Source organism: Notamacropus eugenii, chromosome 2 (assembly GCF_028372415.1).
Source record: "Notamacropus eugenii isolate mMacEug1 chromosome 2, mMacEug1.pri_v2, whole genome shotgun sequence".
In the NCBI taxonomy this organism is placed as follows: domain Eukaryota; kingdom Metazoa; phylum Chordata; class Mammalia; order Diprotodontia; family Macropodidae; genus Notamacropus; species Notamacropus eugenii.
Genome location: NC_092873.1, coordinates 39,738,997 through 39,958,747, shown reverse-complemented (window position 1 = coordinate 39,958,747; position 219,751 = coordinate 39,738,997). Strand labels below are relative to the sequence as shown.

Sequence of the window (219,751 nt, the reverse complement as noted above, 5' to 3'; positions counted from 1 at the left end):
TGCCTCTCTTGGTTTAAAAGAGGGGGGTTAGGAGTCTTAGCACCCGCCTCCTCCATGGGGCCAGGGACAAGCATAAGCATCCCATGCCAGCTGCCCGGGATAGGGTGCTCGCTGTCTGGATACACAGCATCCCAAGTTCCCTCTTGAATCTACATGGAGCTGATTTATTTACCTACTGTGAAAGAGACAACAATCATCATATTTACACTCTTCTGCTACAGCTGCCTGCATCCCCCAGCAGCACTCCCCCCCGCCCCCCCACCTTGCTAAGTACTCTATTAAAATGCTGCTTTTTTTCAACTGAAAAAAAAAAAAACCTTCCTTTTCCTAGTGTCTCTCCTCCTGCCTTTGCTGATCTCAACCTTGTTTCCAAAATCGAAATTCGTGGCCGTGAAATGTGCCATGCCTTGCCACTGTAAACACAGGGGTTACGGCTTCAATGCAGGCAAAGGAAAAAAAACCACACTCTATAGGCCCAAATTTTTTTAAAAAATGTTTAAATGCACCTTTCTTGCAAGCCAAATGCCTCTAATAATTAGGGATCGTGTGATGAGGAGGCATGAAAGGTAAAATGGATGTTGTTTAAATGTGGCGTCATTTAAAGAGTACCCTGGTGTTTGAGTTCCTCATTACCATACAGGTAGGCAAGCTCTGAAGGCAATTAAGCTGGTAAGGACATAGCTCAGCCCACTGGGGGACCAAGGAAGGGGTCGGGAGGTTTCATTCAGCTGCTGCCACCAGGGGTAACATTCACTATTTTCTTTTTAACTTTTGATGGCCTTCTTTCCTTCATTTCTATTGAAATAAAAAGAGACTGGGGGAAGGGGCACAGAGAAGAAGGTTTGAAAGGTTCTTATTAGACCTAATGGCTCACCGAGGACTTAGGGAGAACTCCCTGCTTGCCTCCATAGATGTTTGGGGATGATCAAACCCTTGCTACCCCCAGGACCAGCACATCCAATAGCAATAAGCCCCAATTCCTGGTCTCCGTGGGCATCATGGGCTGCTGGGAGACAGATAGGCCCTGCCAAATAGAACATCTATCCTCTGTGCTCTGGGCTGCTTCCCACCAAGGATCTGTGTAAAAGTAGTTCAGTTCAACAGGGGTCCCTGAAAGAGGATTCCTTGTGCCATCCTGGAAATCACTGGCTCTTTTTCCAAGAGACATAGCAAGGCCAACATTGGCCTGGGGATGCAGCCCAGTGCTCCAGGGGCCAATGGAATTAAGGGGCTAGACCACAGGCTTGCCTTGCTTTCTGCCAATCTGTTCCATTGGTTTTAAGATCAAAGCCCCCAAAATCATTAACTAAAAACTTTTGCTCAGGCAACTCTACACTAAGAGATGTCGAATGTAGCACCGACTCTCTCATTAAAGCATATTCCAACCGGGAAAACCCACTGTCAGGGACAATGGGCACTTGGCCACTGCCAGGCTGGAATAAGAGACTAGAAAGGAAAGAAAACAACCACAGCCAGGTCAAAACGTCCAATTTAAAGCTGCTGACAAGTGGCCAGTGGACATTTCTTCCATGCTAGGTGTCATTTTTGTTTAATGGCAATTTTAAAACATGGTCCTTCCTGTTGGTATTGTGTCTTTTCTGCCTAGGAACAACAGCCCCATTCCTCCTACTGGCGGCCCCAAGTCCCCTTGCTTTGGGGTACAGATGTCATTAAGTAATAAACTACAGTGCATCCAACTCAATTGTGCACTTGATGAGACTCAAAGAGGCATTTGGGGACTGAAGTGATGGAGCCTTGGGCTGCGCAAATGGGTAAAACTGATGAAGAGTCCTGGGGAGCAGAGATCCCTGGGGCTCAGCACCTGCTACAGGAACCCCAGGCCCAAGGGCACCTTGCTCAGCCCCAGCTAAGTCAGCCATTTCCACAAGACCTTGAGATGTCCCAGGGCAGAGACACGTGGTCAAAACTGCCCTGATTACTACTCCTGAGACAAACATGGAACCAAACGCTCCTTGGTTTCATATGTAGTTGTGAGCAGGGGTTCCCCAAAAGACTTGGGCTATAGCAGCACTGGCGGCTCCTATGATTTGGGTTTGGTGGGCAAAGTTGTGGACACCCTCAATATTTGGCTGAGCCCTGAAGTTGCTTCCCTTCTTCCAGTCATTTATCAGGGTGTCCCACAGACCTTATCCCCTCCCTAATAAGACATCAGGGAAGAGCCTATGACTTTGATGATGAGAGGCCTCAATGGGAAAATGCAGAATCAAATGTGGAAACCCAACTTTTCCAATGATATACAGACCCTAGAGTTCTTTCTCATCTTTGGCTCGTGTGGCAGGGGAGGGTCTAGTGGGAAGAGGAATGGACTTGGTACCAGAGGACCTCAGCTCAAAGCCTGGCCCTGCTGTTTTCTACCTTCGTGGGCCTTAGCATCATCACCTGTGAAATCAGAGATTCTCCACCTTTTCACATGGGGCCCCTTTGGCAATCTAGTAGAACTTGTGAACTTCTTAGAATTTTGTTGTTGAGGTGTTTCAGTCATGTCTGACTTTCTGCAAACCCCATTTGGGGTTCTCTTGGCAAAGATATCGGAGTGATTTGTCATTTCCTTCTTCAGCTCATTTCATAGCTGAGGAAAATGAGGCAAAGAGGGCTAAGTGACTGGATGAGGGTCACACATCTACTAAGTGTCTGAAGTAGGATTTGAAAGATGAGATTCAGATTCAGGTTCTGACTCCAAATCTGGTGGTCTTTCCATGATATTATACTCCCTCCTAAAATTGCCTAAAAGAACAAGATAACATCTATCCAGGGTCCTCAAAGCTTCCCTGTTCTAGTCAGTGTAACACCACTTACAACCACAATAGAATGAATAAATTCAGTACCCACCATGAACAAAGACATTGCTGTCTCTACATTCTCTGCTCTCCAGGGGTGGCAAAGTAGAGAAAGGGTGTGTGTTCATGAAAGGAGAGAAGGGAAACTTATTCTGCACCCAAACTGATCAGCCATCTTTTGTTTAAACTTATTCTAAGCTCAATTTAAAAAAAGAGAGAAGGAAGGAAAGAGAGGGAGATATAGAAAAGAAGGGAGATATAGAAAGGAAGGAAGGAAAGAAAGAAATGAAGGAAGAAACAAAGAGAAAGAAAGAAAAGAGAGAAAGAGAGAGACAGAGAAAAAGAAAGGAAGGAAGGAAGGAAAGAAGGAAAAGAAGAAGTGGGGATAGTGGGTTCTCCAGAAATGTTAAGCATCCCATTTTATCAGACCCGTGCAGACTGATCCAACTGTTGAATGTCTCTGTGATAATAGATACAATCCTTCACCCAGAGACTGCCCCTGAAGGTCCTGAAAAGAGTAGATCATGTTCCTGGCCCAGTTATTTTTCCAGAATCACCTCCTCTGTGCTTCCTAATTCTGGTTCACCCAGAAATTGAAAAAGATGACAACGATAACAATCCTTTACATTAGCACAGTGCTTTATAACCTTCAAAAAGTTTCTCTATACAACAGCTCATCTGATCCTTCCGATAAGACTGGGGCTCCCTGGGGCTGATCCGTTTGTAGAGTAAGTTAAGGCAGGGCAGAACAGAGTTTATTATTATCCCCATTTGACAGATGAGGAAAATGAGAGAAGGTTGGACAACCTCCTGAAGTGCCAGTGTAGCAAGCCAGAGTGGGAACCAGGACCAGAACCCATATATTTTTAAAAATTAAATTTTATTTTAAAAAATGAACAAAAATCTGTTTTCTTTCCCTTTTGCCCCACCTCCCAATTATAGGGAATAAGAAAGAAAAACGAAAGCTTTTATATATCTATCTATAGATGGATATATATATATTTAAAACTAAGCAATACCAATCCTTTATTAGCAAAGTCCAAAAAAATATATGTCTCATTCTTCAACCTGCCTGAGTCCATCATCAAGAGACAGGGAGTATCCTTCACCATTCTCCATCTGGAATCATGGTTGGCCATTACACTAATCAAAAGTTTCAGGTCTTTCAAAGCTTTTTTAAAAAAATTTTATTTTTGTTATTACTATATAAACTGTTTTAATTCTGCTCCCTTCACTTGCATCTTCCCAGGTTTCTCTGAGACTGTCCCTTTCATTATTTCTTATGGCACAAGAGTATTCCATCACATTCGTGTATGATAATTTCTTTAGGCATGGACATCCTCTTTAATTCCTGATTATTGCTACTGTAAAAAGAGCCTCAGTGAATGTTTTTTGGACTTGTGGTGCATTCCTCTCTCTTTGATATCTCTAGGGTAATGGGACTGCTAGGTTAAACGGAGTGCACTGTTTAGTAGCTTTTGGGGTACAGCAGAACCCAGGCCTTCGGATTTCTAGAGATAGGTAGGTAGATATTAAACGCTCACTGTGCTTCAGGTACTGTGCTAAATGCTGCGGATAACAAATACAGGAAAACAAGATACCCTCAAGAAGCTTCTATTCTAAGAGGGAGACAATGCATATGTGTGTTTCTGCATACAGAGAGACACGGAGGGAGAGGCAGAAGAAGACAGAATATTTATTAAGCACTTACTTATAAGGCACTGTGGTCAGCAAGCATTGGGAATACAGATTCAAGCCAACAAGACAATCCCTACCCTCAGAAAGCTTACATGCTAAAGGGAGAAAACAACACATAAAAGGAAGGGGGAAGGTGGAAGGGGAAGGGGGAAGGTGCCTCCTGGAGAGGAAGCAGAGAAGTCCAGGGGGTGAGTTAAGCCAGCAGCGAAATGAGCATGGGGTGGGGGGCTGGGGAGGTGGGGGGGCCTCCTTCCTGAAATGGAAATCAGGGTCAGGGAGTTACTCTGTCAGGAGAGCAGCTCCATCCACCATAACCACTCTGGCCTAGTCAGGCCCACTTCTGCTGACCCAGGGTCTTGGCTTTCTGTAAACTCCAGGACCACACATGATGGTGTGACCATTGATTACCCCATGCCAAAACACCACCCCAATGATGGAGGGAGGTTGGGGGAGAGGTGAGAGAAAGGCGAAAGGACACCAAGAAGAGCCTAGGAGAGTTTCAGAATCACTTACTCTATGGTGGAAGATGAATTGGAGTCTTGACACCAGCTACCACCAAGGACAAAGGAGAGCAGAGAGCACTACCAGCCCCATCAAAAAAGGGCCTTGGTGCTCTTTCCTCAGCTCAGTGCCTTTCCCTTTGGCAAGGCCTTTTCCTGGGGTCCATGAGTTTGCCCCCAGCAATGATCCAGGCAGCTCTTAGCCTCTGGTGTGCCCGTGGCCAATACCGAACACAGACAAGAGCGCTCCTCCGAGGTCATTATCTGCTAATGAATTAAGGTAACAGCTAAACCATGAAAGAAAGGGCCCCCGATTGGCTCTGCAACTCAGCTTGTAAGTAAATACTTCAGGGATTGCCTCACTCATTAGTCAAATACCAGCAGTAACACTAATATACAAACTGGCAGCAGTTACAGCTCTTCAGAATAAAGGAATAGGTCTGTCCTTCCTCATGAAAGACAGGCTGGCATTTGTCTTATACAAAAAACAAAACCGAAAACAAACTAAGGCATTTTTAACAACAAAAAATCCCAACCTTGCAATTAAAAAAAAAATGCAGGCTGTAAAGTGTTTCGAAATAGTAGTATCGAAAGTCCATTTGGCCCAACCATTAGCCCCAGGTAGCACCTGGCCAGCTTCAACAGCAAAGGGGATCAAACAAGTGTCTTCCTCTCTTCCTTGAAGCCTGAGAAAGCCCTTGCTGCAGAATCACTCCCTGAACTCAAAATAAATGTCTGGATTTTTTGGAAGGGCGGGGGGAGAAACCACTGAACTCTTATACATAAATGAAGAGTCTGTGTTAATAAGCCAAAATTGAATTTGTTGGGGTTTTTTTGTTTTGGTGGGTTTTGGGGTTTTTTTTGGTGGTGTCGTCATTACGATAATGAGAGCTTTGAAGCTATCACAAAAAGGAAGACAGGCTTTTTTAAAAAAGCTGAACCAAGTTATTATAGCCACTGAGTCCTAAAAGGAATTTTCAAGTAAAAATATAGTATCATGTTAAGTTGTTATGGCAACTGACATTTTAAAGTAACTAGATTTGAGCAAGTTTCTTCCTCCACCCTCTCTGCAAATCTTTGCAGAAACTTCAGGCTAAAATTATGCTTTAATTTTAATTAGCCAAATAGGTCATAAATATAGCTTATCCCCAAATCCTTATGTATCCAACCCTGTGCTGTCTGCACGCAGCTGATCCACTAATGAGAAAATATATCTACGAAGGCCCACTTACTATTAAAAAATCCCATCCAATATTTTTCTAATATAATTTATCAATTTAAATACATTGCATAATGTGATATTCTGTAGCATTCCATTAAGATGATAAATAGCAGCGTGGAAAAACAAGAGATTAAATATATTGCAAGGCAATGTAAGTGTATTTAAATAACCCAGAACATTGTAGAGGGAGACATACTGTATTCAAGTGCGAAAATAGTGTACATTCGGCTGTATATCCCTGAATGGAAGGGCATTAATAGGACAGAAAAAGGGGGCAATAAGAAATGACAGTTAACTTCAGAGGAAATAAAATTTCTATTAGGCTTTGTTATAAGATTACATCAAAGCACTTCATATGTTTTAATCTGGGGAGAGAGAAAGCAGCTACTTGGGGTTTGTGCCTGGGGGCTGACTCTGTGTACTGAGCCAAAGAGTTTGCATAATGAACAATTTTCATTCAATCAGGATCTCTGCACAGATAGCTCCCACTCAATGGTCCTGGGCACATGCCTAGGCTGCATAAAGTTCCTATTCTTTTAGCTCCCCCTGCTGGACAAACACCATTAACGCCAAGTCAACACAGTCCATATCAATAAAGTTACAGACCTGCCTTGAAACTCCAGTCTCAAGGCCCTCAGAGGTATCCCGGAAGGACCCGACTCATTAATACTACTTACAGCTTTTCTCAAGAGGTCTTGGGGTAGCATTGACCCCCAGATACCTTTCTATTGTTTACTTAATTAAGAATATTTTTCACTGGGTCTTTACTCTCTTAGATGAACCTGAGGGAGGTTGATGCGGGGCCCTGACAGTCAGGGATACGTGACTGGTTGACAGAGAGGAGAGATCTTTTCTTTTTCTTTTTTTAAAAAATACCCAATGCAGTTCCTACCAGTCTAAATCATCTGTCAAATTTCCCAGCTGTCAAACTCTAATAAAATAAAATTTAAAAAGCCACCTAAATGGAATGCATTTTCATGCACAATGTAAAATTAAAAAGCTGAACAAATCATTTGTGGCACTGAGGAAGGTGAGCTGGCTGTAGCCTAATCTTCTCTTGTGCAGCAAGGGTTGCTCCAGTCTCCACTGAAGCAGTCGGGGAGATAGGCTCTACCCAACTCCATCTAGAAGTGGGACATGCTCATTGCTTCATGGAGGGAAGAGCCAAGGAAGGAGGGGGAGGGAAAGGTTGGAAAAAAAAAAAAAGCATCAGAACCAGCAATATGAAACTATTTACGAAAATCTAGGATGATCATTTGAATGTTTAAAATATGCACATGGTAATTCAAAACTAATTACCCCAAGCACATCTGAAACATTTATGCCACCGTCTCTGGATTTGCCTATTGATTGTACAGTGCAGTTACACTCTGGCGTTTCTATAAACTGCTTCAGTGATTTTAACTTCCAGGCTAAATCAGGCGGCAGCAGGAGCTACCTCCCGCCCCTGATTGGTGGAGGGACCCCTTCCCCTGACTTCCAGGAGTGGAGGCTGCTCGAGGCTTCTCTGGAGAGCCATCTGTCATGCTCATGGAGCCTCCACACTGCAGGATCATTGCTTGCTTCCTGTTTATGTTTGTCATTACCATTATTTAATTTAGGTTAAGAGTGCACCTTTCTTCACATTCTCCCAGAAGCCCCCTGTTCTAGCACATGACACCCCACCCCAACCTGGCAATTTCTTCAATGATCCATGAAAGAGGGCACATGTTCTCCTCTCACTACCCCCATTCCTCCTGTGAGTGAATTTGGCACATCCTCTGGGAGAGAGAAAGGGGAACGGGGCACCAAGGAGTCCACGGAGCTTGTCATCCTCTATTCTGAGAAGCGGAGGGAAATAGGGCAATTTGAATACAGCTGCAGCCATTACCAAGCATATGCTATCTTAGCAGAGGGCATGGATGTAAGAAACGAAGAGCAAGCCCTGCTTGGGCCATTCCAATTAGACTCAGGCAAGTCTCGAAGCAACCTCATTTCCTCACTTATTCTGTGTTTCCAGAACAAAATGATGAATCTGCTTCCTTGGGGGAGGTGGGGAGCTCAAACCCACATGCCAGGAAAGCTAACCTGGCTGAGCAAAGGTGATGTCACTGCTCCACATCACAAATTTGGCTTCCCAGTCTATCCAAATAAATTAACCTCAGGTCCGAGAGCTGGAATTTAAAGAGGCCTAATTCTGTAGCCATCACGAGTCGGGAGTGGGAATTTAGCATGGAAGTTATAAATATGCTTCAGGAAACTGGCAAGAGTTGGCTGGTTTCTGGTTAGCTCTTTGAAGATAGCGGTGGCAAGCTCGCAACATTTAGGGACACAGAACTGGGTTAGCTTGCCACAGCCCGCTGAAGTTTTGATAGAGTGATATTACTGGCTTTAACTAGGGCCATTAAGAGACTCTTCATTATCCCCACACCAGCGACAACCTAAGTTATCACATGAGCCATAATGCAAGGGAGAATTTTCATTCCATCAACAAGAGAGGGAGCCAGTCTGTCTTTGTCCAAAGAAAATGAGTGGCCCAGCATGAAGCTTGTGAGGAATTGAGTGGATGACATTCCAATAACATCCCCTGCAGGAATTCCTGGGCTGTTTAGTTGGCTAAGCAGAGCTGGCTTACACCAGAGCAGTCCTCCCCTGCCTACCTGCCTTGCAACTATTTGCAACTGAAAGGTTATTAAAGACAAGAGACTCCGGCTAAGACCCACATTCTGGAAAGCTAAGCATTTGGCATTTGGCTCCAAGGAGCTTGGGAGGGGCCATTTTCTGTCCCTTCCTTTCACATCTCATCAACCTAATTTCTTCCAACGCCTCTACAGGGACTCCCCACTCCCAACCAAGCGAGCAGATCACCTGGTGCTTGAAATTTGTTTGTTCTCCCCGCCCCCCGCCCCACACCTCTGAATCTCTCCCTTTCCCACCCTGGGATGCCATTCACTGTCCCCTCTGCCAATGCATGCCATCTCAGTTCCTAAACAGCTCCATTCAAACAAACTCCTCCCATACACCTTCCTCAGTGAATGCTATCAAGAGTCCGTTCACTCTTCTATCAGCGACTCCATGGCATCTTACATACTAAAGCTGAGCCATATGACTTTGTCCTTGCCAATTCATTTAAAAAAGGGCGATACAATAAAGTGGAGCCATGGTAAGTTTCTTTTGGATTCCCCCTCCAAACCCCTAGAATACCCTTCTATGCATTGAATGTGTGTTGTTGACACTGACCTGGGAGAACGTTAGCTGGGGACAGAAAGAGAACCCTCCTAAGATCAGAGGGTCACAGCGATGGAGCAGACTCTGAGGCAGCTCAAAGGACGCTGAGTGTTTACTACATGCCCAGCACTGGGCTGAGCACTTCACAAGCATGAACAATCCCTATTAGCACCTCCATTTTACAGATGAGGAAACTGAGGCAGAGAGATATGATTTGCCCAGGGTCATCCAGCTAGTAAATATCTGAGGCTGGACTTGGAATCATCCACTTTGTCACAAGCTGCTGCCATCTATCTAGTCATCCAGAATGCTGTATATATTCTGATCTAAATGTCTCTGGAATATAATTAAGGACTGTAACATCTGAGAGGGACCTTAAGAGACTATCTAGTCCAACTCCTTCATTTTATGAAAAATGAGAGACCCAGAGATGGAAAGAGATTTTTCCAAAGGTCACACAAGTAGTTCAGAGGAACTCAAATCCAGGTTCTCTGCCTCCAGATTGAGGCCTTTTTCTACCACAACACTGGCTGTCCATTCCAAGCATCAGAGTCCCTTTGTCCACTGCCATGCATATCTTCTCAGTCTCACTGAGAACCTAAAATTTGGCAGGAGATCAAGTTAGATGTGGAGGATAATGGGGAGGAGGGTACTAGTAGGAGTGGGTGTTGGGAGGGTGGGGTTAGAGCATGTAATTGAAGTACTAAACCCACCAGCTCAATATTTAACCTAACTGGTAATTTGCTATGACAATTATGCCATGAACAGCACACTACTACTATTTGGAAATGTCTCCCTCTAATTAAGAGAGCTCTGCCTTCTTTTTTTTCTCCCAGTCACCCGCATTTAATAACACACACAATGTGAGCCTTGGCTCTGGGAGCTCCGGGTTTCTATTAAGGGCATGTGCACTGTGGTTGTGGCATGTACATCTGTCTGTGAAATGATGCTCTCCCAATAAGCCTGCCTAAACACCTCCAATTCTCCATCAGATGGAGAAGGGAACAGTCATTCAGACCCTCTCACAACAGGAGATCCATTTGACTGACGGATGAAAACCTGCACGTGCCTTCACTGTAAATGGTCAGGTTTCCTGACAGCAGTACACTTTTCAACCAGGGTGGGTCTGAGTTGGGGGCCTGTTTGTTGTCTGGGAGGCGGGGGTGGGAAAGGAGGATTAGGGAGTTCTGTTAAACAAGGTGTACAAATCTGAATGAGAGAGAAAAATGGAAATGTGTATAAGGAAGGCTTCATCTTGGTTTAGATGAAGAAGAAGGGGATAAGGTTAGGGGGGTGGGGAAGAGAACAGCTGGTGGAGAGAATCCACTCCGATAGGCGATTATTAAAAATCAGAGCTATAAAGAGGGATGTTGCTATCTCTTAAATTGACTGCTAGATTCAAGGGAAGTCACCAGGCAAGACAAACCATTTTCTATTTAATTAAAGGATCCTTTATGGAAAGCTTGAAGCCTAGTGAGAGGAGCCCATTAAAAGACATGAGCTCATTAATAAGGATGCACCTTGTAAAGCTATTCAAATTTTAAATAAACAGCAAAGGAGGACGCTGAGAGAGGATTATGGGAACACAAGAGCAAGTTTGGGGTGACAAGCTCAAAAAAGATCTTGAAAAGGTTGGTTTTTTGTTTTTTTTTTAAAGAGGCAAACACGTAAGCCTCTAAAATTTTAGGCCAACGGAAATGACCTTTGTACCGTGGCTGACTGAAGATATAAATAAATGTTAACATGAACAGCAGTTTCAACTGGAGAGAGATGGGAAGAAGACAGTCCAATTGTGGTTTTTTGGGTTTTCTCTCTGTCTTTTTTTAAAAAAGTCTCTTGTTCTAGCTCAATCTCAGGGTAGGGTATTCATGAGCACAAAAAGTTGCTACTGCCTGCCGTGTGCTCTCCTACTTCAGTGAGCACCAGACCCTGGGGTACCTAACCAATGAAAAGAAGTTGTACCACATACAAGTTAAATATAGGTTAGGTTATCTGCATTTTACAAGCACCAAGAATGTTATCTGAGAAAGCTGTCATTTTTAATGACAGCACAAGCTCCAATTACCAAATGGGTGATACTCTTGGGAGCTGGGAGAATTTTATAAAAATGGCTTACAATTATTAAAAAAGTTTACATGATCACTTTTGAATTGGATATAAATAATCTCACCTGGACTGTAAGAAACAATCTCCTCACATGGCATATTCAAGCCTAAAAAAAAAATTCCATTTTCTGGAAAATTACACATTCTGAGATTTATCAATAGGTAGTACGTGGGGGATTACAAGGTAGAGGAAATGAGAGCCCCCACAAAGTTGAAAAGACTACAAATGTGGCCTGGTGATTTCAAGTCCCAATTACACCCACCAGTTCACTGGAAAGTGATGCAGCACACTCTCCTTAGGTGAGAAGACCTCTGGTGCTCTCCAGAACAAATTCCTGGCTCTTTATGGAAAGATTACTGTTCTGATTCATATCTTCCACTCCAACATATTTGGTATTCTTGGGGCTGCATCTGTCAATCAACAATTAGTCAGCATCACACAGTGTCCACCAATATGGCAGACCACATCCACCTGGAGCTGTAGGGTTTCTATAGATCTGCACAGACTCCAGAGCCTCTGACCTTAAGAAAGTTATGCTCAAAGTTCTATATCCACCCCCTAACCTCCACCTTCCTCTACAAACTCTTAGGGTTTCTCTTTCCTTTGAGTTATTTTCCTTTTCCTTTGAGTATTATTCTTATGGCAAACCATTCAGTCTTGTTGTCCACTGCTTTGATTCCCCAGCCATTCCACATCTTATTTGCCCACTTTAATTGGAAAGCTTTTTGAGGGTAAGTATCCTGTTTCACACCATAATGCTCTGAATACAGGTTGCCCACCCTATCATCCCCCATATCTAACAGAGAGAGGCAGGGGTGCTTGGTTGGTTTCCCCCCATGTAGACAGAGAGCATTGGGGGCCTCTGTCTACAGTTGCAGAGGATGCTTGTTATGGAGAAATCTGGGCTTGAATCCTAGCTAAGATGTGAGATGTGTGTCCTTAACTTAAACCTCATTTTCCTGAAATAGGGAGAATGCCTATAAAACCTATCCCAGAAAATGTTGTGAGGGCCAAATGAGCTCGGCAAACCTTAAAAAGTACTGTGTAAATGCAGATAAATGCCAGTAGAAGGCAAGAGCACAGAATTGAAAAGTAGGCAGGGAAGAGGCCAAGGTTAGAGCTCACAAAGTAGTCAGATATTTGACATTTGCAAATGACCAAGGGGGTCTATTAGGAGTGGTGCAGAAAGGGGGGTAGAATAGGGAAGGGAGCAAAAAGAAGTGGACCCATCTAGATCTGCTTTCCCTCCAAGCATAAGGAGCAACATGGACGGGAGCCTGGGTCCCAATCAAAGCTGGGAGGTCAAAGGATGCAGGCCAGGAGGAGTGGAGTTGAACAAGAGAAGGGATTTGTGTTTGATTCATTCTATTGGGGGTGAGAGGTGGGAAGAAAGGGGAGAATCTACATAAATGGGTAAGTAAAAATATGGTGACTGGAGAAAGAAGCACAATCCAGCCATGGGGGATGGAATGCCAACTTGGTGAACAGCAGGTAGGCCTGTTTGGAATACCAAATGTAGAAAAAGAGAATTCTGTGAAGTAAGCCTGGAAAGACAGGCTGGAGTCAGAAGGTGAAGGGCTGGAAATGCCAAGGGTTGGTATTTTCTCCTACAGGCAGTAGGAGGCCAACGAAGAGGCTTCTTGTAAAGACGGGCAATGTGGTCAGATTTGTACTTCAGGAAGACTGTTTTGGCAGCAGTGTGAAGGATGGATTAGGAAGGGTGAGATAGGAAGCTGCTCGTTTAATTAGGAGGTTGTTGTAATAGTCCAAGCAAAAGAGGATGAAGGCCTGAACTAGGGTGCAGAATTTTTCAGAAGCAGAATTGACAAGACTTAGTAAGTGATCAGATGTCAGGGGCGAAGGACAGGGAAAAATCTAGGGTAATTCCAAGTTTGGAGGAGGGCTGGGGAGAGACGAGTTCCATTTCAGACATGCTTTTGGAACATTTCTTATATGTAATCAGGATGGGATATTCTTGAGGTGGAGGTATCAGGGACATGGTGGATATAGCCAGAGAAAAAAACAAGTTGAACAGTTATGGGTAATGAGGAGCCCTGACAAAGATGGTAGAGTAAAAGGAGGCTCTACAACTGAGCTCCCATCCACACCTCCACATAGATCTATAAAATGCACCATACCAAAGCCTGGAGAAGGAGAAATCTAGAAAATGACACAGTGGTTTTTGTCTGGCCTAGGGCAGCAGACACTTGGATAAGCATAAGGTCCTCTAGGACCCAGGGAGATGCTACACCAACACAAGATGCGCACTGGAGCACCCCTAGGCCCTGCTATGGGGACTGGGGCCAACCAGCAGCTTCATCACCCATTACTCAATCCTGGGTCACAGATCCAGGATAAAGCTAGAAGGGGACCTACACACGGGCAGAAGATCAGAAGGTGGTAGTGGTGGCAGCAGTAGCAGCAACATCTCACTTCCAGCACCTAGCTCAGCCTGCAGAGGAATAACCAGAGCAGGAAACCCAGACTGAAGGGAACTGACAATTCGGCCACTTTGAACCCAACAGAGTTTTCTACATGGCTAATAGGGGTGGGGTCTAGAAGAACTCTACACTTGCACAGACCAAAACACTGGTCAAGAAGTTGCAGAGCTCCTAAATCACTATTGGTTAGAGAGATGCAAATCAAAACAACTCTGAGGTACCACATCACACCTATAAGATTGGCAAACATGACAGAACAAGAAAATGATAAATGCTGGAGAGGATGTGGGAGAGTTGGAACACTAATTCATTGTTGGTGGAGCTGCGAGCGCATCCAACCATTCTGGAGAGCAATTTGGAACTATGCCCAAAGGGCTACAAAAATGTGCATACCCTTTGACCCAGCAATATCGCTACTAGGACTGTATCCCCAAGAGATCATAAAAATGGGAAAGGGTCCCACATGTACAAAAATATTTATAGCTGCACTCTATGTAGTTGCCAAAAACTGGAAGTCAAGGGGATGTCCATCAGTTGGGGAATGGCTGAATAAATTGTGGTATATGAATGTAATGGAGTACTATTGTGCCATAAGAAATGATGAACAAGAAGACTTCAGAGAGGCCTGGAGGGACTTATATGACCTGATGCTGAGTGAAAGGAGCAGAACCAGGAGAACTTTATGCACAGCAACGACCACAGCGTGTGAGAGTTTTTTCTGGTAGACTTAGAATTTTGTAATAACATAAGAACTTCTTACAAAAAAAAAAAAATCCCAATGGTGGTTCTCAAGGCAAAATGCCTTCCACACTCAGAGAGAGAAATAATGGAAGTCACTCACATAATGTAGCAGATCATGTCTGTGTATGTGTATGTGTTTGTGTATCATGTTCTGATTTGTTATACGATTTCTTTCATTCATCTTAGTCTGACTACATAGCATGACTATAGTGAAAATATACTCAATAGGAAAGTATATGTAGAATCTATACAGAATTGTATGCAGTCATGGGAAGGGAGGGGGGTAGTGGGGGGTAGGTGGGGGGGATAAAATCGCAATTGTATGGGAGTGATTGTTAAACATTAAAAAATAAAAAATAAATAAAAATAAATAAAAAAAAAAAGAAGTTGCAGAGCTCACACCAGTGGGGCAGCAATTACATTTTACCTGGATCAGACCCTTTAGGGAACACTGAAAGCTTCCAAGTCCTCAGCCTGTCCCTGAGACCCTTGAATAATATAACCCTCAGTACCCCAGTAGAACCAGTCCAGACCTTCCCTCCAGAAGTGCTGCAGGGCCTGACTATAACACTGAATCTGAAGTCAGAAAGTACCATGGAAGAATGGGCAAACAAAAAAAGGGCCACAGTGGTGGCAGGGACACTCAAGACACAAATGCAAAGGAAGACAATGACTCCAAAACATCTGCAAGCAAAGCCTCAGAGAAAAACACAGCGTAGGCACAAACTCAATTAGAATTCCTGGAAAAAATAAAAAATTCCTGGAAAAAATCTTTTTATAAATGGAATGAAAGAGCTTGAGGAACAAATTGGAAAATAAATGAGAGCTATGGAAGAAAGAATTGGAAAGGGAATTAACAACTTGGCATCAAACGTCCAAAACCTTGCCCAAACAATAAACTCCTTGAAAATTTAAACAGACCTAATGGAAGTCAATGACTTCATGACACAAGAAATATTAAAATTAAGTAAAAAGGCTGGGGAAAAAAAGGAAGAAAATGTAAAGTTTCTCTTAGCAAAAACAAGCGATGTGGAAAACAGATTGAGGATTGATAATTTAAGAATCACTGGACCGCTTCAAAGCCATGACCAAAGAGCCTAGACATCCTATTTAAGAAATCTTAAAAGAAAATTGCCCAGATCTCTTAGAACAAGAGGGCAAAGTGGAAATAGAAAGAATCCATCACCCCTTCCTGAAAGTAACTCCAAAATGAAAACTCCTATCCACTGTGCTCTATCTATGGATACAGCATTATAGCCACAATCCAGAGCTTCCAGATCAAATTTAAAATACTATAAGCAGTCAAAAAGAAAGAATTCAAGACCCAAGTAGCCACAGTCTGGATCACCCATGATTCAGCGGCCATCACTATAAAGGGGCAAAGAACTGGGAATATGATACTCCAAAAGGCAACAGATAAGGACTTCTAGCTAACAATAAGCAAAATTGAGTATAATCTTACAGGGGACGAAATGGATCTTTAATGAAGGAGAGGGCTTCCAAGCATTCTTGATGAAAAGACCAGAGCATAGAAGACTTGGAAATTCAAACACAGACGAGAAGAGAAAGAAGCACAAAAAGTTAATACGAATGAACAATGATAAAGGATTAAACAAGAATAAATTGCTTTCATTCCAACGGGGGGCGGGGAATGACATGTATGTCCCCTTTGAACCTATCATCATCAAGAGTCAAAGAGAGTCTAATTAGACAAGACTTGAGAGTGGTTCTGTTATGTCTTGATGATCTTAAGAACGGACACAGGGAAAGGTGAAATTATCCCACATAATGGGGGCGCACAAGTAAACATTTATACAAACAAGGAAAAGGGGTGGAGAGAGTAGATGATACTTCAACCTCTAAGAAGGAAGAATACACACACACACACACACACACACACACAAGTTGGACATAGAAATAAATTTCACTCAGCAGGAAAATAAAAAGGAAAAGTGAGAAGAGGGGAAGGGAAGTAGGAGGAGGGTGGATTAAGGGAGGAATTGGTTCTAAGCAAAACAAACTCTAAGTTTGTACAAAAATATTTATAAAATACAATCAGGATAACACAAGATCTAGCACCCTCTACATTAAGGGATCGAAGGGAATGGAATAGGATATTCCAGAAGTCAAAGGAACTAGGACTAAAACCAAGAATCACCTACCCAGCAAAACTGAATATAATACTTCAGGAGAAAAAATGGTCTTTCAATGAAATAGAGGATTTTCAAATTTTCTTGATGAAAAGACCAGAGCTGGAAAGAAAATTTGACTTTCTAACACAAGAATAAAGAGAACCATGAAAAGGTGAACAGCAAAGAGAAGTCATAAGGGACTTACTAAAGTTGAACTGTTTACATTCCTACATGGAAAGACAATATTTGTAACTCTTGAAACATTTCAGTATCTGGGTACTGGGTGGGAGTACACACACACACACATGCACACACGCACACATACATAGAGACAGAGTGCACAGAATGAATTGAAGAGGATGGGATCATATCTTAAAAAAAAAAAATGAAATCAAGCAGTGAGAGAGAAATATTGGGAGGAGAAAGGGAGAAGTTGAATGGGGCAAATTATCTCTCATAAAAGAGGCAAGCAAAAGACTTATTAGTGGAGGGATAAAGAGGGGAGGCAAGAGAAAAACATGAGGTCTATCCCATCACATTCCACTAAAGGAAAGAATAAAATGCACACTCATTTTGATAGGAAAACCTATCTCATAATACAGGAGAGTGGGGGACAGGGGCACAAGCAGGGTGGGGGAGAGGATGGAGGGGAGGGCATGGGGAGGAGAATGCAATCCAAGGTCGACACTCATGGGGAGGGAAAGGATCATAAGAGAATAGAAGTAATGGGGGTCAGGATAGGATGGAGGGAAATATAGTTAGTCCTATACAACACAACTAGTATGGAAATCATTTGCAAAACTACACAGATTTGGCCTATATTGAATTGCTTGTCTTCCAAGGGGAAGGGGTGGGGAGGGAGGGAGCTAAAGAAGTTGGAACTCAAAGTGTTAGGATCAAATGTAATGTTCTTACCACTGGGAAATAAGAAATACAGGTTAAGGGGTCAAGAAAGCTATCTGGCCCTACAGGACAAAAGAGAAGACGGAGACAAGGGCAGAGAGGGAGGATAGAAGAGAGAGTAGATTGGTCACAGGGGCAATTAGAATGCTTGGGTTTGGGGGGGGAGGGGAGAAAAGGGGAGAAAATTTGTAACCCAAAATTTTGTGAAAGTAAATGTTAAAAGCTAAATAAAAAAAAAAATATTTATAGCTCTGTTTGAGACAGCAAAGGATGGGCATCCAAGGGCGTATTCATCAATTGAGGAATGGATGAACAAGTTATGGCATGTAAATGTAATGAAAGACTAATGTGCTGAACATTTATCAGCATGATGACCGACCAGTTACATAGGCCTAATCATGAAACATGCTGTCCACCTCCTGACACAGAGGGGAAAGTCTCAGAATGCAGAACAAGACAAGATTTTTGTCTTTGTTTTTGGAATGGCCAATGTGAAAATTTGTTTTGATCAACTGTATATGATTATAATAGGTTGTGTGTTTTTTTTCTCATGATCTCAACTGAGGGTCAGGGGAAGGTGAGAAGGCAGATCTTTGTGGATTTTACAAAAGTAAAATAAACTGTGCTTCCCTCATGAGCTACATACAAACTTATGGTACATCTCACTTCATCAACCTCAATCCTATCCTGTCTTAATCACCTCCTGGTCATCCTTTCCCTGGGCCTTTTGAAACCTTTGCTCTGGTGTTAACAAACTCTGTTATGCTTGATTTCCATCTTTTATGATCCTTCTGTGTCCCAGAACTACCTAGAACTTGGCATTCCCTCTCCAATGCTGGCAGGCTCTCCTCTCATGCCCTCCAATTCACAGCCACTTCCAGTCCTTTCCTCTACCACTACCATTCAACCACTGTTAGGAATTCAAACCATTTGGTCATGTCATCAATATTGAAATCTTTGTGGGCCAGACTTGTGGTTTGTTTCCCAAATGTCCCATCAGTCAGCACATTCTCCCAGTTTCTTCAAAGTCTTAACCACCTGACTTTGTCCCTTCACCTCCCAAAATGCCATTCATTATCCCTTGTGGTTTCAAAATTCAGAACGAGGAGCTTATACATCCTGGGACGTGTCACCTTATCCATTCTCTCTATTCCCACTCCACATTGATATCCCACGGAGGTCCAATAATCATGCTTGCTCTACCTCCAAGATCCTGAATTCCCTCTCAGATCACAATCCCTGTTCTTCCACCTTTCCCATCTTCTCAGTTGGGTGGCACAGTGGATAGAGCACCAGGCCCGCTGTCAGGAAGACCTGAGTTCAAATCCAGCCTCAGATACTTACTAGCTGTGTTACTCTGGCCAGGTTACTTCACTTCTCTATCTCAGTTACTTCATCTGTAAAATGGGGATAATAATGGCCCCTACCTGCCAGGGTTGTTGCGAGGATGGTGCTTATTAGCACAGTGCCTGGCTCTGATGTTTCTGATGTTAGTGATGATGAAGATGATGAATCTGTTCACCACAATTTTCAATCCCTCCCTAGTTTATTATCCCGCCTCGTTCTTGATCCTCTCCTTTTCCTTCATTTAGGACCTCGTGGGTGAGGTATCATAACAAAAACACTGCTGCTCATGAACCCCACACTCCTTTTTCTTTCTGTCCCTGACCCTGGCTCCCTACCTACCTCCTCCATTCCTCCAAGTAGGACTGGGAAATTGTGAAGCCTGCTGGGGTCACCACAAAATCAGGCTCTTGAACTTAACTGGACTCTGTCTGATGCAAAGAAGCCCTTTACTTCACCTCTGAGTCCCTCTCACATTCCCAATGGCAACCACACCAAACCTTTTCCTTTTCTAAGCTCCCCAAAGCCACTCCTCCCTCCCTTGAAACTGAAGACCGTGAGACTCTCACTTTACTGAGAAGTAGCGAATGAGCTTCTCCCATCCCTTCACAATCTGCTCCTCTTGAGGGTTCCTTTGCTCTGGCTTCAGGTAATGGGGTAAGAAGTTAACCCTTTGCTTCCCCTGTGTCCTCGATCCCAACCCTTTCCATTGGCACCTCATCCTGCCTTGTCTGGCACAAGATTGGTATTAGAGGACCTGGGTTTGCCATTTACTCTTCAAGCCACATTATCAGGCCACCACCCACCTTTAGGCCTCAGTTTTCTCATCTCCAAAATGAGAAGGTTGGGTAGATTACTGGTAAGACCCTTTTCAGTTCTAATCCTTTGGTCCTACTAGTTCCTTCCCCTCTACCTACCAACATGCTACAGTGGCTGACCCATGTCTGGGGAAACACACACGCATGCACATGCACACTCCTTTCTCCTGAAGCTCTGATCCTCATTTTTTTAGCTTCTCACTAGTATCTAGAAAGAGTAGTTTACATTTGCTGCACCCCCTTTTTTCCCCACTGTCTCCTCAAACCACTGAAATCTGGACTTCATTCTCACCAATCTACTTGCAATCTATTATTGCAAAGTGATCCACTGCCAAATATAATGGTCTTTTCTTGGTTGCCATCTCCCTGACCCTTTCAATAGCTTTGGAGGCAGCAGGCCACCTCCTCCTTGTTGTCCTTCCTTTGCTTGGCTTCTGTGACAAGCTCTTACCTTATCTGACTCTGCATTCTTGGTATCTTTTGCTAATTTGGCTTCTCTTCCTACACCCTAAGGGTGGGTTGTCTTCTATAACCCACAGTTTTATATTCATAGAATATATATTCTAAATTCATAGAATCACAGTATCTGGTAAGGATTCCAGTCTCCATCATAACCTACCCGACAAATGATCATCCATGAAACGCTCCCAAAGTGGAGGAGGCCACCACTTCTCAAGGCAGCCCATCCCCCTTAGCACTTTCCACTCCTAATTCCTGGTTCTGCCATAATACAAGTCTGCTATCTCCTCCACATGACATCCCTTCACATATCTGAAGACGCTCTCTTGTCCATCCCCTTCTCACCATCGGTTCTTTGGCCTAAACGCATCCAGATCCTTCGTCAGAGCACCACATGACATGGCCTCAAAGATCTCCATCATGCTGGTCCTACTTATAGTGCTCTTCTTAAACCATGGTGCACAGAACAGGACCCAGTCCTCCAGATGAGCTCTAAGGAAGGCAGAGTGCACCAAGACCATGGCATTCCACCTCCCAATGCAGCCCAAGATCATGTTTTGTTGGGTTGCCCTAGGACACTGATGTCTCCTGCTGAACCTGCAGTCACTCAGACTACCAGATCTTTCTCAGAACTGCTGTTTAACTATAGCACCCCTTCTCCCCTATAGTTTGGTCTTAGGATACTAAGATACTAAGATTAAGATCTGAACCGAATTCCATCTTAAGAGACTCAGTCCCAGTCTTTTTGGATCTTAATCCTCCTGTCTCTATGTCACAGGCACATTGGATGAACATGCCTTCTACAAGCTTTCATCAAAGTTATTGATAAGGACGCTGACCAGCACAGGGCCCAGCCAATCCCTGGGGTGCCTCGCACCACAGTGACATCAAACCATTAACACAGAATCATCCAACCACTGCTGAATTCAGCTGATTATACTGCTACTTAAACCACTGCTCTCAGTGTTCTCCACAAGAATGAAAGGGGCAGCCAGGTGGTGAAGTGGATAAAGTACTGGCCCTGGAGTCAGAAGGACCTGAGTTCAAATCCAGCCTCAGACACTTACTAGCTGTGTGACCCTGGGCAAGTCACCTAACCCTGACTGCTTCCCTCCAACTCCCCAAAAAAGAATAAGATGAGGAATTCTGTCAAAGGTTTGGCTAAAATCTAGGTAAACTATTATCTACAGCATTCCTCTCATTTACTAGTTAGTAACTTGTAAAAAAAAAAAAACAACAGGAAATGAGGATCATTTCATATCTCTTCTTGCTGTGCAATTGGTCCTTTAGTTATTCTTTCTCCTTCAAAGCTTCCAGTGACAGCACAGTAGAGAGGTCAAAACAAAGAAACCCTGGGTTCAAGTCCTGACTGACATCAACACTGGCTGCGTGACCCTGGCCTATTGTGTGCCTGGCCCTAATGATACAAGGACAAAGAATCCAATTCTACTCACAAGGTGCTTACATTTTGATCAGAGACATTCCCATGTACATAGATATAGCATAAACAGAAAGCAAAATAATACAAAGTAGCTTAATACAAAGTAATTTGGAGAGGAGGGAGGATAAAGTTGTTGGGGATAGGGAAGGTTGTGCTTGAGCTGCCTCTTAAAGGATGAAAGGGGCTGTGAGAGATACAGCTAAGGAGGGAGGACATTCCAGGTGGAGGAGGGTAGGACTGCCAGGGCAAAGGTACAGAGGTAGGAGATGGATGATTGCAAGGGAACAACAGAGAAAAGGGAGAGTAGAGGAGGACTCTTTGGGGATAGGCTGAGTAGGGCTTTCAAAGTTAGACAGGGGCTACCATTTTATCTTACAGGCAACAGAGAATCACATTCTTGGGTTTCTTGAGCACATGGGAGCTACAGTCCCATCCGTGCTTTACGATCAGGTTGGCCGCTGGGTGGCTGCCATCCATCAGTTGGGCAGGCCTGAGGGGAGAATGAAGAGACTCGAGGCAAGATATGAGAAGATGACAGAGTGTGATACCTGGACAGCTCCATTTTTATGTCCCACTGGCCCCTCAAACTCAGTTTATCAAAAACTCAACTTCTCTTTTCCAGCTTTCCCCAACTTTATTGATGACACCACCATGCTCCCAGCCAGCCACGCTCCTGACCTTGACATTACTAACAATCATAATCGCCAAGTCCAATGGTCTCTTCTCAATCTGTGTTCTCCATAACCTCTCTGCAGCCACTTCCTGACAGTAAGAGTTCTCTGTTTGTTGAGATGCTGCACTCTCCTGGTTCTCCTTCTGCCAGATCACTTCTTTTCTGTCTCCTCATCTTCATCCTCCTCATTCCTTGCTAAGCCCAGGAGTTCCCCAAGGCTCTGTCCCAGGTCCTCTTCTCTTCTCCCTCTATACTGTTTTACTGGGTGAACTTGTCAGCTCCTGTGGTTTCAAGGATCATCTCTATGTGGGTTATAAATGCTGACAAGTTATTTCTGACTCTTCTTTTTCCCTAATTCCCTATAGTACTCAATCTATTACTACAATGTTTCCACCTTGGCAATAATCTCATGTCCATCTCCCCATCTCTGTTTCTGCCACCACTATTCTTGCTTGTCACTGCTCAGCTGGACTGTTTGTAATAGTCTTCTAACCGCCACTCCTGCCTTAGCCTTCTTCCTTGTATAATCCATCCTTCACACCAATGTCAAAATAACCTTCCAAATACGCAGGCCTGCTCATGTCACTGCCAGGCTCAAAAACTTTCAGGGACTTCTCATTACCTAGAGGATCAAATCAAAGTCCTTAGCCTGGCCCTTAAGGCAAACCAATCTGTCTCCCACCAGCCTTTCCAGTTGTACTGCGCTTTACTTCCCTTTGAAAAATTCTGTATTCCAACCCAAATGGACTGTTTCCTGATTCTGCCTTGTTCTTGCACCAGACACTCCCCCAGCTGGGTATGCCCTCACTCTCTTATGGTCATTTGCTGAAACCCTTCTCTTTCTTCAAGGCTCACCACAGTTTCTGGATCTATGGTGGCTTCCTCAATCAGCCCTGCTCACCTCATGTTTCTTACAGCACTTTGTCCCTCTGATCTGTGCAGGTAGAGAGGACTAGACTCTGGAAAGACAGAACCCTTTCCATTCAATGGAGTACACTGGAAAGAGACCTGGCCTTGGAGTCAGACAATCTGAGTTCAAATCTTGCCTCAGGCACTTCTGTTTTCTGTGACCTTAGACAAGTCACATTATCCTCCTGGGTCTCAGTTTCCTCGTAAGTAATATAAGGAGATTGGACCCAATTTAAGATTCCTTACAACTCTTGGTCTGTGATTCTTTAAAATTCTCCTCTGCAGTTATTATTCTCCTTTGTGACAAGTACAAGTACAAGTACATCAATACATGCTTGTTAAATGACTAAATATTTACTTTTAGAAAAAAAATTAACAGATTCCTCCCTCAAGTACATTTCTAATTGTCTACATGAAAATCTAGTCTAATTTTTTTTTCAGGGTAGAATATATCTATTTTTTTTCCTTTTAAAGGGAGCTCACTACAGGGGCATGTTCTATACCTGGAACAATACAGCAAGGCTTTCTCATATCCTCCACATGAACCAAACAAGTTTTATGAACATCCTAACAAACAAGTAAGAACAAATACTTGTCAAGGGATTTGACTGTGTACTTTCTGATAACTTACCAAAGTGCCATCCTAAGTACTGAACTGAATAACCAGAAGGAAGGGAGGCAGCATGGGACAGTCAAAGGAGGCCAAATCTTAGAGTCAAGAGAGCTGGGATCAAGGCTTGCCCCATATACTAACTGTAGGCAGGTCCTGCAGGCTCCCTGAGCCTCAGTGTTCTGTTCTGTGAAATAAGTACAAGTCAGTGTGACCTACCTCACAGGGCATTGAGAGGATCAGATAAGACACTCTTTAGAAAACACTGGATCAAATGAGTTATCCTAAGGTGACAGGTCATTTAACCAACATAAGCTTTCATCAGAGCTGACATGGCAGGACAGCACGCCAGACTGGGGCCTTGGCAGCCCCTGCCTGATTCAGCACCCGACCAGAGCCCAGGAAGCCTCGGCCAAAGCCACAGTAGAAAATGACTAAGTCCAATCTCCAGGTAGCTGCCCAAGCACTAGCAGAAGAAAGAGCCAGGGCAGCACAACATCTGGGACCTCACAAGAGGCCTACGATTGGCTTCTCAGGATCACAGGAAGGGATGGAACCACTTTTAGATTCAGCACAAGTGTAAGAAGGAGTAGGAAAAAGAGATCAAGAAGAGGGTGATGCCAAAATCTAAGTGAAGCCACAAGAAAACTGGGCTAAAATGCAGGAATTCCTGAAGAAGGTAGAAACTAGTCTTTGTCACCACATCTAAGACTAAACAGGACCTGTTCGCACCATCCAAGAGAGGGGCTCCATGGGAGGGAACATAAAGGCCCAAACTAGAAACTAAGGTTGGAGATATGAAACAACAGAAAAAAATGAGGAACACAATGAAGAAATACCGTAGACTGAGAGAAGTCTAAAAGGCGAATCTGGAGGAGCATCACTCCCCAATTTCAAGGAGGGTCTTAGAGAAAAGAATGTCCTGACCACAAGAGCTACAAGAAAACCTGGCAGAAATTAAGAGAGGCAAAATGTAATGTCAAATGACAGCTAAGAAGGAAAGTTTGGCAAGAAGAATTGATAGCTTAAACCTTATCCCAGATTTGGTCTCTTTGAAAACTAACGTGGGCCCAAAAGAAAGCGACTGCCTACAAGAGGCGACAACAAAAGATTGAAAATTATTGGAACGTCCAAACGACTTCATGCAAAACCAACAAATTCAAATCTACAAACTCTTCCTGAAAAGTCAACTTTATATACATGAGCTTAAAATAGAAGCTCTGAAACTTTTTCCTAACATCAGACCTAAGCCCTAGATCTGGGGTGGGGAACCTGTGGCCTTGAGGCCACATGTGGCTTCTAGATCCTTGGGTGCAGCCTTTGACTGAGTACAAACTTCACAGAATAAATCCTTTTATTAAGAGGATTTGTTTTGTGAAGTTTGGATTCATTCAAAGGGTCACACTTGAGGACCTAGAGGGCCAAACGTAGCCTGGAGACCACAGATTCCCTACCCCTGCCCTAGATCATGGACAGTCAACCAGTCCTGTGATGGTGCATAGCCAAATTTGAGAGGGATTTGGAGAAACATAACAAAAAAAGCCCAATGGTATCACAACACTCTAGCACATGAACAATTCTATCAAAAGAGATTGAGAAATGGCCCTTTCCTAAAATGGTTTGGAAGGATACCTCTTCAAACTGGCTTTTTTTCCTTTGACATAACCAAAACCTTGCATCAGCTTAATTAATAAGTCAAGTGAAATGGATTCTCACGGACAAAGTTTTCTTCATAAGAGACTGATAATGACGAGAAGCACCATCTAAGCAGAATGTCCCTTCAGAAAAGCTCAGGGCTTTTTCCAAATGTGTTCACAAAAGCCAGAATATTATCAGCAGAGTACCTCATGAGGCTAGGAGTTGGCAAACTTGGCAGAAAAGCAACCAAAAAAAAAAGATGAAATCCTCCCACTAAAAGAAATCATAATAGAGGGAAAAGCTTTCTAACAAGTGAAAAGTAGGAGAGAGGGCTGGACTGAATGGCTACCTGAGGAGCAACCTGTTTCATTTTCTATAAATAAACTCAGAAGGCATATTGCCAAAGAAATGCAAGTCAATATAACCTTTCTATAGTGTGCTGCCAAATTTCACTTTCAGACAGTATATTAATTACGTAGTCAATAACCGTGGGTTTCATTAGTGTATTAAATACCACGATCAATAATATTTATTCTTTTCAAAGACAGGCCACTCAGAAAACAAGGCGAGGGATTTTTGACCCTGCGGTTCAAAAAGTCAGCACAACACACCAGAGACAAACAAGGCTTTAATGGAAAGCATAAAACACTGGAAATATAGACAGAAATCAGATTATTACGCTTTTGGTTTTTTTCCCCCTACCACTCACAATGATACTAAAGGGAATTCAAGAACCATTTAAAATAAAGGCAAAATGATTAGATTTTTTTCCTAATTGCTTAGCACTGATGTCATGGTAGACGTGACAGAGACATTGATCTACAAGTGAAAGATGTGAGACAGAACAACAGGAACAGCCCTTTGAGTGAGACTAAAGCCAAGAGAATTTGAAGGACTGTGGGCCAGAATCTATTTAGGAAATCCTCAGGGACTTTCAGCTCTTAAAAGCAAACTGGTGGAGCCAGTTTCTGATGTTTCTCCATTGGTGATCTGATTTCCAGTAGGGAAATCTGTTAAAAATCCTCCCTGGAGGAAGCCTCTTGCAAGAATGCCTCCCCAAATCACAACACAGGAACCGCTGCTCTGGTCACATGGTGCAGTAATAGCCCATCCTTCACCAGGGACTCGAGGACACACGCTGAGTTCAATGCTCAGGTAGCCATCACACCAACACCTGGGGAGCAGAGTCGCTCTCCAGAAGGATGTGGAGAAAGGGGGGCAGGGAGGAGCAAGTATGAACGACTAGTTACAAGATGGAAAGATAGATCATCGCTTCTAAGCCACAACTTGTCAATCCAGAAAGGTGCTGAAGACTATAATTTTCTAGTTGATGCTTTATAAGCAAGGTCAGAAGGAACAAGCTCTTCTACAAAAAAAAATCTGGAGGCCTTCAGCAAGAGAAGTCAGAGTAACTCTGTCCCCACCTTCTGAGATGAAGGAATCTGGCCAAGTAATTAATGGTCCTGAGACAAAATGCCCCTCAAGTCCTTTCCCAGAAGTGGAATTCATTCACCTAAGGTCTATAGGCCCTGAAAACAAAGAGGACAGCGCAGGAAGCCGCAGAGCCTGTGCTGAGGGCTCCAGAAAGAGCCTCCCATACGACATTTCCATATATGAAAATCCAGCTTGCAGGACTGCAGTGGGTCTGCAACACTGCCTTGCTAGTTGCAGAGATGTGCAGCCACCTCCAAGCTGTGCGCTGCAACCACCGGACGCATAATTAATGTGATTAGAAGCACACAGAGCAAGCATGCCCTGCTGCCTGAAAAGCCCAGTAGCATAATTACTGTTTTCTATACTAGCTCACTGTCTGTACAAATTTCAAAGCCTGGTTGGTTTTAGACTGCTGTGTAAACGTCAATAAAATCCCTAAAGTGCCAGATCATCAGCATTCTTGGGCAAAAAACATTTTTTTTTCTTTTAAAGATGCATTTCAGGGCTGCAAACATGAGGAATAGAGAGTTCTATGCCTCAGTCTAATCTTAGAGATGGTAATAAGTTAACATCTCCCCCAAGTGAACATTTATTATGAAGGCTAATTAATTGCTTTCCAGTAAGTAGAAGAACCCTTTGAGTTCAAAGAAAGTAGGATGCACAGAGATCTAAATATACTATTTATTGAAACAAAGCAATAGAAACAGAGGGCTTCCCCTCCCCCTTCTTTATAATTTTCTCCTTATTTAAACACAGCTTCAACCAAACTTGAAGAAGGGAAACATACAAATGCAAGAATTATATACAGGTAGGAAATGTGTACAATCATCAATTCAAAACGTGATGTTAATTGAAGTGAAAACTCAAGCAATGCTTTGTAGTTGCCTAGATTTCCCTAGGGGACAGTGAGTCAATGCTTATCAACCTTCCTCAGAAGAGACAATTTTGATTAATATCAGACCCATCTGACTCAGTCTATTAAACCCTGAAGGAAGGATATTCTTCAGATATAAGAGATACGTCTTTGATTAATAATTCTACCGTCTTGCCATTCCAGGCATTAACAGCGCCGTGGCACCTCTAGGAGGAGGAAGCCTTTGAATTCTAGGAGTAAACACTTGTCAGAACACTCAGGTCTTTCTCAGACTGCTTAGTAGCACTGCCTTTCCAATTCTTTCCCCCGAAAGTTCCAGATATATCACCAATTGGAGAAATGAAACCTCGGGGATGCTATTTATTTGGCTTCTGCAGACTTAGGGCTAATTACTTTGAACAGGACTCCAGCCTAAAGATAATGACATCTTAATAAAATCAACAAACGCCTGGAGTTAATGGCAGTGACAACTAGTACCAACAATGTCCAAGACCGGCCCCTGAGGTCTGACATTTAAGGGTCACAAGATCTGAGCACATGCCTCTTTACCTACCAAAGGGTTCCCAGGCTCACTCGACAAAGGGAATTGCTTAGTCCACCATAAAGGGCAGTTCTGCCCTGTGCAGCTAAAGCTTAATTGTCACGCGGGGTGGGAAGAGATCAACTTCATGGCAGCTCCTGGGTTGTTCTGGGCAGCTTCAAACTTCTGCCCAATTGGCAACATTCTCTTTACATCTGCCGAACGGCAGCATTCTTCCTGATGTTCATGATCAGCCTCCTGCCATACTCCCTATAGTCCACGGGCTTCACGTCTACTACAGAGGCCTTGATGCGAGACTCATCCTGGGAAAGAGAAGAGCAGTCAGTGAGGGGTCCAGGAAGCTGCTGAGCCTGCCCCTCGAATCCCCAGCTTGGAATTCTTAAGCCAGCTGTTCCACTGAGGAATGACCTTGAGCAAAACTCACACAGGGCCCAAGGGGAAGTTTCCCACTGACACTATTCCTGCCTCCACATCCCTTCCCTCTCTCAACTCTATATGCCACTCCTATCAAAAACGGGCAAAAGATCATCTTGTCTAAGTTTAGAGAGCCACAGACTTTCTCTGGAAGGCACTCTAGAGTTCATCTAGTCCAATGCCTTCATTTTACAGATAAGGAAACAGGTTCATGGGTGTGCAGTGACTTGCCCAAGGTCATCCAGCAGTTGGACAAGGTCTCTGGCAGACCTAAAATTTTAGCAACACATGATGACCTCGTCCCCACTCCCCAAAATTTTTGGTCTGCACACAACACAGAGAAAATAAGCCCAGACTCATTTTGATAAGCAAAGTAATCTCCCAGAGCTCGCTCTCCTCTTTACTTACATTGTAAGTCTCCAGTTTGACTCTAATCTTGAATGTGTAGGAACGAAAGTTGGCATTCTGGAAGACTTCCTCGAATGCCTGTTCATTCTGTAAAAACAAACACACAGACTGAGATACTGGCAGGATCAAATCATCTAAGCATAATTCACATGTTCAAAAATCAGCTTAATTTCTGAAGTATCTTTCTTTCGACAAGATTTTAACTCCAAGGCTGATAGAAATTAATTGTCAAAACTAATTAATCTATAGGTAAAATCCCATTATAACAAATTCCATACAACACAAGGTATTTTGGTTTTAAATTGCATTGAAATCAATACTTCTAGTAGTCATATTCCAAGACTGGGAGATCTACAGAGTAATCAATTTATTCATGACTTTAACAAGTACTTACAATGGACGCCCTCCATTTTAAGATTTCTTGACACTGCTCTCTCCTGGCTCTCCCCTTGTCAGAATGACTCCCAGGCTCCTTTGCTGGATCTTCATCTAGCAAATGCTCACACCCACACCAATATTCTGTCTTCTACAATAATTTGGTGACCTCATCAGCTGCCACTGGGTCAATGATTATCTAACACTACCTAGACAAATACCAAATCTATATATCCTATATATCCTAACCTCTCCCCTGAGCTCTAGTACTGAATCACTAACTGACTTTTATATACTTCAAAATGGGTATCTCATAGGCATCAGAACTCAGAATGTTCCAAACAGAGCCCATTCTCTTCTCCTTCCCTTCAAACTGTCCTCTCATCCCAGCTTTCCTGTTACTGTTGAGAGCACCATCATCTTCCCAGTCACTAAGCCCAAAACTCAAGATAATTCTTGACTGCTTACTTGCACTCACTCCATATATCAAATCTGTTGTCATATCCTGTTTCTACCTTCATATCATGTCTTGTACCTATCTCCTCTCCACTCACAAAGTCACCACCCTAGTAGTATAGGGCTTCATTCCCTCTTGACTGAACTAGCTTCGGTTCCCCAGCAGATGGGCACCTCCTCAGTTTCCAATTCTTTGCTACCACAAAAAAAGGTGCTATATTTTTGTACATCTTTGGTTTGTTTTGCTTGGTACTTTACCCTTCTCTTATTCCCTTTTCCTTTTCCATCTCCATTTCCCTGTTTAGTGAAATGTATTTCTGTACCCAGGTGTGTATGTATATGCCCCTCCTCTGACCAGTTCATATGAGAATGAGGACAAATGTCACTTAGCACCCAGGTCCTTTCCACCTTGTGTGTAATGACATAATTTTCCTTTCCTCTCCTTTTCCCACGTAGTTATGTTTCTCATCTCCTCCATTTCCCATCTTCTTTTAAGATCATTAAGGCTTAACAGAAAGCACTCAGGCCCTCTAACTGGACTCCTTTATGACCCCTCAGTCCAGAGAGAACACATGTATCATCTCCTCATACGAAAATGTAAACAGTTTATCCCTTGTTAATCCTTTAGGATTGTTTGCTCATGATTAACCTTTTAGGTTTTTCTCAACTTCTATGACTGCACTTCAAAGTTTCTATGCGCTCAGGTCTTTTCCTAAGGTATGCTTGGGAATCTATTACATTAAAAGCATTTTAAACTCTTGCTTCATCTCTTTCAAGAATTCTAGTTGAATTTGTGGCAAGTTGTGTTTTTCTCAGAAGCTTTGCCTGCAGATGTTTTGGAGCAGTTTTCTTCTAGGTTTGTGTCTGGAATGTACTTGTCACCACAGTTTTCTTATGGTGGGATTTTTTGTTGGCTCATTCTTCTGGCTTTCTTCCTGATTTCTGACTTTATCTTAGAGACAGCTGTACACTTCTAGAAGGGAATATCTGGACTGGTCCCGCTGCTACTTTTGGGGGCACTTAGTATTATTATTCCAGGATCAAAAGCACAGTTCAGACTGGAAATCTACAAGATTTCACTGCTCCCAAAGTGGTCTGAGCCAGGGACAAAATCTGATGGCTGCTTTTCTGCTATGAGGTCTGCAAGAGGGTCACTGAACAAGGATTTTTCTCTGTTACATCTTTCAAGGTAGCATATATAATTCTGACATTCAAATGGGGGCATTTTGCTGGAAGAAAGCATTTAAGGTGGAATTTTGTTCTACCAAGTAAAAAAAAGTTTTTAGTCACAACAAACAATAAGTGAATTAGAATCTTGTACTCTACATTTTCCAGTCAATTATATGATGATAAAGATATGATCTACTGTGGAACATCATTTACGAAAGTTTGTTTGTTCCCTTTAGCTCCCTCAGAAGGGAATTATTACTGCCTAAGTACATTTTCTTGGCAGTTATTAATGTTTTAACCCTTTAATCTTTTTTAGTTGTTGTCCATTTTCAAAGAGGAACAATGATATCACGAGATGATGTCTTGACTCATCATGAATGAAATTTAAGTGAAGCAGAATTGCATAAAGTCATCAGCCTCACTCTCTCCTCCAGAGTCATTGAACTGGTGACAGCCTGGGATGCAGTAGATGAGCAGGTGTCTTCACTGTCTGATCAAGTTCTAAGTGCTCCATAGCACCTACTATCAGCCTCCTTCATGGACACTGGAACAAATTGTTTATATGTATCCATTCTGCCAGGGGAAGTCTTCACATGCTTGGGTTAGACACCCACCTAGTTAACCAATGGGTACCCTCAACGTGGTATGGCCAGTCAACCAAGACGGTTTAGGGTGTGACCCCTGGCATGTTACAGATACAAGTGAGAACTGGGTGAATCGGGGAGAAATCAAAAGTGGATGAGCAGCCCTGAAAAGGGCTCAGCAGGACCTCTCACTAGAGGTGCTAGCCGTCCTCCTTTCTTTTTCACTCATATACCCCTTTTTCAGTAGTAATAAGTCTTGAAAGTTTTCCCAATCCTTTATCTTCCCCTTCACTATATAGCTTGAGAACCAATCCATAAATGCCCTCAAAATTGGTTTACCTCCAGCACACACCTCCTTTGTATGTTTGGTCCAGTTCCACTTGTATGAGTACAATAAGTATCGTGACAATGGAATCCAGTAGCATTGGCTCAATTAATCTTGATTTTGAAAAATTTACTACAAACAAAAAAATCCCTGCAGATCTTTTCCATTTTTTATCTATTTATTGTCTTTCTTGCAGTTTCATCCTTAAATGCCCTTGAGCTGACTTTCTTGAGTCTCTTAACAATCTTACTTTAAGCTGGTTTTCTCCCCCACTTTTTTTTTACTTTATAAAGTAATGTTACTTATATTCTTCTACTACGTACCCTATAAAATTTCACAAATGAATTTAGATTTTAAACTAGTGTTGATATGCTTTCTCTATTTGGCAAGTGTTGCTGACAGGGGGTTTATAGGCTCTTATAGGCACTTTTTAATGAATTTGTTACAATCAGTGTGAATATACTTTTCTACAAATATTTCTCTCTTTTCATCATTGGCAAATTATTTTAAAGGGTCAGGATATGATGCTTACTACATGTCCTTATCTTTCCCTCATTCTTATTCTTCTAGTTTTGAGTTAACATTGATCTTTACTGTAACAAGTCAGTGGTCTAACTATAAAGATAGCTGGTTTAGGAATGATCCCCACATCAGTAGCAAATCAATTCCTGTATATTAAAATAAAATCAGTTTCTTTTTTTTATATATTTCATGCTCACCATGTCCAGTACCTTTCAATTCTTTTCTCAAAGAAAGTATTCCCAGTGAATGGTTGTGAGGCTTCTGTGAAGTCTACAACACTTTGTCCTTTATCATTCCTTCTTCAGTTTTATATACGCTAATGTATTTTTTGCCATCCTCACACTCACCTTTGAATTAAAATCATTAAATGTTAAGACAAATGTTGGTGTAATTTAGGATTTATTGACCTCTTCATAGAATTTCTCTACCACTTCACCTTCTGAAATATATATCAGTGCAAAATCACCAATTATTTTCATGATAGCCTTCTCACAAAAACTTACCCCTAGCACTACCCTAGTTTAAGACATTTATAGCCTCTTTCTTGGACTAATGGAATAGCCTCCTAATTAATTTCTTTGGTTCAAGTCACTCCATTCTGAAACAGATCATCCTTGCAGCTGCTAAACTGATATTCTTAAAGCACATATCTGCTTATACTACTCAATAAGCTTCTACAGCTCCCTACTGCCTCTAGGATAAAACGTAAGCTTCTGTTTGGCATATTCATAAACTGGCTCCAACCTAACTTTCCAAATTATTTTAACATCACTCCCCTTCACATATTCCATAGCTGAACCACATTCTTTTTCCTACCTCTTGGCTAACTCATGCCTGGAATACCTTTCCTCACCTCTCCCCCTGGGAATTCCTTGACTAACTTAAAGCTTCAGCTCATGTGCCACCTTTGAATTCCCCTAGTTGTCACTGCTTGTCCTCTGGAAATTCATCTGTACGGATTCTGTACTATCTGCATTTACTGCTCTTCCCAGCAGAATGAAGGCTCCTTGAGGAAAGGAAAGCTGTGCTTTTGTTCCTATATCCCCAGTCCTGAGCACAGTGGCCAGGATGTGCCAGCTGTTTAATAAATGCTTCCCGAATTGAATATGCTTATTGTACCATTGAATGCACAATAAAACCAACTCTGCTGAATCCTCACGACTGTTCAAAGCAGAACCTGAGTTATCCTTCCACTTTGTACAACCTCCTTTAATTGTTTGGTTTTCTTTACAGTGAGAAGGTCAAGGCCAAAATGATTCTGTTCCTCCAGTGGTACATCCACTTGATGAGTCTGGACAAGGACATCAGATTCAGAATATTTATAAGGATTTTTCTGCACCCCAAGAGCAGAAGGGAGGCTGCACAGAAATGAGGGCCATGCTGTATTTTTCATAGTTTCCACAGGTTGCCATGGCGAAAGATTTTCTCATCAGGTGAGAGGCCTGCCCAGCTCTCAGAAAGCAGAAACACACCTGTCACTAGTATCTTTTTAAGATGGTAGAATCTGCCAGAACTTGAACAGCCTTCAAGAGTCTAGGGTCCCCTCTGTTATGCAATGAAATAACAGATAGGGTTAGACATACAAAGACAAAAACAAAACAGCTCCTGTCTGCAAGGAGCTTACTTTCACTACTTAACAGGAGAATTAGGAAGCCTTGAGTTCAAATATGACCCCAGTTACTTAACTATTTATATGATCCTGGTCAGCCTTGGACTGCCTCAGTTACTCATCTATAAAACTAGGATAATAAGAGCACTTCCCTTTCAATGGCTATTGTGAGGAAAAGGAAGAAAAGAAGAATTTATCAAGTACTTGCTATGTGCCAGGTGCTGAGCTAAGCACTTTACACATATCATCTCATTCGGTCTTCCAAACAATCCTGGGAGGTAGGTGCTATTATTATCTCAGTTTTACAGATGAGGAAACCTAGGCAGACAGAGGCTAAGTGACTTGCCCAAGATCACGCAGATAGTTAAGTATCTGGGACCAGATTTGAACTCAAGTCTTTCTGACTCCAAGCTGGTGCTTTTTTCACTACACAACCTAGAATGAGATAATCTGAAAAATGCAAACCTAAAAGTGCTGTAGAAACAGCAACGACTCTGAAGGCAGACTTGGAGAAAGGAAGAGCATTAGCAATTGGAAAGATGGGTAATGGTTTCATGTAGGTGGAACCTGAGTCCTGAAATAAGACAGAGGTTCTAAGAGGCAGGTGAGAAGGAGGCACATTTCAGGCAGGTAATGATCAGTTTGTGCACAGGCAAAGGAGTGAGACAGCATGTTGAGTTCAGGAAACAGAGAAAAAGGAAAGGAGTGACAGGAAGAAGATTGTCAAGGAAGGCAGCAGCCAGGCAGGGTGGGGGGGAAGGTTTAAATGTCTGCCTGAATGAAGACTGTTCTTTATCATAAAGGCAATAGGGAGCAAGTGAAGATATCTGAGCAGGTAGAAGGTAACAAGGAAAAACTCAAATCTTAGGAATATTAATTTAGCAACTACAAGGAGGATGGAGATACGGGGAAATTCAAAGACCAATCAGAACCAATTTCTACAGCACAGGTGTGAAGCTCTGAGTGCGTGAACTAAGGCTGTGAGGGGAAAGAAGAGGCAGGTGAAAAAATGTTGGCAGCAAAATTGACAAGACTCTGCGTACTAGCTCACATTTAGGTAGCACTTTGAGGTTTAAAAGGCACTTCCCACACATTCTCTCATTTGAACTGCATAATATTCCTGTGAAGCAGGTGCTATTACTAACCCCATTTTACTGCTAAGGAAACTGAGGCAGAGTCCTCACAGCTATCTGAGTCAAGATACTAAGTCAGACATTGGATTGGTGGAGGGGAAGGGCAAAATGTGATTCTGAGGCTGCAAATCTGAGTGATCAGAAAGATGGTGGTACCTTCCACAGGTACAGGTCAAGTATGAAGGACTCACTGTTTGACTTGAACTCTGCACTGGCTTGCCTCTAATGGTGGCAAACACCTCTGGTGAACAAACTTCTCCCAATAAATGCCTCATCTGGTGTTAATTATTGGGATGGGGGGGAGGGTAGGGAGAGTATTCATTGAACAAGGTTCTCTATGTTACACCTATCAAGAAATCTTGTATCTAACGTACGTGGGGGGATACCTTGTTGGGAGAAAACCTTTAACATGGGATTTTGTGATACTAAGTAAAACACTATTGTCAACAAACACCACACACTGCAGAATCTTGGAGTGGGTTGAGAGAAAAGGGAAAATAAATTCAGAATTCTGTTTTGGAGATGTTGTCTTTGACACCTACAGGTTCTCCAGGAGGCAGCTACTGATGGGGAAAGAGAGCTCATGAGATCTGAAGCAAATTTATAAATAAGGAGATACCTGCTTATGAATGATAACTGAACTCATGCAAGCTAATGAGATCACCAACAGAAGAGAGAAACGAAGAGGGACAGAACACAGCTTTTGGAGGGCTTCTACAAGTTAGGGAGCAGGACCTGACCTAGGTAAAGGAAGCTGAGAAGGGCAGATTAAATAAGCAGGAGAGAATCACAGAAAAAGGGATCAGAAAAGAGAGTCTATACCCAGGAAGAGAGAATGACCAAGTGTCAAGAGCTGCAGTAAAGTCAAGAAGGATAAACCTGAGAAAAGACCATTAGATTTCATGCTTAAAAGATCACTGGTAATCTTGGAAAGAGCAGTTCCAATCAGGTCTCCCCTACCCTTAATACAAACTTCACTAGACCCCATGATCCCTCCAGCTATTGTCTTTTATCTCTCCTACCTTTCTCAGCTAAACTCCACAAAAAAGCTTTTGACTCCTCACCTGATGCATGATGGCCCTAGACCTTATCACTCAACTGAAATAGCTCTCATCAAAGTTACCAATGATCTCTTGATTGCCAAATCAAATGGTTGTTTCTCAGGGAGAATGATTCTCACCCCCTTTACTGCACTTGACACCATGTAGAGTCCACTGCCCTTCTGTTCTGAGCCCCACACCTGGATTTCCATAACACTACTCTTTGCTGGCTCATCATGACATCCCCCAACTGGGGTTTTGCATGAGATTCCATCCTGGGCCTTGTCTTTTCTTTTAATCTCTCTCTGTAACCGCAGCATTTCTATGCAGGTGATTCACATATCTCTATATCCATCCATCCCTAGTCTCTCCTGGGGCTCAGTTGCCTATTATAGACATTTCAAACTCAACATATTTAAACTCATTATTTCTCTTCTTAAATCCATCTCTCTCGTCGACTTCTCTGTTTCTATCAAAGACCTTATCATCCTTCCATTGTTTAAGGTTTGTAATCTTGGCATCATCCTGGACTGGCTCCTTGCCCTCACCCCACACCCCCACACATCCAAACAGGTCCCAAATACGACCATTTCAGGCTCCACAATCTTTCTTCCATTTGACCTCGTCTCCCCTCTGCCAGCTCCCATCTTAGTTCAAGATCTCGCCATCTATCGGCCTCCTAATTGGCCTCTCTACCTGAAATTTCTCCCTGCTCCAGTCTGTCTTCTATACAACTGCCAAAGTCATTTTCCTTAAAGCAAATCTGAGCATGTGACTTCCATATTTAATCAACACTAGTAGCTTCCAGTTGCCTCTAGGATAAAATAGAAACTCTTCTGTTTAGCTTTAAAGCCCTGCACAACCTGGACCCAAATTATTTTTCTCGCCTCACTGGTAGGAAGAAGATAAAGAAACAAGCATTTATTAAGTGCCCACTTCATGCCAAGCACTGCACCAAGTGCTTTACAAATGTTACCTCATTTGATCCTCACAACAACCCTGAGAGATAGATGTTTTATCATCATCATTTTACAGATGAGGAAACTGAGGCAGCCAGAGAGGAAGTGACTTGCTCTAGGTTGTTCCATGGCCGTATCTGAGCTCAGGTCTTCCTTACTCCAAGTCCCCAGTTCTATCCAATATACCACCTAGCTTGAACATGACTCCTCATTTTGTACTCTCTTGCTCAGTCTTCCATCTCCTATCTCCCCACAGTTTGCCACTGGCCTTCCCTATACCTAGAATGCCCTCCCTCCTTGTCTCTGCTCCAAAGAGTTCCCCTTCCTTTAAAATGCAGCTCACACCCTGATTTCCGCATGAAGCTTCTCCTCACCCACCTCAGCTGCTGGTGCCTCCCCCCAAATGTCCTCCTGTTGGACGGCTCTGTATGTGTTTGTTTACTCACTTTACATTTGTGCCACACACACACTTCATGTGCGCTTGCTGCTTCCCCATTAGGGTGTAAGCTCATTATGAGTAAGGGTTGTTTCACTCCTTGAACCCAGCACAGGGCCTGGTATGTTGCTGCTGCTTAATCAATACTTGGCGATGGATTCTGGTAGCAGGACCAGAAGCCACAGCAGAAGAAACTGACAAGTGGGGAAATGGAAAGTACATAACAAACAGTTTGTCTGTGAAAGGGAGGAAAGATACGGGACGATAGCTTGAAGAGGTATGATCAAGTGAATGGGTTTTTAAAAAGTAAATCTGCGCTGATCTTTTGCTTTCATGTTATCTACATTTCCCAGTACAACACCTTTTAAAACACCATCTCCCATAACAAAGAATTTTAAAAATGCAGCCCAGCAAAATCATCCAACACCCCCCCCAAAGCCTGCCATTATCCACAGTCTGAAAAGGAAGAGAAGTGAAGGTTTAAGGATGTAAGAGACCTGTACAGACTTGCAGGCATCAAGAAGCATCCAGGATAGGAACTGATTGAAAATTAGAGAAATGGAGAATAAGCAAATGGGAAGAGGCTCAGGGATACAAGTAGAAAGACTGGCCTTGGCAAGGAGAAAAGCCACTTCTCGGTGACATACTGAAACCAAGGAAGAAAAAGACAGGAGATGACATAGAGAGGTTTTGAAGAATGGTATGAGAAATGCCAAAATTCAAAAGGATCTGAGACTGATAAGGAAGCTAAGGAAAACAAAGATTTTAGGCAGTTTGGAAGAAAAGAGGAAAACGAATCAAAGGCAAAGTGGGATGCTTAGGAGTGACTACAACAAGGATGAAGAAAATCAAATAAAAGGCCCAGCTTCTCAACCCTTAATTTGCTTCTGTTTTTTCTGCTAAGGACAATGAATATTCTTGGAACTCTTTCCATTTCCACTGATGCAGTCACTGGATGCATTGTTCTCAGGCTCAGCTTAATTCACACTGCATCAGTTCCAGAAATCTCCACATTCTTTTCCATGTTCACATTTATTGTCTTTCAGAACAATAATATTCAATTACATTCACACACCAGATCTTTTTAGACAAAGTATTCCCCAATCAATGGATACCCACTTTGTTTACAATTTTTTGCTAACACAGAAATTGTTGCTATAATCTTTTAGTGTTTATAAGGTTTTTCTTTTTTATCAGTGACCTTCTTGGGGTTCAGTAGTGTCTAGCAGTGGAATCTTCAGGTCAAAGGATATGAATCTTTTTGTCACTTTCTTCTTATAATTCTTTCCCGAATGGTTGGACCAATTTGCAATTCCACCAACAGAATATCTGTGTGTCCGTCTTTCCACAATTCCTCTATCACTAACTATTCTCATCCTTTCATCTTTGCCATTTTGTTGGGTAGGAATAAAACCTCAGCATTGTTTTGCTTTGCATTTCTATTATTAGTTATTTAGTGATGTTCTTTCATAATACTAGTTTGCAATTATTTTCTGAACATGTCTTTTTTTTAAAATGTGAACTGCTTGAGGAGTTCTCTGTATATCCACATCATCTTTTTTTGATAATTTCTCTTTTTAGCTCTTCATCCCAACTGTTTCTTTGTGTCTTCAGAATTTCAGTCTTGAGAGCTTCCAATTCATCCTGGAGAACTTCTTTTGTAGAATTTTAGGCCATAAGAGCCTGCCTATCCTTTCTTCAAACATTTTAAAATCTGCTCTTATAAAATTGAGGGCCATGTCAGACCATACCCTAAGGTTCCAGCGTCTCCACCCAAGCAGCCAGTTGCTCCTTGTTGAGATTCTAACTCAGAAAAGAAGCTGGAAGAACATCTGCTCCACCGCACAAAAAAATGCTCAAAATCACTATGAAGAGTAATGCAGAGCAAAACCACTCAGATTTCAGCGCACATCTTGCAAATTGGCAAAAATGATCAAAAATGGCAACAGGCAACGTTGGAGGAATTGTGGAAAGACAAGCGCACCAACAAACTGGAAACAATTTGGAATAATGCAAATGAAGTGACTAACCATACTCTTTGAACCAGATTTATACCTCAGGGAAGCTACAGGTAAGAAAAAAGTTAGCAGCACTTTTTATGACAGCTAAGAACTGGAAACAAAAGTAGATGCTCATCACCAGGTGAATGGCTCACCAAATTGTAGCACATGAATATAACAGAATATGACTGTGCTGTAAGAAATGATAAGCTTGATAAATAAAGAGAAACATAAAAAGATTTATATGAACTAATGCAGAGTGTAGTAAGCAGAGCCAAGAAAATAAAACACATGATGACTACAACTATGTAAATGGAAAGAAAAATCCAAAAATCAAAAGTAAAGGCAACAAAATTATAAAGCTCAAGTGGGACGACTGAAGAGATAAAGACACCCCCAAACCTACACTTCTGTCACATCTTTACTTTAACAGGAATCATACATTGCACAGGTTTTCTGACTTTTTCTATGTATCCATCAACTGTACTGACTTTTACCCCCACCTCTAAAACATACTGTTGAGGGACTTCTGGGAGCCAAGATAGCAGAGTAAGAAGTAAGTTGCTCTCATTCTCCCTTATTGACCCCTGAAAGCCCAAAAAAATATTGCCCCAGGGAAAAAAAACAAACAAATCACAGAATAGCTGACTCAACAGAAGGATAAAGCACAGCAATCTTGTTTCCCACAAACCTTGGGAGATTAATGAAAAAGGCCCCTCTTGTTCTGGGGGAGAGGGAGCAGTACAGTACAGGAGGCATCCCCACAAGTCAGCAGGGAGATCCTGAGCCCCCGGTGGTGGAACAGGCAAGCACCAACACTAGGACCCCACTCCCCCCACCTTGCCCCAAGTGCCTTGCCACAGGTAGGGGAACTGGAAGACACCAGTTCAGAAAACTATCACTCACAATGATGGACAGAGACATCTTCCAGCAGCCAAATCTCCTGGTACTTTAAAGAAGCCCAAGTGAGCAGATGTCCTCCAGAGGCCACACTCCCTACCACCACCCCGAGAGTTCCAGTGTTGTTGACCCTAGCTGGGCACCAGGTAAACTGCCAGACCCCTACAGGTTCCACCTGCCAGCACCTGAGGCCTCAGCACACAAAGTCAGTGACCATGTCCCAGGTTCTCAGCACAAGAAGCTTGGATTGGTACCCCCTGTGCTCCAGTAAGAGAGTTCAATTACAAAAGCCAAGAAATAAGCAAATACCATGAGCAAAAAGCAGAAATAGGCAATGACCATAGATTCTTATTATGGGGACAGGGAAGAACAAGGCATAAACTCAGAAGAGGTCATCACATTGTCAATATACCCAATATACCCACATCTGAAAACTCAAAGTTCACATTCATGAACTGTTCTCAAGCCCAAAAAGTCTTCTTGGAATAGCTCAGAAGGATTTTAAAATCAAATAAGAAAGGTAGAAGGAAAATTGGGAAAAGAAAATGAGGAGTATTTAAGAGAGAGTCAATACCTTGGAAAGGAAGTACAAAAATGAACTGCAGAAAACAAGTTCTTAAAAAAACACAAATGGCCAAATAGAAAAATTAAAAATTAAATTATTTTATGAAATAGAAGAAAACATAAAATACTTCACTGGTAAAACAACTGACCAGGAAAACAGAGCCAGAAAAGACAATTTACAAATTATTGGTCTACCTGAAAGTCATGAAGGAAAAAGAGCCCGGGCAGCATCTTTCAAGAAATCATCAAAGAAAATTGCTTTGTGGCCCTAGAACCAAAGGGTTCATCAAAAGAATCCAGTGATCATCTCTTGAAAGAGATCCCAAATTGAAAATGCAAAAGAATATTGTAAACAAATTCCAATATTATCAAGTCAAAGAGAAAATTATGCAAGCAGCTAGAAACAATTTAAATATTATGAAACCACAGTCAGAATTACACAGAACCTTGCAGCTTCTACATTAAAAGATCAGAGAGCATGGAATACAATATTCTATAAGACAAAGGAGCTTGGATTACAACCAAGGAAAATTACCCAGCAAAACGGAGCATAATCTTTCAGGGAAGAAGATGGACATTCAACAAAATAGGGGACTTCCAAACCTTTCTGACAGAAAGACCAGAGCTCAACAGAAAATTTGACCCTCAAATACAAGTCTCAAGAAAAGCATAAAAAGGTAAACAGGAAAGAAAAAAAAAAAGGTTATTAATAAGGGTAAACTGTTTACAACATCCCTACAAGGGAAGATGATACTTGTAACTCTTAAGAACAGTCACTGTTATGACATTTAAAAGGGATATATACATAGACAGCATGGGTATAAGTTGACTTTTAAGTGGTGAAAAGGGACTGTACTGGGAGAAGAGGAAAGGAGGAGGCAGAAAAGGGTAAATTACATCACATAAAAAGGCACAAAGACCTATCACAGAAGAGGGAATGAAGGTGGGGAGATCAGCACTGTTTAAACCTTACTCTCATAAGATTTGGCTCAACAGGGAATAACATAATCAGGTACAGAAATCTGACTTACCCTATAGGAAGTAGGAGGGGAAAGGGGAAAAAGGAGGAAATGGATAGAAAAGAGGGGAAGAAGTGGTAAGGAAAAAGGGGAGGAAAAGGGAGGGGGCTAATAGAAGGAAGGGCAGACAGAGAGGAAGGAAAAAGTGAGGAGTGAAAGGGGGAAAGAGAGAAAAGCATAAACAGGAGAAAATATGATGAAGAGAAAGATATGGATAGTAATCATAAAACTGAATGTGAATGGGATGAATTCTCCCATAAAATGGAAGCAGATAGAGTGAATTAAAAACCATAATTCTATAACATGTTGTTTATAAGAAACATGTTTGAAATAGAGGAATAGAGAGTAAATGTAAAAGGCTGGAGCAGAATATATTTTGCGTCAGCTGAAGTAAAAAAAAAAAAAAGCAGGGATAGCAATCCTGATTTCAGACAAAGCAAAAGTAAAAATTGATTTAATTAAAAGAGATAAGGAAGGAAACTACATCCTGCTACAAAGTACCACAGATAATGAAGTAATATCATTATTAAACATATATGCACATTCAGATTCTTAGAGGAGAAATTAAGGGACTTATAGGAAAAAACAGACAACAAAACTATACTAGTGGGAGACCTCAACTTCCCCTTCTCAGAACTAGATAAATCTGACCACAAAATCAACCAGAAAGAAGTCAAAGATATGAAGAGAATTTCAGAAAAGTGGTTGATTTCTGGAGAAAACTGAATGGGGACAGAAAGAAATACACTTTTTTCTCAAGGGTACATGGCACCTACACAAAAACTGACCACATATTAGAGAATAAAAACCTCATAAACCAATGCAGAAATGAAGAAATATTAACTGCATCCTTTTCAGATAATGCAATAAAAATTACATAAAATAAAGGATCATAGAAAGAGAAACTAAAAATTAATTGGAAACTAAATAATCTAACCCTAAAGAATGAATGGGTCAAACAAAAATCATAGAAACAATCAACAGCTTCATTGAAGAGAATGACAATAATAAGACAACAAACCAAAACTTATGGGATATAGCAAAAGTGGTTCTTGGGGAAGTTTTATATCTCTAAATGCTTACATGAATAAAATAGAGAAAGAGGAGATCAATGAATTGGGCATGCAACTAAAAAACCTAGAAAAAGAAGAAATTAAAAATCCTCAATTAAATACCGGATTAATAAAATCTAAATTAAGAAAACTACTGAACTAATAAATAAAACTAAAAGCTGGTTTTATATAAAAAAATAAGTCAATAAAATAAATAAACCTTTGGTTAATTTGATTTAAAAAAAAGAAGAAAACCAAATTACCAACATCAAAAATGAAAAGGGTGAATTCACCACCAATGAAGAAGAAATCAAAATAATAATTAGGAGCTATTTCACCCAAATGCTTGCCAATAAATTTGACAATTTCAGTGAAATAGATGAATATTTACAAAAATAATTTGCCCACATTAATGGAAGAGGAAATAAAGTACTTAAATAATGCCATTTCAGAAAAAGAAATTGAACAAGCCATCAATGAACTCCCTACAAAAAAATCTCCAGGGCCAGATGGAATTACAAGTGAATTCCACCAAACATTTAAAGAACAATTAATTCCAATACTATAAAAACTATTTGGGACAATAGGAGGAGTGCTATCAAATTCTTTTTATGATATAAGTATGGTGCTGATACCTAAACAGGGAAGAGCCAAAAAAGAGAAAGAAAAGTACAGACCAATTTCCCTAATGAATACATATGAATAAATTTAAATAAAATATTAGCAAAGAGATTACAGCAAGTTTGAGGATAATACACTATGACCAGGTAGGATTTATACCAGGAAGGCAAGGCAGGTTCATTATTAGAAAACTATCAGCGTAACTGGCCACATCACTAACAAAACTAACAAATCACATGATTATCTCAATAGATGCAGAAAAAGCATTTGATAAAATACAACACTCATTCCTATTAAAAACACTAGAGAGATGTAGTTATAAATAGAGTCTTCCTTAAAATGATGGATAGCATCTATCTAAAACCATCAGCAAGCATTATATGTAATGGGGATAAACTAGAAGCATTTCCAATAAGACTGGGGGTGAAACAAGGATGTCCATCATCACTACTGTTATTCAAAATTGTACTAGAAGTGTTAGCTTTAACAATAACAGAAGAAAAAGAAACTGAAGAAATTAGAACAGGCAAAGAATCTAAGTATACTAAGAATCAAGTAAAAAATTATCTGAAATAATAAACTTTAGCAAAGTTGCAGAATATAAAACAAACCTACATAAATCATCAGTATTTCCATATATTACTAACCAAGTCCAACAGCAAGAGATAGAAAGAGAAATTCCCATTTAAAGTTACTGAAGATATTACAAAATATCTGGGAGTCTACTTTCCAAAACAAACCCAAGAATTATACAAACACAATTACAAGACAGTTTTCACACAAATAAAATCAGATCTAAATAACTGGGAAAATATGAGTTGCTCATGGACAGGCTGAACTAATATAATAAAAATGACAATTCTATCTGAATTTACTCATTCAGTTCATACCAATCAAAACTACCAAAAATTTCATAGAGCTAGAAAAACCAATAACAAGATTCATCTGAAAGAACACAAATTCCAGAATATCAAGGCAATTAAAGACAAGAAATGCAAAGGAAGGTAGTCTAAGCCATACCAGGTCTTAAACTGTATTATAAAGCAGCAATAATCAAAACTACTAGGTACTGGCTAAGAAATAGAGTGGTGGATGAATGGAATAGGTTAGGAATGCAAGACACAATAGTCAATGACTACAGTAATCTACTATTTGATAAATCCAAAGACTCTATCTTCTGGGATAAGAACTCACTATTTAACAAAATCTGCTGGGAAAACTGGAAAATAGCATAGCAGAAACTAAGCACAAACTAATGTCTGACACCCTACACCAAGACAAAGTCAAAATGGGTACATGATTTAAATATAAGGGCTGACACTATAAGCAAACTAGGAGGGTAAGAAATAGTTTACCTGTCAGATCTATGAAGAAAGGAAAAACTTATGACCAAATGAGATAGAGAACATTATGAAATGCAAAATTGATGATTTTGAAGAAATGAAATTGAAGAGTTTTTTGCACAAAGCCCATGCAACCAAGACTAGAAGGGAAGCAGAAAGCTGGGAAATAATTTTTAAAGCTGGCTCTGATAAAGGCCTCATTTCTAAAATATATTGGGAAGTGAATCAAATTTATAAGAATACAAGTCATAAGAAATTAAAGCTATCTATAGTCATGTGAAAAAAATACTCTAAATCACTATTGATTAGAGAGATGCAAATCAAAACAATTCTGAGGTATCACATCACACCTCTCAGATTGGCTAACATGACAAAACAGGAAAATGATAAATGTTAGAGAAGATGGGGGAAAACTGGAACACTAATGCTGTGTTGGTAGACCTGTGAACCGATAAAGCCACTCTGGAAAGTAGTTTGTAACTATGCCCAAAAGGCTATAAAACTGTGTATATACCCTTTGACCCAGCAATATCACTTCTAGGTCTGTATCCCAAGGAGATCATAAAAATGGGAAAACGATCCATATGTACAAAAATATTTATAGCAGCTCTTTTTGCGATAGCAAAGAATTGGAAATTGAGGGGATGTCCATCCACTGGGGAACAGCTAGGCAAGTTGTGGTATATGAATGTAATGGAACTGATGCTAAGTGAAATGGGCAGAACCAGGAGAACACTGTACATAGTTAACATCCACATTGTGCGATGACTAACTTTGATCGACTTAGCTCATCTTACCAATGCAAAGATCTAAGACAACTCCAAACAATGGAAGATGCTATTCACATCAGGAGAAAGAACTCTGGAGTCTCAATGCAGATGGAAGCATACAATTTGTTCTCTTTTTCTCTTGTTTTGTTTTCTTTCTTTCTTCCTTTCTTTCTTTCTTTTCTTTCTTTCTTTCTTTCCTTTTGTGGTTCCTCCCCACTGGTACCGATTCTTTTTTTTTTTTTTAAATTTATTCTTAATTTTCACATTCATTTCCACAAGATTTTGAGTTTCAAATTTTCTCCCCATTCTCCCCTCCCCCCACCCCAAAACACCTTGCATTCTGATTACCCCTTCCCTTAATCTACCCTCCCTTCCCTTATCCCCATCTTCTCTCTTTCCTTGTAGGGCAAGATAGATTTCTATACCCCATTACCTGTATTTCTTATTTCCCTCCCTTCCTGAGACGGCATACAGTTTTATATAGGTTGTACACATGTATTCCTATTAAATACATTTTCACCTTAGTCATGTTGCATAGAAGAATTAAAATGAATGGGAGAAATCATAAAAAAAAAAACCTAAACATAATACAAAAGAAAATGATCTGCTTCATTCTGCAATCCAATTCCATAGTTCTTTCCCTGGATGTAGAAGGCATTTTGCTTTAAAAGACCACTGGGAATTACTTAAGTCCTTGCATTGCAATGAAGTTCCAAGTCTACTAGAAAAATTCTTTGCACGCTGTGGTTGTTGCTATGTACAAAGTTCTCCTGGTTCTGCTCCTTTCACTCAGCATCAGTTCATATAAGTCCTTCCAGGCCTCTCTGAAGTCTTCCTGTTCATCATTTCTTATAGCACAATAGTATTCCATGACATTCATATAACACAATTTATTCAGCCATTCCTCAATTCACAGGCATCCCCTTGATTTGCAGTTTTTGGTCACCACAAAGAGAACTGCTATAAATATTTTTGTATGTATGGGACCCTTTCCCATCTCTATGATCTCTTGTGGATACAATCCTAGAGGGGATACTGCTGGGTCAAAGGGTATACGCATTTTTGTAGCCCTTTGGGCACAGTTCCAAATTGTTCTCCAGAATGGTTGGATCAGCTCACAGCTCTACCAACAATGAATTAGTGTTCCAACTCTCCCACATCTTATCCAACATTTATCATCTTCCTATTTTGTCACATTAGTCAATCTGGTAGGTGTGATGTGGTATCTCAGAGTTGTTTTGATTTGCATTTCTCTAATCAATAGTGATTTAGAGTATTTTTTCACATGACTACAGATAGCTTTAATTTCTTTCTCTGAAAACTGCTGTTCATATCCTTTGACCATTTATCACTTGGAGAATGACTTGTATTCTTGTACATTTGATTCAGTTCCCTGTATATCTTAGAAAATGAGGCCTTTATCACAGACACTAGTTGCACAAATTCTTTCCCAGTTTTCTGCTTCCCTCCTAATCTTGGTTGCGCAAAAACTTCTCAGCTTAATGTAATCAAAATTATCCATTTTCCACTTCATAATGCTTTCTATCTTTTGTTTAGTCAAAAATTCTTCCCTTCTCCATAAATCTGATAAATACACTATTCCTTGCTCCACTAATTTGTTTATAGTATCAATCTTTATACCTCAATCATGTACCCATTTGGACTTTATTCCTGTGTATGGTGTCAGGCATTCATCTATGCCTAGTTTTGGCCACACTGTTATCCAGTTTTCCCAGCAATTTTTGTCAAACAGTGAGTTCTTATCCCAGACGCTGGGGTCCTTGGGTTTATCAAACAGCAGATTGCTACATTCACTGACGACTGTGTCTTGAGTACCTAAGCTATTCCACTGGTCTACCTCTCTGTTTCTTAGCCAGTACCGAGTGAGTTTGATAACTGCTGCTTTAAAGTACAATTTGAGATCTGGTAGAGCTAGGCCACCTTCCCCTACCATTTCTTTTCATTAGTTCCCTTGATATTCTGAACCTTTTGTTCTTGATATCATTTTTTCTAGTTCTAGAAAACAATTATCTGATAGTCTGATTGGTATGGCACTAAATTAAGTACATTAATTTAGGTAGAATTGCCATTTTTATTATATTGGCTCGGCCTACCCATGAGCAACTAATGTTTTTCCACCTACTTAGATCTGACTTTATTTGTGTGAAAAGTGTTCTGTAATTGTGTTCACATAGTCTCTGAATTTGTTTTGGCAGGTAGATTTCCAAATATTTTATAGTGTCTACCCTAGCTTTAAATGGGATTTCTCTTTCTATCTCTTGCTATTGGGCTTTGTGAGTAATATAGAAATGCAAAAGATTTGTGTGGGTTTATTTTGTAACCTGCAACTTTGCCAAAGTTGTTTATTATTTCAAGTAGTTTTTTACTTGAATCTCTGGGATTCTTTAAGTATATCATTATATCATCTCCAAAGAGTGATAACTTAGTTTCTTCTTTGCCTATTCTAATTCTTCAATTTCTTTTTCTTCTCTTATTGCTACAGCTAACATTTCTAGTACCATACTGAATAATAGTGGTGATAATGGACATCCTTCCTTCACCCCTAATCTTAATGGAAATCCATCTAGTTTATCTCCATTGCATATAATGCTTGCTGAAGGTTTTAGGTAGATACTGCTTATTATTTTATGGAAAGTTCCCTTTATTCCTATGCTCTCCAGTGTTTTTAATAGGAATGCGTGTTGTATTTTGTCCAAAGTTTTTTCTGCATCTACTGAGATAATCATGTGGTTTTTCTTAGTTTTGTTGTTGATATGATCAATATTACTAATAGTTTTCCTAATACTGAACCAGCCTTGCATTCCCGGTATAAATCCTACCTAATCATAATGTATTATTCTCATGATAATTTATTGTATTCTGTTTGCTAAAATCTTATTTAAAATTTTTGCATCTATAGTCATTAGAGAAATTGGTGTAGAATTTCCTTTCTCCATTTTGGCTCTTCCTGGTTTAGGTATCAAAACCATGTTTGTATCAAAAAGAATTTGGGAGGACTCCTTCCTCAATTTTCCCAAATAGTCTATATAGCGTTGGAATTAATTGTTCTTTAAATGTTTGATAGAATTCACTTGTAAATCCATCCAACCCTGGAGATTTTTTCCTAGGGAAGTTCATTTAAAACTCAAAATCTTATGGAAATGAATGCTGAGAACTAAAAATAAATTAATTATTAAAAAAAACAAACAGCAAGATGATCAAAAAGTTTTCTAATATTGCTGTAACTTCTTTGTTTCTCTTTTCTGTTATAGAAGTGACCTCTGTAAATCACTCCTTTGTCACTAATTCCTGAGAAATTAGTTGACCTAAGGGGAACTTGTCAACCACTACTATTAAATCATCATTTATTTACTTGGGGAAAAAATACTGTCACATGGAATGGGCTTTTGGAGGCGGAGGGATGGATGGGATATGATAGTAATGTAAGAAAAAGAAAATATCAATAAAAACTTACAAAAAAAGAACACGATCTTCTCAAGAACATAGATTGTTTTCCAAGCATCTAACACTGCTGAGCACACAGTAGGCACTAAAGATAAATGCTTTTTGATTGAATGGTTAAGGCAAGTCAAGAAATCAGTAGTTATTCTTTGAGCAGGAGACACCATAACAATAAATGTCCAGTTAACTGAAATTCCTGATCACGGCCCATGCCAGGCTGTGGACTATTCCTTCTTTCTGCAAAGGCAGCTAGGATTGTACTCTGATGATAATACAGGTTCTGTTTCCACCTCCACAATGCTTTCTTCCCTTTCTGCTTCCTGGATTTCTTCACACAAGTTCACCTTCTTAATCTAAAACGCTGCCCTGCTCCACCCTCCTGTGCCCTACTCTTTCATCTATCCCATTCTATCTGAGTAAGGTACATCTTTTTCAGAGCCAAATTCTAGCCTTGAGCTTGATCTCAAATCTCAGTGTTAGATGAAGTCAAATTTGCCTCATCATATGAGGATCATTAAGCTACCTTGCCCTTATTACCCCTGCTTTTTACCTAGTTATCTGAGGCTTTTTTCTTGGATTTTTTCTCCTGTGAATTTCTGGATGTCTCAAGCACTATTCTCCTTTCTAAAATATAGCTTACACTCCATGGTATTTGGCTCTGCAGATCCACATAGACAGTTTCCTACCTGATTCATTTAATGATCAGACTGTTCTGATAATTTATTCATGTTTCTTTCTTAGTTCCCTTTCTACAATGAGAGGAACATTTGTATAAAGCACAGGTGTGGAACCTTTGGCTCTGAAGTCACATGTGGCCCTCTAGCTTCTCAAGTGTGGCCCTTTGACTGAATCTAAACTTCACAGAACAAATCTCCTTAATAAAAGGATTTGTTCTATTAAACTTGAACTCAGTCAAAAGGCCATACCCAAGGACCTAGAAGGCCACATGTCCCCCATCCCCCCCACCCCCCCACCCCCGTTATAAAGCATTTGAAACTTTTAAAACAATACTGAAGAGCTGATGGCATGGGAAGCACAAGGTGGCACCAAACAACAATGGAGTCAAAGAAATATGGGAGTTGGAAGAAGTTGGTCTCTAGACCAACCCTGTAGGGTATCTGTCTGTCTCTCTCTGTCTCTCAGTATGCCTAGTTGTAAAGGCCCTGGCCATAATCTATGAAACAGGTTGCTGTCTGGAGGTTGTGACTAGCCAGAATGAAACAAAGAGCACTAGAATCCTCCACTTAGCTAAGTGGAAGTTAAATTTGAAACCTAAGTAGGATCACTTAAAATATCAGTATAGTCCCAACAATTCCAAAAGGTGGCTGGATCTCTCTGGCAAGAGCTATTTGTACATTAATCTCAGGGAAATAGGAGTATAAAAAGCTTTGTGCCTGTTGGTCTATTCTTTAAAAGTTATTTTGTAGGGAAAAGCTATGAATATGTAAACCGAATACAGTCAAATGTGCAAAAATTAAATCATTTTCTATCTCCTTCCAAGATTAAGGTAAGTGTCAGGCTCACACTGCAAGCATATGATGACTCCTATGGGGAGGGGTTTCTATATGTCCTCATTCAGCAGCAGTGAAGGCAGTTAAATTTAATAAGCTAATAAAAAATCCTGAAAGGCCTGCATTGAGTCTTACAATCTGTTATGAAAACAGAGGGCCAAGCAGAACAGACAATGAGGATAACACCACACTTCAAAGCACATTTTAGTTGTTACTGGTAAACAGTTTTGACGGCATATTTGCAGAAAACCAGCAGACAATTTTAGAGATAGATGGGTGGAGTATGTGACAAAATGGAGATAACTGCAAAGGAGGGCAAGAAAGAGAATGTGACAAATAAACAGCAGATAAACTAAGGTCACTAGAAAAGATCATGACCTACTTCAAAACTGTTTTGGGTGAAGAAAAAAAATTCATTTATCAATGTTTAAAGAATACCAAACTCTCATTGGTCTTGTTCTGATACTGTCTCTCAAATCATTAACAAACCTATATGGAAAGTGTTATCACGTTAGAGTAAAGCAGAACTTGGCAAATGGAATCTAACTAAGACCTAACTTCTGATATATTCCATTTTAAGCATCAAATAAACATATTAAAATTTGAGGCTGATTATTCACTTTGTAAAAGAAATATTCATTTTACAAGATCTTAACAAAAGCTGCCTTACTTCCCTGCCCACTGAAGTCTTCATTTTGAGCCCTGAAGGCCTACTAATTGCCCTCTGCTCCAAACAGAAGCCTTTGCTGATCTCTGCTCCTCTGATCAGTAGCAATCCCTTTCTCTTTTGGTCTTAACTTGGGTTTCCACTTCTTGTTTTTTTTGGTGCCTCATTTTCCCTATTAAACTGCCACAGTTGATTTAATCTTCTATCTTTTATCTATCTCAAAGCAAAGTCTAGTGCAAATAATAGGAGTTTAACAAATGTTTGTTTAAATTGAATTTCCTTGAAAAAGCAAGTGCCATTTATGCACTGAAAATGTGATTTGAGGATATCTTAAATAACTGGAGAAATATTCAATGCTCATGGCTCGGCTGTGCCAATATAATAATAAAAATTAAAATATAATTAAAGTTAATTTACAGACTTAAAGCTGTACCAAAGAGATGCTTTATAAAATAATGGCAAAATTTATATGGAGGTACAAAAGATCTAAAATATCAAGGGAAATAATAATTTTTAAAAGTAACAACAGGGAAATAACAATCCTCAAACTATACTATAAAGGAGCAATCACCCAAATCTTGCAGTAATGGTTTTTTAAAAAGTACATCAGTGGAACAGACTAGACAATGAAGAATCACAAATAACTGAACTCAATAGCTCAGTGTTTGAGAGAATTGAAAATATAAATGACCTAGGGGAGAACTCTCTGATTTCACAAGAATTTCTGGGAAAACAAGAGAGCCATTTGGCAGAAATCAGGCTTAGACCAACATCTTACATTGTGTTCCACAATAAAATTTGAAATGGATGTGACCTGAATATTAAGGATCATACCATCAAAAAAATCAGAAGAGAAGCATATACTTTATCTTTTGAAAAAATTAGCCAATAAATTTTTAATGAAGAGGACAGAGGCAATTAAAAAAGATAAAATAGATAATTTTGACTACATGAAATAGAAACATTTTTTCACAAAACAAAGTGACACATCTAGGATAAGAAAGGTCAAATCAACAAGCATTTCTTAAGCACCCAGAATGTGCCAGACCACGGGTTAAGCACTGGGGATATAAAGAAAGGCAAAAATACAGTCCGTGCTTTCCAGGAGCTCGGTCTGATGAGGAGACAGCATGCAAACAGCTGTGTACAAACAAACTACGGTCAGGGTAAACTGTAAGTAATCAACAGAGGAGAGTACTAACATTAAGGGGGACTGGGAAAGGCTTCTTAAAGAAGGCAGAATTTTAGTTCAGCTGTGAAAGAAGCCAAGGAAACCTGCAGAGCAGAGGGGAGGAAGGAGAGAATTCCAGGAATAATTGGGGACAGACAGTGAAAATGCACAGAGTCAGGAGATAGGAATGTTTAGTACACGGAAAAGCAAAGAGGCCACTGTTACCAGAAGACTGGAAAAGTAGAAAGGGGCCCAGGTTATCAAGGGTTTTGAACACTAAACACAAGATTTTATGGTTTTTCTTGAATGTGATAGGGAAACACAGAAGTTTGCTGTAAGTGTGTGTGTGTGTGTGTGTGTGTGTGTGAGAGTGAGAGAGAGTGAGAGAGTGAGAGAGAGAGAGAGAGAGAGAGAGAGAGAGAGAGAGAGAGAGAAAGTGAGAAAGAGAGATGGTCAGACCTTTGCTTTTGGAATATTAATCTCACTGCTGAATGGACAGTGAGTACAGACTCAAAGCAGGGAGACCAACCAGAAAATTATTGCAATAGTTCAGGTATAAGGATCTGTACCGTGTGGTGGCAGTGTCAGAGGAGAAAAGGGGGGGCTTATACAAGAGCTATTACAAAGAGAAAACCAAAAGGACTTAGCAAAAGATTCAATGGGGGGATGGGTCAAAAAAAGTGCGGAGTCAAAGATGACACCTAAGTTAGATGCTTGAATGACTGGGAGGACAGTGGTGACATCAACAATAAGAAGGAAATTCAGAAGAGGGGAGGAGGGTTTGGGCACACTGAATTTAGGCTGTCTACCTCCAATTTGAGATGCCCAACAGGAGGCTGGAGGTTCAAATCTGGAGGTCGGGAGAGAGGTTAGAGCTGGACAACTCCATTTCAGAATCATCTACATAGACAGGATAATTGAATCCATGGGAGCAGATGAGATCAACAAGGGAAATAATACAAAGTGGACGGGGAGGGGAAGGAAAGGGGAAGGGAGCCTAGTACAGAGCCCTGGGAATTAACCACTGTTAAAAAAAAAAATTTTGTAACAAATATCTCTAACAAGGTATTAATATACAAGACATATAGACAACCAAATGAAATGATACTAACAATCCATTCTAAATCAGAGTAGTCAAAGGTAATAAACAATTCTCAACAGAATTGCAAACTTCTAATGAAAAAATATTGCAAATCACTAAGAAGAGAAACAAAAATCAAAACAACCCTAAAGTTTCCCTCCATACTCCACAAATTGGAAAAGATGACAAAGGATAGAACGAGTGAAAGCTGGAGGGGCTGTGGAAAGACAGGCACACTGGTGCACTGCTGGTGGAACTGTGAATCGGCACAACCATTCTGAAAAGCATTCTGACTGTGCTACATCACGAATGTGACAAATTCAGAAAAACATGAGAAGACTTAAACAGATTAATGGAAAGTGGAGGAAGCAGAGCCATAAAAACAATTACACAATGACTGTAACCAGATAAAAGGTGTTCCCCTTCCGTACCCAATCAGAACTGAATTTTGCTAAAATATAAAGAGGAAGCCTGGCCCCAAAGCACAGATACAGAAGACATCCCCCTTCTCAGCAGAGAGTATGGTCAGCAGGGTAGGACAGTGCCTAACACATCAGAATTTGTTGATATGTTGATCAGTTCTGATATTTTCTCACCTTTTTTTTTTTAAATAACAATTTTTGTAATAAAGGTTAGCTATCTAGGAGAAAGAATTCAGGAGAAATTTTATGCAATGCAAAAACAAGGTATCAATGAAATCTATTTTTAAAAACTGCAATTTGGTTTTCCATCCAGCTTTTCAGAGGCGTCAGTGATATAAAGTAAGGTATGCCCAGACATCAGATGATCTCAGAACCTATGTTGATTGGAGATATCCTGGTCTCAAAAGCACAGAACATGAACATGGATGCAACAAGAATTAATCTCCTACATTTAAAGAGTCCTTTTTACCTATTAGAGCATATCTCACAGATGCCATATAATTTGATCTCTTTCAAGGCCTCCCTATCTATCAAAAGTACAGGACAAGAAGCTGGGCATCAAAGTGAATTGGATTGGGAAACAAAACATAAACAAGGGAAACAATCTAAAGAGATGGAAATCATCTCACAGAAAAGAATGGTGCCCACACAGAAGGCCTTTGGGAAATCTGCATCCTTTGAATCAGAAAGGACACTGACCTTGTCTTTTAATTCCCCAAGATACGCAGTGTTCTGACCAAGGATAGCCTCTGCAGATTCCTGGAAACAAGTCACCCATTGATTCTCCTGGAAATCCGCAATATTGACCTGAAAAAACACAACTCCAAATTATTCCCCCCAAAGAAAATAAACTGTAATCACTGTATTAAGAAACTATTATTATACATCTATAGTCATTACATAAGAAGAGTCTATTTTAAAACTAAAAACTAGATGAAAATGAGAGCCCAATGCAACGTAGACAGGTGTGAAGACACACTCTAAAAATGCCTGACACAGAGAACTCAAGTTTCCCTCCATCCATCTGCCACTGCCCTTGAATCTGGACGTTTTCATAAGCCTGTCCTTTACGACATGAGGTTTTATGCCTTTGGTTTTTTATTTCGGTGGGATTGCATGCTTCTTGGGTCACACCAGAGGCTTCACCCAAGGCTCTCAGTTACTAATAGTCCTCCATTGCTGGGGGTGAGCCTCCAGAAGAACAGACAAGGCATAAATATGAGTTGAGGGGTTTAATCTGGACTTACAATCTTTTCATTGTAAGGCAGCCAGCAAATTTACATTCAAACCTAAGTGAGCAAATGAGATGAGAACAAAGTGTTCCCAACTTGGACAGAGCACAGGAAGCTTGAATCAGCAATGGCATCACAAGTAAGGGAGGGTGGGTGGAAGGGTGGGGACGGAGGAGCAGGCTACAAATATCCCAGCCTCGAAAGTAAGAAAGAGGAGAGCCAAAGATATGGTGGGAGAAAAGCTCTGGCCTTAAAGGCAGGAAAGCGGGTGCCCATCCTATCTTTGCTGCCAGTTATGAGAGGTAATCACATACAACACATGACTTTTCCTCTCTGAGGCTCAGGTCCCTCATCTTTACATTCAATGATTTATTGGGCAAGGGACTTAAGGCATCCTTCTGATTATCTTGGGAATCTGTGGGGTTTGGAAGATGGGTTCTATGACTGACATGACCTGATAAATCAAATATGGTGGAAACCCCTTTGTGAAATAACAAGCAGTCACACAGAGCAAGGCAATGGATGAAATGTCTACATGGCTCCCACCTGCAAGAATTTCCACAGACCCTGGAAGGGGAGAAAAGGCCTCGCATTCAGGGCCATCAGAGTGGCAATCTTGTTGGGCACAAAGATCCAGGGGACATGAGTGCTTGTGTATGGGAATTCTGCCATTTAAAGTTTAACAAGAAAGCTCTTGTGAATGAATTGTCTACAAAACAATTTGTTATCTCAGTTCTCCAAGAAACGCAGGGTAAAAAACCCAAAATAATAAACCTGATTCTAGACAGTTTTTCTGTTAAGCTAAGATTCTGCATGGCAACTTAGGATAGCTATAAACCCTTAATTTGTAAGAGGTTTTTAAAATGGAAAGAAGCTCAACTCTAGCAGGGGAAGAAGACACCACCATCTCAACATCACTCAGAGACGTTTTCCTCTGAGGCAGGCTCCATTAGGACTTGGGAAACAGAACATTACCTACAAGAAAATGAACTAAATATAGGGATCAGCTGTACAAGTGCAATTACTGCTCTCCAGAAATGCCATTTCAAATTAATTTATCTTCATAACTGTTAGCAGGCAAGTGCCACAAATGCTCTAATTGCGCTGCAGGCCATACTTGCGGACTAGAATCAGGAAGGGTCGCCAAACTCAAATTTCTGGCAAGAAGACAGGCTTTTGCTTGAAACAAAGTATGTCAGTGAGTTCATCAAAAGCCTCCTTTCTTCCCTCGTTTCCAGGACCCTCAAAAAACTGTTCCATGCTCACTCATCCTGGGAGTTTCTAGCAGTATGGGGGATGAGTATGTGTGTGCAGTGGGAAACTGCAGGTGCCACATGCCCAGTGGAGGCAGCAAGCCTGGGTTCACAGTCTTCCACTTATTAGCTACAGGACCGCAGGGAAAGACTCTGAGTGCCAGGAGCACTCTCAAACGTTTCACAGCTCCATGCACAGGAGATGTTGAATAAATTTCTGAGTGACTTTAACCTCAGGACCTAGGTTTTTTCATCTGCAAAATTGTTACTCATAAAGTAATCCATTACACAGGGTTATCAAAATGCTCTGCAAGTTATAAAGGTGTCTCTCTCTCTCTCCCTCATATACATATATTTATATATGTATATATATGTATTCATATATATATATATGAATGAGCCTCAGAATCTTACCGACAGGATCATTCGGTACTTGAAGCTGGGAAATTCACGATCACACTTCTCACATCGGTAGAGTCCATTTTGCTGGTCTATCACTTTCTTATTGCAATCTTGAGAGGGACAAGCCTGGTACATACAGTTCTCCTTGCGAAGGTACACCACAGTTGCCACACAACTAAAGTAATCCGCCTTTCATAGGGAGAGAAGAACAAGGCACTGATTCAACAAACCTACATTCTGGACTACAAGAGCACTTCAATAACAGACTATTACGTAGTATGTTGAACTATTCAAAGTCTTAAAGATCCCAGGACTCACAGGGAAAGATTTTTTCTAGAGTGTCAAGAGTTCAAGCATACCAGTGCAAAAACAACAACAACCCCACATCCTCTGTGTGTGGTTGTGTGTCTGTGGGTGTGTGTATGCGTATGTATAGTTAAACCCAGTTCTAAAGAAAATAACTTCTTAATGCTAGAAATGCACCCAAGTCTCAATTGGGTTATGCTGGAAGAACTGAAGAGAAGTGCTCTCTCCTTTCTTCTACTTGAAGATGTGGCAAGAGTCACACTCTGCAGTTTTCTCTTTCAAAAGACAAAGATTTCTGTCTTTTGCATTCTTCTTTGGAGAGCACTGAATCACCAGTTAGCAGACCAGACTATAAAATCTAGTAAAGCTATGGCCAATCAGCCTTCCAGCCAATTTTTCTGGGGGACATGGGGGAGGACAATGAATCCTGGGGTCAAGAGTGACCTGTATCTTTATTCAGTCAATGTAAGAGCCCAGAGAAGCCAGCTTTCACTACTGAGCCTCAGTCCTAAAGTGAGTACTGAGATTCCCTCAAGTGCTTCCTCTCCAATTCCCAGGAGAGTTTCCAAGGACAGCCTGCAAGGCAGAAGAGAACTCAGTTTGTAATTAGGAAAGATCAAGGCCTGAATTTCAGCCCCAGCACTTCCAAACAGGGTAACCTTGAGCAAGTCCTCTGATGTCTCAGAGCCTGTTTTCTCACTTATAAAATGGGATAAAAAGCAGGGACAACTACCTACTTCACAGGGTTGTTGTGAGAGAAAAGCACTTTATAAACTTTAAAACTTGATATAAATGTGACCTACTACAATAATCAGACAAGACTACAGCTTGGCCTCAATGGTGAAACAACCTCCCTGGATTCTGAAGCAAAAGGAGAAGAGAGGGGAGAAGGGCATGAACATTCTGAGGCCAAGCCTGCTGCTCACTTTAGGACACACAGGTAGTACGGAGTCGTCTTACCTTTTCACCTTGTCCCAGGTTCTCAGACTTAACGTCATATAAAGTTTTCCAATTGGCATTACTCCCTCCAGTTCCTCCACCCCTGGCATCAGAGATGGAGACAGCTTCTAAAGCCTGTCCTTCTGAGTCAAACCTGAAGAACCAAGAGAACTAGAGTCACGAAGCTGGCCTGAAAAGGAAAATGTTGCCAGCTTTTCCAAACCTGAGTACTTCCCGAGCTAGATCTCGAACCTTTACTGCCCCTCCCCACAGATTTTTACAAGCAAGAGACACTGGTGGAGGACAATCACTCAAACCACAGCTGGAGAAAGTTAGTTCCACTGTGATTGTACTTTGAAGGCTGTTAACACCAGTTGTAAATGACCTCAACACTTTTATCTCAATCGTTTTGATGCCACCCAGTGGTCAAGGACCACACTGCAAAGGCCTAGGTATCACTGAACCATTTCCCATGTATCCATCAACACCGGTTTAGGGGCCTAAGTTCCAAAAACAATACTCAGAAAAGGCAAAAACTTGCAAGTAGAGCCAAAAAAAAAATCTAAAGCTCTGGTAATAACAAATAACAACTCCCACCTATATAAGCCCTTCAAGGCTTATAAAATTCCTTCTTTAATATGAGCCTCCAATGGGTCACTGACACTCAAATGGCAAAAACAGCCTCACCACTACCACATGGAAAAATGCTCTTACAGCAAAATATTATTTAAAAAGTTGATATGGAGAGTCAAAATATTAGATAATTACCAAATCATTTACATTAAATTTTAAAATGAATTGTACCCTTCCTTCCCATCACAGATTTAGCTCTTTCTTAACGAGATCTTTAGGTTATTATAAAAATTAATTTGTGTTCCCTAAGCAATATGAGTTGTTACAAAAGAGAAAGAGGCATTGCTTCAAGGAAATGCCAGCCCGAGATTAAAAGTATACTTCAAATAACTGAGAAAGTGGATAACTGAGAGTTGACCCTCCCCCATAACTGCTCACTTATGGAGGCCACCTTGAAGGCTGAGCTGCAGACGAATGTCTTCTTGTGCTATCAGGTAAGCTGCAAAATCCCTCACACAGAAGCATCAGTTCATAAATCTGTCTCAGTACCACCAGCAATACTAGTTTACTGTCTCAAAAGCTCCAAGGAGACATTTCCCACCATAGACAGCTCATCAGGAGTCAGCAGAGCAAGGAGAGAACAGCCCCTCTTACAATAAAAACTCCACATTGTTAGAGCTAAGAACTAAATATCCACCCACCCCATTTTAGACATTCAACTTTAGGCAACAGCAAAGAGTGTACAAAAGATTCTCTGGCCAACCGCAAGCATCTATTTAATTCTAGTGGCTTTTATGTGGACTGAGATCAGGCCCCTCATAAAATTAAGAGAAAACAGCTTAGTGTGCATATGCCAATTAGATTTGGCTCATAAGCTCCTGAAAACAGAACTCACAGCCTTCCTCCTTTTGGGTTCAGGTGACTGATATTCACCAGCCTAAGATGTAATATTAAGTATAGAGAGGGTGGTAAACATGTTTTTTAGAAGTCAGATATGAAGCTTATTTAAAAGTGAAAATTAATGTACAAAAGAATAAGGATTCCTAGTGTCATTTATAATCCCCATTATCTGGCCACTGTATATGTCAATGTTAATATCTGTTGATGATTTCCTAGTTTATAATAAAACATTTTCTTTAAATAAATCTTGGTGAGGGGGCAAGGAGATGTAGGCTAGAGAGCCTCTGCCTCAGAATCACTTTCACCTGAGGGAGGGATGCTTAACCTTCTCAATGTCTGCTATCCCACCTTCTGACAGAGGGCTGATGGACCCAAAGTGGAGGATGAGATATGTCTGGACGTGGCTTAACTATGCCTCTTGTTACAAGGACTATGTTTTCCTTTTTATATTGAGGGATTTGTGGAAAGAGAGGAGCTACTGATAGGACTATCCAAAAAAAAGAAGAAAAAAGGGGGTCATTGAAACATTTTTTAAAATGCAGAAGAGACCTGAAGTTCAGAAAGAAACATAGCCAGGAATGGACAGACTTCAAAAGGAATGTATAAAAAAGCTGTATGCAACCACGACATCTTCACACAAAATTTTTTCTTTTAGTGTCCCTTTCTATAGGAAAGGGGGGTAGGAACATTTTTGTGGGGGAGAAACATTCATTAAATTCAGAATTTTTAGAAAGGTTATCTAGATCAGACCCTTCAGTTTATATTGGGGGCAAAACCCCTGAGGCACATTGATGAAGGTGACTTGTCCAAGGTCACACAGCCAGTTGGCCCTGCAGTGCGGCATAGTAGACAATAGGCTGGACTCCAAGTCATTAAAGGGCTGAGCTCAGGGCAAGCTTCAGACATTCCTGGGTGCCTTGGGAGCATGGCCAATTCCCCTAACTTCTCTAACCCAGTTCAATTCTTCTGTTAAAAAAAAAAAAGGGGGGTGGGGTGGGGAGAGAAGACAACAATACCTGCCTCACATAGCTGCCTACAGGATCAACCAAGACATATGAACAAACCAAGCTTTGCACATCTCAGAAGGCCACCTAAATGTCAGCCATCATTCGTGGTGGCAGAACCATTCTCTCTACCTCTCTACTGGTACTCCACAGTAAAGGCTTAGAACCCATGAGATCTTATCTACCATCACAGTGACATGCTTCTTTATTTAAACCCTAAGGAACAATTGGGAAGTCATGCACTTCTTTCAAATACAGCCACATAATTTAAGCTAAAGCTAGTTAAAATGTTTTCTTTAACCAAACCAATTCTCATAAATCATGTTCAATTGAAGTGTTCTTTTAATGCGGAACTCTAACTTTCTGAAAAAGAAGATATACTGTAGACCTTAGCAGGCTTTGCTCCTCCCCAGAGTGCCTTGGGAATGTCAATGGCCTGCTGACAAAGGCCCATTGTTCTCATTGCACTTTATCATGGAGTCCAATGAAAAACCAAAGAAGAAGATACACTCCGACACAGAATATTTCAAGAAGTCAGAAAGCATTCCCCTCCCCCACACCAAGGAAAACCTTAAGAGACCCATAACACGGATCAAATCTCAGAAAGAAAAATGTTCTCTCCACTAAAGCTCCTCAAAGCAGAATTGCTAAAGTCTAACTGTGCCTGCTTTGGGAGGATCTGGGTCAGCTGGCAATGCTTTCACTTTAATTGCCTCCCTCCGTCTCTTCAAGGTTTGTCATGGGATTACAGGTTTGTCAGTTTAAGAAGCTGAAAGCCGTCCTCTCAGAAGGCATAATGCCTCCCAGAAATAGAGAAACAAGCCCCCCCTGCTTAGCTGACAGGTCACAGGCCTGATACAAGAACTACAAGGAGAACCCAGTTCCCTACCAGGAGAATAAGGGGCCCTTTTTGTTTGTACCCACAAAAACCTACCATCCACGTAGCTTAAAGGCCTCTGGAATATCAGGGTTCACAAGGACTGTGCTTGAAGACAGCAGAGAGAGGCTCCGCCCACCAAAATCAGAGACTCGGGCTCCTCTGATAGCCAACACAGGCTGTCGAGAACCATCGAATCTGTCGGCCTGCAAAAACCAACAAAGTCACACACACAGGGGCATACTCAGTACTTTCACAAAAAGACTTTACTGCCCAGTCACACCTCAAGTGCTTTATGCACATTTTTCAGGCCACCCACTACACTGAAACTCTCTCAGTATCATTACAGGCTCAAGATCACCCCAGGAACACGATGCAAACCTTTAAAGAGAAATACATTTTCATAGAAAATGATCAAACTGAGGATTTCTGATTCCAAAGACAATTCCCTATTCTACACACAGACTCAACATCTACAAAACCAAGAGTTCTGGGGGATTTTTTTTTTTAAATCACATCCCATGGGATGCCTCTGTTGAAACTCTTGAGTAGTATAGTGACTTACATCTTCTCCCCACAGAGTTGTTGTCACCACCCTCCCTGACGTGTCCATCAAATGGATGTTCCTCTTAGAAACTTCTCTGTTGGAAGATTTCACGACAACTTTACTGGCATCTTCATAGCTCTTACAGACTCCAATGATGTCTGAAATGGAGGCACCATATTTGAGTGAGGGATGCTTACAGATCCCAGCTGGAAAACAGCCTTCCCAAAGATGAGATCTAAAGGACCCCAGGCTTGCATTGCCCTGCCTTCCTCACACATTTGCATAATTAAGCCAGTGACTGCCCAGTATCACAGCTTTTTTTTTTTTTTTAAACCGCATGTGCTTACCTACAAGTGAGTCTTTAGCCTTGCTCTCCAGGTCCCCAATCACCGTGAAGTCGAACTGTACTGTGGGTAAGTGATGAGCATCTTCACAAAGTACAACCGAGGTCTCATTACTGAAGGTCATTTCATAGTCATTCTTAACAGCTGTGAACTGCTTATTAGCAATCTTCAGGGTGCCTTTGGAGAAGTAATACACCTACAAAGAGATGTCAAGCCACAAGATCTCAAACCAGGGGTGTGAATAACTTGAATAATCATCAAGATCCCCATCTCCTCATGCTCACTCCAGCACTCAGCTAATTTTTAATTGAATGAGCAACTGTGACTCAATACTTCTAGTTCCAGACTATACCTTATTCACATCAATGAGGGGAAAGAACTTGTCTACTTGATCATTGAAAGCAGTAGCTCTGATCTCACCCTGCAAGAAAAATATGTGAAGCAGTTAGTTCTATGTAGAGTCTTGCCAGACCAGTTATCACAACAGGCATGGAATTCACTATTAGGCTTGCATGGGCAGCCAAGAAACATCCAAATGTATGTAAAATCAGTTCCAAGTAGAGTAAAACTCCCTAACAATTACAGCTGTGGAAAAGTGGAATGGGCAGTCCCAGAAGAGCTATCCCCTCCCTCCACAACTCTCCAAGTAAAAGGTGTCCAGAACCCTTGATGAGTGTTACAGAAGGGATAGACTAGGTGGAGCACAAGCTGATTCTAATTTTGACATTCTGGGATTCTATACAATTTACAGTTTTTCAGTTATTCAACTACTTGATTCCATTACCAAGCCTTACTAATTTGGGGTTAGGAACAACAAAGAATAAAATTCAACTAAGTTTCATATATCAACACACAAAAAAGAAACAGCTCTGGGTAGAAATAATTCAAACTGGTCCAACATTCCCCACCCTTTACTCCCATGTAAAACAGTTAGGAAATTAGAGATTCACCAGTTTTGCTGCAAATTAGGTATTGCCTTATATCTGCCAAATATATCATGACAACTGTTACTTAAATACATGGCAACTAATGCCAGACCAATAAACTGATTTTAAAAGTTGCTAGTACCCTTAATTTTTACTTTCACTGTCAGTTAACAGGGCAGCTGACAGGTCAAAAATGGAAATAAATGGCGGAAATATCCCATCAAAGATAGGTTAGAATCATAAAAATTCAGACCTAAAAAGGACCCAAGCACTCATCTATTCCAATCCCCTCAATTATTCACTCAAAGAGCTAAGGGGGAGAGCTTCAGTGGTGCACCTTAGGTATACACATGACCTCTGAGAGGTTTAATGACTGTCACATAGTCCTTAAGTGGTTCTAGTAGAGCCAGGATTTGAACGCAGGTCTCTGGACTCCTAGGCCAAAGACCTTTTCATTGCCCTACACTGCCTCAGCAGCTAAAAAGCCACTGTTGGGTTGTCACAAGACTCAAGTTCTGGTTCTGTCTCTAATAGGAATCTTTGCTCCTGCCCCAAACTAGTCTAGAATTTCTTCTCACTCCACCAAACCACCCAATCATTTTGTTTGGATAAACCATATGAAAAAGGCCACAGTCAGAAGCCATTTCCCTTAAGTCCTTTAACTAACAAGATGGCTGTCTCATGGAATAAGGGACCCTGTGTACACCCCCAAGTTCTGCAGTGCTCCAATGATTTCCCAAGTAGAAACCAGCACACCAGTGCTGCCACTTTGCTTGCCAAGAGCCAGACAATGCTTCTTGGTCCTACTGCCCAAGGGATCATTCACGCATTCAGAAGTCTAAATTCCAACAATTCTAAATGCTCTCATTTAAGACTAAGAAACAAAGTCTTATTTATGACTCTCAACCCCAGAGAGTATCAATATAGCACAGTCTGGGTCATTTTCCCTTTTGCTTCTTCTGGCTTTCCACTGGACAGACAGGCAAAGAGATGAGGCCTCTGTTGTTCAAGGGATCAGCTGCTCCTGTTTCCCCAAGCGACAGGCACAACTTACACTTTCATCAACCATTTCTATAGAGAAAAGCTTCCCTTCCCCTCGGGAGTTGCTCCAGGTGCGGATCTGACTTTTATTAGTAACACGAGCACAAATAGTCCACCTGAGAAACAAATAAATACCAAATGTTCAGAGAATCCTATTCAAAGAAAACATGGCATCTCCCCCACAACCCCACAATGGCCTTCCTCTCTAGGCCATCTCTGTCCATTGGGCAGGCATTTTGATCAAGAGAATATACAAGGATGTCAGTTTATAGAAAAAGCAAAAAACAAAGTAGACAAGATGATAAAATGTTAACTTATGCGCTCAAAGAAGTAGATGTATAATCCATCTTCCTCTCCAAAAATAAACCAAGGCAGCAACAGATCCTTAATGAAAGGCCCTAAACTAAAAAATCCAGTCCCCATCAATCAACACTTGTAATTTATCAACTCTTTTTAATTTTGTGAACTGTTACAAATGATGTCAAATTCATGTCCTGCTTCTGATGCATGGAGAAGTAAACACAAACTTATGGTCTATGGAATCAGTCACACACAAAACAACCCACCCAAAGGATCTCACGAGAATAGATCTGACTTTGGTCCTGCTCTTCTAAATAGGATCTTGATAACAATGATGACAATGATAATGATGATGACAAAATGTACATAGTGCTTTAAAGAGTACAAAGCACCTTACAAAGATCTCACGTTGTTTCGAGTGAAGAAACTAACTTGCAAGGAAGGCCTCTTACAATCCCCATACACTTTCTTACCTCAAAGGGAGCTGTAAAAGTAAAGGTATTATGCACACACTTGAGAAGAAAAGTAGTCTTTTTAAACTGCCCAGGTTAATCTGATTTAACAGATTAATCCAGATTAACAAAACTGCACTGCAGTCTGCAACATACAGACAATTTTAACCAAGATCATCACCATTATCTATTTTGAGGATGACAATCTCCTGTGGCAGGTGGGTATCCAGAAGCACAGCATTGTCAATGGACACCAATGTTCACTGCTGAGGCTGTACTGGTCTGAATACAGGCTATGCTTTACATCCCTTTATGGCTTATATAAAACCCAAATTTATTCATAATCAGATTTGGTTTCCAGTGTGTAACACAAAATAGATTTCTTTTCCCTTTCAAAAAGACTTCATTTAGGAGTAGGGCATGTATAGGGAGGAGTTAAATAGGGAGGGGGCTTAAATTTAGACTGACATGCAATTCTTTCAATTACTATGAGATGATTTTTTTTAAAGGATTAGTATTTTTCAGTATAATAACCTCCATTATTTGCTTGCTTTATGAAGTTTTACACATCTCTCCTTTTTTACAATCTTAGGTGTCAGGGAATTTTTTTAAAAAGCTGACAGATTATTCAGAAATTAAGAAATCGGATCCAATAACAAAATCTCCACAAACATCTGGTATCTCTATAGTTGGCACACAAGTCAGAAACCACTTTTAATGATAAGGAAAGACATCTTGAACTTGGCAGGTCTCACAACTCACTTGGACTGGTATGGGTTCAGGCTGGCAATGGGCACAACTTTCAACTGGGATCCTCCAGGAGTGCTCAGACTAGTGCTTCCAACTTTACCAGATGTCTTTGAAACACCAAAGCTCTTAGGTGCCGCGGAACCTTTAAAATATACACAAACACCAAAAGTCTTCATACCATTTAACTTGTATAACATTTGTATTTATGACCAGCTCCATGATGAGAATTATATAAAACAGTAGGAAATACATTCAGGTTACTTCTCATATCTATCCATACAGTAATGGTTGAGAGTTGCAGAGAAAGGCTTGGAAAAGTATAATAGGAGCTGGAGAAGTAGTGTCAAATCCTTTCCAATCCTATTCTTTAACCCTTATTTGGGAGTACTGGCCATGCATAAGATCACAGAAAAGCAAATACAACCTTTTTTAATGAAAACAGTATGATATTGAGGTGATAAGAGGCAAAAGAAAAAAGTGCCTGTGGACCTAGGGAGATGGGGGCTATCACTCAGATAAAGGAGTTACTATCTGGCAAAACTGTCCTTTTGTTACAAAAAAAAAAAATTCTAAGATATTGTCTTATTGATGCTAAGGAAGACTGTGGCATGAAGTCAGTGCTCTGAAGCAGACCTTGAGCACAGGACACCTACATGAAGAGGAGCAGCTCTGATACCACCCAGCCCAGGCCACATTCTATGCTCCCTTGGAGAAAGCACAGCAGTAACTAATGTTCCTTAGCAGCTCAGTCTCTTCTCTCACATATATTCAGTTTCTGTAAAGACCAGAACTATAAATTAACAAAATATTCTCAGAAAAGGTTGATTTAAAAAAAAATGGAACCCTATCACGCACTAAGCAAGTTACCCATTGAGTGCTCAACACTGGTCAGGATATTTGAGGTACAGAGTAAGGAAAGGACACAGACCTTGACCTCAAAAAGTTTTATTCTACCAGGCCAGCCAAGGGACACAAATGTGGCACCAACAGCAGTAATTCTCAACAAGGCAAGCCCATAACACCCTCTTCAGGGAATATCTGCAGCCAGTTTGGCTTCTCCCAACACAAAGCATGTGTCTCATTCTACTACCCAGTTCATGCAGGTTTGGGGTGCAGGAACTAATCTTAGGATTAACTGAAGACAGTCATGGGTACAAGTAGGTTGTGGTATGTGACCAATGATAATGACCTGAATACAAGAAAAGGTAAAAAAGGCATTTTATTGTTCACATACATGATGGGAACAGGAAGCGGGCTGGTCACATATCAAGAATAGGAGATAATCGATGGACAGCACAAGACAGATACTGTCCCCCTGAGATACTGAAAGAACAAGAAAACAGCATCAAATTTAACCAAGTCGGTTAAATACTTCATGGAGGACACGTGAAACAACATGGACAAGAATCACACAGAATGAGAAGCTATGCAGGGGCTCCAATATGTCAATGAAATGATTACACACACTGATGAAATCCTCTATCCAAAGTATCAAAGATATTGGGAAGCTGTGTCTGAGGGAAAAGCATATGAAACAGTCTAAGTAAAATGGAAATGACTTCTGGCCTAGCCTTGTTTTGATGCCCCATGACAGTGCAGCCATTCAGCACTACAAACATTTGAAAATTGACTCTACAGTCAGACAATAATCACACAAGCAATGAGAGGGACACAAAAGTGGTAAGAGGAGTTAACCAGTTGAAGTCCTAGAAGCTGACTTTCTAGGAGAGCAGGAGAAGAGTTCCATAGAAGCATTCTGATCACCAAATGCACCTAATGTCAATGCATCATGCGTATCCTGAAAAATATCAAGGTTTTAATTTTGCTCCTCTCAGAATGCTGGCATTGAAAAACAGAAAACAACAACTCTTAAGAAAGATGTGGGGGTAGAGGAGGTAGAGACACAGTAATTTCTGGTGAAGCAGTGAGAGAAAAAAACCCTAAAAATAGACCCAACCAAATTCTACAAATCATGGACTCCAATTTGGAGGTTCCTCAAGTAAAGGCCAAAAAAAGCAAACAAAAAGATTCAATTAAAGTCTTGGATCTTCTATAGAGAAAACCAGAAGAAGAAAACGTTTTCCAATGAAACTGAAAAATGGAGACACTGACCAATATAAATGATATGGTTCTTCAAGCAAAAGATAAAAATCCAAGAGAAACTAAAATGGAAAACACAGAAACTAAATTTAATGAAGCAGATGGTGGAGAACTAGCTAAAAGATAAGAATTTTAAAAGGTATGCAAATGAACAGAAAAGTAAGAGGATATAAAACCCAAGGAAGTGTGAGAAACTCTAAGGTAAACTCTGAACTTCTAAGATTAGCAGCACATCACTTAAAATGATGGATGGCTAAGTTCCCTTTAAAGGTCTTGATCTTTAACTTTTTCTTTCCAGCATGCATTTTACAATAAGAATCTGAATTATTTTTAAATCTTCCAAGAAAAGTGTCCTTTAGCCTCCTTTTGCCCTAGACTCCATGGCAAGCACCATGCAAAGTAGTCATCTATAGCTCAGCCAAGGGCAGGACTTACCCAGCCCTGAACTCCCACTCTGTTGCAGGGGCTTGTTGGCTACTGGATTAACTGCTGGCCCTGGTGCTGGTGCTGGTGCTGGTGTTGGTGCTGCTTGCTGCTGCCCTTGTCCTAAGGATGAAAAGGGAAAAGGCAATTCAGTACAGAGAATTGGAGTTAAAAGTTACTTAAATTGTCTTGAGTAAGTGAGAAATTTAAAAAGTCTTGGTTTCACAAAAGATGTTTCTGGGCCTGAATTCACACTGGGGCATTCAAATGTGTGCAGTGAATTTGCCAAGGTGGAAGGTGTGGGAAGAGATGCAATTTTATGTCTTTATTACAAAAAGAAGCAGGCTTGTCTCCATTGACCTTTCACCGTCTCACAATTGATAGCTTTCAGTTTTAATAAGGTTCTTCCCTAAAGTCTACTCCTTTCTCCTGCATGAACCTGCAGTAAAGTCACCGGGCTGAATCTGTGACATTACCACTATTTCCATAGCAACAAATCGATGTCATCAACAGAAGTGTTCACTGCAGGCTTTAGCAGAAGAAAAAGCTGGGTGGTAGGAGAGAAGCCTGAAAGCATCTCAATTGTCTCTGAAGTGCTCCAACTTCAAAGGGAACGGCTCCATTCAGGAAGGTTTCTCTCTCCCTTTCCCCCAAACAAAGCAACCTTATTTTGCAACAGACAGTTCATGGAAAATAAAAGCTGAAAGAGTCGTCAGTAACCATGAAGCACTCGTGAACTGTCTCAGCAGGGAGAGCTGAGGACGGGGTTCAGAAACAGGGGTGTCAAGGAAATAGCAAGATTCCTAGGAGCAAAAGGTTAAAGGAATAAGGCTCTCAAAAAGAAAATAAGAAATGACTTTCTAACAATATAAAAGCACTTACTTCTCCCTTATCACTTAGACTAATTTTTATCAAATAGAAAGTTAAAAGTAAAAAAAATATAACAATAATTTTAAAAGCAACAATTGGATTTGGGGAATTTAACTGTGATTGAGCATTAAATATGGCAGTTAATCTAATCTAGTTTTTTTCAACTAGAAAACAAAGTGAGGCTCAGAGCACTCTTTAGGGTACTATGGCAACTGCAATATGGAATGATGCTGGGGGAATGCTTGCTTCCTGCAGCAGGGCCCCTTCCCCATCACTCGCTGTTCCAACTAGGGAGGTATGGTCTTGATCCCATTTTGGGGGGCTAGGTGACACACTGGATTCCTAGACTCAAATCAGGAAGACCTAAGTTCAAATCTGGACTCAGACATTTACTAGATGTGTGACCCTGGGTAAGTAACTTAACCCTATTTGCCTCAGTTTCCTCATCTGCAAAATGAGCAAAAGAAAAAAAATGGTCAACCACTCCTGTATCTTTGCCAAGAAAACTCCAAATGGGGTCACAAAGAATTGGACATGACTGTAACAACTCAACAACAAAAACAGACATCATATACCAAGGGTTCTCCCCACCCTCCTCTGCTGCCACAGTTAATGGAGAAAAACCGGTCATCAAGATAAAATAATTGAACAAAAAATGAACAAGGTTTAAAAACAATGATTCTCTCTGTTGTTGCTTTGTTTTGAGGGGAAGGGATGGTCCAGAACTGATTTCATTGGTTTGGGGAATGCCCTCTCCCAAGGAAGATCACCAGCTATCCTTTAGAGTTGACTGAGGCACCAAGAGGTTAAGAGTGGCACAACTACCACATTTGTGTTAGAAATAAGACTTGAGACCAGGTCTTCCGAATTCCAAGAATAGTGCTCTACCACATCCATCATGCTACTTCTCCCTTAAACATTCTTAATGTTTACCCTCTCAGAGGTCAACAAAGTCCCACATTACATGGCCTTTGCTAAAGTAATTTCACAATAATATAACTGATATAGCATAACCAAACCCCATTTTTATGTCAGCTTACAGCAGAGAGTTCCTTAAGCAGTTAAACACTGCTTCCACAAAACACCCAACATCCCTACAAAACTGCTTTTGATATTTTCATAAAATTAGCTGATACATACAAGATGTGCATTTATACAAACTAGACACATTTATATATTTAATTATATAATGTTTATACTGATAGTCTTAATATCATCTATATTACCCAGTGTTTCCCTTTCCCCTCCCAGAAAACTATCCTTTATAACACGGAATAAAAAAAGAAAAAAGATTCAGCAAAACTAATCAATGTATCAAAAAAGACTGATATTGTATGCAGCATGACCCACCCATAGTCATCCACCTCTGCAAAGCAGCAGCGTGGTCTTCTCCCACCTCTTCTTTGGGTCCACGCTGTGTCATAATTCCAGTTCTCCATGTATGTCTGCTGTTTTTCTGTTGTAGATCAGTCCCCTTACATGGTTGGAGTCACATTGTTGGAGTCACGGGGTATACTGTTTTTATGATTCTCGACATCCATTGTATTTATTGTTTCTTACAACACAGCAATATTCCACTACATTCATGTTCCCCAACTTGCCTAGCCAATCTCCAATACGAAGTTATTAAGAAAGGCAATCTCGATTTTGGTTCCAAGAGCCAAGATGGCGGAATGATCAGTAATTGCTATCTCCCTCCCTTGTTGACTTTGAAGAGCCCAGAGAATATCTCCCTGGGAAAAATCCTGGAACAGTGGGAGCAGATGAAGGGGTAAACAGACTCTTAGCCCGTGAGGCTAGGAAGATCACTAAGGAGGGTCCCTCTTGCTGTGGTTGAAGGGGACCAGTGCAGGACCAGAGCTGTTCCAGATAGCCCCACCTCAACAAACCAGGAGATCCTGAGGAGTAAAGCATACTCTCCCCAAGTCAATTTTTTAAAAAACACAATTTAAACTAGTTTTCCCCTAAAAAATCACCATCACAGTCACAGCAACATGCCACATTCTTTTGGTTCTAGAATCATACCTAGAAGGGCCAATCATGAAACCAGAAGCAGCCCTTCAAAATCAGCTCATCCAAATCCCTCCTTTCAGAAGGGGAAAACTGAGGGATGCAGATGTCATCTGTCCAAGATAAAAAAGCAACAGCCAAGCTGAGATACTATTAAGACCCAGATCTTACACTTTGCAGCCAGGTACTCTTTAAACATTATATGGGGTGTCCCAAAAGTCTTAGTGCAGTGTTAAGCTTTAATATTAAGCTAAATTTAAAAACTACACTAAGACTTGTGACACCCTATACTAACACTGGAGCATGATGCCATTCTGAGGATCATGATGCAGTTCTGGGTTACAGTGAAGGCCTTCAGTAACAACACCCTGAACTAAGAATTAACCCAAATTAAAATGTACTTTGTGCCACTGGTAAAGGTATAACAACTTATCATTGTAGTTCTGTAGTATATATAACATTTTAAAAAGTCTTCCAGGGAAGAAACTCATTCCAACACACTTATTTAAACATGCACGCACATAGAGGCATGCTAACAGAAGATCCAGCTTCAACTGTGTTAAAATTTACTGATAAAACTAACAGAATCCAACTGGAAAAAAAATCCATTTGATCAATTTTCTTTGTATTTCAGTGAAATCTAAACAACGAATCACATTTCCATCAACACAGCTAAGCACTGTATAAGACAGATTAATTACAAGCAGTAACAATTATATTTTATTTGCTCAAGATAATGTAGCAAGTTTGATTACATATACACATGCAAATAGGCAGTGTTAAACATAGAAGCCTCAAAATTCAATAATCGTCCAATCCAATAATCGTCCAGCATCTACAGTATATGAAACATGAATCTATACTCTTGAGCATTAAAGCTTTATTACTGACATTTTGAAAACTCAATAAAAATTACTTTATTTAAACTGGAAAAATGACAGCATAATGTGATTAAACGATAACACTTTAATCTACATTTCAGTATTCCTCTGTCCACTTCCTGGATTGAACTAAATTATGGAGATGTTCTAAAGTTTCCCCTACTCACTCATCCCACAGCCAATGTTTCTCCATTTTCAAAATACAAATAAAATCTCATTACTGTGGAACACCACTGCAAAGAAGTGTTCCCTGCAACTAAGCTATTTTCAAGTTCCAGTGGATGGCCCAAATTAACAATGCTTTACTGATCTAGTTTCAGTGAATCTTTACCACAAATAATCCTGAACAATAAGTGGCTTTTGGGGTCCCTATACATGTAAAACCTTCACTAGGAAGAAGAAAATACTGACTTAGGGTTTCCTGACACTGAAGTCAAAACAAGGAAAAGCTAAGTTTCAAGACTATCAAGAAATACCCACTCAACTCCTTTCACTCACTTCTCTCAAACATCCCAATCATCACTGGGCGGGGGAGGGGAGGAGGAAGCCATTCTGACATTCAAACCACCCAATCAATAGTTAGCATTTGTATAGCATTTAAAGGTTTGCAAAGTGTTTTACAAATATTATCTTATTTGTTCCCCACAACAATGCTAGAGAGAAGTGCTATTATCACCTCCATTTTACAAAGGAGAAATTGAGACACACAGAGGTCAGGTGACTTTCCTAGGGCGACAGAGGTAGTGTGGGAGGCCAGCTTTGACCTTAGAGCTTTTTTTGTCCTGTAACATATGCTTTTTAAAATTTCAAGTTTACTTATTCTCAGCATTAATTTTTTTAAAAAAACTGAATTCTGAATTCTCCCCCTCCACCTCTCTCTTTCCCACTATAAAGGTAAGAAAGGTGATATTTCCATATTAGCCATGTTGCAAATAAAAAAAAGCAAGAAAAATAAAGTGAAAAAGTTAATCTTCAATATGCATTTGGACTCCATCAGTTCTTTCTCTGCAAGCAGGTAACATTTTTCATCCCAAGTTCTTCGGAATGGTCTTGAGAAGAGCTAAGTCATTCATAGCTGATCATCATACAATATTGCTGTTATTATATACAATGTTCTCCTGGATCTACTCACTTCACTTTGCATCAGTTCACATGAGTCTTTCCAGGTTTTTCTAAAATCATCCTGAACATCACTTCTCGTAGCACAACAGTCTTTCATCACAATCACAGACTGCAACTTGTTCAGTCATTCTCAACTGATGGGCATCCCCTCAATTTCCAATTCTTTGCCACCACAAAATAACTCCCATAAGTATTTTTATCCCTTTGGAATTTAGAGCTAGTGGCGGTATTCTAGGTCATAGGGTATACAGTTTTCTAGTTTTTGGAGCATAGCTCCAAATTGTTCTCCAGAATGGCTGGATCAGTTCACAACTTCACCAATGCTGCATTAGTGTCAATTTCTCCACATCCCTTCCCACATTTGTCATTTTCCTTTTTTTATCATATTAGTCAATCTGTTAAGTTGTAATACCTCAGAGTTGTATTAATTTGCATTTCTCTAATCAATAGTGATTTAGAGCATTTTTTACATGACTATAGCTTTACTTCATCTGAAAATTGCCTGTTAATATCCTTTGTCTATTTACTAATTGGGGAATGATTTGTATTCTTACAAATTTGACTCAATTCTTTATATATTTAAGAAATGAGACCTTTGTTAGAGAAGCTTACTGTGATTTTTTTTACACTTTCCTGCTTTCTTTCTAATCTTGGCTGCATTGGTTTTGTTTATGCAAAACTTTTAAAATTTAAAGTAATTTGAATTTTACTTCCTGTGACCCACTTTATCTTTTGCTTGGTCATAAATTCTTTTATTCATAGATCTGACAGGTAAAATTTTCCATTCTCCCCTAATCTGCTTATGATGTCACCCTTAATGTCTAAATCATATAACCATTTTGGTCTTATCTAGGTATATGGTATAAGATGTTCGTCTATCTCTCGTTTCTACTAAAGTGCTTTCCAGTTTTCCCATCAGCTTTATGAAATAGTGATTTCTTTTCCCAAAATCTTAGATCTTTGAGTGTGTTAAACATTAGATTACTATGGCCATTTTTTACTGTGAATTGTGTATCTAATCTCTTCCAATGATCCAACACTTTCTTAGCCAATACCACACTGCTTTGATTACATCTTTGTAAGTTCAGGGTAGCTAGGTGGTACAGTGGATAAAACATTTAGACTCCTGGAATCTGGAGAACCTGAGTTCAAATCCGGTCTCAGACACTAGCTATGTGACCCTGGGCAGGTTACTTAACCTTGCTTGCCTCAGTTTTCTCATTTGAAAAATAAGTTGGAGAAGGAAATGGCAAACCACTCTAGTTATCTTTGCCAAGAAAACCCCAAATGAGGTCATAAAGAGTCAGACATGACTGAAATGATTAAATAACAATACAGTTTGAGATCTGTTACTGCTAGGCCACCTTCCTTTAGTTTTTTTTTCATTGATTCCTTTGATATTCTTGAAGTTTTGTTCCTCCAGATGAATCTTGTTATTTTTCCCAGCTTTATAAAATAAATATTTGGTAGTGTGTTTGATATGGCTCTGAATAAGCAAATAAATTTAGGAAGAACTGTCATTTTTATTATATTGGCTTAGTCAATTCAGGAGCAATAAATATTCCTCCAATTGTTTAGATCTGTCTTTATTTGTGTGAAAAATATTAATAACTCATATGCTCCCAAAGTGGGTGATACTGCTCCCTGGGGGGGCACTGAAACAATCCAGGGGGACAATTGAGGGGCATTGAAAAAAAAATAAGCAGGCGGTAGAAGCATAAGGAGAGAAGAAAATTTTGAAAAACTATGAGTATGCTTCATCTGTTGTGTAACAGATTTAAAGTTGTAGTGATTACATTATTTTCCAAATAAACACACAAAATGCAAGTTATAACCAATGAGTGGTCAAGTAAATCTGCCAGCAGGTCTTAACAAGCAAGTGCTGGCAGGAGGAATATGTGCATGTAATTACTTGTTTACAATACTATACTATACAGTTACATTACACAATACTGCATCTTACAATCATCAAAATTTCAATGTAGGAAAAAACCCATAAATTTACAATAAATTATTAAATTTAAGATGCATCATTATTTTTAAAAATATTTTATATTTTTTGAAAGGATGCACATTTCAAAAAACCAGTAGGGGGGGCGCTGGGTAATTTTTTCTAAGGGGGCAGTAGGCCAAATACATTTGGGAACCTCTGACATAATTCTTGGATTTGTCTTGGCAGACAGACTCCCAAGTGTTTTATATTGTCTGCAGCTGACCTCAGATTCTCTTGACTCCAAGTCCAAGGCTCTATCCACTGTGCTACCCAAACTAATGAAAACAGAAAAAAGAACCAAGAACATCAGGGAAGAAACAGAAAAACAAGGATGATTTTCTCTCTCACTTTTCCAAGTGGCTTCAGGGAACTTACTGTCCCTAAAGAAGCAGAGTTTAGCTTATCCTTCAACTAACTCCTACAGACTCATATCAGTCATGACCAATATTACCAATGCAGGTATTTCAATAAGTTCCACAATCACAAAAAATCTGTGGCCTTCCAGAGACTTTGTTAGTCTAGAATTTTACTGAAACTCTTATTTCTAAGTTATATTTCTCAATTTTCTAGATTGGCACCAAATTATCATAGTCTAGATGGGGTGTCAAAAATGTTGAAACCCCAACAATAATTTAAATTAATACTCATTAATTTCTTTTTATAAAAGCGCATATAAATTCAGTCTAAAAATACATTAAGATCCAAACATATCATGACGGAACAGGCTGACCTATCACTAGTATAAATCATATCTGAGGAAATTTTTTCAGTAACTTTATAAATAAATGTCACAACAAGCCTATTAATAGGACAAATAGGATTTTATTAGGGCATCTTTTAGTAACAAAGTCAATCCTTAATTGATGAAGAAGACTTGCGAGATTCTAATCTGCTCACATGCAATAGAGCCCTAAAGCATGTTTCCATCTCAATCACTCTCAATAAATCAACCAACCAACCATTTTATTAAACAGCTACTATGCTAAGCAGCAGAGATATGAGTGCAAAAATGAGATAGTCCCTGCCCTCAAGCAACATAAATTTTACTAACGAAAAACATGCGCATCATCATACACAATACCTGACAAATGAATGCAACAGTAGCTGAGACAACCAAGCCAGGCAACCAGGGACCTCCATAATTTGGCTTCAGTATCATCTCCCTGGATAGGGTGGCCTGGCATGTTATGATCCATAGGGTCACAGAGTCACACACAACTAAACGACTGAACAACAATTATCTCCCAATCTTTTACTGGATTCCCCTGACATAGTAGAAGCTCTTGAAAAACTAGATTACTCTCCCACTTCTGTGAATTTACCTATGCCATTCTCCAAAGATGACAGAAAGATTCTCACTGCTGACGTAATCACCACTTCCCAAACCTTTTACCTCTTTCAATGCCCAATTTAAGTACCATATTCTGAAACTCTTAAGCTCTTCCCTATCTTCACCCCCACAAATGAATGGGTTCTCTCAAATTAATGGTTCTCACATGGATCCAAATTTTCCTAGTACAGGTCAGATATGAAAAGTTATTTGTGCACATTCCATCCTCCTTATTAGATCACAAACTCTTTGATGTCATGGACTATGTGGTCTTCTTATCTTTGTGTTCTAAATGGCTTTCACATAATTAATGGATTCTCAATAGAACTGAATAACACCATTGAACTCTAGTGAAAATCACAATCATCTGTGTTCAAAGATTATCATTACGTGTATATATGTACACACACACTCACTTTTGAAGGCAATCCGGGTTAAGTGACTTGCCCAGAGAACTCAGGTCCTCCTGACCCCAGGGCAGGTGCTCTATCCACTATACCACCTAGCTGTCCTGTGTTCAAATATTATTAAAGAAATAATCCAATCTTAATGGCCATAGTTTTTTATACAGGGAGACAAATTTTCTTCCTTTGAATGAACTCATTCTCAGTTGAGAAATACCTTGGGAGCTGGAAAAGATGAAAAGCTTAGCTTTCTCTTCCAGTTAATGTAGAGAAAAAAGAGAGAAAGATACTGACCAGTGAGATGTACAAGCTTAAGTTTCTTATGCTGGGCTATCAAAAACTAATTTTTGTTTTATTTTTAACAGGTATAATAGCTAAAGTTTAAAATACAGAAACACTTAAATTGTAAACACTGCACAAATATGCTCAAGAAAACATACAGTAATTCTGATGTTAGATTTAATCATTCACATATATTGTTTTAGTAATTATTGTCTTCTCAATGAAACATGGCAAAAATATCCTCCCAATAGCCATGATAAACCTGTTAAACTGAAATTGTTCTATCTCCTAATTACTTCACTAGTGCAATATCCACTTCAATTAGCTTCAGTAAACAAAATAAAAAGAACTTAATTTTAAAATCTGATCAACCTAGGAGTGAGCCCTGGGGCAAAACTGACCTAGCTTTTGGAGGCCCAACTCTGCACTCCACCCATCTACCCCCACCTTGACCATCAGGCAGGACTAGAGCCCTTCCCTCTGCCCTGCCTCCCTGTGGTTACTTCATCCAGATGTTTATGGTTGCTGTTAAAGCTCCCTCCCTGACTGTTTCATAGTCTTCACTGCTCACCAGTGCTGTCCTTATATTTGGGGACTTTGACTTTAATTCATTTCCCAAATTCTCACTGAAGTGACTCGCAGAGAGGTTGACAGCCTTCAGCACATCACCACCTACAAGCACTCTGGCTCTACTACCCATAATTCTGATAGTCCTCTGACCACAGCCTCTATATCCCTACCTGGGGCCTCACCTCAACCTCAGCACTGCATCCATCCACACACTCATTCTCATTCATTCTCTTCCCTTCAATATCTTAACCCAATACTTAACCAGTTCAACTTTATACTGTCTCCTACCCTTGCATTCCATATATTTTCACTGTTTTGCTGCTCATTCCTTTCCAAATCCCAACTTTGGATTATTCCCATCATCTGCCTTCTCTGCTCCTACACACAGGCTGCTGAAGGCAGATGGAGGAAGTCACACAACCATGATGACTAGGTCTACTGGAAATTTGTAAGACATCTCAACTGGTTCCTTGCTGCTGTGTGCCAGTCCTTTAGTATTTCCTGATTGCCTCTATCCTATTTCCAAATCTCTTCTTTCAGGCCATCCCTCTCAGCAGAGGACCTGGCCAAATATTCTGATATGGGGCCACAAAGCATCAGACATGACTGGGGCAAAAAAAAACCTGAACATACATGGGTGTGACCCAGTGTTCTTTCCAGAATCTTCTTGTCTCTCTCTAAATTCTTAACTCCAAGATCTCATCAGTTCCCATGGATTCAATCATCACCTCTATACAGGCAACTCTGAGATCTCAATCTACTCCCCATCGCTCCTGAACCCTTCTCCCACATATCAGTGCCTATCAAACATCTCAGCTAGACATCCCACGTCATTGTTGTTCAGTTGTTTCCGCTGTGTCCGACTCTTTGTGACTCCTTTTAGAGTTTTCCTGGCAAAGATACAGGAGTGGTGCCATTTCGTTCTCCAGCTCATTTCACAGATGAGGAAAATGAGTGAAACAGGGTTAAATGATTTGCCTGCCATTACACAGCTAGTAAGTGTCTTAAGCCAAATTTGAACTCAGGGCTTCCTCACTGCAAGTCTAACACTCCACCCAGCTGCCTGAGATGTCCCACAGGTACCTCCACTTGTGCATATCCAAAACAAAACTCGCGATCTTTCCCCTCTAAATTCTTTCATTTTCCTAATTTCCATATTTCTGTAGAGGGTACCACCAGTTTCCAGTTATCCAGATGTGTACCCTGAGCTTCTATTTTTCTCTTTCCTCACATCCATCTCCCTCTTCTACTCCCATGGCTACCATTTCACTTCAGGTCCTCATCGCCTCTCTCCTGAATCACTGCAATCGTCTCTGCATCTCAGGCCTCCCCCGACCCACTCCAATCCAGACTCCACATAGCTGACAATATGACGCTTCCCAAGCACAGGTCTCACTCTGCCCAAGAGGACCCCAGCCCCCAAAGTCTCCAGGACACAATACAAACTTGTCTGTTGGACGTGAAAGATTTTTCCAGCCTGGCTGCAGCCTTACCATCCAAGCTCACTGCTCATCAGAGCATTATGCACTCTTCCAGTCTAAAGTGGCTGCTCCTTGAATCCTCTTTGGCCATTCCATTCTCCATCTCCACCCCTTGCGAAAAACTCTCTATCCCCCATGCCTAGAAGGCCTCTAGTTGCCAAGTCCCGGTATACCTAGCTCACTCCAAAGCTCTAGCCTACTGCTACTTCCAATAGAAGCCTTTCCTGGTCCCTCCCACAAGCCTCTAATGCTTCCCCCTAGAAGTGACTTGATCTACAGGGTCCATTTTATTTCCTATGTACATGCCATTCTCCCCAAAAGAACAGATCTTTGAAGGCAGGGGCTGTTTCAGTTTCTTTTTTGTATCCCTAGCAGAATGTTAGGCACACAGTAGGTATTTGATAAATACTGGTTAAGTACAACTGTTGAAAATAACCAAAATCATTCATTTTCAGGTGACAAAAAAAATCAAATGGCCACCATACCCTCTGGGCTCTGCTGGGAGTGTCTGACTCATGCTGCTCAAAACCAGAAGCTATTTTCAAACCAGGCTGCCAGAGTTCTGATCATCAGTCTCCACTCCTAGAACCCAGGACTCCTAAAACCTAGAACCCCATGGGCTCTGTCTGAAAGGAGAGCTTTCATCTCACCTTGCTTTTTTTGTATTTGGATCGTCACCACTAAGCCCAGGGCCTGGCACAGAATAAGCACTTAGTAAATGCTCTGTCATTCAAAACATTCTAAAAAGAAATTGGAACCACTAATTTAACCACTGATGATGACATATCAAACAACAGTATACCTCTGTAGGAAAAAAGTTATGAAGTCTTCCTGACAGTCATTTAAATGTTGAATTAAGTAAAATCCATCCTCTTGTAGCACTTGCTTCATCCCTAATATTTGGACTAGTACCATCTTCCCTGTTTCTCTTCCCTCAGGTCCCTGGTTTCCATCTGAGCATCTTCTGATGCCACAGCCTCCATACTCTCAGGATTCCTACACCCAGAGCTCCAATTTCTAGCAGTATTTTCCCAAGTGCCACAATGTTATACTATATATAAAATTGCTAAGAGGACTCTCCACGCATTTGAATATAATTTGCACATATTTACATAGATGTGTCATCAATTTTCAAGCTAAAATTGGGTACCCTGAAGGTAGCCATTCTTTCCTTTTTTCCTTCTCCATTAATCTCTCAAGTTCTACTATAATGACCCAATTTCCTTACATGGCATAAAGTCACAATGGGGAAAAGGTCCAAAGTATTTCTTAGCAACATTTAGGTAGACTAAGCAAGTGTCTCTAGGGGCATCAGATCCAGAGAGTCAAACAAAGTCTTTGGCAGGCCATCAACAGACCCAGGTCTCAGGAGACACAACATTTTCCAATAATAAGACATCACACCTTCATCTGCCTTCCCTAGCCTTTCAAGAGTCAACAATTAAGACAAATTAAAACAGAAGTTCATGCTAATATATAACTGTGCTTATGTAATAACAGTGGTCCTGACATGGTCTAGCCATTCAAAACAGCGGCCATCGTTTATTAAAAGTCCAGCTAATCATTCTAACATAATGATAGCCCTTTCATGAGTTTAGCTAAAAGGAATAGGAGTATACATAAGATCCCCCAGAAGATTCAAAATCAAAAATTGCTGTATATAAAATATTAAAGCATCAGATACACCTTCCTAAAAAAAATACAAAGGTCGGCTTGTTATCAGAGTTACTCAATATCTGAAGGCCAAATTTAACATTTAGCAGAAGATTTCATTAGAATAACAGTTTGAAGAATTTCTAAGAATGTTTAGCTAGGCAAGATAGCAGTTGCCTCTTAGCAACAGTAAGTGATACAGAGACAATTTCAACAGATGACTAACTATAGCTCATAAGAAATATGCTGTCACATTAGTCAAGAACCTGAGGAGAAAACAATCATTTATGCAAAATAAGCTATGCACTGACTTTCCAAATAACAATAATACTTTAATTTGGGATTAGTCTCACTGATATTAATTTCCCTTACACAAGAAAACTTCAAGTGTTTAATTTTTTAGTCTTTAAAAAGAACTGTAGTTTTTGTTATTCATGACATATTTATATTGTCTGTACTTTTTATCCCCAGAGACAAGAAAGCAGATAAAGAAAAAGAGCTGAATTTAAATCATATCCAACATTAAGGAGAAATTTCCCCCTTTTTTTAACCCAACAAGTAACAAGATATCTTCAGAACTGGAAAATAATGATAGGATGACTATTACCAAGGGCCAAGAATCCTCATTTTTCCCCCCATTAATTTCTAACAAAATGACAGGGATCAAGATGGTTGCCCTCTTAACATCCATTCGATTCGGTGACGTGACCTAGGTCAAGTCATGTCCTACCTTCATTATAGGGCACTGGGTTGCCAATCTTTCCTCCAACTTCATCAGCAGATTGCAAAACTTCTAAATCCATCAATACGACCACTTTCCTAAAAGGGCAAAAGAGTACAAAATTAGAATCAGCAGAAGAAGCAGCATATGTAAAATCTAAGACCTCAAGCTATCACGCAGGCTGCTTCATAAGCATGCAGTCCCTCCTAATTATTCTGATAATGACTTTCTCTGCATTAACAACTTTTGAAATGGTCGAATAACTTGGGAAACAACTTATTTTAACAATTCTCACACTGAATATTTCCCTAATTCTTTTCACTGAATACATTGTGTTCCATGTGCACATTTTTTCCGTTATAACGTAACCCTTCTGCCTCTTAAACCATAAAAATGCACTGTGTTTATTTAACAGCACCTCTCCAAAGGGGGCAGATGAGACAAGAAAGAAGAATTTCCAGCACTAATTCCCGACCTGTGGTCTACTGACCCCCTCAGGAGCTCCAGTGTTATTTCAAAGGGTCTACACACACACATCTTCAATTAGCACAAGCATGCAGTGTGACTCATTATAATAAACATGCTTTCCATAGACTCAATGTCTCACACATACAAACATTATTTTTCTAATGTATAGACACTTGTGGTTAATAAATAACAAGTTCATTTCACATCATTGGTGAATGTATAGCAACCATGTTATCACTTGTTGTCTCGAACGATGAATACAAATATTATAAAAGGTCCAATAAAAAAAAGTCCTTATATGAAAAAAGGGACGAACTACAGGAGTAGAATATTAAACACCTCTGAAACAAAGATTTCATTTTCAACAGTATCTGTGTATATAACTAACAGACACGGCATTTAGATTTTCAGTGAAAATTCAACTTATACCAATAGTTGTGAAAACAGAATAAGAGAAATAATAAAGGTAGGCATTTATAAATTGTTTTTAAGGCTATGAAGGATTTGAATCAATAACTCCATGAAATAAACAGTACAAGTATCATATCCCCATTTGACAGAGGAGACAAAGAAGTTACTGATTTACTCAACAACCTGAAAAAATCAAGTGAAGGGGCCCCTATCAGAACTTGGGTCTTCTGACTCTCAGTCCAAGGTTATTTCTAACATATGATGCCACCTTTCTCAAAACACTTGTCTTTTTAAGTATTCAATGGCAAAAATAAAGAGATGAAGATACAATGGACCCTTCAAGAAAGTCCAAGTCTACTTCCCCAAAGCTACACATATATACACATATATATACTCTGTGAACCAAAAATGTGACACTGCATTCCAGAACAGGAAGTCATTCAAAAATGACTGCATTCCAAAGCTCTAGGTAATTAAAACACTTTTTGAAATAAATTCTAGCATGTTTACCCATGGCCCTAGGTTACAGGATTGAAATTTTTCAAAAAAGAAAAAACTCGTCAATTAATTGGACCTATGTTTCTCAGGAGACTAGGAGTGAAAGATAAGAAGGAGACTATATCTCAAAAGAACTAGTAGAGATCTTTTCTCAGTTTGCCTCAAATTGGCATCCTGCTTTTTGTCACCTAAAACACAAGTGAACAGGTATGAAATCCAAGTCAATCACAAGTCATAGCTATCATTAATCTCACCCCAAAACGCTGCCAGTCTCTGGACTTTTGTTTCAATGCCTTTCAGCCAGCCTCTGTCCAGTCAGTTTGTTTTTACTGGAGGAACACAGAACTGAGAGATGCAGTCTGGCACGGAGGATAAAATAGCAGCTTCCAAGGCGGGAAGGCCTCGGGGGCTTCCCAAGTCCTACCTCCCACACATATTAGTTGTGTGTCCACAGGCAGGACTCCTCACCTTGAAGAGTCTCAGAAAAATCCTCTCCAACAGTAAGCCATCAAGAAGATGCCAAAAAAGCACTGGTGGAGAGTTCCCTATCAAAGAGACCACAGGACCAAGCACTCCTCCACTTCCTTCTCCGAAGAAAAATTTGTCAATTGTTGTGAATTAGAAGTAAAGAAATCACAGACCTTGGAGAAATTAGAATTCTTGTCCCCCCCATCCTTTTGTAGATGGAAGAGAAGCTGTGATTCACCAAGGTCAAAGGGTCAAGTCCACAGCTAGGAAGAGCCAGAAAACTGAACTCCCGTACAATGTGAGCTCTTGAAGGGGAGGGATAGTACTGCTCCCTACCTAGAACTTAATAAAAGCCAACTGAATGGAACTCCAAGTTTGAAGGGATCTGGGCCTCTCAGGGAGAATGTTTCCCTCATGACCTGGGGCTCCAGAGACCTGAAGGTTACCTGAATATCAGATGAGACAGTGTGGTGTGGTATGGAAGACCACCCACTTGGGAATCAGAATCTTTGAGTTTAAGTCCTGGCTTACCCATTGACCATCCCTGAAACTTTAACAAGTGCCCTCCCCTCTCTGCTCAAACCTACAAAAAAGGCTAATGATGCCTGTGCTACTGAATTCTAAATCAAAAGGTAGCACTGTGCCATGGCCACAAGTCACTGAGCAGACACAGGTGTGCTCTATCATGGATGACAAGTAGTGTGTGCACAGTTAACAAGAGGTGAACATCACAAAAAATTACATTAACTATCCATTGAAAAACTTACTTTTTTCTCAAGTGAAAGTAAAAATGAGCCGAGTCACAGACATGTCTTACTCAGAAATAAGTTTTTAGTAATATGTGATACTTAATTCTGAAATATCATAAAAGTACCATGTAAGCATATTCTCCTATTCCATGCCCTCTTAATTCCCATGAAACCTAAGCTCAGAAGGACAGATTACTTATAAAGACTGAATGTAACTAAATGTGGCCCTCATTTACTTAAGACCAAATATCATTTGCTGTTCATTTCAAACATTAAAGCAGCGCCTGATATGTTCAAGCCACCGAGAACAGAAAGACAAAAACTAAACACTTTCTACTCTCAGAGAGCATTCTTAGGACTGGGGGTGGGGGGTAAGAATGGACCCTCCAAAATATGGCAAAGGAAATCTATTATAGGCAAAGAACCAGGATTCAAATTGTCCCTGTAACTTACTAATTGTATGGCCTTGAACAAATCACTTAACCTCAATGGGTCCTAGCTACCTCATCCATAAAAGGGAACTAGAAGGTACTTCAGAGGCCTCTGAAGAAGGCACAGGACAATCCCTGAAGGGTCACCCCTGAGGTACCTTCCAGGACTTTGTCTGTGATCCTCTAAAAACAAGTAGAAACAAAATACAAAAAAAAAAATTAAGAGGGGAAATAATATTAATAACTAGGGGGTAGTGGGTAGGGAGAATCACAGAATTTGAGTGTAGGAAGTAGCTATCCAGTCCAACCCATACACAAGAGGATTTTCTACTATAACATCTGACAAATGGTCATCAAAGAACAAAGATCCTGGTAAGACAATGGTACTTGAAATTCACCTTTACACTGGGGCCTACGTGAAAATCTGGCTCTACTTCTTAAAAGACTGGGCATTTCATTTAAAAGCTCTAGTAAGAAGTATATAAAAAGAAGTCAAAGTGATAAAAGGGTCCTTCCCTCTGCTACCAAAAAGGCATAGAAAACCAGCAGGGATGCTATGCCTTAGCACTGCTGAGTAATCGGCCTGAGTAAGGCTTGAACCAGTCTTGTTACTATTACTTAATTACACAAACTAACATCCCCCACTTGATGAGACAGGAAAGAAAAAAAAAAAAAACAACCAAAAACCACAGACCTTCCAAATTTCAGGACGTTGACAATGAACCGGTTAACCCGGCAAATGCAGTTGCTTGCCAAGCACTCTTCCTCCACCAGACCATTCAGCTGTGTTGCCAACATGAAAGCTGAAAAATGAAAGAGATTGAATCTCCACAACATGCCAAGTTGGCCACCTCACACTTCAGAGACCAAAGAACATGAATGCTGATGTTTGGTGCACAAGGCCTATGCCAGCGTAACAGTGAGTAAGGGCAACAGAAACAGATGTTTTCTGAAATTAAGGCAAATCACAGATTTTCTTCCCCAATTTCCCTACTCTACCAAATGATCACAGCAGTCATTTGCTGGTAGCAAAAATGCACTGCTACATTTGTATACTACTTTATCTCAACGTGACCAAATTCACCTTTCCTCACCATTCTTGTTTCGTGACAAAAAACAAAACAAAACAAAAAGCCCTTTAGGAGTCTCTCACACTGCAGAACATGTGCTTGCTAACTCTAGCGACAAAGTTTTTTTTTTCTTTTTAAGCTCCCAACATAGAAATAAAATTCAAGAGAGGCAGGTATAGGACAACTAACCCATCACATTCACTTAAAGTCAATATCATCCTTAGGGAAATTAATCACACAGAAAACATATAGAGGCAGTTAGAGAAAATTAATTAAGCCAAGTGGCAGCTTTCCACTTGGACTGTTCTATTGTTAAAATGCTCTGCCAGCTGCAATTCTGTTGAAATCATACTGCCAACCTCATGGATGCCTTAAAATAAGGCACTTGAATGTCATAAAATATTGGATTTCAGGGTAGAGGCCCTTTTGTCACTTAAATACAATCAAATTCGGAATTCTGTACACTATACTCACAGGATACAGTATGTACTCCATCACTCATGAGCATTCGATAACGGGGTGCAGAATTTCCTGTAGCAATTGGCCGGATGCTCTAGAATAGAGAACTTGAGTTATTAGTCTGCCTTCTCAGACACTCTCCTGAGATGCCTCAAGAGAGTGGCAGGAGAGTAAATCTGACATTAGCACAACATGAGACAAAAATGTTTGCCCACTCCCCTGGATATCTAAAAATAAGTGAAAAGAAACTGGAGTGAAGCATTTCTCCTTCCCTCCCTGCCAAGATCTTTGCTCCTGCTCTTCCCCTAAATCAAAGCCAATCCACAACCAAATCAATAAGTAAGTGTTTACTGAGGACTTGCTGCCAGAAGGGAAGGGAAAGGAAGCCTCAGGGCAGCACCTTGAGCCAAAGTTAGACATCAGCTCAGGCTGAAGCTGCAAAGGCCCAAAGCTACCACAAACTCACCCCTCCTACCTCCCCTACAATGATATGAGCACCTTATACAAATGTAGCTCTAATTTCATTTGCATTCAAAAGTTAGAAAGATGCCATGTTATATATCTGGATACTTACAATGACCTGGAGTATGGGTTTTATATCAGTATCTCCTTGTTGCATTATGAGCTGAGAAAGAGACAAAGAAAATTTCAGTTATAAATTGAACTGATGTTGTGAAGTTTCTTCTGCATGAAGATTAAAAACTAATACTAGTTTAGGGCTCAGAGACTTCAGGAAGAGTTGGTTAAAAGGGAAGAGGACGCTCAATTCCCAGAAAAGCTTGTTTAAAATCAACTTGGGTCTTGTCACCTTGAACAACCCTTCACACATACACCCCCAGACCACCTCACAAATTAAGCTGAAGCAGCACAAGACTCATTCTGCTTTCTCTCAAAATACAAAGAACATACACACACACCACGAAAGGTGGCTCACTGTATTCAAAGACAAAACCACTATTAACAATGTAGCTTTATGTTGTGTCTAACTTTTGAGATAGGTTATTAGCATTCTATGCCACAGTGGCTAGCTACATGCATAATCTCTTTTGCTATCATAGAAGCTCTGGTCTACAGATTGTGATCTGCAGGTTTTGGCTCAAAATCGTAACTAAGTGCTTCTGATTGACAATCAAGGTTGAAATGGACAGATGGTAAGGGTGAAATATAGGCATATTTACATTTCAAATGGACTAGGAAAGCTCACTAAGAGAATTCCATGTGAATCTCATGTTAAAGTGATGAATCATCCCTACTTTATTTCAGAACATACATATCTAGTTCACTTAAAGCCAACTACACCTATATGTCCAAGTGTCAAAAATGGCAACTTGTCTACTAGTCATTTCCCAATCCTCACAATTAGTGTTTCAATCTGAATTGGAAAAGGACACTTTCCCTCAATATCCATACTCTTCTATTGCCACTTCTCCACAGCTCCAACCCCCTCCTGGTACCATCTACCAACACACACACACACACACACACACACACGCACACAGTTCCAATCCTTTTCAGACTCTCTCCATATACACAAAATTTCCACCCCAACAAATGCATACGACTGTACTACACACATATACAGAAAACACCAACAGTTCCCATCCCTCAGGGTCAAAATCCTACAAGGAAACCAAGAACAAAAACTGTGATCTTAGAACAGGCCTGCATAACCTGTGGCCCATGGCCCACCAAAGGCTTTCAGGCAGCCCTCAAGAAATATAGAGGAAAACATCCTTTGTATGTAGAGAAAATCCTTTGGTGGGCTGCAGGTTGTGCAGGCTTGCCTTAGAAAATGAACATGAATCCACAGCATTTGAGTAACAACCATCTCAAAGCAAAAAAGTGAATTTGACCTTGTAGGCATTGCAGACTTGATAGGATGTCAAACATTAGTTAAATATGCCTCTGGAAGGATGTACCTTATTTAAAAACTCTTGGTAGTGAATGGAAAGGGAACAGAGTAATTAATGTGTAATTTAAAAAAATAACCAATGAACTAACAAGCACTTATTAGCACCCACGATGCTCTAGACACTAGGAGTCAGGGATACAAAGACAATTATGAAACAGTCCCTGTCCTCAAGAAGCTTCCATTGCTGGAGAAGACAACATGAACATATACAAAACAATCTGGGGGAAGCCCAGAGATGGGGTGACACTCCATGTGGATGTTGCTTGAGCTGAGCCTCAAAGATAACTAGGGATTCTAAAGGGCTAAGAGAAGAAAGCGATGCGTGCCAATAAGAATCTTTGGTGAGACCACAGTTCATAAAAGAAAAGCATATGTCAAAAGGCCAAAAATAGAGGCTGATAAAAATTATGGGACTACCTGAAAGCCTTGATCAAAAAAAGAGTCTAGACATCATCTTTCATGAAATTATCAAGGAAAACTGCCCTGATATTCTAGAACCACAGAGCAAAATAAATATTGAAAGAATCCACCAATCACCTCCTGAAAGAGATCCAAAAAGAGAAACTCCTAGGAACATTGTGGCCAAATTCCAGAGTTCCCTGGTCAAGGAGAAAATATTGCAAGCAGCTAGAAAGAAACAATTCAAGTATTGTGGAAATACAATCAGGATAACACAAGATCTAGCAGCTTCCACATTAAGGGATCGAAGGGCATGGAATATGATATTCCAGAAATCAAAGGAACTAGGACTAAAACCAAAAATCACCTACCCAGCAAAACTGAGTATAATACTTCAGGGGAAAAAATGGTCTTTCAATGAAATAGAGGACTTTCAAGCATTCTTGATGAAAAGACCAGAGCTGAAAAGAAAATCTGACTTTCAAACACAAGAATCAAGAGAAGCATGAAAAGGTAAACAGTAAAGAGAAGTCATAAGGGACTTACTAAAGTTGAACTATTTACATTCCTACAGGGAAAGACAATATTTGTAACTCTTGAAACTTTTTTCAGTATCTGGGTAGTTGGTGGGATCACACACACGCACACAGCATAGGGTGAATTGAATAGGATGGGATCATATCTTTAAATAATGAAATTAAGCAGTGAGACAGAAATATATTGGGAGGAGAAAGGGAGAAATGGAATGGGGCAAATTATCTCTCATAAAAGAGTCAAGTATAAGAATTTTCAGTGGAGGGAAAAAGGGGGGAGGTGAGAGAAAAAACATGAAGCTTACTCTCATCACATTCAATTAAAGAGAAAAAACATGAAGCTTATTCTCATCACATTCAACTAAAGGAAGGAATAAAATGCACACTCATTTTGGTATGAAAACCTATCTTACAATAAAGGATAGTGGGGGAGAAAGGGATAAGCAGGATGGGGGGGATAATGGAAGGGAGGGCAGTGGGAGGAGGGAACACTCTTGGGGAGGGATAGGATCAAAAGAGAGAATAGAAGAAACGGGGGGCAGGATAGGATGGAGGGAAATATAGTTAGTCTTACACAACATGACTATTATGGAAGTCATTTGCAAAACTACACAGATATGGCCTATATTGAATTTCTTGCCTTCCCAAAGGGAATGGGTGGGGAGGGAGGGATGAAGAGAAGTTAGAACTCAAAAGTTTTAGGAACAACTGTTGAGTATTGTTCTTGCAACTAGGAAAGAAGAAATACAGGTAATGGGGTATAGATATTTATCTTGCCCTACAAGACAAAAGAGAAGATGGGGATAAGGGAAGGGAGGGATATTAGAAGGGAGAACAGACTGGTAATAGGGGGAATTAGAATGCTTGGCGTTTAGGGGTGGGGGGAGGGGAGAAATGGGGAGAAAATTTGGAACTCAAAATTTTGTGGAAATGAATGTTGAAAACTTAAATAAATAAATTTAAATTAAAAAAAAAAAAACCAAAAATAGAGGCTGAGTGAAACCAGGGTGTAAAAGGCTTCAAACACCAAAAAGAGATTACCTTTGAGCCTAGAGGTAATAGGGATGTTTATTGAGGAGAATGAGAGACCTGCCCTTAAACAAAATCACTTTGGTGAAGTGGAGTGGAAAGACTTGAAGCAGGGAGACTAACTGGGAAGCTATTACAAGAGTCTCGTTTGTGGAACAGCCAGGAGGCCAGTATCATTAGCTCATAGAGTGGATAGCAGGGAGTAAGATATAAGAAGGCTAGAAAGGTAGGCAGGTGCTTTGAAGGCCAAATGGAACATCTTGTATTTGATTCTGGAATTCATAGGAAGCCACCATAGTTTTTTGAGTAGGAAGGTGACATGATCATACCTATACTTTAGGAAAATCACCATAGTGGGTGAATGGAGGATGGACTGAGGAGAGATTTGACTCCGGCAGACCCACCAGGAGGCCACTGCAGTAAGGTGAGAACTGATGAGAGCCTGCGCAATGGCTGACGGCTAAGTCAGTGAGAAGGAGGTCTATTCAAGAGCTACTGCAAAGATGTGCAAAGGTAAAACCAGCAACAGCCTGAATTGGGGGGAAGGGGGGAAGGAGATAATGGCACATCCAAGATGATTCTTAGGTTGCAATTAAGAGGTAATTGGGATAAAGGCCTCATTTCTAGAATATATAGAGAACTGATCCAAATGTATAATCATACAAGTCATTCCCCAATTGATAAATGGTCAAAGGATATGAACAGGCAATTTTCAGAGGAAGAGGTTAAGGCTATCTATAATCATATGAAAAAATGCTCTAAATCACTATTGGTTAGAGAGATGCAAATCAAAACAACTCTGAGGTACCACATCACACCTATAAGATTGGCAAACATGACAGAACAAGAAAATGATAAATGCTGGAGAGGATGTGGGAAAGTTGGAACACTAATTCATTGCTGGTGGAGCTGCGAGCGCATCCAACCATTCTGGAGAGCAATTTGGAACTATGCCCAAAGGGCTACAAAAATGTGCATACCCTTTGACCCAGCAATATCGCTACTAGGACTGTATCCCCAAGAGATCATAAAAATGGGAAAGGGTCCCACATGTACAAAAATATTTATAGCAGCACTCTATGTAGTTGCCAAAAACTGGAAGTCAAGGGGATGTCCATCAATTGGGGAATGGCTGAATAAATTATGGTATATGAATGTAATGGAGTACTATTGTGCCATAAGAAATGATGAACAAGAAGACTTCAGAGAGGCCTGGAAGGACTTATATGACCTGATGCTGAGTGAAAGGAGCAGAACCAGGAGAACTTTATGCACAGCAACGACCACAGTGTGTGAGAGTTTTTTCTGGTAGACTTAGATTTTTGTAATAACACAAGAACTTCTTACCAAAAAAAAAAAAAAAAATCCCAATGGAGGATCTCAAGGCAAAATGCCTGCCACACTCAGAAAGAGAAATATGGAAGTCACTCACATATTGTAGCAGATCATGTTTGTGTATGTGTATGTGTTTGTGTATCATGTTCTGATTTGTTATACGATTTCTTTCATTTATCTTAGTCTGACTACATAGCATGACTATAGTGAAAATATACTCAATAGGAAAGTATATGTAGAATCTATACAGAATTGTATGCAGTCGTGGGGAGGGAGGGGGGGAGTGGGGGGTAGGTGGGGGGGATAAAATCACAATTGTATGGCAGTGATTGTTAAACATTACAAAATTAAAAAAAAAAATGAGGTAATTGGGGGCCTGGTAGCTGAATGAGCAGAAAAAAATTTGAGAAATGTCATGAAGGTAAAAACAAGGAAATCAAGCAACTCACTGAACACATGTGATAAGTGAGGAGTTGAGAAAAGTTGCAAACCTGAGTGACTAGGCCAGGTGGTGCCTTTGACAGGAGGGTCATGACAGAGTGGACCTAGCAAGAACCTCCTGGGCTTACAATGCATTAAGTTGAGGTATCTGCACAAAACCCAGCAAACAGGGAGCTTCAGGAGTGAGGAGCCACCAGGTTGTCTCAGAAGGAGCAAATCAGCCCAAGTCAGAAATGGAGCAGGTCAAAGCTCTCATGCTGATCAGAATGGGATCAGGCCCATAAGTGGCTCTTGTCCTTCCAGCCTAAACAAGATAGAGCCCTAGTCTTTTTTTTTTTTTTAACTTTTCTTCAAACTTGGAAAAAAAGAAAAGCAAAAACAGACACTGGCATGGATTTGAGGGGGAAAACAAACTCTCTTTGGGACATACAGAATTTTAGATGCCAATTCAATATCCAGCTAAGGTACACCACCAGGCAACTGGTGATATGGAAATGGAGACCAAGAGAAAAACTGGGGCTAGAAATATAAATCTGGGAATCATAGGGCAAAGAGAATTAAACTCTTGCAAGTTGATGAGGTCACAAAAGACATAACCCAATTTGAGGAAATCCAGGAACCAGAGGGACAAAAGTATGATGGAGAACAGGCATTTGAAGATTAACGGGGATAGAAATAGACTACAGTTACATAGAAAGACAGAGCAGACTATAGCTATTTACAGTGATAAACATAAGGAAATCACAAGCCTGGCTCTGAGGCATAATATGGTTATGATGAGGAACTCCAATTATCTTTGCCCAAAACAAAGCAACTAGAAATTACTTAACCTACCTTAATAACTTCTTCCTTCAAAAAAAGCAAAGGAATCAATGAAGAAAACTTGTTTCCGGAATGTAAATGACCATTCTAGCTTAGAATTTGTGATAGACAAGAAGCTAAATGGTCTAGTGTGTCATATCCCCTTGAATTGTGGGAGAGCAAATTTCAAAGCTTTCAGGAAAAGAATAGGATGCCTAGACATAACTCTACAAAGACCCCTTCCAGCTCTTTACCTCTGATCCATGAAAATCACCATGGTTAGTGAAGAGCCAGAAAAAGAAGTGATGGTGAAAAACCACAATGGCTTCCTCAAGAACACGTGCTGCCAACTAATGGTAAGTCCTTTTTTTTTTTTGCCTTCTTTTTCCTAAAACATTTGATGAAGTCTGTTAAGCTCTTCTTGCAGAAGAGATGTGGATGACAGATTCTCTTAAGGTGGGGTGAACTGGAAATAGGTTGAATGAGTGAGCCCAAAGACTAGTCATTAATGGCTCAATGTCAAGTACTCCATGAAGTGTCCCAGAGAACCCTGTGAACGTGCTTATCAATCACAAGAAAAGGCACAGAAGGACATGCTCATCAAATCTACAGATGACATAGAGCTGGGAGGGAATGGATAAACATTCTACTGAATCAAATAAGATGCAATTTAATAGGGATGAATGACGTCTTACCGTTGAGTTTTAAAAGATCAACTTGACAAGTACAAGATGGGGGAAAGAAGCACCAACAGGCACCAGGTCATGTGAAAAAAGTTAAATTGAATTGACTGTAAGCTTGATATGCATCAACAGTGTGGTATGAGCTTTTAAAAAAAGATGACACACCATCTTAGACTGCATCAAGAGAAACACAATACTCAACACAGAACTCTGCCTAGTTCAGACTATATCTGGCTAATAAAGAGTCTTGGAGTCACATTTTAGATAGGATCTTAATGAATTTGAGAGTATTCATCCAGAGGAAAACAACTAGAATAGTGAACTCAGTCAACAAGCATTTATTTTTTTAAATTTATTTATTTTGAGTTTACAACATTCAGCTTTTCAACTTTAAACTTTGTCCCCCTCCCTCAACCTTCCCCAAGACAGCATGCAATCTGATATATGCTCAACAAGCATTTATTAAAGGTTTAATATGTGGCAAGGCGTTATGCTAAGTGCTGAAGATAAAAAAACAAAACAAAAACGGCCCCAGACCAGAAGGAGCTTCCCTTGTAAAGGCGGAGTCAACAGGTAAATAGCTAGGTAGGTAACAAGATAAATACAGAGGAGGGTGGGGGGGAGAGAAGGGATAAGTACCTGCCTCGCACCCACAGCCTGACGAAGGTTATCCGACATTATCTGAGGGGGGGACGCTAAGCAGGTGGGTGGGCCAGAAAGGCCAGCATAAGTGGAAATTTGAGTCTTTAATAAAAGAATCCAGGAAAACTACGAGATGAAAATGGGCAGGCAGGGCATGTCGGGGGCACAAGGGGGGGGCTGCGTTTGAGGAAAGCCAAGTGGGCCCCAGTGTGGGAATGGGAAGGGGGGCCGAGTGGGGAAGTCAAGCCTGAGGCAGGAAAAGTAGGAAGGGGCCGGACTAGAAAGAACTTTAAACGCTAAACAAAGGAGTTTGCTTGATAAAAGGGATTACGCGGGGGTCGGGCTTAGCCTTCCGCGGAAGCCTCCCGAACCCCAAGACCGAGGCCAGGGCGGGGTGCTCGGCCTTAGACACCCCCCGGGGGCATGCCCGGGCTTGGCCCCCGGGGCAGCTCGACGTCTCCTCGGGGGTGCGGGGCTCCCCCTTCCCGGGGGGCTCCCACAAACCACTGGCTGGGAGGCTCTGGGGGGGTCACCAGATTCTGCGCCCCCCCCACACACGGCCCCACACTTCCGAGGGCCCTCCGGACATCCCCGACCCTCGGGGTCTTCACCACATCCGGGGAGCCCCGCTTCCCCACAGCACAGGCCTCCTCTTCTAGAGTCACCCCAGGAGCGCGCGGGATCCCCCCAACGCCGACTCCACCCCCCTCCCGTGGCCTGCGCCTCCTCGGGGTCCCGCCACCGCAGCCGCCGGCTCCGCGCCCCCCTCACCTCCCCTCACCTCAATGGCCCCCTCGCTCAGGCGCCAGCTCATGGCTGTCCGCTGCGTGGCCGCCCGGGATCCGGTAGCTCGCTCCCAAGGTTCCCGGGTGTGTGTTCGAGCGGCGTCCGCCGAGTCAGCGGGAATCCGGGATGGTGGGGGGGGGGGGGGAAGGGGTCCTCTCCCGCGCGCTCAAATCTGATTGGCCCGGCCCCGGCCCTGGCGCGCGCCGCTCTCGCGCTCCGGAAGCGGGCGGTGTAGGGGGCGGGCTCAGAGAGTCGAACGGGCAGCCCATTGGCCGAGGCTCCCCGAGCGCGGGGAGGATGTGAAGCCCCGCCCACCGGCGTCCGGCCGGATTTCTGAGCGTCCGGGGGGCGGGAGCGCAGGCTGGCGTGTGACTCCAGCCGAACGAGCCAGGCCCACGCCGGGGAGCAGCCACGCGCGACTGGGAGGCCAGCCGGGAGGTCTGCGCTGCCCTGCCCGCGACTTGTCCAGGTGAGCCTCTGGCTGTAAAGGGGAAGGGAGGAAGCATTTATTGAGCGCCTACTACATGCCTGCTGGGGGCTGCGCGCTTTACAGCACGATCTCACTGGGTCCTCACAACAACCCCGGGAGGGAGGTGTTGTTAGGATCCCCGCTTTACCGACGGGGAAACTGAGGCAGGCGGCGGTTCAGCGACTTGCCCCGGGTCACCCAGCCAGGAAACGTGAGAGGCCGGACCCCGGGCCCAGAGCCCGCGGTGGGGTGAAGACACCTCTCTGCACTTTTTTCTGTTTTGGGGGAGAATCCATCCCACGGGTGTGATGCGCCCCGACCCGAGGGCCCCTATTAACATCCTTAGCCTCTGGTCCTAGAATTCAGCGGCAGCCTAAGGAAGGGGGGGATCACAAGCGGTCAGTCCGCAAGTATCTGTGAAGTTAAGAGCTACGTGCTGGAAACAGGCAGTAAACGTTTATTAAGCACCTACTGTGTGCCAGGATACAAAGAGAGGCCAAAGAGCAGTCCCTGCACTCAAGGAACTTAAGAGAGCCTGCGAACAACCTTGTTCGAAGGTACTGGATAAATAGAAAATAATTAAAAGAGGGGAGGGGCTGGTCTGGGCTTTTGTTGGGGACTTGAAGGAAGCCAGGGAGATCAGTAGTCACAGCAGAGGAGGGAGAGCATTCCAGGCATGGGGGAGGGCAGAGACAATTCGGGACATGGAGTATCTTGTTTGTGCATCAGCTGGGAGGCCAAGGTCCCCAAATCAAAGAGTATGTATTGGGGAATAAGGTGTAAGAAGACTGGAAAGGTGGGTAAGGACAAGGTAGGAAGGATTCTGAATGCCACAGTGTTTTGTATTTGTTCCTGGACGTCTCAGGAAGCCAGTGAGTAGGGGGGGGTGACATGGCCAGACATGGCCTGTGTTTTAGGAAAATCACTTTGAGGGCCATGTGTGTGTTTGTCCATCAGAGAAATGATGACATGACTTGCACTTGACTTTGTTTTGAGTGAGGGAGGGCTGTGCAGGTCACCAGCCTCACTTCTCCTCCAGAGCCATCTGAATCCAGTGACCAGATATTCATCAGGATGACTGGAGATGACCCAGGATGAGGCCACTGGGGTTAAGTGACTTGCCCAAGGTCACACAGCTAATGAGTGTCAAGTGTCTGAGGTGACATTTGAACTCAGGCCTTCCTGATTTCTGCACTGGTGTTCTATCCACTGTACCACCTAGCTGCCCTAAGGAAGATCACTTTAGTGTCTGAATGGAGGGTGGATGGAGTAGGGAGAAACTTGAGGCAGGGAAACCCAGGAGCAGTGACAGAAAGTCCCTGGCCTCGGGAGCTTACATTTTATGGCGTGTGCAATTATTGCTTATATAAGTACATGCAAAGTAAAGCAAAATTGTTTGGAGAGAGATGTCATCTAGGTGGAGGCCCTTTGGCTGAACCTTGAAGGAATCTAGGGATCAGAAGAGGTAGAGATGAGGGAATGATGGCAGGTATGGGGGGGACAACCTGTGAAAGGTGGCAGAATTAGGGAAGGGTAGTCCTCTGAAAAGAGATGCCAGAGCCACATTCCTTTGAGGGTAGAGTGATTGTGGTCTTAGGGATTTCAGCCATCCTTGGGCCCAACATCAGCAGTTTAGGAGAAGAGCTAATATTAGAACCAAGCAATTGGAAGAAAGCAAAGATTTACATTAGGGATTTTTCAGTTGTTCAAGGATTACGCTTTCATTGATGTGGTTTTTCTCCTCCACTTCTGGAGATTGCAGCCCCTTAGTGACTTAACTGAGTAGATAAGTCTGTGAGAATTGCTACAGCTGAAAAATTCAACATGCCTTTGCCATCCTGGTGATGAACCTCTCGAAACATAACTCACTGAGCCTCAATTTGGGAGCTCCAAAGGGCCCCAATGACCACCTAGTTGGACCTATTACATGAAAGGAGTCCCCTCATCAACCAGGGAGCTTCCCCTTTGGTGGGTCCTGGCCTCCTTGGGCAGCAGTCTATCTGGTGAGGCCTATGGAGCCCTTCTAAGAATTCTGGCTTTAAATGTATAAGATCAAGCACATGGGATTACAAAGAAAACCACTTGCACTGAAGTGCAGCTATCCAAAAATTTTTAAAATGTATTCACAGACGCTGAGTTAAGAAGCTTGACTCTACAGCTTACCTGATGGGCGGCAATACAGCCTTTGATTGAAGTCATCCTTTGAGAGGGAACCTGAAGGCAGCCCAGTCTCTGGGCTCTGACTGCTGGGAAATTTTTCCATACTCTGAGCCCAAGTTAGCCTTTTGCTATCTATGTCTACCCCTTGTACCTGGTTCCCCCAAGGCTCACCCTCAACACAAAGTCCTTCCCAGTCCCCAGTAATGCTAGTGCTTGCCCTCTGTTGATTGTCTCCAATTTATCCCATCTATATCTTGTTTGTACAGTTATTTACATTAGATTGTGAATCTCCACAGGGCAGGGACTGGCTTTTTTTTGCCTACCTTTGTATCCCTAACACTTAGCATAGTGCCTGGCCAATAGCACGCACTTAATACAGCTAGGTTCTGATTCATGTGAATAATGAATCTTGTGAAACAGTCGTATGTATTCACATTGACCCTGTTTGGAGTAAGGATTGTGTTAGCTATGGTCATTGTTCCCACCCAGTAGAAATGTGCAGTACAGATGTGAATAATGGGACCACTTCACCAGGTTCCCTATCCAGATTAATCTGGACCAACTTGAGTATATTAGTTGGCTGAATAAAACACTCCCTTCTCACCATGACCTTAAAATCCAATGGAGAGACAAGTACATCTAAAGAGATATATGGTACAAATAAAAATAAATAAATATATGTGTGTAAAAATTAAATACAAGGTAGTTTAGGAGAGAGGGTACTAGCATTTCAGGGAACCAAAACACTTCAAATAGGAAGCAGTGCCTGAGCTCTGTCTTAAAGGAGGATACGGCTTGTAGGAGGCAGAGATAAGGAGGGAACATTCAGGGTTGGGGTGATTTTTTTTTTTTCCTGGGAGCTTCACCCTCCATGAACAGTTTCCCCAGAGACTAGGCCATACAAGAATCAAAGGAACTGGGGCTGCTCAGCCTGGAATAGAGAGCACTCCAGAGGGATGTGCTGGCTGCCTTCAAACATCTGTTAAGGGCAGTCATGTGGAAGACTAGAATGGGGATGCTTGTCCCTAGAAGGCAGAATTAAGCAGTATAAGTTGCAGAGATACAGATTTAGAGTTAATAAAAGGAAAAACAGCTAAGTTGGTGCAGTGGCTAGAGCACTGGGCCTGAAATCACAAAGACCTAAGCTCAAATCAGGCCTCAAACACTGTCTGTGTGACCCTGGGCAAGTCACTTCCCCTTATTTGCCTCAGTTTCCTCATCTGTAAAATGAGCTGGAGAAGGAAATGATAAACCAAGAAAACCCCAAATGGAGTCACGAAGAGTCAGACACGACAGAACAGGCAACGAGAGCTAGGCCAAAGTGGGGTTGGATGCCCACTGGCTATCCTGAGTAGGGGAGTCCGGCTCAGTGGCATTCGGCCCTTTTCCATTCTGAGATTTTGTGATTCTGTGGACTGCAGGGGCAGGTTGTGACATGTTATTCCCCTCCTCAAGCTCTTCATTTCTGCCAAACTCTATTTGTGATTGCCTTTGACCTGACATCCTTTCACTGTCCTCCTTGCCATACTTGTTAGAATGCCCAGTTTCCTTCCTGCTAACTCCCCCAGCTGCTAGTACCCCCTCCTGCCTCTAAGCACTTTATGTGCTCTTCTTTATGAAGCTGCCTGTACTTTGTAATCCCCTCTCCTTAAAGACTTTAAGCTCTCTGAGGGCAGATTGTTTTGCTTTTGTCTTTGGATCCCCAGTCAATAAGCATTCATTAAGCACCTACTATGTGCCACGTAGTAGGTACTTGCTGAATGAATGATGAGCTGTTGGACTAGCCAAGCAGCAGCCAGAAACCTCAGCAGTTGTACCAGTTAGCTGTGCTCTAGGAATTCATTCCCTCTTCTATCTTCCTTGGAAAGAGGGGGATGTAAGTGACAGAAGGGCAGGAAGCCTGCCCTGAGGCACCCACTGTGGTGTCCCGTCACAGTGTGGTTGCAGCTAAGGCTTCTCAGACATTGAGTGTGACTGGGCCAGCAGCCAGCAGAGGACCAGCCCCATTCAGGTCAGAGAGGCTTGTCACCAAGTGAGCTGCTGAGTGATTTGTGCTCCCCTACAACAACTCAGAATGGTGTTGTCCTGATAATGACTGACAGTGTGGTGCTTTGAAGGGGCAGGACCCCACTACCTCACAACAGCCTGATGAAGCAGAATATTACAGGGAGGGTTATGCCCATTTTCCAGATGAGGAAACTGAGGCTCCAGGACTTAAAGCGATTTCTCCACAGCCACATTCTTAGTCAACAGAGGCAAGACTGGAACAATGGACTTCCTGAACCTGGATTCAGCCACTTTCTCTTTTGCAAGGCTGCCTTACAGCTACAGAGGGATAGGGAAGCTGCATACCAAAGTCCTGTATCCTTGGGGTATTAAAGAAAGGTATCAGTGAGTCAGATGGTTCATTGGATAGAGCGTGGACCTGGAGTCAGGAGGACCTGAGTTCCAATGTGGCCTCAGACACTCACTACCAGCTTTATGACTCTGGACAGTATGGACTTGCCATGGTCCATGGGATGACAAGGAGTTAGATAGAACTGAACAGCATTCTGACTTGGGGTTTTCCTCCTCACTTCACAGTTCTGTGGTAGCATGGACCTGCCTGTGGAGGAGTGGCAGAGCCACGTGCACAGGCAGTGGCTGCGGCTCCAGCCGTCTGTCCGGGAGGCATTCTCCACCAGCGTCCTGGAGGAGATCGTCCTGCTCTGCTCTTCTTTACTCCAGTAAGTCACTGGCGGCCCCCAAACCTGCTTCATCCTCTGCATGAAGGCTTCCTTTCAGGTTCTTTGACATGACAGTCCATGATTGAATTCCTTTACTTAATTCTGTCCACATTTAGATCGATGCCCACTCAGATGACATTTGCAGCCTTTTGTCTCAACTTCCCCCAGTTATCCTCCTTCAGGGTCAGTTATAGGATTTAAAGACATCTGAGATCAACTAGCCTGAGTCCCTCATTTTATAGATCAGGGGGAGCCTGACATTCCATCTTTCCCAGCTCTTCTCAGACTTTTTGTTCCCAAGACCCCTTTACATTCTTAAAAAATTGAGATTTCCCCACCCCCCAAAAAGGACAGTATCTTAATATTAGTATGAAAGGGGTTGTGACCTTGCAGTCCTCCTGAAGCCGTGAGCAGGCTGTCGGGACTTGGCCACAGTCACAGGTAAAAATCCCAACAATGGGCGACATTTGTACAGGCCAGTGTTTAACGCAGACTCATTTGAGCCTCACAACCACCTCTTGAAATCAGTACTCCAGTCTCTGTGGTTTACAGATGAAGAAACTGAGGTCAAGGAATACAAAGTGGCTTGCCTGTGACCACATAACTAGTAGATTTCAGAGGTGGGATTAAGCCCAGATCTTCCAGACCCCAAATCCTATGGAGTAACCATCACCCTGCCTCTCAGGCCACTCCCTCAGCTAGGGTCCTACCATAGCAGCCAGCCTGGGGGGTGTGCTGTAACAGGTTGGACAGAAGCCATCCTTGCTGCTAACGTGGCCATGGCAGGGTGGGGGAGTGACACAATGGGATGTCCCACTAGAAAAGTTTGAGATCATTAAAGCTCTGGGGGAAGCTCAAGGAAGAACGAGGTTTGTTCTCCATTTGTGTTCGGCCTTGCTGATTCCAGAGCTGAGGGCAAATAGGGGTGCTTAGGTACTTTACAGCTGTGTAGAAAAGCCAGGTTAATCGGCTCATTTTTTCCCTTCTCCCCCACCTTTACTCACCCCCACTGCCATGTCTTCTTCCCCCATACCTGGAGTTCTCATACAGGGAACTTCAGAGGCAGGGAACTATGACTCCGAGAGTCATTAGACTACACATATGTGTTTGCAAAGTCCGTGATTTTCCAAACACATATGTGTTTGCAAAGTCCGTGATTTTCCATTGAGCTGTAGCCGTGGGGATCCTGAGCTCTGTTAATCACTCAGCAAGTAGCCAGGGAGTGGCTGACCTGGCATTACCCCCTGTGATAGGAGGGGGTGGGAACCCCTCAGAAGAGGCCCCGATGTGACCTTCCCTTTAGGAAGTTAGATTCTGGCAAAAGAAGCAAACCAAACAGCGTGGAACAATTCTTGAACAATTAAGTCTCTGAACAGGGTGTTTTGATTGATGTTTAATTGATGTAATAGATTCTAACTACACTGTTCAACCTGATGTTCCATCTCCTCTCTCCATGCCTTTGCACTGGCTGTCTCAACTGCCTGGCCAGTTCCCTCTTTCCCTCTGCATCATAGAATGACTTCAGGCGCTGCCTCCTGCCACAGGCCTTTCCTCATCTCCTCAGCTGGCATTGCTTTGGATTGGTTTGATGGCTGCTTTTCTGTGTAGATATTGTTCCTCACCCTCCCCCCCCCAAAAAAGAACATAAGCTTCATGAGGTCAAAGACTCTTTCAGTTTTTATCTTTGTCCAGTGCCTGACACATAAGAGGTGCTTAAGAAATGTTGATTGAAAGTAATAATAATTATAGTGGAAGGAAACCATCAATGTGACCCAGTCCTCTAGAAGTGTGCCTTCCCTCCCCCAGCTTTCTGGCCTCCCTGCTTGATCCTCCTTGGCATTACCACATCCCAGTTTCAGACAATCTTAGCATTGTAACAGCCCTTACCATTCAGCCTCCATTTGAAGACCCTGGGTGGCTTAGAAGTTGACCATGCTGTCCTAGAGACCTGCCTGGCCAGCTTCTGACTCTCCTCTATGTTTCTCTAGAGCTGTGGATGTTCAGCTCCTCTGGTGGCTCCCATCCCGATGTGTCTGCAGAGAGACCTAAGGTCATTTCTCCCCGAGCATCTCTCATGCTCGTTTCATGCCTCCTCCTCTCCACGCCCACTCCACCACCTAACACAGAGCCTTGTCACCTCTGGGCTGAGTTACTGCAGCAGCCTTCGGTCCCTGCTTCACACAGCTACCACTTCCCCACTCATTAAAACAGCACCCCTCCTCTTGCTTCTAGGTTCAGATATAAAGTGCTTTGTTTCCAAGGCTGAACAGATCTAAAGCTCTTTACAACCCATTCCCTTCCTACCCTCCCAGTCTTCAGTTAACTTTTGCATCTCATTTTCCATCTGTCCAATTGTTCCTTTTAAGGAGTTATTTTCTCCAGTTAGGTTTTGTACTTTCTTTTCCATTTGTCCAATTGTCCTTGTAAGTTCTTCTGATTTCTTTTTTTCACATTTTTAAAGTCATTGGTCAGTTTCTCTCCTGTTTCTCTAATTTAGCTTTTAAAATCCTTCCTGAGCTCTTCCAAGAAGGCTCTGTGCTTCAGACCAGTTCATATTCCCTTCCCTTCTTATTCCCAAGTTTCAGATGGGAGTACAGACTCAATGCTGACCTCTTTGGTATTCGTGTTTTGGTCCTTGTCCCCATAGAAAGATTTTATGGTCTTTTCTTTTCTGCTTTGCTTCTTGCTCATGATGATCATCTTTTTCCTGGCTTTTAAAGTAGATCTCTGCATCTGAGGCACAGGGGACTCTGTGCCACAGTTCTTGGGCCTAAAACCTGAGGCTTTGTGTGTTATGGCCTCTGGTTCTTTCAACTAGAAGCTAAAATGCTGCAGCTTACCTGGTGCTGAGCTGGTTGGTGTTGGAAAGCAGAGGCCAGGTGAGGTCTTTCTGGGTTTCCCCGCAGTTACCCTGGAGCTAGCTGCATTAAGTGTGGGGGAGGGGTGATCTGGCCACAGGAGGTCTCCTATGCTGAGCTGGAGCATAGGCAAGCTCAGCGATTGGTGATCCTGTCTGCACTAGTGTCTTCCTGATTCCCCTGGGGTACTGAGGCACGCCTGGGGTCCTGGTGTTGGCGGTTGTGGGCTTCACCCCCCTGGGGCTCAGGATCTTCTCCCAGTTTGCTGAGGTGGGGCTGTCTGGGACAGCTCTGGTTCTGCACTGGTCCCCTTCAGCCACAGCAACAAAGACCTTCCTTAGCGATTTTCCTAGCCTTACAGGCTAAGAGACTGTTTGTCCCTTCTGCTGATCCCACTATTTCAAGGTCTTTCCTGGGGACATATTCTCTGGGCTCTTCGAAGTCAACAAGGGGAGGGAGATAGCAATTACCAATCACTCTGCCATCTTGGCTCCTGGAATGGGTCCCAATCTTCTTACACTTTCATCACAGCCATACACTCTAAATCCAGCATTTGCTGACCTTCTTTGAGACTCGACTCAGCTGAGTCCATGGTCCTTGCAGAGCCTTCCTCCCCAAGGTTACCACCTTCTCCATATGTATCTAAAACAAACCTAATTATTGACTTGTCTCCCTCTTTAGAATGTGAGTGCCTTGAAGGCAGGGATTGGTTTTGCCTCTCTCTGTGTTCCCATCCACTCGTACAGTGTCTAGCACATAATAGGCACTTCATCAGTACCTGACTGATTGATTCCTTTTGAGCCATTCCCTTCCTGGAGCCCTGTCACACAGCTCTGGCAGGAAATGTGCCCTGAGCCAGGCATATTGTATGTTCTCTTTCTCTCTGTGTGGTGCCTGACTGAGCAGTGAACTGCTAACAGTTCATTGGTCTCTAGAGAGATATCAGCACCCCATGTCAGACTACCTGGCCCAAAGGCCTCTCCAGTCCCAGTGTTGCATGTTTCCACATCGCTCTCTCCCCCACCTCATATCTAAGGTGTCCACATGTTCTCATGGCCAGAGATCTGTGGGAAGCAGACCCAAATCATCTCTTTCTCCCATTCATCTGGGAGTGATAAGTGCTCATAGATCTATGGGATCTTACATTTAGAACTTGAAAGGCCATCTTGTCCACCTCCCTGAGGCCCAGGGAGGTTAGTAAAGGGACCCACAGGCAGGAAACAATAGAGGCCCGCCATGGCCCCATGACGTCCTATCCAGGGGCCCCTCTCCAGGACCAGGTTTCCCAGAAATAAAGAAGGTCTTTGCTGGTCTGCAGCCATGTGAGCCTTTTCTCCCTTTTGCAGACCTGAAGATGAGGCGTTTTTACAAAGACTTGCTGAAGGTTACTCAGTGGAGAAGGATCCAAATGCGTACCTTTTTTATAAAGAAGAAGGAAACAAGGCATTCCAGAAGAAGGCCTATCAGGCAGCCACCATGCTCTACTCACAGGTGAGGGACAAGGGAGGGCAGGATCAACAGGAGGCGCCACAGCCACGTGGTAGATGACTGCCTTCTGGAGGTACACAGCTGTACTTAGACTGGGTCTATAATTAGAGGTCTGGATAGAAGAGAGGACACTTGACAGAACTGGCCTTGGTTATGTTTGGGAAACAAAGGAAACTTTGTACTGTGGACCCTATATTCCATAAAGAAATCCCTGTGTTCTTAAATACAGGCCACATGGGCCTGCTGCCAAGCCTTGCCTGTCCATGTCTGTCAGCCACGGTGGATCGTAGGCCATTTTTATATGAAGGACTCACTTTAGCCCTGCAGTGATCTTACATGCCCTGGGGGTGTGAGCACAAATTGAAACCCTGTAGGACTTGGTTGATGGCCTTTGGGAGCTGCTCTGGCAGGAAACCTCTTTACCCTACGGCCCACATGGCAAAGAGCCTCTCTGAGCTTAGCAAGCCCAGAGGTCCCTGGGCCCCTGTTCAGAGATTGCTGGAACCTGCCAAAGCTTGCCCTCCACTGGCAAAGCCTTTAAGACTCCAAGGTCACCTCCATGTCTTACCTAGGCATCAAAGGATGCCCATGGAGCATATAGAAGGACTAATTGCTAGTCCTGTACATGTCCTTTAACTGAAGAATAGATCAGCCACGGCCATGCAGTGCTCAAGGCTACCAGAACTCAGGATATTTCCATAGTGGCTAGTGATCAGATTCACTCACAGATATCCTGGCTCTTTCATGGACCTGGAAAATTTGCCTCATCTTCCATGTTTCTTGTCTCTCTGGCCAGTGTACCCCACTAGGATTCCCAAAACCATTCATCACCTCCTGCCTAAGTGAGGGAAGAGTATAAGGTCCAGGAGATTCTAGATTGTGGGAGGATTTGGCTTTGCAATTAGTGGATTGAGCTGCGGATCAGAATATTAAATGTGGGAGAGAGTGGAAGTCAGCAGCACCCTGAGGAACTCCCTCCCAATCCCTTCAGGAACAGGGCAGGAAGTTAAGCCAAGATTGTGGAAAGTGGACTGACTGTCCTTACCTTGGTCCTGACGTTGCTCTAAAAGCCCAAGGCTCTAGGACTGCTGGCTGTGTCTCTCATCACTACAGAGTTTCTTTTGGCAGTGGTATCCATGGCCCCTCTAAAAGCAGAGGAATCTTGTTGGCTATTTGTACTGACAGACCTTTCCGTTTGCTCAGAGTATTATTTTCAGAATTGCCCCAGCAGATGGGCCCTCCATGGAACCATACCAACCTCACAGCTTTTTGTGACTAGCCCTCTTGCCCACTGTACCTTCAAGGGATCCATTTTTTCCTTTTTTTAAAATTTAGTATTTTATTTTTCCCCAATTACATATAAAAACAATTTTAAAACTTTGAGTTCCAAATTCCCTCCCTCCCCCCTCATTGAGAAGGCAAGAAATTCGGCATAGGTTATGCATGTGCAGTCATGCAAAACATTTCCATATTAGTCATGTTGTGAAAGAAAACATACACCAAAAAAAACCAAAACACCCTCAAGAAAAATAAAGTAACAAAAAGTATGCTTCCATCTGTCATTTTTGTATGACTTACCTTGGGGGTCATCCTCCTGTCTGTTTCTATACAGACGTAGAAAGACCCAGAAGGGTATCCTGAATGGATCAGTGTCTAATGCTGATTGTCTGCCTTCTGGCCAATCACTGGCTTGTATGTGGAGACATGAGCTTGAATTGAAACGGACCCGATTCTACGGGGGCCATGGAGGATGAGATCTGCCCACTAATAATAGCAGACAGTAACATAGCACTTGAAACTTTGCAAAGTACTTCACAATTTTGTCCTACTTCCCAGCAGTGCTGTGAGATTGATGCTTTAGGGGTGATTTACTCCCATTTTACAGATGACAAAGCAGGCTTAGACAATGGAAGAGACTTACCCACATTCACTTGGTAAAGTCAAGAGTCAAACCCAGGTCTCGCCTGCCCCCAAGTCTATCTGTCTTTCCACTCCCACTCTAAATACATGACACATAAAAGGGGACAGGTGGAGCTCAAGGGAAAAATACAAAATAAAAGGAAACATTAAATGGAGAAGCAAACAGCTTTCCCAACCTTCTGAAAACTAGTCAGTTGGTAATGTTAATACTTTGCAGTTGTTTCTGCGGCTTTTATTTCTAACAAGCATTTATCGATCACTTCCTAAGTGCCTGACACTGTGCTAAGTGCTATAGATACAAAGTGAAAAGCAAAAACTCTTACCTCTGTGGATCCCACAGCATGGCTCTTTAGCTGGGCTGGGCTGCCCACTGAAGAAAGATGAAAGATTTTGCCCAAATGTGTACATTGACAAGGAGCAGTGGGCCTGGAACTCCAGCCTTGGTCCCCTGATAAAGCTCTTTCCATTCACCAGCATCTCCTTCTCACTCTTGCAGGGAACATCCCACGCTAGACCCCACACTCAGGAAATGTCCTTGTGTTTTGCCAATCGTTCTGCAGCCTTCTTCCATCTGGCTCAGTATGAGGTGAGTACCAAGTTGGCTGCTATCATTGGTAGAGAAGGGCTTTTATTACCCTGGAGTTAAGAAGACTTCAGTAAACTCTGTGCTCCAAGGTCATGAATGCCAGGAAAGCCTCTGAAGGAATGGGGGGGAGGAGAACCCAATTCTCTTTCCTGGCAGGTATATCCTAAATGGCCTGCTATTTTTGGCAGCAAGGCAACAATAATGTGGCCTGTAGGGTTTGGGGATAAGGGGCACACCCAAGGTGTGCAAGAGGACCAGGAAGGGGGCAGTCTGCTGCAGGATTCTCCTTAGAGGGTTAGCTGCTGGAGGCAGGAGAGGGAAGAGGTTGTTCTGCCCTCCCTTCGTAGATGCATGGTGGTGCATGGTGGTCCTTTTGGTGGGGGCCCTAGGAGCTCTGCCTACCACTCTTCCTGGCCTGCAAAGAAGAAAAGAGGTTTGAACCTTTGCAAGACTCTTGAGGTTCGGTTGTAGCTTCAGAGGCTCTGATCTCTCTGCCTTTCTTTGTCTGAGATTTCCTCAACTCCTTCATCAAACAAGTACTTCCCATCAAAGGGAAGCAGCTCTCTTTTAGTCTTTGGTTCCCACGGGACCAGGCCTAGACAGAATCAGACATGGCTTCTGGCACCTGAGCAGCAGCACAGTGTAGTAGGGGCCTGGGGAGGAGAGGCCCACTGAATTGGAGAGTGGAAGACTGTGATTCAGATACTGCCTGCAGAAGTATCGGGGCACCGTGGGTGAGTCATACCACCTCTGCCCCCCATTGCCCCTTGTAAATTGGATTGGTGACACCAGGCCCACCTCCAGGGTAGGACTGTTAGGAGGAAAGCTGACTATGAGGGGTGAGTTCTTGGAGGCCTTTAGCATGAAATGCATCCAGAGCCTTCCCTGAAGCATCTACTAAGGCAGGGTGCAGTGGATAGAGCGTCAGACTTGAGGTCAGGAAGGTGTTGGTTTGAAGCCTGCCTCAGACACTTCCATCAGTAGGTCAGTCTGCAAACATTAATTAAGAGTACATGCCAGGCACTGTACATAGCACTAGGGATACAAAAAGAGGCAAAAAGCCCCTGCCCTCGAGGGACTTTCTATCTAATGGGGAAGACAACATGCAAACAAGGACACAAAGCAAGATCTACCCAGGATAAGTAAGAAATAATTAACAGAGGGAAGGCCCTGGAAGTAAGAGGAGTTGGAGGTGGTAGGGATTTTAGTTGAGACTAAAGGAAGTCAAGGAGGTCAGCAGTTGGAGGGAGAATGTTCCAGGCATGGGGGGCAGCCAGAGAGAATGTCCAGAGCCAAGAGATGGAGAGTCCTCTTCATGGAACAGCCAAGAGACCGGTGTCCCTGGATTAAAGGGGCACGCCCCTAGCTGACTGACCTTACCTCGCTGCATCTAGGTTGATTCATCTTTAAAACGAGGAGGACGATGACCTTCAGGTCACCAATGTCCCTTCCAGCTCAGATCTCTAAGCCCATGAATTTGCTGTGGCTCTATTCATCTGGCATACAGCTTACAGCTGGGCCATACAGAAGCCTCCCTCAGCCTGTGGCTACTCTGGGCATTTGGAGCCAGGGCCCTGGAGAATGGAGCGGCCTTGGTGTTAGCAGTCCTCTGTCATAGTCTTGGTTAAGGAAGGGTGGATGCCTAACTGGGCTGGGGGCGGTTTCCCCACATATGAGAACCTACCTAGCAGATACTGAGCGTTTCATTACTGGAGATCATCTAAGTCGCTTTGTGACATGAGAGGTTTTGGATAGCCTAGAACCACTAGAAGGGGCCAAAAGATTGTCCAAGCCGACAGGGGCGTTCCCTTCCCTGTAACAGATCATTTCTCGAGAAAGAAAGTCTTACCAATGTACTTTTGGGGATACCATCTTATTGGCAAGTGACTGGAACCTCTCCTAAAATCCACAAAATGAGCAACTTGGGAAAAAACAGGCGGATGGAGTATGTGGTGACGATCACTTTGTGGGTTAACTCTGCTTAGCTATTTTTGTTACAAAAGTGGGGTCAGTGGGGGAGTGGCCAGGCAAGCAACTTTAAGAAATAAACAATAAGCTCATACAAGATTGTCACACATGAATGGCATTTTTTAAAAAATCTACTTTGGGCAGAAATTAATTCTCATGGTTGAGAGAATCAGTCAGCAATCATTTATTAAGCACCTTCTGTCCCCCACTCCCCCACTCCCACCCTGTACTAGAGCTACAAATGCAAAAGTGAGATTGTGCCTGTTCTCAGAGAGCTTATGATCTACTGAAGGATCCAGCCTGTTCATAGATAAGCCAAGGCCAATTGGGCTCAGTGGGGCAGAGCAGGCTACCAAGGGCAGGGCAGAGTGTGGTCAGGAAGTCTGGAAAGGAGAGGCTGACCTTGGGCCACCCGGAGGGAGGAGGAATTCTCAGAGCTGAGGACAGAGAGCTTCCTGGGCTTGGGAGGGAGCCAGATTTGGAGTGTCCTGTTCAGGAAGCAGTATTAGCCAGAACACTCAGTGCCTGAGGGGGAATCATGGGTAATCCTCCTGGAGAGAGGGGCTGGAGCCAGACTGTGCCCAGCAGAGGAGACTGGCTTTTCTCCTTGAGGCAACAGGATGCCCCTGTGGCTTCTTGGGCAGGGCTTCCTCACACTCATTGCAAGGATGGTTTGTTTGCTTTAAGGCAGACACCTCATGTGACATATGTTTATCCAAAGAAAGGTCCTGTTCTATTATCCTGGCAGGTTTGGTAATGCTGGGAGAAACCAAGTGTTAGAGATGCACTTGATACACAAAAAGGTCTCAAGGAAAATTTATTACAGTGGAGTTCAGAGGAGGGAGAGCCTTCTACGTTCCTTCCCTTGAAGGAGCAGGTAGTTGTTTCCAGCCTGGCTACTGGAAAGACTACAACATGTTCAGAGTTAAGACAAGCTTCTTATAGTATTCCAAACTTTGAATCTCCTGAGCCACTGTCCCCTGACAATGTGACTTCCTTGTTTCCCACACAAGGTTGCCTCTAAAGCATTTGTAGAGTTGCAGGTACCCCCTGTCCCCACACAGAGCAGGAGTCATTCCCATTTCCTCTCTAATTTTAGACTTGTCTGGAAGACATTGAGAGAGCCCAAATGCATGGGTACCCAGAAAGATTACAGCCCAAACTGATGCTGCGCAAGGCCGAGTGCCTTGTGGCCCTGGGCAGGCGACAGGAGGCCTCCCTGGCCATCCATGACCTGGAGCAGAAGGTGGCAGCTCAGCAGACCAGCACCGATGCTCCACATCTCCAGGCCCTGCAGAGAAGGCTTTACCATATGAAAACAAGGGGGCTGGAGGACACGGGCCCTGCAGAAGCTGATCTCGTTGCGCCAGCACACACCTTCAAGGAGGTCACTCTGAGGACCAAGAATGAACGAATTCCCAGTGCAGCGTCATCTGTGGCCTTGTGCAGTGACCCTTCCAGAGGACGCTATCTGATCGCCACTAAGGATATTCTTCCAGGAGAACTCCTAGTGAAAGAGGAGGCTTTTGTGAGTGTCCTCAATCCTGGGGAGACTCTGTGGCTGCGGCTTGGCCCAGAAGCCAAGCGAGACAGCAGAGCTGCCCATGGGGACCTTCATTGTCACTGCTGTTTGAAACCCATTGTGGCTTCGATTCCCTGTCAGGGATGCAGCTATGCTAAGTACTGCAGCCAGCAGTGTATGCAGTTGGCCTGGGAGCGCTATCACAGGACAGAGTGTTCCCTGGGGGGGACACTTCTCATCCTAGGAGTCTTTTGCCACGTGGCACTAAGGACAGTCCTCCTAGCTGGATTTGAGCTTGTTGGCAAACTGGTAAAGATGTTTCAGGGAACAGTGAATTCTGAAGCCGTTTCTCTATGTGAAGGCCACCCTCCAGTGGAGAAACCAAATGCCCAGCCCACCCTGGAAGAAGGGGACCAAAGTCAGGGTGCGTCTGGGACACCAGTTCCTGGGTGCGACAGGAATGGCAGTTATCAAAGTTCTTACTATGCTGTCTTCCACCTCATGCCCCACACTGAAAAGCACAGCCCAGAGCACAAGTTTCTCTGTGGCCTGAGCATCGTGGCCTTGTGCAAGAAGCTGGGAGAAGCCTACTGGCCTTCCCCGCTTTTGGGGCAGGGACCCTCGGAGCAGGAGGCAGCCTTGCCGACAGAGGCATCCCCAGGGCCCAGCATCTGGGCAGTGGCCATGCTGAGGCACATGCTGCAGCTGCACTGTAATGCCCAGGGAGTGACTGCCCTTCAGGAGGCGGGTAAGTGGGTAAGCAGGACGTTCCAGGAGGCTTTTGTTTTCCCATCTTGGTCTTTATGGAGTGACTGACAAGAAAGTCAGCTTAGGAGAGCATCCAGGAAAGAGACAGCCAAGCGTTCTGGAAGAGCCCAGGGCAGGGAAGGAAGGGGGAGAAGAAGAGGAAGGAAAGTGGAAAGAGAGAAGGAAAGGAGAGAGGGAGAGGGACAGAAAGAAATGGAGGGAGGGAGAAGGAAAGGAATGAAATACAGAAAAAAGGAAGGAAAGGAGGGGAGGGATGAAGAGTGGAAGGGAGGGAGAGGGAACAAAGAGCCTTTAGTAAGTGCTGACCCAGGTTTAGATCCCGTTCCTTCCACTGACTTTCTGATCTTAGCAAAGGACCTTTCTGCCTTCTAGAAAAGTGAGAGAAGCATGTCTCTCCTTCTCACCTACCTCCTAGCATAGCTATCAGTCAATCAGCAAGAATTGCTTAAGCACATACTATGTTCTAGGCACCCTGTGTGCTGGGCCCTGCCCTCTGAGAGCTTCTGCTCCACCCTGGATCGAGCCTAGCCAGTGCTGTACACAGGTATCAAGCCAATAGAGACTAGTTTGGGTGGTACTTGAGCAGGGTTCTAAAGGAAATTAGAAACATTGTAAAAACCTTTGAAAGGGATCAGAGGAGTCAACAAAGTAATGCAACAATGCCAGCACTGTTAGGAGGTACATTGGTGTGGGGGGAGGTAAACTTTGTGCTGGAATTAGAATAGAGCTTGTGTGGTTTAGTGGGTACAGTCCTGGATAAGGGCTTCCTGAATCAGGAAGATTTGGGTTCAAATCCTACCTTGGTGTGTGACCATACGCAGGTTGGCCCACCTCTGTCAGCCTCAGTTTCCTCATCTGTAGAAAGGTTTTTACCTGGCAGAAGGGGCTTTGGTGGTGTACAGAGGTGTCTCCCCAGAGACTTTGCCTCACTTCCTGGCCAGCTGAGCATCCAGAACTGAAGCCCCCGGTAGCCATGGCCTTCCCATCCTGCTCTGCCCTCCAGCACTGCCTCCCGGCCTCCACCTCTTCCTGAGCCATCCCTGTTTTCCAAGCAGCAGCCACTGAGTAGATTTTCAGAGGTTTGGGGTTTTTTCCTTGGGTATATTCACTTGCATTTTCTAATTAAATCTAATTTGGTTTTAATCTGCCCATATTTCTAATCTTGGGTTTATCCCTTTTTATTATTTCACTGGGGCTCCAACACCTCCCAATTTAGTGTTCTCATTGAATTTCATTAGCAGCTGTGTCATTAGTAACACAGAAGGAGGATTAAAGTGTTAAATAAGAGAGAGACTTTGACAAAGAACCTTAGAAGCATTTGTTGTTCTATTTGCAAAAGTCCTGTTCATGAAATTCTTGCAGAAATGTTGTTGTCCCAGGGGAAAGAGCTAGTCCCTGGCTTGGAGGTCTGCTAAGCCCACTGAGTCTTCAGGCTTGGCCCGGTCTCTGTTTACCAGCCAGCAGAGTGACCTTGGGAAGGTCATGTCTCTGGACATCTCTCTCCAAGACCCCTACCAGCTTTCCAGCCTTTTATGACTCCCAAGAAGAGGTCCCAGCTCAATGGGATCCCCCTAAGGGTTCCCCTCACTCCCCTTTCCTTCCCCATGACTGGGGGGCAGTCTGTAGCCTGGATTCCCACTTTGCCTTCCATGTGTGCCTTCTAAGCTCGTATAATTCTTTCTATCAGTTAAATCTTTTCTTAAAGGCAGTAGAGGGCTTGCTTGAGAGGTCACCATTGATGACAGCACTTGGTGTATCACTTGCAAGGCCTTCACATAACCAAAATTAGCTCATCCAGTTTTCCCAACAACTCTGAGACAGATGGAGCCAATGGTATCAGCCCCATTTTACAGATGGCAAACCCAAGTCAGACCATGTGACTTGCCTCTGGTCTTACAGCTGTAGAAATACTCCAGGCAGGACAGGACTCCACTTGTTCCTAATTTCCAGATGAGCTCTCTGGCTTCTTTGCAAAGCTGCCTCTCTGGTTCCCAGGGACCATCTAGGCTTGCCTATTCATTCTGCAGATGAGGAAACTGAGCCGAAAAAGGGGGAGGTGACAAGTAACAATTAGTAGGGCCAGGGTTCAACCCAGATCCTCTGATTCCAAAGCTAGGTACCAGGGAAACCTCCCTCTCATTCTTTCCCTCCCCTCCCACAGCCAGAAGTCATCCATGCTGTTGCTCTCACCCATCTGCCCCCCTCTCACAACCGCCCCCTGGATCTCCTGGACTCTTGAAGCCAGTCTCTCCACACCACCCAGATTACCATCTTGACCCCTCTCTGAGAGTTAGATAATTATGACACATTCATAGTCATCATTACACCCTGGTAATTCTACAACAGAATTACAGAATTAAACTTCTCTGATAATGTCATTTCTCTCTTTAGAAACTCTCAGTGGCTCTCCATTGTTGGTGAAAGTATAAATTCCTGACCCTGACATTTAAAGCCCTCCATGCTTTGTTTTGGTCCTTCTCTCCAGTTCTTTACTTACTCCACCAGCCAGACTGAAGGACTGACCTTCCGCTGTTGTCATCCTGCCCTGTCCCCCCATCTCTGTGCCTTGGCTTATTCCATCTCTTGTGCTTACAATAACCTCCTGTCCCTGCCTTCCCTTTAGGCCCAGCTTGGGGCCCCTTCCCCCCCCTTTTTTTTTAACCATTTTCTTTCTTTATCTTTACTTGACAAAAATCTGTTTTTCCTCTCTTTTTCCCCCCTCCTCTCCCTGTCATCCTCTCTCTCTCTGAAGGTTTTTCTGGTCGCCTGAGGTGAGAATCATCTGTCCTACATCTTTCCACTGCTCTTAGATTCTTAGATAGGTCTTCCTTAATGGTCATAATTCTGTGAACATGCCACTGCTCTGCCCACCTCCTTGCCTCCACCTCACACTCTCTCTGCCCCTCCTCCCTGATACACAGATGCCTCTTGGAGAGCAGGGTCTGTGTGGGCTCACTCTCTCTCTCTCTTTCTCTCTCTCTCTCTCTCATTCTCTCGGCTTCTTCAGGGTCCACTGCCTTTGGAAAAGTCAAGAAATCACTCTTCCCTCAATTTCTTTTTTATATTCAGTCCCTATTTTCATGTTGCTTTCTTAAAGGGAGGTTAATGTATTCTGTCAGCCTTCCACAAGCATTTCCAACTTCTCCTGTCCATATTACAATAGCCCTCTGATGCATCCCTTCATACTTTACAAAATGCTTCCCTCACAGACAAGTAGGTAGAGCCTTGTGCCCATTTTACAGAAGAGGAAACTGAGGCTCAGAAAGCTGAAGTGACCTGGGTCACAGCCTGAAAGTTCCCCCGGGCTTCCTGTTAGCCCACCACGTCCTGCCCTTCTGTGTTCTGACGGAAGGGAGGCGTGACTCAGCCAAAAGCAGGATGATGGACGATTTCTAAATCACGTTTTTTGGAACGCAATCAGACACACCCAGCTGACACTCATTTCTGTTCCTAAACCCACTCCTGTTGGGGAGAATCCATAAATAATTTGCAAAGCTGATATCTCTGACTGGAGTGTGATGTTTTTAGAGAAAATTTTAGCAACTGTTTTCCTGTCGATTGTCAGCTATCACTAGCTAGTCCACTTGGAATTCTTCAGAGGCTGCTCCTCCAGACTGGGCACTGGCCATGCCTGCCTTGGAGCATTTTCTCAGCTCATTAGCACCTCCAGGGAAGAGGAGAGGAGACAAAATTCCCATCAGTCAAGTAGATGCTTATTTGTCACCTTAGGAGACAAAATTAGTGGGACATTTCCAATAAAATGCATTATTTGGAGTCTCTGGGAATCACACTCACCTTTGTCTTCCCACAACCCCCAACTAGTGGAACTGACCATTGAGGGAAGCTGTGGGCCCTGCCCTGACTTATGTGAGAAAGGCCTCATTCAGAGCCAGCCACTGGGGATAGAAATCTTTCCAATGCGCGTTCTCCTCTGGTTGTTTAAGCAGAGGAAGCCGAACAAGCCATAACCTTTTCTTGATGACTAGGGGTCAGCTTTATGCACATCTATTAATGTACTGTCAGGTAATACAGCAGTGCCCTCTGGGCCGTTTGCCTTCCTATGATCCTGGCCCCCAGCTGGATTCTGATAATTGAGGTTGCTAGCTAACTGACCTCTGAAAAGTGAGACGTTACTCTAAAGTAACTGCCGAAAATATCTGCCTGCCTTGGATAGGACTCCTGCTCCGTCTTGTGTCAATTAGAGTTGTTCTCTTTCCTCCCTTTCTTGGTTCCAGCATGCCTGCCTTAAGCAACTGTTCCCCTCGCTGATTTGCTGCTTTTATGTGCACTGACCTGAGAAAAGAGTTTAAACAAACTTGTTAGAATTATGTCTAGAATGAGTAAACAGTTTGGGAATGAGAGCCTGAAGACAGATCCAAGAGTAGGGACGGGTAAGGTTAGTGGGTGGTCACCTAGAATACACTCAATGAGGGATGCTTTTGACTATTGCTTTTTATAAATAAACATTTTTAATGCCAGCAAATTCCATTCTTTGTGATGTGACAGCATTTAGTTTATGATGTCCAGTAGCCTGGGTCTCAGCAAAACCTACAGACTGCTTCCTGTGGTCAGTGAGGCCCAGCATAAGGAACACAGGTTTCAGACCTTGATTCCGGCATCCAGATACCTCGCTCCAGCTCTGTCGGAAGTACTCCCCTGTGAGGAAAGAACATGAGCTTCCTCGTCAGCATTTTGCGACATCTGTTCTGGCTCTTCATGGGTCTTTGGCCTTGTTGTTGACCGTGTTCTTCTGGATAGTCATCTTGCCAGAGAAATGACCTTCAGATAAGTTAAGAGATGGTTTAAACATCAGAGCATCTCAGCTAGTATGAGGGCTAAGATTTCTTTCAGGGAGAACTGATGTTAAACTGATTTCCCAGCCAGATGCTGGGTAGACACACAGAACCTAGTAGCTTTTGAAACGGATTGAATGAGTCAACCCAGTCACCTTGCCGTTCACTTAGAGGGAGATATCTCAAGAATATGCCAAGCAGATCTATACTTAGCCCTCTACTGTTCAACATTTTTATCACTATGAAGGTATGGAGAGCATGCTTGTCAAACTTGTAGATGGCATGAGGTAGGAGAGGTGATCAAACACGTTGAATGACAGAATCAGGATCCCAACTGATTGTGACAGACTTGAACAATGTCAGGTCTAATTAGATGAAATATATAGGAGTCAGCATAAAACCCTCTACTTGGTTTCAAAGAACCAGTTTCCCAGGGATAGGATGTCTAGACAGGAAGGCAGCTTGTGTGAAGAAGATCTCAGGGTCTTAATTGACTGCAAGCACAACTGAGCCAACAGTGTGATGTGAAGGAAGGTAGTGTCCAGAACAAAGCAGACAGTAGTGTTACCATGCTTTGCCTGGACCAAACCCCCTGTGGAGTGCTCATTTCTATTCTCTGAAAGCCATCACAAGCTAGAGAGAGCCTAGGAAAGGTCAGCCAAGATGGTGTGGGGACTCAAAACCTTGGTATACAAGGACACAGCAAAAGAATCAGATTTTGTAAGCCTGGAGGGGAGAAAAGTAAGAAGAATTTCATTTCAGATCATCAAATATCTGAAGGGCTGTCATGAGAAATAACCTCTTTCCTCTTGACATTTCACTTTGATCTAGACTGGGAGCAATGGGTGGAAGTTAGGGACAGAGATGGACCTTCCAGAGGAAAGCATTCCTAATAATTAGCACTATCTGGAAGGGGAATGGGTTGCTTTGGGAGGTGGCAGACTCCTTGACTTCTGGGCATCCGGCAGAGGCCAGGTGGCCATGTCATTGATGGTCTAGAAGGAATTTGGGGGCAGGGATGGGTTGGACTAGATTGGGGATGGAGAATCTGTAGCTTTGAGGCCACATGTGAGGCCACAGGCTCCCCACCCCTAGACTAAATGGTTTCCTTTCTGTGGTCCCTTATCACTAAGCTTCTGCAAAAGACCTGGGATTCTTTCATCTATTTAATCCACACATGTGAAAAATGTACTTGGACAGCAGCTAGGACACTTATTAAATTAACTAACCAAATGTCTGATAAATCAAAGCATTCTCCTTACAATGATTTGGAACATCTCTGAGAAATAATCCTGACAGTTGCTCTGGTCTTTGTACCCTCATGAACATCCTCATACCACTAGGCAGGAAGCTTCCCTGCTGATAATTCCTTTTTGATTATTATTTAAGATATTTTAATCTTTGAGTTCCTCTTCATGGTAATGAAGAGGAATGATTAGGCTTCCAAGATTCCAGGAGACTTTTGCTTTATATGTGTTCATTCCCTTTGCCTCCTGGGGACAAGAGAATGCTGTGAATCATGTTCCCTCCTATTTATACTGGATCCGCTTATAAAGACATGAGTCATATGGGCTAAAGTCCCAGTTTCCTATCTCCATCTTCTGAGAAATGGGTAGCTGGGCTAGAACTGGTGTCCTGATGTGGTCGTCACTTTTCCTCCGACATTTTCAGGATCTGATGGGGACCTTGTGACAGAGCAAAGGCAGGTCCGCCTTGCCACAGGCTTCTTCCCTGTCATCAGCCTGCTGAACCACTCATGCAGCCCCAACACCAGTCTGGCCTTCAGGGGCTCCATGGGCACTGTCCAGGCATCACAGCTCATTGCATGCGGGCAAGAGATCCTCCATTGTTATGGTGAGCCACCCCCCTACTGCCTTTCCTGAGAGGAAGGAGCCCCAAGAGGCCCTCTCCCATCTGCACTTCAGTAGGATGGCAAGCCTGACGCAGCCAGGAAGAAGGGTTTGAGAGGTCTCCTTCACTGACCCCCTCATCACCCAGCCTGTACCCTATCCCTGCACATCACCTGCATATTCCTTACCACATGCCTTCTTTTCTGAAAGTGGTCTGGACAAGTGCCCCCTTGGCTCCTTCTTTGTAGTGACCCTGGAGCCTGTATTCTCCTGAATCCTTCCCTCAGTGTTTGGCTGTGGGGGCTCCCAAAGGGAAAGGGTTGTCACAGGCTGTTTGCTGGGCCAGGGTCAATGTGCTCTGGCCTTTTCCCTCCCTTTCATACCCCCCTCTTGGTTGGGTCTCATGGCAGGACCTCACGCATGCCGCATGGATGTTGCCACACGGCAGCAGAAGCTGAGATGTCAGTATTTCTTTGACTGCTGCTGCCAGGCTTGTGAGGATGAAGAGGCACATCGGGCTAGCGGAGCACCAAAGCAAGGCGGGTTCCGATGCCCCACCTGCAGGGCAGCTCTTCAGGTACCTTTCCTCCTCCTTGGGTCTGTGCCTGACATACTATTCTCTGCTCCAGGGCATGGCTGGAATTCTTGGGTGGGAAACCTTCCCTGGCTGTTAAGGTGACTCTCCACAAGGCCCACCCAGATTCTCCCACTAGTAATAACAATAAATAGCTGATACATAGTGCATTAAGGCTCACAAAATCCTTCATGTACATTCTCATTAATCCTCACCACAAACTATATGATGCTCTCCTTTGGGGACAATCATTACTTGTTTTACAGAAAAGGAAAGCTAAACTCAGAAGAAGGCTTGCCTGTGATCACAGCCAATGGCTGTCAGAGGTGGGACACTTACTCAGGGCTCTCCTGCCTCTAGATCTAGCATTCACTCCACCGCCCTGCCCAAGGGCACAGCAGAAGCTTTTCTCCCCTACTTGGTTCATCGGGCATGTTGGTAGGTGCTTTAGTGAAGCAAGGCACTGATTGGTAAAGTATAATGAGAAGGCAGCGGATTTGGAGTCAAAAGACCTGGGTTCTAATCCTGGCTATGTTACATTCTACTGCCTTCTCCCCCACCCACGAGAGGATTGGAGTGGATGGTCTCTGAAACCCCTTCCACCTCTAAGATCTGTCATCTTATGGAGTATTAGAAAACTACCAAACAGGAGCCCACCCCTCATTTACCCCACTTACCTAAAAATGCTTTCTAGTGACATTCAGGCTGTCACTTGCCCATGTTGAAAAAACAAAACTGTCACGTAGAGTTTAGGAAGTGAGAAGAAAAAGGTCTGTGGCAATTGAAAGGAATAGCTGGTCTGGGCTAGAAGAATCGGTTCAAAAAAGCCATCTCTAAGTGGTAGCCACCTTGGACTGTCCTTAGAGGAGGGATACAAACACTCAGAGCTGGAAGGGACCTCCAAGACTCAGCCTACTTTGTGAAATAGAGCTTTAGATATGGAAGGAACTATCAAGTCCAGCTGCCTCATTTTACAAATGAGGAAACCTAAAACACAAAGGAGTTAAGAAACCTACCCAAGGCTACATTGGTTGTAAGTAGCTAAAGTATAATTCCAACTCAGGCTCTCTCTCTCTCCATATCCAGCACTCTTTCCTCTGAACCCGTGTCTCCCTCATCCAACTGTTACCTCAACAAGAATCCACAGCATCTCCATGCAGTGGTCAGTTAGGATCTACTTGAAAACCTTCTTCAAAGACTAAGTCATTCCCTTTCTAGACAGCCTGTTAAGGAGAAGAAAGGAATTTTAGACAAATTAGATATGATAGAGCTCTGGAGAAAATTGAATGGGAATAGAAAGGAGTATACCTTTTTCTCAGCTGTACATGGCACTTTCAAAAAAATTCACCATGTATTAAGGCATAAAAAAATCTCACAAACAAATGTAAAAAAGGAGAAATATTAAAAATACCATTTTCAGACCATAATACTGTAAAAGTTATATTCAGTTAAAAGACCTTCAAAGCACAGACTAAAATTAATTGGAAACTAAATAACCTAATGCTAAAGAACAGATCATAGAAACAGCCTTCCAAGACAGCCTATTTCACTCTAGAACAGCACTCCGTGATGTGAATATGCAGTGTTCCCTATCCCCTGCAGGGCCAAGAACCTCAAAGGCATCAAAAGGCTACTGGCGGCCTGTTGAGTGTGAGCCCCTTGAGAGCAAAGACCTTCCTTTTGTATCTCTGTATCCCTCCCTCCTAACCTGGTACCTAAATGCTAAATGATTGAATTGAGTAGAATTGGCAGCAGCTGTCCACATTGTGCTGCTGCAGTAACACTGAAATAAGGAAGAATAAAGCTGCCTTCCCCAGGGGGATGACGCTTTGCGCTGTAGTGGAGCCTGCATGAACGTGATAAGCAAGACTCCGCTGGTGAGCCAGTTACAAGACCTTCAACAGCGGGTAGAGGTGGCCTTGGAGCTGCTCAGAGGTGACAAAACAGGTGAGAGTCCCTTCCCCCCCCCTCCACCTCCATCAATACTGTTCACACCCAGAGGCTCAGTAAATGTTTGCTGAATTTAATAGGATTATCCCTATGTCAGCCACAAGGTGGCCATGTCATCCACGGAGACCAGAACCAGCTTTATCAATTGGAAGGGCTGGATAATATGGCTCATACAGCCAGGCTGGCATCTCTCCCAGTGACGAAAGTATTTTCTGTGACATGTATGGGCCCATGCGTCATTCCCATTTGTTTTAATCTCAAGGACTCACTGACTTAACTTCCCAGAAGTGTGGTTGTGCCTCCCAGAGGGTTGGATTCTTCCAGAGGGCATTGGGGTATGGGCCAAGTTCTAGAGAAATCATGGCCTGCTGGAGACCCTGCTGTGCAGCATGTCATCGAGAAACCTTGTAGGGCGGGAGTTCCGACTGGACTCTGGAGTGGGACCACAAACCACTGTTCAAGCAAAGGTGTGCTCCCTGCATGCAGCTGATCAGTCCCAGTAGGGAACAGGGTACTTGGTTGAGAAAGTGGGAGACTTTACCCACTCAACCAGCCACTGTAGAGCCTGGGTCCTAAGCTTTCACTGTTTCTGTTTGCATTGATAGCTCCAGCTGTCCAGCTTTTGTTGGGGTGCCAGCAGGAGGCTGAGAACCTCTTAACCTCAGAGCACAGGTTGATGGGAGAGATTGAGGACCACCTGGCCCAGGCATATGCCAGCCTTGGTAGGTCTTTTCCCCATGAAAAGGGGGCAGATCATTTTATTTTGTCTTGGCTGAACTGTCTGCTGATTAATCTTAGTGAATATCTCCCCTAAACTCAGACCTTCTCCCCTTTAGTCCACCCTCACCCACCCTGCCTCTGAGAAGTCTGGGTTGTAATAGAATGAGTGTGATTCTCTTCCTGGAATCAGGTTGTGTTTCCTGACAGGGGATTGGCCCAAATCTGCAGCCCACTTGCGAAAGAGTCTGCAGGTGGTAGAGGCCCAGCATGGACCAGCTAGCGTGGAGATAGGCCACGAGCTCTTCAAGTTGTCTCAGGTCCTTTTCAATGGGTAAGGCTCCTCAGACGTCACCCCAGCCCTCCACCCAAGCATACACCTGGCAGTGCCCTTAGCCAGACTCACTTTGTTCCTTTTCCCCATCCCGGAAGCTTCACTGAGTTCTTTCAAGTTTTTTAAAATTGAGTAGCTTTCTGATTTCCTCTTCAGGGGAGAATTGAGGTGTCTCTCTTTCTGACATAATGAGAATATTTGTGCACCATGCTGAGAGAGATGACCGTGCACTCAGAGATCCAAATTATGCTCCCCAAAAAGAATATGGCGTTCCTACCTACTGCCGACCCTTCCTGGTTAGTGGCTGCAGTCCAGCCCTGTGGGCATTTATTAAATGCCTTCTCTGTGCAAGGCACCAGGGACATAAAGACAGAATGGAAGACAGCCCACCCCTTGCTTCCTTTCATTTCAGCTGTCTTCTGTTCCCCCCTTCCCTGCACCCAAGGTGGTGTTAATTATACCTTCCATTTCCTTTTTGTCTCTGTCTTCTCTGGGAAACCCTACTTTTAGCCTTTCTGAACAAGCCCTCCCTCCCCCCCCCCAAAAAAAAAGATAGTGCTGCTAAGGCTTTAAGGGAGGCTCCTAGGCTGCTTCTGAGAGACAATAGATCTTGATATAGGTAAAGTGCTAGACTTTGAGTCAGAAAGACCTGAGTTCAAATCCAGCCTTGGACTCTGGCTGTTGTGTGACCTGGCCCAGTCACTGATTCCCCTGGGCCTCTGCCAGCTAAGGCTAATTGAGAGACAGGCTTCAGCCAGTGTGGGTGGAAGGAGCTCATAACCTGTGCAGTCATAGGGCCACAGCTTCTTAAGGAGTGGGAAGGGAACGTGAAGAGACCATCTTCTGCCTGCATAGGGTAATAAAAGTTGAGCTTGCAGTCAGCAGCATTTATTAAGCTCTTGTTGTTTGCCAGGCACCCTGCTAAGCACTGAGGATACAAAGAAAGGTAAAGATTGTTCCTACCTTCAAGGAACTCACGGTCTAATGGAAAAGATAGTGTTTCAGTAAATCGAGGCAGACATCCATCCTAAGGGCACAGGAACACTTCAGTCTTAAGCAGGGCAATGAGATGTTGAGCAGACATGTTCATCTCAAAAGAGGGTGCTAAGATAGAAACTTTGGGTTTGTATCCCTGAAGGAAGAGGCCCTTAATAGGCATCCCCAGCTTCCTCAGAGGGCCTTATCACACACTGGACTGTCTGAGGCAACCCCTACCCCAAACGAAGCAGTGACCAGCCAAAGGGCCTCACCCCCACTAGACCACGGCTAGTTATAAATGGCCATGCTCAGTCACATGATAGAGTGAGATAGTGATAACCTCTGCTTGCCTCTTTTGGTCCAGGTTTGCAGTCACCGAAGCCATGGGTGTGATAGAGAAGGCAGAGAAGGTTCTGTCCATACACTATGGCCCTGAGAATGAGCAGGTGCAAGAATTGCAGCAAATGAAAACCTGCTTACTGAAGTTACCTGTGGGGCCTATAGCCTAGAGACAGGCCCACAGCATCTGCATGTAGCTAATACACAGTCAGCCTGGCCTATTGCAAGAGAGTCCCTAGGCACCTTTACACCTCCAGGAAATGTAAACAAATGTATCATCAGATTGCTGGTGAGCTGCTAGTGAAGAATGAGGCCCTTAAAACAATGTGGAACTGTGGCCAAAAAGTTCCCTTGGGCCCAGCAGCCCCACTGCTGGCTTCAGTCCCAAGGAGGCTTGTGTGCACAAAACTTTTTCTAGCAATGGGATTTTTTTGGTGGCAAAAAATGGAAAGCCAGCGGGTATCTATCAGCTGGAAAATAGCTGAATGAATTGTATATGTGACTGTAAACAGTAAGAAATGATAACCAGGTTGAATTCCTGTGGAGTGATGCAGAGTGAAATAAGCAAACCAAGGGAAAAATTTACCCACAGACAATCATAACATAAAAGAAAACCACACTGAATGAGGTCAGTGACCAGGCACAGTTCCCAAGGATGAGGGTCCACTTGGCGGAGAGGTTGGGAATCACAGGTACAGAATGGGGCATGCCTCATTAGAGGAACCAGTATTGGGCAATGAGTAAGATTTTTTAAAAAACATCAAACCTTTAAGAAAAAAATAAATAACTTGAGAGAAATCCCATGCCTGGAATGTGATATGGGGCAGGAGCAGTGAGAAAGATGGTCTTTCAAAGGCTGCCATTATTCTGGAGTACAGTTCCCTGAAAGGAGAAAATGGCCCAAACTAAAAACTGACCCCCTCAAGGGATTGAAGACAGAGGTCTAAAAACCTGCCTTCTTTCAGAAGTTGCTGGACTTTCCCTAGGAACCTGAGTCTGAGCCTCTGGACTCATGGCCAGGGGCCAACCCACTAAATTGTTAAGTCAGCTTCAGTGGAACATGCCTGTTGTTTCCAGTGATCACATGATGCTCCCGGAGGGGATTTAATTAATGGCAATGTTGTCATTAAGAACAAAAAGATCATTCTAAGAAAACAGAGTTGATGTGGTTTCTTCTCTCTAACAAATACATAGGGCTTCACATATATTATCTCATTTCACTGGGGAGGGGTCAGTTTACTCGGGGGATGGGCTATTTGGCAACTCCAGATTTGTCTTAAGTCATTTTTCCAGTTCCTTCTGTCTAGTTTCCATTCTGTTCCCTAACCCTGCCTACTGAGCAAATTAACAAAACAGAACACGCCGTCATGATTTCATAACCCTGGGCCTCTTTTGTAAATTTCCCAGCTTGGAAGTGACATTGAAAAGGGCACCGCAGTCATTCCTAGAAAGGCAGACCACCCCACTCCCAGGCTCACTGTATGAGGATCAAGTATGGAAGAAATTATCACAAGGGTCGACTGGTTTCAGACCCAGAATACTCTAAATGAGGCTGATGACTGGCTCCCACCTATATATGTGAGGATGGTGCAGCCCCAGCCAACCCAGAAAGTGAGTAAACAAATCAAGAGTTGGAAAATTCTGTTTGTGAGAGAGCCACTGGTGACTGGAAAAGGTCAGTTACCCACAATTTTGATGTGGACTGTTGGGGCCGTGTCCAAGTAGACCTGACTGGTGAGTGCGGCTCTATTGTCAGGAGCCAGGGGTTCTTGACCTTGGAGTCCATACTACCTCAAGGGGTCTGAGGATAGATTTCAGAGGAGTCTGAGAACTTGGATAGGAAAAAAAAATTAGACCTTTCTTTTCACATCTCTAACTATAAAAGTAAGCATTTCTTTCCCTAATGAATGGAGGCAACAAACATGATTCTTAGAAAGGATCTATCAATGTCCTCAGACTGCCCCAGGGGTCCCTGAGTCCACAGAAGAGAAGAAGCCCTGCTAGAGGCCCCAGAAGTGGAAGGATGAGTTTGCTAACAGCAGAATATCTGTTTTCCCAACTGTTTGCCCTGTTCATCATGTGCCACATTTGAGGTGCTCAGGACTGTCTTTCAGCCAGTGCTGCCCTTGGCCAGGACTGGCGGCTGTTTTCTTCTAACGTCCATGGGTCCCAAGGAACCCAGGCAGTTCTCTCCTGGCTACTTGACTTGAGAAATGTATTCCTGAAACACTATTTGGAAATGGACTCCTCTCTTAACATGTGGAATTAACAAACTTTTCAGTTTTTGAACAGATTCTTGGGCATCTCTTTAGTGAGTGAAGAATTCTTCCAGGGAAACAAATCCCTCCCCTTACGTATCTGGCCCTTCTTTCCCCCAGCCCTGCTCTTCCTCCTGACTTCTCTGCATCTGTGACGTCATTCCACTTGTACAAACCATGAGGTTATCTTTGGCCCCATTAGTAACCAAACCTACTTCCCCAATGTAGAGTCCCCTAGCCCGGCCCCATTGCCACCTGCTACATGAAGATCGCAGAGCTTTATCTGATTGTCAGGCAGTATTGTATATAGTAGTGATTGATGTGGTCATACTCACTTAGGGACCATGAGGGTATAAGGACAGGGGCAATATCTTAGTTGGGTCCTTAGGTGGGAAATGACTGAGCTTTGCATGTGTGTGTGCATATAATCAATGTTTAATAAATACTGAAGGAATCTGGACCTGAGCCGTAAGGCAGGCCAATGTACTGTGACAGATTCACATGGTGGATATTAGGGACTGTCCTACACGGCCACTGAAGCTCTATCATGTGACCCTTGCTCTACTGTCCAGCTCAGGGATCCTATATATGATATAATACAATGGCCTCTGGGCTCAGATTCCAAAAACTCAAGTTGGAGTCCCAGCTCTGCCCCTTACTAACTAGGAGAGAAGGGGTAGTGTATAGTAGGCTAAACATGAAGTTAGGAAGTACCGGATTCAAATTCTGCCTCAGACACTTATTATCTATGTAGTCCTGGGCAAATCACCTCTCCAGGCCTCAATTGCCCCATCTGTGAAAAGGGAATAATGATAACCCCTACCTCATAGAGTAACTGGGAAGATGCATAGAAAATGGGGCAGATAAATGGCACAGTGGATAGAGCATTGGGCCGGGAGTCAGGATGAACTGAGTTCAAATCCAGCCTCAGACACTTACTAGCTGTGTAACCCTGGGCAAGTCACTTAACTGTTTGCCCTGTTTTCTCATTAGTAAAAAGCTGGAGAAGGAAATGGCCAGCCCCTCCAGTACCTCTGCTGAGAAAGCCCCAAATGGGGTCACAAAGAGTCAGACAAGACTGAACAACAATAATTGAAAGTATTTTGAAATAACATATAAATGGCAGCTGTTACGATCACACAGCCTTGGGCAAGTCACTAAACCTTGGGGACCCTGTTCTCTTCATCGGTAAAATGAGGCCTCTTGCATACCAAATTATAAGAAAGGTTATCAGATTTGTTTATTTATACTGGGCCCCTGATTTCATCAGGGTAGAGAATACCTGCTGAGGAAACTCCCTCTCCCAGTGAAGATCCGCGGCTGCAATGTCTTTTTGAAAAGTCTCTAGGGGCACCCAGAGGCCAAGGACTAGCCCAAGGTCACATAGCCAGAATGTGCTAGAGGGAAGGCACATAAAAATCCAGTGAGCTGGGAGACTATGGAGAGTTTCCTAACTGCAAAGTTGAATACCTGTGAATACTTATAACAGAATTTTAGAAGCAGAAGGTACCTCAGCAGCACTTTGGCCCAATCCATACCTCAAAGGAAGGCCTTATGATGACAAACCTTTGGATTCTCTTTTCTCCTCTCTTCCTCCTCATTCCCTCCTCATCAGTGGTCACTCAGCCTTTAGTTGAAGATTCCCTGGTAGGGAAGGGAAGAGAGGGGGCAGTTTTTCATTTTCCCTTTATATCCCCAGTGCCTAATTTAGTGCCTTGCACGTGGGAGGCACTTAGTAAATGATAGTTGTACTGAATCTGGATTGGGGAAACCCACTGCCTTTCAAGGCAGGTCATTCCCCTTACGAAAAACCTCTGTTATCATCAAACTAAAAGTTTGCTCTTTGTTGCTTTGGCCCTGTTTTCCTGGGTCTGCCCCAAGGGGCAAAGAACACAAGTCTTACCCCTCTGCCTCAGGACAGCCTGTAATGCTAATGAGTTAAAGATCTTCCCCACCCATTAATGGGCCTGCCCATGAAGGGAAGTTTGATTAGTGGAGGCCCCCACCTTTTGTTAATTTCTGATGCACTGATTCTCTAGGGTTGTGATGCCCTCTGGCTCTGAACAGTGGATAAATACTCTGAGGTGAGGTTTTTATCTTGGGGCTTACTCCTTGAGTGTTTGGCCAGAGAAGACTCTGGGCAGCCGCTAAGGAGTCCCTCACCACCCCCACCCCGCTTTGAAAACCCAGATCTTGGTGCTTCCGTCTCTCCTAACTGCGTATGTATGGTCAGCCAGTTGGAACTGTCTGTTGATCTGTGATGTATATATTACTTATGGTCAGACATTTGGAAGACCTCTCTCTTCATCCTTATTTCTCTGTTTATATTTTTTCTGAAGTTCAGGAAGTTGACTTTTCCCCCTGAACTAAGTGAAGGATATATGTATGTGTGTATATATATTATGTTGGGGTCCTTGCTGATACACAGGCTTTTGAATACTTTAAGGTGCCTTTATGCTGGCTTTAAAATTGAGCAGGGGAAAGGAGGAAGAAGACCATTCTACAGCAGGAAGACCAATTCCCTAGGTTATTGTGAAATTCAGGCAACTACAAGCTAATACAGGGCTTACAAGGACCCAACCTGAAAAGCCAGAAATCGGGCAGGAACCATACACCCCATAGCCCAGGACAGAGGCAAATCAGGCAGTTTTCAGAAGCCCACATGACCACCTTTATTGCAGAGTGTGCGTGAGCCCACGGACAGCACACACACCAGTTGGCGTGGTTATCCTCTTTCCCTGGGGCCACTCAGGAGCCCCTGGGGTCCAAGACTTTGCCAATGAAGAGAAGAGCCCCAGTGTCCGTGTCCCGGAGAACAAAGATAAAAGGCTTGTCTAGGTGGTAGTCCAGAGGGAAGGTGAAGCGAGGGGGTTGGAGGCTGGGGCTGGGCCCAGTGCCTGCCCCATCCTCGTTCCATTCGAAGGCTGCCCTGTGTTCCACCTGAGTGAGCTTAATGGCTTTGCCTGTGATCTTGCTGAAATCCGGGGCATCAAACAAGGACTGGAGCTCTAAAGAGAGGAGAGATTGCCATGAAAAGCCGGCTTGCTCCCAGAGCCCCAGGGAGAGCTTCAGCCTAGGGCTAGAAGGGACCTTTGGGGTCATCTCCAACCTTTTTCCTTTTACAGAAAACTGCTGCACAGAAAAATGGTCACAGAGAGTCACAAAGTAGAGCCAATCCTGGATTTGTAGGGACCTGCCTCTGCCTCCTAAAACCTGCATGGCCAGTCAGTCAGCCCCTCAAGGCCTCAGTTTCCCATTTGTAAAATGAGGGGGTGTGCTAGATGACCTCAAAGGTTCCTTCCCAAGTTCAGAACCAGAATATGAACCCAGATCCTCAGATTCCAAATCTGTATTCTTTTCATTGCACCAGATTGAATCTCAGGTCCCCACAAGGGATCTTATAGATTAGAAGCTCAGAGATTGAGAGCAGGAAGGCGCCTGAGACATCCCCTAGTTTAACACTTTCATTTTACAAATGAGGAAGCAGGCACAGAGAGGAGGACCAAATGTGGCCCAAATCACGTGAAACTAATGTCACAGTAATCACAGCCATTTATCAAGTACTTCAAGGTTGGCAAAATGTGTCGTATGCCTTATTTCATGTGTACTTGTCAACAAGCCCATGAGGCAGGTTCTGTTATTACTCCCCCTTCACAGATGAGGAAACTGAGACTTGGAAAGTGTAGTGACTTAAAATGCAGAGGAAAGAAAGAAGAGAGGGAGGAAGGAAGAAAAAGAAAACAGGTCCTCTGACTCCAAATCAGGTGGCTTTCATTCAGCATTGAGAGAGTGTGTGTGTGTGTGTGTGTGTGTGTGTGTGTGCGCGCGCATGCGCGCACACACACATACAGCCAACTGGTATAGGGGAGAGAGCCCTAGCTCAGACAAATGGTTTAGGGGAATCCCTTTGGCAGCTGAGCAAAGGAGGAATCGGGATGAGGAGAGACTGGAGGGAGGGACACCAGTGAGGAAGCCATTAATTGCCGTAGTTCACGAGTGACTTCAGGAAATGGGGTGGGGAAAGAGTGAGTGATCTGATCTGACCAGGTCCACCTGACAGGCAGTGAGGGGTCATGCCCTTCCTGCCAACCTGAAGCACCCAAGTCATCCAGGACTTCAGAAGACTGGGTGGGGAGGAATCCAACCTCAAAAATCCCCACAGCTGCTCAGATGAGGGAACCATCTCCATCCTGAATCGCTGGTCATCAGCTCCCTCCCCATGATGTTGTGGAAAGAATACTGAACTCAGGGCCATGAGACCTGGGTGGAAGTCTCAGCTCAGATACTAGCTGGGCATTCTGGCACAAGCCACTCTACCTCCTTCAAATCTCATTTTCCACACGTGTCCAATGAGGATAATATATATTTGTGCCTTCTCTGGGCTTCACTTTCTTTCTCTGTAAAATAGGTATGATGAGGCTTCCTCTACCTTCCTCTCTAAGTTATTATGAGGCCTCAAATGAGATGATACCTGTTAAAGCTCTTTGCAAACTTAAAAAAAAAGCTGTTTTAATGTCAGTTATTATTTATTCCCTGCCTCCCAGGACCAAGGTAAGAAAAGAGATTTGTAAAACCTGAGGCACCCTAGAAATATTCAGCAGTTCCCCCACACCTATAGGATCAAATACAGACTCCCCTGCTTGTCATCTACATGCTTTTACAATATGGCTTTGTATACACATACACACACACGTATATACATATATACATGTACATACATACATGTATGTGCAGGTATCGATATACATATATGTGTGCATACATATATGCACATACATGGATAGACAGTGCTTCCATTTACACATTCTACATTCCATCCAAACTGCCCTACTCACTATAGAGGAAATCCCATCTCTGTCCCTGATTACCTTGTGCGACCTTGGGCACCTAACCTGTGCGGGCCTCAGTTTCCTCCTTTGTCGAATGTAAGAGTTGAACCAAATGGTACCTAAGGTCCCTCCATCCCTAAAATCTATGCTGTGTCCCATTACTCATGTCACCTGAGGTAGGGCCAACTGCTTGCCCACTTACTTAGCTGTTTCACAGTTTCAGTGACTTCACCATCGTAGGTCAGTTTGATCTTAGGAATGGTCAGAACAGCCTGGACGGTCTTCAGCTCCCTGTTGATATCATGGACAAATTCAGAGGTGAGACTCTCCTCAATCATGGTCAAGTTCTGGGTCACTCTCACGGGCAGGAAGAAAATTATAGTCATGCTCCCACTCAAGGGCAACTGGGCTATCTGAAAAAGCAGAAAGGAAGCATTCCAAAGTTAATGGGGATGGGAGTCATGTGCACATGTGCATGTACACACATACATACTCTCACATACACACAGTCATCATATCTTCTGCTAGAGCTACGAAGGGGACTCGCCCCTTCATCACCAGCCTCATAATCAAGTTGACAGTTATCCCAAGTTCTTCATGGGAAATAGTATGATACAGTCAGTCAATCAACATTTATTAATCACCCACTACAGACCGGCAACATCTTGAGTGCTGGAAATACAAAGAAAGACAAAAGACTGATCCTGCCCCCAAGGAGCTCCCAGTCTAATAGGGGAAACAGCATACAAGCAACTATGCACAAACACAATATAGACTGGAGAAACTGGAGGCAATCAACAGAGGGACTGATACAGGATGGAGGGTCAGAGGAGCTAGATCCAGGTCTGCTGCTGTATAATCTTAGGCAAGTGACTAATCCTCTCTGGGCCTTGGCTTCTACCTCTCTGTCAGAAGAGGAGGTAGGACTCTCTAATCTCTGAGGCCCCTGATAGCTCTGAAATCTACTCTTTAGCCAAGTCCTTCTGCATGGACTCCTGGTAACCATTTTCTCCTGCTGCTGCCACCACAAACAAGCATCTTGTTTTTCATTGGGGGAACAGGAAATGAAATATTCAACTGCTTTCTTACCACAGCTTGAAATCAACAGTCCTTGGAAGGAATTCTCATCTAAGACACCAATGGGCAGGTGGAGCTGGCATTAGATTCTGAGCCTCTCCTTTCCCCACCCAAGGCCAACCAGCCTCTGGGGTCAAGTACCTGTTTAGCAAGGGGCAGCTAGGTGGTGTGCTGGATAAAGCACCAGTGCGGGAGTTAGGAGGGCCTGAGTTCAAATGTCACCTCAGACACTTGACACTCACTAGCTGTGTGACCTTGGGCAAGTCACTTAACCCCAACTGCCTCATCCTGAGTCATTTCCAGTCATCCTGATGAATATCTGGTCACTGGATTCAGATGACTCTGGAGGAGAAGTGGGGCTGGTGACCTGCACAGCCCTCCCTCACTCAGAACAAAGTCAAGTGCAAGTCATGTCATCATTTCTCTGATGGCATGGTCTTCTTTGTCAATGAAGGACAAACACACACACACCTGTTTAGCATTTAAAGCCCTTCCAGACCTGGTGTGGCCAGTCTTGCCAGGATGCTCACCTATCATTCACCCCCATTGAAGTATTCAGTCCAACGGTCCTACTTGCTGCTCCACATCTGTTCCCTTCCATCTCCCACCCCTCCCTGTGCCTTTGTCCAGGCAGTCCCCCCCAGCCTGACATTCACACCTGCATGTGGCAAGTACCTCCAGCACATACACAAGGAACACACCATAAAATGTCACTCATTCCATATTTCACTCACTCGGAGCTGGGGATAATTAATTTACCAAAGGCTGCTTTTCTGATATCCAGGAAGGACAGCAATGGGACAGAAGGAAGTATGCTACCATGGAGTGGAAAGCAGAGAACTTGGGTGCCAATCCATGAAACCTTGGGCATATTACCTAGCTTCCCCGGAAAAGGAGGGGAGTCAGACTGGATGGAAGCTCCTTTGAAGTCCCTCTCCAGAACTTGAGGCTACCCAGTATCCCTTCTTTTGACCTCCCCCTTCCTTACATTTCTTTTTCTTTGGGAGCTGAGTGTGCTTCTGATTGGGAGGAGAAGAGGAAGGCCCCTGTGGTCCATTTGGCTTCATCCTTTTATTTCTGTTGGCTGAGCCTGGTAAGTGGGAATGACCGTACAGTCTCTTCCCCATCTATTGCCTCTGAACTCATCTCTCCTAGTAATACTAACACTTTCCCTCTGTCATCTTCAGTTTACCTTGTCTGTATCTTGTTTGCACATAGATGCCTGCATATTGTCTTCCCTCCTGTGAGATCCTCCTGGGGAGGGATTGTCTTTTGCCTTTCTTTGTACCCCCAAGGACTTAACACAGTGCCAGGCAAATAGTAGGTGCTTAATAAATGCTTCCAGCACTGAATCTATGGTGGAAAAACTCCAACATTTCTGGTGGGGACTCTGATAGAATCTCTTCTCCCTCCCTGAATCTCATTCATATCATCTGTAAAATGGGGATAACGGCCTTATGGATTTGAACTCAGAGGACCATCTAAACCACTTGCTACCTTTGGGATCTTCCCCTTCCCCAACCCAACTCCATTGTCAGACAGACCTTGCAGTTGAGGTCAGAGTCCAGGCCGTAGCGAAGGATGGCCTGGGGGTCTGACATCATGGGGACCCTGATGGTCCTGTCTTCATCCAAGTGAAAATCCTGAAGTGAAGTCTTTTTGGGGTCAAACTTTGTCACCCACTGCCCTGGAAAGAGACATAAACAGTGGTCTTTCATTGGAGAGAACAGCAGGGACCAGGAACATCAAACTAAATGTAGCAATGGATTCATACTAAGCCTTAAGAAAACTAAGTGGTTGGAAATTGTCCTGGTTAAAGAAAACCTCTGAGAATGAGCCTAGGATGGTAGCCAGAATCCTAGATATATCATGTAACCTAGAATGTGGAGTCCAAAGCAGCGTGTACAGGATATTAAAAACACTTTAAAGTAGCATTAGAAAGAAAGAAGCTAATTTGACATTTTTATATAGATAAGAGCCAGACTGGAGATATCATCTAGCCCAATCCCTTCATTTTCAAGATGAGGCTATGGCCCCATGACTTGACAAGTAGGAAGTGTCAGAAACAGGATGTGAACCCAGGGCCCTCGACTCCCAAGGCTAGTGCTCTCCCACTGTACCACACTGCCTTCCTCTAAAGTAGTACACATTTTTGTAGCAGACTGGGAGGAAGGACTGGTTTCTCCTTTTGGGGGGGAAGGAGAGAAGGGCACAGAACCCTTTTACAAAGCTAGTCTACAGACACAATCATTTCAAATAACAAAGTTTTAGACCTAGAAGAAACCTTAGAGAACCTCCTATCACCCACAGCGGAGTAGTTGATGAACCGCTGGACCAGAAGTATGAAGGATGTAGGCCTCAGACCCTCACCTGGACAAGTCACCCTCTCTGTGTTTTCTTGTCTGTAGAAAGGGGGTGATAAGAGCCCCTCCCCCACAGGGTGGTTCTGGGGATCCAATGAGGTCATGTAAATGGAACACTTTGTAAACCTGGAAGTCATATAGAAGTATGAGCTTCTTTTGTTTTTGGTTTGTTTGTTTTTAAAACTGGACCAGTGATTTCATTGCATTGGGGAGGTCTTGGAGAAATTTTCCAGCCACTGTGGACTAGCACACCTACCCTTGCAATATTGAGTTTTAGACATTTGCCTAGAGCCCCTAGATCTTCAAGTGACCTGGCCAGGGCCATACGACCAAGAGCCAGAATCATAGGTCTGGCCACCAGAGGAGTCATTATAATAATAAAAGGGAGGAAGACAAATGGGGCAGGGTGGGGAGCAAAACCCCTTTTATAAAATTAGTGTAAGGACATTATCATTTAGTATAACAGAATCAGAGCCATAAGAGATTAGAAATCACTTACCCCTGATAAATCTGACTGTGTGACCCTGGGTACATTATTTAACTTCTCTCCTGGGGACTACCCTCTAAGACTAGAAATCACAGAGAGGCTGCCAGCCTGCATTGGTGGAGAGAGATTCCTCACCTTAGAGTTCCTTATGCTAACTAACAATGTAGGTCTTTACATGTGTTATCCTCACAAGGAGATAAATGGTATGATTATCTCCAATTAGCTGAGGAAGATGAGGAGACTAGAAGAAATGAAGTGACTTGCCCAAGATCACCCAGCCAGTGTCACCACTAGCTGCCTTTATCCAGTCTCTACCTTCAAATATAAGCTAAAACCTATTTCCTAAAACCTTCCCTTCCCAGTCCTCTGTCTTAGTGCCTTCCTTCTCAGACTACCCTGAATTTATCCTGCGTGTACCATATTTGTCCATAGCTGTTTGCCCCATGACACCCTGTTCAAGGGCAGGGACTGTCTTTTTCCTCTCTTTGAAACCAAACTACTTAGCATGGAACATTGGTGGTGGTTGTTGTATCATTTTCAGCCAGTCCGACTCTTCGTGACCCCATTTGGGGTTTTCTTGGCAAATATACTCCAATTCATTTTACAGATGAGGAAACTGAGGCCAACAGGGTTAAGTGACTTGCCCAGGGTTACACAGCTAGTTTGAGGCTGGATTTGAACTTGCTGACTCCAGGCCCAGCATTCTATCCACTGTACCACCTAGCTGCCCATGGAACATAGTAGGTGCTTAATAAATGCTTGTTGCCTTAAATTGACTGTTTTTGTTATTACAGAGAAGGGAAGCACAGAGAGGGGAAATCAATCAGTCAATACATATTTATTAAGCACCTACTGTGTGCAGGCACTATATTAAATTCTGGGGATACAAAGAAAGGCAAAAGACAGTCCCTTCCTCTAGGAGTTCATAGTAGGTCAGACGAGGGAGACAATGTGCAAACAGCTATGGACAAACACGATACAGACAGAATAAATGGGAAAGAATGGATGAAGGGAAGGTTTTTGAATTAAGAGGTTGGGATTCTGGTAGAAGCTGGGAAGAAGGTATCTCACCCTCAGTCAAATAGCAAGGCCACAGGAATGCCAGGTGAGAATCTAAGGACCAATTTCATGCTGCTTTGAAATGCTAATTCTCCCACTCTGCTGCTCCTACTCTCGGTCCCCCACCAGGAACTAATAGGCATTCCTGGAAGTCAGTGCTTGAAGCAAGGGCGCCATCCAGCTGCTTTCAAAGGCTCCTGGAGCAAGCCTTCCTCCTCCTTCTCCCTGGCAGAAGGAAACAGTCCCAGAATGCCCATCACTGCCAGGCACACGGCATCCTGTCTCCCTTCATGGGCTGGCCCTGGCTTCTTACCCCCAACCCTCACCCTGACCCACAAAAAAAGACTCAACCTCAGTCTTTAGCTTCTCTAGGGCATCTTCTGCCCCTGGCTGCAGGGACATACCTTAGGGGGTTCTCTGTGCCCACTACCACTGATTGGTATGAAACCCTCCCTGGAAAAACACACATACACACACATATACATATACACATACACACACATATATGTATGTGTGTAAACATGTGTATATATTTGTGTGTATATACATACACACACACGTACACATATATGTATAGTCAGAAAGCTGTTTGTTCCTTGAGCAGCCTCAAAGACTTCGAATAGTGGATAGAGAACTGGAGCATTAGTAGGGGAGGCACCCACACAGGAAAAAAGCATGAAGAAGTGCATATGGAGGAGTTAGGAAGACCTGAGTTCAAATCCTCTCTTATACATCCTGGCTGGACAACACTGGGCAACTCACCTAATGGCTCAGTGCTTGGGGCAAGTCTATAAAACTCTAAGTTGAGTAAATAGCCCAGCTAGAGGGTGCAGTGTATAGAACAGCAGCCCTGGAATTAGGGGGGACCTGAGTTCAAATCTGACCTCAGACACTTAATGGCTGTCTGACCCTGGGCAAATCAGTTAAACTTGATTGACTAAATATATATATATATATTCTTTGCAAATTATATATATATGTAATTTGCAAAGAATTGTGTTAGTAGTGGGGAGTCCTTCACCAGCACCTGAAATCACAGGCCAGTTAAAAACCAAACCTTCCAACCCACTTTGTACAAAAATATTTATAGCAGTTCTTTTTGTGGTGGCAAAGGATTGGATACTGAGGGGATGTCCATCAATTTGGGAATAGCTAAACAAACTGTGGGATATGAATGTAATGGAGTACTATTGTGCTATAAGAAATGATGAACAGGAAGACTTCAGAAAAACCCGGAAAGACTTATATGAACTGATGCTGAGTGAAAGGAGCAGAACCAGTAAAACATTGTAAACAGTAACAGCCACATTGTGTAATGACTTTGATACACTTAGCTCTTCTCAGAAACGCAAGGAACTAAGACGACTCCGAAAGACTCAAGATGGAAAGTGCCATCCACATCCAGACAAAGAGCTATGGAGTCTGAATGTGGATGGAAGCAGATTCTTTGCTCCCCTTTTCTTTTGTTGTTTTATTTTGTTTCTTCTTTCTGGTGGTTCCTCCTGTTAGTTCTAATTCTTCTTTACATCATGACTAATGTGAAAATATATTTAATATGAACATATAAGTTTTAACATACTTGACACACATTTGACATACTTATAAGTGTATGTTTCTCCCAATAGTAGAACAGAAACTCCTTGAGGGCAGAAACTCTTTCATTTTTTTTGTGAAGGGTATTGTTTCTGATACTTTAGTACAGTATCTGACACACAGTAGGCACTTGATAAATGCTTTTGGAGTGAATGAAGAGTTTCTCCCTTGTTCACCCTGGGAAGTTCTATTTCTCTAACAATTTGAGCTACTTGGACTTAGCTCGGTTCTGCCCTCCATGTCCAATGAGATAAGCCATGCAGATATTATCATTCCCATTTTGTACCCAAGGTCCCACAACTATCAAATAGCAGAGCTAGGACATGGACCAAGGAGAAGTAGCATATAATGTGATAGAAAGAGAGTGTTAGATGTGAAGTCAGAGGACCTGGGTTCGAATCCTGACTTTCTTACTTTGGATGACCTCTCCAACTTTGATGTGGAATGAGGAGTCTAGGCAGTAGTGTGCTGATAAATGTTTAACAACTGACTTTTTAGAAGGAGAGAGAACGTACTCACAACACACTTTTCATTTTAATCTATATAATTTACAATTTCTCTATCACTTTCTTAAGTCTAGATAATCAACAAAACAATAAACCAAGGCTTGATGTGCAGTGTTTGCTGATTTCTGAGATATAAGTGATCACACTTTTAATTTAATAATCAGCTCCCGGTGCCTCTTTGATCTGGCTCCAGCACACCCCTGATTCTAGGCCTGCTTTTTTACTGTTGTGCTCCTGAAAGCCTGACTTTACCGCAAAGGATTGTGGATAAATTAGACATTATTTTTCCCAAAGGACCATAGGAAAGGCCCTTCCCATGGGAAAACTTGCTGTCTCTAAGGGGAACAAATAGAAATGTTTACTTTGCTTATGGAACTTGCTATATAGTCATTCATATTTTTCTTTTTTTTCTTTAAAACTTCAAGAACTTTCTAACAGATTCTGTGACCCCAGAGATTCCATTTTGAATTTTTTTGTTGTTGTTCAGTCATTTTTATATGACCCCATTTTGGGGCTTTCTTGGTAAAACTACTGATTTGCCATTTCCTTCACCAGCTCATTTTACAAGATAAGGAAATTGAGGCAAACAGGGTTCAGTGACTTGCCCAGGGTCACACAGCTAGGAGGTGTCTGAGGCTGGGTTTGAATTCAGGTCTTCCTGACTCTAGGCCTGGTGCTCTATCTACTTAATATTCCCATTAATTCCCTAAATTCTTATGACTTTATTATCTTATGTAAAGACCTCCATTTTATTTGTTTTTTAATATTCAAAGAATACCAGACTGTTAACCCTTGCACAGCTTGGGGCAAAGCATCTTCTTAAGCCTCCTCTGCATGCTGAATACTCTTCCTTACAGCCTTACATGATAAAATTTCCCCTTGATTAAGCTGGAAATGGCCTGCTTCAGGCTCGTTCTTCAGCACTGGGCAGGGCCCTTGGCTTCTCTGGAAGCCCCTAAGCCCCAGACCCACCCCTTAGCTGACAGCAAGCATTTCTGGTTTCTCACCTTTGAAGTAAGCCACAGAGAAAAGGAGGATGCTAATGTCGCTGGGCAGATCTCTTGAAGACCTGGAGATTTTCCCTTTGGTCTGAGCCTGAACCCAATTGTTCATCTCCTGGAGATCGCCCCGTGAACTACCCATCAGGATCCTGGGTCTCGTCCCATAAGACTTTTCCAGCAGCGTGACAAACCCAGATTTTATCCGCAGCTCTGGAGAGCAAAGAGATGTTTAGTGTAGGAGAACAAAGTCTACTTCTTTGACCTTGGAACGTGACAGGCCCTGGGGTTGTGGGTGACCATACATGGGCTTAGACTGACTGCCCAAAGCACATCCTCAGTCTCTTCTTGTGTACTTACAAATGTTTATTGAAAACTATATTTCAAGCATGACTCAAAAGAAGAGATATGAGAAGACACCTCCACCACCACTTCCCCTTTGAAAAACTGGCAAGTCTATAAGAGTAGTCCATTGTCCATATTTTCAGACTTTTTGAGTATAAACCAGTTATGTTGATTTTTCCTCCTCTTTATTTCTGTTATTAATTTTTAAATTCACTTTGAACTTAAATCCAAAAAGACAAAAAAAGAACATTTCCATGTATACAACACAACATAAAGAGAAGATTCCATATAAAATCATAAAATTCTGTTTTAGACTGTTTACTTTTTTTTGAAAAATTGTGTAATAAATACTACACATTATTTTCGAAGCTATCCTGCTTTTCTGTGCTTCCTTCTAAGTTTTCTTTTGTTCTCTGCTATGCACTTTTTTCACTCTCCCCATCCTGACCTAGAAAAGGCTACAATTAAACACATTCTTTTTTTCTCTTGAAAGAATACTGTATTATAGTATACAGGATGTGACTCTCTGAGAGAAAGAGAGGGAGGGGCAAAGGGGAAAAATTATACTGATAGAAAAAACCAAAAGGCAACAATAAAAACATTAAAATAAATAAATATTTGTTGATCAATTGATTTCTAAAAGAGTTTTTTGAGGGGCTTTTCTTGCAATAGACCCATCCCCCTTCTTGCTATTCCATCTACCTATCAGTGCTTAGCTTCCTCTAATACCATCCTTAGCCTACCATGCTGAACCCACTGTGGCTGATGCTCTGGGCTGTCTCCGGTATCAGCAGAAGCCATGCTCACCATCCCCTCCTTAATGCTCAGTAGGACCAGAGCGCCACGTCCAGTCCTGGAGGACACATATAGGACTCAGACACCAACAGACATTCTCTTTCTGCCACTGAGAATAAAGACTTACTTCTTTCGAAGACAATCCGGGAGGCACTCTTTATATTCTTCTGAGAAGCAGTGACAGAGGCCAGAAGTTCCTTGTAAGTGCTGTGAATATCTGGGTTGGTAATCAGGTCATAGTAGAGGGCACGGTGAATGGTGGATTCTGTCCTCTGCTCAGCACCTGCCATATGGTGATCACAGATCATGGAATCAGAAACTTAGATCGGGAAGGGGCCTTTATGGGCAGATCATCACATTCAGTCCCCTCATTGGACAGAGGAGAAACTCAAGGTCCAGGGAAGTTAAGTGACTTGCTCAAGGTAACATGGGTTGTAAGCAACCTAGCCAAGATTTGAACCCAGGGCTTCTGACTCCAAATCCACTCTTTTCACTTTACTGAAAGATGAGGGATTCAATCAGTAAACTGAGAAGAAGAGAAGGATCTTGGCTACAAGATGGGGGTTTTGTTGTTCATTTGTTTTTCAGTCATGTCCTACTCTTCAGGATCCCATTTTGGGATTTTCATGGCAAAGATACTGGAGAGATTTGCCATTTCCTTCTCCAGCTCACTTTACAAAGTGAGGAAACTGAGGTAAACAGAGTTAAGTAACTTTTCCAAGGTCACACAGCTAGTTAAGTGTCTGAAGTCTAAAGGATCAAAATGGATATATATATATATATATATATATATGTCCATTGAAAGTCTCTAGGGATGGGACTCCACACCTTTCCTATGCTTCATCTTACTGAAATTTTTTTTAAAAGTCTTCCTTATGTCCAGCTAGAATCTTTCCTCGTATTCGATATATTATATTTAATATTAATAATATATTACTAATTATTAATTAATTATATTATAATTAATAATATATCTATATTATATATAATCTTTCCTCATATTAGATATATATCTATAATAGATATATTGTATCTAATATTATTAATGTGTAATTATTAATTATATTATAATAATGTATCTATATTATATATATAATCTTTTCTCATACTAGATATATATATCTGTAATAGATATATCTAATATGAGGAAAGATTCTAGCTGAACATAAGGAAGACTTTTTTAAAGAATTTCAGCAAGATGAAGCATAGGAAAGGTATGGGGTCCCCATTCCTAGAGACTTTCAATGAGAAAATGAATAGCTATTGGCTCTGAATGTCTGGGCACAACCAAGGGGAACAAGGGGAGAGGGAGAGGTCACCTGGACAATCAATTTCCCAGCATATCCCTCAGTCAGCAGGTAGAGGCTGATCATAGCCCTTAGCTAGTGAGATGATTATGTTAGCAAAGTCCTCCCCCTCCACAACTGTGTTCTGGTTCTTGGGCCAAATTCCTTAGTCCCTCCCTCCCTGAGATAGTGGTGCTCCAGGCACTGTCTGACCAAATTCAAACTTAAAGATGTACCTGTGGGAAAGCAGAGGGCTAGGTCATGAATGGAGGGGACCTCAGAGGCCATCTAATCCCACCTTTAATTTTACAGATGAGGAAACTGAGAGTCAGAGAGCCTGCCTGCCTATGGTCACACAGAGACTATCAGAGGGAGAATTTGAACTCAGGTCCTCTGACTGCAAATCCAGTGCTCTCTCCACTCCTCTCTGCTCTTGGACTCAAAGGAAACAAGTCCTAGACCAGGATTTCTTCACTGTTTTTGTGTCCTGGACCCCTTTACTAGTCTGGTACAACCTGTGGCCCCCTGCTTGGAAGAATGTTCCATAAATGCACAAAATAAAAGGAAACCGATCATATTGAAAATATTGCTCCAAATATCAATAAAACAGGTTTCCCAGTCTAGGTTAGGAACCCCATGGCCTAGACAGATTGATGGAGAGCTCACCTAGAGAGAGAGCAGACAGAGCTGTGGCCACACTCAGCGGAGACAAAAGCACATTGGCAGTAGGGCTCTCGCTGGACTTCTGGCGGTAAAGGTCGTAGCCAAAGTTGGAAACAGCCGCTGCCAACTTATTCACGGGAACTTTGAAGAAGGGATCTTCTTCCTCTACCACTGTGGCCCCAGTGGCATCAGGCCCTGGCAGGGGCTCCTAGGTAAAGGGTAAGAGCTGCAGATTTAAGTCATGAAGGCGACAGAGCTCCCCAAGCCCCGGCAATCTAGAGACCATTTCTCCTTGGTTTGGGGAGGCGAGCTAGACAAAGGTATTCTAGGTGGGTGGTTTGTTTTTGTTGGCTAGAGAATTTAACTTTTTAGTTATGGTCAAACTAACCTAAAATTTAAAAAAAAAAAAGTTCCTTAAGTACCCATCAGTTCATGAATGGGGAGAGGCCACCCAGAAGCAGACTTATTAGCAATTAATCCATCAACCAGAATTTACTAATGGCCAACTATGTGCTTAGCACTGTGCTAGGCCCTGATGAAATGAAACTAACCCTGCCCTTTGAGGAGCTTACTTATTAAGGGAGACTTAAATAATTAGCTAGATGAATATCTAAGCTAGAGCCTGGTCAGACAAGTCCCTGAGTGTCAACTGTCTCAGGGCACAGAGGAACTGAGGGGTCTGCACAGATATAAGTAGTATACAGAATGAATACAAAATAAATACCAGGTAATTAGCTACAAAAGTAGTTAGGGAGGTAGAGCAGAGCAGCGGGGGACTTAGTTAGCAGAGAAGCCAACCTGAGATTCAAGATGTGTGACAGAGAGATGATCCACAAAGTATCCACATTTGAGAATGGAGAGTGGAGTCCTGTATACAAATGGGAGGGAGAGAAGGAAGCAAAGGAAAGAGAGAGGAGAGGGGGAAGGGGGGGTGAGAAAGAAAAAGAAGGGGGAAAGAGAGACACAGAGAAAGAGGGAAAGGAGGGAGAGAGGGAGGGGAAGAGACAGAGAGGAAAGAAAATTCATTTAAATGATTACCAGGAGCCAAGTTCTGTGGCAGGTGCAAGGGACTCTAAAAACTCTTTAGTCTAAATCCCCCATTTTACAAAGTTAAAAACTGAGGCCAGGAAGGAGAGGAGCTTGGCCCAGGGTCGTAGAGATACTAGATGAGAGTCAGAATTCACACCAACATCTCCCTTCCAAATTCAGTGTTCCCTCCACTCCACCACTCTCAGGAAGGACTCGGGGACAAAACATTCCTCTTGCCTCTTGGCAAAGATGTGGTGGATTCTGGGTACAGAGTGTTTTTCAGATGTGGGTAAGGGACTGATATGTTTTCATTTGGTTCTACTTATTTTACAAGGGTCGTTCTATTGGAAAGAGAGGGGAACATCAGGAAGTGAGAGTGGTGTTCAAAAAGAAGAGAAGCACATATAAAGTACTTTAAAAGAAGAAAGATTCTTCCACACCCTTTACAGGGATGACTCTGCTGTAGCCAGGGGGTTAGCTCAGGTCACCTAATGGGCAGGACAGCCCTGGCGTGCTCAATAGCTTTGCTTTCCAATGTCCTTTCATAGAAAAACAAAGGAGGAGGATGGCAAAGGAAAGAGATGCTCATCTAGGGCTTTAACATTTATGAAATCCTCTGGGGTGAGTGGTAGCCCAAGTACCATGATCCTCACTTTGCAGATGGAGAAGTGGAATGATTTACCCAGATCACCCAGGAAGAGCCAGGACTTAAACCCTTTCAGGAGCTCCCAATGTCCTAGGACTTTCTCCAAGGTCTGAGACTTTTGAGATTCACTTACCTTCCTCCACCCCAAACTCATACATACCCCATTCTTTTACTCACCTCAGCTTCTGGCGTATTCTGGGAGTTGCTATAGCTCACAAAGGCTAGAGCCCACAGGAATGCCATAAGGGTCCTCATCATGGGGCCTGTGGGGAAAGGAAAGGGTAAGACGTACCAGCTTTAGTGGAGTTTGACACCCTAGGGTTCCTGGGCTCCTCTAGGCAGAGTGTGGTGTGGGATCAGTCTCAGTTCCAGACAGCTCCTCTAACTTGGAAATGACTGGATCAATTAGTTGGTCAAGAAGCATTTAAGTTCTTATTATGTAGTAGGGGCAACTAGGTAACATAGTGGATGGAGCAATGGCCATGGAGTCAAGAGGACATGAGATCAAATCTGGCCTCAAACACTTACTAGCTGTGTAAGTGACTTGACTTGGGCAAGTCACTTCATCCTGTCTGCCGCAGTTTCCTCATCTGTAAAATGAGCTGGAGAAGGAAATGGCAAACCACTCCAGTATCTTTGCCAAGAAAACCCCAAATGGGGTCACAAAGAGTCAGAAATGACTGGACAACAAATTATCATTATCACATCATGCCACTTCCTGTACATCCCAGTGTGATGGTTCCCATACTATCCTGTTATTTCTTTCATTGTCTATTTAGCTCCTGCAGATTCCTAGAGATCTGACAGACACATCTCTGAGCCTGTCTAGAGTCTGACTTGGAGGAATCGGTAAATCATTGTCCTATCAAGGAAATTACTTTGCGACTTTAGGGATTGAGACTTTAGGGATCATCTAGTACAACACCCCTCCCTCCCCCGCTTTTTATGCCTAAGGGAAATGAGACTCAAAGATTGCCTGTGCTTACCTAAGGTCACACACATCAGAAGTAGCAAAATCAAAATTTGAACCCAGGTCACAGAACCATAGATTGGGAGCTGGCAGAGACCTTAAAGATTATCTCAAATGGACCCCTTTATACCTTTAAATATTGTTGAGGATCCCCAGTGAGTTCTATCAATATCTACCATATTAGAAATGTAAATGTCTTAGACCCTCCCTCCCCCCAAAAAAGGGTCTTTGGGACTCACCTACACCCACTCATCCACCCCCAGGTACACAGACCACATGTGAGAACCACTGGGCTAGGATAACACTTTCATGTTATAGATGAGGAAATAAAGTTAAGTGATTTGCCTAAGACTACACAGGCCACCATAGTGGGACCAGGATTCAAACCCAGGTTCTCTGGTATCACCTACTGGTTAGGCCATGAGTTTGGACCCTGGGATTCCCAAGTTCCCACATCCTGGTCTCTTTTCTCATCAGACAAATGGGTCATAGATCACAGATCTAGAACAGGAAAGGATCTCAGAGACCATCAAATTCAACATTTTACAGATGAAGAAACTGAGGCTGAGGGAGTTAAGAGACTTACCCAAGGTCACATTGCTGCCAAATAAATGTCAGTGGCAGGATTTGAACCTAGGACCTCTGACCACCACATTCCTTTTATTCCAAATCTGTGTTTGCTACGAGAATTTATTACAACTCCTCTCCTGTTCTGCTGCCCCCTTGGCATTTTCTCCAGTGCCTACCATAGGGCAGAGAACCTATGGTCTTGAGACCACATTTGGCCCTCTAGGTTCTTGGACACAGCCTTTTGACTGAGTCCAAGTTTTACTGAACACAGCCTTTTATTAAGGGGATTTGTTCTATGAAGTTTAGATTCAGTCAAAGGGCTGTACTTGAGGACTTAGAGGGCTACATGTGGCCTGGGAGTTGCAGGTTCCCCACCCCTGGATTAGACCCTCTGGTTTCAGCTAAAAGGCTAAAGATACCAGATGAAAGCTTAATATTGTGGATTGCTAGTGACAAGGGTTATATTAATTGTTTCAAATGCCCTCAAAAAGATCAAAGAAAGAGGGAAAGGACCCCTTCATATGTACAAAACTATTTGTAAAAGCACTTAGTGTGTAACAAAGAACTGAAAGTGAAAGCAGAGTGTAGGACACCCCTCAACTGAGGAATGGCCCAACCAACTGTGGTAGAGGAAGGTTGTGAAATATTATTGAGCCATAAGAAACAACAAAAGTAATGGATTCAGAGAAACCTAGGAAGACTTCCATGAACTGATTCAGAGTGAAGTGAGCAGAACCAGGAGAACAACTTGTACAATTACTACAACATTTAAAAAAATCTGGAAAGATTTAAGAACATGAGTTCTTAAATTACATAATTACATTATATAAGCCAAAGGCAAGTCTCTTAATTTCCCAGGGCTTCAAAATCTTTATCTGTTAAAATGAAGGAGTTGGACTAGGTGGGCCTCTTAGGTCCTTTCCACTTCTAGACCAATGCAATAACCAGCTACTACATACCAGAGGACCAAGGACAAAACAAAACACCAATAATTTGACAGTGAAATTGGGGACTCAGAGGATACGTATACACACACATACACATATATGTATGCATATATGTATATATATATATATATATATACACACATACATACATAAATACATTTTGGAACATAGTCAGTGTGCGGGTCTGTTTGGCTAAACTATGCTTGTTTTTTTACAAAAGGTTTAAAAAAATTGGAGGTAGGGGAATATAGATAGGAAAAGAGAATGACCAATAGGGAGACCAAAAAGCAAAAAAAGAGAAAAGAAAGAAAACAGAGTCATTTTAGTCATTTTTAAAACTCACAGAATTTTTTTTTTAATTCACAGACAAGAACAGGAGGAGATTCAGAAGATGATAAGATAAATGGGAAAATGTGAATGCTATTACTTGAATTTATGATGTTCTTTTACAAATATAAGGTGTATGTAGTTGATACGTATTTGCTTTTGCTGTTCTGCGTATATGGAAATGCTTGTCTCTGATGATATTTCTTAAGCACACAACACCAACAAAAATAAAAAGAAATTTAGTTGCTTCTTTCGATTCAATAAGCATTTATTAAGTACCATAGATTTTGGCAGGGGTGGGGAGAACTTGATGTATGATTTCATTTTTTCAGGTATTTGCAGTGAAGACACTCCCTCTAACAATGCAGGTAAGCACCAGGTTGGTCACTTATAGTCTTAGAGGGCTGCCTGGTGTGGGGGAAGGAGCGGTGGGATTTGGCTCAAAGTTACAGAGCAGTATGTGTCATAGGCCCATGTCTTCCTGACACAGAGACCATCCACTATGTCGTGATGCTAACAACAAAAAGACAAAATGAAAACATTCCCAGTCCACAAGGAGCTTATATTCTAGTTGGTGGGGAGGGGCGGGTGGGGAGGGGGTGGAGTGGGATAACATGTATTCAAATGAGTAAATACGAAGCAGTTACTTAGGATAAGGGAAGCATTAATCGTCAGAAAGATCAGAAAAAGACTCAGGTAGAAGATGTCACTTGAGCAAATTCTTCAGCAGAGCTAGGTATTACAAGAGGAGATCATGAGGAGAGAAAGTATTCTTAGCATGGAAACAGTCTGTGCAAATGCTTGGAGGTGGGAAATGGATTGCCCTATACAGGGAACAACAAGTATATTTGGCTGGAATGGAGAGCATAGGAAGGTAAGTAATATGAAATGAGTCTAGAAAGGTAGGTTGGAGCCAAAATGAGAAAGACTTTTGAATACCAAGCCTAGAGGCTCAAATTCAATCACCCGAAGCTTCTTGAGCAGGACAGTGACATAATCATGCCTGTGCTTTTAAAAAACAGCTAGATTCCTGTCTGTATCCCAAAGAGATAAAAAAAAAGAAAAGAGAGAAGGGCATCTAAATGTACAAAAATAGTTATAGCAGCTATTTTTGTGGTGACAAAGAACTGGAAAGTGAAGAGATGCCCATCAATTGGGGGATGACTGAACAAGTTATAGTATATGATTGCAATGGAATACTATTGTGCTATAAGAAATGACAAAGGGAATGGTTTCAGAAAAACCTGGGAAGACTTGTATGAATTAATGCAAAGTGAAGTGAGCAGAACCAGAATAACATTGTATACAGTAATAGCAACATTGTAACAATGATCAGTAGCAGACTTAGCTACTCTACTCAATATAATGATACAATTCCAAAAGACTCATGAAGAAAATGCTGTCTATGGTCCAAAGAAAGAAGTGATGAACTCTGAGTGCAGATTAAAGCATTCCATGTTTTCCTTTTTTTTTTTGTTTTTTTTTTTGCCAAGATGGCTAATATGGAAATGTGTTTCGCATGGCTTCACATGTATAATTGATATCATATTGTCTGACTTCTCAATGAGTGGAGGGGGTGGAGAGAAGGAGAGAACTGGGAACTCAAAATTTTTAAAAAATGAATGTTAAAATAAAATATAATTACTTTTTTAAAAAAAGAGCTTGGGTCTGATTAATGTGAATAATTAATCCCCTGAAATGGTCTCATGTATTCAAATTTGCACTATTTGAAGTTAAAATTGTTTAAAACATGGTAATTGGTTCCAGCCTAATGGAAATATGCAATATGAATTCAAATACTATGGCTACTACAGGAGATTCATTATTCACATTATTTAGAGCCCAGATGTATAACTTTGGCAGCTATGTGGAAGATAGATTGAAGGGGAGGGAGAGTGGTGGTGGAAACAACCAATTAAGAAATTAGTGAAGTAGTCCAAGCTAGAGGTGATGAAGGCCTAAAAAAAGGCAGGTCTCATGCCTAGAGAAAAGGGAATGGATATGAAAAGTAGAATAGACAAGATGTGACAACCCATTGGCTGTGGGCAGTGAATGGAGAGGAAAGAATGGATGACAGCTATGAGGTTGTAAACTTGGGTGACTGGAAGGATCAGGTGTCCACTAAAAAAAAATGGGAAAGTTAGAAAAGGGGTAAGGTTTGGGGAAAAGATACGTTCTATTTGGGATGTGTTGAATTTTAGATCATTGGATAACATTTCAGATCTTAAGTCCAAACCTTTTCATTTGTGGAACAGGAAACTGAACCCCAAAGAGGATTAGTGACTTGCCCAGGGTTGAATAGATGGTAAGTGCTTGGAGAGAGATTCAAACTCCTTGACTCAGAAGCAGCTCAGTATTACAGTAGATAGAGTGCTAGATGTGGAGTCTGAAAGATTCAAGTTCAAATCTGGCCTCAGATACATAACTAGCTTAGCTCTAAGGCCTTGGGCAAGTCACTTAACCTCTGTCTGCCTCAGTTTCTTCAACTACAAAATAGGGATCAGAGTAGCACCTATTTCCCAGGGTTGTTGTGAGGATCAAACAAGGTAGTATTTGTAAAAACACTTAGCGTGGTGCCTGGCACATAGTAGGTCTTAATAAATCCTTGTTTCTTTCCTCCACTCCATCCATTACACCACACTGCTCCATCTCCCACAGGAATTTGGTAATACAGGACTGGAGCTCAGAAGAGATTTCCAGATTTCTTTCCGTTAAGATTGAGTCAAGCCTCCAAAGAGGCCACAGCTCTTCTGCCAGATGATGGGCACTGGGGCTCTGTGTAGGCTCTTACCTTCTTTAAAAGGGGTCTAGAGGAAGATGAGCAGGAGGCTGACCAAGTGAGACTGAGTCCCTCAAGAGCAGTTTTTCTCTGTGCAAGATAAAAAGTTCTGACATTCCCCTGGCTTCCAGCTGCCCACTCCACCCAAGGAGGAACCCCACCCAGAGCTGACAGGACCTCCTAACCATTTCTCAGTTGGGAATTCATGCCAACAGAGGCTGCGTTCCGAGGATGTGCCCAACTGAACAATTTAGTATTGGGAAATATAGCTTCAGAGGATCCAAACCTGCCCTGTCACCAACAGGAGAGTGAAACTCTGTCCCTGGAACAAGGCTTGGAACCCAGTGCCTGAAACAGGAAGAAAGCTGAATAGTTCAGGGACTAAATCATTCCCCCTATGCTGAAAAACAATCCCAAAGTATCCAAGGGCGGTGCTGTCCCTGGCTAGATCCATCTAAGGCATTTATCCTTTTGTCAAGTGCAGCTAGAACTGGAAAGGACTGAAGAAATCACCCAGTCCTTTTGCCTCCTTTCACAGATGAGGAAACTGAGGCCCAGAAAAGTGAACAGACATGCCTAAGGTCACATAGGTAGCAAATGGGAGAGCCAAGATTGAAACCCATGACTTTTGATTCCATATCCAGCCATTTTCTCATTGATGTGCCCTCTTCACACCAACATTAGTTACGCCCCCTCACTGGAGGTCTTGGAGCAAAGGTTGGAGGATCACATGTCAGGCCAATGTGGTAGAAGGGATTGATGTTCAAGAGAAGGCTGGAGAGTTACTGAGGATCCTTCCAGTTTTGGCATCTTTTGGTCTTGTGACTGAATAGACAGTCTTTGAGGGGCCCTGAAGCTAAGAAATTCATCTGGATGATGGTCTTCTGTACACTTAGCCAGATTTGTCTTCAGACAACAAATGCATTATCCACCATTGTGAAATACCTCCAACCTAGTAGAACTACCTATGTGACCTTGGGCAGGTCACTTCAGCTTTTTCCGGCCTCAGTTTCCTCACATGTAAAATGAAGAGTTTATAATCATAAGTCCCTTCACAGACCAGAAGACCATTAATTTTGGCCCAGACTTTAAGACATTTCCACACAACAATTACAGAAAAACTAGAGAATATGAACCTAAATAATTTAGCTGACTGGTTCTAACCTCCACTCCATGCTGGAGGGGTGATGGTGGAAGGATGTAGAGGAGATTCCATTTAAACCCTTCACTCCCAAGGACTGTGAAAAGGTATGTATGTGGCTGTGGGGGATGGGGGGCTATTCTGAGACTAAGAATTCTGCCCTCACCAGAACACATCTCCTCATGGTCAGACAAAAGTCATACAGTTTGGCAAGAACACGAGATTGTTATCTCCCTCTGCACACATAGGGAAAAAAATGGCTCCATCCCATCTAAAGGGTAACAGCTGGGCCAGGCACCCAGGCAAGTTGGGAGCACTGAGGGGATGGGGTTGGGGGCAGCTGGTCCCAGTGTTGTCCAGCTTACTTGGGAGACAGGGCCTGGCCTAGCCCAGCCAAGCCTAGGTCAGGGGCCCACCCTGAAGCCACATCCTCTAAACCCAGACGAGGCAGCTGGTATTTAACGAACCTCCCTGCAAGCTGGGAAGACAAGTAGGAGCCGGCACATGTGTTTCTAATTAAATCCTGTTGTACAGAAAACACTTCTCCTCCCAGACCCACAAACCCCTGAGCACCATATGGAGGCTGAAGCAGGGGAAGGGCTTGACCCCCTGCCTGTGCAAGGAAAGGATTCTTCCTCTCCGCAGGGGCCTGGGAGAGGTCAGCCCCTGTTGGACCATACTCCATCTAAAGCAGAGTCAAAGATTAATTATAACCCTCTGGGCAAGTGTCAGGAAACACATTTGGGACAAGCCATACAGAAGAGGCTTTTAGGTCAACTTTTTAAAGCCTAAAGTCAGGGCTTAGGGACGGAGACCTGAGACTCATGGTGGGAAAACATAGCTGGGGTTGGCTCAGGGAGGGGCCATCTTGAGCCACTACCACCAAAGGGAGCAAATACTCCTTAGTCTTATCCCAGGCCTCTCAAGCTAGACATGGGAGGACTTTCCAAGTCAACTAGTCCAACCTCCTCATTTTACAAAGGAAGGAAATGATTCTCATAGAGGTGAAGGCCAAGGTCAGTTCCATCCAACTCTTCATGACCTATTTGGGACTTTCTTGGCAAAGATGCTGGGAGTGGTGTGCCATTTCCTTCTCCAGTTCATTTAATAGGTGAGGAAACAGGTAAACAGGGTTAAGTGACTTACCCAGGGTCACATAGCTAGTAAGTGTCTGAGGCCAGATTTGAACTCAGGAAAATGAGTCTTCCTGACTCCAGGCCCTGTGCTCTATCCACTGTGCCATCTAGCTGCCCTGAAGTCTAAGGTCACACAAGTGATAAGGGAGTGAGGCAAAAAAAAAAAAAAGTCAGCTGACTCTTTTCTCTGTTCTGCACATAGCTTCTCATTTTAACTATTGATTTCTAATTAGAGAGGCAGGGTGGGTAGAGGGTAGAAAGCCAGCCTTGGGGAGCAGAAAGAGCTGGATTCAGGTCCTGCCTCTGATATGTGATGGCTGTGCATCCCAGGAAACTCTCTAAGACTACATATTGTACAGAAGGCACTGTACTACACTGGTATTCTACACTGGTAGAGGAAGGATCCTCATTAGCAATCCCTACACTCATGAGGTTATAGGTCTAGTCCAAAAGAAACTGCTAATTAGGTGCTAAACTCAATCTGACAAGAGTCCAGAGCAGTCAACTCTCCTTTAAGGCTCTACTGCCTAGGTTCAAGCCCTGGTTGTCCCATCCTAGTTAAGAGTCTGACCCAGACATTACAATCTTCATTCCTCAGCTGGGCAGAACTCTCAAAGTCTCTTTCTACTTCAGACTTAAGGTACCAGAATGGGTCAAGCCAGGTGCCAGGTCCTAGGTCCAGAAGAGGCAGCCTGGGGAAGGGCCTCCCCGGCTTTCTGGGTAGGGCCCCGGGGTTGCTTCTCTCATCAGCCCCAAAGGGACCAGGCTCAGTCTGTAAGTCAGACAAATGCCCTCCTACCAGGGGAGCTGCTCCCCCACCATGCTGCCCCCAGGAAGCTACAGCTTTGGGCAAGGGACTCACCCTCCCTTCTGTCCTTGGCTGGAGAGCTAAGCAGGATGGGGGAGAGCCAGGCAGTGGGGTTTCTGGGAAGCCAGTAGATTTTCTTTGGCACTGAATCTAATCTTCACTGTGGCTTCCCCTTGGGGAGTAGAAGGGGTGCGGCAGTCTCTAAGCCATTGGCTCACCAGCATCCCACATCAGACATCCCAGACTTGGCCAAGAGGCAATGCTACTTTGGAGGCAGATGCCCCCACTGGGACATTGTGCTCCAGCACATCTGGAAATTGTTTGGCTGGCACACTGAAGCAGGAAAGGGAGACTGAGGATGACCAGGGCCCAAGCTCCAGCTGCAGCCTCCCCCATGCATTCCCCCTTAGGCAGGGTTCAGCTGGACAGCTGCTTAGAGTTCTGGGAAGTTGTCTTTGAAATCAGCACCAGCTGATTTTGAAAAGGAAGGAGAGAAAGCTGGATGTTGTCAGTGTTGGCGGGGGAAGGGAGGCTCTGGGGGTGCCAGGAAGGGCTTTCTCTCCTGCTGCTCCACGTGGGAGCCCTTCCCCAGCCCATCTTCCCCTAAAAGAGATGAGATGGGAAACGCCTTTGATTTGCTCCAGTGTGAAGATCGAATGAGATAATCTATGTAAAGCACTTCCAGGTGGATGTTCGCTACTTTTCTCCCCACTGAGTCTCCCATTCTCTGGGGAAGTATCCCAAGCCTTCTCTTATGTCTGGGTGCGTAAATCCTGCAAAACCCATGGCCTTCTCCTTCTGACCTCACATTCCTGCCCCTCTCCCCTAAACTGCATGGCCAGAAAACATTCATTCCATTCTTGCAAATGCCCAAGCCCTGGACGTTGCTCCCGTCTTCCATCAGGGTCCCTTTCCCCCAACCTGTTCCCCAAACCTTTCCTGCAGGTCTTAGCAGAGACCCCCCCATCATACAAACCCCCTCCCTGCCTATGCAGGCTCCTCTGGGCTCTTCTCATTAGCCCCAGAGCCCAGGGAATCCTTTGCTCTCTCCTAGCCAGAGTGGGTGCTCCCTTACCTGGGGATCCTGCTGGTCTTGCTCTCAACTTTGAACCAAGCCTGCACACAGTGAGGGGTTCTTTCTAAAAGTACATTAGCCTTTTTTTTCCCCAGCCTCCCAGTCCAACAGCCAGCCGGCTTCAGATTACAGCTGTGCCTTTCTTAAAGCAACCCACTCTCATTTTGGATGCTGCTATTACAACATAGCCTGGGGTGAACTTTAACTGGACCCAGTCCCAGCACCCCCTCACACATAGGCTCCTTCCAGACCAGTCACTTATTAATAGGAAAGGTAACACCCTTTCTTCCCTAAAGGCTGACTCCCCTGGACCTCAGGGCCACTAACATCTCAAGCCAAGGCACCAGGTGGGAGACAGAGGCAGATAGAATGTCTACCTACAGGAGGATGGAATTCTGGGCGGCCCCATGGTAAAAGCGCAGTGCAGGGACTAGAGACCTGAGTTCTGTCTTGACTCTGCTGCTCCTTCCTTGTGTGACTTCACTTTCCCTCTTCTGAAAAATGAACCAAATGGAAGAGCTGATTGATTTGTAGTTTAATAGAAAGAACACAGGCAGGAAGTCAGAGGACCTGGGTTCAGAGTCTAACCCTGATCCTTGGTGACCTTGGGCAAGTCCCTAAGCCTTCTTAGTGAATGCTTTCCTTCTTTTAATTATTTCCCATTTATCTTGTGTATAATTTGCTTTGTATAAATTTGTTTAAGTGTTGCTCCTCCCTTTAAATTGTAAGCTCTTTGAGGACAGGCAATGTCTTTTCTCTCCTTTTGTATCCTCAGCATGGTTTCTAGCGCATAGTAGGCACTTAATAAATGTTTATTGAACTTCACCCTCTCAGGGGCTCAGCTTTCTCCTCTGCAAAAAGAGGGGGTTGGACTAGATACCTTCTGAGGTCCATAGCAGAGCATGAAAGCAATCACCAGTGAAATGTAGGAATGGGGGAGGAGTTCATGACCAAATAAAAGATAGAGAAGTTCATAGGAGGTAAAATGGATAGCTTTGATTACATGAAAATAAAAAGGTTTTGTGTAAACAAAAGCAATGCAAATAAAATTAGAAGAAAAGCAAGTAGCAGGGGAAAATATTTTCAGTCTTCTCTGGAAAAAGTTCTCTTTTCTAAAAATGTATAGGGAACTAAGGTCCCTTTCAGCTCTGAAACTTTGATCCTATGACATAAGGTCCCTAAGAACTGATGAATTCTAGGATCTAAAAAAAGAAAGATAGGGAAGAAAAGTAAATCAGTTGTACAGGTACTTATTTGGTAACTTACAGGTGCAATAATATGCCAACAGGCCACACTATAGGAGAGGGAAGCAGTGATTTGAAGTTGGAGGACCAGGGTTCAAATCCTTCCTGTGCCACCTTGGCAAGTCACTTCATCTCCCTAGGAAGCAGTTAGTCCATCAACAAGCATTTATTAAGCACCTACTATATGCCAGACATCTTACTAAGCCCTGAGGAGACAAAGGAAGGCATAAGACAGTGCTAGCCCTCAAAGAGCTTATTCACATTCTAGTGAGGAGAGGCAGAGTGCACAAACGAGATATCTAGGATGATTCGGAATTCATCTCAGAGGGAAGGTACTAGCTGTAAGTGGGATGGGCTTTTTGGAGATGTTGGGATTCTGGGTAATACGAAAGAAGGGAATTGCAGGCTGGGGGGCCAGTCAGTGAAGGTGCCCAGAGGAGGAAGATGGAGCATTTTGTCTTAGGACAGGAAGGAGGCCAGCATCACCACTCAAAGGGTGAACCCCTTCCTCATAAAACCAGAGCTAGGGATCCCCCACACCAAACTACTCCTTATTAGCCTTTGGGGCAGATTCCTCTTCTTTATCACTCCCTCTCTTCCTCTTCTTCCTTCTTCTGCTTCCTCCCTCTTCCCTTCCCCTTTTACTTTCCAGCTTGGACGTCTTCTCTGTGACCACACCAGACACACCTGCAAGACCCATCAACAGGAGACGGGGTTGGCGTATGTGGATAAATATTTAACAACTAGTTCTCTGAAAAAAAAATTGCTTGTAGGACATATTTTTATTCTATTTACACTTCTATTTATTGTATAATGTTATATAGCATATATTATATATCATAATATATTCTATACATAATTACGTTACAATATATTCTAGATATAATTATAATATTTTACATAGTATATGTAATATGTTCTATATATAATTATAACATATTATATCATATTTCATACATAATTATGTGTTATGATACATTCTAGATTGTAATATGTTCTATATATGATTATAATATATCACATGTTATATACAATAATATATTTTTTCTCTTGATTTTTATCTTCACTATTCAGATTTTCTCCATCACTTTTTTAAGTCTGGACAATCAACAAAACAATTCATCAAGCCCTCATTTACAGTATTTGCTGGTTTCCGAGGTGCAAATGCTCACACTGAAAACTGAACAGCCAGGCAGTTTCAGCTGACTCCAGCAAATCCCAGAAGCTCAGCTAGAGAAGGAAGAAGGCAGAGATGCACAGCAGGGTGCTGAGTAGAGATTCTTGGGCGGGGGGAGGGGGCAGCAAGCAGCTGTCGAATCCTCTAATGCTCTGCTTAATGAGCCTCTAGTACCTGGTACTAGTACAATACCATGTTTTTTTTCTTTTTTTAAACTATATCTGTGATTTCACTGGGCAGCTAGGTGGTGCAGTGGATAGAGCACCAAACCTAAAGTCAGGAAGACTCAAAAACCTGAGTTCAAATTTGGCTTCAGATACTTACTAGCTGCATGACCCTGGGCAAGTCACTTAGCCTTTTTGCCTCAGTTTCCTCAGCTGTCAAATGAACTGGAGAAGGAAACAGCAAATCACTCCAATATCTCCACCAAGAAAACCCCAAATGGGGTCATGATAGGACTGAAAGGACAGTATAACAATACTTTCACTGGCATTTTCCGCATGAGAAAACTCCCTCTGCTGGTCTAGATCACCTCTGTAATATCATCTTAAGCATTGCCCAGGGCCCTTGGAGATCAAAGGATCCTAGCTCTATCGTTGAATCTGGACCAAGCCCAACTCCTTCGTTTTACAAGTGGAGAAACTGAGGCAAGCAAGGGTAAGTGACTTGTGTCTGTGGCAGAATTTAAATCTAGGTCCTCCTGACTCTGAGTCCAGTTCTTGATTCTCTCTATCACTACTGCTTCTCCTATTCTAACACCCTGGAACTTCGGTGATATTGGGAGGAATGAATAACAGTGCTCCTCAGTCAACTGGCTCTGGGAGCAGTCTTTTATTTCCTTTCTTTCTTCCTTTCTTTATCAGGGTTAAATGACTTGCCCAGGGTCACAAAGTTAATAAGTGTCTGAGATTGGATTTGAACTCAGATCCTCCTGACTTCAGGGCTAGTGCTCTGTGCACTATGGCGCCATCTAGCGCCCTATTCTTTGTTTTCTTGAGTCAAATGAAATTAGGAATTCACCTGCCACTGGAATTAGAGCTGGCCTTATTTTAACTCCAACTTTTTGGCTTCACTGTATTTTAATCTAGATCCTTGAGCATGTTCTCCTTTTGGGTCACTTGAAATAGGGAAAGAGATAAGAATTGTAATGGGAAAAGAGACAGGAGCTATATTTGGACTACAGACATGGAAAAATAACTAACCAATTTGTGATAGATTTATAAAGCACTGAATGGGAGTAATTTAACCTTGCCGAAGGTAAAGAGGAATTTGGGCCAAGGTAGGGGCAAGAAGCAGGTGCAACTGCATTTAGAAAAACTTGCTAAAATGTCCACAGCTGTAGCATGAGTCCCTTACAAAAAGGACTCTTTCTCATCATTACCCAGCTAATGAATGTCTCTGCTGTACATGTAGGGGCCAGTCTACCCTTTAGAGCACCTTCTAGTTTGCACATGGGAAACATTGTACTATGATATTCCACTCTAAATCTAAAGACATAGCCTATAGATACAGTTTACCTAGACAAAGCATCTGCTAAAGTTATTCCTGGAGGAAAAGATGAAGAGATTCAGGCTGCAAAGAGATTCCAATTAGGTGGATTTAGATATGGATTTAGATAGATCAGACTCAAAGAATAAGTATTAGCGCTTCATTGTTAGTTTGGGATGATGTCTGTGGTGGAAGACTCCCAGGGGTCTGTTCTAGTTAACATTTTTGTCAATAGCTCGGGAAGGCACCATATTTATCACATGCATCTATGACATACAGCTGAAAGGAGTAGCCAACACTCCAGATGAAAAAAGATCAAGATTCAAAAACATTTGGACAGGCTGGAGGAAAAATGTCAGGCAAACATACAACCAAAAGACTCACGCAACCCACAACACTCCTAAGGGCTGCTGGAATCAGTTTAAGATTTAATTGGGAAATAGTTAACAAAATAAAGATGCAATAAAACGTAGATAATGTTAATATATGGTTTTCTGAGTCAATATGCAACCTGCAGACTTAATTATCTTCTTTTTGGTGGCCACTTTCTATTTGACTCTGACACCGGTGGGTGAGAGCATTGGGCCAAATGGAAAGAGAGCTGAAACTGGAGACAGGGGAGGTGGGTTCCCTCCTCAGTTTAGCCAAATCTCACCTGTGTGACCTTGGCAAAGTCACACACCTCTCTGAATCTCAGTTTCCTCAATTGTAAAATGAAAGCCTTGGTTCAGAACACGTGTAAGGTCCATTCCAGTTCTAAATCTACAGTCCTATGAAGATTTTACAGGAATAAATACAATAAATAAATACAGGAATAAAGAAATTTTACAGGAATAAATGCAAGTCTTACATTTGACCTTAAAGCATAAACTTGGAAAGGACAAGATGGGAGGTTCACGGCTGTTCATATGAAAAACATCTGGGGATTTTAATAGACTACAAGACACTTGGTACTGCAATGGACTTGAAGCCAGCAAGACCTGAGTTCAAATTTGCCTTTCAACACTTACTAGCTGTGAGCCTCTAGGAGAGTCACTTCTCTGCTTGCCTCAGTTTCACCACTTGTAAAAGAAATATAATAGCACCTACATTGCAGGATTGTTGTGAGAATAAAATGAGATAATATTTGTAAAAGATCTGAAAGATCTTGAAGAGCTATATAAATATTAGGTATTGTTGTTATGATGTTATAATGCAGTATTAAATCATATTAAGAGAGGCACAGATTTCAGGAATAAGGAAGTGATACATACTCTGCATTCTGCCTTAGACAGAACAAAACACTTAGAATTCTCAGGATCAAGCCTGGCCCTAAGGAAGAAGAGAGGGGATGAACCTCCCTCCCTTCTTGAAGAGGTGAGGCACTACGGGTGTGGGATGATGCATACATGGTCAGACTCAGCTGATGTGCTAATTCATTGGTTAAGCTGCTTTTTTCTTTCTCACTTTTTTCATCTTCATTCTTAAGGATGGCTCTTTGTGGGGAATGGAAGTGAGGGGGATGAGATCTGAACCCCTAAAAGAAAAGATCATGTCTTAGGGATCTGGACCCCAAAAAGGAAAAGCCCTGAACTTTTCCACATGGCCCAGGTCCCCAGCATTTGCCTGGGGCAATCGGCCCTTCCCAGTTAATTAACTGCCCTTTCATTGTCTGTACCTGGCCACCACTCCTTTAATTCCATCTAGACCCCTTGTCAGTACCCACAGTCTTCTGTATAGAAGATCCATCTTGCCTCCATGAAAGTATTAAGATTCCTTAAGAGTCTAGCCAATATGGAGAATATTTAGAATCATGCCCACTCCGACTGGTATTTTACCAAACTTTGTCTTTGGCTGAAAGAAGACTTGGACCGAATTCATTTGAGGCAGGACTAGCGTCATTATTAGTCGGGTCCGGGTTGGGGTTCCAGCACCCCTAAACTTCAACAGAAGGATATATTTGGAAGGGAAGATGATAGAAAAATCAATATGAAAACATTCTTTAAAGGAAACTATTGACTTCGCATGAAAGTTCATAGAGGACTCACAAATAAGTTGGATGGTTTTGTTTCTACCTGTCTTGTTAAAGTTATCAGATACACTTCGTTTTTTAAAGATATTGACCATTATAATTGTACAGGGTTTTGTTCTTTCCATTTCTATTATTATGGTGGCTGTACACGCATGTGCACATGCATACATGGGGTCATCCTAGTTCCCCTCACTGTACTTGGCATCAGCTCAGAAATGATGGATCGCTTGTGGCTGAGTAGAAAGAGAGATAGAATCCAAGTCAGCAACACCTAAATTCAAGTTCTCCTTGTGACCCATCCTAACTGCGTGACTTTAGGCAAGTCACTCAGAATCAAAGACCATTGAAGGGGTTTTAAAATCATCTAGCCCAACACCCTCATTTTACAGATAAAGAAAATGAGGCCTGGGCAGGGAGAATGATTTGCCAGGTCACAAGCTAGGAAGCAGCAATGGAGGATAGACTGTGTGTCATGGGAGGGCAGGTTGAAGGAAGTCAAGTAAAGTCAATAAGGATTTATGTGCTGATAATCATTTCAGATCATTTGAACCCCAATAACGGCCAGAGTCTGAACTAATCAACCAGAAGAAGAACCTCAGCCTAACAGACATGCCTGTCTTTGTTCTCTGAGTAAACCCAGAGAACTTTTACTGTGTCAACAACTACAAGGCCAGATGAAGCTAAGAGCATTCCTCTGTTTATGGCCATTAAGGATGAGGCACTTTAACCCAAGATACTATCTTGAATAATGGACCTTTTCCTAACTTAATATTTTACGGACATATACCATGTTATGTCATGTTAATGGTGAAGGAAACACAGATATCCTGGGTTGTATTTTCAATTGACACTTTGTCAACTTTCTTATCTTACTGTATTTACAGCCTATTCAATTACGAAAATTCCTTTCTCATGCTATGGTTAAACACATATGGAGATCATAAATCTGAGGGACACAGACATCCTGAGTTGGGATTGTTCTAAACCATATATAAGACTTGTCATTCTTTTATCAGTCAATTAAAAATCTGTCTCCATGTATACATGTATTAGCTAGCTTTAAGGGAATAAACAATATGAATTTATATACCACCTAGCCTGTTTGCCTCTTTTAACCAAAGTTTGAGTTGACAGTGCCTATACACCTGACAAAGTGCTATGCCCAGGAGATAAAAAAAAAGCAAACAGTCCCTCCCCTCAAGTCTAATGGGGTCTAAATGAGGTCCTTGAGGCTAGAGGAGGAAGAGTGAGATAGTGGGAAGTCTTCAAGTCTAAATGGGTGTTACCTTAGTCACATTGAGACCTGCTAAAGACTTTTGCTTAAAAAGGCTAAAAAGTTTCCGCTGCTAGGGGCCATCTCCAGTAGCCCTGATCTATATCTGGCCACTAGACTCAGATGGCTCTGGAGGAGAGACTGAGGTTGGTGACTGCACAGCCCTGCCTCACTTCAATCCAATTCATTGGCATGTCATGGCATCACCTCCCTGATATCGTGGTCAAAGGACAAACTCACTCACCCACTCGCCCTCTTTGAAGCAGCTTCCAGCCTTGAGTAACTATGTCACTGTATGCATGTCTGTCTAGAGTTTGCCTCTGTTCCTTCAACTATGGCTCTAATTCTCTCAGATTGACTCTCCAAATGAGGGTGCCTCCTCATCCACAAGTGGTCTTGTGCTCCATACTATGGCTGATCAGGGACAGGGACCAGGAGAAAAATCAAGAAATTCTCTCCTCCCCACCCCCCTCACTCCACAACTTCTCCAAGGATTGCCTACAACCTTCCCAAATCTATGAACTTACGTTCTCCTCCAGTGCTTAGCAATTTAAAGACATAATCAATTTTTAAAATGAGGATGCTCCCTTCTGACTCATCAGAGAAAGGTATTCACACTTTGCTAAAGAAGTGTGGGGTGTTAGCACCTTGTTAACACATTTCAGCCTCATCATCTGAAGCCACATGTGACTCCAGCAACTGGTGTGGGTGAGGCAGGAAAACAATAATCAAATCAAGTCTCTGCTTCCTCTTACATAAGTACAATCTCCTGTCATTCCTGTCATTACATGTATACATTGTTGTCCTAACTCTAGACTCTTTTTTTTTGCACTGAATAGTATTTTATTTTTTCCAGTTACATGTAAAGATAATTTTCAACATATATTTTGGTAAGATTGAGTTCCAAATTTTTCTCCTTCCCTCCCTTCTCTCCCCTCTCCCCAAGATGGTATGCGATCTGATATAGGCTATACATGTACAATCATGTTAGACATATTTCCACGTTAGTCATGTTGTGAAAGAAGAATCAGAACAAAAAGGAAAAAATGCAAGAAAGAAAAAACAAAAAATTGAAAATAGTCTGCTTCCATCTGCATTCAGACCCCATAGTTCTTTGTATGGATGTGGACGGCATTTTCCATCAAGAGTCTTTTGGAGATGCCTTAGCTCCTCGCATTGCTGAGAAGAGCTAAGTCAGTTACAGCTGATCCATTGCACAATGCTGCTGTTACTGTGTACGGTGTTCTCCTGGTTCTGCTCATTTCCCTCAGCATCACTAACTACAGAGTCTTAAGGTCCCTGAAGACAAGAATTTTATTTCTTTTTTTAAAAAAAACTTTCCTTCCAATACTCTCCCTGTCTGACAAGGAAAGAGGATAAGCCTATCTCCCTAGTTCCACTGCTCCTGACATGCCACAGAGAACACAGCTCTGTGCCTGGATTAAGTAGGACAGCTGGACCATGATAATAGTCCAGCTCTCTCTGATATATCCCACATGCTAATGCCAGATTATTCACATGTCACTCCTCTCTTCAGGAACTTTCAATTGCTCTTCATTGCCACCGCGATACAATTCATATTCTTCAGCATGGACATTCACAGCCTTCCAAAATCTGATGCCAAGCTGGACCTCCTGTCTTATCTCATATGACTTCCCTATATAAGCCTTCATTTCAGCTAAGCCATGCTTTTTCTAGAGAGTCCACCATTTGCCTTCCCATCTTCGAGTCTTTATCATATGAATCCTCCTACTTAGCATGTCCTCTCTGAATATCTTGGCATTGTAGCTCTAGGACTAGAAGAGCCTGCTAGTCCAATTCTTTTATTTTTTCAGACAAGTAAACTGAAGATGGTAAGAATCAGAGGTGGGATCTGGTCTCTAATTTCACAGCCAGTTTTCCTTCCATGATATCAATATCCATGATCCAATATCCATGTGAAGTCATTTAGCCATGTCCTTCTCTCTTAAAGCAACCCATTGAATTTGTTCCACCAGGTTACGCAGTTGTATATTAAGGGGTTTCTTTTTCTTTTCTTTTTATAATTTGCTCAGTGTGGGGAGGGGTGGCATGGAAGGGAACAGATTTTTTAAAAAGAAAAAGAGAAACCAACAAAGAGCATGTGTGCTACGATATGCCACTTTTATTTCTGTATAATTTATCACTGTGCCGTTAGGTTATTCGAAATTAAAACCCAGATACTGAACCACACTGCCTAAGATGAATCATGAAAATCCTCATCTTATTTAAAAAAAAAATAGATTTCAATTCACAGCTTTAATAGGTAGGATTGTCACTGATGTTCCCGATGTTGGGAATTTTTATAGAAAAAGGTATGTGATAAGTACACAGGTTTAAAGTGGACATTATTCACATTTTTAAAATCATTGTATTGCTCAGATAAACATGCTGGATAATTAAATTAAATTTTAAAAATAAAGCAACTAATTCTCATACTGGATGATGCACCTGTAAAGTTAATGTTAGCCCTCCCTTCTCCTGCCTATCTAGACACAGAGATCTCCTTTCTATAGCAGAAACCTTCACTCAAGCCCTGAAGGATCCCCATTTCCTAAACCTCATGAGATTTCTCCTTCCTTGATGCTTCTATGGTGAGTCACAGAATCACAGAATGCCAGCACTGGAAGGGACCATAAAGACAATCTAGACCTCATACTTCTGAAGAGTAAACTGAGGCTTCCTGAGAAGGACCTACCTGGTAACGTTAGTGATCTCTGTATGTATGTGTCCTCTTAATTTGTAAGTTCCTTCAAGTCAGTCAACAAACGTTCATTAAGCACCTACTGTACGCCAGCCACTGTGCTAAGCACCAAGGATACAAAGAAGGGCAAAAAACAGCAATGAGCTTGGTCATTCTCGTTACAAAGGCTTCCCTTTCAGGGTGGATTTTTAAAATTCTTTTCTTGTCTATGCTCCTACCTACTTCATCCCCCTTCCTCTCTTCTGAACCCTCTGTAACATCTCCCCACTCCCATCCAAACTTCCCTACAGATCTACAAATCCAGTCCCCGTCTCTCACTGACCTTCAGGCCCCTTATTGGATATTTCAAATTGGATGTCCCATGAGCATCTCCAAATCAACACGTCCAAAACAGAACTCCTTATCTTTCCCCATAGACCACTTCTTCCCTTCTTCCAACCTTCCCTGTTTTTTGTAGAGGGCACCAACATTCTTTCGGTCTTCCATGTTCATATCTTTAATGTTGTCCCCTACTTCCTCCCTCATCCCATATTTCCAATCAGGTACCAAACGTTGTTTTCTGCCTCCATGATATCACCGGCTTCTGACCCCTCTCTGTAGTCACACAATTATCAGCTTAATTCCTGCCCTCAACACCTCTTGTCTGGACTCTGGTAATTCTGGATTCCAAACTAGTCAGGCACCACTAAACTCAGACCACAAAGGTTTTTGGCTCTGTCTGCCTTTTACCTGCCCTCTTGGATTGCCTTGGACCCATTGCTCTGAGGTTGGCTGCATCTGATCTTAGTTTCCTCAGTCCCACCACAGATTCCTGAAGAACAATTCTGAATTTGGTTCTGAGGTATCTAATTCTAGTCTAACCCAGTACAGGGGATAGAGGGGTAGGCGGAGGGCATGAGTGTCAACCCAGAGTGTCAACATGAATCAAGTATGGCACACTTCCCACACAGAAAGAGAAATGCTAAGCAATAAAGAAGGAAGGGCAGCTAGGTGGCACAGTGGTTACACTGCTGAGTCTGGAAGCAGGAAGACCTGAATTCAAATTTGGCCTCAGACACTTACTAGCTGTGTGACCCTGGGCAAGCAAACAGGGTTCTGTTTGCCCGTTTCCTTATCTCTAAAATGATCTGGAGAAGGAAATAGCAAACCACTCTAGCATCTTCACTGTCCCTCCCCCCAAAATCACTTGTGAAGAACTGGGCATGGCTGGAAACGACTAAACAACAACAAATTAATAAAGAATCGTAGAATGATCACAACCAGTTGAAAGGCCAGTGTGCATTCACTACAGAGCAGCTCACTAGCTAGTTTATACTTCACCTCCACCAGTACCAAGTAAGCACTTTCTTTCCTTGGTTTATCGCTTCATAAATTGTAGTCTACTACTATTGCAGTGAGCAGTACTCTACTATGTGGGCCCCTCCTGGTTTTTTGAGTTACTCCAGGCTCTTCTGGCTTCTAGCTTGGAGAGAGAAGATGGAAGTTGCCAACAGAAGAGGAACTGGCTGTCTCCATCATATCCCCATCACAGCTTGCTACACTCGAGATTTGGGGGAACTTCCCCTTGGGTGAGGTCCAGGAGCCTCTCTTTTGGATAAGCTGAGCTATCTTGCTACCTATGTTAGAGATCCTTCTCTCTGTATCTATGTACACTTTCTCTGATTTCCGTTTTATTATCCACTTGGATAAATATTTATTTATTTTTCTGTTTATCTATCTATTTATTATGTGTGCTCACTGTGGAATTGATATTTGGTGGGAAAGGGGTCAAGCCTTGGATATAAAGCTTGGGGTCTTCCTCTCCCTCTCCCCTCCATTACTGAACAGACATCAGAAGTGCAATTTGATCCGGGAAGGCCACATCCCACTTAGACTAATAATATAGAAGGGAGCAGGTAGACATAATTTTAGCCTGAGGAAAGCAGAATGGCTCTCAATCTCCTGTTTCCCCTCTTGGAAAGAACTAAAGTCTCCTCTAGAGATCCTGGGGTCCTGCTTCAGCATGAAGCAGATTATCAGGATGAGATACCCCCACCAGCATCCAGCATTTGCCCTCCCAGAGGCCTCTGACACAGACAACCCCTGCTTTGGCACCAGCTGCCTGGCCTTCCCTGTGGCCATAAACACCAGCACTTGGTTAAGGGTTAGCCTTGGGATTAGAGGCTTGGTAATTATCCCCGTCTTTCCAAAGATGGTGAAGGAAAGTACTATTCTGGGCAGACCTTGGTTTCTACATTAGCGCCAGAGGCAGCTGGCCCTTTGTGGTGGGCTGATAAAGAGCAGTCTTTCAGTTTTCTGCAAAGGCCCTGGAACCATGGGTCAACCTCCCTTGAGAATAGAGGCTACGAGAGACATTCAGAGCCAACCAAAGGGAGTTGCCCCAGACTAAATACTTCCCATAACCACCACCACCACCCCACCCTTGGTGTTACTGGTTTAAAGGCTAGTTAATGAGAAGTGAGACTGAAAAGTGGAGGTAGTCACATCATCAGTCAACAAGCATTTATTGAATTCCTACTATGTGTCAGATACTATACCCTTCAGGGGTACAAAGTAAAGCAAACACAAGTTTCCCACCTCCAGAGGTTTACATCCTAATGAGATAGAGAATATATGCATAACTCATGCATACAAGATAAGTACAGAGACTGTGGAAGGTAACCTCAGAGAAGAGAGCAGCAGCTGAGTTGACCAAGGAAAGGCCTCCTGCAGAAAGTGGCGTATGAACTGAGTCTCGAAGGAAGCCAGAGAGCAGATGAGGAAGGAGGAAGGAGACAGAATACAGCCTGTGCAAAGGCAGAGTTGAGAGATGGGGTGTTGTGGGTGAGAAGCAGTAAGTGCATCAGTACTCCTGGATCACTGAGTAAATGTAAATTGAGTAAATCAACTAAGTGTAAAAAGACTGGAAAGGAAGGACACGGCCAGATTTTGAAGATCTTTAAACTCTAGAGGGTTTTCTATTGGATGTGGAAGTAACAGGAAGCCCAAGTTTATTGAATAAAGGGCATGGCATGGTCAGATCTGTGCTCACTTTGGTGGCTGAGTTGGAGATGGGTTGGAGGGAGAAAGAGGCTTGAGATAGGGAGATTAACCATCAGGATATTGCAAGAGTCTAGGTAGGAGGTAACAAAGGCCTATTCAAGGCTGTATGGGTTGAGAGAAGGGGACATATGCAAGAGTTATTGTGAAGATTAAAAAAAAGATAAAATATGACAACAGACTGCATATGTGGACTTCAACGAGAGAAGGATTGTGAGCCTGGGCAACTGGGAGGATTGTGGTGCCTTCAATAGACATAGGAAAGCTGGGAGAAGGGGAGGGCTTGGGGGGAAAGATGATGAGTTCTGTTTCAGAAATATTGAGTTGGATGTCTATGAGGCACCCAAGTGGAGATGCCCAAGAGACAGTTGGCTGAGAAGAGAGGTTAGGGCTGGGTCTGCGAATCATCTGCAAAGAGATGACAGCAAGCAAAACTCCTGGGAGTTAATACAACCAATATGTGAGATCCAGCAGAGGGAGAAGAAGAGAAAAGCCTCCGTTCACGGGCACCCCTCAGGAGTGGGTCAGTCTGTCCTGCTCCTCCTCAGGACACAGAATCTCAGAGTGAGAAGGGTCCTTTGAGGCCATCTTGTCATTCCATTATCTTTATAACATTAGTGTGTACATGGAAGGAACACTAATTATGAAGTCAGGGACTCTGGGTTCCAATCCCAGCTCTGATGCTCAGCTGCCTGTGATCATGGACAGTTTCCTGATCTAAAAATTTGACTTAAGATCCCATAGAAGTAAGATCTTAATTAAGAGTCTCCTCACCATTGAAAAAGATTGGTGGAGTAAGAATGAAAGATGTCAATAAAAATAATAAAATACCCCACAATCTCCTCTTCAACATCCCAGCTGCTGATGGAAGACCTCTAGGAAGGAGTTCGTTACTTCCTGCAGCAGCCCATCCTTCTTTTAGACAGGTCTAATTGTTAGGAAATCTTTCCCTACATCCAGCCAACATCTGCTTCTCTGCAATTTCCACCCACTGTTCCTGTTTCTGCCCTCTGGGACTAAGCAGAATAGGTTTAATCCCTCTTTCAAATGACAGTCCTCCACATACTTGAAGACAGTTATCATATGTTCACTCTGTCTCCTCTCTTCCAACCTAAACATATTTACTTCTTTCCCTTTTTCAAAGTTAGCTATGTTGTGTTGTTTTTATGTATTTTGTTAAACATTTCCCATTTACATTTTTGGAAATCAATTTTTATTGATATCTTTTTTACACCATCATATTTTCCCATGAATCTTCTCTCTTCCCCTCCCAGAGAGCCAACCCATAGATAAATAATATGTTTTTTGAAAAGGAAAAAAAAGCACAACGGTCAATACAATGAATAAAATCTGAAAATCTATGTAATGTGTAAGAGCTGTGGATCTCCCACCTCCACCAAATTACAAATCTCAAGTAAGACTCCATTGAACAGACAGGAGAAGACAACCCCAACCCCATCTCTTCAATTGAGTCTTACTTGAGATTTATATTGGGTTCAATTTACTTTAGATTTTCTGGTGAGTAGTTAGTTGTTCTGTGTATTATTTTGTTGTAGTCACTGTATATATTCTTTTCTTGTCTCTGCCTCCTTCACTCTGCACAATTCATATTTGTCTTCCACGCTTCTCTGTTTTCATCCCAGGAGTCGTCTCCAGTCATCCCAATCGATAGCTGGCCACTGGATCCTGATGACTCCAGAGGAGAGAGTGAGGCTGGTGACTCTGAGCAGCCCTGCCTCACTTAAATCCAATTCACTTGCAGGCCATGGCACCATCTTTTTGATGTCATGGTTCTCTTGGAAACAGCAACAATAGTATTTATCCCACACATCATTCCATTACATTCATTTACCACAATTTTTTAGTCATTCCCCAATTTATAGGCATCTACTTTAGTTCTAATTCTTTGCTATCACAGAAAAATGCTACTATAAATATTTTAAAGTATATGGGGATTTTCTTCTTATTGATGGCTTTCTTGAGGTACAAGCACAATGATGGATACCATCTCTGATTCAAAAGGTATGACATTGTAGTAACTTCATTTGCATAATTCCAGATTGCTTTCCAAAACGGTTTACCACTAACTTCACCAACAATGTATCAGTGTGTCCATCATTCCACAATTCCTCCAACATTGACTATTATCATTTTTTTAGTTCATTTTTGGCAGTTTGCAGGGTGTGAGGAGAAACCTAAAGGTTGTTTTGATTTCTCCTTCTCCTATTATTAGTTAGTTGGAGCTCATGTGATTTTGAATACTTTGCAATTCTCTTGGGGAACTGTTTCTTCATATCCTTTGATCATTCATCTGTTGGAGAATGAGTATTAGTCATATATGTACATATATAATCTATACATATATATATATATAAATTGTTGATATAGCTTGGATGCTAAACATTTATCAGAGAAATTTGATATGAAGATTTTTTTTTTCCCATTTGGCCACTGATTTTCTCTAGGTGCATTAATTTAATTTTGTCTGTGCACAAGCTTTTCAGCTTCAATAATCAACGTTACCTATATTATCTTTTGCAAATTGCTTCTCTCTCTTGTTTGGTTAGAAATATATGATCTGTGTCTCTTTTATTTTTTTCTTTTTAAAAAATATTGATTTATTTATTTTTAGTTTTTAACACTCATTTCCATAAGATTTTGAGTTCCAAATTTTCTCTCCCTTCCCTGCTCCCACCCCAATATGGCATGCAATTCAATATAGGCTCTACATATACATTTATATTAAGCATATTTTCATGTTAATCATGTTATAAAGAAGAAGAATTAGAAACAATGGGAAAAATCACAAGAAAGAAGAAACACAGAGAGAGAGAGAGAGCAAATAGTATGGTGTGATCTGCCTTCAGACTCCATAGTGCTTTTCTGGATGTGGATAGCATTTTCTTCCATCATGAGTCTTTTGGAGTTGTCTTAGATCCTTGCCTTGCTGAGGTCTCTTCTACTTTTTCTAGTATGATCTTTATTATTAAGGTCGCATATCCATTTAGAATTTATTGTGAAATATGGTATAAGTAAGAGTCTAAGCCCAGTTTCTGCCAGATTGCTTTCCTATTTTTCCAGCAGTTTTTATCAAATAAGTAGTTTTCCCTAGTTAATTTATGCTTTCACTTTTTAAAATACTGGATTATTGAGTTCTCTGATTCTGATTCTCCTTGTCTCATCTGTTGCATTGATCTATCTGTTTTTAACTGAGACCTAATGATTTTGATGACTGCTGCTTAATGATATAGTTTGATATCTGGAAGTGCTACTCTCCCTTCATCCCTACTTCTTTTCATCAGTTTCCTCAATATTATAGATCTTTTGTCTCTCCAAATTAATTTTGTTATTATTTTATCAGGTTCTATAAAGTATCTACTTACTAATTGGATTGGTATAACATTAAAAGTGCAAATTAATTTTGGTAGGATTATCATTTTTATTACATTAGCATCGCCTACCCACGAGTATCGAATATTCCTCCAGCTATTTAAGTTGATCTTTGTTTCTTTAAGGAACATTTTGTAATTTGGGAAGTTTTTAATATGATTAATTATGTTGATTATTTTCCCAATGTTGAACCATCCTTGCTTCCTTGGTATTAATCCCACTTGATTAAAATGAATGATTTCTTGGATAAATCACTGTAGTCTGTTTGACAGGATTTTGTTCAAAATTTTTGAGTCAATGTTCATTAATGCCTATAGTTTTCTTTCTGCATACAAGTCTTTTGTGTGCTTTGGTAGGTCAATCCCCAGATAATTTATGCATTTTGTAGTTATTCAGAATGAGACTTCCCTTGTAAATTGTTGTTATTATTATATAGAAATGCAGTTGAATTTTGAGGATTTATTTTGTAGCCTGCAACTTTGCTAAAGCTACTAATTGTCTCAATTAATATCTTCCCTGATCCTATAGGATTTTCCAAGTAAATCTTTATATCATCAGCAAATGGGGGTAGGTATACCTATCTTTTTTCTTTTAATTCCTTTCTTTCGTCTTAGTGCTATTACTTAGTACTTAGCCTTTTCAGCTCCTGTATTTATTGGAAAAAATTCTAGTGTATCCCCATTGTATATGATGCTTGCTTTTAGTTTTCATGTCCTTATCACTGATCAGTAATCATCCACACATGGATCAGTGTGGCTCCATCAGGGTGGCTGAGTAGTTAAGATGCACAGGAGGTCTTTGGTCCCTAAATAGTCTTCAGGGCATCATAGAAGTGTTTTGGACTGTTGGGATCAGCATAAAATTGAATCTCGTTTGCCTTCTTACTGAGCCAAGAATCTTGCATCTCTCAGCTTCACTTAAAACTTTACTTTTGATAGAGATAAACCATTGGTTACAGCAAATGAAACTATTTTAAGTTCTGTGGATAAGTTCACTTATCTTGGGGGTATACTTTCCAGGAATGTCCGCATACATGATAAGATTGACACATGCAGACTCTGAAAGAAAGTATGGGAGAGAAGAGGTATTATTAGGCTGTCTACCAAACTGAAGGTCTGCAGAACCATTGTGCTGATTTCGTCATTGTATGCCTGTGAAACCTGGACCAATGCTATGCCAGGAAACTGAGTCGTTTCCATTTGAATTGTCTTAGGAAGATTCTGAAGATTACCTGGCAAGATAAAGTACATTACACTGATGTCCTCTCTCAAGTTGAACTGCTAAGCATTCAAACTCTACTGCAGAGCGGGCAACATCTATGGCCATATAGCCTGAATGCCAAATGAATGTTTACCTAAAATTCTATTTTACGGAGATCTTGCACAAGGCAATTGCTCACACAGAGGGCAGAAGAAGCAGTACAAAGACACTTTCTAGGTCTCTCTGAAGAACTTTAGTATTGATTGCAAAACATGAGAGACAATGGCACAGAACCAATGTGCCCACATCAAAGAAGGCTCTGTGCTTTATGAGCAAAGTAGAATCACACTAGCACAAAGGAAACATTAAATGCACAAATCAACAGACATCTCAATCCCAAATGTTCAAATGAACTGTTTGTGCCCTGACTTGTGGTAGAGCCTTCTAATCAGCCACAGGTGAACACATTGTACCTTGACCCCAATGTCATGATGTCATAGGTCTTCTTCTAATACAAAGGATGGACAACATTAGTTTTGGCTTTAGATAGATGCTTTTTACGATATTAAGAAAAGGTTCCTTTATGTCAATATGTTGTGGGGTTTTTAGCGTAAAAGAGTATTGTGCTTTGTCAAAGACTTTTTCTGCATCTATTGAGATGATCATCTGATTTAAGATGTTTTGGTTTGGTATGATTATGTTGCTTATTTTGCCAATATTGAACCATCTTTGTTTCTCTGGTATTAATCCCTCTTGAGCATGATGAATTACTTCTTAGATAAATCTCTGTAATCTGTATGATGGGATTTTGTTTAAAATTGTTGAGTCAGTGTTGTTAATGATACTGGCCTATGGCTTTCTTTCCATATTTTATGCTTTCCTAGTTTAGGTATTAGAACTATATCTGTCTCATAAAAGGATTCTGGCAAGGTACTTTCTTAATTTTGTAGAATAATTTGTGAAGTATGGATACTGTCTTCTAAAAGTTTGATAGAATTCACCTGTAAATCCAGCAGGACCTGGAGTTTTCCTTTGGTAGTCCCTGTTTTCTGAATTTGGGTTCTTTAAGATCTCTAACTGGTCTTCTGATACTTTGGGAATTTTCTCTTTTTGAAGTTATTCCTCTCTTTCTTTTGTGTTCTTCATTTTGTTAGCATGCAACTATGCATGATATGTTCTGATTATTCTCTTTGTTTCACCCAGTTTTGCTGTAATTTTTACCTTGCTTATTTGCTATTTTATTTAGTTAATTTTCTGCTCTCTTCTTTTTCATCAAATTACCTAAGGGTTTATCAATTTTATTGATCTTTTCAAAGAACCAACTTTCAATTCTATTTATCATTTCCATAGTTTTTTGTTTCCCCTCCTATAATTTTAATGCCTCCTCTCTTATGCTTATTTTAGATTTGTTTATCTGTTGACTAATTTTTTAAAATGCATATTCAGCTCATTAATCCTCTCTTTTTCTGTTTTGTTCATGTAAGTTTGTAAGAATATGATTTTTCCCCGAGGTCTGCTTAAGTTTGTGTCTCAGAAATCTTGACGTGTTTTTATCACTATCATTTTCTTTTACATAGTTTTTCATCGTTTATATGATTTATTCTTTGACCCACTCATTATTTAGTATTTCATTGTTAAATATCCACATAGATTTGTATTTATTGTTTGTGGTCCCTGAACCGATTATTATTTTTATCGTGTTATGATCTGTAAAGGATATGTTAACTAGTTCTGCCTTTTTACATTTGTTTGCAATATCTCTGCACCTGGTCAATTTTTGTAAAAGTTCTATGTGGTGCCAAGAAATATCTATATTCTTTTGTTGTCCCATTTAGAGGATACCATGAGTCTTTTAACTCTAGTTTCTCCAGCAATTTGTTCAGTTCCATATTTTTCCTTTTTTTTATCTTTTCTGTTAGACTTGTCCAAAACTGAAAGAGAGGTATTGAAGTCTCCTGTTACTATTGTGTCACTGTCTGTATCTTTTTGTAGTTCAAATAAGGTTTCCTTTGTGAATACAGATACTAAGGCATTTGGAGCATATAAGTTTATTACAGATATCAGTATGTTGTCTATGGTTCCTTTTGTCATAATACAGTTTCCTTGTTTATCCCTTTTTATTTTTTGAATATTTGTTTTTGCTTTGTCAGGTAGCATGATTGCAACTCCTGCTTTTTTGATTCATCTAATGCATAGCACATTATTTTTTCCTCTCCCCAATTTAACTTTGTGTATGTTTTTGTTTTTTAAATATGTATCTTGTAAGCAGCAGGTTGTAGGGTTTTTTTATGCAATCTTTCACGCCTTTTAATTTTGTTGGGTTTAGTTAAAGTTATGAGAGGTTTATAGTTTCCTCCATCTGTATCTAATATTGCTTTTTTAAAAATTATTTTTCTCCTCCTGCTCTAAAGAGAGCACTATGTCCTTTAATTTACTTTGCCCTCACCATTGATTCCCTCTTCTCATTTTTTACCCCCTTTCCCTTTGGGACTTTACTTGTTAGTTCCTTTTTCTCTCCTACTTTTATCTCATTTTACAATTCTTTTCTACTTGTTTTCTCTCAGTCCACTTGATTCCTCTCCTCCCTTTCAACTAGTCTTGTTCGTTAGTTTTCTTAATTCATTTTTTGTACCCATTTCCAAAAAGAAGTTCTCTCACTCTCTTTATCCTGTTTTCTCATCTACTCTATATTCACTCTCTGATTCATGACCCCTGGTAGAAACCCTACCCCACACATTCTTGATTATGAAGCCCACCACTGATTTATACCTTCCCCTGGCACATAATTTTTGTTTTAGAGGGATTCAAAAGCTCATGGGATTCAGAGAAAATGTTTAGTGTGCCATCTTGTTGCTCATATGACCTCCTAGTTCTCCTTACTTCTTTTGATCCTTGTGTAGTTTGGTGTCCACACCTACCCACCACCATCCTGACTATCCATCTCTGGCCGTTTCCCAGCTAGCCCTTCTGGCTAATTCAACCTCCCTACCAGGTGTCCATTGCCATGGCTAAGGAGAAGGAAGAGAGAGTCTCCTCCCATCTTGTCCCATTTAACTTTGACTCATTCCATGGCTATCTGTCTTGTTGTCTTTCCCTCCTACCCACTATTGTCCATCATCTATCCACTTCCCAAGATTCTCCAGCCCAGTGATATCAGACCAGCCTAGCCAATTCATTCTTTATTATTCAGAAGACATAAAAATCACTAGAAAAACTTTACAAAACAAGCCTGCAGCCATCCTTCCTGCCCACTACAAACAGTACTCAGAGGAGAGAAGGAGAACCAATCTGGTGACTTTTGGATCCTTGGGGATGGTTAGAGGTGAGGCAAGGTGAGGGGGGTCAGGCCTGGCTTGCTGTGGGATCGGGAGAACATGCCACTAGATCAACGAGGGTCTCCTCTGTTCAGGATATCACCTTGATGTTGCCATCAACTCTGCGAACGTTAGAGCAAGATGGGATCTTAAGGATTATCTAGTTTACCCCTCTTCATTTAACCTTCCCAAAGTCAAAGAGGACTAAAACCTATTCAAATGATCTTGCTCTGATACCACCAGTGGTGTGGAGTACATGAAACCAGAGTCTACTAGCTATTGTGACCTCGGGCAAATCTTTCTCTTGGTATCTGTTTCTTCATGTGTAAAATGAGGGGAGGTTTAGCTAAATGATCTCTAAGGTCCCTTCCAGCCAGCAGATCTAGGATCTGTGATTCTAATAGTTCAGTTGCCATCTTTTTTCTCCCACTGCTCCTACCAATAGGCAGCCCTTTCCTCAGAGTAAGATGATTCTGTATTCCACCAGTAATGGTGGATTTGTCCTAGTCCTATATACTATCAGAAGAGGCATCAAGCAGTATTTGCTCCCTCCCTCCTCTTCCACCTCTATGACCCTACCTCCCCCACCAAAATAACTGTAAACAAACTGTGAAGTGCTACACTTTCTTTTGTGAATGACCTTTGTCATTGGTGATTAGTGTGCAGGCCCCAAGCCCCAGAAAAGAGAAATCCTCCCAGTCCTTTTGCAATGGCTAACACAAGAGGTTAAAGTGGACCATCCCTCCCACCCCCGATAGCCTACATTTCCTTAATGCCCTCCCCCTTCCTGCCCTCCCACCCCAGTCCCACCAATACCCCAAGGAGAAGGGAGGGGGATGGGATCTTCTCCTCTTCTCCTCCCCCATCCCACTTAAACTCTCCTCTTGATCCCAAACCCCATCCCCTGGCACCAGCGCCTCATCCCAAATTGGCAGACTGGTCAGAAACAGTCACAAGAGGTCAGAGTCCCTGCCCCAAACCCAACCTCAACGGGGAAGCTCAGGTTGGTCTGGAGGGCACAGGATGCTGCCACAACCCCACCTGCCTTCACTTGGGGTTCTGGACTTCAGGGTAGTCCTCTTCCTCCATGGGGGGAGAGAATTTCAAGTTGGGACCAAAGTAGTTGTCTTTCACAAAGAAGAATTTCTGTCCGGGGAGGAAATCCTTATTGTCAGGGGCATCCCTTTGTTCCTTAATCTCCCTCTGCCCACTGGGGTTGGGGTTTTTGACACTGCCCACAAAGAGTGGCAGATGGGTGATGTCATCAAAGATGAAAAAGAGGAAGGGTCGGTTCATGTTGACGGAGAAGAGGGACATGCGGGACATGACCGCACTGGTGGCAGCAGAGGCCTCCACGCCAGCCTCATCCAACTCTAGAGTGGCCCGGTGCTGGACACTGGACACCACAAGGTTCTTCTCAGAGATCCCACGTAGGTCTGGGTCATGGAACAGCTCTTGGAGGCCTGTCCAGAGGCAGGGATAATCTGGTCACTACTGTGAGTGGACCTAGCCCACCCTTCCTGCAAACGTGGCCCTACGAGGGAGAGAGGCAGCAGCAGACTGAGCTCCAGGGCATGGCCCTGTGACTGGGCTCCTCCCTCTTCCTTGATACAGATGACCAGCCTCACAGTTAGAGATTTCCTTTAGCTGACCCCCTTATGGCTCCTGGCTCCATTTTCTATTTTGGCCCATCTATTGTTTTAATAACTATTTGAATATAACTGGTTTTCTTTGTAATCCAAAGCATTATTTTGTATGTTTAAAACCATAATTTTAAATAGGAGTCCATAGGCTTCCCTGGACTGCCAAAGGGCCTATGAACCCTTTGGATAAAGTAAGATAATATTTGTAACATGCTTAACACAGTGCCTGGCATGTAGTGGGCACTGTAAAAACATTTATTCCTTTCCTCCCCATGACACAAAAATGGATAAGAACTCCTGGGCGAGAACAGACCTTTTTACTGAGGAAGAACCTGGGACAAGAAAGAGGAAGTTGCTGCCCAATATGATTCAGTGAGGCAGAGAGGTAAGGGGGCCTGATTCCCAGGCCAGGGATCTTTCCCCAGGCTACACTCCCACTCCTCCTCTTGCATTGAAATTTAAGGTACTAGGTATATGAAGAGTACCAGGTTTTTGAGTCAGATAGGAGGGAGTGTGGCGGAATGGACAGATGACTGGACTCAGATCCAGGAAAATCTGGGTTCAGATCCTGCCTCTGACACTTATCAGCTAGGGTACACAGCCTTGCTGGGCCTCAGTTTCACTTCACCTTGAAGGTCTCTTCCTGTTCTAACTCTATGCTCTAGCCCAGATTTGAATCTGGGCATTGCTGTTTACTAGGTCTATGACCTTGAGCAGGTCACATTTAACTTCTCTGGGTCTCAGTTTCTTCATCTGTAAAATGAGGGGGTTAGGATTTCAAACTCTAAATCTAGGCTCCCCGGATCCCTAGTAGGCCAAGATAAAGAGGATATATCTAAGAGTTCAAGCCACGACTGCCTACCCACCTTCCAACCTCCGGTTCCAGGAGTAAACTAAGAAAACAAACTCTGGACACGTGTTCTGTTGTCCCCCACCACACACACACACACACACACACACACACACACACACACTCACACACTTGCAGTTCTTTTCCTTGCCCCAATCCTAGGAGTCCTACCCAACTGGCCAAGGGTTGAGACCAGATCCATCTTGTGGTCCAGGTGCAACTTGGGTAGCATCACCTCTGTGGGCCTCTCTTTCATGAAGGGCTGGTGCAAGGCAGCCCCACTTAGGTTGCCCAGGACGTGAGAGGCATTCCACTCAAACTGGCTGGGGACTACGGCCACAAAACTCATGTTGTTCTTGAAAGGGAACTGAGCCACCTGGGAAAGAAACAAGGGAGGCAGCATGGTCAAGGATCCTGGGTGAAATATCAAGAGATGTGGGGCCTGGGGGATGAGAGGAGCCCAGAGCAAAGAAGGGGAGCCAGGCTCCAGGCCCTCTGCACCTCTGACCTGCTACAGCCCTGACTTTCCAGGTAAGTTTCTAAGTAACCCCCTGGAATCTCAAAGGGGAGGGGCCATCAAAAACAAAGCCTCAATAAGACCTACCCCGTGCCCTCCCACTACACTACCATTGACACCTGGTGATCCAGACTCTGCTGGAAGACTGCATGGAGAACCTCACTTCACTCTACCCCTGGCCATCTCCTTGCCCCTGTCTTTTGAATTTATATTTCCAGCACTTAGCATAATGCCTCACATGCAGTAAGCACTTAATAAATGCTTTCCATTCATTCATTCCAAGGCAGCTAGGTGGTGCAGTGGTTAGAGTCAGGCCTGGAGTCAGGAAGACCTGAGTTCAAATCTGACCTCAGACACCTACTAGCTGTGTGACCCTGGCTCTGTCTTACTCAGTTTCCTCAACTGTAGAATGGAAATAATAGCACCCATCTCACAAAGTTGTTATGAGGATGAAATGAGATATTATTTGCAAAGCACTTGGCACATGTGTTGTTCGGTTAGGGTTAGACATGTCTGACTCTTCGTGACCCCATTTAGGGTTTACTTTCAAAGACACTGGAGTGGCTTGTCATTTCCTTCTCTAACTCATTTGACAGATGAGGAAACTAAGGTAAATGGGGTTGAGTGATTCACCCAGGGTCACACAGCTAGTAAGTGTCTGAGGATAGATTTGAACTCAGGTCTTCCTGATTCCAGGCCTGGCACTCTATCTACTGCACCATCTAGCTGTCCCACTTGGAACATAGTGAGTACCCTGGGACCATGGTAGGCCCTTGATAAATGCTTATTTCCTGTCTCCATTCAATGAGGGAGAAACCTACCACCTCTGGAGGTAGCCTCATTTGGATGGCTCCCATTGTTAGCACAATCTTCCCTTGATTCAGCCTAAATCTGCCTCTCAGTATCTTATACCTAGCTCAGCCCTCCTCTGCCAGGCAGAACAAGGCTAATTTCTTGTCCACATGACCACCGTTTGGTATTGGGAGACATGGATTGTGCCTTCCCTGACCAGCCTCCAGGCCTCTTACTGGCCCAGTTAGCTCCCTCTGGACGTGCCTCAGCTTATTGCCTATGAGAGCAGGTTTTCTGTCATTTCTTAATCCTTGCATCTCCAGCCCTTAACAGAAGAGGTACTTACTAAATCTTTGGTTAACTGAATTAGACTCTGACTTACTCGTGTGCAGTGAGGCTATTGGACTCCATACCATGGAGGGGAAAGAGTCTGGGCCTGGCTCACTGAGCATGGAATCATAGGACCTGAATCCTGACTCTGACACTTAGACCTACCTCTGTAACCTTGGGCAGGCCACAGACTCTCTGGTCTCAGTTTACCCCCTTTAGTAAAGGAAAGTGGTGGAAGAAGTGGTCTCTAAGGTACCCTCCTAGTCTAGATCTAAAATTATATGATCTCCAAGGTGCCTTTGAGTTTAAAAAGGCAAAGATCCTACTTCAGGGGCTCAGGCTGCTGCTCAAGCTACCCTCATTCCTGGTGCTTTGGGAAACCCCAGAAAATGCCCAGCAGAAGATGGGGAGAAGTGGAACCCAGAAGAGAAAGTTAATTGGCAAGAAGAGGAAGAAAGAGTAGAGAGTCTCACTTTCTCTGAGGTTTGTTTTGCATATACCCAATATGGCAGCATGCATGACAAGGCAATGCAGGGTAACAATGCAGAGTCACGAAGATTCGGGTTCAAGTCCCATCCCTGCATGAAACTGGACAAATCAGCTCACCCCTATGGCCCCTGGTAATTCTCCAAGAAGATGAGACCTACACTGGTAGAAGGACATTCTTCATCTGGGAGTTCCCAAGGCTAGTGATCTGGTCCCTATCTGCCATCACTATCTGTGACTCCAAATTCAGTGCTTCTTCCTCTAAAATGGAGGATGGATGAAAAAATTAACACACTGTAGACAACCAAGTACAAGAAATTATGGGAATTAAGGGAGAAATTAGCAAAATGGAAATGAAATAGAACAATTGAATTAAGAAAGAAAATAAAGAGCTGAGGTTTTGCAAAAAAGACCAATAACATTGATAAACCTTTAGCAAATATAATCAGTCAGAGGAGAGAGGAAAACCAAATTGCTATAATCAGCAGCAAGAAGGAGGAGAACACAGTGAATGAATAATGCTGGGGTTAAAGGCCAAACAATAGAAACAGAAACAAATTCAATTAGAGATAACAATGATAGAGATATAGATATACGGCATTATCAGAATTTATGGGATGCATCCAAGGCAGAACTTTGGGGCAAATTGGTTTCCCTGAAGGCTGATATTAACGAAAGAGAAAAAGAGAAAATTAATGAGTTGAGTTGGCCATTTTAGAAATTGGAAAAGGAGACTGGAGGATAAAGGAGGAGGGAAGAAGGAACAGGAGGTTTTAAGAGTTCGAGGGAGCTGCTCAAATAGGAAAAAACCTTTGCATCAAATTTCTTTGACAAGAGTTTGGTATCTAAGATATATAAACAATGAAGAAACATCTAAGACTAACAGCCATTTCTCTAATAGAGAAATGGTCGAAGAGCATGAACTAACACTTCTCAAAAGGGCTGCGAAGTATTCACAACCACAAGAAAAAATGCTCCAAATTGCTAATAGAAATGCAAATCAAAGAATCTCTTGAGGTTTCACCTCAAGAAATGACAAATTGACAAAAATGACCAAAAATGGCAACAGTCAACGTTGGTGGAGTTGCAGGAAAATTAATACGTTGTTGATGGAGCTGTGAAATGCTATGATCATTTTGGAAAGCAATTCAGAATTATGCAAAGGAAGTTACTAAAATTGAATCAGAGACTCCATATCTCAAGGAAAGCAACAATAAAGGGGAAAAAAGTCCCCATATACGCCAAAATATTTATAGTAGCACTTTTTGTGATAGTTAAGAATTGGAAACAGTAGATGCCCATCAGTTGGGGAATGATTAAACAAATTAGGGTACATGAATGTCACAGCATATGACTGGGCTGTAAGACATGATGCGTGGGATGAATATAGAGAAGCATGGAAAGATGAGATGACCATGAATTGAACTGAGTGAAGGAAGTAGAGTCAAGAAAAGAAATACTTAATGACTACAACAACATAAATGGACAGAACAATTATACTCCAGAAAATCAAAAGTAAGTATAACCCAATTGTAAAAATGGAGAATGTCTAGAATGAAGAGATATGAGAAGACAGCTCTAACCTACACCTTGGAGGAGGTGGAAGGTCCACAGGTCTTACACATTGCAGAGGTTTTTAGATTTTTTCAATATATTGATCAGTTGTGCTGATTTTTTTTCTTCTTTTCTAAAAAATACTATTTGTCTTATAGGATGGCTCTCTGGGAGGGCTACATGGGATATAACAGTGATATAAGAAACAGAAGGTATCAATAAAAACGTTTTTTTTAAAAAAGAGTCAAGTTGGCTGGTCACCAAGCAAAGGAGGTGACTGGGTATTCCTGAGACCTCTTAACCCCAGTGACCATGGAGTATCCCACAAGCAAGAATGGATTTAACAAATACTGAAAGGAGTCTGAGACCTTCCTATATGCCAAAGACAACAAAGATAGAGAGAAAAGACCAATGAATACAAAAATATTCATAGTATAGCAGTTATTTTTGTGGTGGCAAAAAAACCAGAAGCTAAAGGGACACCCATCCTTTGGGAAATAGCTGAATCAATGATAGTACAAGATGGTAATGGAAAATGAGTTTTGACTTAAGATATAGCTTTATAGAAGTCAGGAAAGATTGTACGAACTGATGCAGAGTGAAGTGAGCAGAACCGAGAGAACAATTTACACAGAAACAATGTTGCAAAGACAAACAGTTTTGAAATGTTTAAAAACACTAATCGATGAAATGACCAGCCAGGATTCCCTAGGAGCTATGATGAAACCTGTTCCCAGCCTCGGGCTGGAGAGGTAACAGATCAAGGTACATCATGAGACAAATATTTTTGAAAATGACCAATGAGGGGAATTTGCTTTGCTTCACTGTGCATATTTGTTACAAGGCTTTTCTTTTTCTTTTCTTTTTCAGTGGATGGAATGTGGAAAGAAGAAAAAATAAATTTTAATTTAACAAATTAACTTTTTTAAAATAAAACTAAGCACTTACCACTCATCCTGGAACAGACCTAGCAGAGGCCACACTCACTCCATTCTCTGCAGAACCCTGGATGTCTTTTCCCATCTTTCAGTGTCCAGGCTCCCAAAGCCCCCGGCATCTCAGGAAAGGGGACTCAGACTCAGGCTCTGACCTTCCCCTCTTTCCTGTACCACTCACCAGCACATCTGCCTGTTCCAGTAAGAACCAGCGCAGAGGGTATTTCTTGGCCTTCATCATTACCACAGGAACTACATACTTCTCATCCAGATGAAAAACATCAGTCTTGGTAAAGCTGGGATCAAACTTGGTCTTCCAGAAACCTGTAGCCAAGCAGAAAGGAGGAGCTACCAAGGCTGGCTGGTCTCTTTGCAAAGAGCACTAGGTTGGGAGTCAGGAGACCAGGATCAAGTCCCAAGGTCTGCATCTAACTCCCCATGGGAATTTAGGCAAATTGTTTTCTCTCTCTGGGCTTCAGTTTCCTTCTCTGTAAAATGAGGGAGATTAGACCAAAAGACCTCAAGTTTCCACAGCTTCAAACCCAATGGTCCTCACTCTCCATCACTTCCCCATTGCCATTCCCTTGTCAAATCCCACACCCACAACATCTCCTGCATGCTTTCCCTTCCCTCCATCTCCACTCACATTAGCAGAGGTGAGGAACCTGCAATCTCAAGGCCACATGTGGCCCTCTAGGTCCTGAAGCCAAATGGATTCAAAGATCACACTTGAGGACCTAAAGGGTCCCATGTGGCCTCAAGGCTTCAGGTTTCCCACTCCTGCAACTAGGGACCATCCCCCCTCCAATTTAGCCCCTCATTTCCTTTTTCCTGGACTATTGAAGGAGCTTCCTAAATGGAATGCCTTCAGTTCATCATCCGAACAGCTGTCAAAGCCACATTCCCAAAGCCCAAGTCTGACCACATCACCCCTATTCCTCTAGGGTGAATGTTTGATATGTCAAGTGCTTCACAATCTGGCCCTGACCTGTCTTTCCAGATCAGACTTGGAGTATACATTACTGCACAATCCAGGCAAACTAGCTAGCTTGCTTGCTGTCTCTTACACAATTCTCACCTCTTGGTCATTGCATAGCTTATCTGTCCGCCTGTGCCTGGAAGTCACTTCCTGCTCCTGACTCTCAGAATTCTTCACCCCCTTCAAAGCTAAGCTCAGCTGCCATCAGCTATGAGAAGTCTTTCCTATTCCCCACACTCCCCTGCCAGCCATTATTGCCTCCCCGTAATATTTTTTATTTATATTTTACATGTTAGAGCCATCTTCTACATGCACAGTATCATTTCTCCCAATAAGATGCAAGTCCTTTGAGGGAAGGAACAGGTTTCATTTTTGTTTGAGGATCTCTAGGGCCTAGTACAATACCTGGCAGATTTCTTTTAAATTTAGACAGGATCTGTGATTTCCTTATTCTATCAAACTCCTGAGTGTAACCTCAACTAGATTAAAATATAATTGGGAACTGTTTAAAATAAATAAATAAAAATACAATACAACATGATGTTAATTTGTGATTTTCTAGGTCAACATATGGGGCAGCTTAGGTGGCCCTTGGAGTCAGGAAGACCTGAGTTAAAATCCAGCCTCAGACACTAGCTATGTGACCCTGGGCAAATCACTTTACTCTATTTGCCTCAGTTTCTCTAATCTATGAAACGAGCTGGAGAAGGAAATAGCAAACCACTCCATTATTTTTGCCAAGAAAACCCCAAATGGGGTCATGAAGAGTCAGACAGGACTGAAACAACTCAAGACAAAAACAATGGCAAAGTCGACATGCATCCCAAGGATCCATTTCTATTTGAGTTAGACTCCAGTGACCTAGGGAACTTCCAGTGAGAAAACATCGTCTTGAATGCTGGACAGCTCTTGCAGCTGGAGAGCTGCCTGGCATTCTGACAGGCCAAACATTTGGCCCAGGGTCACTTAATCGGTATACATTAGAGGCCAGAGGTGAGACCAGAACAGATCTATCCACAAAGTCATGGCACTAATCACCTGATGCAAATTAATTAACTAATCATGGTTAATTGACAAGGTAACACTTCAATGAATGCTGATTCAATTAATTACTGAATCAATCAGTAGTTATTAAGCACCTACTATGTCACTGCACTAGGTACTGGGGGTTACAAAAACAAGAACTGTAAACCTCTCTACTCCCTAAAACTTAGTTGTAACAGGGGATACAGTAAGGAAATGTGTATGTGTATGTATATCAATACTGTATGTGTATGTATACGTGTATGGATGTGTGTATAAGTATATATATGTATACATGTTTACAAGATAACTGTAAAGAGAAAAAATTAATGTGCATACAAAAATTTCAGTGCATCCAAGTCGCTTGAGGGACACTAGCATTTGGGAGAGGGTGATCAAGAAAGGCTTCCCCTTGCAACTTGAGAGGAAGACAGGAATTCTCAGAAGGAGAGGTGAGAATGCATTGAATTCTAGGCCAGAGGGTGAGAAGGCACAAAGATGGTGGCTAGAGGAATGGAGAGAGGCCAGTTGGGCTGGATGGTGGGTGTGGGGAGGAGTAATGTCTAGGTTACATAGGGGCCAGGTTGTGAGGGGACCTAAAAGTTAAACAGGTGAGCCAGGAGGAAGTTCCAGTAGTTGAGCAGGGGAGTGAAGTGATCAGAGATGCACTTAAGGAAAATTATTCTGTCAACAATGTTGAAGATGAACTGGAATATGGAGAGAATGGAGGCAGGGAGGCCAGATAAGAGATGACATGGGCCTTCACTAAAGTGGCAGCTGTCTGAGTAGAGAGAACAGGTAAGAGTCAACAGAAGGACCTAGAAATAGAAAAATTTGGCACCTGATGGGCTATGGGAAGACAGGAAGAATTTAGGAAAAAGCTGGTGGGCAGCTAGGTGGCAGAAGTGGATAGAGAGCCAGGCATCAGGTCAGAAGGACCTGAGTTCAAATTCAGCCTCAGACACTTGCTGTGTGACCCTGGGCAAGTCACTTAACCCCAACTGCCTCCAAAAAAAAATACCAAAGTTACAAATCTGGAAGATTGGAAAGATGATGGCGCCTTCTACAAATAGATGAAAATTTGGAAGAGGAAAGGGCTTAGAGGAAAAGATAAGGAGTTCTGTTTTGGTTGGGTTCATGTTGAGATGTTGATGGGACATCCAGTTTGAAGTGTCCAAGAGTCAGTTGGTGTTTGGGGCCTGAAAGGGACTCTTAGAGGAGAGTCTGGGGGTGGATATTTAGGTCTATGAGTCATCTGCCTTAAGATGATAATTGAAACCATGGGAACTGATGAGGTCAGCAAGAGAGAGAAGGCTGGCAGCCTAGGGTAGAGCCTTGGCGAACACTCACAGTAATTTCTGATTCTTGATTCTCCTGGCTGAGGGTCCATTCGGCTCTAACAATCTGCGCATTTATGGGAGTTTCTTCCCCCTACTCCCCACTCCAAACTAACTAAAAGGGATCAACCTGGCAGGAGAGAGATCTGTGACTACATTCAGGACCCTGGAGATGCTGACTATGGCTAATTGGCCATTTTTTCATGGATAGATGAATATCTCATTGACAGTCAATCTCTCTGCCAGAAGATGGCTTCTCCCATCTCCTACTATGCTCTCAAGGTGATATGTCCTTCCCTGGTTATATTTCCTGGGGGCCTCCACCTCATTGCAGGGCTTCTGACCCCACCACATATCTGGCACCACCTAAATATGATGCTTGGCAGGGGTCTTCCCTCATAGGCTCAGCCTTCTGGTGGCTCCCAAGGCTATAGTGAATGAGAGAGGGGGAAGGAATGACAATGGGTGTGATGGCGGGACAGTCTTTGGCATGCACTGGTACCTACCCTGAAAATACACGGCATTAAGAAGCAGCATCACTGTGTTAGCTGGGAGCTCTGACAGGAAATTCTCAATCTTTCCCTCCGTGGCCTCCTTCACCCACTGATTGATGATCTGAAGGTCATCCTTCTCATTCCCTTTTAGGATGGCAGGCTTTGCACCAAAAAATTTCTCTGACTGCTCCAGGAATTCCTGTTTGACTGGGAAGCCTAAGAAAGAAGCCAGATAAAGTTATGTTCATAACTTTGGAAAAAGGGTTGGATTTGGAGTCAGGGAAATTCCAGCTCTGCTACTTACTAGCATGGGCTTGTGCAAAAAGCCCTGGACTCCAAGTAAAAATACCAGGGTGCGAGCATGCCCTTCCTGGATGTGTCCAGTGGGTGAGTTGCTAAACTTTCTGAGTCTCACTTTCCTCTTCTATCAAATGGAGATAAATTCTCCACACATTCTCTCTGTCTTGTGGGGTAATTATGAGTGAAGAGTTTTACCTCCTTTAAACAGGGAGACAGGTGGCAGGAGTTGGCAGTATCAAGCGCACACACCTTTTTCCAGATACATCTTGGCGGCCATGCGTAGGGCTGTGCGGCCCAGCTCTTGGCGGACACCATTCAGCGTATGGTGCAAGCAGGGTGCAGATTCCACATGCAGGACCTTTCGGAGTTGCTGGACTGTCTTAGTCTTGGCTCCTGGAGAACACGCCGGCTGTGGTCCCATTGGGGGTATCACCAGGCTGGCATACCCCCCACCCACATCCAAATACCAATCCCCCTACATCCCACCTTTGCAACCAGACAATCCACAGCACCAGATACCACCCCACTCTAAGGGGGGTGAAGTGGTGGTAAGGAACTTTTAACCACCACCCCACACAAAAACCCCTCTTGATTTTCACCTCCACACCTTTCCTCTCTTCTTCATTTGCCCTCCCTGGAATGCCTTCCCCTCCTTTCCTTAATCTGCTTCTCCTTTGAAGCCCAGCCATATCCCCAGCTCTTTGGTGAAACTGTTCTTGACTCTACTGGCCCACACTTTTTAAACTGCCACTGCCTTTAGTTTGGCCCACACATCTTGGTACTTAGGCATAGGCTGCCCCCTATAGTCCTCTAATTCTTTTTCGTGTAAGTCTCTTCCGTGAGACCGTAACCACCTAGAAAACAGAGATGCTGCCTCCCACTTGTATCCCTCACACTACCTACCATAGCACTGAGTACGCAGTAGGCACTCTACAAATGCATCATTAAGTTAGCAGAGAGAATGGTTCTGCCCCAAGCCATTTTTCTGATAGGAGACCTTGAATGTAACCCCTCGCCCAGATACCATGTATGTAGCCAGCATCTGAGACTGCTGAGAAATGCAGGGATTTCCTACTCACTCCTACTAGACTAGGCTGTCCCAGCTCCATCACTAATTCACCATGTGACCTTGGACGACTCATTCCTTGACTCTTGAGTTTCCTCCTCTGTGGTAAGAGGAAGCAGGACTGGTTGATCTCTGTGGTCCCTCCCAGCTCTCCCATTCCAGAGTTCTAGCCCCTCTGAAGCAGGGATCAGCCCAGTTACCTAGTTCGAGATGATATAATGCTAGAGCAACACTGAGGGGTGACAGGACCACATTGGGGCTCGTGGATTTCTGCAGGACTTTGGCAAACAGGTCTAAAGTGAATTCCATCATGGACTCAGCCAGTTTGTGGGTCTGCTCTGCTGAGGGGGTTTCCTTGCAGCTGACCTCCACTCTCTGCCAAGCCTCCTCTGAGGGCATCAGGCAACTGTACACCTTCGAGACGGGAACCTGTGTCGGAACCCCAGAGATGAAGGAATCTGCTTTCCTGGCATGCTCCTGGGTATCCATGGGAAAATTCAAAGCCCCAGACTTTGCAGGTTGCCCCATGGGACCGGCTGGTGTCTTGTCTGAATTCTGGACAGAAGAAAGGAGAGTCAGAAAGAACGAGAAAGTGAGCCACGGTGCCATGGTCCTCTGCTTCTTCCTGACATGAGGAACCTGTGCTATGGAAAGAACATGGCTCTAGGGTCCAAGGGCCTGAGGCTCTGCCACTTACTATAGTGTGACCTTAGGCAAGTCATCCTCCTCTGTAAAAGGAGGAAGAGTAGACCAGATGACATCCAAGATCTCTTCCAGTTCTAGAGCTAGGATCCTAAATCCACTGGGGATCCCAGAAAACATCACAGACACATAAGAGCATCAGTTACCACATAACCACATATGGGGCTTGAGAGGGTGAGAGAGAAAGTCAAGGGGAGTATTGCTTTAATATAGGAGCAGAAATCTGGAGATGAGAGGCTACCAGGCCCCAGGGACCTCTTAATTGCCAAATCCTAGTCTTCCACCACCTTGACCTCTTTGCAGCCTTTGACCCTGTCTTCTCTGGGATGCTCTTCTCAGTTTCCCCAAATTTCCTCCTACCTCTCTGCCCATTTCTTCTCAGTGTCTTTTGCTGGATCTTTATCTACATCACACCTGCTAACTGTGGGTATCCCCCAAGGCTCTGCTCTGGGCCCTCCTCCCCTCTCCCTCTTTATCATTTCACTTGGTGATCTCATCTGCTCCCATGGATTCACTCTTTATCCTTTTGCTCTGATTCTCAAATCTACTTGTGCAGCCCTCCCCTCTCTCCTGACCTCCAGTCTTGCATCTCCAACTGCCTCTTGGAGATCTCAAATTGGATGCCTTGTCAATGGCTTAAACTCAATGTGTCCAAAACTGAACTCATTCTCTTTCTCCCTAAACCTTCCTCTCTTCCTGACTTGCCTGTGATTGTTAAGGGTGCCATCTTCCTCCCAATCACCCAGACTGGCAACCTAAGGGTCAGCCTCACCTCCTCCAGCTCTCTCACCCTCCCATATCCAAGCTGCCAAATCTTGTCTGGCTCTACCTGTAGTATCTATACTGCCACCACGAGGGTACAGGCTCTCATCAGTATTGTGCAAGCCCTCCTGACTCACATCTCTTCCCATTCCAGTTCACCTCCACTTAGCTATCAAACTGACCCTCGTGGGTGCCTCAAATGATCCTCCTTGACACATCTGGTACCTTCCTAGTCCTTAATGTCACCCCTTCCTGAAGACCGCCTTACTTCCCCTTCTCTCTGGACCTTGGCTATTAGCTCTCAGTCCTGACCATGGACCCTTCTGATAGATCTCCCCCTTCCCCTCTCTGGCCATGCCTACTCTCTCTAGACTGGGTGCCTGAGCATGCAGCCCCTAGCCCCTCTGGCAAACAGGTCCATAGCATCCTTTTAGGATCGCACATTAAGAGCTGGAAGGAAGCTCAGAGAACCCATCTAGTGTAACCTCATGTTACAGATGAGGAAACTGAGGCCTCAAAAGGAAAAGGGACTTGGCCAAAGTCACAATGTATGGACCAAGTGGCAGAGTTAGGATTAGGACCCAGAATTAGGAGGAGGCAAAGAGGTGTCTGGGGGCTGCTCCTGGTGGTCCTTTGGTAGCTCAGATGTTTCTGGAGCCATCCTCCCGATTTCACTCCTTGCTCCATCCCTCCTTAATGCTAATTCCTCTCTCTTTAGAACTGTTGTCCCTTTCCCTTTTTCCCCATCAGGAACCCAGTCTCAAAAAGTGTAGGATACATTCATTCTAATTCTTCTACACAACAAGACTAATGTGAAAATATGTTTAATGTATGTGTAGAGCCCATATAAGATTGCATGCCATCTTGAGGATGGAGGGAAGGAGGGGGGAGAAAATTTTAAACATGAAACTGAATGATGAAAACTAAAAATAAATAAATTAAAAAAATAACAACTTCAAAAAAAATAAGTGTGGGATAGAAAAGGAAACATTCTCTCTTTTCTGTCTTCAGTCTCTATTTGTGCCTGTGTTTCTCTTTCTCTCTGTTTCTGTCTCTCTCTCTGTCTCTCGGTCCCCATCTGTCTCTCTGTCTCTGTCTCCCCAACCCCACTCCCCTGGTGATCTTATTAGCTCCCTTGGGTTAACTATCACCTCTATGCCAATATCAAATTCACATCTCCAACTGCCCACCGGACATCTCCACCTGGATGCCCCACAGGAGTTTCAAAATTAACATGTCCCAAAGGGAACCAATTATCTTTTCCCCAATCCCATTTTAGGGTTTTAAATGCTTCACATTCTGGCTCAGACTTCTGATATAGGCTGATGACACATCAGTCTCCCTCACTAACTTGGCATCCAACCCAACTGTCCCACCTGCTGTTGCCCCTACAGAGTAGTTCATCTGCTGTAATCTCCAGCCTACATGCCTTTGCACAGGCTGACTGTCCTCCCAGACCCAGAATTCTTCTCAATCCTGCCTCTCCGAAATTTGAGTTCATTTGGAGGTAGCCCAAGTACCACCTCCCTCAGGAAAACATTTCCAACTCAGTTGTTGTTTCCCTCCCTAAGCCCCACCAAAATCCTTCTATAATCACTTTATTTTGTGAAGATCTTGTAATTACTTTATCTGTGAACATGAATCCTGCAGTAGGATAGAAACTCCCTGAGGGCAGGCACCTTTTTGTGTTTGTTTTGTCCCTAGCACAGTAACTGGGGCAGGTAATGGGGGGCCAGGGGAGAAGGCCTGACCCATAGGTTGTCCCCTTGTTCCCTCTGCTCTGTTCTTCTCCCCACTGGGCTTCCCCTTTACCTGGTTGCCTGGCTTGAGAAGAAGCAGGGGTACTTTCTCCTGTTTCTGCCCCTCCACAAAGGCATCATGGACTGGCTCCTAGAATAGGAAGCAGATTGAGATGAAAACCCAACCTTGTCTTGATCTGGAGGCTACAAGAGGCTTTGTCCCTTCCCCAACCTTCCTCTCCCCCTAGGTCAGGGGTCCCAGCCTGAGGCAGATGCTTCCACAGGATCTGTACCCCATCCCACTATGATAAAGCCTATCTCCAATAAAGGAAGAGAAGCAGCAAGGCACAGTGGGCAGTGTTACCTACCTCCCAACCTTCTCACAACCTCAGAACCCCTTCTAAAGGGTCGGCTCTCTCCCTGTTGCTTTCTGTCTCCCCCCACCTCTCTCTCTCTCTCTCTCTCTCTCTCTCTCTCTCTCTCTCTCTCTCTCTCTCTCTTTCTCTCCCTCTCTCTCCCCCTCTCTCTGTCTGTCCTTCTCTCTTTCACTGTGTCTCTCTCCCCATCTCTCCACCTTTCCTCACCCCTCCCCACCCCACCCTTCTTTCCCCACTTTCCAAAGAGGCCTTGCCAGCCTGCCTTTCCTTACCAATAAACAGGATCTAGGCAGAACAGACAGGCCAAGCAGTAGGAGGGCCCAGATCGGAGGTGCCATGATCCTGGAACCAGGGATAGAATTTGTTAGCCATCCTTATCTCAGGGCAGCCCATGCTTTCACACTGCTTTTCCCATCTCTCTCTGGATGGATCTTATCCCATCCTTGAAGGCCCAGCTCAAATACCATCTCCTTCAAGAAGCCTGAGGACCACAGTGAGCTCTGAACACCACTCATCATTCAGCATTTGGTATATGCATTTACTGGTCAGCTAGCAGTGATGTGGTGCTTTACAGCTTCACAAAGCGCTTTACATAATCTGTCTCATCTGATCCTCACAAAAATGTGGGTGCTACTATCATCCCCATTTTACAGATGAGAAACCAGAAGCTGAGACAAATTAAGTGACTTGCCTAGGGTCACACATCTCTCATGTGCCTGGTGCAAGATTGGTCTTCCAGCTTGTCTGCCTCTCACCCAGTTGCCAAATGAGACTAGGGCCTGAGACCTTCCAGCTCCAAAGCTACCTTCCTATGATCATTACACAATAGTTATCTGGTCCTTGGAAAGAATTGGAGGGAAAGGAGTATGCTGGGGGATACTTGGGTACCACTTGCTCCAACATGGCATGGGGTCTTTTTCCTAGCCTGGTTGGGGCAGGCAGTGACCAAAACTGGTTTAGACCAGGGCCATCTCCCTAGTCCTACACCCGTTGGGGTGGAAACCCTTATGTAAAGGAGGGGGCAGTACAGAGAAACTCCTGCTCATTTCCAGGAACCCACAGGGCCCTCCTCCCCTCTTGCTAGTAATTCTGGCTGGAAGCCCAGAGCTCCCTGAGGTTGTGAAAGGCCTAGATAAGGAAGGCTCCACTCCAGCTTTCCCATTCTCTCTGTCCCCCAAGGTCTGCTTTCTCGGGCATGCTCCAGCCTCTTCTGTTCTCAACATAGATCCCTCCCTGCCCTATGTGTCATCCCCAAGCCCTAGAGAAGAAGGAAAAGCAAAGGAAATGGGGCCCATCTAAGCAGACGACTGGCCTCCCATGGGAAAGCTAGGTCCTCAAAATCATCGACATCCTCAGGCTCTTGGCCTCTCTTCCCTGAAAGACACACACGTGGACCAGCCTTATGTGGGACCAAGGGTCCTGCCGCCCCATCTAGGGGAGCAGGGTCACCCTATATGGGAGAGAACTCACATGACCCACTTGGAAAGAGCACCAGGCTTGGCATCAGATGAGACGCATTCAAATCCTATGCCATTTATGCCTTGTGTTAGCCTGGCCAAGGTACCACCTCCCCAGACCTGTTTTCTCATCTAAAAAATAAGCAATGGGACTGAACGTCTTCTCAGGCCCCTTCCAACCTTAGACCTAGGGTCATCCAGGGTTTAACCCCCATCAGTTCAAGCTTCCCTGGCTCCAGAAGCCAGCTGTCAGGCCCAGGTTACACATTAGAGCCCTGGGGGATTTGCAGCCCAACCCCCCCCACCTCCATTCCTACCCACTTACCTTGTCAGGCTTCTGGCTGTTGTGCACGATGTGTCCACTTTGACACTGTCCTGGGCTCTGGCCCCAACTCCTGCCCTGCCCAGCCCTCCCACCGTGACCTTTGATCCCAGCTTTTTTCCAGATTTCTCTCCCTTTCAGCAAATATTGACCAACACATCCATTTAAACATTTGTATAGGCCCCCTTTCCTGTTTAGTTTTCTGGTCTCCTCCTCCCCACCCCCACCCCTCAGCTTGGGGGCCCAAATGGGACCTGACAAGACAGTTTTATGATCATTGGGGTGTCCCCTAGCTATCTAGGAAACAGGGCAGAACCAGTGCAGGGGCCTGGCCAGTGGAGATGGGACAGAGACTGTGCAGCCAGGTTTGGCCCAAGGAGCATTGCAAGATACAGCATGCTCTACCACAGAGCCTGGCCTGGCCAGCAGTCAGGGGCCCTCTGGAGAGGTCTGGGTTCTGCCATTAAGCAAAGCCAGCGGTGTGACCTTGGGCACGTCCCAAACTCAGCATCACCTCTGCAGAAGGAAGGGGCTGGACTTACGGTCTATAACTCTGCCCTAGACAGGGCAGAGGATGGAACATAACCTTGTCACCCAAATGGGCCAGAACCCAAACATTTAGGCGCCTGCTGCCTGTGTGGGGCCCATGAGGTCGCTTGTCTCGAGTACTCAAGGATAGCAGCTTTCTTCTCTCCACTTTCACCAGCTAGCTTGGGTGACACGTCCATTTTGACCCAGTGGTATTGGTCAGGGGGGATCCCAGGCCTGAGGCTACTTGGTGGGCCCGAGTTCCCACAGAGAGGGGCAGGCCTTTCCCCACCTCAGAGAATCTTCCATTTGCTAGATATCCTAAGTACCTATTCAAACGCTGTCTCCTCCATTAGAACATGTGCTTGTGGAGGGCACCCCCAGAACTTAGCATAGTGCTGGGCACATGCTGTGCTCAATGCATGCTTGTTAATTAACAAGTCTGAGACTTCTCCTCTCCCTCCTCCCACCTCCAACGGGCACAGACTCCATTCCTAGGAAAATCCAGTAACACACACATCTTCATTTCTTTCAGCTTAGTCACTGGATTTTCTAACTTGTCAGTCCACATTAATATTTTGAGGATTTACTATCGGCTCAATATTGAGCATACAGCCTGGACCTTGCTGGGTGAACCCAAGTGATTTAATCCCATTCAGTGGGTGGGTGAGGTTCACCTTCCTTTATGGGTGGAGCTCTGGGACCCAATGGCTCCCACAGCACCTGGCACCATCACCACTTGACTGCTTGGGAGGTCGGGGTCTCCACTCACCTGCTGGAAGTCCCTCATCTAAAACGGCCACACAGCATCAGTTCCTTAAGGAAGGGTACCCCATCCTTTTCTTATAGAGGCTGAACTCAGTAAGGTAAGTAGTTTCCTTGTGAAGCTGGCTATTTGCATCTGATACAGACGGGCCTGCTTCCTTCCTGCCCCTCCTACTATACCCCCAGACCCCATATCAACAGCCTTACTCCATTTCATGGCTCTTCCAAAGTGTTTATTGTCATATTTACATCTATTGCAAATAGTGGATGGGAGGCTGGGATCAAGAGGCATCCCTGCTCCCCCACCCCAGGTTCTGGGAATGCTGCCCCATGAGATATTTCTGGGACCTAAGGGAACCTTTTCCCCAGTCTGACACAGGGTCCTGTGGGGCAAGGGTTTTCAGAAGCTGCCGCCCCAGCTCAAGGCACAAAATGCTCGGGGGAGACGGGAGGAGAGGGATTTCCCATCTAGCCCCTTTGGGGATGGGAGTTGAATAGAAGGATCCACCAGCTATGTGCAAAGCCAAGCCTGGCTCCACTCTGCTCTTACCTCATGTCTTTTCTCTTCCCCTATATTGGTCCTAAACCAGATAGGAAAGGGACAGAATGGAGGCTCTGGGACAGAACAACTGTCATCCTGAGCCTGCCCCAGGCCAGACCCTACCTATGGCCTGAAGCCCTCAGGAGTGGTCAGTGGTCAGTACCAGCACCACTGACATCCTCCTCACTCCTTAACCCCCTACTCTGCCTTTCCTCCTGGGGTACACAGAGCGGCAGAAACCTTTCCCAGTGAGGGAAGGGGTGAAGACACAGGAGTCATGATCTGCTAGGGCCATCACCACCCCTCTCCTTCAGGAGCAGAGGGGTACCCCATCTGCAGCACCAACCTCACCAGGAGGTAGCCAAAGCCTTGTAGTGGCAGATACAGCTAAAGAGTAGCCTCTGTGTCCTCCAAACTCAGCCTCAGGGTGGGAGAGGGGGCCAGGAAAGTCAGCCAGCCAACACCCAAGGCACAAGTCAAGGCTTCTCTGAGGCTCCCTGGTCTCCTCTATTCCCAGTAGACCAATGGCCTAGAGCGTTTAAGTCCAGGATGGGATCATCCATATGGCAACAGGCCCAGGGCAGGGCTTCAGGAGGTTTAGTAGGGGTGCATGAGGGGATAAGTCTTGGGCTTTGGAATCTGGGGTTTCCCTCTTTGGTGTTAGGCACAGATGGTATGGAGCCCTAGGGCCCTTCGCCCAACTGGGACATGCCTTGGAAGCCCAAACACCATGCTTGCAGATGAGTTTTGAAACAGATGGGCGAAGTCACCAAACTGGGAGAAAGGAATCTGGGGCCATGTGTGCTGACCCTGAGCACATTCCTCAGCCTGTGTCTGCTATGTCCCTCGTCTATGCCAGGAGTCGGACAGCCCCGTTGTCTGAGCCCAGTAAAAGGTGACGCTTGGTAGGTAACACGGCCAGGCTAGTGAGTGTCCCCCGGAAGTTCTCTGAGCTGAGCTTGGTGGTGGCCTGGGAGGGGGGCTCTGTCAAGGAGCAGACACCAATCTTGTTGGCCACGGTGCCCGTCACCACCTCGCTGCCATAGAGGTCGAACGTGTGAATGGGATCTGAGGGGGACTTGTAGTGGTGGGTGGGCTTCTGTTCCAGTTCTTTCCAGATGGTCAGGGAGTGGTCTGAGGATGAGCTGATCAGGGTGCCCCCTTCCACAGCCTGCCCCAGAGAGAGAGGGAGGCCATAGCAATTAGCCAGGAACTGAGGGGGGTTCCCCTTCCTCTCACAAGCTGAGCCACAAAACTACTCCTCAGAATCCATTCTGCAGGGACAGATTTGATGGGATCATCATCACTGTTCCTGGTAGTCCCTAGGACTGCCACAGAAGCCTGAGGATGCTCAGAGACTCTTGGCTGAGTGGCCCTTTTCTGAGCTCAGCAAACTGTGTATCATGAGGGTAGAGAAAGGGTATTCCCTCATACCTGACTCCCCCAGGGGCTTCCTCCTCAGCAGCACTCTAGAGCTGGGCATGAAGACAGGAGTTGGGGGTCCTCCCTCATGGGCCTGCACCACCCCCACTCCCCCTGGTCACCAAGGGAGAGTCAGGGGGAGGAGAAGAGTCTGGACTCTGCTCAGCCATGCGGGGGCAGTAAACAGGCCTCCCTGATCTTTACTGAACCTCAACTAGGTCAAGGACAGAGAGACTGACCCCTGCCCCTTGGGGCCAGGCAAATATGGACAAGGGTTACTCATTAGAACAGGGCCCCAGGGGGGCAGAAGTGACACCTCTTCTCTCCCTCCCCCCCAGAGCCCCTGCCACATGGAGGGTCCCACTGTCAAGTCCCAAAGATATGAGGGATGCTGAAGCTGGAAGTGCAACAGCAAAATGCGAGGGGACATTGGCTCAGTCTCAGTCAACTCTCAGGGTCTTGAACTCCAAGAAACGGAGACAGGGGTGGGGGTGGGTAAGAAGGAAGCCAGCTCAGGTCTGTCCCATCTACCTTCTGGCCAAATAGCCAGAGCTGCAGGCATAAGATGTCCAGGCTGCGCCCAATCTGTGAGAGGGAAGGAAGGAGGGAGACCTTACCTTGATCTGCAGGATGTCACCCTCATGAGCCGGCCACCCTCGAAGGACAAGTCCAGTCCTGGTGTCCAAGAGTACCATGAAGCCCGAGGAGAAGCCTGCTACGACACTTCGGCCACTGGGGCTAACGGCCAATGATCGGACAAGGCCAGCATTCAAGCCACCCCCTAGACGGAACTCGTGCTATAGGACCAGAGACAAGGACTGAGAGATGGCCTGGACACCTCTGGGCCTTCCCATGGCCCTCTCCATGTTTCACTCCCAAAGAACCCTCGGGGCCCTGCTTTTCCTCTACCACCCCATTCCCTCAGAGGTTTCTCATCCATTTAACAAGGCCTTGTCTTCCTTGGGTAGGAGCTCCAGTGTTTCCTGAGCTGTCTCTGACTGGCTCTCTGTGGGTCCCTCCAACTACAAGCACAAAACAGGGACTGTTTCCCATTTCATTCCTGCACCCTGGCACACACCTGCAGTCCAGGCTTCCGACAGTCCACAAAACGCAGGGTGGAATCCGCACTAGCCAGGGTGATGCTGGTGTGGGGGGCAGGCATGACAGCCACCGCAGTCCAAGGCACCCGATTATCCCAGGGCTCCACTATCCGCACAGTCTTCCCTGTGAGGGTAAAAGCACCAAGTCAGGGGGTCCAGGAGGGAATGGTCAAAGCCCTCTGTCTGACGTTACAAGAGAAGCTCTGACCACCCAACCCAGGGGTCCACTATAGCTTCCTGTTACTCCCCATGGATAGCTTTCAGGGCCTGCTAAAGATACTTCCCAAGGTCAAGATCCTGCCTAGGAGCTTTAGACCCCTCCCCTAAACAGGCACACTGCCTCCTGATTCTCTTACCCCCCTCAGGCCTGGCCCAAGCCTGTTCCCTATCCCTACTTCATCTACACCCCTGACCCATGCCCACCCCCATCCCTCTCCCACCCATAGCCAACACCTAGCCCCACACTTCCTACTACTAAGCCCACAGGCTAACCCACTTCCCTTTTCCTCCCCTCACCCCATAACCATCTCTCTCTCCCCCCACCTCCTTCTCCAAATTAATCTTCTCTGCAGCCCAGTCACGAGAGGTCAGCAGTGGGCTGGAGAGAAGCAGCATGAAGGTAAACCGTTTTCTCCTCTGTCAGGCCAGGCTCTCATCTTATCCCTAGGTCCTGGCCCGCGTGGCCTGCCTCCCCATCACATAGCACAGGGGAGGCCTCACCTGTGAACGGGTCCCAGACGTGGACGGTGCCATCACAGCTCACGACCTGCTGAGATGCCTCCAACTGGCTGACGTGGAAGATGCTCTTGCGATGGTGGGTATAGATGAGGCGAGGCGCTGTCTCACTGGTGCCATCGCCACAGTTGTAGAGTGGCCAAAGCCGGACGGTCCTGTCTTTGCTACCGCTCAGGAAGAAGTCCTCACTGCTCAGTGGGGCCACACATTTCACAGCCCCTGAGTGGCCCAGAAAGCTCTGCAGCCTGATTTGGTGGAAGTGGAAGTGGGCATCATGTTGGCTGACACCAATCTCATACTGCCAGTAGGCCAACCAGTTCCCACTCAATCCATGGGGACATCGAGGCAGATCCCGCTTCAGTGAATTCTCCTCCCCACCCATCTCGCAGAGGCCCCCGAGACAGCCAGACACTCCTGAGCTGGGGCCCAGGGGACCTGGACTCTCAGGCTGGGTGTCTACAGGAATCTGGATACGGTTCCCGACCAGCACGCTCCCAAAAGTGCCCGAGTTGCCGTCATCATGGTTCACTCCCCTGCCTTGAGGGTCCTGCTCTGCTGAGGTACTAGGCATGGGTGCCAAGTTCATAGGGTCCTGCCCCACCGGGCTGGCACTCTCCAAATACTGCCCTGCCAGCTGTCCCACGAGAACATGGTTGGGGACGATCTTCTGGATGACATCGCCTAGACATGGGTGGGAAGAGCTCAGGCCCAGAGAAGGAAGGCTGTCCCTGCCAAGGCCCCAAAGTCCAAACAAAGAAGGGATTGGTGGACAACACTGATAGCGCTTCAGGCTGTGGAACTGCCCTCCCGAGCCCAGAAGGGGGGCACTTAACATTTGGCACCCTTGAGACACTGACAGCAGAGCCCCTCGGGACAGTTAATGGGCCAGACCCTAGGGACAGGAATCCAGCGATGGAGACTAGAAGCAACCTTAAAGACAACCAAGTCCAACCCCTCATTTGACTGGCAGGGAGACCAAATCCCCAGAGTGGAAGTGACTTGCCCAAGGTCACACCACTTGTCAAAGGCATATCACAGTCCACTGTTCTTTTCCCTTTGCAGGGCAAGACCCTCTAGGATGCCACATGGCCTAAAATGAGAAAGGGGAGCCTGGAGGAAGCATCATGGGCATGTCCTCCAAGAAAGCAGAAGGGAATACAAGGCTGGAAACAAGGCACAGGAACAGAGAGGAAAACAAAGATGGGGTCAAGGGGAGGGAGGGCGAACAAGGAGCAAAGGGATGAGGTGGGAAGGCTTGGGTCCAGGGAGGTTGAGCGGGGTGGCTCCTACCCAGCAGGCAGGAGAAGGGCACGTAGGTCATGTAAGCCATCTCGAGAGTGAACACCTTCTGAAGCTCATCCAGCAAGGCCAGGTCGACAGCCCGCCGCTGCCCATCCAAGAAGGGTACCTCCAGTACACGGCCCTCACTCAGACTTGGAGTCTCTGGCCTCAGTGCCTAGCAGAAAAAGACAAGCCCAGGCTTGTGCCTCTTCACTGGCCTGGCAGGGTCAGCCCCATACCCTCCATGCCACCCTACCACACCCACCTGGCACTGAAGCTCGTGCACCAGGGAGAACACCTGGAAGAAGGTGGCTACTGTCTCACTGAGGTGCTGCTGGACCATCTCCTGCCCAATGCGCAGGCAGATCAGAGCGATCAGGCTAATGGTCTTCAAGCACAAAACGGTCCGGGCCTGGGCCCCCCCAGGGAACCTGAAGGCAACACGTTTAGACTGTGCTCTGTCTCTTCCCTACTGCCCAATCCTGACCCTCCCTGGGGCCCTGGGGAGCATTAGGGAGAGAAGCAGAACTAATCCAGGTCACGGTCTCTCAGACTCCCCTTGGAGGGGCCGTGAATCCAGGGGTCCACGAACATGGATGGGAAAAAAATTACATCTTTATTTCCACTAAAACTTTGGTTTCCTTTCTAAATCTGTGAACTTTATCTTACACATTTAAAAATGTTCTGAGGAGGGGGTCCCAAGGCCTCACCAAAAAAGGTTCAAGACCCAAAAAGGACCCAATTCAATCCCCTCATTTTAAAGATGAAACTGAGACCCACAGAGGGGATGTGATTTCCTGAAGCTCACACAGCTAGTTAGCTGCAAAAGCAGGGCTAGAATGAGGCCCAGTGGGCTCAGCTCAAAGCCCCTCTCTGGCTGTGTCCCCAGGCTGCCCCTTGGAGGGATTGGCCTACCCTGTGATGAGGGAGGTCAGGGAGTTGAGCACAGGCAGGAGGACCTCGTGGCTGATGCGGGGCAGGATGTCCATGAGTGTGGTGTCACAGAGATACACAATGATCTTCTGTGTCAGGGTGACGGCTGCCAGTAGCCCTGCCTCCTTCCGGCTATTTAGGCGGCTGGGACTTCCCCCCATTCCAGGAGCCACCTTGGACCAAGGAAGGGAAAAGAGGCTAAGTCACTCTGAACTCTGCCCAGAGAGATGGTCCCAAAGACCTCTGCCTGCTCATGGGCCCTGAGAAAGAAGCTCTGTTCATCTTCCCACCCCACCCCCATCTGGTGCCATCTCACAGCCCCAGCCCTGTCCCAGTTAAATGAGGCCCCAGGGATGTGTGGGAAAGCTCAGGACCAAGGCACTGACCAGGTAGCTGATATAGGGAAGATACTGGTAGGTGAGGACGGGCTCCCCATAGAGGCAGGCCACATGCATGAGGCAGCCCAGGACAGGGGCAGACACCACATCCCCCAGCACCGGACGCTTCTGATAGATGTTGCCCGAGTTCAAGGGGCTTGAGTTGCTGATGCTTCCCATAAACTGCTGCCTCGTGGAGCCTAGGAGAGGAAAAGGACGGACCATAACTGCTCTCAGAAGTGAGGGAGGAAATGAGTACCTCAGTGCTCAGACAGAATCACGGAATTACAGCCCTGGAAGGGCCTCAGAGAACACAGGAGATATGTGGTACCTGCCCCTTGGACACATCACATGGACCCACCCTCCCCAATCTCCTCAAAGGAGAGGGAAGGAGCCCTAAGTAGGACCAGAACCCCCAACCAGAGTATCAGGAATGGGGGGAAAAACTTGCTGGGAGTGAGGAAAGACAGAAGTAGGGTACCGCTGCAGCATGAAGACATTTCATCTCCCTTCCCCCCAACACCCCACCTTCTCCACAGACATTACCAACATAACAGGAGGTCAGCAAGCGAAGAAGATTCCGGGCCACATAGCGGGATGTGACGGTAGGGCCAAGCTTGGCTGAGAGCCAGCGAACCATCTTGCAGACAGTATCTGTAGGGGGGAGCCAGGGCCTGGGTCCGTCAGATAACAATCAGCTGTACAAGGTGTTCACTCCGCTCCACCCTTCCCTACCCAGCACTGGTACCACTCTGCCAGGAAAGCTCCCTGGCCTCCTTCCCCCTCCCTGCAGGCCTTGGCTGCTCTGCCCTCACAAAGGCTGCACAACCTAGGAACAGAGCAGCTTCTTTCTCCTACTCTTGGACAGAGGATGTGGCCCAGAGAACGTACCCAGGAGAATCTTTTGCTCTTTGTCCTCAGACTGATCGGTGAGGTCTTCCTCTTCTTCCTCATTCTCATCATCATGCGGTATGCTGGTGTCCACAGGGATCCCTGGGTCTGGAAGGGGCAGCTCTGATACCACCGAGCTGCTGGCCTGCTCCTCCTCCTCCTCCCCAGCTTCCCCGCCTTGAGCAGCGTCTTCCTCCTCCTCGTCCTCATCTGACCCCTGGCTCTGCTTCAGGTCCTGGCTGCTCTCGCCCCGTGGGAGCTCAGCCTCATCCCCAGGTCGATCCTCTCCCAGGGAAGCCTCGCTGGGGCTGCTCTGATCGCTAAGCCGTCCCAGGCTGAGCGCTTCAGGCTCCGGAGACTGGGGAGACCCTGACACGTACAGCCCAGCCTGGAAGTCCTCGCTCTCAGCCAAGTCGGCTTGGTCATGGAAGCTGACACCTGACGTGTAGTCCAGGAGTCCCAGTCCCGATGAACCTGGCTCCTCTTCCATTTGGATGGCCTCACCAAAGGTACAGGGGCCCGGACCCTCATCCCCTTCCCCAATCTCCTCATCCTCCGTTGTCCCCCCCAGGCACTTGGTCTCCTCCTGAGAAGTCTCTACACCAGCCAGGACCTGAAGGACGTGGGGCAGCAAGTGGGAAAGGAAGGCTTGAAGGCCCAGGCGCACCATTAGTTGGGCCACAAAGCAGTCTGTGTACAGATAGAAACGCCCATGCAGGTGGCAGGGGGTCTCATAGGCCCCAACCAGAGGCTTCAACAAGTACTTGTTGGTGTTCTTAGGGCCCAGGGCCCTAGCAATGGGCTCAAACAAGTACCAGGCCGTGTACACAGCCGTGTGGGCCTCCGACATCAAGGACAGAACAAAGGGAAGAAGTATCTCCAGACCTTCAGGAGTGATTTCCTGCAGGATCCCCTCCACCTGCTGCCACAACTGAAACACCAGCTCCCGCCCCTGCACCTCATCCTCCACTTTCCTCATCTGGTAAAGGAGAATAAACTTATAAAGGGACGGGAAATAAGAGGGAAAGGTTACAACTGAACTGTATGGGCTGAGGAGCTGAGAGGGACTGGGCGGGGGCAGGCCCCAGGAGATGGGCTTATATGCAAAGAGCCTCCCAGTCATCAGGGGCTCCACAGGCTCGCTCAGCTGCAGCAGGGTCTCCAAAACAGGCTGCAAGGGCATGGGGATCTCCTTGGGGTAGCGGGAGCAGAGCCCTCGGACAGTCAAGAAACGCTCCTGTAATGGTGCCTGTGGCCGCAGTGTCCGTACCCTGGCTGCAAACACAGTCTCAGCCACGAGGACCCCCAGGGCCTGCATGTCCCTCTGGAAGAGATCCGCAAGCTTCAGGGCTGGTATGGCCGGGGGACCCTCTGGGGCCTCCATTCTGCCACGAAGGCCTCTGGACAGAAAGTTACCCAACTTCTCCAGCTCCTCCAGAGCTTGCAGGGGATTGAAGCCCTCAGGAAGGATAATCCTCCCATCATCCCCTTCCCCGATGTCTACTCCACCAGCCTTGTTTCTTCGGCCCAACCGTGCCACGGAGGCTGATGAGAAAGGGTGGCCAGAGGCCTGCAAAAAAGGGCAAGGCTGGTCAGCAGTTTTGCCAGCCAGGGAGATGGAATCCAAGGCCTCCGTCCCCTGTTCCAAGTCATCATCGCCCCCAAGAGGTCTGTCCCCACCCCAGGCAGCCTCGCAGGGTGTAGCCTCCAAGACCAAACCATCAGCCCCATTGGTCAGCTGGCTTGGGATGTCTTCTCGACCAGCAGTCTCTCGGACTCTCTGGATAAGAGGCCTAGGGATGAGCGGTGGCTCGGAGGCCAGGGTTGGGGGCCCTACCAGGCGCTGAGGATGGGGCTGGTCAAAGAGCTGTACCACACCATAACTGGTCAGATGGGTATGGCTGTCGACAAGGTGCAAGCACACATTCTTCTCCTTCACTGCCTCCTTGCCTTGCAACTTGTAGCCAAAAGTGAGGTCAATCCAGTGATGAAGGTCTTGGGACACTTCTTGGCTTTCCAGCAATGCCCGATGGGCTGCCACAAACTCCTCACCCGAGCTGCACCAGGCTGGTACATCCAGATCCGGCATATCCGGATGGATAGAGTGAAAGATGGTGGGATCAGTATAGAATTCGGGGATACATTCGTCAGGTGTCCAGCCCTGCATACGTTCCATGCTGGCTGGGTATTCATGGGGTTCCCACTGGGCCCTCACATGGCCACAGAGCACAGCCCGGGGTGTGCGCCGTGCCGTGTACACGTAATAGGTGATATCAGACAGCACATCCGAGATGTGGTGGGGCACATGGGGGGCTTCTCCACCACTACCACCACTACTTGCCACAAACGCCTGCCGGGTCATCTCATAAGTGAAATCCAGCTGCTTGTCCCCCTTGTTGAGCCGAAATTTGGACTTTCGCAGATCCCGGAAGCGTCCATTCTGTGTGGTAAAGTCAACCACCCAGGGCAGCACAGGGTGGTAGTTGGGGTCTCCCCATCGACGCCCCGCCAGCCAATTCAGTTGCATGAGGTAATGGAAGTTACTGACGCGGCCATGAACCCAGTCTAGCACCAGCCTCCTCAGTTCTTCCTGGCAAATGGGGTCCCTGGGTCCTTCTCCCCTCCTGGGCTCAGCCTCCACAATGTTCTTCAAAGGCTTCTCTTCTTCCTCTTCCTCAGGGGCCTCATAAGCACTCAAGTCCAGCTGGAGCTGGCTACACAGCTTCTCATCCACAGCAACGTGGCACAGGGAGAGGGCCCCACAAGCCAGACCTTGGTGGTGACAGGCATCCATAGCCTGCAGCACCTGGAAAAGGATGAAGAGCACTTTGGCATGACTGTTACTAAGCTTGGCTGGACTGAAAGTGACCACATCGTGAAGACAGTACTGCACGTGAGGATATACGACATACAACATGTCTGGGGATTCTAAGAGTGCTTCAGCCCGTAAAAGATTGGGGCAGACTGCCACAGCCCCGGGAGCAGAAGGGCCCTCCCTCGCAGGAGAGGAGCACTGGGTGCCTCTGCCCACCTGAAGGAATGGGCACCCATAAACCTTCTGCAAGGCCTGCCTCACAGCACTGAGGGCAGAGCCTTCAGGGGGCACCGTGCTGTGGTTGTATGGTCGCCCATGGGCATGGTAGGCACCATGCCACAGGTTGCGATAGTTCTGGGCAGCAGTATCCCGCATAAATCTGGTCAGGGTCTCAGGGACCCCGGCGCGCTCCTCAGAGGGCGGGCTGAAGGAGCCCAAAGCCAGGGGGTAGGCCAGCTTCCGCTTCCTCAGCCCATGTATTTCCACACGCGTCCAGCCAGCTGGCAGTCTCTGGACTGAGCGCTGAAGGAGGCTCCTGGTTTCAGTGTCGCTCAGCCCCTCGGCGCGGGGACAGGGCCCCGGAGGCAGCTTCCTTTCCCGGAGACTTGCCAGCCACCGCACGGAGACCAGGGCTACCACACAGGTGCCGCCAGGCGCCAGCGCCAGCTGCCGGGAGTCAATGCTCAGGTCCCTCTCCACACTGGAAAGCAGCCCCTCCATGTCCGAAGCAGGGGAGGAAGACGAGGGCCCGGGACCCTGCAGGGAGGAAGGGGACGAGCTCAGCTCCGACACAACGGCTCTTCCCTCTTTATGGGCCCTAGCAGGGCCCCCTCCCCCCCTTCTTCCTCCTTTTCCCTGACCCCTCTCCATCCCCCCAGTCTCTTTCCCTCTCCCCCGTCTTGCCTTCCCTGCCCCCTCCCTGCTTCCTGCCCCTCTCTCTTCCCCTTTCAGTTCTTGGCCCCTCTTCCTCTTCCTCTTCCTCCCCCTCCCCTCCCCTCCCCAAGGCTGACCCTGCTCAGGAGTCTCGGCCGCTCTCACCGGAGCTCCAGGAGCACTCAGCTGGGCGCTTGGGACAGCAGAACCCATTAAGCGCGGGTACCAGCCATGACGGGTCAGCTGACGTGAGTCACGTGAACGCCCCGGCCTGGGAAACAAGCGCACGTGGCCTGGCTCCGGGCAAGGCGGGGCGAGGTTTGGCCGGGGGCGGGGCCGAGCTCCGCGAGAGCTGAGGGGGCGGGGCCCTCCTTCCCGAGGCCGCGCTCTGAGGGGCGGAGCCTCCATCGCCCCGCCCCTCCTCGGCGACCCCAACCTGGGCTGGGCTTCCTTGCTCCGGCCGCAGGTCCGACTCTTGGCGGCCTCGCGTCCCCTCCCTGACTTCTAGGGCCGATCACCGCCTCCTTACAAATCCAGTCACGTGTCCGAGTACCCAGTCGGGTCTGGCACCCAGGCCCCCGGGGTCCATTCCCCTCCCCCAGCAGCTGCTGCGGATCATGGGGTGGGGGAGCATGTGAGAAAGAACCCCCTTCCCCTCGCCCCCTCCCGAGCCTCAAACTCCAGGGTGACCCAGCTCCCAGCGCCCCTGCCCTCCCAGACCCTCTTTGTTCAGGGAGACTGGGGAGGGGCAAAGGCGCAAGAGGCCCGTGGCCCCAGCCTCTGCCTCCTCTCTCCTCTCCAGCTGCACGAGCCTGGGGGAGAAGCAGCCAATGGCACCGGGACGTGCCTCGGTTTCTCCACGTGTGATGTGAGCGCGCTTCAACAGAGACTGGAGCGTTGGAGCGGAGCGGGTCAGCAGAGCAAGGCCATTGTCCGGTCAGCTCTAACAGCTCTGAGGTCAAAGGTGCGAATCCCAGGAGGCATCCGCTGTCACCTGGTAAAGGGCACATGCTGAAGACACACGTTTGCCTTCCATGAAGGGACGTCTCCGAGGGAGGGGCTCGCCACCAGGGTCTGAAGGGGCCTTCAGCCTCCTTCCCCAGTGCTTAGAAGAAAGGTCAGCCCCCTTGCCAGAGTGACAGGAAGTCACACTGTTCACCTCCACAAGCAGCGTCCCCTTGGCAGGAGCCTTCTTTAAGATGTCCACCGATTATGTTCACAATTTATGAAACTTTGGACAAACTCATCAGATTTGCTCCCTTCTCTGGCTTGAGCTGGGCACCTGGCCTCCCACCTGATCCAAATCTTGGGGTGTACTGCCCTCCAGTGGTGTTAGCTTATACTACAGAGGGTGGCCCGGACTATACCTACCTCTGTTCCTGCCCTCACCCCAATTCAAGCACCATTCCCTATCCTTGAAATACGTGATTCTCTCTTGGAGAAGCTCCTTACTGCTTCTGGGACAGAGATTCCCACTGACCCAAATCTCAGTCTCTGAAAAGTCCTCTTATTCTATCCCCTTAAGAGACTTTCTTCCAGACGTTCTCCCCCAACCCAACTCGCCAAAAAACAAACAAAAAAAACCCCTAGATTGGGAAAGTTTGGGAAATAGCTGTCACTCTCCTCTCCCCCCCCCCCCCCCCAGGCTCCATGTATTGGCCAGTCAGAGAGTAGAGCAGCAAAGGGCCCCGTTATGGGTGGGATTGGTTCTTATTGGCTGGAGAAGAGGGGAGGAGAGAGATCAAATAGGAGAGGTGCCTGCCCAGCTGGGAGAGGCAGAGAGAAGCATGGCTGTGGCTGTGCCTGATGATTCTCTACTGGGATCTGGGGTTCCATGATGAGAGACACTGGAGGGGAGGCCTTTGGTAAAACACCCTTGTCTCCAAGCTTGACCACAGCTCTGTCCTTCATCACCCCCACCTTCCTGCCCTGTGACATCCAAGTCAGTCTGAGGTCCCAGGAATTCACACTAGACTTGTCCTCGAGTGACCCTGACTCCCTGCCAAGGGCTGGGTGGAGCCAGCCTTCCAAGGACAGGGTATTTACCTGGGCTCCATGGTTGAGCTTTCCAGCCAAAGCTCGTGAAGATGAAATTGGGGTGGGGAGGGGACCTGGAATCTACTACTACTACTACTACTAAGTAGTACTAATGAGACTACTACTACTGTGGGCATCTGGAGGACCAACATTAACCCCTATCTTTGATCAAGTCCCAGGCTGGACCAGGGACATTTACAGGGGAGAAACCAGAGAGGGGGGCACTTTTCTGGGAACTGGAAGCTCTTGAGGGTAAGGCCAGAAATCAAACTAGTAAACAACCTCAAAGAAGGGCACATAGAGAGGGAGTTACTCATTGCCTGCAGACTCTCACCAGGAAGGGGCGCCTTCCCTGGCCTAGGGTATCCCCCCCAAAACCTGTGCCCTTTTGTTACTGGTCAATCTGGGCTCATCTTGCTCCACCCCCCAATCACTTCCCTTCCTTGACCCCAGCTTCTCCCCCGCCCTCTTCCCAGGGTGGGCGTTTCTCTGCTGACAGCATTGACAGGAAATGCTTCTCATTCCATCCTTCAGCTATGGGGCTCCCAGGGATGGACCGATAGACCTCCCTCTTTCCGCTTCAGGAGGCAAACGTAGCCCAAGGCTCGGGAGTCCACAGGAGAGGAAAAGGGGTGGGTGATTCCTGGTCCAGCTCCTTCTCCACCTCCCTTTCCCAAGGGGACATCACGTGTGCTGGGGGGGGGGGGTAGGGATGCTGAAGGTTGGGGGAGGGATGTGGAAACAGCTGATTCGTCCAGAGGTCACACACTTTCCAGCAATCAGCTGTTACCAGGGCTGAAAGCAGGAAGTTTCCTTAAAGGGACAAGCTTCTTCTGCCCGGCCTGAGAGTCACCTACTCTTAGAGTTGGAAAGAGCCCTGAAATCTAGTCCAACCCCCTCGTTGGACAGATAAGGAAACAGCCTTTCCTCTATCTCCCTCCCAAACCCAATCTTAGCTGAAAAAAAATGTCGAGGGCAGAAACCACGCCTGGCAGAAGTAAGAGATCGGGGCTAGGAGGAAGAAAAGCCTGACTAAGCCGAGGGACCCCGTCCGAGTCATCACCCCTTTCAGCGTGTTTCCTCATCTGTAAAACGAAGGATTTGAAACCAAGGGCCTCCAAGATCTCTTTAAAACTCGAAATCTATGTTCCTATGATCTCTTTGTGTCTCAATTTCCTTATCTGCAAAAGAAAGTGGAACCCAATGGTCGCTTAGGTCCTCTCCTGCTATAAATCATTAGCCTTTAATCCTTGGCTGCACATTCTGCTCCAACCCCTCCCCCACTCCAGGTATGTCCCTTTAAATAACCTGTAAAGTCATCGACTCTGAGTCGCTTTTGCCAAGTCATTGGGTTCAGCTAAGTTTGCCCATCCCTCCCACTCTGGGCTCTGATTGGTCCCTGGGGAAGAAGCTGCTTCTTTATTGGCCTCCACCTTTGCAACAGCTCCTAGCCTGAGTCAAGAGATTTTTTTTTTCTTTTTGAAGGGAGGGGTGAGGAAGGAGGGAGGGGGAGCAGGCACCCCTCCAGCTCCGCTAGTTCCCAGGTTTGTGGCAGGAAGCCGCCCCCACCCAGCTGAGGGCTGAGCTGAAGCATCTCCATAGAGGCCGTCCTGGGGGAGGTTTGGGGTTCATTTGTTGCAGGGCCTAGAATCCCTCTGCCAAGGGGAAGGGCGGCCGAGACTCAGAAACCAGAACCGCTAGAGGTGGTGAGGGCTGGATGGACCCACCCTCACACCTCCCGGCAGGCTTTCCTTAAAGTGAGGATCCTTTGCTACATTCACGCTCCTCATTATCTGCCCCCCTGACCCCACCCCCCTCTTCCACGAAACGGATGAGCCGGCTGGCCAGGGTCTCCTCCCCTCCCCCTCCCCCCAAAATAGCTGGAGAACACGTTTAGGGGACAGCCTCCCTCCGAAGGCTCTATCCCTCCAGAGGCCGGGTCATGCCCACACCCAGGCTCCGCACGGTCTCCGCTCTAGCTGCCTCGGGGCACGAGTTCTTCTCTCTCCACGTGTCCAGGCCTCTCCTTTTCAGGTGTAGCCACCCTTCCCTAGAGGGATGGGGGTGGGGGGAGGGAGGCCTCCTGCCCCAACTTCTCCTTCCGCTCCACAGAAGCTGCTGGGTGGGAATCCCCTTCTGCCCTGCCAACTAGTCCACTCTGGGGGCCCGTCTAAGGGGAGCAGGTTTTTCCCCTTGGGGGAGGGGCGCTGGCCCTTTAAGGACTTTCCTGGGCTAGGATCCGGGTTGCGTTTAAAAATGCCAACTCACAGAGCGCCCGGGATGCTGGGAACTGTAGTGCCAGCGTGAGAACTACGCAGGCCGACATGCCCTGCGCCCACAATCGCCTTCTTCTTCTTCGTCTCCAAGTAGCTGATTGGCTTTCCCGGGCGCTAATCAAAATAAAAAGCCTGAGCTGAGGGTTGGCTGAGGGTCTTTCCACCTATTGGCCATCTCACGAGTTGGGAGGCATGGTTCAAAGCCGCTTTGCTCGGAAGGAAGGGGATGACCTCGGTGTCAATCAGAGCAGAAACGGCCCGGGAGGCGGAGATAAGGGCGGGGTTTGGACACCCTGAGGCGTGGCCACGCTCGCCCTCGGTGGGTGGTGATTGGCTGAGGGCGGTGCAACCGGGTGTCGTGCGTCACGACGCCGCCAGCTGATCGGAGGCTGGAGCCGGTGTGTGCGGGGCTCTGGGAAGAGACGGCGGCGCCGGCCGAGGGGAGCGGACGCGTGGGATCCGCTCCCTCCCTGTGCAGCTTCCCCCCCAGCGCTCGGGCTCCGGCGCCCCCGCCCGGGACCAGGTGGGTGTGAGCCGTGGGGGCCGCGCCGGGAGCGGGGTGCGGGCGGGCAGCTGGGTCAGGCGGCCACACCCTGCACTCCGGCCGAAGAGGGGGCGGTGAGGTGGGTGGGTGCCCGCCCCAGGAGAGGGGCGTCAACCCGAGTCCGGTCCGGGGGAGGCTAGCAGGGGCCAATCTCGCCAGGAGTGGGGTGGATGGGGGGGGGAATTCAGTTCCATTGGACGGAGCTAGGGAGCCTCGGCGGCCCTGCCGTGGGCTGAGCACACACAAGGGTCCTGGGTCTAGGACCGGGGGAGCCGGCGTGGCATCCGGCCCGGGGTAAGTTCACGGATGGGACCGGACCAGACAGGGCGGGATGGGGCAGGCGGATCACCCCTTTCTATCTCCTTCTCTTCCAAACGCAGGCTCTGCCGGGGTCCTGAGTCCGACCCCTGTCCGGGGAGGGGTCGCTAGATTGGACAGCCCCTCCTCTCCGGGGGTGGAGTGGGGAAACCTTATGTAAAGGGGGGGTAGTTAGGGGCGGCGGTACGGGGACTTATGCAACTCCCAGGCTAAGGTTTCATTTGGGGGAATGGGGGGGGGGGGGCCTAGAAACTCCTTCTCCCCTCCCCCCTCCGTCCCTTCTCTGGCCCGGCGGGCTTGGGCCTTGGGAAGGTCACCTCTGCACCTCCCCCCCTGCCCCGCCCGAGTGAGCGGCCCCCAACCCAGGCCCGGCCCTGACCGCCGGAGAAGCCGGCTGGCTGGGTGGGGCGGTCTGAGTTAGTCATCACTGGGCTCCCTTCCCCGCCTCCTCGCCTCTTTTCTCCTCCCTCCACTCCCCCTACTATTGGCCTCTCTTGGTGGCCTCCCTGCTATCTTCCCCCACCCTTAAGACCCAGTCCCTGACTCCAGCTGCCACCATGGCTTGTCCTCAGAGCTGTCAGGGTGCCAAGGGGGTGATAGAGTAACTGGTCAGAGGGTTAGTGCCCTGGTCCCGGTCCTGCCTTTCTGCCAAGGGCACCTGCCTGGCTCAGGACTGCCAGCAGCAGAGCCTTGTGGGCTGAAGGGCTGGGGGGAGGGGGCAATTGAGAGCTTGGTACAGAGGGCACATTCTTAAGTCTCCTTCTCTGGAGAATGTATGTGCTGGATTTTATCCACAGCCTCTGGCTACCTGCCCTTTCTACCCTGAGGAAGCAGAATTTTACTGGATACTTTAGGTTTAGAGGCATAGCTCCACATCCTGGGAGGGGCCGGTGGTGCCCTTGGACTAAGCCTGGGCGCCCCCCCCCCCCCGACTCCCAGCCACACCCCCAGCCCCCTCCCTGGCCATGCTGCAGGGCCATGGCTTTTCCTGCTGATTCATGCGTTGGAACCTGGGGGCGGGGCCTGGGACTTGGAACAAAGTTCAGACACGGAGGGGCCGGCAGACAGCCTGGAATTCATACCAGATGTACCCGGAATGCAAAAGCGGAATGCCTGGCATCCAAGAGGGCTGGGGAACCTGCCCAGCCACCCGCCCCCTGCTGCCCTCTGCTCAGGCCCCTAGCCTGAATCACCCTCCCTTTCAGAACGCTGCTACTCCCCTACTATCTTCTTCCTTAGTCCTTGAACCCTGCTCCCACCCCCTCCCCCAAGCATCTTCCCCTTCCTCTAGGCCCCTACCAACCTCTTTCCAGACCCAGCTGAACTTCCCGGGAAGAGTCCAAAGAGCTGGTCTCACCTAGTGCTTTGGTAGCTGTCAGGCTCTGCCCCCCTGGGCTGCCCTCCCACCTCCCCCCCAAGTTCCATTGCCCTCCCCCAGATGAGAATGCAGAAGAGGTCAGGGCCTGCATGCGTCCCTCTTCTTGGGAATTACCAGGGGTGGGCCTTGGGCCAGGTTATTGGAGGTGCTGCTGAGCTAAATGGCTGCCTGTTGATTTTTTTTCCTGTAGTACCCTTTCCATTAAAGTCCTTCTGTGGGCTAGGGACGTGATGTGGTGGGGAAAGGCCTCAGAAAAGGTGTGATGGTGGCAACTGGACCATGGCCCTGCCTGGCAATTAGTGCCCCAGGATGGCTCTGACCAGCTTCTTCCCTCTTCTCCCCCCTCCTCCCCCACCCCCCCAGGATCCTGTGCCCCCCACGTTCCTGGCCGAGCCACAGCAGTTCTTCAGTGGCGAGCTTTATGTCTTGTCCCAGCTAAAGCTGCCAGTTGAAGAACTGCTGAGCTCTGCTCCTGTCTTCGAGGACTGAGGAAGAACCGCCGCCCTGCCATCTAGAAGGTGAAAGGCCTTGGGGGGAGGGGGAGGGGGCATCCACCAGCAGGGCCCAAGAAGCTTAGGCTAGCGGGAGGGCACGGAGGGAGGGTCTGCTCTCTGTTCTCCTTCGTTTACTTGGGAGTTCCTCCCTTCCTGAACAGTCTGTTCCAGTAAAACTGGCCTGATACCTGGTCCCTGGACATAACATTCCATCTCCTGCCTTTGTACAGGTGGCCTCAGAAGTCTGGAATTCTGCCTCCTAGAATGAATCCCTAGCATCTCTCAGAGGCCAGCTCAGGTTCCCCTCCCGCCTGTCTTGCTTAGGGTTAGGGGCTAGACTCTAGCAAGGGGCTTGCAGTCAGAAAGATGTGCGTTCATCCCACCTAGGACACTCACTGATTTACCCCTCCCAGCTGTGCAAAGAAGGGCTCACACTCTGCTGTCTGAGCTTTCTGGCCACTTTAAAATCCATGATCATGGGAATTACACGATCGCCTTTTTATTATTGCGGGCTGTCTTCTGGAGTGTAAGCTCAATGAGGCAGGGACTGCTTCCTGTTTGTCTATATCCATAGCACTCTGGGTGCTTCATTAATAAATGCTTGTTGAACAACCTTTGTGTTCCTGGCAGTTTTCCTTATACCAGTCAGTCCTGCTGACCTCCCTGTGTAAATTCAGAACAGGTTCATTTTAAAGAGAAAAACAGATCCGCCCTTGATGAACCATTAGATAATCGTCTTTCAGACCCTTATAGCCACTCAGGGTCAGTCAGGGCTTCTAGTTCTAATAATCCCGGTAGGACTGGCTACCCTGTTTGACTTTATGAAAGGGGTGGGAAGGTGGGGGCCAAGTAACCAGTGAAAACTAAAGCTAGTGTGAAAAATGGGAAAATAAATGTGACACTAGAAAGCATTCTGTATGAGTTTAGAGAACTGTTTGCATATGTGTACATTCAGAACTCCATACTCTTGTCTCACATAGTCTATACATAGAACCTGTAAAGAGGCCAGTGGAGGCTGGAGGGAAAGGACAGACTGTTCAGATACTCGTTGCTGCTGCTATCCCGTAAGGGCTGATGGGAGGAGGGTAATGTGGGGAAACTCCTCTGATTTAGTCATGTAGCCTCCAAACCAGGAAGGAGGCTGCAATTCCCAGCAGGCATCTGAAGTCATTGGTATGTCCATATTACTCCTTGCTACCAAGGTTGAGTTGGGGGGAGGGGAGGGGGACGTGTTCCCAGCAGGAGGAAAAAGCATGATTCTTAAATGTCAAGGGCTGTCTTTGCCCAGAGTGCTAGGAACCTCCCAAAATCAGAATGGCGAAGATGAACAGGATAACCAACCATCCTGGGCCGAAGGCAGGGGAGGCCTGTGGATCCCAGACACGGTCTCTAACCCTGGCATCTTTGGCCTGGCCCGATTCTCGTCCAGTTGTGGTAGCGTAACTAAATAATCTATTAGTGCTTTCATTAAGAGAGTTGAGTGGAGTAGGAAGTTGGAGTGAAAATTACAAAATTAACCAATGGGAAGGGAGATATTTGCCCTTTGGGGGATGGAGGAGGTCTACTTGTACTAGTCCCTTTACTGGGTGGAGATCTTGAGATTCTCAGGAACCTGGATGAATGGGACTGGATTCAGAGTGGCCTTACTCTGGTTACTTGGGCTTTGCTTCTCAGCTCCCAATGGTAGAAAACCATGATCTTCCTGTTCCAAGGAGTCAGCCTTTCCCCGTCAACCTCCACACACAGGTACCTGAAGAGGAAAGGATGTGGTAGAGCACCCCAGGTGATGGATGATTCCTGCCTGGGGGGTGGCAGGTGAAACCTGGTCTGTGTCCAGCCTAGAAACTGGTCTGGATGTTGAAACTAGCCCTAGGCATAGATATGGAAGTTCCCTGCCAAATGGCAGGCTTGGGGGCAGGGGCTCCAAACAGGGCAGAGGGGGGAAGACTAGGAGCTAGGACTCTGGCTCCCTTACAGATTCATTTCATTCCACTTAGGGTTCTCCCTCATTTTCTTCCTATCAGGACTTGTCCCTGTGCTAGTGGGGGTTAGAGAAAACCTATCTGTGTGATTTTCGCCCCCCAAACTACATTTATCCTTGTGAAATCAAGTTAAAATGGACATCAGGAGGAGGGGAAAGAACTCATGAAAAGGCCAATGAAGCAAGAAGTGTTTGTGCAAGAGAGGGTCAGACCTTGGTGAAGGGTTGGGCTAGGAGCATTCCTTCTTTCTTGGTACTGGCACCAACCACCTCCAAAAGTCACTGCCCAGCCACCAAAAAGGTGTTTGGCCAAGCAATTTCACCATATTCTGAGGACTCCTGCTCTCTTCTCCCTATTTGCTTTGGAGAGGAGGCTCTTTCTCTAGCTAAGGAGGCTATCCTGATTCCAAATGATGTGAATCTGTGTCGACTAGATTTCTTCCACCTTTGCCCTCCCATTGTGGGGGAGATAGGTGGTCCTCCTGACCTACAAATACTTATGGAAGGGGGACTGAGTATGTTTCTGTTCCCTCTCCTGTCTTTCATTTTTACCTCTGACCCTAACTGCTTGGTCAGCCTCTGTCTAGTCCAGTGAAGTGGAAGTAACATCTGTCCAGGTTTGCATGGGATTAGGGAAAAAGTGGGGTCTATGCGCTCATGACTAGAGCTGCTAAGTCATCCTCATCATAGTGGTAGGATTTATAGAGAACTTTAAGGTTTGCAAAGCACTTGACATGTTTCATCTACTCCTCACAGTAACCCTGAGAGGTAAGTATTAATTCCTTTTACGGATCAGGAAACTGAGGCTGAGATTAAGTGGCATGTGTTAGTAAAGTATCTAAGGCGGGATTTGAACTCCATCCCCTATCCCCTAACAAGACTTTATACTGCCATGATAATCTGGGGGGCCCCAAGGGGCCGTGAAGGTCTTTAAGAAATTGACCCTGGACCCTGCCTCTCCTCTTTCCTCCCAGTCTGAAGGTGCCCTTCGGCACGCGGGACTGAAAAGAGACGGGGTTCCTGGGTGTTAGCACGGGGGAGGTGGTGAGGCTCGGGTGTCTTGGGTGGAGGTTCAACCCGCTTCTGCTTTTTGAGGTGTGACGCGGTACACCAAACCAGGTAAAGGTTGAAGGTGGGAGTGGGGGTGGTGTGGAAGGGAACCTAGCCAAAGGTGCAGGGGCGGGGTCCCCCTAGGCCATCAGTGAGTTTGGGGCACACGGAACCCCATTTACTTTGTAACTCCGTCCGAGGCACGCAGTTCCAACCTCCGGGTAGGTGCCTGTGAATGTTCCGAGCCCCCGAAATCTAGAAGGTGCACTTGGGAGCCCCTGCGGGGAACACTCGAGGGCGGGACTCGGAGGGTTGCCGTGGTTACGGAGGCGGGCTCCTGGCGGGGAAGCCAATGGGGACGGAGTTAGGGGCGTGGGGGCGTGGCCAAGGCCAAGGAGAGTTCCCCGAGGTTTTGGAAGCCTGGGCGGGAAAGCGCAGGATCCGAAGCCCGAGTCGCGGGCGGCTGCGGGGAGAGGCTCGGGAGGAGGCGCAGACGGACGGACTGACTGGCGTCCCTCAATGGCGCCAGTGGGACTCGGGGTGGCGGCTGCTTCCTTCGCTGTGTTCCAGGGACTGCACCGGGGCCTCGAGCTGCTGCCCTCCCCTCAGCTCGCCGATGCCCGGGACCGCTGGACGTGGAGGAACGTCTGCGCCTCCCTCGTGCACAGCCTGCTGGCCGGGACCTGGGCGCTGCTATGGTGCGGGGGCCGCCCAGGACCCCGGGGAGAGCCGGGGATGGGGATGGTCAGGCGCGGGGCGCGGGCTCTGACCTTCTGCCCACGCCCTCTCTCCCAGGATGTCCCAGTACTCCCATCTGATCTCGGACTTCACCCACAGCTGCCCTCCCAGGACTGTCTCTCTGGTCTCTCTGTCCGTCGGTGAGTAGAGCAGCCGGGGCGCGGGGGAAAGAGCACCAGAGACGTGCCTCCTCCCTCCTCACTCCGTGGGGGCTGAGGCTGGGGTCTCCCGAGCTCAACATCCTCCCCCCCTTCACCCCTGCAGGCTATTTCCTGGCAGATGCGGTGGATATTCTATGGAATCAGACATTTGACCGCTCCTAGCACCTGCTTTGTCACCATGCTATGGTGAGGCTGGGTAGGCAGGGAAGGGAGGGTGGAGAGGACCTGAGCAGGGCTGCCTCTGGTCCCACCCCTTTGACCTTTCAGTTTTAGGCCTCCTGCTCTCATCAGGGCTCCTCTCCCACTTAACTTCCAGAGGCCCCTCAGAGTCCCAGTCCTGCCTCAACCTATATTGGGATTTGGAAGGTGTTGCCCCTTTGGGGCATGCCCAAGCCCCAGTTATACCCTCTCCCTACCTCCAGCTACTGTAAAAAATTTCCCTGAAGGGGACCCTGGAAGACATCCGGTCCACCCTCCAACTGAAGCACAAATTCCCTACATACTATATCATGCAAGCCTGTGCTTGAAGACCTCTGGGTGGCAGGATCCGATTGCCCACTGAGACAGCCCCATGATTATTTCTAGGACCTCATCAGTACAAAATCAGTACAACTGAGTCAAAAGCTTGAATTATTTTCCTCTCTATTTCTAGCATGGAAGAACTTTGAAATAAAGGACAAGGAAAGGGTCACAAGAATGGGAAGGTGGGAGTGCAGAAAGTCTTAGAATTGATGGTTTAAGGTGGGGAATCTTCGGCCTTTTAAATCCTTCAGTTCGGCCTCCAGAATCCAAATTTTACAGGACAAATCCTTTTATTAGAAATTTAGAAGGCCACATGTGGCCTTAAGGCTGCAGGTTCCCCATTCCTGGGTAAGGCCTCCCATCTAATTTCTGTCCTCTAACCTCTTATTAAGTTTCTGACACTCAGAGCCCCTTGCTCACATCAGAATTTCTTTGCCGCCCAGTGTGGGAATCCTGAAACCCCTCAGAGTTTTAGTCCTGACTCAACCTGTAGCCACAATGGGATTTGAAAGGTGGTACCTCATTTGGGGATGAGGGTGTAAATACAGCTGCAGGCTGAGTAAGAGTGAATGCACAGGAATGAGGTAGGGAAGGCAGTTCAGAGGACCTGGAGGACCTCTCTCAAGACCCTACTCATTCCATTAAAATCATTTAAAGCCCTTCAGAGACCTGGATGAGGTGTAGGTGTGGGGTAGTGAGTACTGGGGATGGGAACCAAGTGCTTGGGATCTCTGGAAGCCTGAGAATCCTAAAGCATGACCTTACCCAGTGCAGGGAGACTGGGAGAATCCTGGAGGAAAGTTCCCTGACCCCTGGCCTCTGACCCCTAGGCTGTGAGCTGCCTGGTTATGGCTGTGCTGCCTGGCCATTGCTTGAGTGTCTCAGTGGTGCCTCTGCTTTTGGAGGTAAACTCAGCCTGCTTGCACGCCCAAACACTGCTCCTACTCTCCGCCCAAACCGCTACTCTGGTCTACCGCCTGGTCTGCTGGGCCACGCTGGCCACCCTACTGGTATTCCGCCTCCCACCCCTGGGATGGATGAGCCTGCAGCTGCTGTGCCAGCATCACCAATTCCCCCTCACTTTCAGTGTCCTCTGGGGAGTTGGACTGTTCACCATCACCATCATGAGCATTATGTTAGTCATGGATCTAATGGTTGGCAATGGCCTGTGGGTCCAGGCCACACCCTCCTTCTCCAGAAAGATTAAGGCCAAATGCAACTGGGAATGTGGGAGTGATGACTGTGCCAGGCTTCCGTACAGAGCCAAGCTGCAGGATTAGCTTGGGCTCATGGCCTCCAGGAAGCTCTGGGACTATGAGGCTGGGGTCAGAAAGGAGGGTGGTTTTAATTCCCTGGACCCTAGAATTCACCAGGCATTGTTTGCTCACTTGGTCCAGGAATACAAGAAGCAGGACCCCTGGTACTCAGCCCCACACTCCTGGGACAAGAACCTAGGTGCTAGTATTAACATTTGAAGTGGGAACGTTAACTAGTGTTCGCCATTTTTCATGAGACAATTATTTTCCCCAATGGTCTAACTAGGGAAGTGTGGGCAGGGCTATTCTACAAATTGGGCACGCAAATGGATGCAGAAAGGGTCAAGTCAGAGTAAAATGGGCCCTCTTACCCTTCAGCAGCAGTCTGGGTAGAAGGATAGAAAGGGCATACCAGAGTCAGGCCCACCCATTACAGAAACATGGCAATGGATGGTGATCCCCTGGCTGCTGTCTGTAACCACTGGGAATAGACAGTAGTCAAGGTAATCTTGAAATGTGAATTTTGGGCACCAAGATCCCTAGTTATATTTCTGGGGTGTTAGTTTCTTATTGTCTTTAGCTCCACTGATAATTGTTTGCTCCTAACCCTAACTGCTTCACCCATCATCCCTCCATCCCTGTCCTCTTTAAAGAAAATATGGGAATTCTGAATCTGGAGCCAGAGTCTTTCTTCTTGTAACCTGGGCCTTGAAAAGAGATAGAACCATTCAGAGGACACCAAGAGTGGGAAACCTGTGGCCTCATGGTCCTCAAGTGCAAGCTTTTAACGGAATCCAAACTCAATCAGAGGGCTGCACTTGAGGACCTAGAGGGCTACATGTGGCCTCGGGGCCACAGGTTCCCCACCCTTGACCCAGACCCATGCTTCAATTTGTGAAGGGTGAGGTCCCAGGTAGAGAAGCAGGGGAGGGGAGGAGCCCTTGAAAGTTGAAAGAGTTAAGGAACATTTCTTTCTTTCTCAGTGTCTGCAGGAGCCTGTCCTTTGTACATATTTTCAGCGACCTCACTTTCACTAGGCCCTTTTCCTCCAGGAAAATTTCCTCCCTATGGGAAATTTAGACGGATTTCAGTCACTGCCCTGCTCCAACTGAAAGGGACAGCCCTTGCGCTGGACAGAACAGAAGGAACTGGAAGCTAGATAAAGAAAGAGCAAGATACTAGGGGAAAAACAAAGAGAGTGAGAGAGACAGACGCAGAGACGGAAGGGAAGGAAGTGAGAAAGAGATACTACACAGGAGTGACAAACAGAAAGGGGGGAAAGACTGTGATTGCTTTAAACCAAAAGAGACTAAAACAGGAACAGAGATAGAGACAGTCCCAGATACTGAGAGGGACCAAAATGGGGAAACAGACACAGACAAAGAGGATTAAAGGCAGACAAAGAAACAACAAATGGCAGAGAAGGGGCAGGAATAGACAGGGACCCAAAGAGGCAGATGGGAGGAGATAGGTGGGAGAAAAGAGATACGGGGCATCTGATGAGAGCTGGCAGAAATAAGGGCCAAAAGGAAAAGGGGAGAAATAGGGAAGGGAGATACTGACAGAAATGAAAAACATTGCTAGATGATGAAGGACCGACCTGCAGTTAGCTCAGGAGAAGGATGTTCTGACAGGCATGATATGCAAAAACAAAAAGGCAGAGATGGATGGAAACCAAACCAGAAAAGAGACCTGGGGTTGTGGATCAAGGAAGACAAGATGTAGATAGGGGAAGAAACATACCAAGAGAGACCATGTACAGGAGGGCAGAAGGAGGGGGAAGACAAGTGGAAGGAAGGGGCTAAAAACACAAGGAAAGAGTTTAAAAAGAGAGAGAAGAAACACTGATAGAGAATGAGACAAAAATAGGCAAAGGTGGATAAAATTGTGAGAGGTGAAGCTTCAGAGTCTTGTCTAGAACAGCCAGACAAGCCAGATGACCACAGCTGACAATGAAATGGCGATTTGTGCATATCATCTCATTTGGGTCTCGGGACAACCCAAGAGGTAAGTGTGGAGAGGTATTATAGCCCACATACAAAAACACAGGGAAGCTGGTCCAGAAAGGTGAGCTGATTTGTCTGGGGTCATACAGCTATAAACAGCAGAGGTGAGATTTGAGCCCAGGTTTCCTTGACTTTTAGTCCATCCCTATATTCCTTCTGTCACATTGTAAACTGATAACTATAGAAGTAGATATAAAGGAAGAAAACTGTTTTGATAAAACTGTGCTCAAAAGGCTTGGGTTCTCTTTCATAACACTAAGCAACAAATGTCAACCCATCAAGCAGAATTCATTCGACCCTTTGAGCTTTAGGCAAATAAGAAAATTGAGCAGTGATGGGGAAGAGAGGGTTGGTGTACAGACCGCAACTGGATAACCCACAAAAACATAAAGAAAGAAAAGGACTGATAGAGCAGAAGTCCCCTCTTTAGGGATGCAGTGGAGAGAGTGCCAGGCCAGAGTGAGAAAGATCTGAGTTCAAATTCAACCTCAAAGACTAGTCACATAATCCTGGGCAAGTCATTTCCTCAGTTTCCTCATCTGTAAAATGGATAACAGCAGCACCTGCCTCCTGGGGTTGTGTGTTTGTCCTTCATTGTCTGAAGAACATGCCATCAGAGAAATGATGACATGACTTGCACTTGACTTTGTTTTGAGTGAGGGAGGGCTGTGCAGGTCACCAGCCTCACTTCTCCTCCAGAGCCATCTGAATCCAGTGACCAGATATTCATCAGGATGACTGGAGTTGACCTAGGATGAAACAACTGGGGTTAAGCAACTTGCCCAAGGTCACACAGCTGGTGAGTGTCAAGTGTCTGAAGTGAGATTTGAACTCAGGTCCTCCTGACTCCTGCACTGGTGCTCTATCCACTGCACCACCCAGCTGCCCTGGGGTTGTTGTGAGGACCACATGTTTAACATAGTGCTTGGCATGTAGTCTTCTTGTTCAGTCATGTAACCCCCAAATGGTGTCTTGGCAAAGATGCTAGAACGGTTTGCCATTTTCTTCTCCAGTGGGTTAAGGCAAAGGTTAAGTTATTTGCCCAGAGTCACACAGCTATCCGCTGAGCCACCTAGCTGCCTTGGCACAGAGTTAGCTATTTATTATTCTCAAAATGTGGTACAGGGACATCTGGGTATCCCCGGATGCTTTAAGGGGTTGAGGACAAAACTTTTCATAATTATGGTAAGACATTTTCATTTCGAATTCAATTTA

General features: G+C 44.4%; 6 protein-coding genes across 13 annotated transcripts; 2 read left to right on the top strand and 4 right to left on the bottom strand.

Annotated features, from left to right (window-relative positions):
- Window positions 1–27,741: 27,741 nt before the first annotated feature.
- Window positions 27,742–95,515, bottom strand: RPA1 (replication protein A1). Its single transcript, XM_072639953.1, has 17 exons — window positions 95,300–95,515; window positions 87,318–87,368; window positions 86,759–86,837; window positions 85,909–86,017; window positions 82,199–82,287; window positions 68,885–68,995; window positions 66,362–66,491; window positions 64,861–64,963; window positions 63,233–63,301; window positions 62,884–63,076; window positions 62,555–62,694; window positions 62,047–62,195; window positions 58,657–58,789; window positions 57,403–57,579; window positions 55,203–55,310; window positions 29,312–29,398; window positions 27,742–28,791 (listed from the first exon to the last, which is right to left on the bottom strand). The coding sequence occupies exons 1-17, from the start codon at window positions 95,330–95,332 to the stop codon at window positions 28,678–28,680; spliced, it is 1,875 nt and encodes a 624-aa protein (XP_072496054.1). The 5' UTR covers window positions 95,333–95,515; the 3' UTR covers window positions 27,742–28,677.
- A 116-nt stretch (window positions 95,516–95,631) lies between these two features.
- Window positions 95,632–129,273, top strand: SMYD4 (SET and MYND domain containing 4). Of its 4 annotated transcripts, none has more exons than XM_072639949.1 (11): window positions 95,632–95,773; window positions 100,517–100,659; window positions 104,864–105,008; window positions 107,422–107,511; window positions 110,579–111,749; window positions 118,234–118,416; window positions 118,823–118,989; window positions 120,804–120,933; window positions 121,542–121,658; window positions 121,864–121,987; window positions 127,602–129,273. In XM_072639949.1, the coding sequence occupies exons 2-11, from the start codon at window positions 100,529–100,531 to the stop codon at window positions 127,648–127,650; spliced, it is 2,307 nt and encodes a 768-aa protein (XP_072496050.1). In that variant the 5' UTR covers window positions 95,632–95,773; window positions 100,517–100,528; the 3' UTR covers window positions 127,651–129,273. The 4 variants fall into 4 exon arrangements, 3 of the variants coding, with proteins under 3 accessions (XP_072496050.1, XP_072496049.1, XP_072496051.1); XM_072639948.1 differs by lacking the exon at window positions 127,602–129,273 and adding an exon at window positions 123,330–124,459; XR_011973888.1 differs by lacking the exons at window positions 121,864–121,987; window positions 127,602–129,273 and adding an exon at window positions 121,199–121,403 and having other exon boundaries at window positions 121,542–121,629.
- Window positions 128,210–153,507, bottom strand: SERPINF1 (serpin family F member 1). 2 transcript variants are annotated; one of them, XM_072639951.1, is made up of 8 exons: window positions 152,992–153,507; window positions 143,416–143,501; window positions 141,567–141,771; window positions 139,742–139,897; window positions 138,484–138,687; window positions 133,013–133,155; window positions 130,594–130,804; window positions 128,210–128,570 (listed from the first exon to the last, which is right to left on the bottom strand). In XM_072639951.1, the coding sequence occupies exons 2-8, from the start codon at window positions 143,494–143,496 to the stop codon at window positions 128,311–128,313; spliced, it is 1,260 nt and encodes a 419-aa protein (XP_072496052.1). In that variant the 5' UTR covers window positions 143,497–143,501; window positions 152,992–153,507; the 3' UTR covers window positions 128,210–128,310. The 2 variants fall into 2 exon arrangements, with proteins under 2 accessions (XP_072496052.1, XP_072496053.1); XM_072639952.1 differs by lacking the exon at window positions 152,992–153,507 and adding an exon at window positions 151,971–152,323.
- A 20,194-nt stretch (window positions 153,508–173,701) lies between these two features.
- Window positions 173,702–195,471, bottom strand: SERPINF2 (serpin family F member 2). 3 transcript variants are annotated; one of them, XM_072639945.1, is made up of 10 exons: window positions 195,388–195,471; window positions 190,008–190,077; window positions 189,432–189,509; window positions 186,356–186,710; window positions 185,339–185,482; window positions 184,802–185,005; window positions 181,138–181,280; window positions 176,514–176,718; window positions 174,895–175,312; window positions 173,702–173,971 (listed from the first exon to the last, which is right to left on the bottom strand). In XM_072639945.1, the coding sequence occupies exons 1-9, from the start codon at window positions 195,411–195,413 to the stop codon at window positions 174,897–174,899; spliced, it is 1,641 nt and encodes a 546-aa protein (XP_072496046.1). In that variant the 5' UTR covers window positions 195,414–195,471; the 3' UTR covers window positions 173,702–173,971; window positions 174,895–174,896. The 3 variants fall into 3 exon arrangements, with proteins under 3 accessions (XP_072496046.1, XP_072496045.1, XP_072496047.1); XM_072639944.1 differs by having other exon boundaries at window positions 173,702–175,312; XM_072639946.1 differs by lacking the exon at window positions 195,388–195,471 and adding an exon at window positions 191,518–191,620 and having other exon boundaries at window positions 173,702–175,312.
- Window positions 193,019–204,584, bottom strand: WDR81 (WD repeat domain 81). Of its 2 annotated transcripts, XM_072639942.1 has the most exons (11): window positions 203,941–204,584; window positions 200,088–203,658; window positions 199,743–199,850; window positions 199,206–199,396; window positions 198,802–198,992; window positions 198,152–198,317; window positions 197,896–198,061; window positions 196,591–197,286; window positions 195,849–195,994; window positions 195,388–195,567; window positions 193,019–194,519 (listed from the first exon to the last, which is right to left on the bottom strand). In XM_072639942.1, the coding sequence occupies exons 1-11, from the start codon at window positions 204,181–204,183 to the stop codon at window positions 194,199–194,201; spliced, it is 5,979 nt and encodes a 1,992-aa protein (XP_072496043.1). In that variant the 5' UTR covers window positions 204,184–204,584; the 3' UTR covers window positions 193,019–194,198. The 2 variants fall into 2 exon arrangements, with proteins under 2 accessions (XP_072496043.1, XP_072496044.1); XM_072639943.1 differs by lacking the exon at window positions 203,941–204,584 and having other exon boundaries at window positions 199,743–199,870; window positions 200,088–200,161.
- Window positions 204,585–207,689: 3,105 nt separating this feature from the next.
- TLCD2 (TLC domain containing 2) lies at window positions 207,690–216,643 on the top strand. Its single transcript, XM_072639947.1, is given in 4 exon segments — window positions 207,690–214,551; window positions 214,649–214,731; window positions 214,856–214,938; window positions 216,105–216,643. Coding segments are annotated over 4 exon segments (795 nt in total). The 5' UTR covers window positions 207,690–214,372; the 3' UTR covers window positions 216,555–216,643.
- Window positions 216,644–219,751: the final 3,108 nt, after the last annotated feature.

Excerpts from the sequence above, each read along its gene's own strand:
- SERPINF1 (XM_072639951.1), bottom strand. The coding sequence starts at position 143,496 with ATGATGAGGACCCTTATGGCATTCCTGTGGGCTCTAGCCTTTGTGAGC. Across the intron at positions 133,156-138,483 it reads CTCTGTGGCTTACTTCAAAG|GGCAGTGGGTGACAAAGTTT; the intron begins GTGAGAAACCAG and ends GTCTCTTTCCAG. Across the intron at positions 130,805-133,012 it reads ACTCTGACCTCAACTGCAAG|ATAGCCCAGTTGCCCTTGAG; the intron begins GTCTGTCTGACA and ends CTGCTTTTTCAG.
- RPA1 (XM_072639953.1), bottom strand. The coding sequence starts at position 95,332 with ATGAGCTGGCGCCTGAGCGAGGGGGCCATTGAG. Across the intron at positions 68,996-82,198 it reads CCCAGTGCCCTATAATGAAG|GACAAGGGCAGCAGCAAGCA; the intron begins GTAGGACATGAC and ends TTTCATCCTTAG. Across the intron at positions 28,792-29,311 it reads TCAAACTGGAGACTTACAAT|GATGAGTCTCGCATCAAGGC; the intron begins GTAAGTAAAGAG and ends TCTCTTTCCCAG.
- SERPINF2 (XM_072639944.1), bottom strand. The coding sequence starts at position 195,413 with ATGAGGGTGACATCCTGCAGATCAAG. Across the intron at positions 190,078-195,387 it reads GTGACATCCTGCAGATCAAG|GATCATGGCACCTCCGATCT; the intron begins GTAAGGTCTCCC and ends CCCTGGTTCCAG. Across the intron at positions 185,483-186,355 it reads ATTATATCATCTCGAACTAG|GAGCCAAGACTAAGACAGTC; the intron begins GTAACTGGGCTG and ends CGTGTTCTCCAG.
- WDR81 (XM_072639942.1), bottom strand. The coding sequence starts at position 204,183 with ATGGAGGCTCCGCCCCTCAGAGCGCGGCCTCGGGAAGGAGGGCCCCGC. Across the intron at positions 199,851-200,087 it reads AGAGCAAAAGATTCTCCTGG|ATACTGTCTGCAAGATGGTT; the intron begins GTACGTTCTCTG and ends TCCCCCCTACAG. Across the intron at positions 198,062-198,151 it reads TGCACGAGCTTCAGTGCCAG|GCACTGAGGCCAGAGACTCC; the intron begins GTGGGTGTGGTA and ends TTTTTCTGCTAG.
- SMYD4 (XM_072639948.1), top strand. The coding sequence starts at position 100,529 with ATGGACCTGCCTGTGGAGGAGTGGCAGAGCCACGTGCACAGGCAGTGG. Across the intron at positions 111,750-118,233 it reads GACTGCCCTTCAGGAGGCGG|GATCTGATGGGGACCTTGTG; the intron begins GTAAGTGGGTAA and ends CGACATTTTCAG. Across the intron at positions 120,934-121,541 it reads GCTCAGAGGTGACAAAACAG|CTCCAGCTGTCCAGCTTTTG; the intron begins GTGAGAGTCCCT and ends TTGCATTGATAG.